Source organism: Anser anser (genome assembly GCF_964211835.1).
Source record: "Anser anser genome assembly, chromosome: 2".
NCBI lineage: Eukaryota > Metazoa > Chordata > Aves > Anseriformes > Anatidae > Anser > Anser anser.
This window is the reverse complement of record NC_139721.1, coordinates 80690146-80978503: the sequence shown is the minus strand read 5'-3', so window position 1 is coordinate 80978503 and position 288358 is coordinate 80690146. Positions and strand designations below refer to the sequence as shown.

At 42.1% G+C, this 288358-nt stretch overlaps 3 protein-coding genes and 2 long non-coding RNA genes across 9 annotated transcripts; 3 read left to right on the top strand and 2 right to left on the bottom strand.

The window, feature by feature from the left end:
- Positions 1 to 48440: 48440 nt before the first annotated feature.
- PIGN (phosphatidylinositol glycan anchor biosynthesis class N) lies at positions 48441 to 160027 on the bottom strand. 3 transcript variants are annotated; one of them, XM_083823533.1, is made up of 29 exons: positions 159961 to 160027; positions 144084 to 144341; positions 140228 to 140349; positions 139040 to 139138; positions 134632 to 134738; positions 128470 to 128594; positions 126829 to 126959; positions 121187 to 121303; positions 116528 to 116568; positions 114733 to 114792; positions 113566 to 113658; positions 111608 to 111663; positions 95902 to 95980; positions 89453 to 89635; positions 86093 to 86229; positions 84961 to 85060; positions 84749 to 84841; positions 83049 to 83140; positions 79483 to 79594; positions 73777 to 73885; positions 70043 to 70145; positions 67575 to 67677; positions 65338 to 65424; positions 62817 to 62872; positions 62271 to 62346; positions 60831 to 60904; positions 58010 to 58052; positions 56226 to 56278; positions 48441 to 48852 (listed from the first exon to the last, which is right to left on the bottom strand). In XM_083823533.1, the coding sequence occupies exons 2-29, from the start codon at positions 144308 to 144310 to the stop codon at positions 48729 to 48731; spliced, it is 2802 nt and encodes a 933-aa protein (XP_083679659.1). In that variant the 5' UTR covers positions 144311 to 144341; positions 159961 to 160027; the 3' UTR covers positions 48441 to 48728. The 3 variants fall into 3 exon arrangements, with proteins under 3 accessions (XP_083679659.1, XP_083679657.1, XP_083679658.1); XM_083823531.1 differs by lacking the exon at positions 159961 to 160027 and adding an exon at positions 157665 to 158034; XM_083823532.1 differs by lacking the exon at positions 159961 to 160027 and adding an exon at positions 146492 to 152261.
- Positions 160028 to 160168: 141 nt separating this feature from the next.
- Positions 160169 to 235554, top strand: RELCH (RAB11 binding and LisH domain, coiled-coil and HEAT repeat containing). 2 transcript variants are annotated; one of them, XM_083822390.1, is made up of 29 exons: positions 160169 to 160795; positions 176723 to 176812; positions 184850 to 184921; positions 185032 to 185087; positions 185201 to 185314; positions 188814 to 189017; positions 189104 to 189195; positions 190191 to 190499; positions 194727 to 194802; positions 195200 to 195295; positions 202789 to 202901; positions 207834 to 207924; positions 212094 to 212165; positions 212979 to 213119; positions 213814 to 213978; positions 214818 to 214965; positions 217145 to 217301; positions 217704 to 217827; positions 218941 to 218989; positions 219360 to 219439; positions 220318 to 220424; positions 221032 to 221131; positions 225883 to 225965; positions 226151 to 226214; positions 227825 to 227963; positions 228930 to 229046; positions 229478 to 229566; positions 232395 to 232465; positions 233771 to 235554. In XM_083822390.1, the coding sequence occupies exons 1-29, from the start codon at positions 160309 to 160311 to the stop codon at positions 233889 to 233891; spliced, it is 3627 nt and encodes a 1208-aa protein (XP_083678516.1). In that variant the 5' UTR covers positions 160169 to 160308; the 3' UTR covers positions 233892 to 235554. The 2 variants fall into 2 exon arrangements, with proteins under 2 accessions (XP_083678516.1, XP_083678515.1); XM_083822389.1 differs by lacking the exon at positions 225883 to 225965 and adding an exon at positions 225118 to 225200 and having other exon boundaries at positions 160170 to 160795.
- Positions 235555 to 241802: 6248 nt separating this feature from the next.
- Positions 241803 to 242487, bottom strand: LOC310893427. Its single transcript, XR_014578975.1, has 2 exons — positions 242375 to 242487; positions 241803 to 242277 (listed from the first exon to the last, which is right to left on the bottom strand). It is a non-coding gene; the product is annotated as an uncharacterized lncRNA (long non-coding RNA).
- On the top strand, positions 242411 to 269157 carry TNFRSF11A (TNF receptor superfamily member 11a). The gene is made up of 10 exons (XM_083822391.1): positions 242411 to 242733; positions 253827 to 253908; positions 254374 to 254499; positions 255006 to 255149; positions 256244 to 256337; positions 256697 to 256791; positions 257662 to 257769; positions 259600 to 259652; positions 261222 to 262065; positions 266276 to 269157. The coding sequence occupies exons 1-10, from the start codon at positions 242674 to 242676 to the stop codon at positions 266638 to 266640; spliced, it is 1971 nt and encodes a 656-aa protein (XP_083678517.1). The 5' UTR covers positions 242411 to 242673; the 3' UTR covers positions 266641 to 269157.
- A 10027-nt stretch (positions 269158 to 279184) lies between these two features.
- Positions 279185 to 286051, top strand: LOC310893428. 2 transcript variants are annotated; one of them, XR_014578976.1, is made up of 3 exons: positions 279185 to 279454; positions 282067 to 282199; positions 284584 to 286051. It is a non-coding gene; the product is annotated as an uncharacterized lncRNA (long non-coding RNA). The 2 variants fall into 2 exon arrangements; XR_014578977.1 differs by lacking the exon at positions 279185 to 279454 and adding an exon at positions 281149 to 281747.
- Positions 286052 to 288358: the final 2307 nt, after the last annotated feature.

Genomic DNA, 288358 nt, shown 5'->3' with positions numbered 1-288358 from the left:
CCATACTGGAGCATTGTGACAGTCCTTTGGCACCAGCTCGCAAGAGAATTGCTTTAGTTCGTCCTATTGCTGACTAAAAGCTCCATTAAAAGGAATGTTAAGGTAGCAAACACAAGCATTCAAAATTTGGAAATGCCCAAAGTAAGCCTGATCCCCCTTGACATAATCATACTCTTCAACCACATGAATGCGTGCTGCTTTTCACATGATGCTGAGCTCCCCTTCTGCTCTGCGGGACCTCGGTAGCACGACCCTGCCACCATGCTCCCCATGCTGACCTGCCCATATGCCACCATGCCAGCTCTCCTTGTGCCCTCACCCCCGGTGGGCCTCTTTCCTCTCTTTGGCACAATCCCCCCAGTTTTCCTTGGCAAGCTCACTTTGTGCTTTCCTTGGCACACTTCACCTCATCTGTTTCCAGCACCAGTTTCCCACCCCAGCTCCCAGACCAGGTTTCTTACTTTCTTCTCCACCCCAAGTCCCCAGCCCCGATCTTTCTCTCTATGCTGTTTTAGTCCACCTATTTATGCCACCTGCAGACATCAAGGCCAGAACACTTCCTCCTCACGGTTTTGTGTCAAGGAGTTAAATGTGGCAGAGCTCATGTCTCTGTGCCTGTGCCAGCAGGCATGAAGAAGAGCATTGGCAGAAACCTCCTGCTGAGACCCTGCAGCCACAGACCAGAGCACTCTCTGTGCAGAAGAAACATCAAGCGGCTGCCAAACTTGCAAGCCTCTACCAGGTGTGTGCAAACTGCAATTTTCCAAGGGCTTATAACTTGGCTGAATCTGGATATTTTTCACAGGAGGTACAAAAGACACATGCTTGAAACTAGATTTTACACACATCTTACATCTGGCTTTCCAAAGTTCACTACATCTTCCATGAGAAACTGTTCTGGGAAAAACATTCCTAGAAGGAACAGCTAGAAACATCCCTCCAGAGTCAGACTGAGGTAGTCATCTGGCATGGAAAATGTTAGCCTAAAAGGTTACAGTTTAAACAAGTTGAAGAATATGGGGGAAAAAAATGGTGCAACTCAACTCAGACTATAATTAAAGCAAACCGAGTAGGAGAAAGGTTATTTTTTCTCTAACCTAATGCAAGTCCCATATATATTACCCCTAGGGTAGTATGAGTCCACAGTTCACATCACAGGCCTTGAGAAGATGAAATTGCTCTGTGTAAATACTCCAGTTCATTATCACCAAACCACCCAGCCAATTTAGGGTGTTTTATGCCTCGTGATTGGTGTTATTAAGTCATGGTTGCTACAGGCTGAACACCGGGCTCATGTCCCACAACGAAAGTCCAGCAACCATCAAGGGAGTGAGAACGGCCCTGCCATCTTGTTTAGAAGAGAAATTCAAGCGAGATGTGGAAGCCTGTGTGTTTACGCAGACTTATTTTAACTACACCTTTGCCTGATTGTGCCACCTCTCACGTGCAGGAGCAGCTAGCTGGAAGCACGCTCAGCTGAGTAGCATTGCTCACGAGGTTAAGAGTTAACAGGATTAGGACCAAGGGCTGGAATGCCAGCGCTGAAGCTGAAGCATGCATTGGAAAACAAGCACGCTGGGGTGTTTATGTGCGCAGCGCTATCATGGCAGCAGCGAAGGCACTTCATCCTGACACTTCCTGAAGATGACATCATTTATAATTAACACAGCAGCTGTGGATTCACCGCCATCTAAAATGAATTAGATAACAAAGCTCCTTAGGAAATCCCACGGATTTCCTGAGATAGACAGTGGCTAGTTAAGTATGTGAATATGAAGTAAATGTATATAAATATTTATTTGGTTTTTGTTTTTTAAATCGAGGCTACTGTAGAGAACCCCATATACGCATCAGCAGAGGGGATGGCACTGCTTGTAGCAGGAAGTGCGTTAAAAACCCTTCTGTCCCTCTGAGAGATTTCTCATCAGGCTCTCCTGGCCCAGGCAATCCTTGCACAGCAGTCTCTCATTCAGGGCCTCACCCTGCAGTCCCCGCACCCCTGAAAGAAGCTCGGGGGATTTCAACGTCGTCTAATTTGCAGATAACAGGGCTATTCATGCAAAAAATGTCTTCAGGACCAGACCTGCCAAGGCATGGCTATTCAGCCCTTTGTCAGCGTGTACAGAGCCTGGTTGCCCACAGTTGCTGCTGCAGGTCCTCATGGGCTTTCCGCCTCCTGACCTGCTGAAAACTCGATGCTGAGAACATTTTGGAAAAGCATCTAGAAAGCGATTGTGGCTGTAGCAGTGCGAGCACCCTTGCTGGTAGGGGTCCTGCCTCTGGGGCACCCACAGTCAGGGCAGAGCCTATACGTGATCTACAGCAGTGGTGGTGCACTCTAAGTTACTGCCTTTTCCTCGACTCGCTTAGTTAACATGTGTTTTCCCAAACAACCTGTGTATGGTCCAAGAGGGAATAAGCTTCTTACTAAGCTGATAGATCCATCTCATTAATAGTTGCTTTCCTAGGGCTCCTATACTCCTGTCAAGTTTGCACATGCTTTGTAGCCCAGTGCCACTTATATCACATTTAAGTTTGCTGCCGGAAAACATGTACAGAATTCCTAGTTCAGACCTCTGGGCTGTGAGACTTGCCCGATCCATGTGTCTAATGTCAATCCTGTGAGATGTCAGCTCTTAAACATGCCTCTGATTTAAAGAGAGTTGTTTAAAACCCCTTCTTTGCTTCTTTCTCCTTAGAGATCTGGCTGAAGAACAGGAAGACATGGCTGAAGGGCAAGAAAAGAGCCCAAGCGTCATTTCTGAAGTCAGATGGGACTTACACCCTGAAATCACTAGGAAGCTTTTGAAAAAAATTATTGTGTCACTGTCCGGACTGATAAAAATTACCTCTGAGAAAAGCTTTTCTTTTAAATATCTATCTAGGCTTGGAAAAGGCTTCCCCATGCTCAGGGGAGGAAAGAAAAGGTTAAAAGGCCTGATCTCGGCTTTCTAAACGTCCCAACTTTCCCACTGATTAAATTGCTCAGCAAATCAAGTTCTCTGACAAGTCCAAAGGGTACAGCTGGGTGTGAGCCTCACGGGACGAGCACTTTAAGGCCATTGAAACTAGGAGAAGAATTTCCATCGACTGCAACAGGATTTGGACTACCCCATCAATAAGTTGCTAAATGTCTGTGAGGAGCATGCACACACCCTGCACACCAGTGACAAGGAAGGATGCAGAAAAGGGAACAGATGACACCTCCTTTTCAAGGAAGGTTAGCCCGATTCTCAGATATTTTATCCCAACACATGTATTTCAGCATTAGTAATGGACCAAATTGCAGGTTGGGAGCCTACATGTGGGTTGTAACAGAGCTGCCAAGTTTCCACCAGGGAGGCTGTGGGGAAGCTGCCCAAGACAGAGGGGGGCTTTGGAGAGCCTTGTGTAAAGCTGAAGCACTCAAGAATGCTTTGCCCATTCATCATCCTCAAAGAGAAGTGCTTGGCTGTGCTCCACCGAGGGAGGGGAGGGCATGGCAATCGGACCCGCAGCAGCTGCCAGGGAAAAATAATCCAGGAGTAACATGAATAAATAAGAAACATTTTGCTAGTCTTAATATTACATGGCTTTCTTCATGCTCTCTAACACTTGAATTCCCTTCCAAACATTCAGTTTTTCCACTAGCCTCTGTCTGTGGCTTTCACCACTTCTTATGTTTTCTTTTTCCTCTCCTCTTTTTTTTTTTTCCTTTGAAAAGCAGCACCCCCCATCCTCTTATTCTCTCTTTCCTGCAGTGTCTTCATGTATTCTCCCCATATTCCGTATCACCTTGTCCACTTTCAGTTTTTCTTCACAGGTTGTTCTCTCTGTCTCTCTCCCTTTAAGCCCTACACTGCTACTTGCACCTTATTTGCATGTCTTTCTCCTCCATTGCTTAATTTTCTACTCATTTCTCTGTCTCTCTTTCAGATTTGTTTTAAAACTGGCCCAACATTTCTCCACAATCCACTTTGAAGACCTCCAAGCCCTTTTATTTCATTCTCTTCCAAGCAAATGTTTCCTTTCATCATTTTCCTGGATTTTAACAAAGAGAAGCCTTTGACTCCAAACCCTTGGCTTATGCTTAAACTACAGAGGCGCCACTACCCGTTTCGGGAAGTTCTTCCCCAGGCACTTCAGGAACCCAGCTAAGGAGGCAGAGATCCTCATAGTGACAGGTCCTCTATGGGAGAAGTGACAGCAACATATGTCCACGCTTAGGTCACATCTGCCCAAAGCTTATAGGGAATAAGGCTATTACTGAGTAAGTTACTGCTATAGTAGTCAACACATGCTCAGAAATTCATTGCTGAAGGGCTCCGGACTATGAGTTGGCTGAAAGCTGCAGGCTCTGGCCCTTTTGAATTACATGGCACAGGTGCCTAAAAACAACAAAAACAAAAACACAAATGTGGTAAATGAACATGAAGAAAACATTTATAGACAGAGCTTTCCAAAGCTTAAGTGTGTCTGAGCTCAACTGCATCTTAAAGTTGCATGAGTTTTGCTTTCTCTTCATGTGTTTTGACACTGATTTTTGTGTTCTTCCTAGTGACAAAAGACAGATTTTCTGCTCTGTTTTAGACTACAGCACAAGTGAAAATATCCATTGGTCAGCAAGCTCTGAACTCATCAGCATGCTTTAAGCACATGGCCAAACATAATCATGGGAGACAGACCAACTCCAGTGAAACCTTCCCCTGCTTGGGATTTCACTTTTCCTACCCATTGCAGCTGTATTAAGCAAACTGTGCTGCTCCCCATGCGAGATTCATTGCCCTAGGTAGTTCTGATTTGTTTAACTTAGGCTTTATCAAAGTCAGATCAAGCAGCATCATTCTCAGTCCTATGAATGGTTTTGTGTTCTTTGTTGTGTTTTTTTTTTCCTCTTTTCAGCTCATGCCCTGTAATTCCTTCCCTGCTGCCATGAAGGATATTGCTTGGCCTGAACTCTTGTAACCAGCTTCTACATCCTTGTTGTGTTATAAATACAGCACCCTGCTCCAGCCAGATCCAGCCCTAGTTGGCTTGCTCTGCCTCTTATTTTATGAGGAAAACTTCTCTGACATGTGACAGTGACTCCAGGAGACTGCCAGGCAGCTGGGGGGAAACGCTCAGATGAACGAGGAGGACCAAACTGTAAATCTGAGGTGAGGAAAGAGCTCGCCTCTGGTCCCTTTCTTCTGCTGCTCTCAGTGTAGCCTCACATTGTATTATTTTCGAGCCGTGAAAACAGCTGCAGTTGCAAGTTGCTGCTTGCCAGAGCCTAATATTTCTCCTACCTGTCCAGACATCCCATATAACAAGAAAGTGCTGATGGCAGTATGACAAACCTCTCTCTCTGGAGCTGATGCTGTGTAGTCATGTCTGCAGCTGAAGCGCCATCGCAGCCTCACCAGCGGGTTGGTTCTTGTTGGCACTGCGATTTAAGGCATAGGGGATGCCACAATGGTGTTGCCACAGCATGAAAGATGAGAGTAAGAAAAACAGTATTTAAAGAGTGGGGTTATTCTGGCTATCCAAGAGGCACGGTCTTTATCTGCTGAGTGCACGTAATGCATGTCTCATCTCATTCAGCCACTTACAGCCTGTTAGGTAAGAGAACTGTACTACCACATCCAGCTCTCCATGCGCACTCTGGCATTTTCTACAGGGTTCTTGCACACTGATTGATAAGCCCCCTTCTGGGGTATTTAGGGTGAGGTTTTGGAGTCTGCCTTTTTTTTTTTTTTTAAAGTCATATCAAAAGGAGAATCTCAGTTTATGGCCCTGGAGATAAGAGCCTTGCCTGCTGTTTAACCCCAGAGGTTTCTGCATGCTTATCAAGGTGAATAAACAGTGACAGTCACTCCCGAGTGATGCACCCACACCCGCACACTGATTGCTCGGGATGTGGAAGTGTAGGAATCTCTGCTTATCTGCAGATGGCTTAACTACTCTTATCCCGAACGTGCCTCTTTCGGGAAACATCCAGCAGCCAAGTCAGACTGGCGAGAGATTTAATTCCTTCTAAACCCTTACCTTTAATGTTGCAATGCTGTAGCAACTGCAGAGGATTTTATTCTAAAACACCTTTGATCTCATCTGCTTGTATCACCACTGTCTTCCCCAGGTAACCAAGGTGTGAATGTCTCAGCAGTCTACCAGGTTTCCCTGTGGTCACAAGGAGGACAAAAGACAGTCGCTCACCTTTTTCAAAGCCTCTCCCCTCGGGGTGCCCATCTGATAGCCTGGGATGCATCTTCAGGAGCTGATAGCTGCCTTCAGCAGGTGATAGCAATCACAGTCTTTGTCTCCCCATCCTGTCCCACCTCTGTGAGTCAGTCCTTTGTCTCCTTATTTGGGTGCCCTTTGACTGTAAGCCTGCCCCTTGTCTTTCTGCTGTCAACTCTTAGTGGCTCAAGTCTTCTTTTGGTTGTTCTGGCTTGTCCTTTGCCCAGAGTCCCCGAGGAGTTGCATGCAGATGTGCTGTGGCGGTGACGACCTACTAAACGGAGAGCTTTCTTTAACAGAAGAGGGGAGAAACACAGCAGAGACGTCCTCCCCACTGCTCTGCTTTGCTCCTCTTCCCACCTTCCCTCCCCTGAGGATCCTTCACATCCCCAGGCGTGTGGGTGATTTTCTCCACAGCTGAGGCCAAGGTCACCTCGCTTGGAGAATGACCACTGTGACAGAAACGTCAGTAGTTAACGCTCCCATTTCCACCAAAATCCAAGAACCTCTACAAGCACTGAGAGGAGGAAATACCAGCGTTGTATTCTGCACATAAACAAAGGGCACATTAAGCAATTGCCTCCTACAAAGCACGTTCAAATGCCTGGAGTTTTGAGAGAACACTTTAGTACCAGCACTGGCTTGCTCTAGTAGAACTGCAGGCCAATGCATATTCGTCACTATAATTTTATACAGCTGCATTATTTTCACAGTTTATGGTGACACTACCTCATTTATGAAGTACACACAGCAGTTACACATATGGCTGTATTATTTCCAGCACTTCAAGCGCAATTAGTAATTTCATCGAGCTAACGCTGTCAAAGCTACAGCAGCAGCACACGCTGTATTGCAGCTGTCCAAAATTTAGAGAGTGCTATACACGTTTATGCAATATGTACATAGCTGTTGGGGTGCCTGAAATTGGGCCACTGTCTCCAAAAGGTTACCAGAAACATCAGGTGAAATTCCATACCTCCAGCTCCTTTCAGTAACCATGGCTCCAGCTCCTCGTTTATACCTGGGATACATCTGGCCCTAAGTTTTTGTGGCTCCGAATTGCAACACAATCACTGATCAAGGAAACGCTGCTTCACCCCCGCCAGGAGACATCATGAGACAGAACACCAACCTGAGCAACCAGGCCTCCTGTTCATAGACCAGGGGATGAAAATGGCCCTTTGAGACATCTCTGCCCATAATGCTATTTTGAGTCATTTGCTAGTACCGTAAATGACTCTCAAAATTAAGGATCAGTTTCTTAGGGAAAGAGGAGCACTGTTAAGTGGGCAGACTGGGCAGAAAAAGAAAAATGATACAAATTTAATGGGCAATTGTGCTTGCCAAAAAATGTGCCAGTTTGCACGTCACTGATTTATTCCTAGTGTAGTAATTATCATTGTGGTTTTACCCTGCCTAATGAGAGGTATTATCTATTGCTGAGAAGACAGATTCAAAACTCTGCTGTCAACTTCAGTGCTGACTTTCACCAGCATTTGCATGCCAGCAAATTTAGCTAAGGAGTGACTTGCTATTCAAAGGTATGAGAACGAGCAGGTGCCCTTGGTTCCTCCTGAGCTCCCACAGCATGCCTGAAACTCGGGCCTTTCACACAGGTGTCAAACACTAGCAAACTGTCAAAATTGTGCCCCGATTTTGCAGTATGCAAACCAAAGACAATAAAAGCCACTTCCTGGCACATTCAAGAATTTGTTTATTAGCTTCTAGGCTTTCTTCGCCCCCTGAGCGGATGGTACCACCGAGGCGTGAAAGCGCAGCAAGGCTTCCCCCAGCTCCTGTGGCTGCTTCTGAGACCAGAAGAAGAAATGTCCTCCGTGCCCCAAATCAAAATTAATAGGTTTTCCTACCAGCTCCATCTTACGCCATGCTCCATGAAAGGATAGATCCATTCTTACCACAGCCCCCTATGTTTGGCTACATAGAAATACAATAAAGCACTAAGAGCAGGAAATGAAGGCAGGTTCAGGGGGATTCTTTGGGCACATTTCCCTTCACATGCTGACAGTCTCTTGCATTGAGTCAGCCTTTGACACAAGGGAAAGCATACCTTTTTTACTCTACTTTTTGGCAGTTGTTGTTAGTTTGGCTTGCTTTCCCCTGCAATAATGTTGACAAACACATTGCTCACAGTGCTCGGGCGATAGCACTTCAGCCAGCCCATTCAGACAAATGATGTTTTGATATTTACAGGCCATGCCTCACCACTTGGGCAACGGGCTGAGCAGGAATTTGTATTTAAAACCTTCCAGGACACACTGTTCTCTTTTTTTGGTACTTCAGATGCAAACTCCCAGTGCAGGACTAAACCTATTGCACCTTTCCCGTGTTCCTCCAGTGGGGTGGTCTCTGTGCGGGGCTGGCATTTCAGTCTCTGAACGTCTCAGTCCCGATTTAATTTTCCCTTCGTCCACCTTCTCTGATCTTTACCTCATCAAAAGCAATTGCCTCATCCCAATTTGATTTTTCTGTAATTAGTACGCTTTGACTTGAGACGGAGTAGGAATGCTGCCTCTCACAGACACTGCACCTGAAAGTTCACGTCCCCAGTTTTGCAGTAAAAAGAAAAGTATTAAACTCCTGTACTACACTATGGTGTGTGGTTTTCTAGGTTTAAATTGGCCTATTTCCTTCCTGTTCTGCTTATTGACTCATTTCCTTAAATCTAATTTGAGCTTGTTATTGAGTTTTAGCCTCAGACAATACATCAGTTGTGTCCATAACACCCATCGATCCAGCAGGAAAAGAGATGGCAGCAAGAGATGAAAGATTTTCATTATTTTTACAAGAGAGAAATACAAATTATTATTTTCTGATGGAAGACAAGGAGAAACAATAGTGGATAGCCATGGAGCAGACCACGTGTTTCTTGAGGGAACCTTACCTGCTGCTCTCATGTCCAAGCACATCCTATATAAAATCCATAGAAATACTGAACTTGGATTCTTGGAATTTTCATCAATAGAGCTGTTGCTCTTTTGTAGTTGAGCATGGTAAAGATCCCTCAATATCCTTTATAGAAGAATTAGAGAAGCTTAGAATGCCTTTTTTTTTTTTCCTGGAGTTGGGGAAACTAAAGAATGCCTGCTTTTCACTTCCACCTTAACAAACATTTGAAGAGGTTTCTGGTATTCATCCTGTCTGGATCCCACCGGGTATGTCACTTAAATGGAGTTTCTCCACTTCTTTTTTTTTTTTTTTTTTTAAAGAGTGGATTAAACATTTGCATTTCCAGTCCTCCAGAGCACAGATTTCAAAGGCAAATGTGTTCTTGCTTTTCCATGCTCCCACAGCTATTTGCTCTGAGAGAAGCCTTTAAGTGTAAATAACAAAAATAATGCAAATATTCTTGATTCAAAACCACATTTAAGCCAGCGGTTTTCTAGCTTCCTTATATTTGGTCCACAAGTAAAGACATTTTTTTGCTGAATTCTTGCCCCTGGCTCCCTTTTTACAAGTTAAGAGGTTTGTGTCCAATCAAAAAAAAAATTCTCTATAGGAGTGGTTGGCTATTCAGTGTCAGCTGGGCTTGGTCCCAGCATCCAGCAGCTTGAGTACAATCTTCTGTGTCTGCAAGCGGACACATTCAGACATCTAACTACTTGATCTGCAAGATCAAGGTGCTATGGCTCTGGTTTTATGCCCACACTTGAGCACAGAATTAATATTAAACTGCAGCACCCTACTTGATACTCACATTTAATTGCACTTGAATTGTCAAAATGCAGCCTTTGATCATAGGTGAGTTTCAAGCCCTTGCTTGCAATTAAGGAAGATGTTACAGGAAGCATCGGGCTGCTTTTGGAGTGAGAGTAAAGGAAGACGAAGAATGCAGGTGCTCTAGCAGCAAAAAACATCTGATTCCACCCTTGGAGCTTCAATAAACTGTGGATAAGCATTGCCATGAAATGATGCTGGTTCAGTGTCATAACCTCAGATGCTGTCAATGGCATTTTTCGTCTGCAAGGTATTTTATGGACACTAATAATGAGCTCACAGAAAGGCCTGAGAGGTAAGTGAGGTGTTATCACACTACATCTTTAGAGGAAGCAGAGCCAAAAAAAGCTGAATGATTTGCCCAAGGCTAAAGAGTGTCAAGGCCAGAGTATTTATGAGTCCCGGGCTTTATCCAAGTGAAGGGTCTCAGCTCGTTCCCGTAGTTTCTTTACCCACAAAATCTGCATAAAAAGATAAGATTTCATGGTTATTTGGCCCTATTTGCTGTGCATATTTCCTTGTGTAGTACTCCGAGCCAAAGCTCTGGATCCAAATAACTGATAGGAGAAAACTTAAAAAAAATCACCAACACTACTACGGTGTCTGAAGTCAGATTTAGCCTAAGAGACTGAGAAGGTGCCCATCGACAATAAAACTATTTATTATTATTCTTTCCAGAGGAGACAGAGTTATCTCAGAGCCTTGGTAAGACGACTGGGAAAACACGCATAGCACTTTTGTCTAGGCTAGACTGCACAACAAAAAGGCATGGCTTAATGCCCTCATGTCTGCTTTAGCAAGTAATGAGTGTCCTCCTGATTTGTTGGTAGGACAAAAAAAAAAAAAAAAAGTTCCTGATAATTGTACTGTTACAGTTTGTCCTGGCTCACTTACATCTCAGGAAATCAAGAGACACTGCTAAGGACAGTAAGCTTTCCATACACCCAACTAACCACAGATTTACTGTTGGTGTAAAGCACTCCATTGGGTCCCCCTCCATCCCAACCCTGTAGTACCCATCCAGCTGGCCCCTGTCCCTGCCCCACGCTGGCAATAAACACATTTATCTGCTCCCCAAAGCTGGTGTGATGATGCCATGACTGCCCTTTCCTACAGGACCCCCAGAGCACACACATAGAAGCGAAGGCATGGTACAGATACTAAAACAAGTCCAGACGCAGACAAAGCACATAGATTAAAGATATCCCTAGCAACCACACTTTCAGATAGCACTCTTGTACAGCTGGTGTACAGGTTCTGTCCCTGCTAAGAGACCCTGTTGCCCTCAGCAAAAACCAGGCCTGGATGCACCTGACTTTGGTGCCTGAGGGCCCCGTCCTCGGCACAGGCCTCTGGGGCCTCGTGGCTGCTGGTGCCAACATTGTGCAAACCACACAGTGGCCAACGACAGCACCATTAGCTAATAAACCTCGATAAACTGAGACGAGCAGCTTTTTATGGCAGGCAAAGCACGTCATAATAGCCATCTCGTGGTTCGTGGTGTTAAGCGATATCCCCGATACCCATATCTCGGCCTTCCAGGGGTGATGGTGGCACACCTTAAACCTGCATCAGTCAGGGACAAATGTGCTTTTCTGCCCCGTCCAAACTGCGCCACTCACCAGGAATTTGGCAACCAGGGGAAAAAAATCCCATGTTTTTTTGGGGCAGTGTGAAAAGGTTGCATTTGCCTGGTGGCCTCCCCCTTCAGGGAGCCTGGGGCAAGAGGAGCCACTGCATGCTAGCAAAAGGCCTCTGCCACACGGGATTTCCCATAGTGGATTTGGTTAAAGCTAAAGGCTCTTACACTCTTTTGTTGCCCTAAGGGAGAAACATTACCTAAAAGGCTGGTGCTTTATACATCAAAGGATGCCAGGGGATTTTTTTTTTTTTAATTGCTCTGAGTAATTTTAAGCCAGACATTTTCATAAAAGAGTATCAATTTAAAATCCACTTCTGGAGCTGTTGAGTGAATAAGCTAGGATCCAAAGAGAGGCTTAAATAAAAGCTACAGTGGGAAAAAAAAAAAGAAAAAAAAAAGAAAAAAGAAAAAAAAACCATGCAGAATATTTGTTCCTCAGGGCATTTGCTTTCAGTTTAGAGATCCTTTATAAGCTACTCTGATCTTCAGCTTCCAATTTGTATGTGCCTGTTTCCAGGGAACTAAACACCATTCCTCCAAGTTTTCCTTTACATGAACATAAGGCATGCCTGTAAATCGAACCTGTCTTTACATTTCTTAGAGAGCATACTGCATCTCCTACAGTTACCTAAATAAAATGCACAAATCTGTAAGCTAAATTGCCTCTTACATCATTAACTCAGGTTTTATCTGCCCGTTGTTATGGGCAGCCACGTGTCACAAATGGAAAGCCAGAGGTTTTGAGATATACAGTGTGAGGGATTCATTAGTTCCTGAGTGTCTGATCTGACCAATCTTTAAATAAAAGGTCTGCTTTTCACTGGGAGGATTCCTCAGCACTTTCTGAAATTGCTCAAGCCTCACTTACAGTGGCTTTGACTGAGCCCATCAACACAGAGCTACCACAGCCATGTGAAGTTACATGAAATCAGCAGATGTGTCCAACTGAAGGACTCATTTCTTCAAATATCTGACCACGCACACATGTACACCCATGAAAAGAATCCAGAACAACTGGGTTTGACTGAATAGGATGAAGAGAGACACCAGGGAGACAAATTTGTTTGAAAATGCAAATACTATACAAACAACAATTGTATACACAAATATACATGAAAGCAAAAATACCCATAATGCTTGTGGTTCTTTTCTCAAACCCAAGAAACAGTACAAAGGAAAATGTTGAAATTTGCTTTTTTGTCCTAGGTCCTCAGTGTAAAGCTTACTAGAGAGTAGGTAGAAAAGAAAATGAAGCCACATTTCATTGAGTAACCCCCAAATGAATTAAAATCAAACAGACAAAAAGGTCAGCAGATACAAGATGGTGAATTCAACTCTTCTGCAATTTCTTTGTTTGCAGTAAGTCATGCCATTACTAAAAGCACCAGAAAACAGATTCTCAAAAAAAAAAAATCTTTTCAGCCCGTCATGTCTGCCCCAAAATAACGTGTATTGTGGTGTTTACATTGTGACTCCACAGGGCCGCTTCCTGAGCAAAAGGCTTTGAGTTGCCTCCAGACTTCAGCCGGACAGGATATAGCATATTATTGGCAGGATACACCAGGCTACGATCTCCACGTCAGCTCAGGCAGAAGATAAAGTGTCAATTAAAACGGCTCTAAACTATTTGCTCGCAGGTCCCACTCTGGCAGTCTGCTGTGTCCTCCTCCATCCCACAAGTCAGCCAGTCACCCGCCTCCTGTCAGAAACCACCACAGAGTCACCCTGTTGCAATAACCTGGGAGGCAAGTCTGGGGGGCAGAGCTTTGAAAGGCATATGGGTTTGCATACAGCACGAGTGCCCATCAGACTCCATGAAAGGGCATTTTGAGGTAGCGTTACGGACACACCTCACACATACTAAATTACTGCAAGCTGAAGTCCTAAATTTATGTCTATAAAGAAAACTAATGTAGACTGAAGAGAAGAACTGCAGAGGCGTGCAGTAAAACGCGTCTGCATTGATGCAATTTTTCACAATCCTTTCCTGCACAGCTTCTACATTCATCTCTCCCCAGAAAGCCTCCTTCTAACAATCCCAAAAATCCAGCAGTTGTAAAGAACCAGGTTCAGTCCAGCAGAGAAAATGCAAGGGTGAGAACTGAGGTCTGAATCTGAAGCTCCCTGAGCACAGGGGAGACTGCAGCAGCTGGACACATGGACTTGGTCCAGAAATACCTCTGATAAATACCAGAGTAGCAACTCTGTCAATTCCCATATTGTTTGGGGTCAAAGGAGGAGCACTGTTTTCTGTCAGGAAACCCATACCAACCCATAGAGTCCTGGTTTTGGGGTGGCAGTTCTATCCTGCCTGGTGATAAATCGCCTCTTGTACAGGTGTCCTACCTCTTTCTCTGCCTAGGATTTCTGAAATAGAAATTCCCGGTTTAGGACAACATTGCATTGGTTCTCTAAGAACATCAAACCAAGGAGCCAACTCCTTCCCTAATCAGGTGAGATAAATTTTCTGATACTTGGATATTACTTGGATGAATTATTCAGCTCACAGTTAGTCACGGGCATGCTCCTGGACACAATCTGCTTCTTCAAAGCGTGGTTGGGTAATGCAGCATGTACTCCCTGGGGGTCCCAGCTACTTCTTCAAGTTCTCTGTGGCCTGGAATTGCCTTAAAAAGAGACATTAGTTCTAACTCAGAAAGGTGAATTTAGTCCAATATTCTAAATGCAACTACCCTGTCCTAAGCTGTGGCTTTAGTTAACTTGAAGCACATTATCATGAAAGAGAGCAGTGACAAACTACTGAACAACTTTTTTCCCCCACCCAGAGGATTCCACACTGCAGAAACCAACCTCACGCTGAACCTTGCCAGTCACGGCACTCTGTTGTCACAGGCAATTATAAGTAATTTCAGCAATTACTAATAAAACATTATCAAGGATAATGGGGAAGGGGCAATTGCCACCGTTCGCTTAAGATGATACAAGGTCACGGCAAGACATGACCAAGAAGGACAGCCACGATAGGCACTGAACCTTCCTGATCACCCAACCCCAGGTCTGCGTGGCAGAGGTGAAGCCAGGGATGTGCCCTTGAGCATGGGCACTCAGCAAGCCCCTGGCTCAGGATGGGGGGCACGGCTGCTGGCGTTGACCTTCCAGCTGATCTTCTGCCTCTGCTAAGCAGGAGATGATGCAGCTCCCCCAGCCCTGCCAGGCTGTTTGGCCACAGGGGCTGAATCCCTGATTCCCACAAAGTGGTGGGAACTGGGTGAATCCTCACCTCCAACATCAGGCACGTTTACAGAGGCAAAAGGTTGTGTGTAGTCAAATTGCTGGGCCATCTGCCTTCCCCCTGTTGCAGGTCACCTCTTTAAATGGCCACGGGGAAACGTGGGAGAAGGGTGTTTTTCCAGTTGACCTGCTGCCTTCAGAGGTTTTTGTTTTACCTCAGCCTCTGATTGATTTCCCACATTCTGCATTAAAATATATATGAGCAAGCGGTGGCTTGTGTGAGGGTGACAGATCAGCAGCAGCAGTTTCCATCCTGAGGAGCAGCATGTACGCACTCCTGCTTCTTCTGTCAGAGCCGCTATATATTAAGATGGATGTTTCCCTCTGTGCAAAGAAAACAAGGTTTTTTAACCTGGTGTGTGGCACTTTTTAAACCGACATGCACCTAAACTGCTGGCTCCCATGGCCTTGGGGATTATCCCCTCTGAAGACATTTACACCGGCACAAAGGGTAGGCAAAGAGCATGCTGCTTAGCCCCACATTGCGGGGGCAGGTTTTGCACAGGGTGCAGCAGTGGACATTAGCCTGAACAACAGGGAATCTTTGTTTGCTTGATTTGTTTTATTAAACGCATAAAGGAGAAGAGTCTTAGCAATGCACAGGAAAGAAAGAAGTTGAGTCTTGGCCCAAAATGAAGCACAGAGTGAAATTAATGCTCCTCTACCTGCCTTATGTTTCTTACTGATCCTCAAATCTGGACTCTGGCTCAATTCCCAGTATATGAAGCTTTTTTTTTTTTTTTTCCTTGCCACACAGTCCCACCAAGCTATTTACTTCCACAGGTTAAAGTAGCTTTTATTGGTTTTACAGTCTCTTGTATATTGCTACAGAAGAAACAGGATTGAGCTCAGTAGCATCTGTGTGTTGCTGAGCACAGAGCAAATTCCCAGGACTTTTTATTGGATTTCTCTACCTGGTACCAGGCAAATCACCCAGGGGGATAAAAATTGCTGCAAAGTCCAAGAGGAGGAGCAAAAGTTCCCCAATAAATGGCTGGACCAGGTCCAGTAGGAAGACTGGAGAACTGCCAGGCTGCCACTCCTCAAGTAAAGACGGCTGGCATTTGCAAGTCAGGTCCCAGCAGTGCAAGCAAGTTCAGGGCGATCGGCCGGTGGGTCACTGCACCATGTACCAGAGTGGGAAGGAAGAGTCGCACAGGTCTGCTGTGCGGGTGCCGAAGGGCAGGAAGGAAGAGCACATTGCAAAGGACTGAAGAATCTCCTTCCAATCCATGTGCACCGAAACCACGATTTCCTTACAGAAAGCAGCATGGACAAGTACTCAACCACATGGCCCACGTAGTTTTAAAAACAAACAAACAAGAAAATCCACAAAACAAAACTCTAAAATTGGCCCTATGCTGGCAATTGTCTCTATAGTTATCTAGCAAGCACAGAAGGAAGATTTTGCTGGAAATTCTCCATGGAAATTTTCTGCAATGTTTTTCATGACTTGCATGCTGTGCAGTTGTCTTTAGAAGGATGCTTTGTGGGAAAGCAGGGACAGTCATCCCGTAATGCCTCAGCAAGGATGAGAAAGGCCATGAACCGTGAGCAGCATGCATACTCTGAGACACAGTCGTGCAGAGATTTGAGAGCAGCCATAAATGAATTACCCTGAACAACCAAGGCAACCTGTCCACACTGAAAAATAGCACTGTTAAGAACTTTGCTACTGTGGACATGATCCCATGCTTCCAGCAAGGACAGCCTACAGTGACCGTAGTGGCAGCTACTTCCCAAAGTGCTCCATTTTCATAATGATGCTTTGGGGTTGACCCAGAAATCCTCATCTGCAGGACACACTATTGTAAAATCCAAGTTTAATCAGTTCTAGTAATGCAGAAGTCAAGCCTGAACATTTGGAATAAAGCAATTTGAAAGTGAAGTCCTGCAGACCATACTGTGAGATATAAACCACTTTGCAGACAATCCTTTTTGACAGGGCATTTCCTGAACAGGATGAGGAACCAAAGTTAAATTCTTAGAGATCTATCAGCAGTTCTGAGGAGCGTGAAAAATATCCTGGGCCTGGGTGAGGAGGGAAGCACTGCTTTTCCTCCAAGCTTTTTCCACAAACTTCTCCCAGCATTAGCAGCATGATGGGTGTAACTTAAAATATGCTGGAAGAGTAGACCAAACATATGGAAGAGCTATTTACATTAGGCTAATGGCAAGTTTATGCTTTCAGTCTGTAAAACATTGCTTTGGACTTAAATCTCAACAAATAGCCCTCTCCTTCTGGACATCCCCTGAGGTTGTTTTATCCACCTGTGGGGGAAGCACCTCCTTCCTTTCACCACAGGGTCTGTCTGAAAAAAAAAAAAAAGTGAGTCTATTAAGACCTGTAAGATATTTTGCAATTTCTAGAGGAATCATACAACATAACTCTGCACCAGAGAGTTGCCAACAAATAAACATGGCTCTTCTCTCTGACTCGCTCAAAGCCTTTGGCATGTATATTAAGTTTGCACAAGCAGTACAAGGGATAGGAAAATCCGGCACACCAAGATCAATTGCTTTCTTATCCTTCAGCCCAAGATGCCCTGTGTGTGACCCTGACCCAGGGCTTTACAGCTCATGGGGTGGTGGTTGGGAAGAGGCGTACAGAGTCTGCTCTCGGTCACGTGCTCCACACTGGTCTGCTGGAAATTACCGCTGCCTAAACCTGGCAGTGCTTCAGCCTCTTCCACGGCTCGCACTGCCCTCCCCAGGAGCCACCAGGGAGATGTACAGAAGGCAGGGATCTCCAGATGACTGACGTCAAGCTGGAGACACCGGACACTGCTTGAAGCATTGAGTGGGGCCGTGGCACAGCAGCCAACACGGGGAGCTCCTGCCCTCTCCTCCATGCCTTGGTCTCTTCTGCCTCGCTGCAGCCAGGAAAATGGGCAGTGGCAAAGTGGAGGAGAGATGACCTTGCAGAAGGACTGTGTGGAGGAAATGCCATACCAGCTATTCAAAGAGAAATTGTCTTAGCTGCTGTATGCAGAAAATGCCCAACAGAAGTTGATGAGAGCTTCCATCTACTGCCACTGTAATGCAAATTGTCATAATGAGTGGTGATATGGAGTTTCCTACCATGTCCAGGAAACTTCTGGTATTAGAGCAGTACGCATGTGTTCTGTGTGAGTCTGAGCTGCATGTATGCATATGTGGTCTAACGGTGTTATTTAGGTATTCCTAGAGAAACACACAGTGAGATGTTCCATCGGCCCTGTGTGATTTCTACAAAGAAACAAATCAATCCCTACAGAGACCTTACGCAAGAGAGCAGAGCTGAGTAACCGCAGATCTGCCTAACCAAGCTCCTGGAGTGATTTCAGGAAACCCCAGCAAGTCAAAGGTTTGCTAATGAGATCAGAAGGCGTGAACTCCTTTGGAAGGGCAGAGCTCCGTGCCGTCAGTGCTGAGACACCTACACAGACAAGGAACTGCTTGAATGAACCACTGATGAATTCTGCAGAATCTGTTCCTTGATAGCAAGGGATACTGGCAGAGCACAAAGAACAGCATTCCCGCTAGTTTGCTAGCATCTTTGGAGAGGTTTGGGGCAGAGCACGGTAATGATCTCCTGTAAGCATGGCTCCCACCCAAGCAGCCTAGCAGCCTGCTGGTGTGAGGAAAACAAGGTCTAAAGCTGACCTACGTGTTCATTAATTCAAGTCATATTCCCACCAGTGGTGCTGAAATTCAATCATACCTCTTGCAAGTGCAGTTAGATCAAGTTAGCACGACTCTTTATCATGCTGTCGTGTTTCCATAACATCTGCTAAGAAGCAGATGCAACATGATGAGGGTAAACTTCAGTCACGTGGGAGCAAAACAAATTCTAACTCAGAGCCTTTAAAAGGCGAGAAGAAATGAGAGAAACAAGACTTCCTTGAGGAAGGGATGATGTATTGATATTGCAGTGTCAGGCTATGTAAACACAGCTGCAAATCTCCATGCAGAGTCAAGCTGCTTTATGGGGTGTTTATTATACATCTAGATGGATATCTCTTTATATACTTATAGAAAACAAATATCCACATAAAACACCCTTCTGTAAGTGCTACACAGGCTTCCGCATTGCAAAGAAGTTGTTACGAGTGGGATAAGGGAAATGCCTAATGTAATATCACGAGGCATTCAGATTTGAACGATGACTACAGGCCAGCCATCTCAATGAAGTCAGTGGCACTTCTGTTTGCGTGCATTACAGTTTAATGTTAACCCAGCACCCATGTTAGCAACATCAAAGCATCTGCTACAGTCCTGCAAGCATTGCCACCGTCGAGTCTATTAGACAGCAGCCTGAGGCCATCCATCAGCTGCCAACATGCCAGTCAATGCACGGGAAAGACAATTACCAAAGCAGATAGTAGCAATACCATTTCATTAGACATGCAATAGAAATTGGCTATAAAAGAAATGTGGAGATAAAACCAAATAAAATCAGATGGCCTGGCAAGGGATCCATCTGGTTTATCAAAACATTTATGGACTCCGTATCTCGGTTTGCTTTCCTGCATGTAGCCACAAGGCTTGATGTATTTAGTTTTAGCCAGATCAGCACCCAGATCACCAGCTGCATCATCTTCTGTGCCAAAGCAAGGAAGAGAACAGAAACAAGCACGCAAGGAAGAGAGGCATATCTCCTTTGTGGTGGCTAACGAAACTTTAGGGTTGTTCACAAAACTATGGCATAAACTTTTCAACCAAGCTTGCTATTCACATTCCCCGGTACTTCCTAACACTCCTATAAACTCCAGTATCAGATCCTGTATTGGGTTTATGTTGCAAGGTTTTGGTAGCGGGGGGCTGCTGAGGTGGCCTCTGTGAGCAGAGCCCAGCAGCTGTCCCATGGCAGATCAGAGCCAGCTCCCACCGGCTCCAAAAAGGACCCACCGCTGGCCAGAGCTGAGCCAGGGAACGACCCTGGATGGGTCTTTGTGAGAGCAAATTTAAGAAAGGGAAAAAAAAAAAAACGCCGTGCAAAAGCAGTCTCTGAGAGAGAGGAGTGAGAAGCAGCCCTGCAGCCCCCAGGGTGAGTGCAGCAGGAGGGCAGGAGATGCTCCGGGTATGCAGCAGCAGTTCCCCTGCAGCCCGTGGAGGAGCCCCCGGTGGAGCAGGCTGTCCCCCTGCAGCCCGTGGGTCCCACACGGAGCAGATCTCCACGCTGCAGCCCGTGGAGGAGCCCCCGGTGGAGCAGGTGGATGTGGCCTGGAGGAGGCTGCGGCCCATGGAGAGCCCCCGCAGGAGCAGGCCCCGGGCCGGAGCTGCAGCCTGTGGAGAGGAGCCCACGCAGGAGCAGGGGGGCTGGGGGGAGCTGCCGCCCACCCGTGGGGGACCCGTGCTGGAGCAGTTTGCTCCTGGGGGATGGATGGAGCCCGTGGTAAGGACCCATATCTGGAGCAGTCCTTGAAGAGCTGCTGCCTGTGGGAAGCCCATGCCGGATCAGTTCGGGAAGGACGGCATCCCGTGGGAGGGACCCCGCGTGGAGCAGGGGCAGAGAGGGACCCTGAAGGAGCGGTGGAGACGAAGTGTCAGGGACTGACCGCAGCCCCCATTCCCTGTTCCCTTGTGCTGCTTGAGTGGAAGACGTAGAAAGAGTGGATGGGGGGAAGGTGTTTGTAGTTTGTTTTTAGTTTCTCATTGCTCTAGTCTGCTAGTGATAGGCAATAAATTTCATTAATCTCCCTATGCTGAGTCTGTTTTGCCCATCACGATAATTGCCGAGTGATCTCCCTGTCCTCATCTCAACCCTTGAGCCCTTTCCATTGTATTTTCTCCCCCTCTCCCTTTGAGGTGGGGGAATTAGAGAGAGGTTTTGGTGGAGCTCAGCTGCCTAGCCAGGTGAAACCACCACACATGCACGTGCCTACTTTTCTAACTTCCATTTGGCTTGGTTTCTTTCAGAAGGGCTATGCCTGCCAGCAGAGGCTAGGCTGGAACAAAAAGAAGCAACCAGGCTCATCAAGACCCACAGGTGGGGACTAACGTGCTAACCAAGCTCCAGCTGAGAGAATGCTGACCAAGTCCAAAAGAGTCAACAAGGGTTCCTTTGCTCTAGGGCTGCACGTGTCAACTAAAGGGGATGTTTTTAACAGGTCTCTCACCATCCCCTTGGCTCCGTGGAATGGTAACAGTAGGCCATGGCAGAATGAAGATGCAATGATGTGTGGCCTGCTGGTGGAAACCCTCATATAGCTGGTCAGCTATTGGTGCTGACCCAGAAACGCACAGGTGCTCCACAGCTGACCAGCTTCTTTTCTACTGTCCATTACAGGAACAGATCTATCAGAGGATATTTCTGCAGTGTAGACATGGCCAAAGAACTGGGAAAATAAACGGGAAATTAGGGCAGGTGGCCATAAAAACAAAGCTATCTAAGAAGACTATACATAACCATCTACTGCATCAAACTTCAACCTCAGAAATTATGTAGGTATGTAGCACCTTTCTTATGAGATGATAACATCTGTGAATAACCCTTGCCCTTTCCAAATTTGCTTTCTGTAAAAAATAATTTAAAAAATGACACACTTCTTAATCAGACAGTTTCCCTCACAGTTGAATGGCCTAACTACAGTTGACTTCTTGCTATGGTGGCTAACCAGACAGGCCAACCACCTCGACAGAAATTCTCTCAAAATAAAGTCAGGCCCACATGTAAAATTTCCAGCAGAGTTGCAGTAAGCAGCTCCAGTTGATGATTTAAAAACAGAAGTTGTGGGAGGCAGCAACATGATTTTGCAGTCATTGTATATTTTGTTTAGGGGACTCTTTACAAACTGCCTTTATATAAGGAGCACTTCTCAAGCATTTTACTAGCAGAGAGGTTCTGATGGAGATGTCTTGCTCTAGCAGAAGCCCCCATTTTCTTCTCCACCCCACCCCAAGCAAACATTATCAGATGGGATCAGAAGTATCTTGCTTATTTACTCTTCATCTGGACAGACTCTATTCAACATCCCAGAAACTCCTTCAGAGACGATACGAGGCAACAGTCTACAATGTAGACATGTCAGGTAGTTTTCTAAGGACAACAGCCATCCAGCATCCCCACGCACTTAGGAAAAAAATGGGAAAGGGGAACAAAATCCTTCCCCAGGAAAAATGAGAGGTGACAGGAGATGCAACCTGCTTCCTCCTGCTCGTCTCCCTCACTGTGTTCTCTCTACAGGTGGCTTTGGGGAGCATGGTAGAGGGTGCAAGTTGCGGAAGGAGGAGAAGCTGCATTTCTCACAGCTGAATTATCATGAGCCTGAGCTGAGCTTCATGAATTCACTCAGCCTCCAGCCCAGGGCCAAGTTCAACTGCATCTGAGGTCTAAACAAATGTTTTGCATAGCTGTAATATCATTTTTTATTTCAGCTGAGTCTTTTTCCAAGGCAGGAGCCGATTCCTCCGCTTGGCTGAAGAAAGGCTTTAAGCTGTGTTTGTTAATGTATTAAAAGGGATTTGCTCTGTTAATTTTCACAAATACCAAGTCCCTTCTGTGGGCATATTTATTTGTACAGAAAAAAGAGTGTGATCCATCTAAGGAACACAGAGGCTCTCTTTTTTTCATTGCGTCCAGATGAAGTGATCAAGATCTAAGAGTCGATGGCTCTTATTTCAAGTGGACAAAAGCACAGTGAGATCTAACAACTGGAAACTTAGCTTAGAAATAAGATGCAATTTATTTTATTCATCACAAAGCATTAAGAGCAATTAGCTTCTAGACCAAACTACCACTGAATTACGCCATATCTTCATTTCTGAATTTTTTAATTAAAACTACATGTTTTTCTACAAGGTACACTGTAGCTCTAACAAGCTACAGGGCTGAAGCAGAAATTACTCAGCATAATGCTATGACCTGCATTATGCAGGTCAGGCTGGATGATCTAATAGTCCCTTCTGGCCTTAAATCCTATGAATTATGGATCTAGGGTGCCTTCCCTGGAGAGCTCCAAAATGGCTGCCAACACCAGGGTGTGATCCACTCCTGTACAGCAGCGTGTCCCTCAACATCCCCAAAGCTGTGTTATCTGCATTTGGTGGCCATCTCTACAAAGACGAGCTCTGCCCATTAGGGAATTGAATATTTCAGAAGAACAGCTACCAGACTATGTGGAAGAATTTCCCTTTTACAAAGCAAGAGTGGAGTGGCATTATGAGGCCCTGTAGTCTGAAATCCCTCAGGACTTCTGTCTTCCCTGCAGGAACACCATGCTACCTCAAGATGGATGGCTTGGTGTGATCCTAGCAGAAGCAAGGTGACCCCAGGTAACAATATGTTGGTGAAAAAACCTCTTCACAAAAATAAACAAACTGACAATCTGTCCCACCTTTATATAGTACAGGCAAAAGACAGGAGCAAAGGCCTGGGCCCTCCCAGCTACTGCTAGGCCGGGGAGCACACTGTAAATACGAGAACATGCCCATGCAGACACATTCACACCAGTACTAAAACGCAAGTATTGTCATAGTGGAGAATAAAACACTGAGGTGTGGGGTGCTCTGGGGGAACGATTTGCCCCTGAAGATCAACTGGGCACAGAAGGCCCGAAGACCTCCAACGAGGTAACAGTAACGTTCCTGAACCCAAATGGTTTCCAGCAGAGCCAAGAATGGCTTCAGGGGCCTTTTCTGCTTGATGGTGCAGGTTGCTCGACAAAGTCTCTGTACCACCAAATTGGTGCAGAGACAGGCTTAGTGCTTTTACAGCCAGTTTCCATACTATCTAGACTCTTCAACTACCTGACAGACCTTTCAGATAAAGTAGGGCTGACTGCTCCAGTACAAACCTTAATAGTGAAACAAGTGTGTCAAGGCTTAAAACAATTGTAACTATGGTAATTTCTAAGGGAACCTAATCACTGCAGTATCAGAACTGCTGAAGTGAGGTTTGAGAGCAAAGAGCAGAGAACGACCCCCCAGTGCATCATCCCAGGCCCCTGCTCTAACAGCATGCAACTAGGCTACTGCTCATGCCAAAGCAGCTCACATAGAGTCCCTGGAGGCATCCCTCCACTGCAATCATCAAATCACAAATCTCCTAGGTATAAAGCAACCACAGAATGAGCCTGAATGCTGTTCTGCAAGAGCTTTATCCAAACTTGCTGAAGACAATTTTACCATTAACTGCAACACTTTTCCAATCAAGCCTGTAGCAAGTATTTTCTAATACTCTACTGCATTGTTCTTCATGCCCTTTCTCCCCACGAGCAGTCACACGGCTCTTTAATAGACGGTTTACTACTCAGTCTTACTTTGACCTGGGGTAGCATTTTCAGCAGGCACACATCATGTGAGTAAACCAACAACTTAACAGGCTTGTGATTTGCTGCTACTCTTGTTAAGTAGAACAGAGAGCACTCTCGTTTTCATAAAGCACTGCTACAAAAACACAGCCAAAGAGAAAAAGTCTGGAAGCCTTTGCTCTGATCAGAGAATTTAGCCTTAGGTATGCTATGAACCCTTCTGTAACCAAGTGAAAGAAGAGAGTTGAAGGCCTTTGCTTCATTGCCAAGCCTTTTTATCTCCTTTTTGCAGAGGACTTCCTGCTTCTGGAAAGGACTGGGTCCCATTTCTTATCTGCAGCAGACTGTGCTAGGACTGCATTAGGGGAGTTACAGGGGCATGAGGCAGGTGGGAGCTATAAGAGCATCAACTGGGATAAGGTTTAATGTTTCAGAATCATTGTGCTGAGCTTCTTCAAGGCTTGGGCAAATAAATTGAACATAATGCTAAAAGGTATACTGAAGCACATCTTTAAATGAGGAAGAAAATCCCTCTGAGTTCAACAAAACATGTATGCTTTGTCTCAGCTCCCTTTGTGCAAGGAGGGGGTCATCACCAATATGCCAGTGACATGCTGAATTAGGGACTGTGAAAGGCACAGCTACCACAATAGTGGAGCTCTATAAATATCTTAAATAAAAACACATGGGCAGACACATGTAGCTGAAGGAGTTTGTACTTCAGTGGGCATAAACACGATATACCAAAATAATTAAATTCGTCCCTCGGAAGTCTCGAAACTGATTGAGTAAAGTCTCCCCATTTCATCCTCTCACATTTTATGTAATTATGATCATTCAATACATCCAGTTTTTGGAAGCATAATAATCTGCAGCTCCTTCTCTTCCCCTTCTGCATCCAAAAAACAGGCAAGAAAAACAATAGCTAAGTCTGAGCAGTTAGGTCCGCAATATGCCACTGGCTTTCCTCCACACAGTTCCCTTTAAGTCAAACCAGCTGATTAGCTCCGAGATGCCTATCTCTGTAGAATCTTTTCCCACAGCCAACAAAAAAGGGGAATTGCTTTTGTGGTTGCCTGAATCAGAACAGCACTTCTGGGATTTTTTCATGCTCTCTCCCTGTACAGAAGAGTCAACATAATAGTGCAACATGACAAGATGTTGAGCCACATCGCAAAGACAACTTGCACACTTTGCATTTTTCCTATTAGAGATGCATCAATGATTCTGGAAGGGAAGAGGGAGAGAGAAGGAGAGAGAAAATAATTCAGAGCAGTCAGGTCCAGCCCCAAAAGCATTTGTGTTTTCATGTTTGCATCAAAATGGAGTATTACAATACACTGATGATTTGTAACATTCAAGTGTTGTAATAAATCTGGCCCTTTATTAAGACTGTTTTCCTAAGAAAAAAGTACACAAAAACAAACAAACAGAAAACAGACCAAAAGATTACAAACTGCATAGCTTCCTCTACTAGCGACCTCATGCTAAGATGAGCAACGGGGAAAAAAAATAAAACCAAAACTCGCTTTCAGATCCCTCCTCCTAGCTTTTCTGAAAGTTATTCCCTGAGACTGCAGCACCAAAAATTGTAAGCTCCATTTATTTTCTTTACACTAGGAATGGAGAGATGTTAAATTATGAAGGCTTTGAATACATTTTCAGATTTATTTTTTTTTTACTCTGAACTTAGAGCTGATTTTAGAGAGGTTTGTCCAGACTTTTTGATTTAAAAAACATATTTAAAATATATTTAAAAACTCAAGTAGGTGGATATCCATGGAGCTGATATTTCTGAAAATACCTGTAAGAACTACTATAGTAAAACATGCTTCCTTACCAGGTACTTGAGTTAAACTTTATATGACTTTGACCTGCGAGGATGAAAGGGCAACAATTTACTACTAATATTGTCATCCAGAAAGTGGAATGAAGGAAGAAACTATTTGATCAAGAGACAGGACAAGCAAATTCCCTCTCTTAATATTTTGGATGATGAAAAGTTGATTCACTACCAGGGGAAGAGTTTTTGTATTTTGTCTTTTCACGCTTCCAGATTTGGTCTCTCCCCAAAGCCAATGCAAACAGCAACAGCAGCTAGAAACAGAGGGCTCCCTTTCTGTGGTCCCACCTCCGAAAGCAGCCTGCCAGGTGGGCACCTGCTGTAACATCTCCAGTCAGGACTCCCAGATGGCTCCAGGAAGAATGCAGCACAGTGCCTTTTGCTGATATGAGCACCCTAGGTATCTGCTCTGGACCCGATCAACCAGACGGCAAAGCAGAATTTGTGTTATTGCCCAATAACCCAAAGCCTGAGCTTGCAGGTCATCAGGGCCACCACTGTCCTCTATCCCATTTGGATCCTGCAGGGGAGCGGGGACTCTGGAGAGGCTTTGCAGCCCATCCTGTACCATGAACTGTATCTCATGAAGAGCCCCGTGCCTTCTCGCAGCCCTCAAGACTTTTTAATTTGCAGTGAGTGCGAACGGAGTTGTCCATCGCTGAGAAACCCTGTGCCCAAGGTGAGCCTTTCTGGCTGCTCCAGCATACATGAATCCATTCATTCACAAGGTGAAGGCAGTTCATTTTCAGCCTTTTTAATTGTAAACGCATTGTGAGATTATGGGGAAGGAGTGCTGTATGATTTCAAATGGAAATTTGCTTGATAATTATAAATTAGAAAAATATCATTACCCTCATAAAGCATTTAACCATTACACAAACTACTGCTCTATTATTCATACTAACACAATCAACTTAAAGCCTCAAGGCCAGTAAGAAGGTTCACTCTGGGTACTCTTGTTTTCAAGTAAATAACAAAAAGATATTTGGATTAACTTCCCTCTCTCTCTCACACACACACCCCTCAAGCTTTTAAGATTCTGCTAATGAGCATCATGGTTTTAATAACCCATGAATTGTACTGCAGATGTTTGCTCTTAAGGGCCCACAAAACCCATTTGTTGCATGACAACCTATGCCTAGCATCCTGGCAGAGATTATTAGCTTTACCATTTCATTGCCTTTCTGATAGAACTTCTCTAATCCAGTGTATTCTTTTTATAAAGGTCACACCAGGAAAACTTACACATTGCAGAGCTGTATTACCATCTACAAATCAAACCTTGGCTGCAAATCATGAACATCGTACCTATCTGAAAAGAGCAAACATATGTACGTATAGCGATATGACAAGCGAGTCCTTCATATCCATCTTGACAATTGATCCAAGTGATTTGCATCCGTTATAAGGACGCAGGAGAAAAAGGACGGGCGGTCACAAATCATCTTCCAATGCAAAGCCCCACTTTAGCCCCAGCAGCACGGTTAGTCTGAGATTTGCCAGACGTGCTTGGCAAGAAAAGGAGAGTATTTTTCAGTAAAAAGGAAAGTAATTGGAGGCTTGTTTGTGAAATACAGCTCAGTGAAGAGCTACCCTCGGGTTGGAATTCTGACTCCTGCACTGAACCAATCAAAACATTTTTCCACAGAAACTTTCCTGCAAAAATAGCTTTTTCTCTGATAAGAATTTAAATATAGAAACTAGGCAAAAGAGAGCTACTTTTTCAGAAGAAGTCACTTTTCAGCCAAACATTTTCTCTTTAGCCTTGCTTTTCATTAAAGCTGTTCTTCCAAACTACTTTTTTAAAGATCTTAAAGTGAACTCTGGAAAGGCTGGGCTTTTGGGGAGGAGAAAGGCTTTTCATTAGATTTTCTTTTTTTAAAAAAGAACAAAGAGGTTGATAATTTCTCAGAGAAAAATCCTTTACACTCCCACTAGCTTCACTATCATCTTTTTTCTGATTCAAAAGAGATTAAAAAAAAAAAAAAAAAGCTAGTCTCCATGCTCTTCATACTCCTTAGAAGTATATTTTTGAAAAAAAGATGCTTTAAGTTAGCCCAAACTGCTACTTCTAATCAGCAGTCTGGGGCCCAGACCTGATCTCAGTTCTTTCAGTAAGATTTCTGAGATGGGCTCTGCTGATGTCAAGGAGTATTTTTGTCACTTGGTTCCTCTGGGACCAGGACAGGGAATAAGGAAGATGCATTTTAGACATTTCCAGTCTGGCGCAAGAAATTAATTGAAGCAACAAAGTTGGGAGCGTTCACTCTGCAGCTTCAGCGAGGGCAGCCAGCACATCCTTGGGATTACTGGGTCCATAGGACCCAAGTCTTGTGGACACTTTTGGGCACGTGAGAGGGACAGGAAGAGAACTTGTGTGCAAGTCACACCTACCTGCATGCAAAGCTCAGGGAGAAATATGCTTGGCAGATACAGCAAGCTCTTTCCTCCAGCTGCCTCAGGAGAGCCCATCAGCCTATGCCCTCTTTTTCATGGCAGCAAAACGCCATCGTCTTGGCAGGGGACTGTTGGGTTCTGACCACAGCAGAGCTGGAGAAACTTCTCCGCAAGGCCACCAGCTGGGTGCTGGGAAAATCCCTGCAAAAGCAGCAACATACTGCTGAAAGGGGCATGACAACGAGCATGGGATTTGTCTTTTATTAACTACGGTAAACTCAGCATCTCCTCTGTAGCTGGCTGGGGTGGAGTCCTGAAAATCTAATAAAATGGGAGCCGAGCATTGCACCATGTTGGAAACCATGTCCTCGGATCACCCTTTGGTTGCGTTTATGTATTTAGGCTGTGTGCAAAGTTCGTGGCAAGCTGCCAATTATCAATCATAGAAAGAGTTTGTAGTGTTAACATTTCTTGTAATACATCGTGCATAGAGACACACTACACTGTTTTCATAAGCAAACGGATGTAGCCTGAATCCAGGAATGAGGTAATTACTTCTTCAACAGAAACGTACATTCAGTAACCTGAAAGGGTGGAAAGGTGAGAACGAAGCAATGTAAGTCCTTACGGACCCATAAAAGATCCCAGGGGGTAAATCACAGGCAAGGGGCAATCAAACAAGAAGGTTCTCCTGTGTAGAGAACAGGAACAGGGCGACCAGAGTAATTTTTCTAACAGTCACCTTTAAGAGGCAACAAAAAGCACTCCAGAATATGCCAGCCCTTGCAGCAGCAGCTAATGAACTACCCTAAAGAGCTAGCTGGGTTGCAGGAATAGCTAAAAAGAAAAAACATATATATTTTTAAGTACAATCTTAATTGTTTTATTTTATCTTTTATTAACTTTATTCTAGTATCACATGTCTACACTCCTAAGTGGACATCCTTTATCCCTCAGTCTCATCTAGTAAAAAACGCTGACTCTTGAGTAATGCGAAGCAACAAGAGTTTCCATTCCTACTGGGCTGGAATCAGAGGATTAGCATGCTTTTGCAATAAACAACAGCTGACAAAAATACTCCCTGGGGTATCATGAAAGTAGCAGCACAGACTTCCACATAGCTACTAGGGCAGAGAGGAGGAATCCTGCTCCAACAACAGTAAGGCGTGGAGCCTGCCTGACATGCAGTAGGAGAGCAGGAACAAACCTGAGCCTCACTGGTATCCAGCAAAAGCTTTGAAGCCTTTCTGCCTCACAATAAAAATCCCATAACAAAACCCCCGTATGATACAAGCCCAGGGCACGTACCTGAGGGAGCCCAGGGCGGGAGGAACACTACCACCATGGAGAAAGAAACCAGGAGGGTCCCAGCTGTCCCACCTCTTGGGCTCAGCTGGCAGGCAGCTCTGAGGCAGACCTTCATCCCCCAGCTGCCTCCCATCATCTTCCAAGTCCTGTGCCTAAACAGGCCACCTGAAGCCTATAGCCCAGGGATGCACTGTTTGAACTGCTCACAACCCAGCGGGGGAATGACAGCTGTATTTTGGCCAGACCCGGCTGAAAACCCCCACCTTGTGTGCAGCAGGTGGAGCACAAGCAGCAGACACTAGTGCCAGGCTGGGCACGTTGGAGGGCTGGATGTGCAGAGCACTGGGATCAGGGCCACAGTCCCCAAGCCTGCACGCGAGTTGGCTTGCCCTTGCAGTTCAAGCACGTGAGCCTATGTAACTCAGCTCCCCTGACATCGGTGCTACTGTAGGGATTTACACCAGGCAAGGCACTGGTCCTGTTCTTCCCCGCAGCTCAGAAGTCTTCATATTTGCTGAGGTTGGGGTAGGGGGCAGGGACATGACATCAGCATCCTGAAATGTTTAAACAAATGGAGGCAGCAGCATTTTGAAGTACTGCTTGTTTCCCTAGAGGCTTTGCCAAAAAAAAAAAAAAGTGTGACTTTTTTAAAAAAATGCTACATTGGAAAGTTTGAAATATAAACATCTGCTTTCGCTGACTTTCCTCGGTGCAGCCAGGCTGGGCTGCCTAATCCTCGGGTAGCAGCGCTGATAAATACTGTTCAGACAGGCAGGTTAGATCAGATTTTCCCATGAGCTCATTCAGGACGGTTAGCTTTCATGGGCAGGCGTGTTGTTATCTCTTTTAACTGCCAGCACTTGAAAGCCAGCCCTGGTTTTCAAAGAGTCAGTCCTGAGGAGGAGGAGGAGGAGAAGGAGGAGAGTATCTTTCATCGTGAACCTGACATGGGTGAAGCCGAGGTTTGGCTGACACCACAGGAGAAAATATCACTCACTGTCACGCAGAGCCAGGCTGTTTTTGACAGTGATGAGCCTGCTGCAGGGCACCTCAGGGGCACCTTGGGGTTTTCACCCAGGGGAGTGCACCAGCAGTGTGTATGGAGCTGACCTTCTGCACACCTGAGTGCATCCCAGCACGCCGGGGAGTGGGTCTGCCCATTGCAATTCCTTACTCTAGGAGCTCCAGAGAGAAAAGACGTGCACCTTTGCACATGTGTTGCTCACAATACTGGACGAGCTGCAGTTGTTAACACCAAAAGGCAGCAATGCTTCCAGCTGGCCTCTTCCTGGCCCTCAGGTGTGCTCATCCCAGCAGCGTGGTCGCCTCCACGGGTGGTTACATACCCTCAGCTAGAAGGCACATTACAAAGAAAGGCATTACCTGCCACAGAAACAACATGAAGGTGAAATATCAGCAGAGCTTAAATACAGGAGTACAACTGATCAGAAGACAGCTTTGGCAAGCCTGTGTCTGACAAGAAAGTGTTAACCTAAATCTTATCTATCAGGAGACGTAGAAAATTTCTTCCAGTTCTGCTGCTATTCAGTTTCCCAAGAAGCATGGCTCCAGTGATGAGCAAACGATCGTTACAGGAGTGTTTCAACAGAAAGAGATAACAGCAAAAACACGTCTGCAAGCTCACGGGGAAAAACAAGTCCATCAGAGCCAAAGGTGGAGAAGTCCCACAAGGAGAGCTGATTAAAGAGCATTTTGAAGAATATTATGTAAGCCCCGATGTCTGACATTACCTCAGCATTTGCCCCATGTACTGTCCTCATGCTGATCTTCGTAACATCCTTTGTAGCTGTGGGCCGTGAGCTGCCATTCCTGTCAAAAGGCATTTTGTGACAAACGTGCTGTGGGCATTTGACGGATGTGTCAGAAGTGCCCAGAGAAGTGGGAGGGAGGTGACATTACTGCTATTGCAGGAAAAAAAAAAAAGTGCAGATGATGAAAACTGCAACTGTGTAAACAGCCTTTCTGTTGAAAGCAAAAGCAAACGCCAAACCAAAAAGTGGTTTATCCTGGGAGACAAACATATAGAGCAAAGCCCGGGGAGTCTGCGTGCTCTGCTGGTGGTGCACCTGAGGAGATCATCACAGAGCCCAACCGAGGCCTACTGCCACCCAGCAGAACAGGACCGTGGGCCTTTTTGCTTGCTTGTCCTTCCTTGGGGCGGTCCCACGTAACCTGTGGTGTCAGCCCAGCTGGGATCAATGTCCTTCTGTCAGGGTTTGTTGTTGCCCAGCGAGGAAGGAAAACCTCATGTCTTAGAGTCTGGAGAGGAAGGCCTAGACTTTTGCCTTCACCAGCAAAGAATTCATCCCACTGAAGGTGCAACTGGCAGCTGTCCACACCAAAGAGCTCTTAATCATGGCCTCCTTGAAGAAAAGAAGTAATTACAGCTGGGCATTGAGGAACTGCCTGCAACTCGTGTAGCCAAGCCCCAACTGCAGGCCCCAAGTGGCTGAGGGAACCCCTCGCAGAGGTCAGACCCCAGGGACAGAAGCTCCCTTTCTTTTCCAGGCTCCCTCCATCCCAAAAACGTGAACTGAAGTTCAGGTTTTCAGGGCATCCTGCAGATGTTAAGGGAGTCAGTAATGAGGAGTGGGATTGGCCTTGTTTTGGCCAATTTGGACCACAGGGTTCAGAGGGCTGCATCCCCAGAGGCAGTATTTGCCTGAGGAAAGGTGATTTGTGGAGATGATTTATACCAGGGGCACCAATTTTCTTTAATCTCAGCTGCCAAGGGCTGCAGGAGGGGAAGGTCAGGCAGGCAGAGGCCAGGATCATTAGCCTGAGGAGGCTAATGTCCTAAGGAGAAAAGACCTACTCCACTGCACTCTGCCTTTCTCTCTCTCGAAGGTGACTTCAGCTCAATTCAAAGGAGTCTCAGAGGTATAAGTACCAGAAATAATTGAATTTCTACGAGCCTGATGAGACACAGTGGTCCGGGAGAACAAGAGATCCCAGGAAAGAGCTGGTGGCCAAGAGTGGGCACAGCCATGTGGTGGGTCAGCAGATGCCACCCGCCTGCTGTCCCTTGCCTGGGCTCCCAGGGGATCAGGCACAGGCACAGCCTTGCCCAGAAGCCCTGGCCCTACCGGGTCTTCTGCTTGTGGGAGAGCTGCTCTCTTTTTCTTGCTCTCACACGGAAAAGGGATGACAGCACCCAGCGTCTCTCCCACCACACGCTTTGGTGTGAAACATCTTTGTGCAGAGCCAATGCCTCAACCAGGTGATGCATACGGTGGTCAGGGTGATGAGTCCAGCCTCCTCCAGGAAGGGCTGCCAGCCCAGGCGTCCAGTCTTCTCAACGGCGCAGGGAAGAGAAAGGCTTGGACTAGGTAGCAGCGTGCCCAGAAGTATCTATCCTGAGAGGATGTGGTGATCCAAAGCATCATTGCGATACCCTTGAGAATTAAAGGAGTAAAAGGTAGCATTTGCAGACCATATGTGTCAAAGCTGAAGTATATGGGATTATCTTTGAATTATGCATAGGGGGAAAATAAAAAGAAATTGATCTCATGATAATACAATACCTAGCAATATAATGTCAAACAGTACAGAAAGTGCTGGGGAGGGCAAACAATTTTTAGAGTTTTTTTCCTTGACTGTTTTCTTCTTGCAATTGAAACCTGAGGAGGCAATCCTGTACTTACACAAACACTTAAATATGTTGATAGTTCACATGAGCTATCAGAGAGACAGAGACAACCTGGCATGTTGGCCAGGGGGGTTGGTTTCCGTGCTGGAGATGCAGACTCGATATCAAATTCCATTTCTGTAGTTAAGTAAACTTGATGCAGAAATATCGGGTAGATGACCACAGCAGTCCTTCAAGCGTTACAGGTAATTCATCAGTCAAAAAATGGGAGTAAGCTAATCGCTTTCAGTTATAACTAGATAGGTTTCATGTGGTATCTGACAGACACCTGCAGACTCACCAGTTCTCCAGGTCTATTGATGAAATTACAAACAAAGAGTGGGGAAGACAACAAAAATCCTTCATCTTTCTTCTGTGTATCACAAAGCAAAGAAGGAAAAAACAAACCAAACAAAAACAAAAAAGCAAACAAACTGATGCAAGCCCTTCTTTCACAGCCCATTTTACAGATTTCTTCAATTAAAACAGACCCCACAAGTGAGTAAGGACCTCCATTAGAAGACATGCAGTTTCTGTCATTTCTGACACAACTTACATAAGTAAGTTTGCTTTCCTTACGGTTCTTGTTCCTGTGCATAGCTGGTGTAATTGCTCTTACTGAGCAGCGGGGCATTTTTCTTTGTGGAAAAAATCAATAAATATTTAATTCATAAATGTAAGAGAGGTGATGAGCAAAAATATTCAACTAATAAAGATAAATGGCTTTTGTACTCATGAAGGCTTCTTATTAAACAGCCAGTAGAAAAAATGTCCCTGCTGGGCAAAGAGAACAAAATAAATTGTAGTCCTTATACTGCAAACACAGCATTAAGAAAAAAAAAGAAAAAAGAAAAAAGAAAAGAAAACAACATTAATGCATCATTAAGGTTGAGCATTTAAATCTACAGAAGCCAGCACAAACATGAAGGAAGGTTCCTGTGGCAACGTTAATTGGGACTTATTGTGGACTGTGTTATTGATGATTGCATACATTTAGTTGCATAAACAAATTGCCAAAACTGTATCCAACTGGAATGCAAATGAGGGATGTGCAGCCATGTGGCTTCTCCTGTGCTGAGAAACCCACCAGGTAACAAATTTAGCAGGCACAGCTGATAGGTTGCCTACAGCTACACACACACACACACACACACACACATACATAGGCATGTGTGTAAGCCAAAGGCCAAAAAAAAAATAACGCAAACCAGGCTACCAACTCTTCAGAATACATTTTCCAGTTATTTGTGTTTATTTGCAGGCAAGTTAACAAAGACTGTGGCTAAGAATGCATTCTTTTAGTGAACACATAGTTTAATTTGCTTCATCTGTTGTATCTGCAAATGCTAAAACATGACAAGAATGTAACATTCCCAGAGTCGTAAAGTACTTCTATTTAGTCATTTCTATGGCCAGATGAAAACTTTGTGTTATTTCGTGTTCTGTATTGCCAATAAAGCTGCAGCTGAGCTAACACATCCCAGCCCCTCTGCCTGTTTTCCAAAGCAGAATGTCCTGGGGACATATTCTCCAAATTGCCTGCGAATCTCTGGAACAACACAAAAACAACCCACAGAAAGACCCCATCCATCCTGGCTGGCTCATCCTAGGGCTATGCTGGAAAGGCCAGCATCTGTCTCAGCTCCAGCAAATATTATTATTACACAATATCGGCAGAGACGATCAAAACCTGGGAAAGATCCTTTAAACAATGCTGCGGGGGTTATTATGGGAATTGCTGCTTTTCCCAAAGACCCCAGCTGAGATCAGGTTCCCACTGCACCCATTACAGAGGCAGCAGTAGGAAATTGCCTCTCATGTCCAGGCAGGCTATTAACCTTGCGGAAAAAGGGTAAAGTGTGGGTCATCCTGTCAAATGACTCCCATCTCACAGGTGAAGTGGTGATGTGTACTGTACCTCCTACCAAAGGCTGCGGATTTCAGTGGGAATTATGGTGTCGTGAAGTTTTGTTCAAGATGAAATCAAGTGCAAAGAAGTGATCCCAGACACTTCATCAAGTTGCCCGAGGTCACATGCTGTGACAGCAACCAGAACAGAGTCCAGAGCTGCCCTTTTCCCTACCACTAATCTGCCTCTTTCCACCTCCTTGCGCCTCTTCTTTTATCAGAAAAATAATGGCATTGCTCATGAAGCGCTGCATCCTCATTGCTGCTTTTGTTTCCAAGTACCCCAGCATCAGAGCATAGGGTGAGACAGATAGCAGGGACATTTTGCTTAGATGATTTAACTAATCTCATGGAAATGTACTCAACAGTCTTGGTACACATCGTGCTTTCACCTACATAATGGCCAAGCCAGTTGAATATTGTTTTTTCCAAAGATAATAGCATTTTATGCATTGTTCCTTAAAGCTTTTTGTGCTCACGCACTTAAAAAGCAGCTTCAGCTGAGGAATAACTGATGTCAGTATACTTTGTCTCTGTCCAGGTAATTGTGTGTCCTCCTCCCATGTTAGCTGAAGAGATTGTGATGATGATAGGACATCATTAAGATGTCTATTTTTTTTCCCTATTTTTACTTTCAGAATATGAAATGGAAAACTGCAGTTAAACATTTATCATTACATCTTTTCTGGCTTATATGAGAAACGCTGGCTGCCTCCATTATCACGCATGTGAGAAGCAGGAAGAATTTTGCAGGCAAGACAAAACATAGAACTGGTTGAAAAAGAAAACAACATACCTTCCTCTTCTGGTATGATTCTGTGTGATTTACTGATTTCTGAATTGTCTGACTCCAGAGGAACTAAAAATATATAGTTTCCTTTTAGTAAAAAAAGCAAACCCAAAGCATTTGATAATGCTAATGGAAGAGCATGGTGCCTTTACTCAGCCGGGCAGCTGGACTCTACCACAGTCCCTCTCTCCTCCACCTCAAAGGAAAAGGGAGAGAAAGCATGATGGAAAGGGGTGGAGGGTTGAACTAAGGACAGGGAGATCACTCAATGATTATCGTCATGGGCAAAACAGACTCAGCATAGGGAGATTAATGAAATTTATTGCCTATCACTTGCAGGCTAGAGCAGTGAGAACTAAAAGCAAACTGAAAACACCTTCCCCCATCCACCCTCATCTTCCCCCCAAACAGCGCAGGGGAATGGGAAGTGGGGGCTGTGGTCAGTCCCTGACGCTTCATCTCTGCTGCTCCCTCACGGTCCCTCCCTGCCCCTGCTCCCCGTGGGGTCCCTCCCACGGGATGCCGTCCTGCCCGAACTGAGCCTGCGGGGGCTGCCCACAGGCAGCAGCTCTTCAGCAACTGCTCCCACATGGCTCCGTATGACACCCTGCAGACCCTTGCAACTACATGAAAACAACAAAATTTTGGGTCACGACGTACCTGGGTGATGCTTCAACGCAATAAAGAACGCTATAGCGAATGATACCCGTAGCAAACATTATCTTGCAGGAGTTTACAAATAAGAATGGAATTGAATTCATTTCACAGTAGTTTTGCAAAGGCGCCTAGGGATAACAGGCTAGGCCTGTAGAGCCTGGAGAAGGCTGAGAGGGGATCTTATCAGTGTATATCGATATTTTAAGAGCATGGGGGCCAGACCCTTTTCAGTGGAGCCCGGTTACAGGATGAGAAGCAGCGGGCACAAAGTGAAACAAGGGAAGGTCCATCTGAATATGAGGAAAAACTTTACTGTGAGGGGCACAGAGCACTGGAATAAGTTGCCCAGAAAGGTTGTGGAGTCTCGTCTCCTGGAGATACTCAAAACCTGCCTGGACATGGTCCTGGGCTAGGTGCAGTAAGTGACCCTGCTTGAGCAGGGAGGGGTGCGCTAGGTGTCTTAGGCAGGCAGGAGCTTCCCCCTGGAAATGTGCCTGAAGGCTCCCAGTCAGGAGCTACTGGTGATTCTTCCAACCAGACAGGAGACCTCTTCCTCTGAACGTGGAAGCAGGGAAGCCCCAAAAATGTTGAGAAGGTTTCTCCTTAACACTAGAGAAGAGAGCAAGGGTGAACCTCAGACTGACCCCCACCACCTCCAGGCTCTGAGGACCTTAGCAGCCCTCCCACAGACTCCCCGTGTTGTGGCAGCACAGTAGTGCAGAGACCAGGCCCTCTCCTCCCCCATGCCTCGGGGCACAAGTGATGGCACCTCCTCATGCTCCAGGGACAGGGGTAGGTGTAGGAGATGGCCCCTGAGAAGGGCTCCCACAGCACTTGATCGTCAGCAGGGCTCTTATTGACTGCTGGGAGACCTGGCGCTGCCTGGCCGTGCCTCCATTGCCCATCTGCAGGATGTCTGGGTGCTTTGCCCCCTCTCAGCTGCAGTCAGCATGGGGGGCTGCACCACTTGCAGGGAGCCCGGTCGGTGGCAGGGGGTAGTGGAGGCCCTGCCCCTCCGGAAACACTGCTGCCACCATCTTGTGGCACAGGGAGCCCAGGCATAGGATGAGGAGGGGGCTGGAGGGCAGGCCCTGTGCCCAAGGGGCAGCCTGTCTCTCTGGCAGTCAAAATGGCCAGGGAGAGCCATCCCCAGGACAGGGGCCCTCTGCCCCCCGACCCTCCTCCTTCCTCGTGAGGGCGTCTTTCAGGCCACAGACACCTCTCCCAACAACAGCCGCGTTTGGCCATGCGTTGGCCACCATCACAGAGGCTTGCTGATGTCACAGTGGCACCTGCCCCCCGTATTGTTCCGAGCCCTATAAAAGGCCCCTGCGCAGGGCCTGCCACTCGCTGAGCTTCCAGGCCTCTGACGATACCCATCATGGATGGCAGGAAGAGGACCTGGGGCAAAGGCTGCCCATCCTTGCATGGGTCTAGAGAGGATTCGTTCCTCAAACTAAAGAGAATTCGGCCACAGCTTGTGACGAGGAAGCAGAGGAGGACCGGTGCCTGGGGCAGAAGAGCAGTGCCCTGTGCTGCGACTCGTGATGTGGAGGCCATGGAGGTGGATCCACCTCCAGATGAAGATCCCATGGAGGTGGATCCACCTCCAGATGAGCCAATGGAGGTGGATGCTCCACCCCAGCTGAGCTGGCACAATACCACCGTGCCCAGGCTTGTTACCATCAAGTCCCACTGGCAGCATCGCAGGAGCACCCGACCTGCTCCGTATTCACGGCCCGGCCTCCGCGCCTCAAAATAGCTGAAAGGCCGTCCACAGCCATCCTGCTGGCTCACCTGCAGGGTGGCCTTTTTCCCGTCCCCCATCCTCTATCCCCTACCCCCACCTCGTCCAGAGGTGTCATCCCTTCTGCACGGAGTCCTGAGGAGTGGGCAAGAGGGGACTTGGCTTCCTCTGGGATGCTGCACCAGGACGGCAGAAGGAACCCCTCAGAGAGCCACGGTGGACCTTGGGACCTGGAGCCCGGCGATGTCTCCGTCTGAGGACAAGAAGGCTGCCCCATGGCTGCTTGAAGAGGAAGCCGCACCTTCCATGGCAACGCAAAAAGAAGAGCAGCAGATCAGCCAAAACTGTCAGGGAGACGGCTGCTCCTCTGAAGAAACAGAAGACTTCAGGTCTGCCGGGAAGAAGTGCTGGAGCGCAGCGTCACTGTTCATTCAGAGAAGAATGAATAAGAGCTTCATTAGGACCTCTTCCAAGACCAGGCAATAAATAGCAATAAAAAAATAGTAATAAAATAATAAAAAATAAAAATAAAAAATAAAAAATAAAAAACCAGAAAACCTCTTTCCTCTCTTATTTGGGGACAATTTAGTAACTGCGTCTGGACTCCTGCATCCTGTTCTGGTCTCCCCAGTACAGGAAAGGTACTGGTGGGTGTGGTGTGGGCCCAGCTGATGGCACTGGAGGGAGTGGGGTGCCGGGGCACACAGCATACAGGGGCAGGCTGAGGGAGCTCCCGTGGTCAGCACAAAGGGGAGAAGGCTCAGGGGTGGAGCTGACAGCTGCCTCCAGCTGCCTGCTGGGAGCGTGTAGAGAAGATGAAGCCTGAGACTTCTCAGCGGAAAGGCAAGCACCCCCAAAGGCCACGCTTGCAGATGGAGACATCGCACATCGCAGTGGGGAAAAAAAAAAAAAAAAAAAAAAAAAAAGATTGTCTCTGGTGCACTATCTACAACAGACCTCTTCATCTATTGGCTTCCATGGACTTCGGGAAAATCCTACAGATTTTGGTGGTTGCTGTCTTACATCCAAGGTGTGTGTATTGCAGGGGCATAAAATCTATTTTGGTGTATTAAATGGCCATGGAGAAAGTTCTAGCCCCCCCTCCCCTCTGACCACAAAAATATGGCTACTTTCATAAGGAGTTGTATGTAATGCTGTTTGATCACTGTTCGCTGTCTTTTAAGCTGTTTCCATTATAAGCAGAAAGTGGTGAGGGATTCAGGTATTTTTTATGCAATCCTGTTGATTCTGCACAAAAGAGAGAAAGTACAAAAGCCTTGAAGACAGAATCAATTCAGAGATAATTTCCTTATTATTTTCTAGCTAGCACTCAAGCCTGTAGAGAGACATTTCAGCCATTATCTCGGGATCCGATTTCCAACTTTTTTTTCTGGCTGTCTCCTGGTTACTCCGGAAAATGCACACTCCAGGAACAGTATCTTATTTCTTAGATCTGAATTTGGACCCTAGGATTTTTTTTTTCAACATCCCTTTCTGTTTTTTGTTAATCATCCAGGGCTGGTGTTTTAGGGGTTGAATCCACTCATTTCCATTTTTATTCAAAAAAGGGAGATTACTGGCTTCCTGCATATCTCCTGAAAGACACCTTCACTTTGCCATGCTTCAATAAAGCTTCACCTGACCAGCATCAACCTCAGACGTATTTTAAGAGATGATATCAGCAGAAATAAAGAGAAAAAAAAGGTCAAAAATCATCCCAAAAAGCAAAGAACATGCAACAGTGGTGTACACAGGTTAGTGCTAATGTAAAAGGGCACAGGGATCATTGGGAAGGTTTCATGCTCGAGAGAATGCAAAGTAGCCGTTGTGTTTATGGATCTGCTGGAGAGGGAAGCGGTAACTCAACAAGCATGTTTCTGACAGGGATATAAACTCACATATTCTCCTTTAAAAAAGTTAAAAGGAGAAAGCAGTGAGCTTCAGCTGTAGTTCTGGCTTGCTAAATTTCACCTAGGCACATGAAACTTGAAGAAAGTTTGTTACACGGAGTCCAAACACAACTTCATCAGAACGACCCCGATTCAGACCTTCAGCTTTTAATAACACCCATGGTTCAGAGCAGCTTTTTTCACCTGCAGCTCCAGGAACTTCCAAAAATATTGCCAGAAAGGAGCTTGTGATGAAGCAAAGTTAGAGGTTCTCTGGTTGGTTGCATAAGGTGGGTGCAGGACAAATGGTGGAAGGGAGTTTAAAGATACTGCAAAACAAAAACATTTTGTTGCTGCTGTTGGGTTTAGGTTTTTCTTGGCCTCATTCCCTTTCCAATTAAGCCATTTAGTGAAAGCAATATTTGGCCAAAGCAGAACGAGATTTTCACTGAATAACAATAAAATATTTAATATGTTTATGTTCCCCCAAATTAAAAACAAAACAGAACAAAACGCTGTTCTGAAACGGGCAGCTAGGTTAGCCTTTTGCTGAAATACCTCCCTTTTTTGTCCCTAGCCTGAGGAAAGCCAGCCAACTGACAGCTGAGGATGCTCCATCCACGACAAGCTCTGATTACTCTTGCTTACTGCCGCCACCCTGACGCGGATGCTCCACACAAAAGTTTTTCCCTTTTGTAAGCTCCCTTAGCCAGACTCAGGTCCTCCGGGTCCCGTAAGCACAGGTCTAATTAAAGTGCACGAGCAGTTTCCTGAACTGAAGAAAGGGCCCGACTCTGCTCCACTGCAGTCAGCAGAGCCAGGTTGTTTGAAGGTAAGCACATGCTTAAGTGCTCGGCTGGATTTTTGCCGAAACCGTCAATCTTTTATAGTTAATCATTTATCACCTTGCTTATGTGCTGGTAGTCATGCTTCAGCGTGCAAATATGTAAATTGCTTTCATAAAGCTCCACGCGCTGAGCACAAATAATGCTTCCTCAGCCCTTTGCAGGAGTTCTCCCGTCCTGTGACATCTCAGATAGATCAAACAGCACTTAGGGCTGGCAAGGAAGTTACTGCTCCGTTAATTAAACAGAATCATTACGGCGTTCCTAGTCTTAATAGCGAGGCGCATTCGCAGGCTTGCAAAATAAACAAATAAATAATGCCATTTAGCTCTCACCTGACGAGCATCACGCACTTCACCTTAAGGAGCGTGTACATCAATCCATCTTACGCACACCGCCACCGGAAAGAGTGAGGATGGGAGCAAGCTGTCAAATGCATGATGAGCACATGTGCATAACTGCGGCACAGATTAAGTTAAATAACGTTTATTTATTGTGAGTGAGGGTATTCACGATGTATCACAAGGTAATTCTCCCAAACATCAGCGACCGTTTTAATTTTTGCTTCTGTTGCTGACGTTAATTGCTGTGAACCATGGCGGATGTCACCTCCGCTTACCTTCGCTGGCTTGCTTCCTCTGTAGGAAGCTTGCAGCTCCCATGATTTTTCACAAATTAAAATCGCCACGAGGAGAGAAAATAGAGGTGAAGCCATTCGCTCCCAATACATTGTGTTGGAGTGATAGGTAGCAGTGGTGCCTTGCTGATACAGAGCCTTAAAAACGCCATCAGTTGCACTTCTGTGGATTGCAGAGCCAGTTATTCTGCGCTCTCGCCCGTGGGGCCTTGCACGCATCCGCTAACGAAAAGGCTGCTTTTCCCCAAACATCACACGCTTTTGCGAGAAATGAGTACCGTGAAGGAAAAATGTCAGAGTCCACTCCCCGGCTCCGTAGAGCAATTTCAGTAAGAATTTATCCTCTGCCAAGCAAACTGCCTGAAAAATAAATGCATTCAGCCACTTTCTCTAAGAGGAAGTTTGAGCACTTCTCGACGTGAGTCATATTAAAATGAATGAATGCTGCCAGCTGGTCTCCCAAGCATTAATTGAAAAAAAAAATCAAACCCCAAGATTTAAGAATCATGTAAAAAAAAATCCAGAACAAACAAACAAAAGAACTGAACAAACCCCTTGGGCTGCAGGGAGGCACTGGTCCTGGCCAGGAGGAGGCACAGGGTGGGGATGAGGCCAGGGGGGAGACCGCCATGCACCGCACTCAGGGGCAGAGTTTAGGCAGGGTTCACTGCGAGACTGTTTGGGGACCAGCAGTGAAATAAAGCCCCCGGAAATAGAGGAGTCTTGGACAGTGTTTTGGAAGGCTTGCATTGGATTTAGGTCCTGGATAAAGATTTGGCTGTCATCCCAAATACTAGGAGGTTTTCCTTCAGGATTTCATTCTCAAAAAATGACCTGTGTGCTTTGTTTCTGCTTTCTGCTTTAAATACCAGCCAAATGCCAAGTTACGTTAAAATAAGTTTGCATTATCTTATAAGAAAGGTGTTAAGGTAGGTTACAAGCGATGCAGAAAAGTACCTTTACACGGAAAAAATGTATGGTGGCTAAACATTTGTTTTCCTTTCACAGCAGGTCAGATACAACAAGCTTCCTACTCAAGGCCAGTGATGGAAAATATCCACTCACTTCTGGAGCTGTGGTGAGATGGAGACACAAACATCTGAGTAGCTAAATATAGCTCTGGATAGCAATTCTTTGTACACTGAGTTCTAGTGTCCCGTAACTTAATATGGAAATTGATACAAAAATAAAAGGGCAGTATTTTCAAAGCCTGACTCTGCTCACATGTCTCACTTAGACAAACACCACCAAATTTCAACCCCAGCTGAAATCATTCTGCAGCTTTCCCTCTTGCACTGTCTCACACACCAAAAAAGCAGAATAATGATGTCCAGCACAAAAGGCCACGTCTGTTGAGATACACATAAAAGGTTACTCCGCGGGAAGTCAATACGAGAGCTGCACTCGACGTGCCTTGTCCTTTAGCGTTTGTGCTAAGTTTAATTAGAGGAGTTTAGGCCTCCGTCAGAGATTTCCCCTACCCTAAATGTCAGCGGTTCAATTTTGCAACATTTGTTACTGAACACATCCTTTGGATCGGCTCAGGTCTGATGAAACTCGGTTGGGCTTGGGCAGGCGCTGCTGGAGCCACACTGCAGACCCCCAAGGAGGAGGAAGGAGGAGGAAGAGGAGGCAGCGAGGACAGCAAAGGGCTGTGTAGTGATGCCCGGCTTTCATGTACTTCTCCCGTCTTGCTGCAAGGCAGAAATGTTGGACCCGGCTGTGGCTGCACTCGCGGTGATTTAAATTTAAAATCCCCAGGCCTGATTCTGCACGCTCCTGTCCTTCTCTCAGCCACCGACCTGAGCATGGGGCGTGCGCTCGGCAGCCTGGATCGCAGGATGATCCCGGGTAAGAGGGGCCTCACGGGGGCAGAGATGGCACCTCGAGATAACACGAAATTCAGAGCAGAGCTGGGCTCCATCGCTGCTCGGTTCCCGTTGCAGGTACACTTGGTTGGGGATGTGGGTTTGCCCTCTTGGCGCTCTCAGAAATCACCGGCTGGTGTCCGGCCATTCACAGGCTGGTCAGCAGTAAGGACCGGAGCGAACGCTAAAGCTGTACGTCAGCCTCATCTTATGCAACGCTGAAGGAAATGAAAAGAAAAAGGGCATTTGCTGTTATAACTTGCCTGCAAAATAAAACGCAAATGAGATGAAATCTATTTTCCTTTACTTCCAGTTGATATTATCACTGTCACAGTTAGAAAGTTATGGAGCTTGCTGCCAAGCACGAGTCAATAAATAAACGAATAAAGAAAATATCGACAAGCTTGATTTCAAAGGTCACGGGAACGGGATGAGTGCCATGCTTTCGGCATTTTCCTTCCCCTTTTCAGCCCTCCCCAAATGCCAAAACGCTGCACCCTGCCCCAGGGCTGAGGAAGATGCTCCTGCAGGAAGCAGCTGAAGTTGGAGCTGGATCCAACCCCGGTGTCCCTAATAGTGTAACTGGTCTGGGTGACTCCTTTCTGCCTGAGGAGGGATTTGCAGCAAGAGGCTCTCTGCAAATAATGTCCCCTTGCCACCAATCCTGTCCCCTGAATGGCCAGGACTGTCCTGGGGCTGTCCTACAAGCGCTGCTGCCACAGTGCGAGGTGTGCTCCCAGACCTCCCCCGGCCACTGCAGCTCACAAGGCAGCTGCCCAAAGACAACAGAAGTCCAAGTTTTTTGCCTTCGGGCTGGACGAAGCTGTGGGAGGATGGAGAAGGGGGTGCCCAGAGCTGCCCAGCCACTGCGATGCACTGCACACCCCAGCGCACCCTCCATGCTCATATCCTCTTTGCCAAAAGCATTTGAGAAGCAACTCCCGCCACCCCAAAGCGTAAGACACGGCGAAAGGGATTGCAGGATTCACGTGGACAGAAAATTCTGCAAAGTGATGAGCTTCAACCCCTTACAGACCAGCTGGGAGGTGGGAGGTGAAACGATGCTTGTATCTTGGCTCGGCCAAACCAGACAGGAGAGGTCAGCCTTTCTAGAAAGCAAGGTTTGGGTCAAAGTATCAAAGCTGATGAATGAACGTATTCACATCCTCATTCACGAAGTTGTAAGGCAGCTACAGCCTTCACATAACAGCTACGGCAGGCATTGAAATTGGCAAAGCTTGTAAAATCTGATTTACTCTGTGGGGAGGGAAGGGGAAATCATTTGGTTTGAGTCATAAGAGGTTTTGATATAATCTAAGCTTCATCATCACTGAAGAAACAGCTCACTCTCTGGACTTGTATCAAAAAGCTTTGTACGGCCTCGATAACACAATAGCAGAGAACAATTCCTAGCACTGAAGATTACAAGAGCTTTATATCAGCTGCTCTCACATTGCAGCTTCCCTCGCATTGCAATACCTGATGGGTACTCCAGGTTTACAGTTTGTTCTTTGGGGATCCATGTCTCTGAAAGGAAGCAGATAGAAGATTTGCAGAGGTTTTTACTCTACCAGTATAGTTAAAAGAAATCGCGCTGCCTCAGGGATAAATAATGTCGATCTCCCTGCCTTTCCCTGTCTGAGGTTTTCACCATCTGGAGCCTCACCTGCTGTGGAGTCAGAGAGGCTGCAGCTCTGCTGCAGGTGAAAGAAGGGAGGCAGGAGGGCTCGGGGTACTTCTGCCTTCATGTCCCTGGCTGAAAACACAAGAGCCAGCTGATGCCTGCAACATCAGAGTCCCTGCTTCTGTGCCCAGAGCCCTGCTCATGAAGAGGGACTGAAGACCCACTAGCAGAGCAGAAGAAAGCCTAAACTCAGATAAATGTGAACTTCGTTCCCTACCTTAACTCCTAAGGTTGGCGAGGACTTTTTATTCCAGATGACGTTTGTTTTTGGAAAAGGAAACACGTATCAGTAAGAGGCAGGAGTCTACTGTGTCACACACCCCATGGGTCTGCCTAAAGTAGCTGAGCGGGAGAATTTTTGACACTTCCCTGAGCTGGAGTAAACCCAAACGTGCAGGCCAAGACTCCAGCAAGAGGATCAGCAGGATCAGCACAGCCAACCCTGCCCCTCCACCAGAGCTGCTCTCCAGCACTCCCGCGGCCTCCGCTAGGAACTGAATTTGCAAACGGCACAGGGATGCACGGGGCTGGCAGGGGGGAGGGAAAGGTGAGCTAAGGTTGCTGCCACTGCGGCCCAATTAAAAAAGGGCAAGCAGGAACAGTCCCTTTCACAGAAGCACTGGGGGAAAAATAAAAAAGTGTGCACGTTGTAAATGCCCCCCTCAATGCCTCTGTTCTGCTCCTACAGGAACGGAGGTAAGAAAACCTACTTTGTGGAAGGAGGCACAATGGAAGCCACAAGCAGAAAGTGTAACTGATGCAGGTCGCACTTGGCACAGCCATTTCCACTCGCCTGCGTACCAGAATATATTGATTATGCCTGCCACCACATGTTAGCAGCACTGGGGACAGTGGGGTGAGACACTGTATTACCATCATAGCCCAAGAATAAATAGCCCAAGATAATAAAAAATGACATCAAGCTCGAGTTTCTGTGCCTTGTCCCAGGGAGCCTGCAGCACTAGACAGAACGTACCTCCGGTGCTTTTACTGGGTAGGTAGGACATCCACTTGGCCTTGTCGGAGACAGACAGCGTTTCTGACGTGCCTGCAGAAGACCTGCCTTCAGGGTGGCAGCCCTGCGGGCCCAGCGTTCCTACTTTTTGAGTCAATTCCTTCATGTCACACCAACGCCAGCTGTTCAGCTGCTCCCATCAGTGAATTTGCTCTGCAAACAGTCGCCTGGCAAAGAAATCGCTCTGGTGATGGAGGCTGGGGTGTTCAGTGGCACAGCTGCCTATAGCTGTGCGTGCTGACATGACAGAGCTGTGGACAGAGGTCTCAGGAGATGGGTTAGGTCACGCAGAGCTGATGATACAGCACCCAGCGCGCACACCTGATAGTCTGGGGCTGAGGTGGGATGGCTCTCCATGGCAAAGACTCACCGGATTTACGGAGAACGAGAGTGGCAGATTCCCATGTCTGAACGCTGTCTTTGCTGCAGCAGCAACTGTCAACACGCTCGTGGTTGCTCTTCGCCTTAAAGCATGGCTACTGGCAGTAGGCACATGCCCACCTTCCAACACGCAAGCCTGCGTGCACAGCCTGTAATAACTGTGAAATATCTTCTGTGACTGAGGCCAGCTGTGCTAGCAACATGCCCAGGAGGGCCACCGGGCTACTACCTAGTGGAAAAATGACTCCCTCTCCGGTGCTCAGACACTCTCATGAGGCACTCTGAGGTTGCACAGATGACTGCAGGCGCACGACAGGATATTTTCGAGCACTCAACAAGCAGATGGAGCTTTGCGACTGGTTCCTCCCAGCCAAACTTCCTGCGGGGATGACTAGTTTCCAAGAGCGTTAAACAGCCCTGTGACCGTGGCCAAATGCCAGATGGCTGGGAAGAGCTCTGGAACAGCCCTCGTGACGAGCGTCTAGCCCTGGCTGCCAGCACCACGTACCATATGCATCAGCTCACAGACAGGAAGGCCTGGCTGCAGCTTGGGAGTGTGACACAGGGATATTTCACAGCACAGCTTGTCGGTGATGCTATCACACAACGGAGCAGAACGGAGAAATTTTTTCTTCCCCTCGGTTTCTTCCCTGTGCAAAGGGCCCTGCTGCATGGGCCGTTTCACCCACGGTGTGGATGCAAAACACTGTTTCAAAGGCAGGGCACCTAGCTTTGCACAGGCCTCTTGTTGAGCAGGAGATACCATTTTTGTTTAATTCTTACAACAGATGACTTTAGGGAATGCTAAAACATCGAGGTATAGGTGGGTGCTGCAGTTTGAGCTACTTAATTAACTTTGGGCTAGTGGTAGGGAAGCTGACGCTTGCTGTTGGAAAGGCTACGAAGCTGCAAGTCTGTCTCAAAGCCTCACACAACGGATTTACAGTTGCTGGGTCCCCAGGAGCACCCATGACAGCTGAGCCTCTAAGTCTCCTGGCTCTTTGTGCTCTCACTTCTAATCAGCATACAAGCAGGAGATTTGTGTCTGTGTTTGTTTCACGGCATAGCCATTACCCAAACTGACGCTTGCAATTCAGACCAGAACACAAGTGGAAAGAAAAACGAAGAAACAAGGGAAAAAAAAATCCTCCGCACAGCAGAATAGGCATCACTGTGTGCAAACCACCAGCTCCAGCTGCAGCTTCATGACCTCTTTATGCTGATCTAACTCTAGGCTGTCACTGAAACAATCAGCCCTATCCTTCCTGCCTGCCCTCTGTCACGAGCCGGACCAGGAAACCTGTCTGATACTATTCTACAGTTCTTTAATCAGGTTCATTTCCATTTGGATCAATTACTTCATTTGGCTTACTGCTCAGCCCGCCCAAGCACTGGCAGAGGAGGCAGCAGGGAGCATGGTCAGAGGCCGCAGATTGCACCGAGGTTAGCTAAAAGCTATTGTCTTACAGCAACAGCCTCGCAGCGTACCAGTCTTAACCTGCCTCACACAGTCTGCCTCATGTTTACACGGCTTGCAAAAAGTGTAGCCAGTTCCAGAGATACTCAAATGCATATGCCACATTGGCAACATATAAATCAGTGATCTGCCCAGACTGATTTGATTTATGCTTTTGTCTGTGAGATACTTACGTGAGAAATGAAATGAAGCTATGACTTTGCAGACTCCTAATGAGAGTATGCATGTGAGACAAACAGCTGGCAAGTAAATTACAGCAGCCAAAAAAAAAAAAAACACCAAAGGTTTCCTGTATCTTTAAACAGGACTTACCTGCTGCGTTTTATTTTATTTTCAAGAAATACGTACAGTTGGAGAATAGAGCTAAGGCTGTTTTGGCCCCATGATGTCTAAACGGCAACCTCCAAATGCAAATATCAGTCACAGCATTTAATCTGCAGCAGCAGCGCCCTCTGATCCCTGGATGGGATTTTGGCACTGAAGTCTGTTAATTTATATTTATATTCCAGAAATGGAGGTTGGTTCAAAGGAAGCTGGAGGGTGGGCAGAAGGGCAGGAACATTTATCGCTTCATCACGTGGCATGGTGCTTAGTCCTTCTGGAAAGTTCAAGTCTCTTTGTAGTTAGCAACTGGGCCAGTCCGTTCATCAGCATCATAAATATGGTCAGCGACATCACCAGCACGTAGTGGCTAATGCTGCAAGGACGAGACAGACAAAAACAGAGAAATGCAAGTTTGTGGAGTAGAAAAAATTGACTTATCTGATTATTTTTTTTAAACTAGACCTACTTTACTTATGTTACTCCAGGAAGACGATTACAGCAGCACTATCAAGTAAAAAAAACAAAGTCAGGTCTGTTGCAAACCAAAAAAGGTGGGGACAACAGAAAACACAACTGAATGTGTACCAAGTGAATAAGAAGCACTGGGTTTACACACATGCATATAAAAAATATGTATTTCTTCATTCAAGTGGATAATTCAATGTATGCAACAAACCACTGTAAGCAGTTTGCTATGGACTGATCAAGCAGAATTTAGGGAGACCTTGCCCAGAAGTAGACATTTCTTTATAATAAGACAACTGAGATATTTAGGTCAGTCAAGCTGCAATTTTCTAGAGAAAGCACTTCTCCAGTGATAAGCTGCTTTAAGAAAACACACTTTTTTTCAATGTTTCTAGAAATCATAGATTTCACTGCTGTGGTAACACATGGATTCAAAGAGATTAAGCAAATCAGTTCAAGAGTGGCTAATAGACATGATACAAAGATGCAACTTCTGGGTTAGGAAGACCTCAAGTCACTAATAAATAAAAGCTTAGCACACACACAGATTGTTCTCCACTTGCTCAAACTCGCACATTACTTCCTCAAGTATCTGATGCTCACCAGCAGTACAGACAGCTATTGGTTCAGACTGAGATTTGACCTGGGAGATTCAGCATCCTGCATTCAGTGTCTGAATCATGCTGGTTGTTAATGTAACCACTAAGAAATTAGTATTTTTCTAAATCACGACATTTCAGCCTAGCGTTTCAGATGAAACACTGCTGCACTCGTTTGCATCACAGCATCCCGAGTCACCAGTGCAGCTGTTTTTTTTATTATTTTTTGTTGTTTTTTTCCCCAGGACTATTGAAGACACTGACATTCTGACACAAGAGGTGTTCGTATCTCCCGATGAACCCCATCTCCGCTATTTCAAAGCAGATGGCTCCTTAGGACGCGTGGGGTAACTTCAGGCTTGATGAAGCCTGAGTTTATTTAGAAAAAAAGGATTGCAAGGAGTACTTGCAGGTTTAATGATCTGGAATTTCTGCCTGAGGACCCATTCTGTTTGACAGTTTAGCCACGGAAGAGCAGTAAAGCTCGTAACTGATGCTATCAATCCTCACGACCCCGAGATTGTGACAATCTTGGCACTGGCACGCCGTAATTTAGTTCTGCGAAGCGTAGAAGCGCTGGCTCTTAACAAAGCTTGGCCACTAACCACTGTGAGAGAATAAAAGTCATCCAAAAGTTCACTAATGAGCAGGAGCTCTCCCACAGCCAGGATGCAAGCAACCGAAGGAACCCATCTGAACAAAATGGGTGGAGAGCACTGAGAGGGACCTGACTCACGCTACAAGATTTTTCTGTTTCCATTGAGGCTGATTATAACCTTCTCACAAATACCTTGCTCAAAAGACATACATTTAAGGAATCATTTACAAAAATCCACCGGTGCGAATGGGCTCCCGCCTCAGCAAGCATAACCCACCCCAACATCCTGCAGCTTGCTTCTGCGTAACTCCCACCTGTGTGCAGTGTAACCGAAAACGTTCCCTACTGTGAACAAACGAAGGTTTAATTTATCAGACAGGAGACATATTTCCTACGTCCCTTTCCTACTAGTATCTCCCTCTCTAGCGTGAGCTAAGCAGAGCAGCACAGCTACCAGAGCCAGTCTCCTGCTCTGTTTCTGTGGGGAACGTAAAAATCCGCACAACGAGAGCATGAAACCAGGCACAAAGCACACTTTCATCTGGTCGGTGCACTTCGGACTTCGTGGCCCGCAGTGAATTTATGATACAAAGATTATGCAACTCCCTCAAGAGCAGCCCTTGGAAGTCCACCTGGGTGTGTTACAGACTCTGTCCGAGTTTCAGTGCTCTGTGGGAAAGGACGTAACGCTGCCAAAGTCAAACCCTAGCCGCAGTTGTTTTCGTGGTGTAACGTGTCCTTGTACGAGCACCCCAGGTACAGCAGTTTGCATAGCTATTAAGAGAACAGCCACCCTGATGAACAGCTGCGTGGCTTAATGTCTCACGTATTACTGGAAACACCTCAGCCTTCCCACTCACTTGGCACCAGAATTGTTGTTTCTCATGTACAGTAGCAGCAATACTTTTACTCCAGCTCTAAAAGAAAGCTTGAAAATGCAAAATCTGAAAATGAGAAGTCAAATGAGGACCCTACCTTTCCTCTTACAGACACCCTGACAGAGACAGTCATCTGAGGCTTGCTTGAAGACTTGCTGCCATCAGCATGGTGCTTCAGCAGACATCTGACTTGCCCTCTGTCCTGAAAGAAGCTTTACCAGATGCGGGTGCTCATCCATTATTTGGGGGAACAGGGAGGGGCTTTTTCAAAGAAAAAAAGCCTCTGCAAACTCTGCTTAGCCACCTGTCGGTCTGGGAATTAGATTCTTCATGCTTTTATAAAGAAGAGAGCGCTGCACACATTTTTCTCTTGCTATACTGCATAAGGCTGAATGGCTATGCTCCTTTATTAAAATATCTGATGTTCAGAGTAAAGAAAATATATATTGTGCCACAGAGCACAATTAAAAGCAATTTCAGTCTATTTGTCACATAATTGCAAACAGCCAGCATCTCTGGGGCTATCAGCAACTGGTACTGCAGTGCCTGCAGGCAGCTCTGCTTGGTAAATTAGTTCTCAGGCTGGGGTAATGCTGTAATTAAACAAACAAACAAAGCGAGACTCTTACAGGTATGTGCCACAACAGCAGTGGAAAAAGCTCTTGATTCCTGCACAACCCAGAACTACACCCTTGGCTGGATCTGTAGTTACAGAGAAGCAGGGAATTCTCAGAACAAGGTTCCTCCATCGCAAGTCAAAGCTGAGCTAACAAGACAAAGGAGTGAGATTGCAGGCTCCAGGCAAGTCAGACCCCTGCAGAAGAAGGGAAGGCACCGAGCACGGTGGGGCACAGTGAGCCTACAGTGGGGGCAACGAGTATGGAGGACAAGATGGGCAGGGACAGGTAATGGTAAGAGAAGAGGTAGCTGGTGTAGGGGAACACGGACAAACTAAGGTAAGGCAGCACCACTCAACAGAAAGGTGTTTGCCCCACCTGTGGATCAAGGTTAAGAGGCAAGGCTAGTGCTAGGAAAAATCTGAATCAGGGCAACACCCATTTTGGTCACAAGTAACCAGAAGGAGAACATACGAGGTACTACTCTCTCGTGGTTTTGTTTGGGACAGTGGATATCAAGGAGAAGTACTAAAACAAGAAAAGAGGAATCAAACATAACTAGAGAACAAGAAAAACTGATCCTGCCCCAAACTGTGCCTGGTCTCTCAAGCCAGGCTAACTGCTAAGATGGCAGACCTGACTGGAAACTGGGAAGGCAGGAAGATTGAGCAAGTTACCTTAGCAATTAAAAAACAGAGACTGAACTAAAACAAATAGAATAAAGTAACTCATGCAAGTACTTGGAAGAGCTCTTTCCAGAAGTGTTTAAAGACCTTATCTCTACAGGACATGCTGCTTTCTGTGTGCTTGGGAAAAAACAAACAAACAAACAAACAAAACAAACAGCAACAACCAAGAAATACTTCAGAGACCAGACACAGGTTTTGAATTTTAAGCCTCCTGTATTTTCAGCCAGAATCCTTCACCATCTCTCTCTCCATTTCATCTGAAGCAAATCACAAAGCACATTGTTCTAGATCCTGCTTTAGAGATTGTTGATAAACACCATTTTCCTCCTAGACACAAGACCCTTGTTTTAATTAACAGCCCTAGAACACCACCATCCCCAAACTAAAACTGTTTCTATCAGATGAAAACCTAAACCCTTGATCTATGCTTTATCTATCTCCTCTGAACTTTGAAACTGCAGAAGAACAGTTCAGACTGTATCTATCTTTATATCTTCTAGCAACTGTTATAAAAAGAGAGCAAGTAGTACAGTGTGTGTCTGGATAAAACTATATAATACTGTCATATAAAGAAGTTTCAGGGTTCTGTCTTGACCATCTGTTTATACAGCTATTTACAAACCGCACGTACTATACAGCTATAGTAGGTTTTAAAGGCTATATATCTCCATTTTTATAGATAGATAGATAAAACATAGCTTTTAAGCCATAGAGAAATATATTTTAGTGACAAAGAAGTTGAAAAGCTATCTATTCTATTCATCTGTTCTTCAAAAATAAAAGAACCTGTCAGAACAAACTTCTCATGACCAGGTACTACACACTGATAAATCAGACATACTGTGAATACTGCATTAGTGTATCTACGAAATGTAATGGCGGGTTCTTCTACAGCATATGATACAACTCAGGGTCACCTCGAGATATATACGTACAGGGTAAGGTTAGCAGACCTCAGAAGCTTGCATAAGACAACACTATGAATTCAATATTCACTGAAAGATTATACCTTGTTCTTATATCAAAACAATGAAAAGCAAACACCCTCTGAAAAATAAGTTCCTGCTGATTTTGGTAGCACCATTAACCAACGGGGCATCAAAACTTTCAGCCATAAATAATCACGCTAATTTGTAATTTCCTGAGAGGAGGTAATCAATGGTGGGTTGATAATTTGCTGAATGTGATACTACAGGACTTTATGTTGGGTGTGTTGTTTCTCGGCACTTCATTAATGAACTGGAAGAGAGGGAAAAGTAAAAATCTCTTTACATTCAGAGACAATACTTAAGTGGTACGGTGTATTCAACCAGAAGAATACAGACATGTTGTTACGGCAGCTTTGAGGCATGGTAGACTGAGATGTAAGAGGCAGGAGTCAGGGGTGAAATAAAAAAATGGAAATACATCAGTCAGGCAAACAAACGCTACTTCTGAATGATGCGAGAGATCCACTAGGAAACAATACCACCATAAAATAGCGATGAAAGTCATATTTTTCCTCAAGGGACCTTACATTTGAAAGTACTGAGCACTGGTATTGAAAACCCCAGCTGTTGCCTAATGAGCATTTCCTACTCAACTTTCATATTCTTAGTGAGAGAACATTCAAAAATTTCAAGGTGTGGTAATTAGAAAATCCAGAGAAATCTATCACCACAAAAAAGGATGAAAGAATGGAAATATACATCAGAAACTTTCCAAATGCAGGATATACACCACTTCAGAGGACTTCAAAGGAATGAACCTCTCGTTTTTCACTAGGCAACTAAATTGCTGCTTTTCCAGTTTCATTTCAGTGATCTTGTAACTAGTAATATAAAATGAACCAGAAAATTGTATCCTCCTCAAACTACTTCCTATCACTACCACACATACACAAAAAGACAGCAGCTGGTCCTAAGGGCGCTCCTATTCTTTGTTCCATTAAATTCTGCACAGGTTTTGTTGAGATACAAATGGTTGGAAACAAACCAACCATCATTTCCTTAACTGACTCAGTCTTCTCAGGAAAATTTTGGCAACACCTAAAATGTCAGCTGAGAGAGGATATTTTCAGACCTTGCTGTCAAAGCAACAACAGACAACACTGCAACAGGAATGCTACAGAGCTGTCACAGCGTCTGTAACAAAAGGACAGGAAAGAGGCACATTAGTATCTCTCTCCCACCAGTTTTGGGAACTGCCCAAAACCCCACGAATCTCATCTTTCAGGAATAAACAAAAAAATCTTGTGCCATTGCCTGCTCATTCTGCCAAGCTTGAGGACTGCACGTTGAAAAATCTGCTCAGGATCAGGGGGTCAAAAGATTGTTCACTCTAGGTAAGAGGACTGCTTCAGTTCTCCCTCCAGCTTCACCTCTTTTCTTACACAGCCCAGTCAGTTTTATCTTATGTGCATGCACACACACACACATATATATACACACAACATACGTAAAGAAACTGCAATAAAATAATGTAGGTTGTAAAGTCAAGCATTCAAAGGTGAAGTAATGACAAATTTAACACTGCCTGAGCGTTACGCATTGACATGTATAAAATTAATCACAAATTACTTTGAAAAAGGACTTCTTCAATGCCTTCTTCAGTGTTCAAAACACACATGAGAGGCAGAATTGCATTTGTATATAACAGGCTCCCCCAAGCTCTTTGGAACAAAGCCTACCTCCAGCTGAAATAGATCCAACAACCTATCCCAGCTGTAAATCACTGTGCTGTGAAGACTGTACATGAGAAACAAAGGTTTGGGTTACTTGTGGCAATTTTTGTTCTTGCTCGCTAACTCCCAGTTAGAAAGCTTCTTGCCCAGCTGAACAGACCACTTTAGAGGTCTTTAAAATCCTTATTAACCTACAGAGGAATTCAAACCAAAGGATGAGGCCATCTGACCTACCATAACCTGACAGCAACAAGGAACTGTGATGTTAAAGCAGTGTTTCCATTATTTGATCTAACTCGATCTCCTCCCATTAGGAACCTTCAACAGCTGTAGGCAGGAGTTTCAGCCTCCAAAAGAAAACAGGCAGAATGTGTGTGTATATATGCATGCATGCACCCAAAGAAGTGCAGGGCTCAGCAAAGCAGAGGGTAAATGTAGACTAAACAGAGTATTAACAACGGGTCACTATTCAACTTTTGTTTAAATAACAGTTTCAAGTGACCAGATTGGCTGGATTATTAACACCACATTCCCTACTAAGCTTATTACAGAATACTACCTACTCCCACAACTCAGGGAAGGTAAGTCTGAAACGTGCATTTCTTGGATTTGCTGTTTCTGGGCCACTCACAAATAAGAATGCACAGTTGAAAACCTACTCAACGATGTATGCTGTAGGACTCACAATGCAAAACAAATTCACTCGCTGAAATTGTGATTTGTATCTTAAATGCCACAGATTTATTCTCCCCCAACTGCAGGTAGGATAAATGCATGGGTATTGGTACCCACCAACATACTTGCACAATGTTCATGAATTCACAGGGGATCTTATATGGAAATTTAACTAGATTCATGACAATTAACAGCTTTGATAAATTATTATTTTAACAGTAATTAAAACTAATTACAATGTAAATCAGTAATTAAGATATTTTTGGGTAATTACTGTTCTTTAAAAATAACAGGATTTCTTGTCATGCAAGATTAATTACTTACTCCACGTTGCTTTGGCACAGATTTTAAGATGTAATTTTAGCTCTGGATATATCTATGCATGTGTTGGGGTGTACGTGTGCACATATGTATTCATATGTGTTTTAAGTATGGGGAACATCACCGAAGCATTTGATTAAGGAGAGTAATTGGAAAAAATTACAAGAGTTCTGAGTAGATAAACAACAATATTAACCTATGAGCCTTCTTAAAATGCAATGGAGGCAAAAAAAATACTGTACCTTGTTCCTATTTCGAGCCAGCTTCCATAATCTTTAACCAAAAAGAAAAAGTGCTAGGAAAAAAAAAAACAACAAGTTTTATTAGTATATCATCATTGCACAATTTGAAACCTAAAATTAAAATGAACATTTTCAGGTTGTTTACTCCAAGTCTCTAATTCAAGTAGAACAAGGGCAAGACCTTTCCAGGAATGCTCATTTGGACAAAAGTAAAGAATACTCTAGGAGCCAGAGATAGACTTAACATGGCATCAAACACAAACAGCTAAAGATAGACTGAGTTCTGTTTCTGGTTGCACGAAGCAGAGATTACCAGCAGAGAACCTTTTCAATAAGAAAATACAGTTCACCTTATTGCCCAAAATAATGGGATCCCAAGTAATGCCTAATGTCAAAAAGGAGACTACATATTGTTTACCTGGAATTCTGCCACAAATTTATTAGTGCAAGTCTGGCAGTTCCCCATTTGCAAAAAGGCAATAAAGTCAGGGGAAGACAATTATTTATCAGTGAATTATAGCTGACGGCCACATTAAATACTTCGGAAGACAAGAAAACCAGCGTTGTTTCATTTTTTTTCCTGCTAGCTTTCTCATTTCTTGATGTACACAAAGCTCCTACATATCAAACCTTTTTGGTCTTGTTTTGTTTTCTACACCAAGTACATATTTGCTAATTTTTTTTAAATCATTAAGTCAAAATACGAGAACATGTGAGATACAAAATACTGGGGCTTGCTATGTATCTGTACACACCCCCATTCCTCTTTTGTCTTGGTCTAAATAGGACTGATTTTATTAGTGAAACACTAAGAGAGTGGCTTACTGATATTTTAATCCTTTTCCTCTGAAGGTTATCAAAAACTAGTTTAGTCAAAATACTTGTTTGGAATTACACAAAACTATACCTTCTCCATTTTTTACTCTACAGACAAATTAGTCATTATTTGGTTTTGTACTTGTGGTGTTTTTCCCATAAGGTAAGATCCATAGATCACACTGCATTGTACATTATGATGCCCAATGACATCACATCTGGAATACTTAACTCCGAAGCGACTAAATGAAAACAACACATAAAAGTGAGAACACCAGCTCTACCTGATGCTTTTAAAGATTTCTGTTGAACTTATGATATTAAGAGGCACCAACTGATATTACTTGATACAGTTAGAGGGAGACAATGAAAACACACCTTTAATCTGTAAAAATTATACTGGGTTATTATTGTTCAGATTTGGGTTGTTTGTGTCCACGAACCAAGGTAATTCAATCTATCTCAATATATTTCCTAACAGCTTATTACAAAAGGCACTGTGCCTTTTCATGTATTGCAGATCTCCCAGATGCTGATAATTCTAACCATTTTAATGGTAACACATTTTTCCTTTTAATCTTTTTTTTTTTTTGTGGGAAGGGGGAGAAGGTGTGAGGAAAAGGTTCAAATTCCTGAAAAATTAACTAAACCTAGCACACAGCTAAAACTGATACTCTCATTTAAACTCTTCCTAAGAATTTGATTGGAAAGCACATGAAAAACTGAGAATGACTTGTTACTTCATTTTTGTCTCTTGTTATTATAAGTATATTGCTTCTTTGGAAACTTTAATTACACGAAATTCAAAGAGCGGTGATTGCAGGAGTGTTATTTCTAAATTATGCTACGATTTCAATTTACTGCCCTAGTTGCAAAAACTTTGAAGTCTGAAGCAAATTCAGATCTCTAGCTGGAGTTAGCAGAGCCCTCTGCTTTATCTCATTTGAAGAGAACGTGCAACAACTTACCAAAGCCATGATGTCTGAAATCACAAGAACAATGAGGAAAAGGCTGCAAAGAAAAATAAAACAGCAACAGATCAACCTTCTTTCACGGCCACAGATGTTGCAAAGCATACTAACTCCCCTTCTACCCCGGAAAGAAAATACGATGTGATTTCTTGTGGTCGCCTTTCAATCGCTCAGCAACTTTTCAATGTATTAGAGAACAGTTAAAATATATGACTAGAATGTTTGGTGTTTTTAATCCCACCCTACTTGAAAATAACATTTCACATTAACAGCTTCAATTTTGCAACAGAGAAACCTAACACGAGTCACTAGCAGAGAACAAGAGCATGTTAGAAACAGTGCCTGTCCATCCCTTACACAGGGAAATCATGTGCCAGCTAAGCCAAAGAAAGCTGATTTAGAGGCTTCGGGATGGACTCAGGAGTGAGCAAAACTGTTTTGCGCAGGCGGATACCTGAGCTGATCAGTCCTACTCTACAACCATCCCTGCTGAATGAGGAGCTTGCCTCCCCCTTCCAGAGCCCTGGGTACCTGTGAGCTGCTCCAACAAGGTGCAGCATTTTGGTGGCACGCTTGCAGACTCACTGGAGTCTGTCAGGCAGCAGTTTACCTCTGGAAAGTAGACTGCGGCCAATAAAATGAACCAGAAGGGAGCACGTAGAGCTATTTTTTTCCCCATTAACCTATTCTTCTTTTCATTAAACTATGTAAATCCTAAATTGCATGAAAGCAATTACTATAACTGCTTAAAACTAGTTTCTAAGTTAATGATGCTGAAGCAATGTAGCAAGGAACTGACCCATTAGCAGAGGAGTCTTTAACTATAATACAGTTAATTTATCAGTACTATCGCCGTAAATCCATGAAGCCTTTTTTTGGGAAAAAAATGTCCTGCAGCAGTGTTGCACAAGCCTGTTCTGGGAGGACACCCATACCAATGTCTTCAAATAAGAAGTTGTTTCTGGTATTGCCAAAGTCTGCATGTGCTTTGTTAGTAAATCAGGATGCCACAAACCTACTGTGTCTCAGGCTCACTGAAAGGCATCTGTCCCCTTACCTATGGCTCAGATCAGATGTTGCAATCTTGGAAGCCTAGGAAGCACTCAGCCAGAGGGCTGTTTTCACAGGGAAGTTATAAGAACATATTCTGACAGAATACTCCCCATGAACAGAAAAAAGAAAAAAAAAAAAAAAGAAAGAAAGAAAGAATAATTCTTTAATCTATAAACAGGGAGTTTGGGAGCAATTTGACGGAACAACAAAAATCTGCTTTATGCCCTTCTGAACTGCGGGAAGCCTAACGCAACGGAAGGACAACGCTAATTTCAGAGCATGTTTATAACACTACAAAAACACGACTGCCCCCTGTGATGGCTTAATTTAGCTAGCAGGGGCAGCAAGAGCAATAATGAGAGTACAGCACAGACTCCAGGATGTGCTGATGATCAGAGCACAACCCCTCCAGGGAACCTGGGCACATCTTATGGTTTCTGTCTTGATCCCAAGCCGATGCTGTGGCGGTATCACTGCTATTGTTACCTGAGCAGCTAAATGAAGCCAGCAAAAATCCCAGCCTGAGGTACAACCACAGCCTCATAAACCTGCAAAGATGTACTTGTGTCCCATGCTTTAAAAATACACAATTTCCCCTCTCACACACACACATGCACATTACACAAAAGCTTGCAATATCTCCAGTGTTGCAAAGCATTCGGAAGTTGGGAAATGCTGACCTTTGTGATGCCTGATCCCTACAGATGTGAATTGCTAGCTGACTTTCTGAACAACGCCAGTTCCTCAGTGCAGCCCTGCTCCTGTATTAACCTTAGTAAGGAAGACAGATACCCTTCCCTTCCTGGGGGGTCAAGGGTCTGCCCCAACACACTGCATGCACAGCTGAGGCAGGAAAAGTAAGTGGGAAGGCAAGCCTTGTGCTGCCTCTTCCACAAGAAGTTGGGTTTCAGGCTGCCATTCCCCTCTAAGTACCAGGTGAAACTGCAGAAGGAGACAACAGGCAGAGCACAGGCAGGGTGGAAACAAACAGAAAGGCACAGGACACCACAGTGATCAAGGGCAGCTTCCTCCATCTTCGCTGAGCAATACGCAGGATAAAGTCACTGCGGTCCCCCTGCCGCTGTCCAGTGAGACCCTTGGCCCCATACAAGATCCCACTGTGACAAATTCAAAATTAGCTGGTGGACCTCCTACATCTCAGCACCATCTGTAATCCCACATGATGAACGGAGGCTGGGGACCCTTCTCACATTCACTCTGAAAAGTCTTCAGAGATGGAGAAAGGGCTGGCAGCCATCTAGCCCTACCACAAAAAACATATAATATTGAGGACACCTGAGCAGCATTAAACTGCCATAGAAGGGCATACATACTTTTTTTTTTTTAATGCTATTTGTGGTGAGGTCAGTGCTACACAGTTCTGAATTGGTTACCTTATAAATGGATTATTTTTAAAATATTGTACTATAAGCAGAGTTGCAATATGAAACAAAAATCAGACTTCAGATTCTGCTCATTTTTCTATATTACGGAGAAAACAATGCTCCTTCTGTGTATTGTCAAGAAGGAATATTAAATATCTGATTGCTTCAGACAGAGCCAACACCTCCATTTATAACCATTTATCACAAAAAGAACTCCTGAGCTTGCAGAATCACTGAACAAGAAAACCAAACTGTAATAACAAGTAACAGTATGACCCATCGGCTGATTTTTTTCTTTTAAATTTAGATATGACAATCTTGAAGTCTTGCAAAATAGATTTGAAACCCTTACTAATGCAGAACTACAGCACTTGCTGTACCTCTTAGAAGATAGCTGTGTTGTGACTTGAACAGCTTCAAAAGCACATGATACCAGAACAAATGGGATTACAACCTGTTAAAACAGAAACAACATTTTGGTTTATAACTGTATTTACACAACAACCTGGCAGGTTGTGGAAACAGTTTCATTCTTCTGAAATTATCACAAAATGTGTATGTTACAAAAACAAAATATTGGCAAGAAAGAGTAGAGACCCATTCTGCAGGAAGCATGTTTAGTAAATGAATAGAAAACCCCTTCCATCATCATAGCTGAACTGCAGTGAAATAAACCATGAAGCAGTATGGAAAACTATAATTAAAACACATTAATGATCCTCACTTCATTTAGCCATTTTAACACTGATGATAAATACTAGAGCAAGGCTAGAAGACAGAACTATTCAGATCTAATATCCTGTGACAGGCTGCAGAGCTCCAAGTGAAGTGTAATAGGTCTATCTTAGCCTCACACACACACAAAAATAAAAATCAAAATTAAAGTATAGCATGTATTCAGCAAAAAAAAAAAAAGATCACACTGCTCCTCCAAAGCCAAGTAAAGCAAATGAAAGCAGTTCAGTAAACTAAGAACAAAACAAAGCCCCCCAAAAAGTTAGAAACATTAACATTGTCTTTTGCTCCTTCTAAAGTTGACTTGCACTTCTTAAGTTAGAAGTATAAGCACATCACAACTCTTAGAGGCTAAAAAGCTCTTCCCTAGGATCCAGAAAGTTTGCACTGACTTGTGTCCTGGAGTATTACACATCATATACCTAAGTGCATATACCTAAGGACAGAAGCAGCAGAGATGCAGAGGCAGGAGCTACTGCATATTTTAAAAGAAATCCATAAATTCCATGTTTCCCTTCCTGTTTGCCTCTGCCCCTGGCGGATCCTGTTCTCAAGTATCAGAACAGAGCTCCCACACCTTGCCTGCAAACCAGAAGTGCAATCCAATCTCTAATAGACCATTAAGATATTAGAAAAAATATTAAAAATAGCACTCATTGTGAAAATGACAGCCTAATCAGTAGAGCATTCAAAGACTGTACTTAATGTAATGTAGATAGATGGAACTAATAAAATATATATATTCCATCCATGTTTCTGTAGATATTATACTACAGGGAAAACTTACCATTTTAAAAATAATCTAGAAGTCTTTTCAACATTTAAAATTTCCATTTTAATGCAATAAACTGATCTAATACAGTTAAATTATACTTTCCATACTATTTAGCTTCTCTCCTTTGAGAATCAGAAGAATCCATCTCTAGAAACAATACAAAGGCTGAAAGCTTCACACATGGTTGAGAAGGCTAATGAAGCTCAAATACATATATGTTTTTGTAAATTGCAAAGTAACAACTGTGTACACGATATGTCATTTATTAAACAGCTCTTTGAGAAAATTTCACTAAGGTAGGATTACTAACCTTCAGCACAAGCAAGCCTCCCATCATAAAGGGACTGAACACAGTTAAGAAACAATAGACAGACGCAGGATCAAAACTAGGGAAACATGAAAAAGACATTACAACATGTCCTCAAAATGGCATTTTGCATTAAAAAAAAGGTACCATTTAGTTACTCCTGTGTATATACATTTTTAAACAAGGCTTCCAGCCTTCTCTCCTCTTGCTCAAATATTAAATTAGCAAGGACTGTTTACACTTTTCTTTCTCTACAATTTTTCTCTGCTGGTGTCTTTTGGGGAGTCATGCTGCTAATGAGCAGCCGAGCTTTCTCAACTCATACTGCCAATAGCTTCTAATAGAAATTGAGATGACCCCGTAACCAAACAGTGCAGGCTTTTAGGGAACAGGTTACAGAGAGCAGAAAAAGTAAGTTATTATTATTATTGCTGAATATTGCTTTAATTCTGCTGCCTTGATCTTGCTAACCAAATTTATATTCAGTATACCAACTGTAGGAAGAACTGTTGTAGCCTACTGTTTCTCAAATCAATGAATAAGATTTACCTGTTAACGGAAGCTATGTTTCCAGTGCCAAAAAAGGCTGTCACTATGAAGAAAACCTAGATGTATTTAAGGAAAACACACTGCAGAAACAGCTGTAGTAAAACAAACCCAGCATTTTCCCCCTTTATTCCAAGTTAATTCCCAAACCCTGTCAATTTCATTCCCAAACCCTGTCAATTTCATTCCCAAATCCTGTCAATTTCATTCCCAAATCCTGTCATGAAACTACAAGATGCAGACTTACTGTTACAGCTTTACATGGCATTAAGAAAACCAAAGCATTGTCTAGCTCCACTCAAGAATTCACACCTGATTGCACCAAATTTGAAAGACAAGCTGCACATGTAACGTTTTAGAGGGTGTCTTAATCCCCTGCCAGAAACCTTCAGTTTGTTTTCTGGGTCCCTAACAAGACAGGAACATACCTGGACCACGATCCCAGAAATACAAACATACATTTTTGCAAAAAAAAAATAATAATAATAGCATTGTGTATCACCAAACAAAATAGATTGCTTTAGTGAGGAATTAACCATGGAAGAGGTAGTTGGCCATGAAATAAGACTAAAGGCTGTTATCCCTTCTGCAGCTTTGCTGTCCAAAAATTATGCTGAGTCTATCCACTGCAACTCAGGACTCCCAGCTACTCCTTGCTTCGGGGAGGGACGACAACTCTGGCACAATCTGTATAGCTCAATGTTTTATAAACCTACCTTATTCATCTAGATACAACACTTGCTGCTACAGGAGTACATGAAAGATGAATTTCTTCTACCTCCTGAGCTCATTGGGACCCTTCTAGCTCTCATCTCTTTGGTTAAAAAATGGTTTTAACTGCCTTTTTTTTTTTTTTCCCCTCTTCCCATCAGGCAGAGGGTCACTGACAATGGCTCCTGCTGCTAGAGGCCCTTCTGGGTCTTTCCACTCCTGTTACAGCTACTGCCTCCGATCATTCAAGTCTCTGCATAAACAGCTTGCTACCAAATACTCAGCAGAATCATCGCGATTCTGTATGCAATATTTCTGAAGGATTAGGTCAGCATAACTACAGAAATTATGCCTCCCAAGCGTATCACATCATTTCAAGTTTAGTAACGCAACAGTCTAACAGCATAATGCAAATCTGCCAGTTGAGATTTATAACAACAACAATTTTCTAATAAAGCAGAAAAAAATACCAGTGGCACATATGTCTAATGAAAATGCTAAGCGTATGCAATCTGAATCTGCTTTTGGAAAATCAGGCTACAAGGTCAATCAGTGCAAGGCTGACTTTTGTGCCCCATATAGGAACCTTAAAAATTCTTTTTAAGATAAACAACTAACAGGGTTGTGGGTACAATGTGATTGTTCTAGTAGAAAAGTCTTTTAACACCACAGTTTCTAATTGTTACACATACCCGAGTTAAACAAAACAGTACCTTTTGAGCTAGTATGTGTCACACCTGGCCTCCGCAAAGGAGACTAGCAAACTGTGTATTTTTTTCCAGGAGCTGAACAGGATACATTCAAGTGTTTTCAATTAAATATAATAACTTAATCTCATCTTAAGTGTTTGATATTAAAGAAGTACTATGCTGAAACTTTAAAAAATATAATCATATTGTTTGGGTCTGGTTTTGGCTAATTTTTAGGATCTGACAGCAGTAATTTCAACAAAAAATAGCTTTTTTTGTTGTTAAAAACAGCAAAGCAGCAAATGAAATAGATGAACTCACTGCAGGATCTCAGGCTGTTTTCAGGTATACTGTAAAAACAAATAATTTCAACTGCAGTCCCAGGATGAAAGAGAAAAGCAGTAATTTTATCAAGCTTTTAGAGTATTGAAAAAAAATATCAGCAGTTGCAGTTACAGTAATGCAAAATAATTGCTATGCTAGTGAACAAGCAACCCTTCCCCCCAAGTACAAATCCTTTCTAGCAGCAGAAAAGATGTGTGACACATTTTATTCTAGGCCAGACTCTGGCAACGTATTTCATTAGAGTCTGCTGGAACTTTCCTTCTCATCTCATCTGATTGGCCACAGCCAACATTTTCTTCCTAATAAACTGCCATAAGAGAAAAAACAAAACAAGTATAATTTTAATATCACCTTTTCCAACTAATTTGTGAAGGCTGAATGAATTCTCTACAGCCAAAATGTAATAAAATACAGCCAAACTGAAAATTGGTGCCCTTAGAATAAAGTTGAGTTTAACTGTAATAGTTATAAGAGATTAAACTTTTAAAAGTGGCCAAGGAGACAGATTTCAAAGGAAAGTACAGTTCATTATAGATTTATTTTTTTACTACTGTATAAAAAGCAATGGACAAGAAGACTGTTGTCTTCTGAGCAACGCGAGTCAGATCATCGTCACTAGCTTCTGTTTCGTTTCTTCACTAGCTTTCGTTTCTTTATTTCTTTTTCTTTGTTTTTTCTTAGCTAGCTTTCTGTTTCTCTACCAGACTAGAAGTTTTTGATTGTAGGACCTTCTGAAACAAACCCATCTTTCTCCTGGAAAGCAGCAGCCAAAAGGATACAAAGAAGAAAGACCTGCGGATGTCATCGAGGTGGAGCTGTCGAAACTGAGTTATATCAGTGGCATAGGCGAAGTTGAAAACAGCAAGCTGGGAAGACAGCAGAAGAAATCAATACGTAACATAACGGATGTACTTCAATAGAAACACCATATTTTTCACTGAAATGAATGAGAAAGAAACCTACTTCCCTAGCAGCTGTTATTAGAGTGACATTATGATGAGAACTGCAAACTTACCCATATTTTCATTATACTTCAATGAATCTGCCAGAAAGATTGTACTAGTGAGATGATCAAGTAAGTGAACACAAGCGGAGTTTCCGCTGTTATCTAGACTAAAAAAGAACTTCTATGACTTATATTTATCATCTTCTCTTTTTCCATCATAAATATTTCTCCTACACACGCACACTTCCACTAGTCACATGAACATGTGGATAAAGACCCACAGAAATAATAGACCGCAATCATCCTTAATTGACTTATGCTGTGGATGAGAATACTAAAATATTCTCCGTCTCCTTCACTCAATCACTTGACCTGAAGAGAAACTGTCTTCATGGAGTTTAAGAGGCCAATGAACTCCTTTTCACTGAGGAAAAGAAAAAAGTCAAGTAACAGACATTCAATACAGTCAACATTTTAATTAATGATCTCACATCAGAGAACTGAGGTGGATTCTCAAGTACAACATTTGCTTTATGGCAGGTATTAACAGGCATTCAAGAGATGATTTTTCTAATCTAAAAGTGGGAAGTGGGGTGAGCGTTATTGTTACGTTCACTTGAAACCGAAAGAAAAGTCAAAAGACATACAGATACTGACAACATAAACCATAATTATAGCTCACTTATGTTCTTGTTGTTTATATTTGATTAATAAAGTGTTCATCACTGTTCAAGTCTTCTACATAATACAATGCTTTAATAGAATTTCATTTTAAAGCAAACAGAATATCAGACCACCATCAGGCAGGCAAGCATCACAGGTGGCTTGTCACAAGATGCAAAAGGTACAGTGGGTTCAGGAGCAGAAGAGAAAGTAGATCCCACTGAAAACTGTGCTGTGCTAAGAATTTCCCGCTATCATGGCCTTGCACTATGGTTTGTTTTTTCTGTCTGTGTGCGTGTTACTTTTACATTTTTGCATTCAGACTCCATCTCTATCACTTAAGATGCCACAAAGCTTGCTCACACAAAATACTGCTAGTATATGCAATATACATAAAAAGTGATTCCCATTTTCATTTCCGATATCCAGCAATAAATTGGTAAAACCTGTTCTCTTTCAAGTTGTAAAATTGTCTCCCTTGAGGAGACAAAATCACAGCATTTGTCAGATCCACTCTAGTGACTGCTTTGTCACAGAAGATAAATACCACCACTTCTCTTACAAGCGTCTCTGGCCACTTCTGTGCATCCCTACCCAGATTCTCTCTGACCAGCACCAAGGAGGGCACAATTGGGAGAAGTGAAGAAGAGCCACGTTGCACACCTGCTTAGCTCTGAGCACCCAGACAGCTCTATAACAGGCATCCGGGCTCTACCCAAATCAATGGCAAAGCCACAGCCTGCTAAAACCTGGACCTAATTTAAAAGTTAAACAGCAGCGTGAGCAGCATGGGCTTTAAAAAGTGCTTTGAAAATTTTAGGGTGAAAGAAATTGCATCGATACCTATTACAAAATTCTGTCTCCAGGCAAATCCAAGAATGTTACAGCTTCAATTTAGTCTCCTACTCCTTGTCTGTCATATCAGAAATAAAGGGCCATCTTTGATGAAAGAGAGGGGCAGGACAAAGTCACACAAGATTTCTTGTATTTCCTATGGGTCATTTCAGAAATGAAATTATTTCTTTTCAGCCTTTACACGGACACTCACGACTGCCATCAGAAAGAAAGTACTGTGACATTGCACTTGATCTGAAGAGTTACTGTACCTTACTCTGATTAGCACTACATTTGAAGAACAGCCAGTAGCCAACAGAACACACCACTAAGTCAAATTGACTTCCTGCATTCCTAGAAAGGAGCTCTGATGTGAAACATCTTTTTTACAAGGTCACATTCCCATTTCATGAGACAGTTGTTACTGGCCTCCTAAGCTCAAAAAAAGGAAATGCACAGTTTTGCTCTGCGAAAGTCACTCAGAACTTTATTGTTTATTGGAACTGTTTATTATGCCTGAAGGTAAAAGATTAAGCTGATAATTAACTTGATAAAATTATCTGGAGCTGTTACCTTTGGTTTGAGCGAAAGACCATAGTGCTGCAGTGCTTCTTGTTCCATGTGTATCCACACAAACATCAAACCAGAGAGCACCAGCGGAAACAGAGCTTCATACCTGAGTAACAACGTAATAATCATAGTAAGTGCAGTCACTAACAACTATTTAACATCAAACATCAATATTTTTTTTCTTCACCCACCATTTCTGAGGAGTACACACAGTTGGCTGGTGAACTGTAAAGCCACACAATGATTAAATTATAAAACTAGGAGAGGCAGACTGCTTCAGCTTTAGTCAGTTGTGTTTTGTACTCATTTCCTTATCTGATGGCTGCCACAACACTGGCTGAGTTCCCATCAGTATCACGACTGATTTTAACAAAATTCTAGCAAATGAAATTTAAAAGAAACAGGAAGAAAAAAAAATGTCAAATTCAGCACCTGTTTTCTGCAAAACTGAAAGTTTTATAACAAGAGCTACTTGAAACTGAGGAGGTACAGTCCAACCTAGCATCTAGAAGGTGTGTCTCTTTAGGACCTAATCACACAAACTCTTTCTGGTGGTCTCAAACCAGCTGCCAGGAGAGAGGCATCTATATGATTAAAAGAGCATCACATTTTACTGAAGCTGAATGTCCTTTTTCTTTGCTACATATCAATCTACCCCAACAGCAACATCCATCCCAACAGCAGCATCAAGCCACACTCTAATCAAGTCACCTCAGCTTTTCTAGAAGCTAGATGCCCGGTCTCAGAGGGGGGACTGCTGGCTTCTACAGCATACCAGCACAGGAAACTATGAATGTATTTATTTGAGAAATTAAAACACCTTTATAACTTGGGGGTGTAGACTGTTTTCATATAATACTAGTTTTTCCCTGCCTTCTATGTCCCAGGTTGGGTGCTTCTTCTTTTCTTCTTTCAGGATGGCATTCTAAAACTGACAATGACTCTGACACTAATACTGAAAAGACTGAAATTTTTCCCTTTTTTCACTAGACTCAGACTTATTTGTCTAGAAGTAAGAAAATGATAACAGTTAATCTTGATATCGTCTCCATATTATATCTCCCCACTAGTGCAGCTACAAAGTGCTTTCAAACTGGAACAAAAAACTTTGAATATTTGTTTTAATTTCCAAAGTGGCAAGCACTTTATCATGAAGATGACAATGCTTGGGTTGTCAGAAGTACCTGCAAGCCTCACAATCATCTACACTTGCCTACAAACGGAATGTCTTCAACTGAGTCAGTGACAACTTGTTGTAAGCAGCTATGCTATTCAGCTGGCTTCAATACTTCCACCTAACTACACCTAGGAAGGTGCTGGAGTTACCCAAGTAAGGCACCAGGCTATCATTACATAATGTAACAGAATGCTGAGGAGAAAATGCTTTTGGTACGGAGAACCTTGGGTTTGCTGCAATTGTTTTTTGGTTTGTTTTTTTTTGAATAATTGTTTTAGAATTTGTTGGTCTATTTGAACATTGTAGGAAGGCAGCACAGAGCTGTAAGCGTTTAAGCAATTTGGTGAAGGGCCATAATACAAAGAGGGAGGTCGTCATCCTCAGAATAATTTTAATGCTTTATCCAGCAACCAGGACAGGCTAAGAAGGTCGAGTTCAAGACTGCGTGTGTTGACAGGAGCAAGATTAGGATCAAAAACCTAATGGGAAAGTGGGAGGAAGGGGCAGGCAGGAGATAAAAAAAGAGATGTTTCATCTGAAATGAGCGTATCCACAAGCGGCAGCTATTGCAAAATGTCTGCTGCAAGATATTTTATTCCACTTAATTTTCCAGTGAAATTAAATCCAGAGGATAAGTGGGAGGGGAGGCAGAAGGGATGGTTCCTACACTCCCCATTAATTATGCTTTTAAGAGCTACTGACTCTGGACAAAAAGTGGGTTGGCTGACATGGTGTTTTCTTCCTTTACAAGCTCTGGAGAATTGCCTTTTATCTGAAAAGGAGAAAGCCCTGCTCTTTATGGGGATCTAGCATCCCGTTGAAAAAAAGATACTTCCACGAAAATATCTCTGAATAAAATTTTCCCTCATTTTAGGGCTACTTGTTTCCCATCATGTCATTTAAGCCATAGCTACACACAAGTGCTGGGCAACTGAGAAGAAAGTTATTTTTTTTTTTGTGAGGAGAAAAGCATGTACTAAAACAACAGAAGAAACTAAAACAGATTTTCTTATTTGGTGCAAGACTGTTTGAATACACATCCTTTCAGCCTCTGCTTGGTCTAGCTGAAAGGAATGTCAACAAAACAGAGTGCTTACAATAAATACAAGGAGAACTACGGAAGTTCCCCTGAAATTTTCTTTAGGGAACTAATCGAAGAGATAAACAGTGAGACTACAGCTGCAAGCAAGATTTACACCTTTAAAAGGAATGTACATGAGATTCAGCAGACAGTTTCACATTTAGTCCCAATTCTTATATGCAAGGTCAATGCAATAGAGTAAGAAAGAAGTACCCTGTGCTGAGGAGTAGGTAGGTGGCCATCAGGGAAAGCAGTATGCTGAACAGTCGCGGAAAAAGAAACGTGGGGCTCAGTAACGGCAACACTGAGGAAGAAACTGCAAAGAAGAGAGATCTGTCAGTCACTGCATGCAAAACATTTCATCATCAGTAACAAGATAACGTTCTTCAAATCTTGACATTTATGTATGAAAACTCAATACTGGTCATATATGCCCTCTTATTTTCAGAAGTTACTTCTGGTAAAGGAAAACTGGTGTTTGGAACATTTAATATTTATCAAAAGTAATTTTGGTCGCTGTCATTTTCTATCATTTCTCTACAATCTCCTGGCTTTCTAGCCCACAGCCTTTATAATTTCTCATGAATTGCTGTTCCCTTAAGATAATACAGAAGAACTACCCCCCAAAAAACCAGTCAAACCTCACTGTTTACTACAAGTCTGAGAACCACTAACCATGGCCTTGAAGGCCACCAACAGCTCTAAGACTGCAGTTAGGGAACAACTGCTCCATTTTATGAGACTAGGTAGGCTGCCATATTTTGAGGTGCAACTGAAAATACTGGTACTACAGATATAGAAAGTATCAACTTACTAGCTTCTCTGCTTGAAAGGTTTAAAACAGGAAGATTTAAGGAACTATAGGGGACCTATCTGTTGTGATTCATGCTTCTCGCCTTTAACCTGTAATGCATTTTTATAATGCAGATGTAGGGTCTAAGGAGTTGCATGTAGCTCCTTAGCACAGTCCATTGCTCAGCCCTGGTTAGCTGAGTCAGTGCTAAGTCTTCTAGCTGGGAAACTTCTGCAGGTAAGGATGTGTCCCAGTGGCTTGCAGGAGGTGAGGAAAACTGAGAAAAGTGGAAATGGGCTACTGGAAGAGAATGAGCAAAGAAGAAGAAAGGTAGAGGAAAAACGGCCAGGCACTTGAAGCGGGGAAAGGGAGAAGCAAAAGAATTGCCATGACCTCATGACCTGTTCCCTTTAAACCTGCTTTTTTTAAATAATTTTTAAAAAATTTTATTCAATACATTTATAAAGAAAGAAGTGGACAAATAACATTGGTGTGATTCTTTGTTGTATTATGGTCCCCTCACTAGGCTGAAACATTCAAAGGCTGCATCAGCATTGAGTCTTAATTAATACATATTCTATCATGGAACAGAAATAAAACTATAATATATGGAAAGCTCATTTGTTTTGTTGTGCTTATTGTCATAGCATATAATAGTGTTTATAGCAAGCATATCAATGAAAGAGAGATGAGGCAGTTTCTACAAACTGTGGGTCAGCATGTTTTATTTCCTGGCTTTCAGCCTGGGCCACTGCTACAGTTAGAGAATAAGTGACTTCATTTCAAGGGTGCTTCAGCCTTTCAGCATTCCTTTTAGCTTTCTGTGCTTAAAGAAAGCTTGGCTCAAGGAGAAACTCCAGGCACACTCACTGCAAGCCAGAGTTGGTGGAAAGAAATTCAGTGTGGCTATGGGCCTCTGTAAATTAGGCTCAACGCATCAGATGTGCATTGGTTTCCGTGCACAATCACACATGAAAACAGATGAGTGTCTGGCAGGTGATAATCACCCTTTCCATCTCTGATATGTCACATGAAATATTAGCCATCAAAAGACCTGCACACTTCTGGCTGACCTATGCAGTCTGTTTGTGTCCCAGGACAAAATTATGGCATGAAGTTACTGAAAATTTGGCTAGTTGCTATCGTAGATTTCCATCAATGAAAGCTACTAATACACAAAAGAAGGTTCTGTAGAATGTGGAAGCAGCTGGATTCACTTTATACCTCTTGGGTTTAACTCTGTATGTTTGTAGTTAAGGTACACTGCAACAACCACGTGGCATAACAGCTGAAGCCAGCTGGACCCTTTTGCAGGCCTTCAGGAACCCACCTGTGACTAGTTTCTTGCCTGATTTCCTCCTACCCCGCAACCAGCCTTTCTTTAAAGTTTTAATTTAGGCCTAAAATTATTATTTTTTTAAACACCGTAGACTTCATCAGAATGAATAGCTGGGGGTGGGGGTGGGAACAATTTGCTAGAAAACACGTGATGTCACATTTATGGTAGATGCTAATGACAAGGCAGATGCTAAGTTGTGGTTATGCAAGTGACAGGGCATCTCTCTACAATAGGAGTATTGAGGACATACTGTTGGATGCCTTAGCTTTTTACCTGCTTAGGTGTTTAATTATGTAAAGCAACTTCAACAAATGCATAAGGCTCCTACCTGGAATATCACATCCACTTAAAATGATTACTTCCAGTCTGAAAAATTTTGCTAAAATATTCAATACCACCATGGCAGCAAACAGGGCACATAGCTTGCTTCACTTTCAGTATTGCTTCTATCATAGACACAACACCATCAGCAAAGAGAATTTCTAATATACTTTTTCCTTATAACTCTAGACCTCTATGACTTCCCAAATCATCTCTTTGATGAAAAATATTTTTCTCTCACCATTACACAGGAGAGAAGGATAACCTTTAACCTCAATTCCTGCTACAGTAAGCCAAGCAGGACATCATTGATTTCATTGACTTTAAAAACTGCAAGGAATTCATCCACACAGAGACAAGCACTTAGCTTAGTAGGGTATGAAGAGGTAGGAAAGGATGATGGAAAAGAGAATGCTCCAAAGAGAACTACATTACAAAAAGTGTTCCTCATACACATAGTGATCACAATCAGTTGTATCAGTCTTGAATTAGTTCAATCAAACAGAAGCAAGAATGGCAAAACAGACAAAATCTGATTAAGTTACAGCAATGTCACCAATACAGGAATGCACACAGTATCTGACATTCAGCAACTAGAAAACAAGAGCCATAATTCTTCCATTAAGCTGTATTTAAATTCTTGGTCCTGACTTATAGGAAACTGCTGCTTTCAAATTTTAAAGGGGATATGTTTAGCTTTAAAAGAAGTCCCATATTCCAAATGAGTCAGTGATAAATATTTCCTAACATTTTCTAATGGAGCCCTACAGAAATTATTTTATAGCTGAAATACCAAAGGCATTACTTTACTGTGGTCTATAACCCCAGTGATAATTACATTTGCTGTGTTTAATCATCCTAAGATTTTAATTTAAGAGCAGTGAAAAATCCAGTCTTGTAAATTTTTTCTTTAATAGTTAGGTTCTAACATATCAAATGTATACTAATATCATTAGTTCACAAGTACTTTGTAAGGCAGCTCTGAAAAGCCTACCCAATACTCCAGGGATCTCTGTCATCGGCTGCAGGTTTATTTTTATTGAAATATAGCAACAATCTTTTCATTACTTCACTGTGCTTTAACTGGCTTGCTTGTAGAACATCTCAGATCACCCTCATCTGGCTTCAAGTAAAGCAAAAACGGCATTTGTACCGTTATATCCCTAAAGGGATCTTCAAGATACTCAGAATATTCAAAACAAAAGATAAAGCTACTTATAAGTCACAGTTGTTCACATTCTATTACAAACTTAAAAAGAAGTAATTTTTAGAATTACTAGAATTTTAATTATTAATTTAGAATTAGTAATTTTTAGAAGACTAACACATTCATCAGAAAAAAAATAGAAAAGAACAGTAAACACATTTACAAACTATAAGGATTCAAATCAAGGAATATGTGCAAAAGTAAAATGTTAATACTAACAATACCCCAACCAACCCCTAACACCACAAATTATCAGAAAACAAGTTTGGGAAGCAAGATGTTCTTACCTAGAGTGGTCCAACTGATAACTTGATTGAATACAGGCAATCCCTGTTTGTTCTTCAGACTATTATGGGTATTGCTCACAACATATGTTGAAAGTGCAATACTCAACATCTAGAAACAAGAAAATCAATAAAACGCGTAATTAGTGTAGGGATCTCTGCCACCTCATACTAAATATGTAAATATGCTTTAGAGTTGCATAAACACCTCATCTGAATCAATGCAAGAGTGGGAAGCCTGAGGAAGTCTTTCTGACATGTAAGTAGAGTATTTCTACCTTTGTAGAATTTATGCCCTTTAAAACTTTTCTAGTCTTTTTTTTAAATTTATTTTAAAACTTATTCATGCTATTTTTAAATAGCTTAAGTGTTCCAGATCAGTAATTTGCAGTGATATACCCTCTGTAAACAGTAACTCCTTAAACAACCACATAAACCACACAAAATATATGCCCCCAATTTTTTGCCAACACCTTATATATCTTGTAAAGTCATCAAGTAACAATGCCTCTTCTGATTTCCTCGCATATTTTACACACTCGTAGGTATATATGTTTCGTATTTGCTAGATACTGTGAGAATCCTCCAACGAATCAAAGCTCAACATGGAATTCCCTTTTTATAAGCTAACCCCATTTATCACCTTCCCACATCCTCCTCCCCCTATATTTTTCTTAAAATAAGTGCAAATGTGAAAAAAAGAACCAACCAAACACAGAACAAATAGGCAGAAGAGCCTTTGTCCTTGCATGGCAGCCATAAAGAACCAGCAGAACTTCTGGCTCTGCTGCAGGATCAGGCCCAGGGGGAAGGGAAAGGATAGTTAAGAGCTTTGCAGGGGCAGCACACTTGCCTCTGCTCTGGAAAAACACAGAAGATGGAAAGGGTTTTTGTTTTGGACTAATTCAGGAGGCGCCAATCAGTCATCTGGTAGGAGCACCCCCCCCAAAAAAAAACAACATAAAGCACACCCTTAGGGACATTACCCCATGAGTCAGTTATTTTTGAAAGCAGACAATTATTCAAGAAAATGTTTGAGCCAAGTTTTTAATTACTGCTATTTGTTCACAACTCCACAGTTCCACTAAAGGCAAATCAAGCATACACGGCACTTTGCAAACGTGCTTTAAAATAGCATTGCAAGATCTAATTGCTGTTGTGTTTTTTTTTTTAAGGCAAAGCAACTAAACAGTGTTCCCAGCCTTAACTTTTTACCATAGGAATAGCTGCCACTTCCCATCCTGACATTTAGCGGTACCTGCCCAGAGGATATATTTGGCAGTCAGCACCCTTTCTTGGCCCAGTTTCAGAGGTGCTCAGTATCTGCTGGTTCTGCTTAATTTCAGAGCACATGAAAATGTAACTTGTATTTCTATGTGACCAAACTAGGTCAAACCATTATGCCTTCAAAAGCTCAGATAATTGGCCCATTTAGACCTCTGATGTTTATTTGGGATCTTTTCACTGCATCAAGGCCAGATCCCCTCTCCCCTTTGACATATCTTTCCAACTTCTTTGAGTGTCATGAGCTCTGGTAATCCCCCCTGCTACCTCCTAGTCACTGGTGAAGTCACTTTGAGTCATCACGCATAATATAGCTTGTGCCTTGTAAGATTAGTGATGATCTGGGCACATCAGTAAAACCCCATTTACTGCTGCTAGATCTATGCTAGACCTGGGGTGGTGCTCAGCGTCTGCTTCTGAGATTTGTGTTCACAGTTTAGCTGATGTTCAAAGTGCTCCCAGCTTTCATTGACATCTCCAGGACTGTGGAACAACACAGAAGCAACTTGGAGATGTAAAGAGAGGTCTCCAGCTAAGAACCTGTCTTCCTTCCCCCTGCACACCTCCTTTTAGTTCAGAGATTCTTCTTGAACAGCCTGAGAGCTGGCCTCTGAGAAATGGTCATCTGCAGGTCTCAGCTAGAAAGAGGAAACCAAAAGTGACATCTGCAATCCCTGCATGTCCTTGCCAGCAACTTTCCTGAGCACCACATGTGACAACAGCCCACAGAGAGGATGGTCCAAGAACCAGCATCATCTGCTGGACTGCATACAAGGCTGGCTGAAAATACCCTCCTGTCCCCTAACTCCATAGATATGACATGGATTCCTACTGGGGTTTTAAGTAATTGAAAGAAGAAAACCAATCAACTGCCCACCCTGGACCCACAGGAAGCTCAGGTCTCATAGGAATAACAGCTTGGCCCAGCCTTATCAGCCAGTGGGAACAGCAGTGATTTTGGTACAACCAGAACTGGACCTCAGCTATGAAACTGCTGGCAAAGAGCTAAACCGACATTCACTCCAGCCAAAAAAATGAAGTCGTACAGTAAACACTGCAGCAGTCTAGCTGATGGATTATAACTAACTCATTTTTAAGCACTCCCGAAGCCTTCTAAAAGACAGAAGTGGCATTAACCAGAAACCAATGCTCTCCTTGCCACAGGAAACCAAATTCGGGAAAAAGTGTTATTCCCGCATTAATGATATCAAAAGAAAACCTAAGAAACTCTTGACAATTTTCAGAAACAATAGGGAAGTAATTAGTATCCTTCTGCCGCAAGCAGACAGTGACATATATCAAAACTACAAAACTAGGTCTGAACAAAACTGAAGATTCTGTTACAACTGTAAATGTACATATAATTAATTAATCCTGTATTTTTACTTTTATTTATAACACTTCAGTTGACAAATCTTTTTGATCACAATGTTTGGTTGTCTGTCTTTTTTTGTTTCTTTAAGGCTAAGACCAGTGTTGGAAATCCACGATGAATACCTACAAAAGCCAGTAAACGAATGCGTAGCCTGTAAACGGGCTCTCAGATCCATACAGGTAGGTAGTTCATACTCATTTGCCAGGAAATATACTCTGTCCCATGCATGGAGAAACCAAGAAAAAAATATACAGCTCAGGACTGGACCAGAGATATTTATCATCTCTGGGGATGGCTACATACAAGCTGCCATTTAAAAAAATTATTATTATTATTTTTAGTTTTGTCTCCTCTGTGGGTCTCTTTTTGCCAAAAGGGGGAACAATTAACGTAATGGAACAAGCTTTGTTCCTTACCAGACATGGCATCTTCACTACAGGCTAATTCTCAGATGGAAAAGGAGGCTCCCTTGGACAAGAAAGAAGAAAGCTGTCTGCTGAAGAAAAAAAAAATAAGCACAACAAAAAAAGCCTAAGCAATGCTGAACCCCTTTCTTTCTCTGACATAGGAAGAAAACTGAAAAGGGAAGCATCTTTATTGAGATGCAATTCCAAAATAACTTGTGGTGAACAACTCGGGCAAATGGAAAGAACTACTTGAGTCTTTAGGAAATATTATCTGCTTTCTTGTATGAAAATGCATCTCATCCTAAATGAACAGATGCAAAAATTTGAGATGAGCGATTGAAAATTTGAAATGAAAGATTCAAAAGAGGGGTCTTGCATGCAGACAGTACCAGAACAAGGAAGAAAGGGATTGAAAAAAGAGGAGTCAAGGGATCCTGGTAAGCGAAGTTAGGCCAGATCAGCAGGGGTTTTTTTGCTGAAAGAAGTAGTAAAGCTAGAACCTCCAGTTATTCCTTCTCTCTTGGGTAGTTCAAAGGCTTTTGGTCAGAGCTGAACCTATAAAGACAGGTTGGCGAAGTTGCTAAGGGAATCCCAAGGCATAACTTAAAGACTGCTCATGAGGGACACTATATTTTTCCTTCTACTTCAATCAACACTTGACAGGAAAGGAGCACACCAAGAAGAACGAACCATAGCAAATGAATCTATCCTTTCATTCACCAAAATGAAGAATAAGAATCATCAAGCAACCACTCTTTTTCTCCTAAGTAGTAACACATATCAGAGGAAAGCATTACTTCCAGTGACAGCTTCCAAACAGCACAGGTGGGGGAGCTGCAGGAACTGTTCTCAAGAAATCCTTTCTCAGATGCAAAGCAAGAACCTGATTGTGTGTGCTTATGTGTAGGAGCATCAGTAACCTGACCGCTGCCTTTATAAAATAGGCCTTGTCTGATGAGAAGATGCATCTCACCCTTAAAACTGCCCAGGAGTTGTGTCTTGAACTCGACAGCTCAAAATGCTCCAGATCAGCATTTTTGACTCCTCCCACCCCAGCCCCTCTGAAAACTCCAACTCAAAAGAAAAAGTAAAGGGAGAACAAGGGAATTCCAGTGTCTAGAAATGACACCAGTGTTCTGACAGACGTTTTCCTTTAGCATTCCTGTACATTTCAGAGCAACCAAATAAATTTTAACCGCAAAACAAGCTCTTAACCGAGGAACATATGTAACGGCTCTGTAATGTTCTTTTCCCCCTCTGAGTCTAAATGTTCTTCCTTCCCAATCCTTTCCTCATCCAGAGAGTGAATGATGGATCCCAGCTTTGTCACTCCTAAGAAAGCTATTGAAATAAAAACCTAATAGATAACAGTAATGACATGTCATTATTGTAAAAATATCCCCTGATTAGGGAGCAAATTGAGGAGCTTTATGATCTTCTTACAGCTTGGGACTAAAAGGAAGATGTTTCTCCCTGAACAAGCAGGCAGACCCTTTTCATCTAATTAAGTATCGCAGGGCTCACAGAATCTCCTGAATCTCTGAAGCTGGCTCAAGAAGCATCTGGCATTACTCTTTGACTACTGATCTATTTCATCCTCCTCCTCGTTTGTGAGTTTCTCCACAAAGTTACACTGCTGAGATGCTGTCACAGTTGTGTGGCGGGCTGACCTTGGCCCACCTAAGAGCACTCCCACTCCCCCAATATAAGTTGTTTCTGAGCTTTCCAGTGAGAAATCCATGGCTGATTATATACGGGAAATGTCTGCCTTAAATGTTTAAGATGGGAACCAATACTTCCTTTCCTAGGTTAAGCTGAAAAAGTTAAGAGAAACCACCACCACATCATAAGTACACGCATGCTCAGGTAAAGGCATTTTAAGACTTCAGTATTCTTTCCCCACCTCCTCTTAACCAATTTGAGCTCCATACCTAAAAAGAAAATATAACGAATGCATTGCTTAGCTCAACAGGAAATTCCAGCATACAAGTCATAACCAATAAAGCTTTCAAGAAACACCGTTAGTCCTAAAATAAAACCATTATCTTGTAACAAGTTTTTTTAAAAATTGAGGACTGCAGACATGCAAAGTATTATTAAAATCTTAAAAGCTCTCTAGAACTTAATTAGCACCAAGTATGAAAAGATCTACCTATTTTATGAAGCTGCGAAGAAAAATCTCATCTTTCATCTGAAAGAAGATTTAATGAACAGAAAAGCAGCTCAGTATCAGTCTCGCAGTTGTTTTTCAAACAGCCACCCAGAAACTGGAAATAAACCCCTGAACCAACAAGCTTGTCCTTAGTGTGCATGGACGGTCCTGCAAAGGTCAGTGGGAATTAAATACACAGACTGAAGGCAGGAGCAGAGCATCAAATTCTTGGAGCAGAGCATCACAATGTGCATGCACATTTAGGTACCAATGCACATAAAGGAAGAGCTTTTGGGAACACATTATGGATTTAAAAATGTGTATTACCATGAGCATACAGTCCTCTTGAAGACAGCAGTTAAGGAGAAAACTCAGCAACAACCGATTTCTTTTCAAAAATTGTGGCTTTGGTAGGAAAAGGTTCTTAAAGTAAAAAAAAAATTGCACATAGAAACATTAACATTGAGAATTATTGTAAAGTAGCAACTGACCTGATAAAAATGTACTTTCATATCTTCATTATTTCTGTACTTATTTTCACTTTTACAGGAAGACGCCAAGGAGAAGCCAGAGATCAAAAGAGTCAGCAAACCAGCTGCTATTCTATAAAAACAAAAGAACAATAAAATCCTCAGAAATTGCACCAAAATTAACAAATCAGAACTTTTTCATAGATGTGTTCTTCACTAAGATAAAATAACTTGTTACAGTATCAAGACAGAATACATTAAAGGAATTTTAACATCCAGCTTTGGAAAAACAAAATTCAGAGTCATGTACTTTTTTTTTTTTTTTTTTTCCACAAGCTTATCATCCACAAATACAGACTTACATTCTTTTTGGGTAGTGACAAAAATCACCATTTTGGCCACGTACCTGCTTTGTTACCCATCATTTTTAGTTTTTCAGTTACCACCATTTGTCTTTTGGCATCGCCATGTAGAGGCTACTGACCAAAATGCCCGTTTGTGACTGCTCCACTCACTGTGTTGTCTCAGGCATAACAAAAAAAGTACAAATAGCTCATATTCAATAAAATCGGTCTGCTTAATTGCATTACAATAGTAATTTTCTGGTGATGATCTAGCCAGAACAGTAACACAACTGCAGGCTATTCACTTACAGAATGAAGATTGGAAGGCACCTCTGGAGAGCAACTTAGTCTAACTCCCTACTCAAAGCAGTGCCAATTTCCACAGGCTGCTAAGGGCAATGTCCACTTGAGTGTTGAATAATTCCAACAACAAAACCTCTACAACCTGTCTGGGCAACCTGATCCAGTCTTTGACCATTTTAATCAGTGTAAAAAAAAAAAAAAGTTTCTTATGTTTAAATGGAATTTTGTGTACCTGGATTTGTGCCCATTTCTTGTCTTTTCACTGGATACCACTGAGAAGAATCTGAATCTGTCATCTTTACTCTTCTCCCCCATTCAAGTATACACATACTTGGATAAGACCCTCCTGAGTCTTCTCCAGGATACCTGGTTTCAGCTACCAATCTCTCCTCATATGACAGATGTTCCAGCACTGGCTCTGCAATCCAGATGTGTTTCACCAGGACTGGGCAGAGAACAATAATCACCATCCCTGACCTGCTGGCAATGCTCACCCTAAAGTAGCCCAGGGCACCACTGGCCTTCTTTGCTGCAAGGAGCACAGTGAGAGCTCATGGTCAACCCAGTTAGCCCTCAGCCTGCCTGATGCATACGGTTGTTACTCTTCAGGTGCAGGACTTTGCATTTCCCTTTCCTCAACTTCACAAGGGACATGTCTGCTCATTTCTCCAGCCTACTGAGCTTCCTTTGAATGGCAGCACATCCATCTGGTGAATCAACCACTTCTCGCAGTTTTATATCCCCTGCCAACTTGTTGAGGGTACATTTTATCCCATCAAACAGGTCAATAATGTAGATATCAAAACATAATTGACTCCAGTACCAAGCCCTAGTGTACACCACTACTGATTGGCCTCCACCTGGACTTTGTGTCACTGATTACAACCCTTTGAACCTGAAAGTTCAGCCAGTTTTCAGTCCGCCTCACTGTCCACTGACCTAGCCTGTATGTTATCAGTTTTTGTATGAGGATGTTATGGAAGACCATACTAAAAGGCTTGCTAAAATCAAAATAAACCGTATCCACTGCTCTCCTCTTGTTCAGTCAGCCAGTCATCTCATCTTTGAAGGCTGTCATGTTGGTCAAGCACAATTTCCCCTTCGTAAATTCATGTTGACCACTCCCAATCACCTTCTTTTCCGTCATATGTTTGGAAACGGTTTGTTTCCAGGATTAGTTGCTTCATTGCCTTTCCCAGTGATTGATGCGAGACTAACCAGCCTGTAGCTCCCTGGATCCTCCAAATAAAGTGTTCCCTAACCTGATCCTCTTCCACTAAGAGGAAGTTGTCCTTGCTCCAGACTTTCCTGCAGGTCTCACGGGCCTGAAGGCTGTGGATCCTTAAGGTCAGTCTTACCAATAACAACAGAGGCAAGGAAGGCTTTAGTCTGTTCCAAGTCCTTTGCCACCAGGTCCCCTGTCCCAATGAACAGCAGAGTCCACATTTTCCCTAGTTTTCCTTTGGCTCCTGTATGGCATCCTAACCCACCCTGCACACTGAGTCAATCATGTCTACGTTCCTCCTGGGTCATGCAACCCCGCATTCACCTCTTGTATGCTTCCTTTTTATGAAGGAGTTTAGTCAGGATCATACTGTGCAAGTTTTATTAATGTCCTGAAGAAGCGCTGGCCTGACCTATAGTGCCAGTGTTCAAGAACAGATTTAATAAATGCACCTATTTCTCACTGGCACTTTAATTTCATCCTGTGGTATCTTCTCTTCCAGTATCTCCTTATCTTCAATATCATGAAGTGTCACATAAACATATACTTTTAATTGCTGCTTCAAGGCCTTGCAATTTCAAAACTCCCTTGACAAGATTCAGACAGGTACAAGCTATATTAGAGGTACAATGTTTCATTAGAGAAATAAATAGGAAGATGAACAGCCAGGGTAAGGTGAATGTAAAGAAGTGTCAGGGAGGAAGACTTGAAGGTAATTTAATTCCATTTTGATTTCTAAGCTGTGCTAAGCTGTTATAAAGAATAAAAAAGCTCACAACCAGCAGACATACAGATCTGTATATACAGCCAAGAGGTGGTACTACAGCCATCACTAATCTGTCTTGAATATTTCTAATATGCCCAAGCACCAAAGGTTTTCGATGGATAGATTTAAATTACAGTGAAAAATATTGAGGCAGAACGTAAATAATTTTGAAAATATATGGGCTCTTTATTCTATCTGCAATCATATATTGCTGCCCTCAACCCATATTTTACTGAGGATCGGGCACCCTGACTCCCATGGGCCACCGTATGTTCTGTCAGACAGCAGAAGGAGCCCCTGCAGTCCAGGTCAATCCAAGTCTCTCTGCAGTAACTACAAGGATAACACAAGCCTAACTCCTTCAGGCCAACTAACTGGACTGCATCCAGATAAAAGAGAATGCCTCTATGATGAAAGAGTAGCACACAATAGGAGAGCTCTCGTGATCCTATTTGTTCTATTTCTCTGAATAACTCATTAGTTACAGGAAGTTATTCAAAGACAAAGTATTTAAAATTAGATGGAGAAATTCAGAAAGATGCTGTCAAAGTAAACTGCTTTTGAATAAATATTCATATTCACATGTCACTGCTATTTACCATGTCTGTACCCCAGTGAAGCTCCTCCTTTAATGACAACTTTATTTTCATGTACAATTTGCCAATTCTGGTATTGTGAAAAATGTTTCCCTCCACAAGAAATCACAGAATAATGCAAAAAGCAAATGGATTTGGCATTCTTTGAAGTACTGCAAGAGAATTAAAAGTCTCTTCTCATTGACATTAGTGACTAACCGACGTCTCTATAATCATATTAGTTAAATTCTGAATTTCAATATCTGTCTCAGCCAGCTTTCAATAACACAACTCCTCACATATATCAAGTCGGTCTAAATTCTGAATATCAAAGAGGGAAATAAAACTCTTAAACAGCAAGACAAGATTCTTACACCAGAGGAATGTTCGGTTCTCTTCCTACAACAGGCATTAAAGGAAATACTGCCAGGAGTGCACACAGAACAGTCCAGATCGATGTTGTTGTCTAAAAGAAACAAAAACAAATGGGATTTTTGGAGGCCATATGGATAGACAATCGTCACGTGGACAGACAAAAAACAAAAAATTCAGTGAACTACCAACAGCTACAAGCACCTCCCAACAGACAAAAACCTCACATATATATCAATAATAAGATTAACTGTAAAAGGCCGCAAGGTCATTTGAATTACAGAGCTTTGATTTAATCCAAAAAAGAAACTCATTTACACAGCTGTCAAAATCCCATCAAAGACAATGAGAATTAAAGCTAAGCTTTAATTTTTATTCTTAAAAGCGCTTTCTCAAAGCGTGGCCTTCATGCACATTGCAGTAACCAGAAAGCTGCTGAGTAACCTTATGGAAGAAAGGAATAAAACCGTAATCTCATCAGAAGATTGCAGCAGCTAACTAGTCGCCAATCTCTAGCAATATGGTAACATTTTCCAGTCTTTGTATCTGAATGTCATTTGATTTACCTTCCATAATCACCTAACTAGTTCCCTAAATTCTCTGCTGTGAGGAAAAAGAAAACTCTCAGGTGTTTTATTTTCAATAGCCAGGAAGAGATACATCACTTAAAATTTTCAAGCTCTTGTCAGATTCTAGTCCCTGAAAACATATTTTCAGGGCTAGAAAGTGTCTTCTTTGTACACCCAATTTTAAGACGTGTTACTTGATTACTGAGATACAATAAAAGAAAGCGAAGAGAAGCCTACATCACAATAGTTCTTGCAAAGCAAGACTTAGCAATTTGGGTACAAATTTTTATTTCAATTAAAATGCTAATACTACCCCAGACCTCTAGGTTTTAGGTATTCTGCAAGGTAAGAGAAGTTTCAACAAACTAATGGAACAACTGTCTCTTATATTAAAGATTGTGCCACTTCACATCCTTATCTACTGAAGCAGAGGAGTTTTTTTCCTGTGAAAAGCAGTAGAGGAAGCTGCCTCTGAGGAACAATACACGGCATTTGACTGCGGACAATAAAGACATGACAAGCATTTTTCAGTTATTTCTTTTTTTTTTTTCAATTAAAAAGTATATTTCTTAAATGGTGGCATTTTCACCAGTCATGTATGTCAATGCTTTTGTCACTACGACAATTCGATAAATGATGTGCACTTCATATGACTTTAAACCAACCATTCTTTTTGTCACTAACAACAGAAAACTGATAGCTAGCTCATAGCTATCCTGGAATGAGAACAGAAGCATGATACATGACAGTGACAGCCAGGATACTGGACTCCAGGAAAAAAAACAGAATTCTGTCAAGTTGTAATCTAGAGAGATTACAACTGTTCCTGCCTAAAATCACTGTAGACTAGAATGCATGACAGCTGTCAGTCAAAATGTCTGTCAAATCAGTTCTGATTCTTAACCAATCCTATTGCTTGTCTTGTATATGAGAATTCTACCCAAATCACATGAAATTCCCTTGCTTTGCTACGTGCTGCTGACAAAGATCAGAGTTAGAGCATAACTGAAAAAGAATCAGAAGCAGCATTACAAAAGAGATGAATCCCAACATCCTAAGTTGCAATCATCTGCCAGTCATTTAAAATGTTTTTGTTGTTGTTGCTAAGTAAAGCAAGAAAAGCCATACAGTACCTTTGCTTGAACCCACAGCTGTGTGATCACTGGCCAGCCAGCAAACACAAGAAGACCCACAGTGAGTGTAGAGCGGTAGAAAAAGCTGAAAACCTAATAAAGAAAATTCAACGTAAGATTGAAAACCAAGCACATTAATAAAACCTACAATTCCTCAGAGAGAAATGGTAGCAATGAGATACCCTGTTGATACATACAAATAAGATACTTACTAGTATTTCAATTCCCACTATAGAAATCAAGATGAATCCTAGAGACTGACTGATTGGAAGTGACCAGAGATTTGCAGCGAGGTTTTGAATAACATGAAGTCTGTTCAAAATGATGGAACACAATAATCATTATTGTAACACAACAGAAATAATATAAATTTTTACTGCTTTGAAGGGCAGGGGTGAGGGGTCAGAGCACAAGAAATGACCAAGGTATTGCAGATCCTGTCTGCAGCTAGAAATTAAGATTCGGTGATGGCCTGAGGCTCCTTCTGCCCAGTTTTATTTGATATAAAACCTACAATAAAACCCTTCAGTTTTTTCCCTCCCATTTCTGGCATATCTTCATGAGTATTTGGACAAGCTTCAGATTGCTTTTTATCCAAATTGACTCTGAGTTTATGAACATCTTTGGTTATGCTGTGTTTAATGTCCATCATAACTGATGAAACATTCACATGCTTTAGAGGGAAAAAAAAACAGTTAGCTCTTCCAGTGTTTTATGAGGCAGCTCATTATCTAACTGCAGTTGGTCTCATTTTCCCTGAATAATACCTACTTGGTATCTACAGAATTGCTAGTAGATTATGGAAGTAATAGAAAACAGAAAGGAAGAAGTCTTGTTGGACATGAGGTATTTAGTCAAGTTAAAGCCAAGAAAGACCAGTTCACTTCAGTATCAGAGCACAATCTTCAATATGACTAGCACATCTTCTCCAAAAGCAGCTGGAGTTCAGCATACCTAACATTTCCAGAATCAGACCATTTCAGAATAACTTAAGAAAAGGAACAACCCGCTCCATTTTACCCATTTTTGGTCAAGATTTTAGCACCTGTTTGTTCCAAAGTACTGAAAACATCTCATCTTGGAATAACATGAATTTATTTTTGCTAAAAGAAAAGATATCTGCTAGAACTGGCAGCTGCATTAGCCTGTTTGGAAACTTTTCTATATGTCAAGTGAAATATAAACCAGAGTACTCTGGAATGTCTCAGAAAACATTTCAGCAAATTTAATTACAGTTGTATCTATTTTTCTCCCAAACTTACAGAAATAATTTAATTATCAACAAAAAGGACACATGAACCTGGTTTTAAAAAACATAATTTGTAAAACATATTCTTTACTCACTCTCTCATAACTGCATACCACACAGGTACCGGCAACAGACAATATATGTAGTATGTCCAAGGACACGTTTGAATCAACAGGAAAAACGTTATCATCATCCCAACAAATGTAAAACCGTACAAGAGCACTGTAGATTCCTGAAAAACAAATGGTTAGACAAACAACGCTAAAACAGCAATGAAATGGTTTAAACTACAAGCTATTTTCCACTTGTGAGTTACACCCTAAAGCAAATGCTATGTTAGAACAGCCACTCAAGCTGCCTCGTGTCTATGAATACAACGCTGGATGCTGTTTCCAGCCCAATTAAAAGCTGCAGAAGGATTTGAAGATCTGCTTCTAAATATTGCTCTACGTAGGGTCCTGCAGTAAACTCTGCACAGGCAAAGTGCACTTGTACAATCTGGAAGCCTAATGCGTGCAACACTATTTAAGTTCAACAGATGCTTGAAGTCCAGTGGAAGTCAGAGCACGAAAAGTCTTGGAAAAAAACAACTCTTAAATTTAGATTCTAAAAATAGACTCAAAGCATAACCTTTTGAGTTCAAGTTCACAGCATTACGGTCAAAGCATTTAATGAAAATTCCATTAGCACACGTTTCCTTCTCCTACTTGAGGCATTTATAAGAGAAACAAATTAAAATACAAGACATCAACTCCTACTGAGATCAGCTCTTCAGGATTTAGTGGCAGCTACCGAAGGAGGTTTGCCACTAGCCTTCCACAGCTAAGTTCCCCTAAGTTGCTCCTGATCCCCCGCAGTTTCCACCTTTGGGCATTAAGCTAAGCCAGCCCCAAATTCAATTTGCTGCTAACAAAGTGGAGATGAAAGCAAGGATGGTGGTGCAGGAGCTGCCCTGTGAGCTAACCCAATTTTTCCTGGTGCAAAGACTGATGCACCCGCTGAAGAAGCAGCGCAGGCCGATGGGGACTAATCAGCAGTTAGCAGCGGTCTCTCACTTGCACAAAGAAGAGCATTAAACAGTCAATCCATCCACCTTTTACTTGGTCATTGAACTACTTTTCCTTCTTTAGGAACATTCAGGTAGAGGAAGATTACATGCAAGTTTTAAATGAACAATTTTATCTTTTGGTATTGCAACTTGAGGTTGTGAAGGCAGCTTTAGTAGCAGAGCAGTCCTCAGCACAATGGGTAGGTAATGACTGAAAAACCTGTTTTCTTTTATAACAGAAATGCCAGTTTCTCTGAATGAGTTATTTAAAAGGATACACGACTACGCTAGATATGCTGAGAAGACAAGACACTCAATTAGCAGGCCACATCGATGGGTTAGCAGTTTTTGTTCTCCTCCCTGCCGTAATTGACATAAAACTGCCCTGATCTAAGCTGACAGCAAATGCAAGTTCTAAATGATTTTTAAAATACAATTTCTGCTAAGATATGCCATTAAAGGAAAAGAAAGTCATACAGAAAGCTGACCTAATGCAATTTGGTTCCATTAGTTTTAAATTTTACATTTGCTGACACGTACACAAAATGAATATGTATAGATAGGATATACACACAATGGAATTTATTGTCGAATGAGTAAACACACACAATCAACGTTTTATTCCACATCGAGATAAAGATTATACAATCCAATAGCTGGTCATGCATTGAAGATAGAAACTGATTTCACATTTTCTGTGAATGTTTAGAATTAGATTAAAAGGTTAGGCTTCTTTCTAAGTGAAACAACACCCCACTCTAAAAGAAAAAAAATGTTTTTTCATAAGCAGCATAAGAAGCCACTGACTTTTATAGATGACATATACAGGATATGCAGTTTCATTATTCAAAGGCTGCTACTGGATATACACGGCTGTGCTTTGCACAAAACTATTTGTCAATGGTAGATTGGTTTCTCAGCAATATTCTTTAAGTAGCTCTGATACTATCTATAAACCAAATAACTTCCACGTAAGAAGTGTCAGGCTCACACTGTGACTCCCTAAATATATATGAACACTAAAAAAAATAAAAAATCTACAGAAAAGGGCCTGTTATTAAAACAGTGAAAAGAAAAATTCTACATGCAACATATGGAACCTCTTTTTTCCCCACCAGTGTCGCTGGCCTAAGTTTTGCATAACATTTTTGAGATTTTACCTGTTGAAAATAACAAATTATTTTAGAAGTGAAATTTGATGTTGACTAAAAATACTACATTTTTGCTTAAGCTTTTAACATGTCCGATATTCAGTCTAATTTTTGTAATTATTTTGTTCATATCTAACATAAGCATCTTGGACTATTTCTTCTAAATTATTTGATGAAAGAAAAACTAAGTAATGAAGCACATCGCTTACGAATATTTTCTGATTCAATTCTGTTTGATCATCTTCATTAAAAGCCAAGACTCTCTCAATTTCAGCCAGTTGTAAAAACACCAAGATAGCATGATGGGAATTTTCCCAGAATAATATACTGAAGGCAGTAAAGATGCTACAGGAATACTCATTACCAAATTAAACAATTTCTTTTATTCTGAAACAAATTCTTAAGTCTGGGAGGGTTTGTCTGTTTGTTTGTTTCTCTCTGTAAAGCTTTAATCTTCCCCTAGTGAAATGCTAGCTTTTAGCTGGTTCACCTTTTTGAGGTCTCTCTCTTCTGATGAATGACTGAAACAAAAATGAATTTCCTAGGATTTTGAACTTTGTGAAAAATCGAGCCATTTTAACCTTGTTATAAAGAGCTTACTCTTTGATATTTTCTTCTCTACTCTTGCAAATTGTAAAGGGCAAGAGTGCAAGCTGACCTGTGAAACCACAGTTCACCTTTCAATTAAAACAGGTTATACGTTTTAAAAATGCCATCATGCAATTGCAAGGCTTCTGAAGACTGATTACCCACCACTACTGAGGACAGGAACAAAAGAATCTACATGCAAATTTTTTTGTCCCTACAGTAGAAAACAAAAATCAAAATGGAAGCCAACAACTTACGACAACTGTGCTTGTGGAAGCCAAAAGTCTGTATTCTTCATTGTATAACAATGACTATTACTAGAGTGCTGACTTCATTACACTTAATGCTGAAAATTGACTTCTGGTTATAGATAGATTCTCTAATAGTTTTAAATCATTACATTTGCATTAGCGTTTAGTAAAATGCACAACTGTAAGAAAGAAACTCAGAAAACACAGTATTGCATATTCTGACTTGTAATGCATTGGAATACTGATCTTAATTAATGGTCCAAACAATAACACCAGGCAGGATTATAGCAGCTGTTTCCATGTGTGGTCAAAAGAACTGAACAGTGGAATGTGTGCAGTTTGATCTCCTGCACAAAGGCACCAGGCACACGTATAACACTGAAAACAGGGAGAAATCACTGCATATTTCTGACCTACCTTGTTACTGCTCTGGACAGTCTTAGTCAAATTGGTATGGGTCTTGACAATCACCAGAATCACGTAAGTCGTCCATCCCACGAAACCCATTGCAATACTTAGGCCCAGGAATAATCTGTCATAAGTATGGTAATACGACAGGCCTTCCAAAGCAAGGTTAATCAGGGTTTTGCACAGAGATACCTAGAGACAGACAAAACATACAAGCAACAGTTTGAAGTAACGTAAGCTCCATACCACAAATCAACCCAAACAACAACTGCAGCTCAAGCAGTTTTGCCATTCCCAGCATGTGTCCTCTGTACAACCAGGTACGGTGTTTTGGCCAACATCAACTACTGGAGTGTGCACTGCTTCAGACTCCTGTTGGACATAAAGTCAGCCATCTGTACGCAAGATGATGGGGCCGGATGGGATCCACCCGAGGGTACTGCAAGAACCGGCGGAAGAGCTGGCCAAGCCACTTTCCATCATTTATCAGCAGTCCTGGCTATCGGGGGAGGTCCCAGTCAACTGGCGGCTAGCAAATGTGATGCCCATCTACAAGAAGGGCCGGAGGATTGACCCAGGAAACTATAGGCCTGTTAGCTTGACCTCAGTGCCAGGGAAGCTCATGGAGCAGATTATCTTGAGTGTCATCACGCGGCACTTGCAGGGCAATCAGGTGATCAGGCCCAGTCAGCATGGGTTTATGAAAGGTAGGTCCTGCTTGACGAATCTGATCTCTCCTTCTATGACAAAGTGACACACTGGGTGGATGAGGGAAAGGCTGTGGATGTGGTCTACCTTGACTTCAGTAAGGCTTTTGACACCGTTTCCCACAGCTTTCTCCTCAAGAAACTGGCTGCTCTTGGCTTGGACTGGCGTACGCTTCGTTGGGTTAAAAACTGGCTGGATGGCCGGGCCCAAAGAGTCGTGGTGAATGGAGTTAAATCCAGTTGGAGGCCGGTCACTAGTGGAGTCCCCCAGGGCTCAGTGCTGGGGCCAGTTCTCTTGAACATCTTTATCGATGATCTGGATGAGGGGTTTGAGTGCACCCTCAGTAAGTTGGCAGACGACACCAAGTTAGGTGCGTGTGTTGATCTGCTCGAGGGAAGGAAGGCTCTGCAGGAGGATCTGGGTAGGCTGGACTGATGGGCTGAAGCCAACTGTATGAAGTTCAACAAGGCCAAGTGCTGGGTCCTGCATCTGGGGCACAACAACCCCAAGCAGCGCTACAGGCTGGGAGATGAGTGGTTGGAAAGCTGCCTGGCCGAGAAGGACCTGGGAGTATTGGTTGACAGTCGGCTGAATATGAGCCAGCAGCGTGCTCAGGTGGCCAAGAAGGCCAACAGCATCCTGGCCTGTATAAGAAGCATCGTGGCCAGCAGGTCTAGGGAAGTGATTGTCTCCCTGTACTCAGCTCTGGTAAGGCCGCACCTCGAGTACTGTGTTCAGTCTTGGGACCCTCGCTACAAGAAGGACATGGAGGTGCTCGAGCGAGTTCAGAGAAGGGCAACGAAGCTGGTGAGGGGTCTGGAGAACAAGTCTTACGAGTAGCGGCTGAGGGAGCTGGGCTTGTTCAGCCTGGAGAAGAGGAGGCTCAGGGGCGACCTTATCGCACTCTACAGGTACCTTAAAGGAGGCTGTAGCGAGGTGGGGGTTGGTCTATTCTCCCACGTGCCTGGTGACAGGACGAGGGGGAATGGGCTAAAGTTGCGCCAGGGGAGGTTTAGGTTGGATATTAGGAAGAACTTCTTTACTGAAAGGGTTGTTAGGCGTTGGAACAGGCTGCCCAGGGAGGTGGTTGAGTCACCATCCCTGGAGGTCTTTAAAAGATGTTTAGATGTAGCCCTTAGTGATATGGTTTAGTGGAGGACTTGTTAGTGTTAGGTCAGAGGTTGGACTCGGTGATCTTGGAGGTCTCTTCCTACCTAGACGATTCTGTGATTCTGTAAAGCACACCACTTGTTTGTCCCATCAGCATTTGACCTTTACAGGTGACCCCCTGAAAAAAAAACAGTCACGAGCTTCTGAGAGCACCACATTTAAATAGGAGGATGACTATGGATACAGATGATACTGGGCTGTACTAAGTTAAATCACAAGTCGCTCTAGCTCAGTACCTCCTTCCCTTTAGTAACCACTGGGGAGACACCATGATAAAGATGGTGGTATTCCCACTGTGAGTTGCATTCCTTACACACAGGTGTGCTGACCCCAGTGATTTTCCCAAAGATGGGAAACAACTGTGTAATTTATGGTCACAGAGGATTCTCTGATTGATGGAGAGATCTTTAAGGAAGGGTATAAGAAGAAGTTAAGCACACATAATGATGCTTCTTTATATGCCCAAGTATCCATTAAATCCTTTGTTATTATTATAATTGTCTCCATTAATTCGCCTGATATGGTTCTCAAGGCTAGGCACAGTAGTGGACATATCACATCCATCTCCCAGTAGAAACAATACTCTCTTCTCTTGGAGCACTTGATTTCCAGTTCCTGCTCAATTTGAGGAAATGTCAATCAATAATGTGCCATTACTTCCTATGACCCACAAAGTACTAGGAAATTTGAAAAAAGAAGTTCAGATCTGCCTTGATCAGATAAGAGGTCAAGTACAAGGATAAGGGCAATAATATTTAACATTTGTCTCGCTGTCAAAATCCTTTGAGAAGCAGTCTTACACATAAAACACTTGGAAGGGCAGAAAGTTCCTCAAAATAAATGAATTAGAGTATGCTGATATCATCTGCTTGCTGTTATCAGTTAAAACAGGTGACAGAGATCCTATTAAACCAAAAAGTTGGGACAAAATTTCTATCAACAGAAAAAAGTGTATCAACTATTGAAGAGTCTGCCAAGGGGCAAACTCCCCCCAAAATCACACCATTCCTGAGAAAACAAATATCAATACATATTTGAAATGTAAAGAGTTGCAGGGTTGAGAATGCAAAGAAACTCCTAAATCCCAGCACAGAATGCACTGGTAATGCACAGAACTTTCTATCTTGCTATATAGGAAGCTGAGAATGGGCACAGGCACAGGCACAACCCTAATTTGTTAGTACTCAAAAGAGCGATCATGGACACATTGGGTACCTGAAGCAAACAAGGAGTAAAGTTCGTATATAAGAGGACTCGAGTCCCTAGACCTCTAGGGCCTCTGAGCAACTCCAAGTTCAGATGAAAGAAAGCTGGAGAGGGACTCTCTCAGGGAGTGTAGCGATGGAACAAGGAGTAATGGCTTTGAACAAATGGAGGGGAGATTGAGATTAGATGTGATGTGAGGAAGAAATTCTTCATTCAGAGCACAAAGTGCACATGGGCACTGGGGCTGAAGATACACCTTGCTTCTGTTCTTTTCTGTAAAGAATAGAATGAAATTACATAAAAACCAGTGTTAAAAATAAACCCAGGGCACAGGATGGGACGTGAAGGGCAGTCCCTGTGGCCAAGGGGCAACCTCTGGCAAGCCAAATGGCCTGGGGGAGCCAGCCCCAGAAAAGGGGCCCTCAACCCCCCCAATCCTCCTCCTTCTTCCACGTGAGGGCATCTTCCAGGCTGCTCCCAACACAGCCACCTTTGGCCATGCAGGGGCCACTCCATCACAGAGGCTTGCTGTGGCCACCACTGCCCTGCCTTTGCTCTGGGCCCTATAAAACAGGCCCCCTGCAGCTGGCCCACCACTCGCTGAGCATCTAGGCCCTCTGACTGCCAGCTTGTGCGGCAGGAAGAAGACTAGAAGAGCAAGGCGAGCGGCAGGCCTCCTTGGTGTGCGAGGACAGCCATGCAGTCCGGTGAAGCACCAAGAAGGAATGCACCTGACCAAAAAATGTGTCGTGGGCCGAGGGATAGCGCTGGCAGCACAAGAGACACCAGTGCCCAAGGGACCTCTGGCGCCCAGCCCACAGATACAGGCGGTACCATTGGTACCGCAACGATGCAGGGAACAGGCCGGCCCCTCAAACACCCAGCAACAGGGGGCCTGGGCCTTACTATAGGCACAGCAGTGGCGTGGGGCAAAGTCAGGAGCATCAGACAGACAGCCGTGGGGAGCAGAGGCATGCCCAAAATCCGGAACACAGTGCGGGACCCAGGCATGGCTGTAAAATGGACGGCAGCGTCAAACCCACGCATGAAAATCAACCAGACAGTGGCATGGGACCTAGGGGTGGAACTGGACGACCCCCTGCTTCGGCACCCTGGCCTGAAAACATTCCGGACAGAAGGCATCCCATTTGGGCAGTCCCGGGCAAGGAGTGGCTTATCCTTCTGCCACACACCGTGGAGCCCATGGAGATGGATCCACCAGATGTGGAGGAACTGATGGAAGTGGATCCACCTTGGCCAGATCAGACCTGCGACTACCTCGGCATGTCTTCGCTCTGTGCCATCAGAGCGCCCCAGCAGTGTTGCTGGAGTGCCCGGCGAACTCCCTACTCGTCGCACAGGCTCCATCCCAAGCGTTAGCTTGGAGCCACCAAACACCATGGGCATCCCGCAAGCTTACCTGCAGGATGTCCTGGCAATAAAGAACTCTGTTGCTGATTCTCAGGGGTTGTGTGAGTGCTTCTTTCCCATCCCCCAGCCCTTGTGTGAGAGGTGGCATCCCTTCTGCACAGAGCCTCGAGGAAGTGCACAAGAGAGGACTCAGCTTCCTTCGGGCTGCTGCGCTGGGGTGACAGGAGGAGTCCCCGAGGGCCACCATGCGCCTCTAACATTTGTGAAAATAGACTGAGGGGTGAAAATAGTAGTGTGTAAGCGATTATAGGTGACTAATTTCTTACATTAGGAGTGAGTTTCTATATCTGAGTAATTGGTAATGACAGACATGGAGAAGGCTGAGGTACTCAACAACTTCTTTGCCTCCATCTGCACTGGTAGACAGGCTTCCCAGGTCTTTCATTTCCCTGAACCCGTAGATGATCAAAGGGTTCCCCTTTGGCTGGGGGATCAAAGTCCCACCCACTGTCAGTGAAGAGGAGGTTCGAGACCACCTGATGAATCTAAACAGGTACAAGTCTATGGGACCTGATGACATGAATCCCAGGGTCCTGAGGGAACTGGCTGATGGAGTTGCCAAGCCTCTCTCCATCAGAGTTGAAAAGTCCTGGCATTTGGGCAATGTCCCTGGTGAGTGGAAAAATGGAAACGTCATGCCCCTACTCTTCAACAATTAAAACAAAGAATTGAACAAAGAGCACTACTCTTCAACAATAAAACAATTTGGAGACATTTCTTCTCAGAAAGAGCAGTCAGGCATTGTAATGGGTTGCCCAGGGAAGTGGTTGAGTCACTATCCCTGGGGGTGTTCAAGGAAAGGTTGGACCTGGTGCTTAGGGACATGGTTTAGTGTGTGACATTGGTGGTAGGGGGATGGTTGGACGAGATGATCATGAAGGTCTTTTCCAACCTTAATTTTTCTATGATTCTGTTCTATGACCCAACACTCAAACTTGCAGGTTTGACTACTGAAAATGATTAAAATACATCCTATAAGTAAATCTGTAACAGACAAGTAGTATTTGGAAACAAAAAAGGTCTGTTTTCACACCAAAAAAATCCATTGATGTCAACTGAGCTATTTCCAATTTACAATGATGTAAGTGAAAAGGTACAAGGTATAAAATAGGTTTAGTTGTTCTGTGCATGAAACAGTAGTTTATAACCCTGAGAAACATATTAAGAAAAAAAAAAGGAGCTGAACCTTAGCACATAACAGAATTATTCTTCCATGCATTTGCTAGGTTAAATGCAATCGTACAGATTCAACTTTTTCATGGGCTTTTTCACACAAAAGTCAGTAACTAACCTAAACCTGTTAAAATGAAAGTCTTCTTTGTATCATTGAGCTCTGCAAATTATTTCTGTGAATGTCAGAATACAAGCACTGGCAAATTGCAATCATCAAGTACCCTGTCTCAGTGAGTAGCAGCAAATGCTTAGGAAGGTATTCAAGACTTGCGAAGCACATAATGATTCCACATATGGCTCTCAGTTTCTGACAAAGTGAAATGCAAAATTAAAAACATGAACAATTGGTTCATGTAAGAGAAGTACAAAACAAAGCAGGGTCTACGACAGAGCAAGTCACCATACTTTTTCATGCAACTAGCAGCCTAGGAAGGATGATTATGATCTATATGCCTTAGTATCTCTTTAAATTTACCCTTTTTTACAGCGGAAAAGATAAACATACATTGTGTGCTGCTATACCGTGAAATGGTAGCAAAAAGTTTAATAACTATGAGAAAAAACTGAGTAAGTCAGTATTGTTCAATAGAGCTGATGTCATGAAATGCAAAAGTTCGGAGACTTACAATGGGATTTTATTTGTGTTGGTAAGTGAGATGTGCATCAGAAGGACAAATATTTTCTGGTTTAAGTTAAACAAATCTAAATATATTTACATATAGCAGAAGTTCTCAAATTTTCTAGAAGATAGATAGCAAAGACGCACTTACCGCTTCATCATACTTTTGCTGCTGAATATACAGTCTTGTTTTCTTTAAAAAGCTGATCTGTTCAGAATCAGAAAGTGGCCTGTACAACAAAATAAACAGATATTAACATTAATGCTTCTTTTCATGAACAGAGGAGGAGACAGAAAAACTTCACTTTGTAATCAAAAATGACTCTGGAATGAAACAAAACAAAACAAGTTTTCCAAATTTCATTAGGGGAACGCTCTACACCTCTATATTCATTTTCACATGTAAGTCAACACTGCTGCTGTCTAACTTACCCCAAGAATTTTGCATTAATAGACACATCTTTTATTCCCACCTAATACTGCTGGTGAAAATTCTCTCCCTTGTGCATTATTATTGATCACTGCCCTGAACAAAAAGCACTGCACACACAAGAATTAAGCAAATTAACTGATTTGATGATACTCATGGCTGTACGAAGTTTGAAAGCCTGTCAGCACAGGACAAACTGTTCAGGATCCACAATGGCCATAGATGACGCCTAACAATCTTTTATTTAAAAAAAAAAAAAGAAAAAAAGGAAAATAAAGAGTTTATCTCCTCTTCCACAGGAAGCTGTTAACAGAGTCCCCATACCAGGGGATAGCACAATTACCTGACAGCACTGAGGCCTGTGGTAAAAATCTCTGACTTTAATGAGTTTGATAGTCATCCGAAATCATTTCTACAACTCTTCCTTTACAGGAAATAGCACCATGGAAGAACAAACCAGTCAACCAACCCCCACCAAACAGAGGAGGAAGGAGCTGAGTCCCTTGCCACTTTGTTCCAGGTTAAGGATGGCAGCAGGGCAGAGGATCCCCTGGGCAAATTGTCAGCCACTGGCCCTCTCAGCACCACAGAGGAAAATTGTCATGGGTCCCAACTTCATGATAGCTGATAAACAGATACAGGAAAGTTATCCTTCACACCCTCCACAATGCTGCTGAGCCACAGCATCATCTTCACAGCATCCCCAGCACAATGGCCCAGCAGTGTACCATTGGCCCTTGCGCACACTCCTCCACACGCAGAAATCCAAACTTCATGTTTCAGGCTGTGCCAAATCCAGATCCAGCCTTGGGGTCTCATTCCTATTATTTTCATCAGCAGCAATTACCTGGGTGGGCACTCCGTTGAACCATGGGAGGAGTTTTTGATGTTATGCAACCACTGCTTGGAAACACTTACTTCTGAGCATTTGATAGGAGCTGTAGGAACTACTTCTGCCTGCCACCCAGAAGCAGCTGATACATCATCAATGATACATACACGCTATCTTTTGAGCCATGAAACTGATGTGAAAGATTCTGTGATTGACCAACCTAATTTTTTTTTCTTTTTATTACTATTTTACTTTTTATTACTAATAGTACCCTGATATGTTTTGCTAGATTGCTTTGATTTCAGAGCACAGCAGTATTGAGCAGGAGTCTTCTAAAACATATAAGATAATAGCAGCAAAAATCTATCTATCTTTTGAAAAAGGTAAATAACTAACTGCATTTAAAATGTTCAGCTGTTTTAAATCTAGAAGAATCTAAAGGTGGTATCTGTAAATGAGCAGGAAGTGAGAGGTCCCATGGAATTCAATACACTCTGTAACAGAAAAGCAACAGAGGAAGAAAGGAAGATGAATGACATGGTGACAGTGAACATTTCATCACCTTAACTTTGGAGGGGAAGACAGAAGACTTCAGAAAACAGCCTTGAAAAGTAGCAGAATGAATGCTGGTTGTTTCCACGCCTTTGTGGTATGTGCCTATGGACGTCAACCCTACAGCTTCAAAGGCCAAGGGCTACCAGCACATAGCCAGAGAGCGTGCACCGAGGCTGGTGATAATTCAAGGAGGAATCAATTCTTCAAGTAGGCTAACAAGATGCTAGCACTGCCTTAGAGAAATCTTTGATCTGTCTAGTTTTGCTAACGTTTTTGGCAGGGCAAACTGCCAAAGGAACCAAACCCATGTGGCAGTTTCCACCTTATGAATAACAGGAAGAAAAAGTGCTAACTTTTAGGTAAGGATTTAAAGAATCTGGAATAAATATTAATATTATTAATATTTTAAAATAATTAATATTAATAAATATTCATTCAGAACTTAAATTCATCCAAAGGGTTCCTATGTCCATTGTCTCATTTTTACTGTTTTATATGTATGCTTTCTGACAATTATCCGTATAATATTTAATGCAAAGGTTTAATATGCTAGAAAAGCCTTATTTTTACCTTTCACTTTATATCTTTCCTACAGTCATTTAGCTATAAATCCCCTAATTATCTTTTTACTCTCAATGAATCATTTTAATATTAATGAACAAGTTACAGTCTTTACCTATTTCTTCTTAGATGACAGCTCCTGGGATCTCTGCACATGGAACGGTGTAACAGACTAAATGTTTTTTTAAGCAGAAAGGTTCAGTAAGTCAAATGCACAATGCAATTATTATGTCAAATGGGGTTGCCATTAGCAAATGCACAGTTAATTCTCAATCGCTAACATCGTACCACACATTTTACCTTACTTCCATACACATGGATTTCAAGTACTGACATTACAATTATCTATGGATTACTTTTGTGTTAAGTTAATGAATTCTACCAGAAACTAAAGACTGTTCACACATACCTGTATCAAAACGCAAGTTTCATCCTGAATACAAAGTTTGATTGTCATCTTAGATATTATTTGCCTCCATATTCAACAAAAACTAAAATAAGTGATGAGAGGATTTTTACATCTCACACCAGACTGAAGAGAAGAGCTACTAAGCATGCAGATTATCCCTCAGTTAAGGGCTGAATGTAGTTCACCATAAGCAGTTTATCATCCACCAAGGATCTTGATACGCATCCTCAGCAGAGGTAGCAGAAAGATCAAAGAGATAAAGCTTACACATGAACAGAAGTGGAAAGTTGACTAGAGAAGGGAGAAGACAGGGACTTAAATAAACAGCCCACAGCTGACTGTAGAAAACCTAAAGGAGGAATTTAAGAATATTTAGAAGTATTAAGAATTCAAGGCAATGCTGAAAACTACTGGACTTAGCTCCACCCATATGCATTCAGCAATGAGAGGTTCCACCATAGTATACTACTATACATTAAAAGGTAACCAGACTCTGGAGAAAGAAAAAACAAAGCTGCAAACTGCTGAAACCTACCCTTTTGAGGCAAACAGTAAGGAACCACCCAAAAATGAAGGAATGGAGAAGAGGAAAAAGTAATACCTAAACAAGTATTGCATCTATTCAAAGATGACTATGATCGATGGTTAATTTTGACTACCTGAACGCATACAGGATTTCAGTGCAAGAGAAGAAATAGAATAAAATTTATCAGGTGTCAAGAATTTCATTCTTTACAGACAAAATTTATGAGATGCTACTATATTCTAATAGTAATGATCAGAGCACAAACTGGAAAAACTGTTTGGTAGGTTTTCATTTTAGATGTGACCAAACAACAAAACTGCAAGGCAAATGTGAATCTGACAGGTTAAATCTTGAACCATTCTTAGCACCGGTTAGTTTAATTTTAACTTAATTGAAACCATTCAGAAGGTTTGGAATACAAAACAGATAGTGTCAGAGACAAGGATAAGCAGACCAGTTATTTCCCTGTGTTTCAGTGTGCAGCAATCCCAGAGGCACTACTAGCATGCTAATGTATTCTCAAGGTCATTTAACGCACATATGTGCAATTAATATTAATAGTAATTAAGTGAGTTTACTGATCATCATTAAAAAGATTCTGAACTCTATAAAGAGAGCTTAAAGTTGTGAATGTACATGCTCCTTCTGGCTACCCATCACCATCCAGTTCTACCAAATACCAAATTTGAAGTACAACTAGTAAAAGTCAAACTTTTCCGTAACACAATATCCTAGAAGTTTTGTTTTCTCTGTATTTGTCTAGTAATAGGAAAGAGAACGCAGTCAGTCAACTCAGCTCTCCTCCTGTCTTTGAACAAAAAAGCATTACAAAATACATCGCTCACACACTGTGAAGTGTAGAACCCTGAGATTTAACTTGAACAAAAAAACTAAGAACTTAATAGTCCTGTATATGATAAATAATATAAATGCATTCACAATAACATTAGGACTCCACATTCTTCACAGGAAATGATGGTGGCACCAGGAGAAGGGTAATTTTGTTTTTCAATATGGCTATCTGAAATTAGCTTTCTAGCTCCAGACAGAAATCACAGCTTCATCCGTGAATAAACATAGTTAATTATGAAAGAAAACAATTGGGCTAATTGTGCAAGTGCTTGTAAACTATCCCTTATGAGATGTTAGCTACCCTTCTCATAAGCATACCTGACAGGATTAATCTTTCTAACACATCATTCACGCTTCATATAAGCTAAGCTATTTGACAGCACTAATAACAAGACTGTGATGAAGCAAGGCTACCGTAGCAATGTCAAGGGGACCTCTCTTTGGCCAACGAATCTTATTTATCATCACGCTACAGAATTACCATCCCCAACAGCATACACAGCATGCTACAGCCAAGCCATGAAACAGAACGGAGAGAGACATCTTACAATGACATCTGTACCCTCTACTACTAGTATGGTAATTTTATTATGTCTGGTTATTTGGATAATGATTTATAGTCATTATATCGTACAGTAAATTTTCCAGAATTATGCTATAAAAAACCCACAGCCCTTAGGATCTGTAGTAGTTTAACATTTAAAGTGCTCCAGATTTCATCATGAAAGTCAAGGAAGCATCACAGACTGGCAGATGCAATGTATGAAGAAAAATGCTGAGTTTCTTTTTTCTTTTTTAAAGCTTGCTGTCAAGCAGTTGAAACAAATTTGTTTTCAGTTCCCTCAAACACACACGCATCCCTGTATGTAAAACTAATAGACTACTCGTGCTTGAGAGCTTAATTTATTACATGAGAACTCGATCTCTCCAGGACAAACTCCACGTACCTCACCACCATCAGCTCATACACATTACATCCATCACTCCTTTTTTACTCTCCCCGTTAGCAAAAACAAACACTGAAACCTGTGCATTCTGCAACACTTTCAGAATGACAAGATTTGCAGAAAACAGTGATCACATTTCTATAACCCATACCCCACCAGCAGCAATAGCTGCTCAGCAGACATCCATCATCTAACTTTGCATATTAGGTATTAGGAAATGGGGAAAAAGACCAACTTTTTCCATTGAAGGGAAACAAAAATCTCGAGGGTAAGGATATACATCCTTTGAACCTCATGATGAACCCCAAAGAGATGTGGAAAGGCCACCTGAATAAAGCCTACTAGGATTTTGTATGTGTCAGCTTCTCCTGAACACAGAATCACAGATGGTTTGGGTTGGAAAGCACCTTAAGGACCATCTGGTTCCAGCCCCCTCCCATGGGCAGGGACACCTCCCACCAGACCAGGCTGCCCAAGGCCCCATCCAGCCTGGCCTTGAGCACCTCCAGGGATGGGGCACCCACAGCTTCTCTGGGCAGCCTGTGCCAGGGCCTCACCACCCTCTGAGAAAAGAATTTCTTCCTAATATCTAATCTAAACATACCCTCTTTTAGTTTAAAGCCATTACTTCTTGTCCTGTCACTACACTCCCTGATACAGAGTCCCTCCCCAGCTTTCCTGTAGGCCCCCTAAAGGCACTGGAAGGCCGCTGTAAGGTCTCCCCAGAGCCCTCTCTTCTCCAAGCTGAACAACCCCAACTCCCTCAGCCTGTCTCCATAGGAGAGGTGCTCCAGCCCTGTCCTTCTTGTCCTGGAGACCCCAGAGCTCAAGACAGGTCTCCAGGTGGGGTCTCACGAGAGCAGAGCAGAGGGGGAGAATCCCCTCCCTCGCCCTGCTGGCCATGCTGCTTTTGGTGCGGCCCAGGATACGGTTGGCCTTCTGGGCTGCAAGCGCACATTGCCAGCTCATGTCGATCCAGCACATATGGCAACATCACACACGGCAGACCTTCTCACCTGCTTTGCTATGAAATTTCAAACTCCCAAACAGTTTGCAATGAAAGAGGCACCAGACTGACGCTTTCCAAACAGTCCGAGCAACCTCTTCCTTCAAAAGGCTGAGCGGTCACAGATCCTTGTCCTCTTCCCAACAAAATTGCTGGCATTTTGGTAATTTGCAACCTGAAAGGAATCCCCTGGAGTAACGCTGCCCCTCTCATCATCAGATTCTCCCGCTGGCACCATCCCACCCACGGAGCAGCCCAGGTCTCTGCCACACACCTGCATTCTCGTCATGCTGAGTGGGGCCAGCACTAACATCTCTCTGCTCTCACCAGGAGAGAAAACAGCCAGCAACAGAAGCAGTTGAATATATTCAGACTGTTTACCAACTCTCCCACTGTGAGGGAGTCATACTAAGAAGGACAGATTGCTTCCAGTTCAGCAATTCTGCAATCAGCTGAAATAGTACTTAGAGGACCAACTATTATTATTTTGATCCACACCACTGCTGCTGACGAAATGGCATCTTGGAAGTGCAGATATAAAACTAGCCCGGTGCTTTTGCAGGGCTGCTATTCAAAAGATGTACAAGTAATGGAACAACACTTTTTCACAGCCTTTTCGGAGCAGCAAGAGGATCCCAAAACAAAGCCAGTCTCCTACGAGAGCTGCCTTCAAACACTCCACCATACAACAGAGAGCATCTCAGAAGAGATCAGGTGGGAAAGGACAAAGCAAGATACTTACAGTGCGTGATGAGGATCAATCACAAGAAATGTGATTGCATGCCTATTCCTGATTCACATCAAATTCGTACTAACAAGCAATCTGAGTGCAGAGATTTGATATTAATGATAGTGCAATCAGAATCAAGCCTAACCTTATCATCCTATCATTTCTTTTAAAGGCATGGTGCATACCCTTGTAGCAAGAGAATGAAATGCATAATACAAAGCCCTCACAATTCCCTATCAAGAGCAGAAAATTATCAGAAAGTGAATAGCAAACGATGCAAAGTCGTGAGTTCATTCAGTGGGCCATGGAGGAAATCAACCAAATAGATATTTCAGAAATCAAAGTCTGGAACCACGATGTTTACTTTTCACTGAACTCGCTGTAAAGTACAGAGTACATGATGCTACTAGAAGTAATGATCAGGAAAAAATAGGGTGTTATAGTTTCATGGACTTTACCAAATTACACATTCATTTTAACATTCAGAAGCTGATTTTCTCCATTTTTAAAATGTGTTTGCTCTAGTTCTTTAGACGTGCCTGTTCAAAAAAAAGAGTTGTCTTACTGTATCTTCAAAAGACAGACAGAAAGCACATACTGTGAGATACAGAAACTTATTTCAGTGTTGATCAAATAGTGAAATACCAAAGATTAAATGATTCAGTGGGCAACTTGGTGATGCTTAATCTGTAGAGACAGCTGAAAACATTTTAGTAAAATGTTAAAATGCAGCCTACACTACTAAAGAGGCGAGTCCTAGGAAATTTAGTTTTGGTAGTTTAGAAGATGCAACTAATTTACACGTGGAAAAAATACAGTAACATTTTAGTGTGATAAGGCAGTGCTAAAGAAAACGATACACTAAAGAGTTAACCCACACTAAAGAGTTAAGTACCTCTGACGCTGCTGCTAAAGGCCCAGGACCCTCAATATTCCACCTCCTCCTGATCCAACCTCTCGCCTCCTGCTATTCCACTGCCAGAAGTTCCAGCTCTGTAGTGGCTACAATTCAGCTAGGTTTTTGTGGCTTCTGAGTTCTCCAACTACTGTGCTAGAGTAAGTCAGCCAGTCTGGCTGTAGGGCTGTCATCAGTTGCCTTTGCAAACTTTTTTCTTTTAATAAATATTAAAAGCACCACATCAGGCACTCTGAAAAAATAAAGAGGAGGAGTAAGAAGGGTAATAAGACACTTCTAAGTCCTGAGTTTTTTAAGCTGTAAAGCATAATGAAATTACAGAATATACACTTCCATAGGCTAAAGATACCAAAAAGCATCTCTAGTGATAAAGTTCAAAAACCTATGCTTTCACATTCAGATTTACGAACGTGCAAATGAAGAAATAGGACACAAATGAAACCACAGGAAGGGGTCTGACTGCTAATGGCTTAATCCTAGGCTACCAAATGCTAAAAACTAAAATAGCCTTTATTTCCACAAATCAGCATCCCCGATGAAGCACATTCAAATATTCTACAGCAAAGTGCCTTAGGATATTTATGTAAATCCTTTAGATAGCAAAGATGAGAGGAAAAGGAGAAGGCAAGCTAACTGCCAGCTGCCAATTCACTGAACAGAAACAATTAAGATAACCGGGCAGCGTACAGCCCGAGTTTGCATGCAAACTACTACTGCAAGAGCTGCAGACAGGCAGAGGCCACTCGGATGCGGTCCCTCCGGACGCTTCGAAGCGGAACTGAGGAACCGGAGCGGGAATCTCACAGGGACGGGGTGTTTTGGTTGAGGAGTCAGCGGGACATAGTGCAGCAGCCTCGGAAAAGGAAGCAGCTTAATAGGGAAGATGCAGATGCTTGAAGGAATGAAAATGAACTATTTTTAGTCTCCTCTATTTCGGTAGTGCAGGGGATACGCAGACTAAATGATAATGCCCTACCTATACTGCAAGCCAGTCCTTTCCTCTGCAAGATGCATGATGGATTTATGTCATGCGTTGAGCTACGTTTAGATAGCTGCAGTATTATGGGCCTGCTGTGTTGTGCCACAGGTCTTCTGCTCCACGGTCCCACGTGCCGAACACCCAAACCGCAGCTACCCTTTTCCTACCAGTTGCATCTGAGGCATGCAGCCGTGGACACAACATGTCGTAGATTGAGGCAGGCACCTAATAACAGGGTCCCCTGGGCACAGAAATGCACTTTTGGGTAACCCTGCTCGCTAGGGCCTGCCTCCCTGCAGTAATCCTGACCTGGAGACCATCGTACATAGGGGAGTCAGTGATCCACCGAGCTGCTGAGTTGAATCAAGCCACCCGAGGCCTGCACTGCACGTCCAGCATGGCCTTCAGGCTGTGTGGTGCTGCACAAACCCCTTGGCCAAGCTCAGCCAGATGGCTGTAACAGAGGAGCCACGGGCAGCTCGCACCCAGTGCTTATACTGCCTGCACAGCCTGGCCTTTATCTCACAGTGCAGCAGGAAGTTCTCATGTGAACCTCTGTTTTGTTTGACAGTAGGAATAATAAATAAAATTGATTTACTGTAAGCAAATCACATAACAGTTTCAATGACCAAAGAGAAGGAACCTCTCCATGGGCAGGATCTGTGCAATGCTGTGGGAAAATCCATCTGGGCTCTGCCTGATGCTACAGGAACATGAGGTGGGGTGCCCAGCATCCAAAGGGACTTAAAGTAAAAAGAATATAGATAATGAGTAAATCTTATTTTATTAAAGCAGCTATTTTACCCTATTTGTTGTTGTGCCTTTCTTAGTGAGATCCAAAGAGCCCTGTGCTCTTTCTCCCACTTGACTCCCCCCGTGATGAACATCCTCTGCCCTTCCCACCCCGCTGCCTGCCCTGCACACCCCCTGCCATCCTCATTACACGAAGCCTCGTAATCTCCCAGAAAAGGCCAATGAGATTTACACAAGGCGACAGGCAAATACATACAAATCTTGCGATACTTTTATCTTACACATTAGCCTCTTAGATTCTTCTAAAGACCTACTTCCTACTTGATAATAAATCCAATTATGTCCAGTCCTTCTGTGCAGAAAGCACCGCCAGTAAGCTCTGTATGTAAAAACTGAAAGCTTTTGAGTGTGCTGAAACCTGCGACCAGCAGGGTGCCTGCTTTCGAAGAGGACTGCATCCTCCCTGATCATCGTTCAGAGCGATTCAGACACAGCACATTCAGTGAAACAGAAGCTGACCTTTTTTGTTTTTTTGCCAAAGAACATGTGTTTTATAGTAGACAGTAATTTCTAATACATCTAACAATCCTTAATGTATATAACCACATGCATCTCAGGTACCGCCATTTACTTAAATAAATGCCATTTATTTAAACAAAACAAGAACTTGATGCTTTAAAGGATGCACTGTGTTTACTGACCTTAAGGGACCCTGCCCCACCTAATGGTGGAGGAGAAGTCACTCATTTCACTTTGATCCAAATGTCAATTTTGTCAAAATATTTCTTAGTTCAGTTTTGAAAGGCCATCAGACAGAGGGAACAATGGAGTGCTGTATCTTCAGTCACAGAAAGGAAGAAGAAAAGAGATATTTGTGCATATGGCCTTTCTTTGAAATTGCTGTACATCTTCACAGACACTCCACGTTATGAATGAGCTATTTTCTATTGCCATGGCAAATCACAGAACATAGGATCACAGAATGGTTTGGGTTGGAAGGGACCTTAAAACCCATAAAGTTCCACCCCCTGCCATGGCAGGGACACCTCCCACCAGACCAGGTTGCCCAAGGCCCCATCCAGCCTGGCCTTGAACACCTCCAGGGATGGGGCACCCACAGCTTCTCTGGGCAGCCTGTGCCAGCGCCTCACTGCACTCTGAGTGAAGAATTTCTTCTGAAAACCTAATCTAAATCTCCCCTCTTTTAGTCTACAGCCATTCCCCTTTGTCCTGTCATTATCTGCCCAAGCAAAAAGGTGCTCTCCATCTTTTCTTATAAGCCAGGTAAGTACTGAAAAGCTGCAATGAGGTCACCCCGGAGCCTTCTATTCTTTAGGCTGAACAGCCCCAGCTCTCTCAGCCTTTTTTCATAGGAGAGGTGCTCCAGCCCTCTGAGCAACTTCGTGGTCCTCCTCTGGACCCACTCTAACAAACCCACGTCCTTCTTGTGCTGGGGGCCCCAGAGCTGAGCGCAGGGCTCCAGGTGGGGCCTCACAAGGGCAGAGCACAAATACACGATGCATAACTACGTGCAAAGACTCAGTCTACATGACTGATGCATCCTTGAATTAAATCCTTACAAATGTTTAAGGCAGTCATATCTCAATTTATATGGGAGAGTAGGGGGGAAGGAAATGTTACATTTTAGCACAGTGAGGGAGAAACATGTCCTAACTGCAGAACACCGCACACACTACAATGCAGGGACTTCCTGTAGAACTATAGTTATGGAAGTCATAGCTTGATTATACATACCAATAACTCCTGGATTATTAAAATTTAGCATTCAAGCAGTGAAATTACTTAAGAATACTTAAATTACTTTAAGAATGCAACATCAAGGTGGTATGGTTACCTTGAGTAATAGTTATGCTGTTTCCTGAAGAAAAAAACACCACCTTTCTTGTTGATATAAACTGCCAAAGACATTCGAAAAAGCACAGCTAGAGGAAATGAAGCACTCATAATCCAGCTGCCCATCTCTTCTTTGTACGTGGTGGTTCTTAACCTACTGCTCCTGCTGTCTTACCATGGGTCAACCAGAACCTGAACAGCTGGAAGCAGAGTCTTGCTTGAAAGCATTGCGTATGCCAGCCATACACAAAATGCACTCCTGTGCTTCTGTGTAATTTAATATCTTAAATCTCTTGCACCTGTTGGAATAATCAAGTTGTTTTAACTGGTTTAAGATGATTTCAATGCAACACTGATGTCCCATCTACTCACCTCACTACAACTGTCCTCCAGCTACTCCTTTTAGGATTTCTTGCAGAGTCTGGAGGTGCTAGCTTTGGGAATGCTTTTGCAACAGCAGCATCTGGCCCCTTGGCACACTCCTCTTCAAACAGTGCCAGCTCTGCAGTTGCTTTAAGGTACATCAAGTGGTCAGAATGCTAAGATAATTCACTATCCTGGACATCGGTCTTTCTCTCCGCAGTCTTCAGATTTGTCCTCCCTCTGTCTTTCTTCAAAGCATCTGGTATTTTGGTACCTGCCTTTCTTACTTACAAAGGTCAGGGCACTGTGCCTATGTCTCAGGAACGCGGCAGGATTTTGTTACACAAGTAACCTCTGACGACTTGCTTTTCACAGCTGGAGAAAAATGCAGGGAGTGGAAGGAAGTGGGAGGAAAACTCATTTCAGACAGTAATCCCTTCAGATATCCAACTGGAATTGCCTATAAATATTCTAAAGAATTATTCAACATAAGCCTCACAAGTGACTTGCACATAAGCAGAGGATGCTTCTGCTCTTGTGTATTCACCCCTCTAGGAGCAGGTTGTGCACCTTGCCTTGCAGAATCAGACCCTTGCAGCTGAGCTCCTTCTAAAATGTATACTCAGTTTCACAGGTAGCCTCAGGACACACTTTTATACAGATTCGTTCCTTGATGAAGAGACTTTAACTAAATGAAAACGACACTGACAGCCAGACACATCCCTATTAATAGATACAGCTACCCAAATTCTGACCGGCCTCAAAGGTGGTCAAGTAGACACTTAGGGAAGTTTCCATTGCATAACAACGACCAGATCCATCCTCCCCATCCTTACAAATTTGACAGATGATTTCAGAGATGCAATTTGGATCCAAGTGAGAAAGGCACATTTCCAATGGCCTCCTTTACTCTCCACCCATTGCGCTAGCCACATTTCTACTAGAGGATAGATTCCTTGTGGAAATCAGGAGACTTTTATCACTTCAAGAGACTTCCTCTCTGTTGCCAGCATTGTATAAATAAGGCATAAAAACAGGCTTGTCGTATAGATAAACTAGCTTAATGCTTTTGGTGTGAGAGATTCAATGTGCAACTCAAACGCTAGTTTTTGAGTCATTGCATCAGAGGTCATGAAGAGTTTTCTAGTCACGTGGCAATGATACGCCTTGAAAATTCAAGCTCAGAAACAGGATTTCCCCCTTAGAATATAAGAATACCTTTTTATGCTATTTCTTGCTGAAAAAATAAGCTGAGTTTTTCTGGAAAGTTTTCTTTCTACAGAACGCATTATCTGTGAATGTATCTCCCTCTGTATAAACAAAGCTTTAATAGTAATTGTATCAACTTCTATGGAAATAGAATGTCTCCGTCTGAAATTTTACATTCATATTTCTTCTGGAATTCACATCCACATTTCAGTTACACAGACTTAAACAACATTTATTCAGTTACACCATTTAACTTAAGTAATTTAAGGAGCTCAATTCTAAGGCATTTTTGTTTACTTTCGGGTTATCAAGGTACTGAAACAGAATGTGTAATATTCCAAGACTGAGTATTTACTTTTCAAATTTCCACATAAAGTTGATGGTCCCAAAGCCATGAACTATGCTTCACTAACCTCCTATAAACTAGGGAGGAATAAAGCATTACGGTTTCTGAGCATCACGTTACACATTTCATGCACCAGAAAGATTAAAAAAGGATATATAACTCCTTTGTACAAAATTCAAAACAATGAGTAGTGGTGGAAGAAGCTATTCTCACCTTAATGAAAGGCCAGTAGTGGTCAGAAGTAACAATACAGAACTGTGCTCAACAGTGCACCAGGCCAATCATAGATTAACATAAATTTGTGGCCAAACCTCTCATTACACCTATGCTGACAAGTCCAAATAGTGTATAGCTGTGCAGGAATGGAATCTCTATACTACTACCAACTATTTTGAAACAGTATACCAAGAGATCTCCTGTTTCAGATACCCAAAGATGGGGTAATTTAGTCCTGTATTGTATCTGTGGAGATTTTTGCTATCTTTGAAGAGACTGCTAATACAAAATTGTACTTACTCTTCCTTTCACACAATTTTATTTAGCGTAGTGATATCAGGGACAACATGTATTGTATTGCCGGATTTGAAACTGGATCATGTGGGCAATAATGCTGCTGCCTTCTGGGCTTCTCTCCTTCAAAACATGCTCGGTAGCACACAGCAGAAAAACTACTTACATGTGTTAACAAATTTGAGGGTTCTGACAGTTAACACGGACAAGGCTAGCTGCGAAGACTTGAAATGCCCATCTCCTCTCTGCCCCCAAACACACACGCTGCCTGACCTACACAGTAAAGCCAGCAAAAGGGGATACACGCCTTTCCCCGAGCATCTCACTCTAGTTCAAGCAAGGTTTGTTTGGACAACTGGTGAAAGCTGGCTTACACCAATGCATCGGATCAGCAACGGCAGCTGACACTCAGGCTCACAATCACTGCTCTCACAGTCACATCCCCATGAAGCAGGGGAAGGTCTGTGATATGAGTCTTTTCTTGCTTTCCTAGAGTGAAGAGAAACAAGATCTTCTTGAGGAACCAAGGCCAGTCTTTATACACACAACATGCTAACACCTTCTGTAAGCTAATCCACACATCCAAGGAATGGTTTTGGTTTCACACACCTTTCCCCTGAAACCACTACCCCGAATTCTGATTCAGAAACTATTTAAGAATATATAGAGAAAGTAGAATAAATGTATTTTTGCAATGCACCATGCTAAAAAGTAACAATATTTTTATACCAAGTTTTAGTTATATTTTCAAAGTGATAAATGTCTCAAGCATTTCAAGAACATTTCAACCCAAAATACACCTTCTCTCCTCCCCCCCCCCCAAAAAAAAAAGATGAAAACACCAATTCATTAGGCAATTAGCAGCTCTTAGTTCTCTTACAGGTAACCTCAATGTTAAGAAAATACACCCTATTTTACAGAATCAGACATTTCTTGCAGAAAGGTGAAATTTAAAGAAGAGCTGTGAAGACAATCTAACAGATTTCCCCACAGAACCAAAGATGACTGACTGTCCTTTGCATATGGCATTTTTGTTCCATACAGATCAGTAAGTTATTAGGTAATGCAATTGTCATTCATTCTCAATCAGAATTTAAATCAAAGCATTTGTTATGTGCCCGTGATTGACTTAACTGGGGTCTCAGAAACTAAGTGTCTTGGAGCCCTGCCCTTTGAAGAAGCTAGTGGTATAAAACTCACACAATAAATCTCTATTCGGAAAGACAGCAATCTTATTTAGCAGTTAAATGTACTTCACAGGAAAAGAGTCTAGTACTTTACTGCTCCTATGATTTAAAGATCTTAATTAACATCGGTTTTATTTCCCAAAGGAAAACAGCTGCGCTCAATGACAAAGCATTTTTGGAGCACTCCACACACTAAAGGCAGAACCGATCATGCGCACCCATAGCAAAGCTCTCTCAAAACTTCTGGGGCAGGAAGAGGGCAATAGGATAAAGCAGCTTTAGCTGGATAAGACTGATGGGTGAGTAGGTCAGTAGCGGCTGCGTACACTGGAACACAGAGCTCACAGATACACAAATCTTTTTCAAAATTCCTTCATGGCCTTGAAAACAAATACTAGACAACACAAAGAGTTTGAGCCTGATTTCTGGCTGCAAGGGGTTTTGTTTGTTGGCTATTCATTAGAATTTAAATTGCAGAAGAAACAATTCTTAGTCCAACTTTGATATACGTACAATCTGTTCTCTTTCTCGTTTGTATTTCCTAGCCCTATAGCACCTTTCATCAGGAATGATAAAAGAACATAGCAAAAAAGAAATCAGGGAGAGTTACCATGCAGTCTCTATATATCTATATTGTCAAAAAAGTTAAGTAAATAACCCTTAACCAAAGATTAAGTGTAAGGAATGGATTATTATTTTTTTAGATCTACTTCTAACCAGAACTTTTAAACAGAAATTTATTGCACAAAATCTTCATTCTAATGCGAAGTTTCATAGTTAGATAAACATTATCATTTAACAAGGAAGGAAGAGGCCAGATTTCTCTGTCACTGGATTTCACTGAAATACCAAAGCGTTAAAACAATCAAGGTAAGCTTTTACACGCACTTACTTAAATGGTGTGAACAGAAATGACAATGTAGTTGCCTTTTTCTGATTCATCTTAACCTGCATAAGAAAAAAGTTAAACCATTAAATGTAAGTTGCAACAAGAACAAAAATTATGTCAGGCATTAAACTAAGCCACAGAAAAGTTCTAAGACTACGGAAAAGGAATTAAATCAAGTTGCCAATATAGTGTCCAAGAAACCAGGTGTTAAACGTTTGTCTGTGTAACTCCTCAGTGCTGAATCAGTGTTTTTCGGGAAGCCGGAGCTGCTCCAAAGTAGGTAAAATACAGCTCCCTCTCTACAGCAGTGATTTTTTTACAGGACTTCTACAGTTTTCAGGAGAAAGGAAAGAAATGGCTAGAAATCCTAACAGACTTTAGTGACAGTCTCCTGTGAAAGTGGCATTATTTATGCTGGACAGGAACTGGAACGCTGCTGCAACTGTGCTGAAGCAATACTGTTAGATCGATTAACCTGCACTTGGATAAAAATAGAAGGCTTGGATGCCAGAGTCACTTTGCCCAAGGCCCTTCAAAACATCTTTAAGGTCTCCTGCACCAGTTTGACTTGAGTTTGACTGCTGGCATAAAGCAGAGGAAAGAACTCTAGCACACTGCTTCCAGAATCTGACAGCTTGAAGTAGCAACCCACATGTCTCATCCTATCCATCCAACACAACATCCTCTCTCCAGGGAGTACAAACTGTGGTCTGGTCAGTCCATCACAGGAAAAGTAAAAACCCACTTGGCATGTCTAAGGCAGTGTGCTACTTCTGCTTCAGCAAAGAAATGCAAACAAAAATCACAAACAAACCTTCCAAAACAATTCTAGAAACAAGCTACCCAACAAGAAAATAGCTCAACACTACAAAATTACAGAATAAAAATAAAGACAAGGAGGACTAGAACTACTTTTTTCTTAAACATTCCCTGAGACAACAATTTAACCAAAAAGAGCCAATTTACTTGTTCAATACATAGAGCAGAGGTCTTCCAACTGCGGAGGCTCTGCCAGCATACTTCAACTTCACATCCCAACAGCCAGTCACTTCCTCTGCTACATGCCAGCTCTCCACCACCAGAGACTGGAAAGCAACTCTGCTGTTGACATGGCCAATTTGATATCCATACAAACTGTGTTTGGGAACCTGTGCGCTCAAGGGACAGAAGGTGCTGAAGGCACTAATCATCATGTTACAGGTCATCTCAAGTGACTTCCTCGCTCTGACACCGTCACATGCTTTCCCAACAGTTCTGCATGACTCTGCTTCCTATCTGTGGAGATGATAAATTTCCTTCAAAGCATTTCTATGTCTTGCCAAAACTAAAACTTCTAGGATTTGTTTCTTTTTAGGATTTTACTCCACAGTTAAACAGCATCTAGTGAAACAAAACCCTTCACCCCCCCCCTTTTGAACCACATATATGTTCTTATAATATCCAATATGAGACAAATCAAGATAGAAAGCAGAGATAAATGCTTACAAAGCATACAACAGATATTAAGCGTAATCTAAAGGTTAATCAACACACTAATTTAATTTCTTTAATGGACATGTGCCTGTTACTTTTTGATCTGTTTACTGGTCTGCCTTAGAGCCTTCTCTCCCAACCACTGCTGAAAAAGAAATTTTCCTTTACCAATAGCAGAAATCAGTGCTCAGCTTCAGGCCTACCTACACACTGCTGCAGGTTTACACTAACATCAATAAACATCAGCATTAAGATCCGAATCAAGAAAAAGTGGCTCATTTTCCTTACTAAGGAGATGTTTTATTGAAGTCTTTCAAACCTCTTCAGATACAGTTCACAGCTAGCACCACCTAGTATGTGTGTACAATTTTAGTCCTTTGAATCACAGCGTGCCATATACACTGCATGGCCCGCTATAATTATTTCACACAGAACAATAATAATTATTATTCAAAGAGATATTTGTCTTTTCCACCACGTTTAATTACCTTAAATTGCTCGAGAACCTGAACAGCATTGGTAAACATGCTCTCTGCTTTGAAATGAGCACTATTGTTCAGATATTCCAGAGGCAGGGTTCCCTGGGGAAGAATAAATAAATATATAAGTAAATCTTAAAAATTTACGGGGAGACAACGGAATTTCTCCAACTGTATGGTGGGCCAAATGAGCAGTAAGAGTGCTTCAAATTACTACTTAAATAACTACTGTAACACCTTAACAATGCTCTTACATCATTTCTCAGCATTGCAAAGACTGCTCATATTATCCCAGCTCTCACAGGAACACAAAGGCACATAATGCAAACTGTTAATTAAACTACATATTATATAGTAATAAAGCCTCAACCACTCATCATATGCCATTTTTTTTTTAAATATCTAGAAGGTTTCCATTCAAACCCTTGCTTGGTCCTGACTTGCCTGGTACTCAGGATGAGAAAGTGAGTGTTAGGACACTTTTCTCAGGTTGCTTTGCAAGTCCAGCAATCACTGCAAGACAGGGGGACTGGGGCAGAGCTTGCAGAAGAAATATTTTGAAAGTGTGTTGTATTTTGATGTTTTAAATGGAAAATGAGAAGCATCAGAGCATGCTGATGCAATGCTAATTGCCAATTAGGTATTTATTAGACAACCTTTGGGCTACACAAAAACATAGGAAGCAAATTCAAAGAAAAAGCTATCTCAGTGAAGACTGTTCTCTCACTGTTCGTGAAATTAAAAGCACAAGATACCATCTGAAAAAAACTCATCACACTAAATTACACAAGAAATAATTAAACATTAGATTGCAAGAACTATCTTGTTTACATATTCAGCTTTCTTGATCAAAATCAAATGTTATTCAAACCATATTGCATTTTTACCATCCCTAAAAAACAAACAAAAACCTTTTACATAGCTCAACAGTGTAAGGTTGCAGGTTATAAAAGGATCGACTGCCTTTGCAAATTAAAGTACTATATAATATATAAAAAGATTAAGTTTATGCTCCAAAGTGAAAATATATGCACATAAAATTAAAACTAGAAGCAGTCTCATACCCTCGAGCAATTTCCCAGAACTGTAATCTTTCCCCTTCTATCTCGTCCCCAAAATCTCTTCCTTTAAGACACGCAGATTCCCATAATATGTTAAGACATTTGTACTACTTACCACAGAATTCAGGGGGAAAGGAACACCAATAAGGGAAGCCATCAGCGGTGCTATATCAGCCTGTGCAAACAGAAACATCCCATTTTAACACAATCCCAGCTTCTAGAACTAATAAGTTCAGTTTAATTTTAACGTATCTACATTTGTAACAGTAAATGGTATAAAACTGTGAAGTTATAACATCACTACTTCATAATATTTCGTTTACTCTTTCTTGTAGTCATCATGAAATGATTAGATTCAAAATGTTCAGACTCCACTACTGATAAAGTTTCAAGACTATATATTTAGTTTAAAAAGCAAAATAAAAAAGGTGTTTATTCACAGGAATTCAGTACCTTCTTCACTGCGCTCAGAAGCATACTGCTTTATGACAACATACCACAGAAAGCACTCATTTCATATTTACAGTTTTAAGCAATACACCAATTTTTTGCACAATTTTTGCTTTTCAAAATGCTCCTCCCAAGTTTTCACAGTGAGGATTACTCAACTTCTCCCCTTCACAGAGGGGCTCTATATCTTTTCCTGTGTCCACTTAGCCCTTAACCCTCAAGAAGGTACCTTTACCTACATCGAGGCTTCTCAGAAAATAAGTTACCATTACCTTCTACTTATGATGATAAACACTGGATTTTCACTAGGTTTATATTTTTCTACAGTATATAACTATACACTAAGATTTTTTATTTCTCCACCATAAATCTGAAGAAACTATGCTGAAATCAAAGGCACTGCTGCAGCCTCATGTTTACTGTGCAGATGCAGACTCCAAAACATCATTTGTTTGTAGTCAGAGAGTATGTAGTATAATATAAGCAGAAATCCATCTCTAATTTCATACTAGGGTTTTGCTGAAAGCAGCTTATCCAAAGCTTTCCCAACTTTAATCTCACAGTAAAAGTTTCTTTCCATTGTTTTATCATGTTTGGAGTCTTATTCATACATTGGGTTTCATAGGACGGGATAAAGGAAGAATCAAGTTGCCAGTGCACAGATGTACATTATCTCCTTGATTTATAAAAGATCGGCTGATTTAGTATCAAGGGTTAAGTTGTCCTTTCCTTCTTCCTTCACAGTGCAATGCTACATATTTGTCTAAACAGCCAAGTGGCTGGGCCATACTACAGACTTTGTTAAAAAAAACAGTTCAATGGTACAGTAAGAATTGGTTTTGATTCATAAGTGATAGCAACTTCTGAAAAAAGTGACAAAAATACAGACATCAAAATAGCTCTGAAAAACGACGCTAAACATAAAACTGGTTAACTTCAATGTAGCAAAAAGCATGCAGATGTTCACTAGCTTGGGAAGCATGGCCATCAGACTATACTTTCTTTGTTTAGCCAGGCACCTTACATAGGAGTAGGCAATAGCTCAGATCCAAAATATTTTAAAAAGCAGAAAGTTGAAGGAAGGCATCACAAGCTATTTCTAAAAGCTTGCAAAAACATCCCACTCTGAAAACAGATGCTATTCCAGTTACAATCAGATAACTGACACTGAGCTTGCAAGGAATACCTCACATATTGTACTGCACTCCTTCTAAAAAGGCATATTATCGCAATTAAAAATGGCGTGAAAATGCATCTTCAGGAAAAGAAGTCGTACCTAGCTGCTGTGTGTTAACATGAAGAAGCTTAGATCACTTATGGTCAGTATAGGGGCAGTTCCTGCACGTTCCACGGAAATGCCAAGTCAGTGTGATGATTCATTCAAGTTCCCTCAATTAGTTTAAATCACACAAAACTCCATTTGAAAGCTTATGAGTTCTTAAATTAGGTATATTTGATACCTGATTGACATCCAGCCTCTTCAGGTTCTCCAGTTTCCACTCTGCAAGAAATAACAGAGCACGTGAACAAATAGTCTAAATAGATTTGAAAGGGATAATTCAAATGACATTTAATGTCTTGTTGGCATTTTCTGAACAGTGTTGTTACTAAAGAAAATTATAATTTGGCTTTAGGATGCTAGCTCAGGAGAGGTTATGGATGGAACACAACAGGCAGAAACAATAAAATGCGTTCATTTCAGTTCACATTTTCTTTTATCCACCAGGATAAATTGCTGCCTGCAATTGTGACCCAGATCAGTTGAAGAAAGTCCAAGCCTTTTATTTTTTTTCAGCACAGCACAGAAAGTGATGTGTTATCTTCTGTACCAACTAAAAGAATCAAACTCAGGTTTAGGAAGACTGTTTAAATCTCTTCAAGTGCCTTTTTTTTTTTTTAAAGGTTAACCAAAGGTTTCTAATGTACCAGTACGGAGTGGTACAAACATACTTCATATGTGCCATATGCAATACTGGCTAAAAGCAAGCTCAAGGGAAAAGTTCAACAATTTAGTAATCAGAACAACTACAATGAAGACAGAGACAGAGACAAACCCCTGAAGCTATGGTGCATCATACAAAAATCTGGTTGAAAACAGCATTTTCCTGCTCTCCATTAACCTCTAAGGAAATGAAGAGGAAATTTTCTGTTTTCACTGGGGGTAGAGAGCTATTTCAAAACAAAGTTGAGGTGTTTTTTTTCATGCCTTCTCCTGGTGTTTAAATTAGCTCACCCAATACCTACAACAATAACACGAGAAAAAAAAAAAAAGAAAGAAAAAACCCACCAACCCTACAATTTTGGTAACTCAAGTTTAAAAAAAATCAGATACACAGGAGAAAAATGGTAGGGGCTGAGAAAGGCTTGCTCACAGTACTTAAAATGCTGTCAGCTATGTACCTAGAGCAGACCTTGATTACAGCAGTAAAGAATTCAGGGCAACTTATCCTCAACTGGGGAACCCAACGTAATGTTAGCCACAGGGACACAGCCACCTTTCCCAAACAAACACACAAAGCTAAGTGGACCAGTCGCTGCCCTGCTAATGCTATTTGCCCAAACGGCACCACAGAAACAGCACAGATGCAAGCAGGGCTCTGCCCAGCATCTCCGAATTGCAGCTGCCTCACTTACACCACTTCCAGTATAAGCACTTTGTCTACAATCATCCTCTGGGTTTAAGTGAGTGAAAGTTTAAGGGCAGCAGAAACAGATTTTGTTAAGAGCGCTGGTAAGCCGTATTTCAAAGTTCTGGCTCAACCTCATTATTTTTCCAAACAACAATAAGCATTCAAATCCGGACTGTATCTTTTTTGTCTTTCACTATACCCTGTCAGCACCAGACCCAAACATTCCTATTTTGAATATTGCATGTACCACACTTATTTTCAGCAATTAGCTCGTACCACTGCAAGCTTCAGGGACCCGATTGCGAGTTCACTGTTATTTATGTGCTAAGAGCACCCTGAACAGCAGCCATGCATCTTAACAGCAGTAAGAAATAGTTGCAGTGAGTTCCCATAGCAACACGGGGGAAGTATTATCAGCATTTATCATGAATCCTGTATTAAACTTGCACCAAAATGAGCAAGTTTGTTTCCTTTTGCTTCCCAGAGCAGGAAGCAGGTTTGTATTTCTAGAGACAGATTCTCTCCTATATTTTTATTATATAAAAGCAATGTTTTTTCCCTTTTAAATAACATTTCCCAATCAAAAACGTGGAAAAACAGTCTATACACATACAACGTGTCTAGGGAAGGAAGAAACTGTAGCTCTGCTGGAGAAGCTTCTAGCAAACCTAGAAACTTTTACTTCTCTGCTTCCCTTGTTTATATATTTTCAAGAGGAGAATAATTTGAGCCACAAGGCTTGGACCAGGCACTGTAAGATATGAAATCCAAGTGTTCCCAAAGAACAGGACACACCTACACACTGGCCAAGCTGGGTTGCACTCCTGGGAATGAGACACGGTGAATCTAGATGCTGCCCTAGCTGGTTTTGTGTTTCAAGCTCTCTGTTTAAGTTTCCTGTACAGCGTTCAGCAGTTTCCAGTTTGTTTGACATTTTCCTTCCCTTGCCCTGCAGCCTGCAGGGCAGTCAGTTGCAAACAGTCCAGAGGAAACCGCAGGGAGGTGCCAGCTGAAGAGAGACTAGCACGAGGCTGCATGGACCAAACCAAGCCTCTCATAAAACCTCACGGAAGCGAAACCTCATGTGCAGCAAAGCAGGCTGAGCTTCCTCTGAAAAAGGGAAGCCTGTGGGTGAAAGCCACCAGCACGCACTTACAGGCTTCTCTGGACGGGCATCTGAAGGCCACCTGGCAGGGTGTGTGCATGCTGAGGAGCTGGAGAGCAGCTCCATTTTCTCTCTTCCCTGAGGGGCCAAGGCAACAGCCAAACTGGTAACACTACACACTGCCCGCAGGATGGGGCTCTGCCGTCGTGAATCCTTCCACAAGGATTGCACGGGCAGCCTTGAGGGAAGGCAACGCACAGGTGAATGGACTGATGAGGAGAAGGCTGCCCATCCGGAGCGGGCGTCGTGTCCTTCAGAGTACCCAGGGAGCACGCTAATCATCGCGTGTCAAATTAGATGGACCGAGTCCTGACTGCCAGCACCGCCTCTGGGGGCACCTACCCTTGATGGCGATGAGAGGAGAGACAATTCACTGAGCTGCCTAGAGCCCACTTGCATTGAACAGAGCTCAGGTAGGCCAGCGTTGAAAATACTGTGCTGTTTCCAAGAACTTGTAACTCAGAACTTAGGAAGGATTTTGTCAGTAGATGCAAGAACTTGAACGCTGGCACATGCAAACTCAAGTATAAATCTGACACCTGCATACATCAGTAATAAAGCAATCTCTCTTTACCTGCACATGGTTTCAGCTTCTTTTCTATGGAGCAGGAAAGGCAAATTCAGAGAACTTTTCAAGAAAATTATTTTAATCATTTTTTCTTGCATATCGCAGTTTTATGAAAACATACGGGTTTGTAACTTAATGGAGTAGCTGAACTGTACTGACCTGAGAAAGTGTCAAGTTCCATTTCAACAATTTTTTCTTTTCTTTTATGCTGCACAGCCTACTGGAAGCTGTAATACACTGCCAGAATGTAATATGCTACCATAGAGAGCGTATTCACTTTTTAGAAGATAGTTATTACTCAAATAGAGATTACAACTCTCAGTATATTCAAAGACACTCAGAACTCAAAGAGAGATTATTCCTGACAATTAAGAACCTGTAACCAGTGCCTAAGCCAAATAGCACCGTGATTTTCAGATGGAAGGCTGCAGAATAAGGTCAGAATGAAGGGCTTTTTTTTTTTTTTTAAATCAACAAACAGACAAACAAAACACCACTACAAGGAAAACATGAAGCAGGCACAGCAGGGTGCAGACATATTCCCTGCTTTAAGGAAAATAAACATTTCCTAACTGGTAGCAGCCACCCCCTTTTTCTATTTTGTACCTAGACGTCAGCTCAACAGTCATCTTCTTTGAAGTGCTCTCACACCATTTTCATCATTACTTGAAATCAAATGCTGGTGTTTGTACTAAAGCTGCTAAGAATCAAAACTGCAACAGCTGTAAAAATCATCTATTATGGATAAACAAAGACACTAAGTGTCCTTAAAAGTCTAGCACGTAAGCCACCAGACACCAAAATCTGTTGTTTTCATTTTTTTCCATTGTTTATTGTACAACTAATTTTCAATTTTATCTGACATGTTGTAATTTTACAGCAGGGAATAATGAGCACAACATGTACGTTGTCTACGCTGGACAAGTCCTGTTTAATCTGTTACCAAATACCTTCTCAAGAGCAGGGTGGGGTTAAAACCTCATGTCTCAAGTCATTTTTGCCCATTTTCTCTTCTCTAATGCAGCTTGACAAACAATCCAATAAAATATGAAGTCATTTGATCCCAAGAAACACCATGAGAGATTCAAGGCATCTTAAGAAACAGAGCAGGCTACAGAAGTCAAACACATGAAAAAGGAAGAGCTTATGCAGTTAATCACATCTGATTTTCAAATCCCAAGGAAATTTCAATAAACCAGTATTTATAGCTTTGAAATATATATTTTTTTTAATAGCAGTGTTTACTTTCCTTAAATAAGTTACAAAGGGGAAAATTAACAGTAAAATAGTCACAGTTTTTGATTGAGAAAGACTGTTTACATTTCCTCAACAGCTACGAGGATGAATGTGAGATAAGATGCTCTAGGCAAGTTCCCAGGATTCTACTGTGGAGCTAGAAAGAGGTCCTAGGACATGTCAACTAATGTTTCTGTACAAATAACTTTTAACCTCTAGGAGTCTTCTGAAGAAGTAAGTCTCCTCTGGAACCAAATTTTAAGGGTGTTAATAGTCTTCCGTATGCAAAGAGAAAGTCCTCAGTTCCATGACTCAAGAAGAAATTACTCTGATATTATCTATCCAGTTTTGCTATATCCCCCATATGTTTGTCCTGTCACCTTTGCTTTCTACACTTTCTCGCACAAAGCAGGTTACATTTACTGCAATGGAACAGAAGTCAGTGAAGCTTAACAGATATAACTGTTGAACACTGCCCTTTCCACTAAAACCTCACACTTAAGTTTCGCATTTTACATACCTTTCAAAAAATTGTCTTCAAAGAACTGGGATGTGACTTTCTGTGGATAATTCACTCCAGCACCCCAAACGATCAGTGGTGTTAAAGTCTCTGACGGATGACCAGCTCCATGGGAACCTAAAATACACCAAAACAAAAACAACGTAAGCTTTAACATGCATAGTGTAATAAATAAATGTTTACACACACAGTTTTTATTATTGAACGTATGCTAAGATTCTGTTATAGGAACAAAATTCAAGGTTGAATTAAGTTGGGAAACTGGTATCACTTAGGTCAAGCCTATACAAATATAATGTTGTATATGAAAAAAAAAAAAGAAGAAGAAGCTTAATACAGAAACTAAAGCCAAAGCGTTCAAAAGCCTTAAGGCACAGAAAGTCACCTGTTCAAATCCTGTTGCACGTGCCTGTTCCTGAGTGCTCCATGGAAACCAGAGCTGGTTGATTTGAGCAGTTAGTTAGCTATGTGCCTAGAAATCACACAGAATTGATCTCTGTGGTACTCAAATAAGGATTAAACTTCAATTTCAAAAACAGGAGACAAGATACATAGCATCTGCCATCCTTTCCCAGTGATGCAAGTTCATTTTTAAGGCTTTAAAGCCTGGTAGCACAGTTTAAGAATTGATGAAACAGCAGGTCGTTCCCTGAGAAATTTAATTCCCTCCAGACTAACATATCAGCTGCCCAAAGGAGAAAACTAAAACTGCAACATCTCAACACAGCTGCACTGAAGCAGAAGCCACACAAGCTTGAAAGAAACTTTGGTCATTGGATTCAGTGGGTGAGGTGCAACAGCAGTGACACAATCCAGTCTCAAAAGTAATGAGATGGTTATACAAACTATGCTGGTCAGGGCACACGCTACAAGACTATACGCTTTATTTGTATGTGTGTGTAGACACACAACCCCTCTGTATGTATATTTTAATCATTCAAGAGGATAGAGAAAAATGCATTGCTTCAAGGGCAGATTTTTAAAAGAAAAAAAAAACAATTCAATATAAATTTGGAAATAGCACTGAGGTTGCCTGTACAATTGCTATGGCAGAACTGAAAAGCCAGCTCTGCTTTCTTTAAATAACCACACTGGTCTGCAAATAAGATTTCAGACATACAGAAATCCCTGGGAAGGCTTTCTCTGGGCTCAAAAGCAGCAAATATTCCTCCTCACGGAATTTGGGAAAAGAACAGATGGAGGTCACGCTTCCTCCATCCTCCATGCATCAGCTATTTCCTTGTATCACAGGAGGAAAGTACGGTTTTTGGTGAGCTTTCATTTTACCTGAGCCACCAGCTCTATCAGCATTTTAGTGACAGTGTGCGTCCATTAACACTGCAAGACAGATGTAGCTGAGAGAGGCAGCTGTACCCACCCTTCCTATTTTAAGGACCAGGTTTCAGTCGAATCCAAACTTAAACTGAATTATTTCAGCTGGGTCAGTTCCCTGTTCCACCCATCAGCACCCCCAAACAGACACTTTTTTCAAGGGAAAGGGAAGGAGATGGTGCTGCTGGTTTAGGTTTCTGTTCTCCTGTCCAGCATACCACACAGCAGTATGTTTGTCAGGAGGGCAGCAGGAACAAGAGGCCATGAGGGTTGGTGTGGGACTACCTGTGTTAGCAGTCAGGAATCCCCTCTGAGGTCAGCTTAAAGCAAGATCACGGAGTCAGACTGAGAAAGCAAGTGATTTTTATCAGCCTTTGCTAACAATGGCTGGAAATCCTCACAACCCTCTTAATTATTTATTTAAATTTAGTGCCCATCCCGTTCTGCAAATAGTCACTGAAAGACTGTAGCAGTTGTGGATACCACAAGCCTGAATAAAAATCTACTGAAGTAGCCTCAGAAGGCTGGCTATGGGCCTCTGCCTCTTCTTTAGGTTTGCTCTTGTATTCACTCAGGTCAGCTTTAAAGTTACTGTCACTTCTGGCTGAAGATCAAGCTTTCACTTCTGACAGAAAGGAATGACAGAAAACTGTGGCAGACCAGTAGTTCTCAAAGCCTGAAGTCTTACTCCTGTCACCTTTCATTCCCCCTTCAAACGTTCCAGTACATAATGAGAACACCTCAGAATATATACAAATATATTTTATTAACAAGACTACCTACTCTTCCAGACAAACTAACAGCAAAGCTGATCTGTTTTCACCTACTGAAACAAACACATGCACTAACTGGAAAACTAATCCAGGCTAATGCAGATGAAAGACAGGTCTTTGAATACCTTAACATGGCATCCATTTTATATTCACATGCACACCTGCTGAAGAGTACACAGGACACTCGGTAGAAAGCAAGCTGTTGATGAGCCAGCAGCATGCTCTTGCAGCAAGAAATGCCAACAGCACCCTGGGCTGCGTTACCAGGGAATAGATCCAAGCAAGGGATTACTCTCCCCCAGTAAGGCCTTCTGAGATAGTCTCTAGGCATTGCATCCAATTTTGGACTCCCCCAGAAGAGGAAAGACATCACCAACTGGAATGAATCACAGAATGGTTTCTGTTGGAAAGGACCTTAAAGATCACCCAGCTCCAACCCCCTGCCATGGGCAGGGACACCTCCCACCAGACCAGGTTGCCCAAAGCCCCATCCAGCCTGGCCTTGAGCACCTCCAGGGATGGGGCATCCACAGCTTCTCTGGGCAGCCTGTGCCAGGGCCTCACCACCCTCTGAGTGAAGAATTTCTTCTGAAAATCTAATCTAAATCTCCCCTCTTTTAGTTTAAAGCTATTTATTCCCTCTTGTCCTGTCTTTGACAGAGCGAAGAGTTGTTCTCCATCTTTTTTGTACATCCCCTTTACGTATTGAAAAGCTGCAACGAGGTCACCCAGGAGCCTTCTATTCTTTAGGCTGAACAGCCCCAGCTCTTTCAGCCCTTTCTTCGTAGGAGAGGTGCTCCAGCCCTCTGATCATCTTCATGGCCCTCCACTCGCACAAGTTCAGTGAAAGGCCACCAAACTGGCCAGAAGAGCACATGCCTTGTGAGGAGAGGCTGAGATGCTGGGATTTGTTTAACCTGGACAAGAGATTTGTGTGTGCGTGGAGTGGGTTTACGTGGCAAGGTTTTGGTAGCAGGGGGCTATAGGGGTGGCTTCTGTGAGAAGGATCTAGAAGCTGCCCCATATTTGGGAAGGGCCCCACTGCTGACCTGAGCTGAGCCGATAAGTGATGTTGTTTTGTGCCTCTGTGAGAGCAGATTTAAGATGGGGAAAAAAAACTGCTGCGCCACACAGCAGCTGGGAGAGTGAGAGGAGTGGGGAACAGCCTTGCAGGCGCCAAGGTCAGTGAAGAAGGAGGGGGAGAGGTGCTCCAGGCGCTGGAGCAGAAGTCCCCTGGGGCCTGTGGTGAGGACCATGGTGAAGCAGGCTGTCCCCCTGCAGCCCATGGAGTACCACGATGGAGCAGGGTTCCATGCTGCAGCCCGTGGAGGAGACCACGGTGGAGCAGGTGGACCTGCACCGACGGAGGCTGCGGCCTGTGGAAGACCCCTGCCAGAGCAGATTCCGGGCCGGAGCTGTAGCCCGTGGAGAGGAGCCCACGCAGGAGCAGGTGACCTGGCAGGAGCTGCTGCCCGTGGGGGATCCAGGTTGGAGCAGTTTGCTCCTGAGGGATGGACCCCGTGGTACGGACCCATATCTGGAGCAGTTCTTGAAGAGCTGCTGCCTGTGGGCAGCCCACGCCGGATCAGTTCAGCAAGGACTGCATCCCGTGGGAGGGACCCCACAGCACAGGGGACAATAGCGACCGAGAAGGAGCGGCGGCAAAGAAGCGCTATAGACTGACCATAACCCCCGTTCCCCCGCGCCGCGCGGGGGGAGTAGGTGGAAGAGGGTGAATGGGAGCGAAGGTGCTTTTGGTTTCTTTCCTTTGTTTCTCACTTCTCTAGCTTGTTAGTAATAAGCAATAAATCTCACTATCTCCCTATGGTGAGTCTGTTTTGCCCGTCACAATAATTACTGTGCGATCTCCTCGTCCTTATCTCAACCCTTGAGCCCTTTTCATCATATTTTCTCCCTGTTCCTCTTTGAGGAGGGGGAGTGAGAGAGCGGTTGTGGTGGAGCTCAGCCGCCCACCTGAGTAAAACCACCACAGTGTGTGTGTGTGGTGTGTGTTTGTAGCGGGACACACAACAGCAGCCTGCTTGTACCGCAGTGCCAGTGAGTTTGCAAGATGATGGAACCAGGTCTACGCTGTGCTATACGACAGAAGGATGAGAGACAACAGGCATGAGTTGAAACAGAGGATGTTCAGACTGCAGATAATGGAAGTGTATTCCTCCCCTCCATAAAGACAGCCAAGGAATGGAAAAGGCTGCCCAAAGGGGCTGTGCAGGCTCCATCCTTTGAGGTTTTCAAGGCCGTGCTGGATAAAGCCCAAGCAGCCTCATCTGATCCCAAAGCTGAGCCTGCTTTGAGTGGGTGGTTGGACCTCCTGAGGTCCCTCTGATCACATATATCATACAATATCTATCTTTATGTATATATACACACAGACACTTGCGTATACATATATTTAAAAATTATTACTTTAAAAAGAAAATTTCAATTTTATTTTAAGTGGCAGCCAGCTCAACAATAAATAATACTCAAAGCAGACCATTTTGCAAATGAGCAGATGGCAATTAGGCTGATTTTGAATAGATATGAATGCTTTTGTCATCTCTGATAACAGAAAGCTTGAATAGCGTCCGCTAGAAAAGTTCAGGATTTCACACGGTATAAGATGCTGAATTTTGGCATGACCACACCTTGATTCAGAAGTGTCACAGTTAATAGCTATGAGCACACACAGCATAGTAAGACGGACTTATCCCTCCAGTTGGTAGCATGCAAGGACAGCAATGTTCTTAATATTACTGGAGGAAAAAAGAAAGGGGAAAAGATTTGTCTAAAGGAGTTGACCTCAGGAAACTCTCCTCATCTGCCCTAAACCTTGTTATATCAGAATTGCCTCCAGTCCTTCAGCAGCTATGGTTGTGCCCTTCACAAGTGCCCTCTATGAGTACCAGCCTGGCTGGCCACCTGCCTCGCTCTCCTGTCCTCACCGCTGCTCCTCGTACTCTCCAGCACCAGCCTCTTCTAAAAAGATCGCGCAGCAGTCCCATCCTTTCTGGTGTACCTAAAAGCACAAGTGGGAAGACAGACCACCCCAGAAAACTTGGTCACCAGCTCCCAGTCTGATTCACCACCTTTCCCAGGCACTCACAGGACCAAAGTGATGACTTTCTGTCCCACCTGGACTTGAACAAGACCACCTTTGCTATTGGCAACCAAATAAGTCTCCTGTTTGGACTCGTCTTCCTCAAAGAGGTACTGACAGAATTGGTATTCAGGGCTTTTTCTCCCCCTTAGCAGCCACTAAGAGAATTGGAGTTGAGCTTAACCTTTTTTTTTTTTTTTTTTCTGTTCTGTTCAGATATGCAACTCAGCTGTCACAGGACTGATGAGGGCCCCTGTAGTCCCCATTAACCATTTCCTAAATCACATGGGGTTCATACACAAGCAGTACTTATCAGATCAAAGCAGAAGCTCCAAAGCTTCTAATGGGACAGAGCTCTAATCCCACTCCAGATATATATCCCACACCCAACTCCCACCCATAAACTCAGCTGACTGTCAACATTTAAAAATGCTCACCCCAATCTGTCATTCCATGGTCAGAAGTTAAGATAAATGCAGTTTTTCCATCATTTCCATAAAAGCTTTCAAGCATTGAAGCAATTTCTTTTACACCCTCATCAACTTTTCTAATATTCTCCTTGTATTCCCTGGAGAGAAAAAAAAAGTTATTAGATTCAAGGTAGCTTTTGCGTTTGGTATAAAGCAAGTTATCCACAGTAATTATGCCCAACTTTACTCCTCACAGAACCTCAAGCTAACAAAAGGCATTCTAGATGTAAAACTCCCTCTCCTCTAAGTCTAATGTGAGATACTAAATTGTCACATTGCAGTTGGAAAGTCCCTTGAACTACAGTCTCAATGGCTTTCTGTTTGTATTGCAAATCTAACCGGTCCTTGATTGTGGACAGCTTATTACCCACAGTAATGAAGCAAATTTACCAGGGAGTGTAGTGACAGGACAAGGGGGAATGGTTTTAAACCAGAAAAGGGTAGGCTTAGATTAGATACAAGGAAGAAACGCTTCACTCAGAGTGCAGTGAGGCCCTGGCACAGGCTGCCCAGAGAAGCTGTGGATGCCCCATCCCTGGAGGTGTTCAAGGCCAGGCTGGATGGGGCTTTGGGCAGCCTGGTCTGGTGGGAGGTGTCCCTGCCCGTGGCAGGGGGTTGGAACCAGGTGATCCTTAAGGGTCCAACCCAAACCATTCTGTGATTCTAACAATTAAGAATCATAATTAAGGAATTCTGGAAAATTCAAACATAAAATAACTTCTGAAACTTCTAATTTAAAGCTAGTAACTAAGACTTCACAATGCAAGAACTGTTTTGAGACTATTCATAGATCAGCACAGATCCCAGAGTTTGAGTCAGAGTCTAAACCTAAAAAATCATATATTTTTTAGAGACAGTGACCAATATTAACTATTGGCCAACCGATTTTCTATTTGTGCTGTTGCTAAAGTCAAGTTGAAAACACCAAAATAGAAAAGAACATGAGACATACAACAAATATAAACTTTGGAACGACATAGAAAATCAGAACAAGGACTCTGCAAGGATCAAGAGAACAGAAAAAATATAAAATCCTATATACAAAACATTTGTCTAAACAAAAGGAAATCTCTCAAATACCCTACTGCAAGGTGAACTGATGATGAATACTGTTAATAATCTAAACTCTTCATTCAAATGCCCTAGGAAAGGTAAAGGATGGCTGACAAATTTCAGCATCATTATTTCTGATCTTACTTTTTTCTACAGAACCAGCCTTACAAACTTTCAGCCACGCAGAATCCAAAAACTGTTTACATTTTACATGCGAAAGTGCAAGTCCCTACACATCCTCTAGATCATGTATAAATTAAAGGACCTGCTAAAAAATCAGATCTGAGTAGAGAATTGGAACCAAGCATAAGGCATATAGCAAAAACCAACAACAAACAAAAAACAGACAACAAAAAACTTCTATACAGAAGACCTTAAAACAAGAAACCCCTCAAAATTCAGAGCATAAGTAATCATGGTGACATACATGGCCTATTGTAGAAACCCTCAGGACTGCAAGTCTTGTTTGGGGCTTGATAAAGAGCAAGGTCAAGAAAAGAAGGAGTTACTGTATACACTCAACACTAGAAAGATATACTTAACCTCTCCAATTACCTTGAGTTTGGCCGATGAGCATGTCCATTCGTGTCTATGCCTAGCAAATGCAGGAACAGAACCACTTTTTCTTCATTTAGTGCAGAGAACAATGTTTGATTACTTCTTGAAGAATTAAAGAAGCTCTGTATGGAATAAGCCATTAAGATGTTAATCTGAGAGGAATGGATAAAAATGACAGGAAGCCTATTAAAACTAAAATGCAGCTGGTTTTGCATCAAAATACCAGTAGTTATGAAGGAAAAATTGCTTCCCAGTTTACTTACTTTACTTACTACCATCAATATAGTCAGTCCAAGGTTTCAGCTTATCTAGGACAGGCAACAGTTAAGTATTTTTTTTCCTAGTTTCATTAGGGAGACATACCAGATGACTGTATCAACCCTTCTTTGCCTCCTACATGTACACAACTACGCACCATTCGTGAGCTCCACTTACAGCTTCATATTTCTATCGATTTTTAAGCTGGGAGCGAAGTTCTCAATACTGCTGCTTTGGAAGCAGATTCTGCAGGACTGAGATACCAAGCTACAACTCATTTGCAGAAACCATATTAAAACAGAACAAAACAAGACACGCTTTGCAAATACAAGCGCTACAGAACATACATCTGCCTTGCACATGTCCTACTTAAGCATCCCCGAGGCAGATGCCGGGGGGGGGGGGATTTTCCCCTGAGATTGTATGAGTCTTGACATGGCTATTCAGAGTTAGACCAGCCATATTACAGCAATGCAAAATGCAGGCAGACAGCTATTTCAGCATGATCTCCCTAGAAACAGAACTGCCCAAGGAAACAAGGTTGGGTAGGATTTCAGTTCAAAGAGCATCCAGAGGACCTTTCAGTAACAGGAACATAGAGAAAAGTGTCTTTGAATTTCACACAGGTGCCTAGGGAAAATGCTGGTAGACACAACGAACCATTTCTGTCGCCGAAGGGAAAAGCAACCTATCACATACCTGTGATGGCGGTGCAGCTGCTAAAAATTAAAGCTCACACCTTGGGTAAACTAAAGTCATTGTACCAAGAAGTAAACCAAGCCGGCAGCAAGACCACCATGGTAAGCTGTGTCAGGATACCATGGTAGTACTCAATTCCACCCTTTTTCCCCCTGAATATAGCCTAGCCACAGACTGATATTTGCATGCTCCATCTCTTCTCCAAACAAAAAAAGTCTTACCCAAGCCCAGAGATGTTTCAAATGAAGGTACATGAGAAAAAAAAAAAAAGCCATCTGATTGCATTGTTTTGAAAGCAGTATAATTATTTTTATAGGTGTTTCCATTTCCCACGTGTCTGTCCACCTACACATATTTGACCACAAACTGAAGAAGCCTCCCAGAACACACCAATAATTTACAGGATACTGTATAGTTCTGTTTTATTTTTAATTAAATATCAGTACAGAAACAGGAAATTACTGGACTTATATCTTAAAACATAGATGAATATTAGAAGAAAGGTACTTTACATCAAGGCTTAACAAAGCAAAAGAAAACTCTAAGAGGAAAACAAGGCTTTATTTTAGAGAAGTTCCTGTGATGCTCCAAAAATGCCCCGCTCCCCCAGCACCAGCCACCTCTTAACCCTAAGCAGCAGCAGCCAGAACTGCTTGCATAACCTCAGGCTAATTAAGAATATGGCAAAGGGAAGGAGAGTGTAACTTGAGAGACAGCATCTCTTCAAAGAGCAAATGCAAACTTTTATCCCATGGAACATTTTTAAAATCGCATGCTCTGAAAAGCAAATAGAAAATTCACTGCAAGGAATTATCTTAGGCTGCTAAACCTGACGAGCTGATAAACAGGAGACTAAACATTTGGGGAAAAAACAAATAACCTTGCTCAAGTGGTTGCTGTACTGTGTGCCCAACACTATCCTCATAGCCTTCTAAATGCCTCCTGGTTTTAGTACCCATTCACAAAACTTGAAACCTGTGGCCACTAGTTGCCAAGCCACCACTGAACGTTAACTACATATTTGTCTCTATTTTTTTCATTTAGCTTTTATTTGCTCTGTTGAGTGATATTATCTCCTTTGTATATTTAAGCTAAGTGTCCCCAAGAAGTTTTGGGGTGGGAATAAACAATGAGGCTGAGAGAAACTTAGCCCACAACTCTTTACTAGGAAGCTGAAGAGGATATGGAGCCAGACTTCTCAGAAACATTTGACAATAGGGCAAAGGACAAATTGAAACACAGGAAATGCCAGTAAGATAGGGACTTACTACTTGTTTTTATTACTTTCGAAACCATGAGTGCAGCCAGATCTTTGAACAGGTACCTAAAGAGGCTGGAATATTTCTGCCCTCCAAGATGCTCAAAACTTGAGTGGGAAGGCCTGAGCAACCTGCTGTAACTGGAATTCCTTCATGCAGGGAGCTAGACTACATACCACTAGAGCTCTCTTCCAACTTGATTTTCCTTTGATTCTGAGTTATACTAATGACAAGCTTTACAAGGAATAGATAATTCCATTCCCAGAATCCAGCTAACTTTTCTGTTTTTCTGGTAAATAAATATGCTGGCTACAACTGAACAGTTTAGGAAGATTGATAATAAATTTTCCACTAAAAACTTTCACAATAAACTGAAAAGTTGTTTATAATGCTTAAAACATAACATTTAAAAGAGAAGTTGGGTTTTAACATCTGTAAATCTTAGTATCATAAGAAATGTTAGTGTCACACCCCTCCTTGTATTGGAAAAAGCAAAGAAAAGTGTACCTAGAAGGTCTAGCAAATACCTGCTTTACTGATGTCTGAACAAAATATAGACTTCACTGATATCTACCAAGTTGTTGAGGCTACCTTGTTCCCCCCAAAACAGAGCCTTCCTTGGAAGCACAATCCTTTCGTAGAGTTCATAAACTGCTGCTGACTGCATGGATGCACAAGAAGAAAGAGACTAAACAAACTTCCTCCTGCCACAAAGCTTCTTCACACACAAATCCAGGACAACTTAATTAAATTGGCTGATTAAAGTTGTGCACACTGATGTGTGCTCATGCGAGAGTTTAAATGGTTATGCCAATTTTTAGATGCAAACTAAAAAGGCAGGATAAAAATATGTATGTCAGGCTTATATCCATAGAGCATGCTTATGCACAGCAGCGCTATACATTTAAATAAATCATTCAACCATCATACTGCTAATTAAAACAAAGCTATTTGTATTGAAATCCACATCAGCTCACGGCACACGGCTTGCAGAACTTCAAAGGTTAACATGATCCAGTTCTGGACTCCAACCTCCAGCAAACATACAAGGAACAGTCTGAAGGCTTGGGTGGCCTGTTTCTGGCAGAAAGGGGCCAAAGGAAGAAATACTATGGGCAAAATGAAAAGAGAGAGAAGCTTGCTATCTGCATCTACATGTCCATTTAAATCAGAAGACATCAACTTAATATTTTAAAAGTATTTTGACCCTGTGGTCATAATAAATTGTGGTCAGACCACTACTGAGACTCATCTTCAAGAGACTGTATGAATACTTGGAATATTTTAATCATTTTATACTAAATATGATTAGGTTCAATCTTATAAAAGCGTTTTTCCCCAACATTTTTTAAAAAAATCAGAAATGCATTTTGAAATATTTATTTATTACTGTTAACCTAGTCTTATAGCAATTGTTCCCTTTTTTTTTTTTCAGCACAAAGTCAAAGTATGATCCAGGTAAAGGTCATTAACTGAAAATTGTTGGGTCACATCCTGCCACATTCCAGTTGGTCTGCTAGTTATTTTTGAAGGTTTCTGGGAAAGTCCAATAACCCCATACCTAAGTGGCCTAGGTGGGTGGTAGTAGCACCCACAAACTACTACCACACATTAACATGCCACAAAGCTTTAATCGAGCTGCAGATAACCACTCACATCATCTAGTCTATACCTCGCTTCCTCTGTTCTCGGAAAGGGCTAGGATGTCCTTATACCATAAATAGACGTTGTAGGAACTATAAAGAATCTTACGTTTTTTCCTCCACTCATGACTTAAGAAATCTGCTTCCAACGTATACACAAATACTAGTCAGAGTTTACATACCTCCTGACTAATTGAGTTTCTGCTACTTAGCGCTTTTGAAGAGAATAAGCAATTCCACAGAGACAGAGCTAACAGCCATTAACATTACATTATAACATTAGTCGGCCATTCTCCGTTTTATCCCCATCTTTTCGGGAGGCAGAGGAAACCGCAAAAGGCCTCGTGATGTTTGGGACCTGCTAACTACACAGCAAAGAGGGGGTACACCCTTCGTCTTTTACTTCCTAGAGCAGGAGACACAAATTCAGGGACCAGAAATGCAAGACAAAGTCAAATGATATGTTGTTCAGCATTTTCCTGCCTTTAATTTTACCTCAAACACACGTTGCAGAAGTAGTAGACTTCAGATTTCAGCACATTATCATTGTTACCCATATATTCACACCAGCATGGCTGAGACAGATGCTGGAGTTATAGTAGAAGAGTGACCTGTTTCAGGCAGCCTCAAGTTTCATGCTTCTGAAGCAATCGCTGATGTGTAACTGAAGAGATGATTAACGAAATGAGTATTTTACACTAGTCAATCAAGTCCTACCCATTCACAGCATGAAATTCAGAAGGCAAAATAAGCCTTTACAATAACGGTGGGTGCTGGTTCCAAGGAAAAAATCATTAGCAATGACATATGTTAAGCATATCATTATAGTTTGAAATAAGAAATGTCATTGTGTGTTTTAAAACAAGAGAAAGGTAGCACCACCCTCATACCTGTGCAACTCTAAATGACAGCAGGGTGTAACTTTAAGGCAACTGTTCAAGGGTAACTGACAGCCTAATTTGATTTGTATTATTCATACATATTACAACAAACAACCTGGCACAGGTGCAAGTTCAGAGAGGGCGATGGTTAAAAAACAAAACAAAAATCATCTTTCTGCTTGCAAACTCAGAAAATCACTTCCTTTGAACACTGGTGACTTGTAATAAACTTTTCAACCCTACATCATCGTTTTAAGCAGGCCCACCCTTGGCTTCCTACCACTGATGCTGATTTGGTTTATATATCGGTTTATTTCTTTTTATTTAGGTTTGATTTGATTTACACTGCAGCTAATGTTAATGTATCCAGCCCAAAGATCATGTGGAAGAAGTTTATTAAGACTTGAACTGCATTTAACATTGTTATGAGACACAGAAAGTCAAACCCCACCTAATCACTCCATTGACGTACAGACTTATGCACCAACACCCACTAACAGCATTTCTTAATTCAGGACAACTGAAGTAGCACAGCATAACATGAACACATGAATTCACAAATTAAGTACTATGTGCATTGGATATTAATACAAACAATGGTAATATCACAGAAGACTGTCTAGCTGAGCTGAGCATCATGTGAATGAGTAATCCTGCTTCAGGGCCTAAATTGCCTTTTTAACAAAACTAACCATGGCTCCTCTGGCAGTCACAGCATAGCATCAGCCTCAGCAGATAATCAGGAGTCATCTACACGCATCAGAACAAGCAACACTATACTTGGTGTAGGTCGAGTCCTGACAGAAATTAAGCGAATAATACTGCCCATTTTTTTTTCCATTAGGAAGTCCTGTTTCTCCCTACCTCATTCAGGTAGGAAAACACCTCTAAGATATCATCTAAGTCCAGCCTTTAACGTAGTATTGACAAGTCCACCACAAAACCATCCTACTAAGTTCTACCTCTAAATGTTTCCTGAAGACCTCCAGGGATGGTGACTCAACCATTTCCCTGGGCAGCCTGTTCCAATGCTGCAAGACCCTTTCAGTAAAGAAATTTTTCCTAATATCCAGATACTTGTTAGGAAGTTCTTAACTAATCACACAAAATTTTAAACAGTCTGTAGTACTCTAAAAAGATAGGTTTCAGATAAAATGCAAATTTAAGTCTAAGGAAAGCCAAGAGTATTTGTTAAAAGGGTACGTTTATTAGCATTTTAATTAGTATTGAATGACACACTTCCTCTAATCTATTACATGACTCATGATAATCAATTCAAGCCTTTTTTTTTTTAATACTTACTGCCTCAAATGATATCTCTAATATCTCTTTCAAAAATTTCTTATTTTCCAGATCTATAGTAAAATAAATGTTACCTATGTTTTATACACAGGTAGCATAAGAAGATTCTTTGCTCACCTTAACATGGTCAAAAACCCAAGTATCAAGCTTGGATGCATCTTGTGCTCCAAAGTCTTCACTTTCTGCTGTGTAACAAAACATATAGACATGATCTCCAGAAGCACCTTCAAAAACAATATAGATGGAATAAGAGACAACAGAAAGAAAAGTTTTCATCCTTTTCCCTTAGTAAAAAATACATGAATATTAATGCATAGGAACACAAATCCATCAAGAATGACAATCCTGAGAGAATTCAAAGAAGGATCTCTCCTTAAATTATTCCACCATTTATGTTTTTAAGCCTGGATACCATTTTTATCTCATTAGCTTATCAGCATCTTTGAGGAGGTTGAGCAACAATGTTATCCAATGCACTCGTGACAAAAAGCAGATAGAAATTGAACAACTTCCAGTTAAAGCAAGTTAAAAAGCTTAGTTTTGAAACAAGTAACTCCACTAAAACTTCTAACAGGAAACTAGACACCTAGAGCCTTATTTTAGCACACAAGTTGTTGTTTTTTTTCTTTTGTTATTTGTTTAGTAAATTGTACTTAGCTTTCGGTTGTTAAAGTGAATCATACAAGACAACAGGATATCATGTAGGCCTTTTATACAGGAAACCATCATATATTACATACAAGGCAGGCAACAGCATGGGGTACAACATGATATCCACTGATGCAAACACACAGCATCTGAACAAGATGATTTCATTCTGCATTCACTGTCCACAAAGTAAAGCAGAAAAAGAGGGGGGGAAAGATAACGAAGACCTAGAAGAAAGTAAACTTCTGAAGTCCTGGAAAGATCTGAAATTAGGTGCAGTTTAATGAACTATTCAGTCAGTGGCTGAGCTGTTAACAGCTTGGGAATGCTATTTCTACTTCGACTACATAAAATCCCAAAGGGGAGACATTCTTCTATCAGTTGATTGCCAGTCAGCATGTAGCTGATTTTCTGGATGTCAATTGTATAACGCCATTTTGTAAGCTTCCAGGCTTGTGAATGGACTAACATCCCAGTATAAGGGAGCTGTTTAACCAAGATTACATCCAAACCTACGCAAGTGATGCAGGTATTTCAGGCCAGAAAGATGAAAGCTGGCACAGATCTGGTGCAGTTCCCCCTGCTGTCCCTCAGGAGATGTTACTACTACTTATAACCCAGAACACTTGCTGCACTTCTCAGTCTGAAAGAAAAGAACAAAATACTCCAGGGCACTCAAAAGTGAATTAAGGAGTTCAAATTGGTGGATAAAGGAGCTCAAAAGAAGAAATAAGCCCTGGTGATCACTGTAAGAACGACTGATGTTCAAAGAGGTTAGAGTGCTGTACTGTTTTTTCTGTAGCATTACAGAACATCGGACATGACCTGTTTTTGTGAAGTACAACACCAAAAAAGCTACACAAAAAGCATGTAGCTTGCAGACTGAGTAAAGGAATGCTACTAGTTACCTATTCTAATTTTCACCAGAGCAAAAAAAAAACTAACCCTGCATTGTTAAAGAGAAACACAGTGGCTAAATGAGGCCACATAAGGAAAGCTTTTGAGTGCTGGGAAGATATAAAATGATTTTAAGAAACAAGGAAACAACCAGCTATACAATATTATTTAATAATATTTTATATTTCTGTATTTTAAGAGGTGATAGGCAACAGTATGCCTGATACTTCTTTTAAATGTGGGGACAAGGCAAGGAGGAAGCAAAGATGTGACAGAGAAGTAGATGACAGCCAAGGATGAAAACATCCTTAAGAAGCACAGAGCTCTACTGTGATTAGTGGTGCCATTACACTAATGGAAATAACACGGAGATGCCAGAAACCCCCACACCAGATACCAGCTGTTCCTACTGCAGACTTCTGCCTGGCACGTTGTCTCAGCCCTTAATATCAAGATTCAAATAGTAGGGTTAGGAATAGAGTTATCCTCCTACAGTAAGATTACATCCTTTGGAAATCAAACTTCTCATTCTGTTAGCGAGACAGTCCTGTGTCTGACAAGTCTGTCACGGGACACCAGAGCCTACACTAGCAGGAGACTTTGGCTGGCAAATTTTACACGTACAAAGGAGGCAAAGAGCTAATGAAGGCACAAGGACAGTCAGATATGGAGCCAATAGAGTACACAGGCAACAGACAACTGGCACCAAACAGAGCCAGGTGAGGAATGTGAAAAATTCTGCTTTTTTCCAGTTCCTTGGTGTGCTGTAGGAACAAGAGGAGGTGATGGAAAGGTCTGTTTCAATCTGAATGTAAATAGTGAGGAGGCACAAACTCTTCACAATAACCCTGGCACAGGGTTGTCCCCATGGTCTTGAGGATACCCTTCTCAGGGCCCAAGAAACAATGACCCTAGCATTGCAACTGGTTTCCAAGAAAGGGTACTCTTAAAATCATAGCATACCCCAAATTGGAAGGGATCCACAAGGAACATCAAGTCCAACTCTTGGCTCCACACAAGACCACTCAAAAACCAAATAATATGCCTGAGAGCCTTGTCCAAAAATGCTCCTTCAACGCCAGCAGGCTGGGTGCTGTGACCACTGCCCTGGGGAGCCTGTCCCAGTGCCTGACCACCTTCTCAGTGAAGAACCTTTCCCTAACCCCCAGCCTGACCCTCCCCTGTCCCAGCTCCATGCCGTTCCCTCGGGTCCTGTCGCTGTCCCCAGAGAGCAGAGCTCAGCGCCTGCCCCTCCGCTCCCCTCGTGAGGGAGCTGCAGGCCGCCATGAGGCCTCCCCTCCGCCTGCTCTGCTCGGGGCTGAACAAACCAAGGGACCTCAGCCGTTCCTCACACGTCTTGCTCTCTAGACCCTTCACCATCTTCACAGACCTCCTTCACACTCTAATAGTTTTATGTCCTGATATATTGTGGTGCTCAAAAACGTACACAGAACTTGAGGTGAGGCCTCACCAGCACAAAGTGGACCAACCACTTCCCTCCTTCAGACATCATGCATATGAAGTATTTTGATATCGACATCCAACAGCATTTTATTTACCTTCTCTATAGAATCCACACTGATCTGACTGAAATATTTATTTTATGACAGAAAAAAGACCTGAAGATAAATAATGCCAGCAAACAGGATTTTTCACTCCTTGACAAAACCCAGCGGGTACCATATATTCTTCATTTGTCATCCAACGAGAGTGGTGAAACAGTTAAAAGAATTCTGAATATTTTGGCATGATAAAAAAAATACAATACTCATGTGACCTTACTAATTTTCAATATGGAAAGGAGGAGAGAGTTTAAGCTATGCTCCACTCATCTTCTTTTCAGCTTTTTGTGAAAGCGAAGCTAAAGTTAACAGCTACTTGATTCCATTCCTTTCTTTGTTATAGAAGCCAAACTTTCCCACTTCACCTCTTCTTTGGAAACTCGTAACAAAGAAATGGTCAATGTCTTTATTCTATACATGATCAAAAATAGATTGTTTATAGATAAAGCTTATATTGGAGAGAAGGAAGAAGGGAAAAAACACTTTTTCCAATAAAAAGTTAAATCAGCTTTATATCACAAGAAACTGCTTCCCAGATAACATCTACTTCTCAAACAGTGCTTCACTAAACCTTTCTCAAGCAGTGCAGCCACATGCCTTCAAGGACAGTTCATTTTTGGAGGATTCTAAAAACAAAACAAAACAAAACAAAAACTATACAGCTACATTGGTGTCACTCAGAAGAAGCCATATTGAGACACGAGACAACTGTATGGAATTACCCTTGCACACCGCTGCAGAAAACATCAAAGCTGCTTCCAGTCCCCTGCTTATCTTCTTACTCAAAGAAAACTAACAAAAGGACAGGGCTTTGTAAAATTCTTGAATTCCCCAAATATTTTCCCAAGGATACATCCCTAGAAATGTAAATAATCTGTGCAAGGGCAGTATACTACCTTTCCTCTCTCCCCAGCCACCATCAAAATATTTCTAAATACAAGCTGTTATCTGAGGTCATGGGAAAGTGTAAACTACTAGAATATATTTTTACAGCTTTTCATAAACTTAAATTTATATGGACCAACCTAGGAACAGGAAAAAAAAAAAAGAGGTGTGTGTGACAGAGGAGATACTGGGGGGAATGAGGAGAGACTGGAGTTCAGAAAAAGAAGTAAGAACTTTAAACCAAATTAAAAGCATGAAGTCCTTTTAGTTATGGGTGTTTCTCCTTTACTATGGTGACAGAATTTAGTAAAGCCAATTTAAATGGATGATAAATAGGGATAATAAAATAGGGATATCTTCTTAAAGCTTACCGTTTCTCCACCCAGTCTTGAATTCACGAACTAGAAATCACATGTACAAAAAATAAACTGGAAACATGTCATTCACCTTCTTCTCTAACTTGAAAATTGCAAGTCTTTCTATTTTATTACCAGATAACTATGTGTTAAAGATTCACAAAATTTAAACCTTACCTTTTGCAAACATTGGCAAAATATCTGGGCTTCCCCAGCTCCAGGTATATTTACTTTCATTGAAAACAGAGTCAAATTCCACTGGATTCTCCTTCCATCCTGTTAAACATACATAGATTTCAATTGGATTGCTAAAAGACTTCTTTGACTTATAAGACTAATAGTCCACGCAAAATTTCTTTTTTTGGGGGGTGGGGGATGGGGGAGGTCCCTTCTACTATTTCATAATGAACCACGCTCTGTAGGTCTCAGTTTTACTTCTTTTTACCTCTATTTGCAATTAGTCCCCCATTCATCAAGAAATGAGCTGAAAACCTAAGCAAATCTCATTATGCAAGGATTCAGACAAACAACACACAGCTGGCTTACCTTCTACAAAGCTAAAATTTTCCTGAATTCTAAATCCCCTGTTATCTGATTGCAGCTTTCAACATATTGTGCATTAAGTTACACACACGTATTATATTACCAGTAATCATGTTCCACCCTTTCACAAGAAAACCTTAAAGACTTTCTGTGACAAGGCAGCTGACAAATATAAAGAGATGCTCTTAACAGCAATTCAAGCCAATCCTGCATTCATAACAGATGTCAGAAGGAAGAACCTTCTGACTAGAAGCCTGGACAAGATCAGGTAATTCCTCTTACCCTCCCCTTTCCAAAAACAACATACAACATTGCAAGTGTTCCTGGGGGAAGGCATAGAAGCATACAAGACAGCAAGTTAGAAATGTGAAGGTTTGTTCCATATTATTAACCACCAAGCATTCACCGACAGCAGCTATCTCCAGCTAAACCATAGCTGAAGTTTCCACTCCATTTTGCTACTGATCCTTCAACTCCACCTGACAACGGTTCAGCTAAAACACTGCAGTTTACTTTTGTTTGCAACATTTAACCACCTTCCATTATATCCCAAATTATAATTAAAAAAAATATGTTACATGAAAAGGTAAATCCAGAAAGCTTTTCTGCTTTTAGACTTAGGGTGCTAAATTTTACTATGTTATAAAATATTAACTTGTGTAATGCATTTTCATAGCTATCAATATTAACACTGGGAAAACTATCCAAAATGAGATTTTTCCATATAATCTTGTTATACAAACCACTATGCAAGTATATATCAATCACTAAAATTCCTTATTCTGGAGGACAGTGTTTAAAACTTTAAAAAGACTGGCATACCTTTAGCAACTGCACTGACGTCTTCATAAAACCCAGCTATTAGTGCAACATGCCCTGGTCTAGATTCTGTTGGGACCCGGGTATGAGAGATGCCCCAGCTGCCACTGTTCTCCAGAATGCCCCTGGAAACAGGATACAAGGCTGTTAATGCTTGTGACTTCTTGCAAGTAAAATGTTTTGCAGATAAAAAGAGTGACAGGTAGGATGCTACACAGGGAATACAGAAAGCCCAGAGTAAAAATAAGATTTTTTGCTTTAGCCTGCTGTGCAGCAACTCAAACCAAACATTAACTGAAAGTAGTTCTGTATTATAATATTACATAATATTATAATATTAAATTATAATATATATTATAATATATATTACAATATATTATAATATATAATTATAATATATAGATAACATTGCTATTGTTGACCACCAACACTTCAAAGAGACTAGTTTAGCTGATGTTTTACAGCACTTACATGTAACGTAGAGTTTTTTTTCCTGCTGCTTTCTAATATGGCTTAACTCCCCCATCCCTGCCCAACAAATTGTTGCTGTCTGGCATTGCTTTTCTTTGTTCTTTCCATTTAGCTTGAAAGTTCAATCTTCCTTTGCTCATTAAATATGCTCAAGTATAATTAGTTCTTGGGACCATGTCTGTCTTCTTTATCTACGCTTAATCTTGGAAGCCAGCAACGAGAGGATATAAACCAAATGTGAACGTAATGTGCAAATCATTCAAACAACACGGAGAAAATCCAGGCAAACCTCATATCTTTTGCAGTTACGTTGAAGTGAAGGAGAGTAGGTTCTCACCAAATATAAAGAAATAAAGAAATTGTCTAGGGATTATACACATACAATAGCTGTAAGATTAAAAGCAAAGAAAATAGAGGACAAAGCTCAAGCATAAGAAACAGGCTCAAACTGTTCTTGTCTGCTAAAGATATGAACAGCTGGAACCTGTCAGAGAGCAAGCAAGCGAGCATTATCATCAAGTGTTTTCTTGTCTCCATCTTCTGGAAGCAGAGAAACATTCACTGCCCACTGTCAGGGTGGTGGGTGGAAGGAGAAGAGATTAAAACACAACATGACGTACCTTATACTATTGCTCAGGAAAAAAGGAGCAGATTCTTTTGAACAACAAATCCAAATCAATTTTAAGAATCAAATCTACCAGAAGTTACTTTTGTTGTTCAAGGTGTAAGTTACAAAACTCTCTGAGTTTGAATGTGATCGAATGTAGATCCCAAGTTCATGTTTTGTAACTTGGTTTTTAACAGATAGACCAATCTGGTTTTATACAGTTGTTAATTACAAGTTCTGTACACTAAACACATTTCTCTCATGAATGACATAAGAATCAAGCCAGAACATAGAATATTTAAGGCTTGACTGTGCTCATGGAATTCATAGCTTATATTCATCTTGGATCTCACATTCTCAGGCCTACTTGAAAGTTCACGGGACTACTTTGAATAGCCCAAATATTACAGAGAAAAATGAAAAAGGCAATACAATTTTCTGACATTATTTCTAGCTATCACCTCAGCCAACTTTTAAGACAACTCATATTGAAAACAAGTACTATTCTGAAAAAAAAGGATTTAAGTATCAGCGAAAGAGGTTTCTAATTTATTCTTACCGGAGACTGATCAAGATATATTGCACTAGCATTAGTGGAAGACTTAAGACAGATAAAACAATTTTGGCTCTCCTCTCACTTCACTGTAACAACAGGTAGGAAATTGTTTTAATTAGACTTTGATTTGTACCCCTTGGATTACTTCCCAACTCCATTTTGCCAAAGTTAGAAAGTAATCCTTTACATTTGTTTCTGATGGGTTGCATTAATATGTCTGAAGTGAACAATAACATAAGGAATATAGCCAGAATATCATTTACCTTTTCAAAATTCACTTAGCCATTTTGAATTATTTCAAAGCCTTTTACTCAGAATAACTGTTTTAAAAATTCATTTCCCTGACAGGACAAACATTAGCTACCCATAATAGTGATCAATATGATATAGTAATACATACAAAACGTGACTGACAAGGAATAAAACATCCTCCTTGCAGTCCTCATCAGCACTACACCACAGCAGTTCAGACCACACCACCTGCCGTCCCTTGTAGCTACCAGAACACTGCTGGTTTGGTTGGAACACAACAGATTTTTCAAGAATATTTGTAGAATAAAAGCCTGAGTACTCGATATACATCAGCCAGCAATCTGTTCCAACCATAATGGATATTTATTAACTTTACATGCCTACTAAAACACCTTGCTTTCATTTATGGCACATTGCTACATGAATAACTCTTGCTCATTTAAAGATAATCTTTCCTCCTTAACGAAACAGTAGCTCCCAAAGTGCTCCACCTGCACGAGACAAGTAATCTGCCTATTATGCTGCACACTAAAGCAGGTAAGGGACTGCATACTTGACACTTAAGAACGAACGTGCAGAACAGTGGACTTGATATGCCCTGGTCTGCCTTGCCTTCCACCTTTCAGAAGGCACAGCACGCTGCATGCTTTCATCTCACATATACGTGCTCACACATGCATTTATTATTTATAGGCAGAATGAAAGAACTAGAGATAGACAGATGGCACCTCAAATCTCACTGGCATTTTACTCCGGTGACCTACCAGTATCTTTTCTTCTAAGGCAGCTCTTTCCTCCACTTACCCAGGTCCTCTCAGCATAGGTGACAAGGTTTTACTTACACAAATTTTGGAATAGGACAAAGTAAAGCAAAGACAGAAAAGCACAAATTTCCCAATACTGGACAAGCTAATATATGGTTTGCCTTATTACTAGAAAGGTGTAATAATGCTGAATTTCTGAAACTGAAGAACTTAAGACACTTAATGGCTGGAAAAGAGGTTATTTTGGCCCCAACACACCATTGCTCCTAGAGATGGGGCACTATGGTATTCACAACCTTATGATGCTACAAAAGACCAACAAATCTAGTCCTAAGAAGAAGAATCTGCTCTGGAAGAGGCATGAAGTCCACCACTAAAAGAAGGTATGGAAAACACACTGGTGTAGCATAAAGCACACCTTACAAGAACCCTAACTCAGCCAGAGAAACGGTTACAAGTACTCCCACACAGGATGGCAAGCACTAAAGCACAGGCTTCCCAGATTTCTATAGCAGACTGGAAATGCCATAGCAGCTTCAGATGATTGATTACGTGGATTTGCTCTGATATGCCAGCCAGACCTCAGCTATTACACAAAAGCAGTCTTATTTAGCACTGTCTCCTTTTTTTCAAGTTTAGGCAATTATTTGTCTTATGATCAAGTAACTATCTTGACATAAGGAAACAAGGAAGGCTGGAGAATGTTAACTTTAATCACTCTAAGACAAGACTTTTAGCATTCCTTTCTGGCAGCATTATTTTTCCACGATCTTAAACCAAATCATGCCATTATGCAATGAGAGATGCTAGAGATAGCACAAGAGAGACAGCGGGGTCACGCACGCAGGAAAGGTGGAACAAACAGGAAGAGGCAGCTTGCTGTTAGATCCGTTCAGCCCATCTTTTTTAATCACTCCTTAAGAAGCCTCATCAGCAGCTTAGAATTGGAAGACAGGTGCGTTAATGAACTACTCCTGCTAAACTGAACATCCAGGAAGCAGCTTAAATAAATGACTTAGGTTTCAAAATTGATGCCATGCAGAGCGTAACTGCAAAAATTTGTCACTTCAAAGGCAGAGGGAAGGCAGTACCAAGCCACCACAGTTGCCTTTGTTTCTCTTGTTCCTATGAGAACACTTTTCATCATTACATAGAACTGTCACCAGAAGCTAAACCTTCTGGATCAGAAGCGTTTTTGGATGGACTTACCGTAGGTAAGGTGCATGGGAAGTGTTGTTGCTATCCAATTCATACAGCGAATCTGCCCGCAGACCATCGGCAACAAAGAGTACGAGACGTTTTGCTGGAGGTGGCAGTGGAGTCTGCTGAGGGGTCATACCATGAACCAGAGGAGAGCTGAAGTAGATGTCAAAAATGGAGACCAAGAACACAAAATGGACAAGGAGACCAGCAAGTATGAAGACTGGTATACCCATGGTAACGGGGCTGCCAAGGCAAAGTCCAACACTGAGAGGGAGTAAGAAAAACATAGTTAGTCATATGAGACTTATTAGGATTAGTATTTATTTCATTTGTTACAGAATGGGAGTACCGTAACTAGAGCGGTTACCCAGATCCAAAAGCAAACTTTATTTACAAGAAGCTTTTTCCCAGATGCACTGCTTTTGGTCAGAAGTCATCGCATTGCTGATTCAGCCTGTCAGATAGCTATGTCACACCAGCTCCACTCTGGCGTTTACTGGGATACGGGCTGGCTTCAGAAGACCATTAAATCAAGCCAGCATCTCTGACAGTCAGCCGGTTTCTGTTACCTGCAGCAGTGACGGGACAACACGACGTCTCCGTGAACATACTACCCTCTACTGGCCGACTGCACGACAGCTTTGAGGCAGACAGGGAGCAAAGTCAGCTAGGGAAAGCCATCCTACAGCGCGCATCCACCCAAAGGTGCTTTCTGTAAATTTACCATCAATTCCGGGCTCATTATACTCCATTTAGAAACTTATTTTAAACGAACAAAGATGCTCTGTGTGAGTGCAGATCGCTATTACTCTTTTAAGAAAGGTGACAAAATAGCAACAGGTGAAGAATTATGGTTCAGCTGGACGATAATCTCTGCTTTCAGCGTGTTTTTTCTGCCTTCATTCTTTGAAGTCAGGTTAGGGATACAAAGATGCTTAAAAATAGATACACTGGAAATGCATGCATCCACCACATGCACTGAGGGTTTCATACGATGCCTACTGAAGGCAACGCAAACACATACAGAGTTAGGTAAAATGGGAAACTTAGCCTGAATGAGTCTATTAGCACTGTCCAAACCACTAACTTCATTATTTACATAGGATAATTATCAACTTTACCCAAACAGCACCTCCACACCTCCATTCACTAATTTAGAAACAGATCTTCCTAACAGCCTGGAAGGTGCCGACATTCAATTGTCTGTATCAATACACACCTCTCTCCAAAAGCAGCTCTTCATTCCGGATCTAGTTAGTGCTCCCGAACGAGAAAGCACACATTTCTTACCTTGCTACTTACAGAACTCCAATAGTTTGAAACAGGAACACAGACAGGCACAGACAGCCACCACATGGTAAGACGATTATTTTTATCAAGGAAGGAAAGAAAGGCTTCACTACAGCATAATTGACTCTGACAAAAACCCTGAAAGATTTTCTTAAAATAAAAGTTTTAAAGGGTCAGGAAAACCACGGGGAGGGAAAAAAGATTTGAAGTTTTGAAAGTTTTGATTTCAAGATTTGAAATTTTTTTTTATATCTATGTCATAATACTCGTCAAAGTAAAATTCAGGCCTATGTGCAGCTTAACTCTAAGTTACATTTCCACTAATTTTCCCTACTGAAATACAGCTGCAACAGCCTTCTTCCTAATCAAAATAATTAATATAGTAACGATTTCCAACTTCAGAGACTGAGAGAAAAAAGTAACAAGATTGAGATTACGGCATTTCAAAGAGACACCATCTAGTAGCCCTACTCAATGCAGAGTTAGGTTTTATCACTGAAGCAGGAACTCGCACAGTTCTGTCTTTACCTCGTTACCTCATTTTACTCAGTCTTATTTTCCAAAGGGCTTTCTCTTCTGATGTAGTTGTGCTGTTTGATAAGAGAATCTGAACTATTCATGCCTAGAAGCCGATGCAACTAAATACCCTCTTAATGAGAGCACATTATTTTAATCAGATACTTGCTGCTGGGTGCTCCCAATACTACAATTCTATAGCTTAACATTTTCTAAGTTCTTCCAATTACAGCATTAGTAATCTAAACTGTTTACAGCACGAAGTATTTCCCTTTGCTTTAAATCTCCCCAGGCCTGAGACGTAGGTTGCAGCAAAAAGAGTGTAATCAACACAATTCAAGTCTAATACCATGTCATCAGAGTACAGTGATCTACAAAATTAAGTCCAAAAAAAGACTTCATTTGCAACCACAGTTCAATTACACTATAGTAGGCCACTCTTCCGGGCACAAGATATCCAATTGCTCATCACCATTAGATGATTTCACTACAGGCAGCTCCCAACCCACCTGCCCTCATCACACCCCTTATAGCTGCTCCTTCTGCCTCTGGCTTAGCTTATATCGCTCCCGTAACGCACAGCCTTGTGCATCACTGCAGTGACTTACCACCACGAGGAGCGTCGTCTCCTCAGGCACACAAATACCTTCCCACACATATGAAGCGCTTGCAAAGCTCCAAAGCAGATGTGTAACCATCTCAAGCAGGATCACAGACGGGTACCCAGCTCCCTGCCCTAACTGCAGTCTTGTTTTTGAACCACTAAGCCCTTGTGAGGTCTTGCAAACGAGCATGTCTGTGGCTAGAGAAGGCTCAAAGAGCATTGGTAAGAAGAGTCAGCAGGAAGCAATTGTAGACAAGCAACAATGACCTTCTGCACCTTTTCGTGCTGATCAAGTTACAGCCGAACTTGGTCGTTGCTACTCTGAAGTGTCTGAAGTTGTTTAGACTGTTTATGAAATACGTTTTCTTCAAACACAAGAAGTATCATGGAACAACATGAATTAGGATTTCCAGTAACTGATTTTCAGCTTGGGTTTCCTTGAGACTTCCCAACAGTCAAAGCACCCGTTCTATCCCACAGGACAAACACCCAAGACCAGGTTTTTTTTGGACCCAGCTTTCCACGGGTCTATTCTCATCTCATTCTCAGCTCTTCTCAACACACACTACCACACTTGGAGCACATCCCCATTTCTTCTCAGCCCTCAATACAACATCTTTGACTACAAAGTGAGGAGAAAGAAAAACAAGCAGGCACAAAGATGACCTCTCTTGTAGAGCTTTGGTTACTGGCAGTTGAATATTTCTGCTTTTCTTATCTTCAAGCGTTTCTGTACATGTCCGCCCCACTCCCATGTATCTTTCTGCTTGAAATCACGTAATTACAGCTATAGAGCTCTTCAAGCAAATGAGACATCTCCGCAGCTCTCCCTTCAGCAGCACACCAGCTCTTGCACTAATTCATCAAAAAGCACGGTTCCAGGTACCCGCCTAAAGGTGACAGATACTTTTAAGCACGGTCATGGCTGAAGAACTACTCTGACCCAACCTCTTCTCTAACACCTAACCAAGGCAGGCAGGCAGGATCTGAGAAAGCAGAGCAATGAGACTACCTGAAGAGGGCTGTGCACATTATTCCTCTCAGAGAGGATGCTCGGGATAAAATTTGGTTCCTGACTGAAAAGAGAGGTAAATACCCCTTTTCACTCCAGGATGCTGAAACAGCAGTTTGCCTAAAAGGTTCAGAAGCATCAATTAAAATGGGCTAATTAATTTTCAGAAAGCTTTTCCTAGAGACTGAAGACTGTCAGAGGGGTCCCATATGCACACTGCCTATAGAAGAAACTGCAACCATCAAATATAAGGACCAGGTTCTGAACCACCCCACGTGCAGAGGAAACAGCAACCAAGGTAAAATATAACATTCAGGGTTACGTTGACTCATGAAATAACCTGTCAGAGGCTTAAATACACATGGAAATGAACATTTACAGATTAATGAAGTAAAGTATACCCTGACAAAGAAATGCCTTTGCTAGAGCTCTCTGAACTTACGTACCACAGTCTAAGACAGACATGGGTGGAAGATTGTTGAATGATGGACTGAAATGGCCACTTTCCACATAAAAACCAGTTTCCATTTTGAGTAAGATCTTGCCTGTCTAAACAATCCACAGCTATGCAGAAACAGGTCTTGGCTGACACTAATTTGTTTCTTGGCTTAATCACTACCAGCTGGGACTTACTATTAAAGGTTGATTTACCATGGATCACTGAATCATGAAAGGCAGACCACCAGGGAAGAAAGCAAAGGTTAAAAGACAAGGGGACTTCCAGAATTTGTAAGTGACCTCCATGGAAAAAGAAGGCCTAATGCTAAGCAGTGTAATTACAAATATAAGCATTTGCAGCACAAACAGGAAAAAAGATGAACGCGTCTCACTTCAAATACAAATGGGTTCCCTGGGGTGATCTCCTCCACTGCGCTCTTGTGCAGGGACCATCAGTGTGGAAAAGTAAAGCTACAAATATATGGTGAAAATGTTTTCTCTTGCAAGATCTGGATGTGACCTTCTGTAATCAGAAGAAGCCTCCGTGTCAGCCTCCTGGTACATCTGGTTTTTTTCTGCCTATGATGGGCTCTAATTTACACTGCTCTCTCCCCTTTTCCAAGATGGCTGGAATCATAACTTGACCTTGTTCTCAAAGACACAATGGAAAGCCTTGGACTGCAAGTCCACAGCCTCCACGCAACCAGTGCAGTAACAACTAGAATGGGGTGACAGCACCACGAAATGTGAAAACGCACAGGTCTTCAGAGCACTGAGCTGAATCATCTGCAACACAGAGATCTCTTCCACGCCCCTTTTCTTCTCCCTCTGTGCTTTTGCATCACCATTTGACAGGATTGTTCAGAAGCCAGTCTCAGCCTGCAGGTTCAATGTGGGAACCAGAGGTGGAACAGGATCTCAGAGGTGCCCTGACACACCTGTCAGCGTAAAGAGGAGCTGCAGATCAAAGCCTCGGTATCAAACGCCTTGGTGCCCAGCAGCTCTCCAGCACGCTCGTCTGGCTGGGAAGAGCAGAGAGCAGCTGTCCCAGTACACTCCAGGCGCTCAGACATCCCTCAAGCCAGTGAAGTCTGCCCTCACGCCCCCCAGGCACAGAGGAGTACAGGTAATGCTTCTCAGGAGCACACGTCTGCTCTAGCAGGAAAAACGCTTTTCTACGTACTGTTCCTCTGCATCCTCAGAGATACAGAAATGGAATCCAGCTTTTATGGGGCACCACACAAAAGAAGAGAGAGACCCTTCCTCTTTTCCCTCCTCCTGTTGTAGGAGTCATCGCAAGCAAATTTCTCTGTAGAGTCTGGTGCTTGATGGTTCAAGGCAACCCCACAAGACATATTAAAAGGACGAAAAAACTAGGAGAAAAAGAAAAGTAGATTGACTATTAAGTTATAAGAAAAAGCAAAAGCCAAAGCCTGTCAAGAGAAGCAAAAAAGAAATGCATTAGACACATAGCCCTTTTAACTTTGGAGGACAAGGAACTGAATCTAAGTTTATTTCTAGTGCAAAAATCTCTGCCCTCGTGTGCTTGGCCACCCAAAAAGTGGATAAACAAACTCTCCCTTGAAGATGTATCTTACATCTTGCTGTCAATAAAACTTAAGTTAAGGATGTGTCAGCATTTTTGGGTCCTCTGATGCTTTCCCAGGCAACCCCCTAGCAAGTGACTCAGTGCACTGCCTCCCACAATCCAAAGATTTAAGCTTTGCCCAAATCCTGATTGCATTACTCTACTCAATTCCATTTAGCTACTGCCTATCACATAGTAAGAGAAAAGATTACAGCTTCTAGCCTTACAGACAATAGAGTGAGAGTCAGGAGCATGTTTCAACCCATTTCTCACTTGTTGTTTCTTACTGTCCATCCAAAGACGCTACTTACAACAATACAGCTCAGGCAGCCAATTCATCTCCTCCACAGACTCAGCCCAAGCAGCAAACAGTGCATCAGGCTCTGATTTATTCTTTTTCTGTATTTTCTCTCCTTCTATCACTACCACCTAAAACTAAATACAGAGCCAATAACGACATTGTCCAACCTCCAATATGTCACAAACTAAACTATGTATTTGTATTTAAACTATTTGGAGCCAACAACAGAGTTTCGGATTCTTAACAGAAAAGTACTAAAGACCCACCAAGCTGTTCACTGCCCATTAAATAGGAGTTGGCCACATGAGCAGAGCAAATAGAAAATTAGCACTGTTCTGGGTTGCCTCGTGGGCTTCAGCAGACTGTGTTCACAGCCTCTCACTTTATTGGATCTTGTACGTGATCAGAGAAAAGACCACATACGTGCACAGGGAGTCTTCAACAAGACGGAGTCAGCAGATGCCTTTCCTAAAGTCTAGGAGATTAAAGACAAGCAGCAAGGATCACCTGGCTGCAGATAATTATTTTTTTCCAGAATAAAGTGATTTGATCACGTGAGAGGTGGTCTTTTTTTCTTTTTTAAGAAAAAGAAAAAACAACACCTGCCACCAGCCGGGGAACCGAGAAGGCCTCCTCTTTCTTTGTACTCACACCTATCAAAACCACCCCAGAAATCCCTCCTTAGAGGCAGGTTCCTCACCAGTGCTCGTGTAAGTGCAGGAACTACAACACCCAGACTGGGACAGTAGCAGGGGAGCAAGACAGCTGCGATAAGCCCCCTGCGCCCCATGGAAGACAAGAAGCAGGCAGCCTGTTCCACATCAGCTCTCCTCTCCAGCTGAGCCGTACCCTGCTAACAAGACATTTTTCGCCTTGCACCACAGCCCAGTACTTCCCCTGCAGCCAGGTCTGGCCGCTGCACAACCCGCATCCACAGCCCCCCCGAAAGGATCAGCTCCCTTAAAGCTGAGCGGGAAAGCTGATATAATTACGGAAATGCTTGTTTCCCTGAAGCAATCCCCATCCAAGCTGTTTTTCCCTGAAGTTATAATCTCTCAGCATTACAGATAAGGCAAAGAAACCCATATTTGTGCTGCAATATAACATAGTTCTTTGTGAGAAATGTAACTTTTCCTTTCCCTGCCTTTTTTTTTTTTCCTAAATATGCAATAAAACAAGCACAAAACACTACATGGAGTATGCCTCACTGGCAGGAATATTTTTTAAGGATAATAAAGTGTCAAGAGAGGGAGCTGTAGTCACATTAATCAGTTCTTTTAGAGGGACCATGCCTCACTAAATACTGCCAAGTCTGTTGGTTAAGATGAAGAAAATCCATTGGAAAGGCATTTTCAATAAGCACCAATGGCCTTGGTAAGTATCTTTTATGGAAAAAAGAAATAGACAGGAATGTCTGCTCTGTTTCTGGCTGACGAATACATTTTTCAACTAAACGGCGTTGTGTATTATGTAATTTAAACTGTCAAATTGGTGACTGTACAATTTGTCCATACATAAAACATGATCCTTCCGTTTAGGGCAGGGGAGCGAAATGGGAGTTTTGCTGTGTGACAGTATTTTTCGTGGTGTGGCAATTATACTCCATCCACGATAGCGCTAGCAGCCCTTACCCTATTCTTTTACTAGTCTAGATTTTTTTAAAGAGTTAAACTTGTCAAGTAATACAATCAAGTGATTCCTGCTGTCAAGGCACACGCCTAGTGACTGCACAAATTTATACAGCAGACTTACCAGCCGGCCTCCCAGTAAGCCTACTTGCATCTTTACACAATACTTAAAACATTGGAAACTCAAAAACCTCATCGTGACTTCACACATACAATGAATGTAAGTGAGATAATGATCAAGTCCCTCTTCCTCCTTTCCCAAATTTCATTTTCTTTCTCTGCTGAGGCATAATATGCTCCGCCAGACAATGAAACTGTAATGACAGTATTTTTACTTGCTCTTGCACTGAAGTGGCTTTTGTAATTTAAACCATCTGTTTATAATTATTTTATGTTCAACATCTTCACTGAGCATTTTATGGATTATAATAACAAATGACATCTGCTTTAAATTTTAAATGTGGTTCAGTAAAGCACATCCAAACCTGAGGCAGAGAGCCCAAGGAATATTTAATTTTCTTTTTAACATCTCTTGATAATCAAAATTGCTTTGCCTGCCTAGAAAAGTCTCCTTTGCGAAAACACTCCAAGGAGAAACCTGACTGTGGCCTACGAGGCAGAATGACTTGAACTTCCCTGCAAATCAGTCACTCCAGTGCCAGCCTACAGAATTCAATCTGAATTACCCTGTGAGCACGGGAACAGTACCCACAAGTCTCCCAGGTACAGAAACATACTCAGGAACAACAATGACAAGATGACGGCGCTGAGAAGGAACAAGGGTGGTTTTCTCACGCTTTGAGGCGTGGAAGAGAACAAGAGCATCAACCTCTGCAAACACTGGTCAGCCAAGTACAGAGAAAGGGAAGGGGAGAAACACAGCATTACTTTTGCTCACCATGCAGGCCATTATAAACGTACAGATCTCGGAAAAAACAAAACTCAAACCCAACAGCTGTGTCTTTTTTTGCTGTGAATCAGCTATTTCATCAGCAACAGCACTTTGGGAGCCTGTCTGTTTTCAGGCAGTATTCACGATTCCTTTCAGGTATTTCTTGAGTTTGGAGTCATACCACCATACTCGATAAGCAAGATTTCTTCGAGCACCACTGTTCTACAGCTTAACATCATATTCCATGGACATTTCATTCATATATTCATCATTTCATAAACATAGACTGTTTAGTTGTTTCTCCTGCCAGAAGTGACTTGCATTATACTGTATAACCTCTATTCTTGCAGAGAAAAGAGATGTTTTGACTTCATTTCTTCATGTCCTGTTTGGAGATCTCGTAGACAGATTTTTCACAAGTTTTGTGGATTATTTTTGGGCAAAGAACCTCCGCCTAGGAGCACCTAACAGAGCCCAGCACACCTGCTTCCAGGACTGCTATGGTGAGTAAAGAAGCAGTACTTACAAGAACACAACCGCACGGAAGACCACTTGCCACAGCAGTCTTGCTGTCTCACTGGAGACCTCCCTGACAATTCAAAGCTGAAAGCCCACGAGATATTTGTAAAGTCATTTTCAATAAACACAGGCAGTGAGACACAGGCACCAGTACAAGCAGCACAGTTCTTCCCTTTATCAGTAAAAGATGGGAGGATCGAACTCTTCGAAGTCACACAGCAAATATTAAGGTAGAGCACACAGGGAAAAGGATGGAAGACGACCTTCAGCTCTATTAAGCTTGCAGTAAGAACCAGCTTGCAATTTTTTTCTGTATATACACAGAGAAAACGTTTAGACAAAGAAAATGGTGTTTAAAGTATGCTCTACAGAAGCTAGTGTAAGACTGAAAAAAGCTGAAACAGCAGGGTTTTGTCTTAAGTCACATTTTCTGATCAGTATCAACTGCTACCAAAAAACAAGAAATATCTTCAATGGAAGAAGCCACTTAGCTACTTCCTGCACGCAGGCTGTCGAATGTCAATTTGCCAATAGTTTCAGGCTGAAGGAAAAAAGGACTGCAAGACAACCTTCTAAGCACAGAGTAACACTTTCAATAATAAAGAAACACGTAAGTCAAATAATCATTTCACAGGTTCCTGCTCTTTCAAAAAAAGTGTTTTAGAAAGGACTCACGAGCTTGTGAGATAAAAGTAGTATTTCAACCAATTCTGCTAGCCAGTAGAATTGCTTTTGATCATAAGGTATAATCAAGTGGCTAGCATAATTGCTACTGTACAACTCTTAACCTACAGAACCTGCACCCACAGCACACCCCATAGAGTGATCCCTGCCTACCACCCGGCTCCCTCATCCCAAACTTGCCTGTTTGGCAGCTCCCGAAGGGAATTTCCCTTTCTGATGCCTTATCTGTCTTTCTCAGGGCTATGCAAGCATTAAGAAGGATCTTGGCTCTGCTCCAACTGTACGTGGGCACCGTTACAGACCAAGACCCTAGCAGGATCCATCTTAGGCTTTCAGTATGTACAGGTTCATCATAAAGAAACTAGCACAAGGGGGGAAAAGTGCTCCAATTTCTTCAATCACCAAATGAAATGATTCAAGAAGCTGAAATAACTAGTTGCAAGGCCCAGAAAAACATTAAAAGGATGGACTGTATGACCTTCAAGGGAATGTTCAACTTCTAAACTAGTAATGCAAGCGTACATAGTATTTGATCACGAATATGTTTATTATTATTATTAATAGGTTTATTGAGAAGTCTTCAAGCAAAGAAGTTGTATTGCCTTCCTTTCACAAGTAGTTATTTTTCATTGACTGATTTCTCTGCTAATAAAACAATGGAGCGATGCAATACTGGTACCTAGAAGATTACAAAGAGCAGACACTATTATTACAGACATCAAATATAGTCTCATGTTAAAAACACACAGACAAGTTCTACCTACATTAGGTACCTGCTCTCAGGGAGGAAACAACCAGCTAGTTTTAAGGTGACAGAAAAAGTCTATTATTCACATCTGTGTAGCACTTATTTACCTGTATCCAACCATCTGTAGGAACTGTCTTGTAATTAAAAACATCTGTTTCCCAAAATAATTAAAACCAGCAAGGGAAATATTTCATCAGGTGTTGCTACACGAATACCTAACTGCTACTGCCATGTCAGAAGAACAAGAGGTCCTCACAGTCACAAATACCACAAGAAAAACCAAGCTAGGACAGCTGCAGAGAGTTGTCCTGTCCTCTGCTCCCATCCACATATTCCCATGCCAAGCCCTCCCTTGGACTGGCACAGCTGCCTGTAAAACTGCATAGTGAGACAGACTGGAGAATTAACTGAAAATAACCTAAAGAAAAAAAAAAAAAGGAAGGAAACTGAAATAACTTTGCTCTAGTACAGTTCCCCATTCTAATTAATAAAATAGACCTCTGTTGGCACCAGATGGGCAGGACTGCATCACCTCCCAGCTGTGCTAACTTAGCACATTCGAAGCACGTCCTCAGATTCTTACTTTGTTTTCCAACTCATATCACATTTATTAACATCATTGCCTTCATCGCATGACCTCCTCCACATTTAAGCTAGCGCTTAAATATCTTCAATCACATTTTCCTCCAATACTCGACTGAACAACAGCAGGCAGAATAAGGAAAACATAGCACATATAGAAACCTCTTTGCAAGTTGGTGGAGTGTGCTTCTGCAGTGACGGGAATAAATAAGACCTTCTCAATTTCAAGCCTTGTTTTCACCTCCAGAAAGCTTCAATAACGGACACGTTAATAAATTCAGGCAGCATAGCCTAGCCTCTCACGTGAGTTTAGTACTTTTAAACCTCTGAATGACTTTACAAAGACCATTTTCATACTCGATTTCCACTGTTTCCTTTCCCACCTAAACTGTCCTTCAACATGGTAAGGCATGCCTTCTTTAACAGCCATCTGTTAACCTCCACAACTTTCTTTCTGCACAGCCCACATTTGCAGACAATACACCCATCTTCCACAGGTTTCCAAACTTGAGTGAATGAAGACCAACGACTCAATTCTCTGATTTGTGGATGTATAAAAGGTCGTATCTCTTATCCCCAAGTTGTGGCTTCAGTGGCATTTCTCTCTATTCATTTTTGCAAAAACATGAAATATATGACACGAAATTTGAACAAAGTTTGATTCCGAAATTTCTAAAATTTTTCTCAGGCCGTAAATGTTTTATTCACCATGCGTCTCACAGCAGGCTCTTCAAACATCCACTGTTCACAGAAATGCTTCAAAACAACACATCTAGAGAGAAAAAAGTGATTGAACTTTTCTCCTCCCAAAGGAAGAAATTATTTCTAACCTCATAGAAAAATTAAGGTTGGAAAAGACCTCCAAGATCACCTGGTGCAACCATCCCCCTACCACCAGTGTCACCCACTAAACCATGTCCCTAAGCACCAAGACCCACCTTTCCTTAAACGCCCCCAGGGACGGTGACTCCACCACCTCCCTGGGTGACCCGTCCCAATGCCTGACTGCGCTTTCTGAGAAGAAATGTCTCCTGATTTCTAACCTGAACCTCCCCTGGCACAACTTGAGGCCATTCCCTCTAGCCCTATCCCTAGTTACCAGTGAGAAGAGGCTGACCCCCAGCTCCCCACACCTTCCTTTCAGGTAGCTGTAGAGAGCAATAAGGTCTCCCCTGAGCCTCCTCTTCTCCAGACCAAACACCCCCAGTTCCCTCAGCCGCTCCTCACAGGACTTGTGTTCCAGGCCCTTCACCAGCTTCGTTGCCCTTCTCTGGACACGCTCTGGGGCCTCGATGTCCTTCCTGTACTGAGGGGCCTAAAGCTGAGCACAGCACTCGAGGTGCAGCCTCACGAGAGCAGAGCACAGGGGGACGATCACCTCCCTGGTCCTGCTGGCTGCACTATTCCTGACACAAGCCAGGATGCCGTCGGCCTTCTCGGCCACCTGGGCACACTGCCGGCTCACGTTCAGGCGAGCATCAACCAGCACCCCCAGATCCTTTTCCTCTGCACAGCTTTCCAGCCACTCTGCCCCAGGCCTGCAGCGCTGCATGGGGTTGTTGTGACCAAAGCGCAGGACCCGGCACTCTGCCATGTTGAACCTCACCCCGCTGGCCTGTGCCCATCGACCCATCCTGTCCAGGTCCCTCTGCAGGGCCTCCCCACGCTCCGGCAGATCGACACTTCCCCCCAGCTTGGTGTCGTCTGCAAACTTACACGTTCTCCTCTTACTTTGTGGGACATTATCGCATTTTTGTAAAGGCTGAAAATATTTCCAAGAGTCCCTTCTCACTTCTGTCTTATTTTTACTTCAGATCCCAACTTCAGATATATTATAAAGTCGGTTTCTATGGGTAAAGCTATACTTAACATACAAAAAATATTTATAAAATAGCTTATATTACATCAGGATTCAACAACCCTACAAAAATCAACACAAGAAGAGCAAAGACCAATGTGTTTCTACTCATTTTCTGCTTCAAGAAGTGCACGTTTAAAAATCCATGAAAAAATATGCATAGGCAGAAAAAATGGGTTTTGTTTTATACACTCCCCCCCCCCCCAAAAAAAACCAAACCAAAACAAAAACAAACAAACAAAAAACACAAGAAAACCCTCTGAAGGCTGTTTGGTTTTTTATCTCCATACAAGCCATCCATATTTTGGATACCCAGCTTGACAGACCTATTTTTGGAACCTCATTTTCTGAGGCATATTAAGGTAAGCTATTCTTCAGACAAACAACTCGCACCCTTTAAAGGCAAAAGAAAATTTTAATTCCAGTAAGAAACAATGCACACCTTTTGGAGGCAGAAAAATAAATGAATTTGTAGATGTCTCCATCAAGTAAACTTATTTAATGCCTTGTTTCCAAAGCTTCAGCATCTTTTTCTGCCTCACACATCCTCCACGGTGATGGATGTTTCTTATGAGGCTTTCTTCTCAAGTCTCTTAAATTAGACTCTTAGAGTACCTATTTGTATACTGCAATAAACTATTTTTAAGCATATTGTTATTGCACAAGGCAGTTTAAACACACTTTTCTTCCTACGTTCTTCAGCTCTGGAATATGTACTTCAGCTGCGTTAACCTTATCCTAGGTGCCAGTAAAGTATTTTGGAGCAACTGAGGGACATCAGTGTAAATATTTCAATTAGTTTAATAAGCCAAAACAAACCTCTTAGGAAGTACTGAAAAAGAGGAATATTTTTGCACTATTTTAGGATAGAAGAGAAAAATTTAGTCCTTATTGTAAAACTACACAGAAGCCAGAAGCATCGCATACCTTAAAAGAAACGGAGACTTGTTTAAACCATCTTTAAACTTCAAATCACTTGTAAACATCGCAGATCACCACTAGAGGCTGCTACAGGACATCAGTAAGGGAAAAAAGGGAAAAAGACCACAAGCAGGTCAACTTTTAGTAAGTTCACACTGAGCATCCTTTAACTCTCCAGAAAGGAAAGCGACAAGATTTCCTTAACGAAATCCACCACACTGATTCCACCAAAGTACCAAGAGAAAACGCTTTTCTTATTTTTATTGTAATCTAAGTAAAAATCCCATTTTCAATATACTGCCGCTTCATTTTATGCTACAACCCATTCACACTCCCCTACTCTTTTCCTATGATATACACAATATGAAATCAGTATATTATTGGAAAAAAAAAGTTTATTAAAGGACAGATTGATTGCATTATAAGGAAAATGTATGTAAACTAAATACGGGAGTACCACTCTTTTATAGCATACTAATAGAACACGAATTAACCAGTTTGCAGTTATGATACTAAGTACTCCTATATCTAGTAAGGCCCAGTAAAATAAGATTATAGGTAGTCTTGATACAGTTTCAATTAATTAGCAGAATGGTCACTTCCAAACACTCAGAAACACGTCTTTGTGCCTCCCTGAAATTTGGCCACTCTTCCATTAGAGATTTCAACCCCAGTTTTGCTTTCAGTAAAGCAACCAACAGAACTCCCAGTGAATCAGCTTGACACTAACAGAACTCCTACGAGCGTAGCAGGAACTGAAAGAGGATGTTTTCAAAGAAACAGAAGAGAAAGTAATGCTGACCCTGTTCAGCATTATTTCCAGTGAGCTGAACTTCCTTCAGTATGAACACATATTGAAGGCAGAGCGTAACAAAAGATGGCCTTGTCAGATGCACAACCCAGGTAACACCTTCACATCATCATTTTAATGAGAATGGTATACTTCCAGATAAAAAGCTTTTTACTACTCTGACTAATTCTCAGTCTTGAGGGACATGAGACAGGCATAAAGTAGAATCAAGACCCCAAAGTTCAGAAAGGCAAATTTTTCATTACTTAGGATACCAGTGCACAGGATCCCTTGGGAAAATGACCCCAGAGATAAAGGAATGAATGGGAGCTCAGAAATATTGAAAGACATTTTTCATAGGGCACAAGAGCTCTCAATCCCAACATGCAAGAAGTCGGGCAGGGGTGGCAGGAGACCAACTTGGCTGAGTCGGGCCATCTTAGCCAAACTGAAACACAAAACCAAAATCACAGGCAGTGGCGGCGGGACACAAATCCGGAGAAGATAACAGGGATAAGGTCTGGGAGGGGATCACGAAAGCAAAGGCACTGCTGGAGCTGAACTTGGCTAAGGGTTTCTTCATTGAATTATTGAGATTTTTCTCACAAGGTACATAGGATGATCAAAAGATTAAAAAAACTGTATCCCATCCTCTGTCCCCCAGACCACCAGGTGGGCAAGGCATTGGCTGGGTGGTTGCATTCAGACAGCTGCTGCGGTCAATGGCTCTATGTCCAAGAGGAGAGCGGTGACAAGTGGTGTCCCTGCTGTGGCGAGGTGGGGGTTGGTCTATTCTCCCACGTGCCTGGTGACAGGACGAGGGGGAATGGGCTAAAGTTGCACCAGGGGAGGTTTAGGTTGGGTATTAGGAAGAACTTCTTTACTGAAAAGGTTGTTAGGCATTGGAATGGGCTGCCCAGGGAAGTGGTTGAGTCACCGTCCTTGGAGGTCTTTAAAAGACGTTTAGATGTAGAGCTTAGTGATATGGTTTAGTGAAGGACTTGTTAGTGTTAGGTCAGACGTTGGACTAGGTGATCCTGGAGGTCTCTTCCAACCTAGATGATTCTGTGATTGACGGGTCTGTACCAGGACACGTGCAGAACAAGCCCCAGCACAGGACGGACAGGGAGCTGTTGGAGCGAGCCCAGAGGAGGGCCGTGGGGATGCCCAGAGGGCTGCCGCCCCTCTCCTATGGGGACAGGCTGAGGAAGCTGGGGTTGTTCAGCCTGGAGAAGAGAGGGCTCTGGGGAGACCTTACAGCAGCCTTCCAGTACCTAAAGGGGGCCCAGGAGAGCTGGGGAGGGACTCCATGAGCCGTGAGGACGGAGCTCCGCACCCTGACGGCGGCCAGAGCCGAGCCGAGCCGAGCCGAGCCCAGCCCTGACCCCCCCCCCTCCCCTCCCCTCCCCTCCCCTCCCCTCCCCTCCCCTCCCCTCCCCTCCCCTCCCCTCCCCTCCCACGTCCCCCGGCCCCGCTCCCCGCAGCGCGCACTGCGCAGGCGCCACAACTCACTCGCCTCCCGCCGCGCGCCCGGCCGCGATCCCCTTCCGCTTCCGCGGCCCCCGCTGCCAATAAGCCCCGCCCATCCCCCTCAAACCACGCCCCCAGCCCCGCCCACGCCCCCACCGGCGGCGGGGACGGGGCCGTCGGGCGGGCAGCGCTCGCGAGAGCGGCGAGCCGGAAGAGGCCGCGGGGCGGGCTGCGGAGCGCAGTGGGCGGCGGGCGGGCGGGCGCGCGGGAGGGCCTCGCCTCGCGTCGCCGGCGGCAGCGCCCGCAGCAGCCGGGGCGGGTCCGTCTCCGGTCCCGTCCCCGCCGAGGCGGCTCCGCGCGGGCCCCGCCGCGGTCTCGTCGCGCCGCAAGATGGCGGCGGCGGCGGGCGGGGGCGGCGGCGGCGGCAGCGTGAACCCCTTCCTCAGCGACTCGGAGGAGGACGAGCCCGGCGGCGGGCGGCCCGGCGGCGGCGGCAGCAGCAGCAGCACGGAGCCGGGCGGGCCGGCCGAGCCGCGGCGGGAGGAGCCGGGCAGCCCCGAGGAGCCGGCGGGCCCGCGGGCGGCGGGGGCGCCGGGCGATGGCGGCGGGGCCGGGGCCGGGGCGGCGGGGGAGCCGCCGCGGGTGTCGATGGACGCGATGGCGGCGCAGCTGCTGCGGGACCAGTTCCTGCTGACGGCGCTGGAGCTGCACACGGAGCTGCTGGAGAGCGGCCGCGAGCTGCCCCGCCTGCGGGATTTCTTCTCCAACCCCGGCAACTTCGAGAGGCAGAGCGGCACGCCGCCCGGCGCCGGGGGAGGCCTGGCCGGCAGCGTGCTGGGGGCGGCCGGCGGCAGGGAGCCCGGCCCCGGGCAGCTCAGTAAGTGCCGGGGGGACGGGGCGGGCGGCCGGGCTGCCCCCGTCCTGCTCGCGGGTCCCGGGGAGCCTCGGCCTGACGGCGGAGGCCGGGCACGGGGCAGGAGCTGAGGAGGCGCCTGAGATGGGTGCTGGGCTGCCCTGGGCCTCGTGTGCCCTCCCGAGTACCTCCCCTCAAGAAGGAACGCGTGTGTTGCATGGCAAAAGGGCTGTCAAAACCCCCGACCCATCCCTTTAAAGTCTCACGGGATGGCTGAGGTTGGAAGGGATCTCCGGAGACCGCCTGATCTGGCTGCCTGCTCGGGCAGGGTCACCCAGAGCACGTTGCGCAGGGTCACGTAACAGCTGTCAGAAACGGGCTGTCAGGAGCCCGCGCGGTGTTCCTGTCAGCGCGGTGCTTAGGCGCCCAAGGGTGGGCCTCAGTTCCGCGGGTACTGCCTGGTCGCACACCACTAGCGCAGTGTTTCCGATAACCAGTGCTGCCAGGCTTTCCAGGCGCTTGCAGTCTTGGGCTCTCCGTTTCGGGGATCACCACTTGGGATGGGGGGAAGTATACTGGACTAGTGTACCTACTGGAAGCGGTGAGGGTGTTTCAAAAGGTGTGGCATAGCTGGCCTTAAAAGCTTTTAGGTTTTAGTAGTAGAGCAGATGGCTTAGAATAGAATTACTTGTGTGATTTAACGATACTGCTGTTGAGAACAGTAGAGTTTTAAAAACCTGGTAGCTAATGGAAGTGGCACTGAGAGAGAGAAGTTGCCCAGCCACCTGACTTTTGAGGTCCTAATGAACTCCTGGCCAGAGCTGAAATGAACGCTGTTCTTTTCAGCAGACTGTTGAAAGGGTTATCTATACGTATATTCCAAGATACCTAGTGGCGTTCTGCACGTAGTCCTATACTTCCGTTTACTTTACAATAAAGTTTCTAATGTTGCAAAGACCTGCAGTCAGACTTAAAAATTGGAAAGAACTGGTGGTATCTGGATGACTTGGATTGTAGGAGGCACATAGGCTTTCAGCTTTTATCGTTTTTTTCAATGTATTTTAAAAACTGGATGGAATTTTTCTTCAATTCCTGCCGTGTTGTTTATATGCTGCTTGTCTTGTTTACAAATGCTTAGAATTTCATACTTGGCTTTGTCCTACTGAGAGCTTCAGTGTGGTTGCTTTCATGATAAGATTGGTGAACGTTGGAAGAAGCTCATGCTTCAAGGCCATGGGCCAGCAAAAACTTCTGTTTCCTTAAAAGCAGCTTTCTCGGGGCTTCCAGGCAATTCATCCAACTGACTAAACATTCTCCTTTCTATGTGAACATGATATGCTGTTTCCAGTTGTTGATGATGTACATACTCCAGTAGGATTAGGAGAACAGCAGCCTGTGTAAGTGGTGTTATACACCCCAGAAATTGGGGCATTCTACAGCAATGTACGTTTATGTGAGAACATCTTTATGGTTGTTGTGCTGACCTGCAGAATGCATGGCAGCAGGATGCAACTATTAAACAAGGGGGGAAGGAGGTGAGGAGAGGAGAGGGGCTAAAATGTATTTTTGGAGCAGTGTAACAATACTGAGGCATGGTAAAAATAGATATGGTAGACCTTAGGTTAAAAGTTACATAGAAGTGTCTTGAAATCCAGTGTCTATAACAGAAGTTGTGTGCTTTTTTTGTCTCAAAAGCATTTCAAAAGACAATTAACATTGACTGACGTTGACAGGTGTCAGATCCAGAACAATGAGAAAAATGTATTTTTGCGTAGCTCAAGTAGATTTTCGAACTTTTTTTGTCATCAGATTTGTTGAGATGTGGAGATCTAGTGCAGAGCTGGTGATTTGCGTCGGTGCTGTTCAGCCTGAGCCTGGTTAATGTTAACGAGAACTGAGAAGGACTCATATCTCTGAATTTAAGCCAATATCCAAATGTTAAAATTGATTGCAGAAGATTGATGGGCTGAAAATTGTAAGGTCCTTGCAGGAATTCTTTTCATTTTCTTCTTCAGCAGCTGGTATTGTATTTGATCAGATAAATAAACCACAGGTCTAATCCAGCAGTGAGTGCGTGTTTTCCTAAGTTAGCTGTGAAGTTAAGCTGTTGAGAGGTGGTCTGTTATTCCTGCAATCGTGCAGACTTGCAGAGAATTCATATGTGGGTATTCCAGCTACCTGCTCTCACGTTAATATGCCAAAATGAGTTTGAGCATAAAACTGCAGTTTTCTTCGTAGAAACTATTGATGTAGAAGGTAGTAGAATTTGGTATGATTGACATTTCAAGGTCACTTGAATTTTGTGCCTCAGTGGGAAAAAAAACAAAACACGTGTGTTCAGCGTAAAGAAAAAGTTGTGTTGATGCCTAAAGTCAGAGTTCATTCTCAGCATAGGCCCTGCACCTGCTATCCCCTACTCCCAAGTTAGGTGACTCTGGTTGTATGCTGAGGTTTTCCGTAGTCTGAGTGGATGTGGAAAAGGTGACTGGCACTGAATGTGAAGCATGTCTGGAATGCTGCCTGAGGATTTCCACTGAGCTATGGGCAGCTTTGCACTGTATATGCATTCATATGCACAATGGGAGAATTTCACTGCAACTGTTCATCAGCAGCTCTTGGTGTTTTAGGCAAGCTAAAATATGGTTATATGGTTATGTATATATGGTGCTAACCACATATATATATATAATATATGCAGTCTTGGGCTTTTTTCCCTTTTCTCTTTATGGACTACTACAAAGAGGTTTTAGTGAAGTATCCTAGCAGCTAAAGAACTAGCATCATGTGGCCAACTAGTGACTTAGAAGCTGTTTCATCTCTGAACCGTGCTTCAGAGCGCTTGGTTACAAAGCAGTTGATAGTCAGATGACTAGGATCTCCTGTATTTTTGGAAAAAAACACGCCTCCATTTTGCAGCAGCAATATGTCACAGCTGCAAACAGAGAGAAAGCTGTACCGTAATGAAAAACGGGGAAAGGTGTATGGTGTCTAACACTTTTGTTTGTGGAATTTTAAAAAAATTGACATTGTGAAGGAGTCAGCGCTGCTCCTTTAGTCGCAAAGCACTTGCGTGCAGTCATCCTTCATATCCTGCATCTCTGCTTAGGTCTTCCCAAACTTACATGTTTGCTTCTTCCATTGGATTCGATAGCAGTGGTGACCAACCTGCTAGACCATTTTGCTACCACTCTTCTAATGCTAGTCATATGAGTGGTGTAGTTTGGAAGTCCTTGCTTCACACGGTATTCCAGATCTCTGAGGAGGCTTTGGTTAGCACCTACGTTTTAGAAGTAAAATTACAGTCCCTTCCCCATCACCGTTGTATCATATAAATTGAGACAATTAAAGATTAGAAATAATCCAGTGGCTCAAATGTCTCATCTTTGTTGCCCGGCCTCAAATGTTGTGCCAAGAAGTCCTTTAAGTTGACAGCCATAATTCAGGCTTGAGCATAGCAGGTGATGAAGACTTGCGTTTCTTATGTGTTTGGTATGGTGCCCTGTGAGTATTACGCTTGGTGAATGCTGTTTCCTGAAGGGATGCAGCTTACACTGTTAGAGTTAGCTTTAGTCTCAAAATCTGCCTTCTATTTTCTTCTTTATAAAGGAGAAATATTTTAAAAATTTGAAATGGCTTTAAAGAAAATCATAAAGGGGTTAAACTTGTCTGCTGCATTTGTATTTTTCAGGGGATTATTTTTTTTCTGGATATTTCAAAAGTAAAATTGTTTGTAATTTTCCAGGGGGTTGATTCCAGTTACATTAAGTTAATCTGTGAGTACAAATATAGAGAGAGTTGATCCTGCTACTGTGCAGTAAACTGCAGGGTTTTCTTGCAGTTTGGGATTTGTGTGTGTGTTTCAGATACAGTGAAGTATCTCTGTTTTTGCTTACAGCCTTTGGAATTCAGCTAGGTCCTACTGGAAGAAGGGCGCAGGAAGAGCACATTGATGATGCTATCACAAGAAGGTGGAGGCTTCATCACAGCTCTGAATCCTGAGCTACAGGCACAGTGATGCTGTGACTCTGTACGTGCCCTTGTCATGATCTGTGTTTCATCAGATTTTTGCTTTAAATGAATGTATTTCAGAAGAGTACTACATCAAAAGGGCTCCCACAGCTTTAATGACAATCTAAATAGGATTGGAAATTACGAAGATGATGTAATATCTGTTGTTCTAATGACTAGGGTTCTGCCTTGTATTGTTTTGCTTTCGTTATCAGCTTAAAACTTTCACTGGTTTCTTTATGAATGGTGATCTGACGGCTTGTGGGTGAGACAGTGGGTTTAATACCTGTTTTAGGAAAGGTCCTCCTCTTGTGAAGGAAAGGATTGAAGGGTGTAGGTGAAGAGGGTGTCAAGACCGCTGTTACGGACAAGCGGGAGACGCTGAATGTTGTCTCTTCAAAAGGACAGAAAATACCTGTATGTAATGCTGAAGGAAAGAGGAACTGAATTTTTGATAGCTGCAGCCAAGGAGTGAATTGTTTAATCTTTGGCTGATACCTGTATTGGAGTGCTCTGGGGTGTCTTGGTGGATCTGAAGATGGGTTCGTGCCCGTAATGGTGCAGTGACACAAAGAAGTGATGCGACCAGGCAGCACGAGGTACGTCCGGCAGAGATGGGCGAAGCAGGGCAGGCTGATATCCCCCAGGAGGAGGCAGGCACAGCTCAGGTTGTCACTGGGTAACAAGGGTTCCTATGGCCACACCAGGCGTTACCTTGCAGTAACTTATTTGTGCGCCCTTCAACTCTTAGGATGTTTGCGGGTACCCTCTGGGGAATCTAGCTGCACGAGCCCTGGCTTTCTCTTCTGTTCCTATGCCAGAGCTGCTGCTGGTTTTCCGTGCTGGGGAAAGCAGAAGTGAACCTGTGTGTAGGCACTGTAGCTAGTGCAGTCACGGGAGAGTTGAGCCGTGCCTGGTGTGAAAGTTTCATCACAATGAGCAGACTGGGTGCTGGAGCAGCACACATTCCCTTCGATCAGTTCTGCTGGTGGGGAAGGGAGAGGTGGTTGTGTGGAGAGGAGGGGGAGAGCAAGGGCATCAGCGGGAGCATTGCGTTTGAGAGCCAGCGGTTGGCAGCTTCTCAAGCTTCCCTGTGTGTAATTTCAATTCTCTGCAAAGTGTATGGAGTTTCCTGAAGCTTTTCTTCCTCTGAGAATTGTCGTTTTCGACAGAAGATGCAACTTGTAAATTCTGTTCTGCCGAGAGCACGCTTGCTGGAAATTTACACAAGATTCATTGCCTGATATTAAAAGAACTGTCTAGTATTTGCAGGCAAGCCATGATGAATTAGGTACTGATATCCAAGTGTGTTGGAAGCTGACTTGCGTGCAAAGTCCATCCTGATTAATTTAAAGTTTCTAACAACTGTATTCTATAAACTCAGAATTAATGAAAATATGGAAAACGGAAGTTTCAGGGAGTTCTCATACTTTCAAACCAAATTAAGATTTCTAACAAATTCTGAGTTAAATCATTCTTACATTTGGAACTGTTTAAAATCACAGAATCGTCTAGGTTGGAAGAGACCTCCAAGATCACCGAGTCCAACCTCTGTCCTAACACTAACAAGTCCTCCACTAAACCATATCACTAAGCTCTACATCTAAATGTCTTTTAAAGACCTCCCGGGATGGCGACTCAACCACTTCCCTGGGCAGCCCATTCCAATGCCTAACGACCCTTTCGGTAAAGAAGTTCCTCCTAATATCCAACCTAAACCTCCCCTGGCGCAACTTTAGCCCATTCCCCCTCGTCCTGTCACCAGGCACGTGGGAGAACAGACCAACCCCCACCTCGCTACAGCCTCCTTTAAGGTACCTGTAGAGAGCAATGAGGTCTCCCCTGAGCCTCCTCTTCTCCAGGCTGAACAACCCCAGCTCCCTCAGCCGCTCCTCGTAAGACTTGTTCTCCAGACCCCTCACCAGCTTCGTTGCCCTTCTCTGGACTCGCTCGAGCACGTCCATGTCCTTCCTGTAGCGAGGGGCCCAAAACTGAACACAGTACTCGAGGTGCGGCCTCACCAGAGCCGAGTACAGGGGGACAATCACCTCCCTAGACCTGCTGGCCACACTGCTTCTTATGCAGGCCAGGATGCTGTTGGCCTTCTTGGCCACCTGAGCGCACTGCTGGCTCATATTCAGCTGACTCTCAACCAATACTCCCAGGTCCTTCTCTGCCAGGCAGCTTTCCAGCCACTCATCTCCCAGCCTGTAGCGCTGCTTGGGGTTGTTGCGCCCCAGATGCAGGACCCGGCACTTGGCCTTGTTGAACTTCATGCAGTTGGCTTCAGCCTGTTGGTCCAGCCTATCCAGATCCTCCTGCAGAGCCTTCCTGCCCTCGAGCAGATCGACACACGCACCTAACTTGGTGTCATGTGCAAGTACAGCATCAGAAGTATCTTTCCTATCAGCACATGGAGATATGTCTTAAAACCTGATTTTGTTGCGTGTTCTGCATTACAACTATTCACGTTAAATGTATGACTTGTCATTGATTTTCTAGTATATTGTAAAGGTGTAGGCTTGATAAAACTGCATTTGATACCTCTTGGGCAAAGGCTGAAAATTGTAGGTAAGCTTGTAGGCTTTGGATTTTTAGTTACAATACAGATGACTAAGACATGGTATAAAGTGTATGTTGAGTTTGTTGGACAAGAAGGGTTTTTTTAGAGGTGTTGTTTTTGTTGTTGATTTTAAATGGACCAAGCTGAAAAAGCCTTTGGGAAATACCGAACTCTTTCCCCTCTGTGCACCACAGGGGACGGGCAATTTAATTCCTCCCTTCCTGCAGTACAACTCTGCACGGTGGTGATGTAACTTTGCTTTTGAATTGAAGGAAATACTATTACATAAAAACTCACAGGAAAAAAAAAATATTTATATGACAAGTACTTTTTCATGTTGGTTTGATGTTGGTGGGGCAGGGTAAAAATGAGCAAATACTCGTTTGACAGGCGACTCTCAAATACCTTCAAGAAGGGAGGGAGGTTCCACAACCTTGCTGGGCAACCTCTGACACTGCTCAGTAAAAAAAAAAAAAAAAAGTGTTTCCTGGTGTTCAGATGGCACCTCCTGTGTTCCAGTTTGTGCACTTTGCCTCTTGTCCTGTCCCCAGACACCACTGAGTAAAGTCCCTCGTCTTTGCGCCCTCCCTCCAGGTGTTGGTACACATGGATGAGATCCCACCTTAAGGCTCTTCTTCTCCAGGCTGAACAGTCCCAGCTCTCTTGGCCTTTCCTTGTGGGAGAGACACTTCAGTCTCTAGTTTCTCGGTTTTAGTTTTTTAATATTTTTTTAAATTCTGTATAAAATCAGTTTAGACGTGTTAAAACTTAATTGGAAAATTTACTACTATCCTGAGATAAGTGTAAAAATCAGGGAAAGGAGAATATGCTGGAGGTGAAATAATGTGAAAACTGAGTGAAGACGGTGCTTGAGAATTAAGGTGGGTGTCATCTGTGCATGTTAAGTAGTTCCTCGTCAAAGTCAGCCACTTAAGGACTGGATTGATGCAAGATAATTTTGCCTGGCATCAGAGAATATCACTAAAAGCTGGTTACTGCAGAGAAAGGAAAAATCCTTGTATTGCAAGCTGATTTGTATGCGTTGGGAAAGGCAGAGCTGCAACACAGAGCATATGGAGCTAACTTGATTCTGTTGATGCTTTCCTAATTTCTGCTGAAGCTGGGATCAGGGGCTGGAAGTTGTGCCCCAGCACCATGCTTCTCCCTTAGCTCTTCTCTTTTGGGAAGCTCTGGCAGCTGGAGCCTTGGCGTTTTCCCCAAGGTAAATTGCCCCTGGGGTCTTTGTGTTCGCTGCAGCAACACTCAGTGGCTTTTAGCAGGGCCAACTGAGTTCTTTCGGGCTCAAGTATCATGGGTGCTGCCTGCGTCTGTCTGCGCTGTAAGCAGATGTACCAGAGCACTATGTTTGCTGCTGGGAGGCTCTCTGCGAGGTCAGCCCGGGTGTGCCTGGATCTGTATCTTAACCCCAGTCAGTGGCTCGTGAGCGTGCTATTTCTCTGCTAGGCTGCGGGATCGATCTTGTGCTTGTGTGGCTTCCTGCACGGGAGCTTCTGCTCGTGCCTTTCCGTAAGAGAAAGCATTATCTTTTTATTGCAATCTATATAGCAAAGCATTTGTTATACATAACTGGTGATTTGTTTTTTTCTGCTGTTCGTGGCCAGCAAGCATAGATAAGCGTTCTCCAAGTAGTTTTAGGGCTTTAACCCTCATGCTTCCCAGGAGTTTTCGTAGCATGAAGTAGGTGAATGTATTGATCATCTGTTTTCACACTGGTTTGGATTTCCTGTCATGGGCTAGCATGATCTGATCATCTTGAACACCTGTTAAAATTCTAGGTGACTTGTAAGTGGATTGCTCTGGTGGCTCAAAGTTAATTTTATTCTAGGAGCTGTACTTAATTTAGTTTCCCTTTTAATTTGATGGTGCTCTGAGAACTTCTTTCGAGCACGTAGCAATTTTGAAAATTCATCAAAGAAAGAACATCTGGGCGAGGGCGAAAGAGACGCTCATCGACTGGGTGTGTACAATTTAGTGCCTGATGCAATAGATGGCTTAAAGGCTCCTAGTTCCCTATCAGAGTTAGCATAGCAATGTGGAGCGTGTTGATCTGCTATGTTCACTGTGAAATTTCAAATTGATTTAAAAACTTGACCACTAAGTCTGTTCCTTCCTGATAGGTTTCATGCTAGATCACGTATCTGCTGCCGTGGATCTAGTTTGCGCTGCTGGCTGATGCAGCAGTGGGAAGCTGGGAAGAAGCTGAAACATGTCAGAACTTCTAAATGCAGCAGCCAGTTAAGACTTCTCAAAGTGATATTGCTCCACTGTCGTCTTGTCAAGTCTGGCAAGGTTTAGAGTAAAGAAAGCCACTACATGGGGAATTAAATTGTTCAATTCATATGTATTGCACAAGATACTACGCAAAATACCTATTTCAGTTGCTACATAATGTGGCTACAAATATAAGCTGTAAATTGATAATCGCTTTTCAAAGTGTTAATGATGTCAGATTCTTCAGTGTAGAGAGATCTCCATTCAAGCTGTTTGCGTTTTTATCTTGTTCCACATCTGTGAGTGTACCCCTCTTGCCGGTTGGTTTATTCATGTACACATATTTGCATTTTGGTACTAATTTGGAGCTAAAACTTCCTCTTTTACCACTTGCACGTGCTTATTCTTTCTCCCACGTGGTGTCCATGCCCAGTTTCCTCAGTTCCTGCTGTTTCTGCCTGTGATGTTGTGCAAGACGGCCGAAGATGTGAGTAATTCAAGGACATGTTTCTATAGACCAGTGCTCTAGAAGAGAGCAAGCAAGCTGTTGTGTGACAGAAAGGGCTAGTTTAGGCTAGGTCTTGAACATTTAAGGTAGGTGTAATACCTAGTCTGCCGACTTCTGTACCACCAACAGAATGAGATCTAAAATACATATTCTGACACTAGTATTTCCTTAGGCCTGAACATAAGCAATTCTTCTATTTTTCCTGTAGCACAGAAGAAAAAGAAAAAAAGTGGCAGACCTGAGTAGTTTCTAAGGAAACTTGTCAGTTGGGTTCTGTTACCAGTCTGCTGGTTTGCCTATATCTTCTTGGGAACCTGAAAATTATGTTGGGTGTCCTAAATATAAAGATGAGCTGTACTCTGTAAGATGTTGTACTGTTGGCTTCTTCAGATGGATATGGAGTGTTTTTTGCAGTGTCTTTGACTTACAGACACCTTCAAAAAAATCAGCTTTGTTTTCCTTATGACCTTAGCTTCCTTGGGATAGAAAATTTGACTGTACTTTAATGTGTAGATTAGGAGGAGGAAGAGCTTCATAACAGGAGAAACTTATGTATATTTTCTAAAGTTGCATGCAATCACACCCTTACGTATCCTAAAGCTTGCCTTGATAGTAGTCCATGGGTTGTAGGTTGAAAAGCGCTGCAGTAGTCAACATGTGTAGCTTTATCATTTCTTATGGATCTGAGAGTATCTTGTAATCAGAATTTTTTTCTTGGATTCTCTCAAATATAATTGTAATTACATGGTTTCCTGACATTTATAATTCCCAACTACTTTCATTATACTGCAGCTAATAAAATTTGGAGTCTAATTTACTGTTATATGTAGCATAACAGTAAATTATATAGCATGTCTGTTGGTTGAATTATGTTTTTTTAATTCATAAGAAAAATAAACCTTAGCAATTCCCTGTTTCTTTATCTGTTTTCTACAGAACAAATTTTCTATCTTCAGTTCAAGAATGAAGAGTAACTTGTACCTCTCCGCAGTTTTAGATATAACCTGGAAATCTAATGTTAAGGAGGCCTCGTTAAGGTTGAAATCCTATGTAATTAAAATTTAATTTAGTGAAGAGTGCGTGTTGTCAAATAAATTACTTCTGGTAGATCAAGTTGCTTGTGCAATACTTCTAACACCAATGTCAGAGCATTTTGACCTTCTCTGAAGTGTTTCAAAAAAAAAGTCCATGCTTTTGGAAGGTGAGCTTCTGGAACTCTGCAAGCTCGAATACTCAAAATTCTCTGTAAATACTTTCTGATATCTGATAGCATGAACAACATTCCATAATGTTTTTTTTCCAGGTCTGTGATGTGTTTCCAGGCCACCTTCCTGCCTTAGTAAGGCTACGATAAATGACAAGTGGAACTGTATTAAACATGTAGGTTTATTGTCTTCCAGGAGTGTTTTCTTTGTTTTCCATTTCTGTTTCCTTTTCTGGTGAAATGTAGTGTTTTTTTCCTTCTCCAAAGAATGATGTGTGAGGATGGGCTTCTGAAGAGTCTAGATGATGGTTTCATAATAGCATGATAGGCGTAAGTTTTAAGCTAGATTAATGAACTTTGAACTTTTACTGTCTTGAAAACATTTGCATCTTCCTGTCATGTATATGGGCTGTCTTCTTACAGCTGTATCTTCTTGCATAAGATGCACATGAAGCCTGGCTTAAAATGGAAAAGATTTGGTCCTAGTGTATCAAATATCTAGTGAAAAGCTACCTTTGGTCTTCATGGTGAAGAATTCTCTTTGCATTGCCTCTTGCTTTGTATGGATGCTCATCTGAACCAAACTGCCAGCAGCCATTTACTACCCCCATCAGTTTAAAGCATGGTAGCAGTTTTGCTACAGAAATTTTTCAGTACAAGTGAACGCTTATGCTTGCAAAAGACGAATCCTCTTTGAATTTCTAATGGTATTACCTTTATTACTTCTTGAATTTCAGGGAAAAAGATCTTGGTCTTCACATGCTCTGCTTGGTTAATTGCTAGTACGCAGTGATAGGATTTCTTGCCATCAAGAAAATGTGACAACTGCTTTACTGATGGCTGCTTTACCAACAAGTATTTTTAAAAATTCAGCTGTTGTCAAAGTAAATGCAAATAGCTTCTGAAAGATCTATACTATTTCTTGAGCATTTTCATCAAGAAGCAGTATTGCTTGGTTTGTCTGTCTTTAGCAGATACGTGATATTATGCTTACATAAAGAATATTAATTAAGTACTAATGAAGAAGAAGGCAATTTATTTCTGCTTCATTTTTGTACCTTGTGGTTAATGTGATTCCTGTTGCATCCCTTTAGATAAATTAGTTGAAATAAACTGTTTTTACCATCAGAGTGAACAAAACTTAGCCTTATCTTTATGTATGCTAGTGCAAGGAGCTACCACTTTGTTTTGATTTTGGTTTGTCTGTTTTTTCCTCCCTGAGACAGTTACACTCAGGTTGCATTGAAAGAAAGAGGCGAATACGCCCAAGGAACAGAAGTTGTCAGCAGAAACCTGCACATAATACAAGTGACAGGTCTGGGAATAAGAAGGGAATTGGATTTTTTTTTTCCTTTGGAATGAAGCAATATTTTAAAAGATAAGTCAGTGAGCAAAACATGATGATGAGCCTGAGTTTTAACTTCACAAAAGAAATGAAAGCGGTTCCATTTTTCAACAGATGGTTTAAAAAACTTAGCTTTGAGTATCAAGTATGATTCTTTGCTTTTTGATTTTTCTTAATACCTTTCCAGTGGCTCAGGTGGGAGACAAGACATATGCAGGCTCTCTGTTACTATCCCAATCTATTTCCTGGCGTTTCACTAGCAGGAGGTATCAAAAGCCTACCCCTCTCTTGCTTGCTTTCTGTGCATCCCTGGCACTCTGTCCTGCCACATCACAGGGCTACGCTTTTTAATACCTCCTTGTCAGCACTGTTCCTGTTATGTTGTTTTGATATTTCTGAAATATGAAACTGACAGCAGGGTTTGTTTTCCTTTTACTCGGAAGGAATTACTGATTAAAAATAAAGGTGCTTTAGTTCAGAAAACATATAAAGGAATACAAAATCTATGTGCAGAAGATTGTTGGTGAGAACGTGCATGTAATAACAGCAAAATGGCTTCCCACTGCTGCCTTGCTTTTTTTTTTTTTGCTAGAACAGAAACGGAGGTCAGCCAAAGCATATTTCTCTTTTTTAGCACTTTGCAGGGTTCTGCTTTGATTTTTTCCTTGCCAAATAGCATGAAGCTAAGATTTTTCTTTTTCATTAAATAGACATTAACTAAAGAAACATACTGTCTTTCCTAAAAAAAAAAAAATGTGTTTTTCCCAGTTGGTTCAAAAAGTTGTTCTCTCTCCCGAATGCTTTAGTTGCGATACTTCCACTCAGAGTGCAACTACTTCTACTTGAGAAAAATGGTAATGTTTCACATTCCTTAGGTGAGCTGCATGGGCTGAGCACAACCCTTCCCATCCCGATTGCTCTCCTTCAAACAACCCTGCTAATTTTCTGGGTGAATGAGGCCATTGTGTGGCCTGCAGTGAAGGTACCGACATCCCCATCTGATCCTTTGCTGTGCAGGTATATGCTTTATGGAAGCATAAACCTTGAGGTTATAAAATGTTATTGTATAATTTTCTGGATGGTGGCATTAGTCTTGGGAGGTAAGTCTCCACGGACGACTGCCTGTAAAGGAGGTAGTAAGGGGCGAGGTTGCATTTCATGTTGAAGTGTTTTGGCTCTGGATGGGAGGAAGGGGGCTGCCTTTGCTGCCCACTTTCCCCTTGGCTCATGAGCGTCGGTGCCTCGGGGCAGAGGCTGCCGGTCTAGCTGAGGTCGGTGAGGTCCGTGTGGGCACCGTGACAGGAGCCCATGCTGTAGCCACACCGCATATTTTAAAGGCATTATGCTACAGCAACGTAGTGATACAAGTCTTGTTACGTTACCCAAACTAACCATTTAGTTTGTGTTGTAGAAGCTGTAATTTCCCAACATCTGCAGTGTGTATTACCTAGAGGGACACTGAATTGAGCAAGTCCTGTGCAGCCTGTGTGTGTATACTGCTAATGTTCCTTTTCCTACATCATGTTTTTGGGTGGCCTACTACACACTCCTTAGTGTAGTTTCAGGTTTCACCACAATGATACGTAAAATCATTTTTCATTGGAAACCGTATCTACAGATAGAAGCCCGTTATCTCCGTGTTCTTCAAGTACAAAGATTGACTTGGTTTAGTAATGATAGCACCAAGCTTAATTATGTTTTTGAGAAGGAAGGTTATATGTGAGGTAGATTCGTATACCAACCTGTATATGAGTGTCAGATGTTTGCTGTTATGAATACTGCGATGGCAATGAGAAATCTAAACAGTGAATGTACAAGTTTTAGGCCCACAAATTGCTGGTGTGCGTGCAGATGATGCTTAAGGCAGTTTATGGATGTTAAAATCGCCAGAGTGTATGGTTTTATTTGGTTTATGCAAGTACTATTAACATTGTAAAACTGGTGCGTGTTCACTGGCGGGGAACTGTTTGATTTACAGCTGCTGGTACAATCTTAAATAGCCTCCATTGAATACATGCTGATACAGGATGACACCTGACATAAATGACACCATGCTGTTTTCTAGGCAACTGCTTTTTCAAGAAGCCTCTGGCTGTTGCTTTGGCAAATAAGTTTGTGTTTCGTGGCTGGGTTTGATTTACGAGTTTTGGGGAAGCCTTTGCCTCTGAAATATGCTGCCAGTCATGTGAACAAGGTTTTGTTGCGTCCAGCTTTGGATGCTTGGATAATTCTGATGTGATTGACTTTACCTGAAAGTTTGGGAATTGCTTCTTTGATGTTACCTGCTTTGTAAGAGAAATTGAAAATTGGGCTGTGCTTTGCCACAGTGGCGCTATATCTGAGACTGGGTCACTTTCCTTAAACATCATTTTTGCATTGAGATCTTTATTTGTATGCTGTTTCTTTGTTTAACTTGAGTCTTGAATTTGATTTCAAAAAACTGAACTGAGAAAACGTGCAGCCCCAAACGAAATAAATTGCAGCAGCGCTTTCCAAACAGTGTTAGGCGTTCAGAAAAGTCAGATGAGAAGACTTTCTCTCCGTGCGTTCAAAATTCATGATGCTAAGCACTGTGAAGCAGCCTAAACGGAATTCTTAAATCAGATTAGCGTCTGGAAAAACTGCAGAAAGATTAGAACCTGCAAATGAACAGTGAGGTTTAAAACTAAATACCAAATGGGATGTATTCAGGAGGAACAATCTATTTCTTCACCTGGGTAGCAAAGCATAGTTGTGGCAAAAAAAAAACGTGGTTAGATACTATTATACATACAGTGTACACTACCACGTCCTTGATGCAAATAGACAAATGAGGATTGCCGTGCACTGTAGTTTGGAGCAGAATACCTCTGCTTGAACTAGCAAACTTGTTATTCTCAGAAGTTTTCCAGATAAGCATAAGGTTTTCAATCAGTCTGTATAATAGATTCTTTAATTTCTGACACAATGCAGAATTAATCTTTTAGATTTAAATACTTTCAATAGTGTTAGTCGTGACAGAATGTGACAAAGAAGTGATGAAATTGCTTTTCTTCCCTCTGAGAGTTGCAGTTTTTGACAGCCATGTGGAATTTGTTCTTTGTTAAAGTGACAACAATTCTAATGTAATTAAAATGATGTCTGCAGAGCTACATAGAAATTAATTTCCAAAGGAGGAGAAAGATTTAGATTACTTAATATAATTTTGCATGTTCAGTTGTGTTAGGAATGTATTCTATTTATTTTGGGTTCTGTCACTGTTTGAGCTATTTCATTGCACGTTTTTTTCTAATAAAAAGGTGAATGTGTACTTGAACAGACTTGAAATTCTCAAGATAGTATGCATTTCTTTTGCTGAAATGGGAAAGTTAGTGGTCATATCAAAACCTTATGCTAGTTTCTAAATTTCGTGAATGATCTAAAAAATAAATTCTAGAACATGAGTATTATGACTGCAGTACCAAGAACTGTGCTTGTTTTGCTTTAATTTTGCTAGATAATGCATTCATTAGTAAATGTTGTATTAAGTGAGTTTGTACTGGAGTTAATGGTTAGAGTCAGGAGATAATGCTGAGTAAATAGAAAATATAATAAATTAAAATACAGTGAAGTAAAAGAAGTACTGTAAAGTGTTTGGCTACGTTAATGTGACTTAAAATACTAAAAAGGGGAACAGAACTGCTTGCAGCTTGTTACAAAGGAGTTTGTATCTGCATGGTTTCTTATGTGTACTCATTTAAGTCCAAGAAGAGGTCTGTGGCCCTTGTGGAAAAGGGAAGGAGCTACTATATGCTGTTCTTGACATACTGTCTGGAGGGCGGAAGGGCTGTCTTTTGGGGAGTGGGGAAAGGGAATCTGTTGTAGCGCCTGTTCACTGATCTTGGTGTAGTGCTGTATTTTAAAAAACTTAGTGATGTACTCTGATCCTGGTTATTTATACCTGCTTAGAGACAGACTTTTTAGAAAATGTAGTGAAATTTCAGTCATGCAGCACATGTAGCCTTTTATTAATAGTATCTGAAATAAGATGTTTTGACTTTCTTCATTAAAGCTAATCAACTCTTCAGGACTTTTTAAGATGTCTTTTTTTTCTTTTCTATTTTTTTCTTAAGATCGCGCTGGAAGCATCAGTACTCTTGATTCCCTAGATTTTGCAAGATACTCTGATGATGGCAATAGGGAAACAGACGAAAGAGTAGCAGGTAAGTTCTTATGATTTAGGAATAATAGGAAGTTGACTTCACAATTTGCCTTGCTGTTTGTAGCAGCAGTGTATTTAAATGAACATTCCTGAAGATGACTAGACTTCACACTGTGGTGGTTTAACTAGTCACTTAACAATGCACCAGATTTCAGACGTTTCTACTATAATTATTGTAAATTTTCAGGCAGGTGTATTTCTATATGACTTAAACAAGCAATATTCTTGAAACTTGGACACAGTTTCTGACATTAGAAACCTACTGCCTTCTAATATTTAGCTGAAACACAATGTGTTCCATGTAGTAGTGTGTGACTACGAGCTAGGTAACAGCTTTCTGATGTACAGATCTGCAGTGAATCATCTGGTTAAACATAGTGCATGTTTAGATCAAACATGCTTTAAAAAAAAAAAAAAACACAACATTTGGGGTTTCTCAGTTCCACAAGTCATTTTTGCTACAAATCTTAATTGTAGTGCTTTTCTTCTCTTCCCATTTGATTTCTGGATCATATAAGATTTTTTCAAAGTGACAGGTCTTTTTGCTTCATGTAGTACTGAAATTAAGGCTGTGGAATTTTAATTTCAGGATTTTCAACTATCAAAGGCAGAGAACATTTTTCTTTTACATCTGAAATTTTTATAGTAGTCTCTTTTACATGTGAGCTATGTTACTATAATCCATGCTTTTTTCTAAGATCCAGATATTAAGCTATTCACAGCTTCTCCAGAGAAAATCATAATCTCTCTCTAAAACATGCTGCTTATTTTTCTTCCTGTCAAATAATGCTGCTTAACATCATAACCACCCGAAAATTGTCCATGCTGTGACCTTTGTTCACATTTTTTAGCTTTATGAAACCTGAAGTGATGCAAGCTGTCATACCTCTGCTCCATATCACTATCTCTGCTTTATCCACCATGCTTTATCCGAGCAGAAACACTGGCAAGTACAAAAATACAGAAGAGGATGCTTAAACATAATTCTATAAAGGTTCTTCGTTATGAAATTTCCTCTCTCTATTAGTCTGAAATAGTAACCAGTGTTGAACCACAGAAAAGAAACAAAGATGTCGGGAAACCGTCATTTTTCTTATGTGACCTTTGTTGCTGAGGTAGAGGAATAGTGAAATTCTCAAATATGAAGATTCATGTATTTTGGTGTTCTGTTCTGAATCTATAGGTAATTATTGTTCTTTGATTTACGTGAAAACTGTCAGATTCTTACAATGATTGAATTCTTGTCTTTTGCGATGTATATTGTCGGTTTCAAGGAGCGAAAAATCTAAAAATACGCAGTTGCTGTTCTAAACAAAACGTCTTTAAGGAACCCAGGTATTTCTGAATCATGTTCTGTAATACAGCGCAGAAGCAGGCGTTTCCCTGTTTTTTTCATCATCTTGGTAGATTATTCCAGTATGTACGTAATCTTTCTAGGTAATCTTTTGTGGGAGTGTAGCCATGGGGGTTGACAAGGTGTCCGTGTGGTCATTATGCCACAATCTTTCTTGGCAATAGTATTACTGAAAGAACTGGCTTGATCTTTGCTTGGAGCTGTGTTTGATAACTGACTTGGATTAGAGGTGCTTGTGGAAAGTGAGGACCAGGCAGAATTGACATCTAGTAAGACCTTTCATCTTCCGATGGAACATTAATTACCAAATATTGATTGTTTCCAGCATGAAATCAATATATCCTAAAACAAAATATTAAATGTAATTTATTATGTACTAAAATAGAGATTTTTGAAGACTATGGTATATTAATTGGCTACTTTAATGTAATAGACAAGCAAATTATTTGGCAGGATATTTACATAGCATTTCTGTGTTCCTTTAGAGAGATTTTTCCATGAGTTGTTAAAAACTGATATAAGAACTTTACCAAAGAAAGCAATACTAGATAGGATTTCTGGATGTTAGTGAAAACTTGGAAGTTTTCTAGAACATCCTATTTCTGTTCAATTATAATTGCTTACAATCTCATGCATCAATTCTGTATGCAGCCTCCAAGCAGTAAATTGACTTGCATGGAAGTGCCTTCAGAACACTGAAATTTTTTAATATGCACATTAAAAATATTTCAGTAGAGATTTCAAAACCTTTCTATATCCATCTCCTCCTTTGAAAAAAATCTGGCTAATAACTTCTATTTTTGAAGTTGTCCTTAGCTGCAAATGTGCTTTGAAATGTAAGTAGCCCATTCTGCTTATTTCTTCTCATATTCTTTCTTCTTAGCAAAGAGCTTTGATCCATAGGAGGTAAAATTGTAATGTATTGCAAAAGCTGGAGGCAATGATCGGATAGTCATGTGTTTTTTTGATAATTCTCAAAGTTAGATTTGAGTAGTTTTTTTTATATGCATTTCTCATGCTGTTATCTTTGTTGGTTTTTTTAACCATTTGGACACAGTCCATGATTTCTATTATCAATTTCCTAGTCAAATGTCAAATGAAGGATAGAAGTCATATCAGTCATTTAAAAGACATGAATCCTGAGTCAGAGGAACTTGAAAAATGAAGTTATAACATATCCCATACAAATACTTTTTTGTATTGGAAAGCACCAAATCAAAAATATCTGCGTATACTGTCCAAAGCCTTCATGTTTCTGTTTTTGCCCTGATGGATGGTGTTAGACTTAGCTGCCAGACTTCTTTTACCTGTCAAAAAATATATATATATTGGAAATAACTAGACAGAGTCTTGGTAAAAATGGATTTCAGTGTTTCAAATCTGTTAGTCCACCTCATTCCATCTGAAGTTAAAAAGCCTAGAAGCAAAAATATTCTGAAGAGTTGGTGTGAACTTGTCATTTGGAGAATCTGATCAAAGGAAGTGAAGTGAGTCTCTTATCATCAGCTTGTCTGAACAGATGCAAGTAACAAAGACCCATCAGGGTGTGGATCAACATTGCAGAACTAATCGGACAGAAAACATCTATTTTCTTTCTCATTTACCTGATCTTAATATAGATTTAGAGTGCTGTGTAACTAATTGGATAATGCATTCATAATACACAAAGTTTCAAAAAATGTATGCATTGTTAGATCTTGCAGTGTACTAGGTAAAAACAACTTGTTCTATAAGACTAAGTACTGAAGCAGTTCTTACTAAGATAAGGTCAGTACTGAAGGCTTTATTAGGCTTAGTAAACCTCCTCCAAATAGGTCTTCTGTTCTCTGGTTGTTCTATAAAAATTCCTAACTTGAAATCAAATACCCTCCAGTATTCAGTGTAAAGAGGTTATCTGACATTCTGAACTGAATCTTCTGCCACATCTTAGCCTGACTGCACATGTATATTTGTGATCTAAAAACTCTACTTTCTGTAATTTAAAGTATTAAGCATTGCTAACCTACCTTTGACGTCTAGTGTTCTGATAATTTTAGAAATGTGATGCTGTTATTTCAGTGATAATAAAATGAAAAATCATCAAATTCCATTTCAGTCATTTGTGTTCTTTGTTTTTTTTCTGTGTAAATTTCTGGCTAAAATGTGTATCTTTTGATTAGCGCAATAAAATATTGTCACTGTCAGGACTTGGAGAGAAGAGAAGTTCAAAAACTCACTTATTTTTGAAGATTTCATGTTATCTAGACTTATGTTTCTGCTTTTTGTACAGCCCTTTTTAAAAAAATAAATAATATTAAACACAATTCAGAAATGAAAAAATTGACAAAAACAAAATAAAAATCACAACAAAAGCCCACAATAGGAGTCTGTAAGACTTGCTGCTACTTGTCTGTAGTCACTTGCTACCATTGTGTGTTCAATTTGTTCATAGTGGAAATGGACCAGTTCCTGTCTTCTCATTTTCTGTCTTATGCCCTGTTTAGCAGTTGTGCTTCTCCTTAATTTCTTTCAAGGTTGGTAGTCTCCAAGGGTTGAATCTAAAGATCAGGCTGCTCTATCAGATCTTCACTGTAGTTGGTCTTGTCCTGTTAACTTGGACACATTAATGAGGCGAATGAGTTAAGTGTTGGCTTCCCAGTCTTAGAATGATAACAGGTTCTCTGTTAACTTGCACTCAAGTCTCTGAATGATCATAATTTTTGTAGCTTGATAGCCATCTCTAGTACAACTTTGCCTTTCGGTTCTACCTGTTTTATGTCCTGAAATGTTTCGTGCTGACAGTAAATATGGTCACTTCTTTTCTTCTTAGGACTTGTATCTGGGAAGTGGAAATTAGGAAACATCAGGTCTTGAAGTGTACTGTGATACTAGCTTCATTGACAACCAATTTTTTCTCATTGACACAAGATGTAGGCACAAATCCATTGAATGTAATGGGATGTCATACACGTTTTAGAGGGCTTAATTTAGGACCTCTGGAATAGTTTTGAATTGATGGAGGAAATTGAACAACAGTAAAACTTTTAACAGTATGTCCAAATTCAGAGAAAGCTAGGTAAGCACAGGGGCCCTTGATACTGTGCTTCAGAGGAGGTCTACTTCAAATGAAAATGTTGGAATGCCGTCAATGTCTTCACAGCGTCAAACTAGATTCCGAGTGTTGTCAGAAGTATTTCGTACTGAAGTTTGCAAAAGTCTGACAAGATAATTCTAATGTAGAATTCAGAATTCATGTGTAATTGGGTTAAAAAAAACACACCATGTAAACAGAAGTAAATACTGAAAAATTTTAGAAATACTGTTTATTCCTTCAGCTTTTTTGCCTTTGCCCAACGAGAGTGCTGTTCACGTACGTCTCAAATCGTTCAATATCACAAACCACAAGTTGTTCTTTATAACTAATGTTCATGTAACCATGAATCCATGGTTCAACAACTTCTGAAGTCATTAAGTGAATGAATAGAATAAGATCCTTGAAAATAAGTCATTTTTAAATTTCTAAGCTGAGCAGACAAGCCACCCATTACTCATATGCACTTATTTTTTTAAGTGTTAGATTAGCTACATGAAAACTGAAGCACTTAATTCTTGGTCTAATCCTTAGTTGCTTGCTTGAAAATTCAACTCTTAAGTAGGGCTAAGTAATATTTTTCAGAATAGCAGGTGTAGTGATTTGAGTTCTTTAAAAAGGAAAAGTAAGACAGCCACTTAAATCCGGAATGCACTCTTACAGGAGGATTAACCAACCTCATAGCTCCCAGTTTCTGCTCTCTGCTTTCCTGATGAAGAGAAGAGAATCAATTCAGTTCTTTCCTTTCCTAGGCTGTCTGCAATAAAGCTCTTCTATGCATCATTCTTAAGGAGTGTGAACTCCTTTCACCAAGTACTGTAATTAGTTACACGTTATGAATTCAGTCAAGCATGAAGTTAAACTTCAGCAGACTTTATCAGTGTTTTTAAAGGGTTAAGTTTGCAAAGGTATGCAAGCATTGCAACAGGAGGAGAGGGGGAAGAGAGAGACCAGCTCATTTCTTTTAAAAGAAGTCAGTACTTCTAAAAGGTTAGAAAGAAAGGGGATAGGGGGTTGCATTTTTATTTAAGAAGAGAATCTCAGATCATCAACAAATGATTTCATTAGTATAGACATTGAATTAAAAATCGTCATGTGTTTTGGCAGAAGATTGTATTTCAGAATAAGTTCTAAAATAGAGCTTCTAATCATAATTAAATTTTATTGAGATTGTAACTTTACAAAAAATAAATAAAAACTTGGAAACAAGCTTCTTTGGATAAAAGCCAAGTGTGTTGACTTCTGGGTACACTGAGGTTTGTACAGTGGCAATTATAATGATTACATTGCTAAGACAAGGAAATGAGGTGCAACTATAGCAATCCTGTTTTGTAGTGGAATTGTATAACTGTTGTGACAAGCTTTGAAGTGAGTTCTTCACAAATATGTTATGTTCCGAATCTTCTACTGTATAAAGAGAAACATGCAGCAGAGTAATCTTTTAAGGTTGAATAGGGGAAGTCCTAATGGCTTCTAAGAATTTTCAGCATTGTCACAGTTAACTAAAAAATTAATTCTTGCCGTCTGACATGGGTTTGTCTGACATGAGTTTTTTGGCTTTCTACGCCTTCAGTCATGTCTTATTCCTATTTTCCTTGATGAGATTCCTGAGTTTTTCTAGTTTGTGTTGTTTTTCTAACATTTTTTTTATTATTATTTATATCATTCTAGTGCAGGGCACTCCTGATCTGCAACTGTTCTGGTCATTTAAAAAAATTTCAGAGAATAAAATGTTAACACAAAGTCATTTCCATCAGAAGAACTAATTAATTTGAATTCTTTACTATTTTCAAAAACTAAAAAATTAGTAGCTTTCAACTTAGAATCGTAACTGTCAATTAATAAATCAAATGTAAGGAAGTACTAAAATGATCAGATACCTTACTACAAGAGCATTTTCTAACTTTGTTGCACAGAAGTATTTGCAGATCAGCATTGCTGACTACTAGAGAGATTTTATACATTTTATTCATTGTATCCTCAGTTGCGCTTTTATATCGCTGCAGTAAAATTCTGTGCATCAAACAAGTTCCTTTCATGTAGCAAACGTGGTGTACCGTAGTTACTCCTTCAGTTTTTATGGATAAATGCAAACTGAGTGAATCTTTTTTTCCATGCATGCAAAAAATTCTTAGTGATCCAAAAATTCTTAGTCACAGATGTTCCAAAAAGGAAACCACCTTTTGTAGTCTTCAGTAACATTTCTTACAAACAAGAGCCAATTCAGCGTTTCTGCCATGTACTGTCCTCTGCAAGTATTTCAAAATGCCATGGTAAATTATTTCCAGGAATGATTAAAAGTGACTCAAATATATTCTTGTTAAAAGCAACTGCAACACTTCTAGTTTCGTGTGGGAATCAAAATTAAGTAACTGTTAGAATAGTTTCAAGCAGCTTAACACTTTGGTATGGTAGCTGTTTTGTGCTTATCTTGTATATTTAAGTACAAGACTCATTATTTATCATAACTGTTTATTTAAGTGTAATTAAAGTAATCTGGGAATTAATGGAAATCATCTAGCAATTCCCTAAATAGGCTCCTTCAGATGCTCTAACTGGCTATTAAAAAGGCATGTACTATGTTTCTTGCAAAAGTACAAGGCTTTATAATTGGACACCGCAGTGTAGATGTGGTTTAAAATTAAAACACATGAGATTCTAGTGCAAACAAAGCACTCCTGGCCCTTTTTAGAGGAAATAATGGAATGTGAGAAATTCATAACAGTAATGGAAGTGAGGGCAGGTGGAAGTGGCAGCTAGAATTTTGTATTTTGGAGTCTCTAAAATAACCTTAGATGATTGAAAGTGTTGCATGATCAAGGCTCACCAGAAACTTTTAAGAATAATGGATCAAATACTTTTTTTTTGTAAGCTTCTCTGTAAATATTGAGAGAACTGCATATTTTGCTTTTTTGTCTTGTGCATCTCTTTAGGTTTTGAATTCCCTTCAATACATTTAATTAACAGAAATTATTCTGTGACTCCTGAAAATGTATAGTAAAACAAAAAGGTTTTAAAAAGAGATGGGTTTTTAGTAAGAGTATGAACTATGTTTCAAATTCTGCCATTTGAGGTAGTAAAATTTCAGTATATAAGTTCATTTTCAAAAAAAAAAAGTGTACTTGGTGGGACAGTACATTTATATTAAGGTTTCAGCATTGCTACATGGAAACAGCTAACACTGCCACCAGCATGTATTTGCTTTTTTTAGATCTGTCCTCTGATCACCCGTGTAGTCCCCCACCGCCTAGAAATCAAAATGCTTAACAGTATCAACCGACTGTAACTGGGGGAGAAATTAAAAAAAAAAAAAATTCAATTAATATACAAAATTAAAAACAAAAACAAAACACCCTACAGCGAGTCCTTGTCAGACAGCTTGAAATTTTGATATAGCTAACTTAAGGCCAGTGGAACTATGGAAAATGTTCACCAGTTTGCTTTCAGACCAACTCTGCTGCATGTGTTCATAAGTTCCATAAAGATTGCATGCTTTCTGTTTAATACGAACTGTATATTTTTTTTCACACCCATCCTTGCTTTTTATATTTTATTTTTTGTTTCCCTTGCCTTGGTTGGATGCCTGTGTGTGTTTAATCCAAATCCCTGTCCAGTCCTGGAATTTGAACTACGGAAAGCCAAGGAGACCATACAGGCCCTCCGAGCCAACCTGACTCAGGCTGCAGGTGGTGTACATAAACCTTTTCTTAAGTCTCTACTTTGAACAATGTAGAAGTAGCTGAGCTCATCCTCTCTGAAAGAGTAAAATTTAGTTACTTCTTTTTTTCCTCCCCAGAAAATGAAGTTCCTTTGCAGGAACGAAAAAATTATAAATCAAGTCCTGAAATTCAGGTAGGTGGTTGGTGATAACTGGGCTTTGCATGGACGTTAATCCAGACATGCCTTCAGTAGATGGCAGGAGAGTGAACCACAGAAGTAGTGTATTGTTTTCTTTTTTTTTCTAGGAGCCAATCAGACCTCTTGAGAAAAGAGCTCTAAACTTCCTAGTTAATGAATTTTTATTGAAGAATAGTTACAAGCTTACGTCAATAACATTTTCAGATGAAAACCATGATCAGGTAAGGTCTTATGTGCTTTTTTTTTTACATGTCCGCTTCCCATATTCGGATTTTGTAGTGAACTTAAGTAATGTTAAGATGAGTATTCTAAGAGTTAAGTATGTTAGCATTTTCATAAATAAAGCATCACCTGAAAACACAGCATTTAGAGGAGTATATCCTCAGAATTTGTAGGAAGGAAACTAGAATGCTTGCTTTCTGTAAAGGAACCAAAACAAGATGATGAAAACTATCTCAATTTGTATTTCACTATTCAGCTTACATATCTAGAAAGTCAAATACTTAATATCAGAGTGTGGCTGAGGTTGGAAGGGACCTCTGGAATTAATCTGGTCCAGTTCCCTGCTCAAGCAGGGCTGGCGTAGAGTGGATTATCCAGGATTGTGTCTAGATGGCTTTTGAAGATTTCCAAGGATGGAGACTCCACAACCTCTCTGGTCAATCTGTGCCAGTACTCATTCACCCTCACAGTTTCCTGTTGTTCAGATGACACCTCCTGCATTTCAACTTGTGCCCATTGACTCTTGTCCTGTCACTGGGCACCACTGAGAAGAGCCTGGCTCCATCTGCTTTGCAGCCTCCCGTCAGGTGTTTATACACATCGGTGAGATCCCCCTGACTTTTCTCTTGCCCAAGCTGAACAGTCCCAGCTCTCTCAGCCTTTCCTCATAGGAGAGGTACTCCAATCCCTTCATCATCTTTGTGGCCCTTACCGTCTCTCCGGTATGCGCATGTCTCCTTTGTACTGGGGAACCCACAACTGGGCACCACACTTCACGTATGGCACCTCTAGTGTGGCCTCACTAGTGCTGAATGGAGGGAATCACCTCCTTTGACCTGCTGGCAACACTTTGCCTAGTGCAGTCCAGAATATGTTAGGCTTATTTGCTGCAAGTGCACATTGCTGGCTTTTGTATATATTTAATATCAAACTTACGTATACTATTTTAATAATAAATATATATAATATTGTAATCATTCTTAAGATAATACTTAATTGCATAGCTTTGCTTTGTTCTTAGAGCAACAAATAACTAGCTGCTTCCAGTAGTTAGCCATAGTAACACTAATAACTTATTTCTTGAAACTAAAGTTAAGCATACATTTTGTTTCAACTTTTTGTTACAACTGTTTAATTATACTATGAGTTATATGTACTTCTACACTTCTCTGTATTCTGATGGACGTCCTTCCAGTTAAACTCAAGGATCTGGATGTCATAAAATCTTGAACATGACTTTGTCACAGAATCACAGAATGGCTGAGGCTGGAAGGGACCTCTGGAGATTATCTGGTCCAACCCCCCTGCCAAGCAGGGTCACATACAGCATGTGGTACAGGATCACATCCAGTAGGGTTTTGAATATCTCCAGAGAAGGAGACTCCACAGCAACCTGTTCCAGTGCTCTGTCACCCTCACAGTAAAGGCAACTTGCCTCCGTAAGGTAACTTCCACACACACAGATGAAGGTGTGGTGTCATCCATGGGGGGGCAAAGTTGTGCTCCTGCACACTGTCACAGTGCTGCTTTCTCTAGTCCCATGCAGGATCTCTTCTGCCCAAGGTGGTCTGGGAAGGCCCTGGCCAGCTTTGGGAACAGGCCAGCCCAAGCAGGAAAAGAGAAGTAGCACCTCTGCTGCCCAGCCCACACATTTGCATCTCTCCTGGCCAGTCTGGCTAGAGCTCATGAAGAGAAGTGTGGGACAAAGAGTGAAAACGTAGCTTCTTAACTGCTACCTCACGTGGTTCTCTGAACCAGCTCACTTGGGGAAACCTTTAGTGGGAGAGAGATGATACCACGGCAGCAGATGGAGGCTGATCTCCTTTCTCCCCTTGCCCTGTTGCACAACCACACACAGATCTTCGAGACATTCCTCTAGGTTCTTGATGCAAGTCACCAAGCCAGACATCAGCACTTGGAGCTGGGTCCTCACCTCAGCAACAGAAAACTTGAAGAGATGAAGGGTAGCAGCTGCAGCTGCAGCGTGGCCCTGCTGTCCTGCAGGCTCAGGAAGACAGCCCCGCACTGCAGGGCTTCCATGAGCTTTGCAACGCCGTCCTCCAGCACGTGGCCTTAAATAGTTGATTTGTGTGGGATGATTAATTATACTCATTCTTTGTCATCTCCTGAGCGTATATTTATGTGTATATTTAATCACACTGTGACGCTGAATCCAGTCTCTTTGTAATAAGGTCTTATCTTAGGTATTTCATAACATAGCTGTGCTTTAATGCATTTTTCTTAAGATGATCAGTTTTATATCTCTTTTGGGAAGGTTCTAGTTACATAATAACTCTTACTGGGTAAAGAAAGTGATGTCATCAACATTCAATATATATGTAGCACAACACTGGCATATTTCTAGTAGAATTAAATATTTTTCTATGCGAATTTCAACCAGTTCTCTCTCTAACTAATCCCCTAGTTTTTTTTCCTACAATTCGAACCTTCATCTCTAAAGAAAATAATTAAAAATACTTGCTGGATCACCCACTTAAAAGTGGAGTTTAATAGGTCTTCATACATAAACTTGTGAGGGTACAGCCCCAAAACCAGATAAGATGAATAGCTTCTCCCTGCTTTTTGCATTTTCTCAGCTAGAAATGTTTTATGTTGTAAGGTTACTAACAAAAACAAAGTTCTCAATTGTAAAGAGTAAACATAAACATACTAAGTTAATGTATAGCATGCACATTGTTTTTTCTAGATTAATGTCATTCTTTCACAAAATAAGGATTATTTGTTCAAATACATGTATATAACTAGACTATGACAAAACATAGTGAAAATTTTGAAGAGTAGAAAAAAAGTCTTGACTATGTATATGTATTTGAGATTTAATGCCCTGAAAGCAAGCATTACAACTCCTGTGGAAAGGTGTACACCTGCTTATACGTAGGAATGTGAAATAATCTTGTAGTAATAGAATGGTTACATGTCAATGAAAAAAGTAAAGTCACGTAGTAGTGGTTTGAGATGAGAGGCCCTACTGTTGTTTTCACCCATGTACAGTTAATAACATTATGTCTAGATCTTGCTGAGCACGTGCATGCTGTCAGTCATCTTCAGAGCTATTTGACTGTCTGCTTCTGGAAGACTATACCTGCACTTGTGAATGAGATGGGAACAAAATGATAGCCCTGTCAGTCTTCTACCAACTTTACAGACTTCTGCTGGAGTTTGATCAGCAATGTATCTGATTCTCAAAAGTATTTGCATCCAGAAGAAATAAAAAGTGTGCTGTGTGTTTTGGAAGGATCTCTGTTGAGTACACAACCTAGAGCTGTCTTTAGTGTGAAATGCTTTATTTCATGAAATGAGATGTTTTTCTACTTTTGTTTCTTGTTACCTCTTTCAAGATTTCCTTGTTACTACAGTGCAACTTTGACACGACTGTTTTGCTGTTCTACAGCAAATACAGACCTACAGTTAAATGAGGAAGAAAAAACATACTAAGAGGAAGTATGGTTTAGTTTGGTTTCTCTTATTCCCTTGAAGGATTTTGAACTGTGGGATGATGTAGGATTGAACATTCCAAAACCTCCTGACCTGTTACAACTCTATCGTGACTTTGGAAACCATCATGTTACTGCGAGAGATGTGGTGGATGTATCAGTTGGTGTAGATGATGATGAATTGGAGGCTGCCACTCCTATACTTGGGAACATCCCTGTATTTGAAACAACACCACAATCAATAGAAGTAAGAGATTGTACAGAAGAAATATTTCAGCTGTTCGCATTGCTACTTTACTGTACTAAACTCTTTTGTTTCTGTCTTGTATTTAGCAATGTTTAATAGTGCAAAAATTAGAAGATCAAATTAGTGTGTTAAACAGTGAGAAATGGTCTTTGATGGAACAAATCCAAAGACTTGAGAGGTATGTACTTATCAATCTGCTTGACTGGAAAGAAATGTTGAAATAACTTCTCAGTGTTTTTCTAGAACAGTTATGACAACATAATTTATAACAGTGGGATTACTAGGAGTTCTTTGGAACAGGGCAGTCTTCCCTTTTAATACGTGCTATTTGATTTGAAGGAAAAAACGAGGCTTCAAACTGAGTAGTCGCATTTTATTACCTACATCATTTAATTCTGTAATGAGCTTTGTTCTTTCAAGGCAACTTCTTTATTTACCTAATTGAAAACAGAATCAGTTCTGATGTGTTTTGTGTAAGTTTTCTCTTGAGTCAGCTGTATTTCGCTCCTCAGTACTGCAGTGCGTACAGCTTGCAAACACTGTTAAAGGTGTTTGTTTTAATAACTTATTTCAATATAGGTTTTCCTTCTACAGTGCAAGACTAGTAGAAGTGACAGTATCTTTAACAAAAACAAAAAGACTTCAAATGTTTGGTCAAAACATATGGTTCTGTAAGCAATAAAATATAATTTCTCTTAAGAGATGCATCAATACAACGTAAGGGCAAGCATGTAGTTTTTCAGTGGCTTTATTGATCTGCACAGATACCATTTGAAAGCCATGTGGGATGGTATGTATTAATTCCCTGCTATAGCATTTTAAGTTTTGCACCCCAGATGGATTTCTGTCTCTTGACAATGTTTCAGTGCTTAGAGTTCAGCCAGAAGCATGTAATGCTAGCTCTTTTTATTCATTTATATAATTGATTCACTTATTCTGAATGCAGCATTTTTCTTACTACTAATTATTGACTAAAGAACTCTGGTAAACTGGTGCTTATTTGAAGACCTTGTGTGATGCAGAATTATGTCTATTAATGGAAGTTTTGAACATACTGGAGATAAAGAGGGAGCTGTTCAGTATGTTGTCCTTATTTCCTTGCTTGTCTTGTGATTCCAACAACCTTCTCATGAAAGTTACAAAAATATTTCATTGTTTGCTTTAATTTTTTAGTGAAATAGACTTCCTCAAGAATGAAAACTTTGCTGTGTCAACAGTTTATGGTGTAGCTCCCCATCCTTCTTCAAAACAAGTGCCTCTCACAGTCTCAGAGGACAATGGACGGTACTTGGATATCAAGAGCTCTGAGAATGACAATAAACATGGAAACACTGAGGAGAAAAGCCTTTCTTTATCAGCTGAAGTGGATTCAAGGACTTCTAAAGATGATACGCTAAATTCTGTGCCCCGTAAAGAAACAGAGAAACTGTCCTCTTGTGCTCCATCAACTAAAGCTGCAGTCCACTTTGATAAACCTAATAGGTTGGTGATAAGTTTTAACTGAAATACTCTAATTAAAAATTTTTGTAAAGTGGATAGATATTTTTCTAACAGTAAAATTCTGCAGCAGGCATAGATCACTTCATGTTCTGAATACAAATGAAAGACTTAATATACCTTTAGGGCGTACTGCTGGTATTTTCACATATTGTTCCTGATGGGTTTTAGGGAAGATAATTTTTAGCATCAACATTAAGGCTTTATTTTCACCTCCTACTTGTTTCTAAAAGTTGCCCTGTTCCTTGCAACAACAACAACAGAAAAAGCTAAAATCAATATGATGAATGAGAAGACAGGATGTTTCCGTTCTCCGTTAAAATTTAATTTTGTAATGAAATCTCTTCTGTTCTACTTGAAGACTGGTTGGGGAAATTTTTGCTTTTCGTATGTAGATGCAAGTGCTTATTGTTATTCTTACAGTATATAACACAACCATATATCTTTTTTTAAAAATTATTATTTATTTTAATAACCAATAAAGGTTACATTCTGCTTTTTGAGCTTTGAATTCTGGGCAGTTCTTCTTTACGTAACTTTAATTCTTTTAATGAAAATAGAGTATTCATGTTTTTACTTGGAAGCAATGGGTTTGTGTCTGGGTGTTCGTAACAAAATCTCTCCAATATGCAATCTTCTTAAGCATTATAGTGAAGAGAGAAAGTAAGATGTCCAGTAAGTAATAGATAAGTAACTGTGTAGCTATTGGAAGTAATGTGGGCCACCCAGATACTAAGAGTATATACAGCTAAAGGTATGTATCTGAAAATAATACCAAGCAGAAATCCACGTTTGTAATACTCTGTGAAGATGGAAAATCAATACAGGCTGAAAATTACCGCTGCCTCCTGCTCTCCTCCCCAACCCACTCAAAAAAAAGTGAGTTGCTACCCTTGCTAGTAATTAACTTTTCTTGCAAATTCTAAGTCCTGTTCACCCTAGATTTACCAAACTTCTCTCACTCAATCCTAGTGGATAGAGACAGTTTTTTAGTGATATATCCTCTTTAGAATAAAGCAGCAGTAAAGATGTCTGATTTCTGAATACAGTGGGTTAGAGTATTTCTACTAATTTAATCTATTCTAGCTGAACTTACTAGCGTTTAATGGGAAAGTAAACCTCAATAGTCAAAATTTGTACGTGTCATACATGAATTATAAATGTGTATGCCTACTTTCAACTGTGACTTTCTGCACGTTTTTTTGTTTAGAGTAATTGGGAGTGCCAGGAGGAATTAAGAATATGAATGGTAGATTGATGGTTTTAGGGATAGTAGAGGATAGGTATCAAAATAGGGGGAGATCAGTGAGTGAGGAAGGAACTATGAGTATCTCCAGAGGAATCTGACATCTTTAGAAAAATAGTTAAATACTAAATAAGTAGTTAAATAAAAATAAAGTAGTTAAAACTGAAATTTTAAAATCTATATGCAAGTGAATTTATTTGAAAAGTAGTTGAAGAGAACCTTGAATTCACATTGAGAATGTTAACTTCAAAAGTCCACTCATACAGTGTTCACTGCAGAAATAGGTAATGTGTGTGTAATGTTTAGCTATTTTTGTACTGAAAGTTCTGTTTGACGTGTCATTGAAGGGTCAAAGGAAGCCATGTTTGATAGTGTTTTATAGATTTTTATCTATGAATTGTCTTCCTGGGTTACAAACTTGGCTTGTAATACAGTAATGTTCTATTAAGAATTAAATGCTTTCTTAAGTATTTTGAGATCTGTGGGAGAAGAAGCATTGTTCAAGTGCTGTGTATTTATTTCCTTCAGACTGGGGGCAGTTGTTTGTAGAAGACAATCACTACAGTTTATTCAAAGGGTATTAAAAAGCTGCAATAAATGCTAAGCCGCGGTTCTAAAAGGCAAGATTGTTACTGCAGGAGCTACAGAATGGATTCTTGGCAAAAATCTTGCTCAGATGGGATGAAAGGCTAGAAGAGCAAGTGTGCCTGCTTTGTGTAACTGCAGTGAGAACAGATGTGTGTGCATGCCCGAAAATGAGGACATGGAGATCCTTGGAAAAGTGCCTTGTATAACAGATTGAAGGAGAAAGCACTAGCAGTAGCTTAAATAGACTTCACCGCATATATTTATTCAACTCATTTTAGGTGTTTGGCAATTTGAACCAAACACAAGGTGTTTTCTGTATGTAACATTCAGTCCTATTTTTTTCAGTAAATTGACTCTTTTTTCCTAGTTATGTATGGAATAGAGTAGTGGTGCTTGATTTTTGTATGCATCATACTTCCTTGTATTTGAATATCTTCATTACTGGCATCTATTGGTCCTTGAAAAGACTTTCCACTGCCTTGTGTGCAAGAGGCCTGGGTTTGTCTTCATTTCTGTGAGGAAAAGCCTTCAAGGATTTTACTAGATTTCATCAAGAAGCTTTCTAGAGTGTACGTAGCCAGAAGGCGTGATGGAATCCATGTTGCCCAGAGCTTGCTGTTAATTAATCCCCAGAGAAATTTAGTGACACGTTGTCACACTTAGCTTTTCAGTCTCTCCAAAATGGGGATAGAGCTTAGCCCTTATTTAGGTGTTTAATTAAGGTTTCAGGTAGATAAGGATTTGACCTTCTATGGAGCGCTGAGACAAAAGACCTCCAAGACAAAGGTTGGCTAGGGCTTTCTGAGTCTGTTAATATTGCAGTACTGCTTTGCAACACCTGTTCCTATTCTTCCAGTGTGAATAAACTGTAAGGCTTTGAGTAGAGTTTGTAAATGCACCATTCAATAATGCTTTTGCATATTAAGGGCTAGCAGATTATCAAACCAAGATGCTTTACAACTGACTACCATCTAGGTCTTTTAGTATTCTTTTTTTAAAGTAAACCCTTTCATTAAATCAAGTTGGTCTGAATTAAACTGACTTCATTAAAACTGAAAACATGTTTTTTAAAAAATATATATTGTCAAAAAAAATAGTTGATTTTAAGTAATAAATGTGAATTCTTAGGTATCATATTTTGTAAATAGTCAGAAGAGGAGAAATGCCCCGGTATATTTATCCAAATCCTTCTGTTTTCATTTTAACAATGTTAAGTAGGAACATAGCTTCTTAATGTTGGTGTGGGGTGTTTTTGTTTTTTGTTAGAAAAGAGTGGTTGATGTATTTATTATAGTGTAATATTTCAATCCAGTAAATAAAAATGTATATATGTCCATACATGTGCAATCACATGCATGTAGGTTTTTGTGCACTTAGGCTCACAAAATGGCAGTTTTAAGAGTTGAAAAGGTGATAAGCACTTTGCACATAAGAAATAGGACTTCTTCCCTTAATCTCATCTGATACAGTTAGAGGATTCAAACAGAAAATGGTGATAGACGGTCAGTTATTTTCTGTGCGTGTTCTGGAAGACAAGTTCTCTTTTTAAGCATAGCGCATGAAGCAATGTTTGATTAGCATCTAAATACATGCTTCAGGTAAGGTAGAGGGAGTTTTCATTACTGGGAAAAATTGGATGCTGCTGCTGCCGACACTAGCCTGTTTTATGTAGTGGTCAGTCCAATAATTGCTTTCTGAGAACACTTCTGCCAAATTATTGTCCTTGGACAAGGTAGTTCTGAGACTCTTATCGGGGTTTTATGTATATGCTTGAGGCTTTGAGTAGCTGGGCTGTGTGCTGGTGCTGCATGTGACCGTGAGGTGGTACTTCTACAGACACACGTCAGGGAGGAGGCAGCAACTCAAGTTTAGTTTTGATGCTCTCACTATCCGTCTGAAGGCCAACATTTAGATTTCAGAGTGGCCATTTAGCAGTATGGATTTAATCCTGAAGCTAATAAATGACTGACTACTCAAACATTTTTATCCAATGTGCAGAATCAGAACATTGAGCAAAAACTGCTGTTTGCTTGATATTTTTTCCTTGCTTTTCAGAATTGCCTGCTTCCTCTTGTATTGCCAAAGCTTCCTTTTCTTTCTTCTTTTGTCCTATTTTTGTCTGTGAAGCAGTTTGAAAGATGTTTCCTTTTTAGGAGCTAAAAGTAACTTGTTAATTAGTACATCCACTGTTGCCTTGCTGCAAACTAAAAACCCTAAAAGTCAAAGATAATTTTAAACAGCTCTGCTATGTGCTTCATGGAAAACAAGCTTTTGAATGTCATTTTATCTAGCTGGTTAAACCAGAGTCAAAGGACTTGTTCAGTTACCCTTCTGATCTGTTATTTTTTTCTTCCCCTCCCTTTCTGATGGTATTTCAGGAAATTGTCACCAGCTTTCCATCAAGCACTACTGTCCTTCTGTCGGATGTCAGCAGACAGCCGTTTGGGATCAGAGGTAAATTCCAGTTGGCATAAACTAGCGTGTCCTTTATTCTGCATGGTAGCAATAGTTAAACTAGCAATAATTGTTTTGTTACAGGACTTCGTAATGTAAATAGAAAGATAAATTTAAGTGCATGAAACTTAAGAAATAGGGATTTTAGCTTAAGTATGATACCTAGCTGTAACTATGTAATTACTGGAAAGTTTCGAGTCTCAACAAGTAGATTCATGCTTTTGAAGTTGGCGTACCAACTGCAAGACCAGAAACTAATGAGTTAGTATGTGAGCGAATTAAATATTTTTGGTTAAATGATCAGCCTGCAGCAATTCTTACTATTCCTCTAAAAAGATGTTTTTCTATTCCTGTGCTTCAATTAAAAAAAAGTAAGTTAATATACTTGGTTTTCTAGGTATCTCGAATTGCAGACAGTGAAAAAAGTGTCATGTTAATGTTGGGACGCTGCCTGCCTCATATTGTTCCTAATGTGCTGCTTGCAAAGCGAGAGGTGAGGAACCCTGAAATTTTGCTTTTTATTTTTACCAGGATGCTTTCTTGTTCGTTTTGAAGATGTTGTCATGAAAGTCTGTTACTTGCAATCATATTCTTACTTTTGTGCATGCATCTCTGCTCCTAGAAAATGGTTTTACACCTCTGTCAGGTGAGTTCAGTAAACCTGCATGGTATCCTAATATTTCTTCCTTTGCTTAAGGCACCCATTAGCTTTCAGCAGGACTACTAAATGTTACTGTAGGTCCATTTGTTTGTGGTAGCGTAAATATTTTTGTTAGAGAAGACTGTGCTGGATATGTGTTACAAAGAACAGAGGATATAAAGTTCAGATGCTACGTTTGGTTTATTTAGTCTATCAATTTCAAAGAAGATTAATGTTTAGTTTCTTTTACAGCACTATGTACTTCAAAAAGATTTTATTGTCTTTTTTGGAAGCTCCGTGTAACATCCAAGACAATGTTCATCAAAGGCACCTCTTCATAAGAAAATTACCAATTTTGCTTATACATTTTCCTTAAACTTGTAGTGAATGCAATGTTTATTTTGATTGTAAATGAAGTTGGTGTTTTGCATAATCATGCACACTGTATAATATAGAAAAGGAAGATGGTGATTGAAGATGGGAAAAAATTTTTTTTGCTATACTGTAAATATTGCATGTTACCAAAAGCATGTAAAAAAAAAAAAAAAAAAGGCGAAAATTCAACAGTCCTATACGTAACACCAAAACAAGAGATTTAAAATAGTATAGTTTGAGTAAGTTTTAGTTCTTGCCAAGGGGACCTACAGTATGGTAGATTTAGTGCATATTGCATAAATTTATTTTAAGGCTTTGAAAACTCCTTAAGAAATTTGTACTGATCCTATAATCTAAAGTTTAGTAACAAATAATTATTAGCTGTTAATATGTTGAATTTGAGATGTACCAATTAAAAGTGTCAAAATTTGTAACCCCCTCCCCCAATCCTTTTATAGTGAGTGTTTTTTTGTTGTTATTTTTCAATGGAAAAGATTATGTTAATAATCTTTCAAAATAGTTCTGTGAATGTTTCAGGATCAGTGCTTAATTTCTGGTTTCATAATTACTCCTCTCCTTCCCTCTGCTTGGCAGTATATGGTATTTTGGCTTATTTTCACAGCTTGTAGCATAATCTGTGTAATGCATTTAATAGTTTTGTGACTTTCAGACTATTCCCTACTTACTTTGTTTTACAATTGAAGCTAGATTTGATTACATATATTTTCATCATAAATGAATCACGTGTTTCAATTTGATTGAAGATCTCACAATTCAGAATTTTGTAACTGGATCGCATGGGATGCCTAATGTCCCAAGAACTGAAATTTTCTTTAAAAATATCTTTTCTCAGTTACCACCCACTACTGTAGCTATTGTAATGTTCTTTCAGGTGTAGTCATGGAATTTGAAGGAAAACTTGGGTAGACCGTCTGTTAGTATTTTGGAATATCAATATTACAGAAACCCAAAATAGGAATTAGGCTCTCTTCAACAAGGTACAGCTTTGGGTCTCGTCTTAACAGTTGTATTGTTAGAGAGTTGTAGCAGGATTTTATTGATAAGTAAAAATGTATCAAAAGACCACCAACTTAAGCAAGATACTTAAAAAATGATTACTAGTCTGCTCTGAAAATATATAATGGTGGTATTTAAGATCTTTCTCTGTTAGTGTATAAAGCATGAGAATTAAACATAATTTTGTAATGAATCTCTAGTGTGTCCCCCCATCTTAGTTCCTTAAGTATCCATCACGTTCTATTTAGTTGCAAAATCTTAAGCTGAAATTATTGTGCTGTGTATTTTTGTTCTGGAGAAACTGTGTTTGTGGAGAATGATGGTCTCAATAGGTATTGTCCTTCACAAGAGTTTTAGAGGCCATTTCATGAATGCTTCTCACCCTTAGTAGCAGGCTGCCTGACATGTTAAGAAGCGGTCCATTAAATATCATAGTTGACATCTGAACAACTAGTTAGTGTCAGAATGACTGACACATTTCCAAAATTACTTATTTTATGTACTGAAATACATTTATTTAAACAAAATAAAAACATAATCAACCACCTTGTGTTTGCCAGGAGATATACAATAAATAGATTCCTTTAGCAAAATTTTAGTTAGAGACACTTAAATTTTGTTTTGCAATAATAAATCAGTTCAAAACTGATTTGTCAGACTTAATAAATCTAAAAATCAGTGTCTGTTAGGTAACAGGAATAACCTTGCTTACATGTTCAACTTCCATACTCTGCAATCTGTAGTCTTTGAGCAGAGTTTGCGCCAGAGTAAACTTTTTGACTTAGTATCAGGATCTTGTTACACTTGATCTTAATCAAGAAACACTTCCGTGACTGTTGGTACTTTTCAATTCCCTGTTATTCCAGGATTAGTTTATCTTGTTAGCTTTCATTAGTGTAATGCAAACTTAGCAAAATCATAATAGCAATAGCTTATTGAATGTCCTCTACTAAATTTTTCTGTTGGGAAGCTTCTATTTATATAGAGTTGAACATGCTAAGAACCAAGTTCTGCTGTTATTTCTTCATAGTTGAAGGAAAGATAATGCGGAATCTGCAAGCTCTGAGTGCCATTCTTGGCTAGAAGAGAGTAATGCTGTAGATGTGAAGTTATTTGCATTAGCATGCGTTAACTACACATAGACATTACTGAGGCACTTAGTCTGTGGTTAGTTTTATAGCTATCTGTCTCAGTACAGTTGTACTGCATATGTGACCTCAGATTTTCATCTCAGTCTTATCCTTTAAAAGTCATAAAATGCAGGCTTTGTTCAAAAAGTAAAAAAAAAAAAACAAAAAGCTCCCCCCCCTTCCCCCCCCCCCCCATTCCCAGGCATGAAAGTGGTCATCCATCAGTGTATTCTAAAAGACTGCTCCTCTTTTAGGGGAGAAATAAAGGAATATAATAGGGGAGAAGAAAAACATTTAAATGAGCAATTAATTTTTTTCTGCTACTTAGTACAATTTAGTCTGATGTAGGCTCTTACAGTTTGTGTCATGTATTAACACTACAATTAAATATTTTTTTCATTTTAAAACTAAAAGATGTCTAAATTCTGAACTTCAAATACATCCTTGCACAAGAGATTCTGTACCTGTAACTTAACTAGCACCTGCAGCTGTATCAGTTGCTTCGATCAAGATTTTGTTAGCTTTACTAATATTCAGAGGCTTTACATCACAGAAAAAAGATTACATAATATTGTAATGTTATGTAATATAATAATTTAACATCATATAAAATGTTATAATAATATAATATTCGATCACAACTTAAACATTGACTAGCAGAGAAGAATAAAAGGAACACATTCATGAGATCTATCATAATGTCATCCTGGTTAGTTATGTTTACAACTCTTTGCCATGTTGTTAATTTTAATATTTTAAATAATAAAGAAGGTGACTATGCCAAGCTATTAAAGTAACCAATCTTGGCACTTAACACTAATTTCATTTGTTCTTTGAGATGATTATTTTACTGATGAACACTTTGACCAAAAGACATGAATAGTGAAAGAAACTCAGTTGTACAAGACTTGTCAGAACATCAAACAAAAATCTTGTAACATGGCCAACAACACTGATAGGAAAATAACATGCTACCTTATAAGAAAGTTGTCAGCAAAATAGACAAATGCTTGCTATAATATGTATATAATATATATATATATATATATATATATATATAAAAACCTGTAGGAGGAACTGTTTTGCCTCTAGTTGAGGTAATACCAGTTCCTGTTAAAAAGCCACCTGCTTTTGACCATAATGAAGAGCTGCTTCATATGCCTATGTAAATGTTGTTGTTATTGAGAACTTCAGTCAGCTCAAATAGTGAATCCTGTTCAAAGATCACAGAATATGTTGTTATAAGTTAGGGAGAAGTTGTGCAAAGGTTCTATGGTATATTTCATGCTGTAGAAAAAACGTGATTTTTTTTCTTTGGGGAGACCTAAAACGAGAGTTACCCAGAAGCAAAACAAAAAGCTGGGTGGTTTCAGTTCTTCTGTGCAGTGTGCTGGGTCAGCTTTGTGGTCTTGTCCATGGTTTACCTGTGTGTGGCTCATTTCACAGTAAAAACAAATTAACTTTTTTTTCCTCTCCCTTCTACAATTGGACATTTCACAAATACAAACTGCCCCAGAAAGAAACTTACCTTTTCAGTAGTAGAGGTGAGACCTCCAGTACAGTGTGATTTATTTCTGGACTCACTCATCAAATCACAAGCGCTGAAAATATGATAGCAGTCCGCTTGCCCTCGAATGAGAAAACTATGTGAGTCACTCCTTCCGGTATCGTTTACTGGCAGCAGTAGAAACTAATCACAGTTTTCTGAAGTCAGAGGCAAAAGGGAAAGGCGACTGTGAGGCATGTACAGGATGTTTAGGAAGGATCCAAAATTAAATAGAGAAGTGAAGTTTCATTTAAATTTTAAGTTCTTAACGTCTAAGTGTCAGCACAAGTGGTATTCCTTCCCAAGGAAGGCAGAATGTTTCAATTAGCACTGGAAGTCCTCTCCTTGATTAGCCAAATGCCAATTCTGTTCTGTGTTACTGGAAAATGTGCAGTTTTCTACAGCATTCCTCTGCTGGCTTTTTTGAGAATGAAAAATCTGGGATTTGTCTAAGGCATGTCCTTTATCAGCAAACAGGAATGAACCCGAACCTGCCTGTAAGTCAGTGTTGTACGGCTATGTTCTTAATCATCTTGAATATTCAGACAAGAATCTGTCCCTTCTTAAATCTTCAGAAGACCTCACTTGACCCGTTCTGTCCATCTATGAGAGCAGTTTTTGTTCTTTAGAGAAAGATCCTTTCATCTCCAGTTTTACCTTCCCTTCTATGAAGTCTGTAGGGAACACGCACAACACTGTTCAAGACTTTTCACTCTTTCTCCACTCCCCTTAATAGAAGGAACTGTAGCAGCACTGATGCAGCGATGCAGAGAACACTCTCTTCTCCCATAGTATGCATGAAAGAATGACCAATGGACAAGAAAATACAGCTAATTCCATCAGCTATAATAACCAGCTTTCTGCAAGGTAAAGAATTAGCCTTGTATCTGCCCCATATCAGTGGTATTAGGTAATTCATCAACAGTTGTCTAGGTGAATATTGAGAGGTGTTTTCCTTTCATACGACTCAGATGGAAAAAAGCAACTTTATTAACTTACTTTAATTTGAAAGGAAGCTTTAAAAAAAATCCTCATGACACTGTTTTGAAATCTAGTAGTTCTGAGTGAGCAATTGAGATTTTTGAGTAGGTACTCAAACATAGTAAGAAAGTGGAGTCAGTGTAATGATTTCAACAGATGAAACAAAACCTCCTTAAAACTATGTGTGTCCCGTTTCACAGGAGATACATATATGTTAATAATCTTTATAAGAATCCTTAGGAATATTTGCAAGACTATTAGGTTGATTTGAACTTAGAGTAGCCTTCAGAAAGTTATGTCTCAGCATAGTAATGTAGTTATTTTTTGGTAAAAAGGTTTTTCCATGAGCTATAATCATTATGGTGAAGTTAGTAATTATGTTCTGTATATACAAAATGCAATTGGATTTATTTTTTGAAAGATCTTACCTTAATGTATAAGTATTGGTATTTAGAGTGGCATTTTTATTGTAATTTTTTTAGAATCTTTTTGAGTTAAAACAGTGTTTACAGTAGAGAAAATGCTTCTGTGAAGTACAAAACAAAAAAATAAATAGGTTAAGTCCCCTCCCTTCTCAGAACTTCAAATAGGAGCAAAAACTGAACGTTAAAGATACAAAGAATAACATACAACGTGCAAATTCTAGAGGGAAGGGAGGTTTCAAATGAAGAAAGTTTAGCTCTTCGTGCAATAACATTTGTAAAATTTCTCTTTAATACAGGTTTTCACATTTTTTTACATTGTGCTAAAATCATAGAAAAGCAAAATCCAAAATTGGTTTATATTAAAATGTTGAGAAAAAGAAGTGTCCAATTACTCAAATCTAGTTTTCATTTCTCTTTCTGTACTTCCAGATTTTTGAAGTGGTTGGTGAGATATTTCTGTATGCACTCATCTGTTTCATAATTTTCCTAATCCATACCTTTTGATGGGTTAAATATTGCTAAAGGGACTCGCAGAACATTGAAATACATTCTAGGACCTGTCTTGGCCATCTTCGGGGGGAAAAAAGCATGTTGAGTAGATTATTTTTTTTAATGAAAACAAGAACTCTCAGGAGGAGACTAGCTTAGGTGATGCTCTAAAACAGAGCATTGTTCTTTGCTTATAATAAACATAGCTCTGGCTATTCAGGATAATCAAAGTTGAGCTTACTTCTCAAGAACATCAAGAATAGGTCACTTTGAATGTCTGCAAGCAGAATTTGGCACCTCTCTGCAACGATGTTAGAGAGAACTACAGTTTTTTCTAGGCGTTGTACAATCTTTCCTGGTAATATGAAAAGTGTTTTGCCAGTGTCATCTGCTTGTTTGTCACTTCTTATTAATTTGCAAAGAGCTTTTCTGTTGAAATTGGCTCCCAAGTGTGGGCAAGGTGGGAGAGGCAGTCTCCTGGCTACTAGCCTGTGTTTTCTCTGCAGACGCCTTGGTTTGTGTTGCTTTTCTTCCCCAAACTCTCATTGTGATATTTCTGTCCATATATTATTAAAATCAACTGGAAATTGTGTCGTTTCCAAATTGGGTTGGAGTAAAGACTCCTATTATCAGGGTGAAGGAAAGGGACTTCCAGTCCGTGTTTTACAAACATTTGTTTCTTCTGGGAATGAATACCATTAAGGTTTTAAGGCATATAGATAAGAAAATCTTTGCTGCTGTGAACAATCTTGTATTTTCTCTTAGTTAATGTTTCATATGGTATTTTCTTGGTAGTTTGTTCATTAAGGAAATTGAATTGCTCTAAAGATAAAATTCAGACTCAGATATTGCCTATTTATTGAAAAAAATCTTTTAATAAACCATGTCATTCTCAATCAACACAAAATAGAACGTATTTTGTCTGCAGTCAGCTTTACCAGTGTATGTTCCATGATGCTCGTTCAAATTTGTGCATGAAAATTTTGTGCGTGCTTCATTGGACATTTTATCTCTAACTCCACAGATTGTTCCATAGATGTCTGTGGAGGTTTCTTAGTTCAGTAGGTAGTGGAAAAAATATAGACCATATATGTCCTGTAACTCTGGTTACAAGTGACCTGCATATGTTAATTGTAATTTGTGTTGAGCTTTTTATTTTCTGTGCTGGTTGTCCCCTAATCTTTCCTAGCAGGAAGATAATTTTAACTTTCGTAAGCCTTCACTTTTTTCAGGTCACTTTTATAAGAGGTCAAGACTGAAACATCTGTAACTTTTTTGATGTTACGTGACTAGATTTATCTTCTTAGTTTCTTTTTCCATTAATGAAAATTTGCCAAAAGCATTTTTACTTTGTTTGGTTTTCCCCTACCTGCAACTTTTTAGGAACTGATCCCACTCATCCTGTGTACGGCCTGCCTCCATCCTGAACCCAAAGAGAGAGATCAGCTTCTACACATCCTGTTCAATTTGATCAAACGACCAGATGATGAGCAAAGGTGTGTTTGTGTTTGTGTGTTGCAGGACAAGAAGGAACGTTTTTTCTTTGTCAGAGAAGCAGAACTAATAGAAATTGGATATTACTGGATGATTTTAACCAAGTTTCACTGAAGCTGATATTTTGTTGGTATAATGTTGACAAATTTGTGTGGACTTTGGGGCTTTCCATTTCTATAACCTGTACTTTCTAGTTACTGAAATGCAAGAATGTGCTTGGTTAGCTGCAGTGTAACATTTCAGTTCCTCTCTTCCTTAAGAATGAACTGGAATTTTCTGTAAAAATAAACTTTAGGATCCTACTTCTTAGTTTAGGATCCTACTTCTTAGTAGTGGTAGATAGAGGGATCAAAGCAGCTTTTTTAAACTCCTGTCTTAGCATGTTCTAGTTACCCATATGTTTGTAAGCTAAATACCGTGTTTATTTAGCATGGGAAAACAATTGGAGGAAAGTAGTACTCTTTTTGTTTGTGGTTCACTACTATGTTAGTAATAAAAATTCAGAAGACTGAAGCAAATTATTTAGTTTTGACAAGTATTAAGAGCTTTGTTTTATTTTAGTTAAGCCTTTGAAACAAAATATTGTTTTTATTTTGCTTTATAAATGTAGTTCTTTCTTAGTAGTCAGAATGTCTGACTTTGTACCAGTCTGGGTTAGATTATCCTTAAGGTTGAAAGGCTGTATCCTAGCTGGTATGTTTTCTTTAATTATGGAAAGTTTTTCGTATTTGGTGATCTGTTGTTCTTCCATTATTTTATTCAGAGTTGTTATAAAGCATCTGTATCTGTTGCTTCTCTATGCTGTCTTCAGACAAAATAGGCTTTAATGAAATAAGTCAAACACGTTTCTTTTGAAAAATCTCCGAAACCCAAGTGTTCTGGTGTCTTTTTGAATTGTTCCCATGTTAAAACATAGTGATGATGTGTAATTGAAAGAGATGGCTTGGAGACTAAAACAAACAGACACAAAAAGTATGAATAAATAAGTTAACTTGTAGTACAGTGGCACTATGCAGGTTGAAATGACATAAAGAAGCAGTCCTTGTTCTACTTCTGGTACATCAGAAAATTGCTTCTGAAAAATCTACAGTTCTCTAAAACGTTTTCAATATCCCATGCAGATTGTGAAGCTAAAACTGTTTTGTGATTGAGGAGGGCAGGAAGCTGCATCTCAATTCTAGTCCCTTGTAGTTGATTTGTCACAAGGCCGGTGGCCTGTCAAGTTGATTTTTCATACATTTGTTTAGCTGTTGTTGGGTATGTCATTTCCAGCAGCTAAGAAGGAAGAAAATCCAACTTGCTTTTTCCTTAAAGTTGTTCATTCTTTGTTCTGAAATAGAAATTTATATCTAAAAATGATAACTTGGTTTCATCATAAATTTGGGAAGAGTATTCTGCTATATTCCCTGGAGGGCAGAGGGGTACATGCCATGTATGCATGACTTATTTACACACATGTAAGTTGTAATCAATTTTAATGTTGCCACAGCACCTTACTGAAGAATAACCTCCATCAAAGAAAAGAGATTCTGAATAAAAATTGGGAAATACTTATTCAGAGCTTGTTTCAGTCAGTATTTCTTTATATCATATATTTATGGAAGTATACTATTAATGCTTGATTTTTATCTAAGTAAGTTTAAATAATGTTTTAGCAGTCTTGCGTGCTATCAAGTGAGCAAAGACAATCAGGTTTAATCACCAGGACAATCATGTTAATTAGCTCTTATGTTACTCAGTCACCTACTGCTATGCTGTACAGGCCTACATTATACATTAAAGTAGCAGATAAGTTGACTTTTTTAGTTTGTTAAATGTAGGAGACTGAAATATGGCATCATATTTATACTGAACAACCCATTAAAATAAACTTGCTGCTTACTATAAATATTTGACCTTGTAAAGTATGCTAACAGTTAGTCAGAAAGCCTGTGTTGTCCTTTCTCCTGTGAAAGGCATTTTGGTGCTTGTAGACGTAACATATCACCGTAGTCTTGTACATTTGTCATATTTAACAAGTCCACTTTTATCCTCAAGGCTCTGCTCATTAATTCACTATTTGGCTTTTCCAAATGTGTATCAAATTCTCTTCTGCAAGCAAATACGTGTTAGCTTTACTTAAACTGCTTTTTGGACAATTATGTCATTTTTGGAAGCCAGGGAGCCATGAAGAAAGTAGTTTATTGTTGAGGTCTTTTAGGACAAGGTTAAAACATAGATTGAAATGTAAGCTCTTGAGAAAATCTCCAAGCGTAATATATGTAGAAACAGCTCTCTTACTGAAGAGAAATTAAAATACATTACACTTAGTGGGACTAGTATGAGTTTTCTTGGGTCATATGATGCCACTTTGTGCAGAATTCATGTAACTTGTTGACATATGATGGAAAGCTCTTGTAAGCAAGTTTTTAATGTAAACTTTAGGTGTAACAAAAGACTCTGAACTGTGTATTGTGAGACTAAATTGCTAACCAGTACATGCAGCCACTTTCTAAAACGTCTAGGAAGAGCTAAGAAGTGTTAAGCTATGTGTTCTGCTCTAACTCTTGCCATGTTCCTTGAGTCTGATTCTTGATTTCACTTTGTTTTTTGTACTGATGAAGCTGAGTAGTACTTATTGGCTTTATGTTCCTGTCTAGGGGATCATAAGCACATAAATAAGCTGAAGAGAGCTGTTTGTGGAAAGCCTTCTCAACATCTTGTTAACAAAAGAGAGCATCGTGACAATAAGTGGAAATACATTTTGCCCCATATCTAGTTTAGACAGCAACTTTTGGAATAGTTCAGTGTTAACGTATTTGGTTTCAATAACTTGTCATTGGGTTCCTTTCAACCTTTCCTTTCCCTGAAATACCAGCTGTTGTCACATACTTGAAGGATGGTTATAGTAAAATATGTCAAACATTTTGAATAGTTTTGCAATATCTGAAATTTCCCAACTTTATTGCCAAGGCAAAAGGGAAGTCTGACTTAATTTTGAGATTTCATTAAGGTTTTTTGAGGTTTAGTTAAAAATAAAATAGTTTGTCTTTCCCTTTTTCTGATGCAGTAGATTTCACATGACTACTGTATCCTGCCATTTGCTATTTATTTATTGTGAAAGTATGCTCTGTTGCCCAGTTCTGTGATTAGGTGCAGTATGTAGGTCAAGAACCAGACAGGTATTTGAATTTCTCTTGTTTGTTGTAGAACTTGGAATTGCCACGGTCTTTTGTCTCCATATTGGTATCACAATATCAGCTTTTGATTTCTCGAGTCTTATCTAATCGTCATGTTTTTGTTTTTCCCCCAAACCTTCTACCTTGATCAAAGGTCTAGTTCACTGTACGTGGTAGAGAAACTAAAAAAATATTTTTTTAAAAAAAAAGCTTGTATTGTTTGGCCTAAAGCATGCTGGGAAAAAATCTTTTAGGTAGACTATTTCTCCTTGAAAATATTCTGAAAGTTAACACGTCTCTTTTTGATGGAGGAGTATGTTGTATTACTGGTTAAGAAATAATCAGCAGAATCTCTGCCTTTCAACCTTAAGGGCATACTGTTAGCTGCAGTAAATATTCAGGAGTTCAGAAATTACACTGAAATGGTATCAGATTAATTCTGTCTTGCCTTCTGCAAAGTATTAATGAACAAATTCAGTAGTATTCTAATCTGACTGTAAAGGTGATAAAATGAGTATCTCAAGTTTGTGTGTTATCATTTGAAACTGGTTATCTTAAGTGTTGATGTAAACACTAAAACTAGATCAAATTGGTAAACTGTATGCAAAGTTGGTTTCATTCCAGTCCTGTTAACAGAAGAAATAACTAAAACTCAAAATTCCTAGCAAAATAAACTCTCGTCAAATAAAAGTTAAAATATTATAAATGACAGCTGAGTACAGTTTTGCAAATGCCAATTGTTTAATCTCATTTTTGCCTCAATGGACTTAAAAACAAACATCCGCCCCTCCCTTCAAACTTCCCTACTATGTATTTTGCAACAGGGTGATCTATCTTCAATCGTTCCCTATATATCCACTTTTAAGTTAAATTTTACTTCTACACCTACAGTAGAACCTCATTTTGTGTATAGCTGTTTGTGAGGAAGCTGGTTCTTCAAATGTCTTAAATGTAGGTAAGATAGTGGAAAAAATGAGGGATTTATGACCTCACATAGTTCCTGAAGTTACTCACCCAGCTGCTTGCATGGATTGGTCAAAAGGACATTTTTACTTTAAGTTTTTTTGGATCCTAATAGTAAATAATAATTATTTAGGAATAAGTATTTTTAAATCTCCTAAATTGTTTGTTTTGTTGTTGTTGGTTTTTTTAGCAAGAATATAAATAGAAATTAGGTCATCATATATACTACTGATTGATTGTGTCCCTTCCGTAATGGGCTTTTGAAGATTTCTGACAAGAGTAAAGTCCAGTATTTTGGGAGAGATGACAGTAACTTGCATATTAGAATGTTGCAAGACCATTTCATGAAAGAATGAAATTACTTTGAACAAAGGTCATTCAAACCAACAGATGCTTCTAAATAAAAGCAGTAGGTAGTGTTAATTAACTTAGATCTTGTTATTGCATGGTGAGTCATGGTATTCAGAATTAAGACTTGTATCAGCGATTTAGTCAGAGATTCCTATCTCAGACATTAGGAAATGAGTGCTCAGGGGTTCCCCAGTCAGCGATTTTCAGGCTCTGGCTCATTGCATTTTGGATCTACTAGTTTCTTGAAAAGGCATATTAAGTAGAAAACAATATAATGGCTTTCAGTTTAAGATTTAGCCTTTCAGTCAGTGTCAGTCAGTGTGTATGGAGTAAGATTCTGACTGTAGATAATTACCTGTTGCCTGACCATACACGTTTTTCCTAACTTAAAGAATTAGGATGTCATATGTTATAGAGCTTCTCTTTATAAACAGATTAAGCTTTTTAAATTTATGTTTTCAGACAGATGATACTGACCGGTTGTGTGGCCTTTGCCCGACATGTTGGACCAACGCGTGTAGAAGCTGAGCTTTTACCACAGTGTTGGGAACAGGTAATGGTTATTTTGTGCTTTACATTAGTAAATTAGTTGCAACTTCATAAATGTTCGGTTTTATTTGTTGACGTGGGGGTTGTTTTAGTTTTCTTTTTCAATAAATGTCGGTTCCAGGAATTTTTCAGAGATGTATTTGGATGGTCTTTGTCATTATTATGTATACCTTTATGGAACATGGAAAAGAATTCAGAAACAGAAAATTTCATCAAGTGTATCTGGAGATTCTAGGTATCTGTACATCACGTACCTGCATGTTATATAGAAATGCAGATAGGCACACATTCATCAGCAGTGCTGTCTAACCTATTGCCAACTAGGTGTGTTTATAAATTTCAAACAGTCATTTCCAGGCTGTTGGAAATCCATTTGCATTCAAAGATATAATTTGCTGACTTTTACATTGTAATTAATAAGTCCTTGGAGCACCTCGGAGCAGTATACACATTTCTTCAACAGAAAATTAAAGATTAATGTAGTCAGAAGTATAGATGGCTTATACCTCCAAGACCAGCCTGAAGCTTACAGTGTGACTTCTAGAATCACAATGACCTTTTCTACAGATAGTCTGAATTAACAGAAAGAACCGAACAACCAAACTGAATGCTCTTTCTGTTTCATCTGAGACAAAGAAACAGAACAAGATGAGTTCGGGTGAAAATCTTTCCTTCTTTATGGTAGAAAAAATAAAGGGATTTCATCACCTAAAAGACAGTGAATAATTAAGCTATGACAAGAGTTGTAATGCTTGTTTTGATGGCCCCGTCTTTCTGGTCTGATAATTGTCTCCTGTTTCTCCACATGCATAACTCAGCCATCTCTGTTTCACAATAAAGTCCAATCTTTAATTGCCTTAACGCTTTTTGACGGTGCAAGTACATATTAGATGTAGCATTTGTGCTTATGTGTATGACTAATTTATCTGTTGATTAAAGGAAAGATTCACAGCAGTTAAACTTAAACCTTGTTTTGTTTTCTTAGTGCTTCTCATGAAAGTTAAACAGTGTTTAAAGGAACCAGTCTCACTTCAGTAAGAGCCCATCTTCATCGTTCCAGTTTCCTAATAATTGCTGATGCACAAGACAAACCAGTCCAACTGTGACAGTGCAGCATATCAGGCTGCCAAGCCATATGACATCATGCATTTATTTAATGCAGTTTGCCAGGCTTTGTTTGCAGTACTGAGCCCAGGTCAGCATTTTCTCCAGCAAAATACTAGCTGAATCTCATTGTCACAAAACTGATTTTGTAGAAAGACCTCAAAAGTACACATACAGTATGATTTTCTATCTTTTCTCAGTGGATGCCACTAATCCCTTAATCATGAAGGGGCTAATGTAGTTGAGCTTCAACCAAAATGTACTTACAGATGCAAAGGACTGGGCTTTCAGAACATTCAGCATTTTTATCTGCATACTCTGGATCTCAAGCTAGTCTTTGCAATATTTCTACCTGCTGTTCACAGCTCTACACGTAGAATTTTCTGGCTTGCTCATCTGAGTTTAGATCAAGGCTCTGTGGATGCTAAAAGTTCCCTAACAGCTAGTGACCAATTAACTGGCTTCCAAAAATGTAGTACTACTAATTAAAGACAAAGGAAAAGAAATGATAATCAATTTACTGTTATGTTTACATTTTCATGGAATAATAATCTTCCCTGAACAACAAGCGTTAGAGAAACTTGGGTCTTTTTCTTTTTTCCTTTCCAGTATGTCGGTATGTCTCTGAAGTAACAGGGGCAATATTTATATTGCCTTGCCACTCCACCTAAACCAGATGAAACGAGTATTTGCAATTTCCCTTGAGTAGGCAAAGGTTCAGGAAGTGGAGTATATGTCTATTACCACTAGGGACTTTGTGTTTAGAAAGCTGCCACATAAGCCAAAGATACCATTAGTTTCAAGTATTAAAAGCAGTCTAATGTATGCCCATAGTGTTTGCCATCTATGAAATCTAAATCTCCATGCTTGCAAAATATTACAGGTGCCCTGTTGGTGTATGAATGCAAAACAAAAAAATCAGAGACACTCAAGGAATTCTTTCATGCTTGATGGTTAAGTTTGCTTCATATGCATGATATATCTTCGGAGATTTCACTTCTCAAGACCAAACAAACCCAGCTCTCTCAGTCTCCCCCCATATATCTGATACTCCTATCTCTTAATCATCGTCTTATCTTTCTGCTGGACTTGCTAAAATATGTCCATGTCTCTCTCACTGGGGAGCCCAGAACTGTACGCAGAACTGTACACAGATTTGGTATCACCAGTGCTGAGGAGAGGAGAAGAATCATCATTTTCCTTACCTACGCATCATGGTCATCCTACTGCTGCCCAGAATACCCTATGCTTTCTTGGCTATGAGGGTGCATTGCTGGCTCAGCTTGGTATCCACAACCAGGCCCTCCAGGTCACTCTCTGCTGAGCAGCTTTCCAGCCTGTTGGCCCTGAGCCTGGCCCTGTGCATGGGAGTTATTTCTGCCTGGGTGCAACACTTTGTTACACATCTCCATTATTGGCCTTGGAATCACCCCCTGGGGCATTCCACCGGGGATTGACCCCCCTCTGCTGGACTTTGTGCTTCTGGTCACAACTGTTTGAGCCTGCAATTAGTTCAGCCAGTTTTCTGTCCGCCTCACTGCACACTTGTCAAGCCCAGACTTTGTCAGCTTGTATGTGAAGATGTTATGGGAGGCAGTATCAAAAGCCTTCCTGAAGTCAAGATAAACAAAATCCCCTGCTTTCTCCTTGTTCTCTGAGCCAGTCATCTCATCTTAGAAGGCTATCGGGCTGATCAGGTGCGGTTTTTCCTACCCAAATCCATGTTGACTTGAAGAACATGATTCCCAATCACGTTCTTGTGGTTTCTGGGATTAATTGCTCCAATGCTTTTCCAGACAGTGAGGTAAGGCAGACTGATCTGTATTTCCCTGGATCTTGTCTTGTCCTTCTTGAAGATAGTGGTCACATTTGGTTCCTTCCGGTGCTCAGGAACCTCCCCCATTGCAACAGCCATTCAGTGTTTGTCAAGAGTGGTCTTGCCATGACAGCAGCCAGCTCTCTCAGCATTCAGGGTGCATCCCACCAAGGTCCATAGACTCACATGTGTCCAATTTGTTTAAATGTTTCCTAACCTGATCATTCTCTCCCAAGGGTAAGTCTTCCTGGCTCCAAAGTTTCCCATGATTTTTAGGGATCTGGGGTTGCTGAAGACAAGTCTGCCCAGTAAAGGCCAAGACTCAGATGGCGGCATTACCTTGGTCTTTTCCATGTTAAGATAGCTGTTCATCTGCACAGCAAGAGAAAAAGAAATAGTCGCACCAGGTGCATATCCTGTTTTACCTGACAGGATGAAACTATTCACTTTTCCCTGCCATTGTTTGGCCCTAAAATTTTTTATTCACAAGGGGTATTGAAACATACTGTTTTTCATTGCTCAGCCATTAGTGCTGTTCTCTCACTGATCATAAAAGCTGATTCCACTGGAATGCAAACTTCTTTCGGGAGTGTTGATATCAAATTTCTATGGCAGAATTTTCAAATGGCCTTTGGAAAGGGGAGGTAGGCAGCAAAGGAGTAAGAGGCTCTTGAGAACAGGAACTGTGTTCAGTCGCATCTTAGAGACGTGACATGTTCATGCTGAACTTGGGAACAGAACTTCAAAACCATGCAAATACTTTTAGGCTTAGAATTTTTTTAGTATTTATGTCCTCTTCTGACCCTGACTGCTTGGCAAGACCTGGGCAGCTATGCTACAATGGTTGGCTCAGATCACTAGAGGGCACTTGTGTAGTTCTTAGAGGACAAGACAAAATATTTCAGGATCTGCCAGCTCCCAAGTTACTCATATTCTATGGAGAATATTTTCTGTGAGTCCAGCAACCCATGCACTGCTTTCTACCCTTATTTTTGCTGCGTTTACATACATAGTTCCCAGCTTCTCTTATAGTAAGCTCTGACTTACAGGACAACAGAGAAGGCTATATCTGCCCTGCCTTTATGCATCAGTGCAAGAATTTGAGGCAGCTTCATACCCATATGCAACTTCTACAGGCACAGCCAATGTTTATCTAAGAGGTGCACACATATCCCTGTGTTGCAGTTCATTCTAACCACATTTTGAATACTGGTTTCTGCAAAGCAAATAGCCATTCTGTTTCTCTTCACCAGATCAACCACAAATACCCAGAGAGACGGCTACTGGTAGCAGAGTCTTGCGGAGCTCTAGCACCTTACCTTCCAGTAAGTATTAATAATGACTCTTAATACTTTTCATGAAACCAACGATAAAATCTGTTGCTTGATGTAAACATGTTGCCTTTTCTAATATAGCCAAGGGTGGATGTCACATGTAGACAGTCACGTTATCTTCTACTTTGTCACACATAGGAGGCTCAATAAAGAGGATATCTATTATTATAGAGGAAAGCAGATCAGTGTAGCTATAACATGTCTTAACAACCAGTGTAGCCTGATAAAATCGTCTTTGTTTCAGAAAACATGAAGTAAAGGTAGTTAAGATCAATTAAGTAAATCATCACTGAAAAAATGATACCCAGTAACAGAGTTCTTTGGACACTGTAATGTTTGACATGAAGAATGCTGCTAGTCAAAAGAGGCAGCAAAATTAGGTCAGTGGCCAACTAGAATTTGAAGCTTCAGACAAAGATGAAAATAATGAAAATTAAAAACCTGCTTCTCCAATTTAGCAATGAAGTGATTAAAGATTCTGTTTTAAGTACTCTTCCAAATCTAGGCCTACAGTAGTATTTTGCTGTCAGTTATTTCTGGTACGTGCTTCCATATGAGTTAAAGGACTCCAGTTCTATGCTTAGTAGGACAAAAGGCTCTCTAAAGAGGCTACTGAAACTTTATTTTCATTCATCTGCTATCTTGGCAGCTGAACGCATAGTATTCAGAAGGGGATCCATAGTTGGAGGAAGGGATTGTTGTTTGCGAGCACTAATAGAAGGGCAAATTATTTATAGAAATTGATATGAACCAGCATATCTTGTTTCATCAGATTTAACAAGAATTTTTCTTCTTTACAAACAGAAGGAAATTCGTAGTTCATTAGTACTTTCCATGCTGCAACAAATGCTAATGGAAGATAAGGCAGATCTGGTACGAGAAGCTGTGATCAAAAGCCTTGGCATCATTATGGGGTATATTGACGATCCAGACAAATATCAACAGGTACAGTTTGAGTTGGGTTCTGTGTCTATGAAATGTGTTCTATATTTATTTCTTGAGTAGGAAACACATAATTTTAAATATTTTTATTAAACAGTTCTTGATACTTTTAAATGTTCATGTTTTATATGAATGCTGGTTTTTATTGTATCGCTGAGACTGAAAAGAAAGCATATACATACAAGTGTCATTAGAACCTTGGGTGTAAGCTTCATACAGAAGCTTCTTTAATAATTCATAAATCACTTTCAAGAACATAACACTTCATTGCCCACCTGATACTATTAGCCAATTTGAAATCATCATTTGCTAACAAAGATTCATATGCTACAACAAAGCCTACTTGTAGTTGTTATTAATGCTGGCTAATAATACTTCAAGTTCTTGAAAGCAAAGAATTTCTCTTCCTGTCATGAGTTTTTGAAGGTGGGGTGGTCAAATGTGTTTGTATTATTTCTGATAACTTGACGGTAAAAAAATGCTAGCAAGGTTGTTGGACTACGTGTTGTTTACCTTTGCAGATGAAGTGGGAATGTCTGTTGAAAGGCCTCAATATACTACTTTGGTTTACTTTTTATTAGTGTAAAAGTTTTACAATAGGTGATTTTTTTCTAGTCTGTGCATGTTTTGTGTATCTATCTTCAGGATAAATTGTAGGAAAAGTCATTATATTCTTAATTTAATTTTTTTTTGCCAGGGGTTTGAACTGCTGCTTTCGGCTTTAGGAGACCCTTCAGAACGCGTAGTTAGTGCAACACATCAGGTATTTTTACCTGCGTATGCTGCCTGGACAACAGAACTGGGAAATTTACAGTTCCATCTTATACCTACACTGCTTAATAAAATTGAAAAACTGCTCAGGGTATGTGTTCAGCTGTTTCTGCACTGGAGAGTTTTCTTTTTATCTTTGTTACATACACTGACTTTTTAAAAATTTAAGTAATTGCTACTTATGTTAGCAATTTTCTGGAGGGTTTTTTTTGTAACTTTTAACATTTATTTGTGCTTCAAAATGGGAAGAAAACAAACAAAAAAGAACAAACAAAACAGATGTTTCTTTAACATTTTGTTTTAGAGCCCAAGAATCAATGTGCATTTCAGAAAAAGCTTACTTGAGTCTGTGACCAGATGGCATGTTTTTCTGAATACATTTGTCCTGTATTTACATTGTTTTTAAGTGTCACACAGTGTAGCTTTTAATAAAGCGCAGTATTTATTGCACACCAGAAAAAGGATGATTGAATGGTTTAATTACGTGGTTTGCAGTTTTGAGTCTGTTTGTCTGCACAGCTGGCTGGGGTAGATACCTGGAGAGTTCTGGAAAATAGGATATCTCATACAATTTAACATTCTTAACCAGGCTGCCCATTTTAAGAGTGACTTAAAGAGTAATCTAAAAGTAACTAGTTTATTCAATTTTTAGATGCATTGGTCCTCGAGACGAAAGAGTCCTATTTTTCAAAATGTGCTGAAAAATATTCTTTCAGAATATTGTTATGTTCCATGATGTGAACCACTAAATGCCAAAGGCTATGTTGCTTAATTCTTTTGAGAAGTACCCTAAGGGCAAGAAGGGTGTTTGGATGGTGACACAAAGTACACTTGTGGTCAGAATATATTACTATATAATTAGCATTTCTATGTAGTAGTTCATCACAAGTGCATTCAACCTGAAAACTTTAAATGTCCTGTCTGTTTCAGGAAGGAGAACATGGCTTGGATGAACATAAGCTCCACATGTATCTGTCTGCTTTACAGTCACTGATTCCTTCGTTGTTTGCATTGGTGCTACAGAATGCGCCTTTCGCAAGCAAGGCTAAACTTCAGGGAGAAGTACCACAGATAGAAGGTAAATGATTAATTTCTGATATGTGGAATTTTGGGAAACGTAAGTATAATTCAGTGACAAATCTCAAATCAGTGTTAAATGCAAAGAAGAAATGTCAGAAATAGTGCATAGTCCACATTTACGTGGAATTCTCAAATACTTAGGGTTAGTACAAAAACATAAGCTGCAGAATTTATGCATAAACTTTAGTGTGTTTTTTTTTTTTTTTCATTCTGTCTATAAGATAGTCTAAGTTCTTGTCCCCAAACCTTTTTTCTGCTCTACCTGTTTTTTGTTGTATTTTCAGATGTAGCAAGAACAGAGGAAGAAGTTCAGGGAACCTCTGTCATGTTATGAACTTCCTTTAATGTGACTGAGTTGATGGAGTGAATTATTGTTCTTTTAAAAGCTAGATTCCAACATAGATTTGTCATGACTTTTTTTGTTCTGTTTTTTCCCTTTTTGGGAAAAAGTCTTTCTGCTTCCTTCCCTCATCCCCCCACTCCTACTCTATTGCTATGAAATAAGTCAGTGTTAGGAAAAAAAACGTCTCAGCTATTTAACTAATTACAAACATCAGTTTATTGATACAGAAGAAATTTGTAAGACATGAATATGTACAAAATGATTGCCAGTAGAAGAAAGGAGAACTAAATTATATCTCTTTTTTGGCTAAAATTTCTTTAGTTACTTAGCAGTGTTCCTTAGTGTACGTTATAGGCAAAATGGCTTCTCTGTGCCTAGTGACGTCATTTTATGTAATTCTGTGACAATCTTGCAGTAAAATACTTCATTGTTCTAATACAAAACATGAATTGGTGGGGAAGGAGGGAAGGAAATAAGGTTTTGCCTTCTGTATGTTTTTTTGCATTTGGGTTTCCCTTAGCAAATCCTTAAGCAATGTTTCCTTTTTCCAGTCTTTCCTATGCTTAAGCCACTTGATTATTGCCAAAAATAGTTTTCTTTATTTCATCTCAGAGTATTTCTGTCTACTTTTCAAAAGAAACTTTTGAGGAAGCAAAACAACCCTTAATTGGACTTCTTAAAGGTTTCCGAATAACTGTTTTCCACAAATAGCCAATAATAGTTCAAGAAAGCTGTCATCAGATTCAGTGAATTCTTACAAATAAAAGATTTTACCAAGAGGGAAAAATGCAGCCTAGTTCAGGAGCTTCACCATTTCTTATGTGTCTATGTAATTACCTTGGCAGACTGAATGGCCTGTTAGTGAAGTTGCACTTAGATCAGCACTCCCAGCCTATAGAATGTTTTCTTCTATAGTGAATACTTTCTAAAGATTTTACTGGTAATACCTGCTACATGCTGTTAATGGTGCTATATGTCAAGATTCAAAGAATGGGTAACAACTTTACATTTAAAAGGGAATTTGGAAAGGAGCAAGTGGTATGTTGTGTGCATTAACATAAAAATGTTAGACATGCCACAGTAAAGCTCTGCCAGCTGACCTGAGTCATTTGAAGATGAGTACATTTTCCCTGAGTTGCTAGTGCTTAAATAAAGAATTCAAAAATTTCAGGCTTCAACATAGTCAGAGAGTTGCTTCCTCCACATAAGTGGAAGAAAAAATCTCACGTACTTTTCACTAATCCAGTAGCACTGCTGGAATGGCAAGTTTGTTTTCTTGAATTCCACAGTAGGAAAGGTTACGTACTTCTCACTTCATTGTTGAATAATTTTAAGTATACTTGGCATAAATTAAGAGAAATAGAAGAAACGTCGGTGGAGCAGACCTTCTGCCCCACATATTTTAATGGTTTAGAATTTTTGGAGGTCTTGCTTTTTCTTTGTAAATTCCTCTCTTTTGATGATTCAGATACTTGATGCTGCCCACCCACTACCCCATCTCCTCAAAAATTACTTGAAGTATAAAGGATGGAGCAGTCTGATGATTTAAGCTTAGCAGAAGAAGTCAAGAGACCTTGTCTTGTAGTCATTCTACCATAAATCTGCAGTGTTGTCTCTGGAACCACCCGCAATCTTTGCGTTTTCTTTTCTTAAGTGAGGGTTGTGTAATCTCTTTAGAGTTATATTTAACTCACTGATTTTTAAAACGTAACTTGATAAACTTAAACAGACGTTACTAAAGAGTTTCAGACTTCCTTGTCTATCTTTATTGAGATGACCGCCAAGGTATTTTCATCTTATTTTGTTCATGGTTGCTTGTTCTCTGCTGTTACAGTCACTAGATTTCCCCGACCTGCATCACCTCTTCAGGATGTGGCCATCATCATTGGAAGCCGTGAACAACTGGCGGTGCTGTTGCAACTTTACGACTACCAGCTAGAACACGAGGGTACCACTGGCTGGGAGACTCTGCTATGGGTAGTAAATCAACTGTGAGTTCATTTCCACCTTACGATTCCTAAAAATGGTCAAAACTGATAGTCCTTCAGCATGGTTTTGTTTAGCGGTACAAAACATAAAGGTTTCAAGTATGATTGTGTTTAAGAATTATTAATTTTTAAAGAGAAAAGGATAGATTTTTTTTATTGCATTCTGGATTATCTTTGATTTTAATCAGAAAATTCAGCTACCTGACAGAATGCACTTTTCTGACATTTAAACCCTTGCTTTCTTCAATGGTTAGGAATTGTACAGAACGTGTAGATAATTTTATTAGAACCAGTAGCACTTAATATGTGTATTTATTAGCATAAACAGTAAATCTATACAAATATAACTGGAGAGAAGCAAAAGATCAAAGTGGTGTCTAATATTCTTTTTTTTCTGATTTTTAGGCTACCACAGCTTATAGAAATAGTTGGCAAGATCAATGTAGCATCAACTGCATGTGTCCATGAGTTCTCTAGATTTTTCTGGAGACTTTGTAGGACATTTGGGAAAATTTTTACAAACACTAAGGTAAGAAAGTACCTTGAAATGCTCTGCCAAAAAAGCACCTTGATAATATATACTATCCATATTTACAGTATGTTTGAGTACCCATGTTTTATGTGACATTTGTATGCCCCACTGATGCTTTTCTGTAAGTACTTTTAAGCCTGATATTTTTAAACCGTCTTTTGCATCCTTTTGTTTTATGTTTTTTAGCCAATGAGCATTTCAGAATGACCTTTTCGTCTTGCCTAACGTGCAAGGGTTTTTTTACTGGGTTCTTCAGACTTGTTTTGTGAGTGGCATACAGAATGGGAGAGGTCATTCCAATTCTAGCGATTTCACAATTTTCTTTCTTCAGAACAGCATACTGTCCATTGTTTGTGGCACTTATAAATACTCCGTCCTGTACTTGATCAGTAATTTAAAATGCATAGTCTCTGCTGAAAATAGTTTCTACAGGTTTTATCTAAATGTTTTTTATCAAGGAAATATGTTATTTTTTTTCTCAATACAATAACTTCTGAATATTTATTCAGAATATTAATTTAAAATATTTTGAAGGGAAATGCTAAAATACTAGATTATCTAAAGGTAAAATTAAAAAACAAGGTTAGCATTCCGTGTGAACCTACAATATGCAGATTCCATAGGGAAAGTTAAAATCACTCTGGTCTTCAAAAAGTCCCCTCTGTAAGTTATTTCTGCAATTCTTGCTTACATAAAAGTGCTTCAGTATTGTTGACCACAGCTATATTTTGGAGGAGAGCACTTCATGGACAACAAAGAAATAAACACACAAAAATTATTCCTTTATTTATTTCTTTTACATGTAGCTAGGTAGAACCATAAACCCTAAGGCCCAGTTAAGCAAAGTGATAAGAGACTTCAGCTCTTAACAGCAAGAGTGCTAAATGCTGCTACCTCAAAGGTAGCTACTGAGTGGGTACTCAGTAGAAATTTTTATTCTCTTTATGTCACACTTCAAATTGTGGCAAAAGGCTATGCTTTTTAAAGGTTTTATTTTTTCTTTCTGTGTCTTCAAAATGTCCTTTTCTGGATTTGTTGTCTTAATTTTTTGAAAGTTAATTGACGCTACCAACAGGTTTTCTAATGTGCGTTTCATAATCCTTTATGTAGGTAAAACCACAATTCCAAGAAATCTTAAGACTGTCTGAGGAAAACATAGGTGAGTAATGTTTTATTCAAATGAATAAAAATTGATCTTAGCAGCAGCTGGAAAAAAATCGTTACTCTCCTGTTCAAATAACATTTTCACACCACAGTTCTCAAATCTTTCATCTTTCTGAAATGTTGAAAAATCTCATCTTAATCTGAATGAAACACTGAAGTTGTACACTGTGTGTGTAAATTGCAAATAAAATCTCAAATCCAAATACCAGTCGAGCATTATTTTAGCATGTGTGTATATGTATATATATTCTTTATGTGTATATATAAAGATGAAAATATATATATGCACACACTCTTACAATGCAAAAATATTTTACTTTATATATGTACATATGAAAACTAAATTCTTCACTATGTTCCATTAGATTCCACAGCAGGCAACGGAGTGCTAACAAAAGCCACAGTTCCCATCTATGCAACAGGGGTCCTTACGTGCTATATTCAGGTAGGTTTGGTTTTCTGTTTCTTTGTTAAATTTCACATAATGTTATGCATTTATTCTCCCAGACAAAAACAGAATATATATTAAAAAACACACCACTTTCTCTGAAAACTTCTAATGCTCTCATGCTTTGAAGATAATAGACAAGTAGGCAGCTGTAGGTCCATTTTAAAGTTTCCTAGGTAGGTCTGCTACATTTAGGCAGTAGTCACCAGTGTTAAAACCTGAATTCACTAAATCTTAGTGTCTAACTCGTAGACATTGGCAACTGTGATGTGCCTTTATCAAAAATATTTGTGATGTTCGGTAAATGGGTTCTTGGCTATTTAGCTGTGTCCCTTGCGAGCCATAATTTTGCAACAGTCTCTGAAATAAATAAGCAGGTAAATTGCTGTTTTGAGCACAGTTGGAGTCATAAAATTTTAGTGTTACCTAGTAGTAAAATAAACACTCCATAAATAATACTCCCTAATCCTCCAGTAAGCAGAAGCTATGGACTGGCATATACGTGGCTTGCAAGAAAATGGGGCTTACAAAACCCTACATCATCTCACAGATGGACTTAAATTTCTCACAGTGGGCTGTAAGCAATCACAAACTGTCAGGAGCCATGAAAGTGCTCAAGTAATTGGCTTTAAGTTTCTTTAGTAAAACTCTTAGAGGAATTTGTGCAGGAGCATGTGCTTAGTTGATGAAATAGAAAAATACAGTCTTGTGTTTACTTTAAAAGGTTCTTGTTCTAAAAGGACATTTTTGAAATTCATAAGATTATTAAATGCTAAATCTAATTTTCTCTCTCTCTCTTATAGTTTGTCTTTTTTGTAGCTGTAGGTCATCACAACGACAGCAGTTCTACTACATTTAATGTTGTATTTCTTTAGGAAGAAGACCGCAAGCTGTTAGTTGGCTTCTTGGAAGATGTCATGACCATGCTTTCACTGTCACATGCTCCTCTTGATAGCCTGAAAGCTTCCTTTGTGGAACTGGGGTAAAAAATATACATTGGATTTGACTGGAACTGAATGCATTAGAAGCTTTTATTAAGAGCTCCCAATCTGGCTGTAATTTTATCAACAGTGATGCTTCAGATGAATGAAGAGCATCCTTACATTTTTCCTTGGTGTTTCACAAAATGTAAACATTTTATCTCAAAAATTAAAAATGTAGTGATAAAACAACAACAACAAAAAAGTTAAAAAAAGAAACACCAAACCCGCTCACACACATAGGAAAAAAAAAGCAAGCTACAGAAATGTTATTAAGGATAAAATAGGAATTCATTTAGTATTTTCCATATTATTACAGTATGTTCTACGTATGTGTTTGCATTCAGTTCAGTGTTGTAATATACTGAAAATTATATTCTTAAGGTGTTTTTTTAAATGAACTTGAAAATGCAACCTGTTTTCTAGACAGCAAATGTTGCGTGTTCTTAGGAATGGAGCAAATGTATCCTTCATAAAGGATAAGAGTTGGAGGTTTAGACTAGTTGAGCAATAGATTCTTGAGACAGTTTTTTGTAGGCAAAGAACCTATGCAGGGTTTGGGGATATTTTTTGTCCTGTTCTTTTGATTGCCCAACTGTTACCTTGTAGTGCAAACCCAGCTTATCACGAGTTGCTGTTAACTGTCTTATGGTATGGAGTTGTCCATACTTCTGCTCTTGTTCGATGCACAGCTGCTAGAATGTTTGAGGTAAGTGATACCCAAAGTTTTTTAGATCACTTATTTGAAACCTTAGTGTATATATAAAAGTAGTGATTCAGATAAAATTGATACATGCCTAAAAATTACACATTGCTTCAATAAGCTGTGTACTATGTGATGGAGCAGGAAGTTGTACAGTTGTTTCTGTATCTGTTCTTTATTCAACAGCACATCTTTCATTAAGCAATTTGTCATTAGCCACTTTCAAAATGTTTCTGTAGTAACCGTGTATGTGTTCTTTGATCTGCTACTGACTTGGTTTTTTTTGATTATTGCATGCTGAAAAACATTTTCTGATTATGAAAATGCATTTCATTGCAAAATTGTGTTCAAACCAGAATTAAATACATTGTCAAATGTGTTTGCTTAGGTCTGTATGTAAATATAAGCAAGCATCCATCTCCAAGTTGTAACATTTGCTTTTGCTATTTAACATGTCATCAGTAGCCTAATTCACAAGTTAATGGTTTTCAATACCTTTTCTGTATACAAACAGTCCACCTGCATTGTAGCTCAAACTAGTTTCCATTGGCGCCAAATATGGTAGCATTCTAATTTTTACAAAAAATACATAATTGGCTAAATATACAATTCCTTAATTTACTAGATTGACAACTTCATCTTTTTATTCTGATTTTTAAACGTTAACATAGACTGTTGCCTTTAGTTAATAAGTATGATTTTATTTCTACATCATGCCTTTGTTTTATCAAGTTTTGATTAAAAAAGGCATATACAGAAACACTGGAACATATTCTACTTGCTGAACAAAGAGAATATCTTTTTTTTTATTCTTTTCATTCCTTTTCCTTTTGTTTGGGATTCTGTTAAGTTCGATTCATTGTATAGCTTTGCTGTAGACCTCTAGCTGAATCTGCCATCTTGTAGCTATTTGCAAACACAAATCACAAAAAAAAAGAGCAATTAGTATAACCAAAATCATTAGTTTTCTCTACTGCAATTTTGCAAGTCATTGCAGATAAAGCACTAAACAATGAAAAGACCTATTGTTTGACTTCACTTGAAAATATCCAACTTTATGTTTGTTCATTTTTCCCTGTGAAAAGGAGATGGCAATTTTTGGTCAATTCATGAAAGACTTCAGTTAATACAGGCTGTTGTCTTAGTTGCAGTTTTTTCTACTCTGACTGCATATTGGTTATTTTTAGGTAGTTCTGCATGCTGCTTGACTGCTTGTTTCCTAATATATTTCAGTTTTTACTAATGCAGAGGCAATTTGATTGCGGACACTTTTCTCGACTGATAGATTTTAATAATGTTGCCACTTAGTAGCCACAGCATACATATTTATACATGGCAATGTAAGTCAGCTCTGTAAAGAGATGGTAATAGTTGGTTTTACTTTTGAAGATTCCTTCATTCAAGGAATTTCTGACATCTCAGAGGTGGTTCACTGGCAAAGCCCAGCAATTCTCTGATAAGGTAGATAATAATGACTTGATAGTAAGACAGAAGAGCGCGTCACCAGCAGGACAGCTATATGTGTACTATAAATATTCTGACCAGTGCAGCGGTCTGCAGCAGCACAGAGACCTCTGCCATTTATGCCTGTGAAATCACATTACCAAACCCTTATAGTCTGTTGTGGCCAAGAAGGACGCAGAGGTCTGTGTCTCTGCTCGCCTTTGGGGACAGGAAGCTTTGTGCTACAATTTCTAAGGTGTAGTATGTCTGAAGTAATGAACACACATTGTTCTGTAGGAATTAAAAGAGGTTTAAGAATCTGTGTTGTCTGTCTCACTGTAGCCTTACGTGCTGCTATGTGGCTTTGCCCATCCAGCTGTTTCTTTTGCTCCTGTGTGTTAATGTTTTCTGTCAGTAGTTTCCCATTTAAATGTTGATGCAAACAGATTTGACTGTGCTGGTTTGAACAAGTGTGTAGTTGAGTTATAAACTTTGTTGGTCTGTTTAGGTGCAAGGTTAGGAACATAAGTCCAGAATGACACTTGAATTATGAAGCATGTTTTGTTTTCTGTAAGACAATGATGCTGTTTGCCATGCTTTACCATAATTAGAAGTGCAGCAGGTCATATAATCATGAAACTGAGATCATTCTAAAATGTTTGCTAATTACAAAGCGCTACATTCCCTCCAGATTTTTCTCAAAATTAAGATTAGTAAAGAAAAAAGTAAAGAACCTATTTGTTCAAAATTCAAAACAGTAAGCATTGTATAGCTTAACTGTATGAGAGGAAGGTCACCATGGCTGAACAGTGAGCTATGTCGTTAACATCAGTTTGAAGAGTACCACTAAAGCTGAATACAGCAGCACTTTTTAAGTTGCTGCCACTCTAACTAATCATGAAAAGTATTAAAATGTAGTAGTTTGCTAGTGCACTCCTAGTACTATGTAAATTATGAGTATAGGAAGTTGCAGCTTTCCACCCCGGGTGTTTTGCAGCAATAATGCTTACGCAGTTTAACAATTCTCTCCCCTGTGCTTCCTTCTCCAGTTATTATCTGTAATCACAATATGTTCACAGCATGTGTACGCACATGAACGCACATGCACAAATATTGCTTAACAAAAATCACACCTTTGTGTAGAAGGCTTCTGGAAAGTCAGGTTCCTTCCAGTCTTTAATAATTGACTTCATGTTTTAAATTCAGAGTCAGTAAAACCGGAATGCTCAATCAAATAGCAGAAGGTAAAATTCTCTAATTAGAGAATGTAAATATTTTTTTGCCTGATTTTAGCACTGCATGATATACTACCAGGTACTGCTTTCCCCATGGCACATGTGGATCTTACATGTTCTCTTTTGACACTTCTGGAGAAAAAGCAGATAATTTACTTTGTGTTCATGCTGGAATGTGGGTAATTAGAATATAGCTAAATATTGAGAACGTACTTCAAATTTCTCTCAGAAACTACTCACCAAACCCATTATGCCTATCCCCTAAAACCAGCAAATACATGCAGACTTTCTTATATAACGTGCAGGATGAAAATATCAAGGCTTTTCCTTTTTTACTAATGCAGATGAAAACAAACGAGCAAAACAGAACTGTTCGCTGAGGAGGAAAGTTTAGAATCTGACATTTTCTAAAAATTAGGCCATCTTGTATGTAGAAAACATGTAGAGGGCATCTGCTACACATACACACACTTCACAAGTATATACAAATACATATATATTTGCTACATAAGTAATGTTAAAAAAATCACTTAGGCACTTCTAAGTGTAAACAATTTAAACATTTATGGATAATGACATAAATTTCACTGTGATCTCAGTTTTTAATATTTGGGATGTATTGCGACATATTTTTTAGTACTCAAAAAGACTTGGTGAAATACATTTCATGGTTAAATCAAGGATTATTACTCATTTTCTACCTGTATAGACCAGCAAGTATAACTTGGGTTGTTTCACATACAGACTGCTTAGAAGGCTGTTAAATCTAAAATAAATAATGACTGTGGAAAGCTTAGTGGCCTCTGGGAAGATGCTGTTTGTCACCTTGGTAGAAGTCTGAGAGGTGTCATTCAGTGCTGGAAAACCACATGCATTTGGCCTAACTAAAGAAATCTTACTTTGCATTTGACAGTCACATACTGTAAGAACCACCATTCCATTGAGGTAGAACACTGTTTAGATTAGACTGTCAAATTGGCATCATTTTAGTGTTTTACAAGATTTGAATGATAATGCGTAAATTACTTCCTAAACTTTCTAAAGTTTGAGTTTTAAAATAGCTGAAAATAGAGAAAACTACATTGTGTCATGGAATTTGTCAGGTTTGTGCTGATCGCCAGACCACTTCAGCTTTCTTCGTGCCTTTGCATTTATGAAGCACTAGTGTAGCAGTATTTGCTTAGCTTCTAATTTTGGTTTGCTTTTTGTGTTTTTTTCTTTCTCTCTCTTGGTTGTGCCGTTCTTCTTCCCATGATACTGTGCTCGCTATTTCCGTGCATCACCTGTGATAACCCCCCTGCTCCGACCATTCAGCTGTTGGTGAAGGGGGTACATGAAACTCTGGTAGCTCAGAGAGTTGTTCCTGCTCTCATTACTCTCTCCAGTGACCCTGAAATGTAAGTTTCCTGACTGTCTTATGTATCTAGCATCCCTCTTAATAGGAAGAAATAACCATCAGTTCTGTTTGTTATTCTAGCTGAGAGAAAAAAAAAAGGGTATTACTTTTGAACAAATGTAACTTTAAAATCACCTATCTGTAAATAGAAAGGTTTATTGGAACACCTAGAACTAAACAGAATAAAATCGCAGAATACATTTTAAGTAGAAAACTAAATTGATGTCTTTTTTGATTTTTATATTAAATCATAATTTCAGTTTTGACACTTGCTTAAATCATTTCTAGTAGAAAGCTGCATATTAATGTGCTCTGTAATGTTACCAGCTTTACTGTTGCAAAATTAAGTATCATATGCAATATTGAAATGTGAAACAGTCTTGGCAGTACCTAATTTCCGGTAGACAACCATAGTACTTCAATTCAATGGACTACATGTAATATAATACTCTGATGTGATATTTCTTTCAAGCTAAGGAGGGATGCTTTGCTAATCTTACTAACAGGTTTATTATCAATAAATGCTAGAGCATGAATAGTGTCTTAATCAGTTTAATATATTGTGTGGGTGACTAAAACAAGATAAACCCCAAGAGTCTGCCTGCCCATCCTCAGTCACAGCTAACCCAGTTCTCCTTCCAGTTTACCAAACCATTTTTTATTGCATGTTGACTGGTTTACAGCTGACTCTTCGAGGCATGAGTGAAGCATTAGTTGACAAGCGGGTTGCTCCGGCCCTTGTAACCTTGTCCAGTGATCCTGAATTGTGAGTTTCAGATTGAGACCTTGAGTTAATCCTGTCTGTCTTTTCTCCTGGTCTGCTTTTTTTGTTTTGTCATTGCTAGAAACTAACGTAATTTAAAGTACTAATTTTTTTAGTTTTGCTCTATTTTTAATTATTTATATTCTTAATGTTGAATAGATCTTAAAGACACCATTTTTCTCTTGTAGCTCAGTGAGGATTGCAACAATTCCTGCTTTTGGGACCATCATGGAAACTGTTACTCAAAGAGAGGTAAGAGTCCTATTGTCAGACTTGGTTTGATAAATCCAATAACTTACTATTAATGAACTTGGAGAAGAAAGGAAAAAAAAAAACTTCTAAATTATTTCTTCATTGGTTGTTTTCTCTTTTAAAATGCTTTTCAGTTTTTCTGTAGTCATTTTTTTTTGTTCGTTTGTTTCGATTTTTTGTTTGTTTTGCGTGCTATTTTTATACAAAAAAGCAAACCCTCTTTTAACTGAGAAAAACATCTGCTTCTAAATATCAAGCCAAACACTAAAAAAAAAACAACACAAAAACAGATATGCAAAGGGAGAGGCCTGTGTTAAAAGATGGGAAACCCATGGCTAAAATATGTAAAACGAACAAACATTTTCTAATACAGTTGAGAAATCCAAATCCACTTTTTCCAAATTAAATAGGTGGCTTTACTTTAAAATGATGATCAAAAAGTCATGTTAGGGTTTGGTTACCTCCACATAAATACATTGCACCATTTTAGGTTGCTTAGGATATCGTTGTTGGCTTCCAACTACTTTAGAAGGGCATAAGTCTCTTGTAGTTCCTTCATGTTGCTGGTCCTCTGCAACTGTCTCAGCACGTCGTACCCAAGAAGACATGAAAAGGCATCGAAGTGCAGTAAATGAAATGATACTTCAGGACAATGTAGATATGCAATTTCTCCTTGTTTTCTAAATGATGAAACAGTGGTAGTAAATCAGAATTCTGAACAAGACAGCTAGGATTCTGCTCTAATTATAGAAATACTGTATTTTATTTCATGTACTAGTTGTACAATCAAATTTCTTTGTAAAGTGTTCGCAACTTTTTGCAGAGCTTGCATTCTTCCTGTAATTTCAACATACTCTAAAAGAATGCATTTGAGGAAATGTGAGTAAGAAGTCAGTGATGACTCACAAGTACTTGGAAGATGGCTAAGTTACAATTTTGTAGTTTGGATTGCATGTCTATAATCAGTTTGGAAAGAATACGGTTTTGTTACCACACAAAAATGACTGTATTCATTGCACTAATTATAATAAACCTTAGAGAACAAAGGTGGTAGCTCCTTCCAAAATGTATCAGAAAATGTTATTTTAACAACTTTGAGTGCAAATTAAGTATTTGTCATCTTAGACATATTTGTATTTTGTTTCAGTTTTTCTAGCCTTTAGTTGAAGTAATCTTTTTAATTCCATTGCTTTTATGATGCTCATCTATGCATCTGTCTTCTGCAGGAATTTTTTCATCTTATTTAGGTGATATATTACAAAGAAACTAATGTGAACTCAGTTGTATTTAAAAAGAGAAACTCCAAAGATACTAGTAATGAGGGAAATTACAATAGATAAAAATTGTGAGCAAACTTCAGGAGGAGAGACTGGCTACGTGAAAACACCTGCCTATAGTTAAAGATAGATCAGAGTAAAACACTGTTAAGTCTTTAAAATACGGAGCTGTATTAAACAGGTTGGAACATCCTTTCAGAAAAGATTGTAAGTGAGCAGAAGGTCCAAAGTTTATCATATAAAATACAGAAGATTTATAGACGTACTCTGAGCTTAATGTTTCTAACATCTTCATTCTTTGGTGAACTTATTATTTCTCTGGGAACTTTTAAGCTTCTGGAAAGGGTAAAAATGCAGCTGGCATCTTTCCTGGAGGACCCTCAGTATCAAGACCAACATTCTCTACATACAGAAATCATAAAAACGTTTGGAAGAGTTGGACCTAATGCTGAGCCCAGGTTTCGAGATGAATGTAAGTTGCAGTGTTGGGAAGATGAATTCTTCCTCTTCTTGTCCTGAGGCTAATAGTTTGCTGGTTGTGTTGATACTGTCTTTACAAAAAAATCCATGAAAACTCCTATTTTTTAGAGTTTGATGTGTCCCTAGATATTTTTTTGACCTTGCCAATATAATTTTCACTTGACCTCGCGTTGATGTACCTACAGCACATCAGCATGTGGAAATTTAATAATTTCAAAGCTGAAGGGGACTGGTCACAAGAACAAATATGAATTTGCCTTTTCTGAATTACTTAGCATGTAAAATGCCTTCCTCTCACCCCTACCCCCGTCCCCTTCTTCACCCCAATCCCTCTGGCATTATAAATGTCAAGTATTCCACACATCTTAAATGTGAGTGTATCCCAGGTTAACAAGGTAGAGGTTTGGTCTGTTGTTTCTTTTTCATGGCCCAGAAAGGTAAGGCACATAGAAGAGCAAAGTTCATTATTAGATTGTCTTAAAGATGTAAACAAAGCATGAGGAGCGATCATACCAACGGTTGTAGGCATTGAGTTTAGCAGGCTAAATTCACCAGATAAGACTTCCTCTCTAGTCAGTGAAGTTTTCTCATGACATGCAATATCTGTATTGCTAGCTGATGAGCTGTATTTATAAAATAGAAATATACTTTAGACGGCTTTAGCGACAGGGGAATAATAATGTCACAAAATATTTTCTGTAAATTGTTACTGTTCCAAAGGTGGTACTCTGAGGGGCCTTTTTCATTTTAGATGTTCTTACTACGCTTTTATTTCACATTGGAATTGGTCAATTACATCTGCATGAGCAGTCCCATCAAAGCCATTATTTGCAGCTCTTATCCCACATTGATGCGTGCTGTTTCAGATGCCTGCGATTGTAACTTAACAACCTCTTAATGCTAAGCAAGTCTATGGAAAGCAATTTCAAATACTTATGGTAGTATTTGCTTTTTGCAGTTGTTATTCCACACTTGCACAAGTTAGCCTTGGTCAACAACCAGCAGTCTGTGGATTCTAAGAGACTGGATATCGCCACCCACCTGTTCGAAGCCTACAGTGCTCTTTCCTGTTGTTGTATCCTTTTTTTTTATTTTTAGGGGAAGTTTAGGTGTTAATTCTATTGTGGGTGGAGAAGATTAATATTTGAGAAATAACTAAGTTTGTCTTTGAATGTGTGATCTAAAATATGATCTGCTCAGTATAAAGAGGAGATTTTCACGGAAGGTGGAACTTAAAAATACTTGCAAAAAAATCCCTTGATCTTAACCACTAACTTTAAAAATACATATATATATATGTATGAAAATGGTATTGATGTATGAAATATATGAAGTTAAATGTTTCAAACTTTTTTTTGTTAGTTGTAAGGTAGCAAATGATGTTGTTTCCTGTGTATTGCTGTTGTAGCTTGTCCTTGTGTTTGATAAGACAAAATTGCATAGTATCAGAAGAGAGAATAAAATTGTATAATTTCAAAAGACAATCCTTAACGACACGATTTTTAGTTATTTCAGAGGATTTAATGGTCAATCACTTTTTACCAGGACTTAAGTGTTTACGAAATGACATGGAACATCTCTCACCAGAGCATGAGGTGAGCAGCAACATTTACTGAGTATGAGATACAGGTGGCAGCAAGAGCTGAAATGTAATGATATTTAAAACCAGAAGTAAAGGAAAGCTACTCATGAATAGTATCAAAGTATATAGCATTGAGGATTTGGGGGGAAAGAAATTGGTCCCACAACTTAAAATCTGTAAAATTGATTATATCTTTAGGCTGAGTACCCTGAAGAAAAGTATTGAACTGCAGCTAGTGTCATAGATGTTCACAGACTGAATAAAAAGAAATGTTTTTACCATCTGTTTTTTCATTAAAACAATAATACACTAAAATCCGTGGCCACAGTATGTCCAAGGAAATGGAAGTGAAAATTGGTGGAGTTCAGGAGACAAATGATAAGCAAATTCAGCAGAGAGAAAGGATAAGAAAACATAGTCCTGAAATATGTGGGACGAACTTCATGTCTGGAGCGCGGTTTCCAGTTCTGGACTCCCCAGCAGAGAAGAGAGAGTGTTATACTGGAGAGTCCAATGAAGGGCCAGTGAGATAATGGACCGGAGCATCTCTTCTATGAGGAGGCGTGAAAGAGCTGGAACCGTTCAACCTGGAGAAGAGAAGACTCAGGGGGATCTCATCCATGTGTATAAACACTTGAAGGGAAGCTGCAAAGAGGCTGAGCCAGGCTCTTTGCAGTAGTGCTCAGGGACAGGACAAGAGGCAGTGGGAAAAAAACAGGAACGCAGGAGGTGCCATCTGAACATCAGGAAACACTTTTTTTTACTGTGAGGGTGACCAAGCACTGGTCCTAGAGAGATTGTGGAGTCTTGTACCTTGGAGGTGTGCAAAAACTATCCGGACATGGTCTGGGGCAACGCGCTGTAGGTGGCCCTGATTAAGAAGGCGGGGTTGGACTATATGGTCGCCAGAGGTCCCTTTCAACATCAACCATTCTGTGAGTCCGTGAATCATAAAAAGCAGATTATAATAAGTAGACAGGACAACATGAGAGCTACCAAGATCTTCCATGGTGGATGCTCACAGAAAAGTAGCAAAAGCAAAGAGGTAGCTAGAGAAGCTGACTTGAGAAACTTCAAAGTTTTGGCCATGTGTCTTGGTCTTTTTTGTAAATACTTCAAGAGGATGAACACTAATAGGGATTGGAATACACAGAGATTAATTCAGTAGCTGAAAGTCAGAGAAATAATTCAGTTGCATGCTGGAAAATCTTGACAGTCTGAACGCTTCAAGTGATGGAAGAAAAGATTTAATCTAACTGTGTGAAGAAAGGTCTTTATGAATGTCTTTTCTCAAGGTTAATAGTGTTCTTCAGGGATTGCTTTGTACTTGAGAAAAGTAATTACTGTTCTTTACGTTGGTCAAGTGAGATAATTCAGCTAGACTATATTTTCTAGGAGTCCTGAATTCTTAAACTTGGTAACAAAATCTATTCTGGTTACATTTTTAGTCTAATAACCTATAGTCTAATTCTTGTTTGCTCTGTATTATATCATTTTATATTATTTATCTGTGGAACTGGGGGGGATGTGAATTAATTTGAAGGACTTTCAAACCTTATAAGGAAATAATCTGACTTCAGAGGGCGTTCAGATTGGGACAGTACTGATCTGAGCATCAATCAAAGGCAACTCTGTGTTCAGAGTGAGCTGAGAGGTGTGTTGTGTATTGTGAAGTCCAAGAACATACCTGAAAGGTGCACTAGGCAAAAGTTGGGTTTCATTTTCTTTCTTATGTCGTATTGACTAATGAGATAACCGTTACAAATATTAATACTTCATTTTTGTGTAGTCATTAGTGGAACTCATAAAGTGTAAGGACACTTTCAGTTCTAAATTAAACCAAAAGAGCTTATGTAATTCTCTGTAGCCAGAGAAGGAACTGAAGGCTGAAGTAGGCTTAAATAAATAAATAAATGACAGAGGATTGAGAGCGATCTTTATCACATTCTGCCTCACTATGACAGATTGTCTTCAGGCATGATGCCAAATGTTTTATTTTCTTATCCCAAGGGAAACATAAGCTTTAAAATATTTACTCCAACTCCAGTGTGCTAGAAAACTCACTATGGCTTTTACTGCAGAACTGGAATTGCCTTGCCTTGCTCCTTGCCTTGACGTGATGCTTGTAGGCACCATGACAGAGATTTCTAAGACCCAGTCAGTTCTATTGTCAGTCTTTCAAGTGGGGAAGTTTAGTCGTAAATATTCTGCAGAAACCTTTAGTGCTGGAATTGCTAAAGTAAAAGGAAAAAACAAACAAACAAACAAAAAAAAAAACTTGATCCATAGTAACCCTGGAAGACATCAGTGAAATGATGTATTAAGTTTGCTTTCACATTTCCTTTCCATTAAGTTGTCATCTCTGCACACTACCGTGCTTTTTTCTTTTCTTTCCTTGCTTTTTCTTTCATGCATCATGCTGGTAATTACAAGAATTTTAAAACATACTTGAAAACTAAAGGAAAATACAGGGAAGATGAGCGTTTGTATTAACTGTTAATAAATGTAAGGTTTGAAAAAAAATGGAGATAAGGAGATGCGTAACAGAAGTGAGTTTTGTTTGGCTCTCTTTTAAAAAAAAAATAGGAGGGAAGCAGGAGGGACTCTTGAACTCTTGTAACTGGTTCAAAAATCTTTTCTTCCTTAAAGTATTTTGAATGGTTTTGTTGTTTCTACCTCAGGGCATTATCAGATAGTTGCTACTTAAATGCACTTGAAAAACACAGGAGATTCATTTTAAACAGTTCTGCTAGTGTCAAAATTAGTTGGGGAGCAGATTTAGTGTGAAGTGTTGATGTAACAGAAAAAGTATCATGTCTATCTCTTCCTTACTCATTTTAGGTCATTTTAAGCTCCATGATAAAAGAATGTGAACAGAAAGTGGAAAACAAGACCGTCCAAGAACCACAGGGGTAAGGCTTTCATGTCTCTTTTTTTTTTCTGTGCCTCCAGCATAATGTTCTGTGGAGGATCTTCCATAATGGTGTCCAAGATTGTGACCAGAAATCCTGCACTGAAGCACATCTTAGGAACTTCAATTCAGTTTTGGTTGTTTCTGTCTCTCTGGTGTAAAACGCAAGGCAACACACTTTTATTTGTATCGTAGTAATGAAGCTCCTGTTTTCCACATGACTTTGTTCTTAGTTTTTGATCCATAGAAGATAGTAATTGAGCTTCTGTCCAGAATCTCAGAAGGCATGAGGTACTTAGCTTAAGTGCTGAGGGCAATGCATGTGGCATGCATCTCACATCCCTCTTTCATGGGGCTGGCCTGCAGGCTGAAGTTCTCATAGTGCTAAAAGCCTGCTCCAGACTGCTGGTTTTGCTTGTATGTGACTACAGCACATGAGAACAGCTGTAGCATCATGTAGGTTCAGTATGTTGCTCTTTCTAGTCTGGTTTGTGAAAACTTCGTGGACTCTGCATTGTCTTCCTCAGTATGTATGAAGTAGGAGCGCTCGAGGAAAGGTCGTAGGGGTCACATTCGCAGCCACCAGGAGAAGGCTTCTCTGCCAGGTGAAACCAATAGAGCTGTGCCCAAGGGTGGGTTTTGCAAGAAATGTATGGGGTATCAAAGGAAGACTGAGCAATAAAGATCTTTTGGGAGTTACTAAGTTGACAGACAATGCAAATTCTAAACTCTGCTTAGGCAGAAGCAGTTGGAAAATAAGAGAGTTTTAAGGAGAGGGGCCACCATTTATACTTTCTTTGTTTTTACTCTTCCCTGCATGTCTGCTTATGGTCACTGTCAGAGGCAGGATACATGGGCTAGATTGGTCTAATCCAATACTGTTGTTCTTGTATTAAACAAATGTAATATTGAAGGATAAAGATAGACATTTCTGGTGAGAAGGTAAAGCTGATCTTTCCACAGAGGTATTTGTCACTGTAGCAATCATCAAATATCTAATCAATGCTAGTGTGATGACTTCCAAAGGTGGTAAAAAATAAAATTAAAAATAGTGTGCACGAAAACGTTTTACTACTTTTCACTAGGACTGTTCTAGAGGCCATGATAATTCACTTTATGGTGTTACGTGAATGGTATTATATGTATTTGGGCTTGGTGGTGATGTTTTTTTAATTCCTCATGATAGACTGATCTTTTGTCATCTTGAAACCACTAACATGCAAAGACAATTTAGATGTTTATTAAAGAACAGCACGGTGTTCTTTTTGTTTGTAGTCTTCTGTAACTGAATTTTTGTCTTTCCTAGCTCAATGTCGATTGCTGCGAGCCTTGTGAGTGAGGATACAAAGACCAAGTTTTTGAACAAAATGGGCCAGCTGACTACATCAGGTGCAATGTTGGCTAATGTGTTCCAGAGGAAGAAGTAAGATGGGAAAAGGAGCTCCCAGCTAACACTAAGATGGACCTCACAGAGACTGGTTCCTGTACTTGAAGTACTTGCCTTTTTATTTCTTCTGTCTTATGTTCTTGTAGTATAATTTTATTCTAACCTCCAAAGATATTTGCACTGCTTTTGAATATCGCTGTGTATCTGTTAATTTTGGGTTAACTGTGGTTGATATAAAACTGAAATCATAGTCTGTACCAAGTCCTTGTTCTGTGTTCTTGTCTTTCCAGCATAATTTTTTTTATATAGTGGAAGGGTTTTGTTTTCTGTTTTTGTTTTTTATTATTATTTTCTGACAGGATATCAGCAAATATCTGTATTATACATGGAGCTATTATGACGGTACTTAAAATAATGTAAATTTGAAGTCATTGTCATGAAGTAATAAAAGTGGAGATTACTTATGTATTTAAATTATGAAAGAGTAATGCAGATTTTTTTATTATGTTTCTAAAAAGAAGAGGAGGAGCCACCAGCATTTGTCTGTGCTTCTAGGGTTGTTTTTGTAAGTATTGTGCATCTTGAATCCAGAGGAATTGCAGCATCTAATGTCTAAGACTGCTTGCACTGCATCAGTCTGCAGGGAATGCTCATGTTTCAGATGCTTTATGCTGACATTGTAAATGCTGTACAAAATCCTTCAGATAAAATTCTCACATCTGTTGCGGTTTTTGAGGGATGTTTTGTTTTGTTGGAGTTTTTGTTTTATTTTAAAGCACTTTAACAACTAGTTGCACATCCAGAGGCACATTTGCTGAAGTAAAGGCAAAACGTGATAAATGAAGATTCACAAATGTATAAACTACTACAGGGTCCCGACACAGTTCTGCAGGCAGAGTAACCTTATGCAGGAGAAAGACTGCTTTCGTCTTGCATTCATTGTGCAGTTCTGTGTACAGATTTTGTTGTTTAGCTTGAATCTCAGTTCAAATTTCATTTCAGAGTAGTTGAAATTATAGTAAGGAGTTTTGACATGCAGTTTCTTTCAAGTGTTAGGTAGACTGCATACATACTTTATGAAAAAACATTACAAGGAGTATCTTGTAATGAAGCGTTTTTCTTAGCAAGGAAGCATTAACAACTAAATCCGTTTATTCTTATGCAGCACTTTTCTTTTTCCTTTATGTCAACGTAAGCTTCTGAAAGTAAACTCAAGTGCATGCATAAACTGGTAAGATGTGATAAAATATAAAAGATCAGGCACTCTCTGAGACGACACCATTCAGTTGGAAGCATAAACGTCTTTAAGGATAGGGAAGCAAAGGAGTGAAGGGAGAAATTGCAGTCTCCTGGGACAGGATATGGATGGCAGCGCTTCACGTAGTGCCCTGAGGTGGAAATAATAGAGGTAATTTGAGGCTTCTGACTGCTTTGGTGTCGGTGCCTGTTGGCTCTGCGTATACGGTTGCCTGCCGTGTTTGTGTTGTGACAGGGCCTGCTGCACACTTGCACACTGCCAGTCCCTTTACCCTTCACTGAACCATTTTTCTTGAGATTACAGACAGCTCCATGCCTTCTTGTTGCTTGTTACCATGAAAGTATACTTTTAGCAGACTGACTGTGAAATGGAGACATTCCTGAGGAATGGGAAGTGGTGATGTTCCTCTCTATTGTTCTGTTGTCAATAAAAAGTTTTGTATACCTGCCGTGTCTTGTTACTTCCTCTCTTCTCCAAGAAGATGATCACATCAAAACAGCCCTTATATATATGTTAAATACACAGAAATCCTTTAGCCTTTTTTTTTTCATTATCTGTACAAGTAGTTGCAGTGCCAGAGGTAGCACTGTAGTCCTGAGACCGAAATAATTTTACGGCTGAACTCTTTACAGCAGGGCAGCTGCATTCAGCCTGCCTGTGAGAGTGGTTCATAGCCCCCACTGAACTTCAGCCAGAGTTTGGAAACCTGCTGATCAGCACAAGCCAAAAAGCTGTGACAGCAATTTAACCATGGGTGATTGTGGCATGAGAGTCTCCTTAGTTTATGCGTATAAATGTAATATCTGTAAACTTGCAAAGTTTAGCTTTCGGTAGTCAGCGTTTTACTCCATACTAGCTGATCCAAGGAGGAATTTGACTGAGAAACCCCAGAAAGACCAGCTCCATTGTCATGACCACTGAGCTGAAAAAAGTGAAGGTGAAAAAACATCTTGCAGGTAGTCTCCAGGAGTTTAACCTCCTAAATTTCATGTCTATTTTAGTGTATGTTGGTTGCAGAAGGTTGTGTGGGGGCTTTTTTTTTTTTTTTCTCCTGGGGGGTAGGGGGGGGAAGGTAGTTGTTTTGGTTTTGTTTTTCCTCCAAACAGTGGCACTATAGCACTCAGGAGTGGGATAGAAAAGAGAACTCTTAAATAAAATTAAAAATGTATTTCCTTTCTTTAACTTTTTTCCTTCCTGTTATTATACAAAACAAGTTAAGTGAACCTTTTGGGTGAAAATGCTTCATTAAAACAAGACAGATGGATAGCCAGCATGGAAAGGAATTCATCCTCAAAGACGTATCTTCAATCGCTTATGATTTTGCCAAAATAAGGATTCTGTAAAAAAACAAAATGTTTAAAGACAAAATGTTGAAAGACAAAATTTAAAGGATCAACTCCTGTGCTCTTAAGCAAAGATGATTGATGGGTGGAGGACACATGGCTGCCTGGGTGAGCGTTCATGATCTAAATAAGTTTTGTGTAGATTAGATACAAGTCATTATTTGCATGTACTCTGTTCTGAAAGAGATTGTTTTCTAAACTATAAGGTAAATTAATCTTTCTTTATATTCTAATCAATGAGAATAAAGGGAGTTCTTTGAGAAAAGCAACGCATTCTTCTGTCATTCTCTCCCAGCTTCCCTTTCCATCAAGAAGAGGGAAAAAAATCCTGCTGGTGCTGCTTGTTGTACGTAAAAGTATGGTCTGGTTAGGAGAACTGATAGCAGTATTTGCATGGATTCATGGCTACAGAAAATGGGGAACCTGACACTAATTACTGCAAATTAACATGTTAAGATTGAAAGATAAAAATTACAGGTGAAATATCTCTGGTGAAGAAGGGGGAAGAATTATTGGAATGTACTGGAATTTGTTGCTACATGCAGATAAGATTTAATAATGGTGCAGAAAAAGCAGGAATGTGGAATGTTTCTGTATTCCATGTTGTGATGGTGTTAGTAGGATTTTTCTGTTCTAGGAGTTTTAGTGCAGTTTCTAAAAATGGATATCGCGCTGAAGATGTTTTAAGTACTTTTCTGTATAAAACTTGCTGATGTTGATACTGAAGTAAAGGATGAAAAAGCTTCACGGAGTAGAAAGCCATTAATATGCTGATATAATGGTCTGATTGGCATGGCATTCATCCTAGACAGAATCACAGAATAACTGATGAATTGCAGGATCGCAATAACGTGTCAGGCAACAGCACGTCAAGGAAACTGGTTTGTTGGCTTGCTAAGTGCATTTGGCTGGTATTTGTAGCTAACATTCAGGTCATGAAAAAGATAGGAGTAGCTAGTTTGTTTTAGGCAATGAAATTAGTCAGAGGTATGGAGGATTGTTGTTTTCCCGTACGTTGGCTAGCCAGGTCCTGGATTTCAGTAGTGTATGGTAATATCTCAGGTGTTAACAAATCTCAACAAGTAACCACGAATGAGTAATCATTTTCCAGGGAAACTGTTTCTAAAGTGCTCTGCCTTTACGTTTGATGCTCTCCAGTATTGCAGGTAAGCTGTAAGAAAGGTGGTTCTGCTTACAGAGTTTGTGAAAAGATGTGCAGGTCAGTGGCAAACAGCCTGGTTCTTTGGAGGCGCCTGTACTGTGTACTGAGCTTGAACTTGTGTAATGCTTTCCATACAGTGGAAAGTTTCCTCTGGCTGAAGTTTTCCGGTTTGTAGAAAGTTCGAGCAAGAGCAGTTACACAGTAGAAATCAATGTCTTGAAAATGTGACTTGTGAACCTGGCTGTTTCTTTTCCCAGCACTTGCATTGTATGCACTCCCCCCAGTCTCCCTCATCTTCTGCCCTTGGGGCTGGTCTGTACCCTAACCTGCGAGAGGCACGCTTTGGGACATCAGCATCCCCAGCAGGACATCCTCCAACATTCCCATCCTAGAGGCAGATGCCCTTTTTGAATTCTACTGTTTAAGTCCTTCGCGCATACAAATAGAGCTGTTTGCTGTGTATTTGAGTATGCCCATTCCAAAAATTATGTTGATTGTGATCTTGTGCTGCTATTCTTTTCCCGTTTCCCAAAAGCTGAGAAACTTCTTTCCAGCTGAGGTGGACGCATCACGATGGAGTCCTGCAGTGGTTACAGCAGCTGTAGCCTGTGCCCTGTAGGATCCCTTGTGTCGTTCTGCCAGGCCTGTTACACCTTCCCTTTCAGCATGCTGCGTGGGGACAGGGAAGCGGCAGCTGTAGTTTTTACTAGGCAGCAAGGTTTCATTTCAGCTCGATCCTTTGCTGAGAGATGAATGCCCTCTGTTGATCCAAGGATGAGTCACCTGAGCGTTCTGGTAAATTTTCAAAGACGTTCGTGATAGTTCAGCACGCAGGGTTAGATAACGTGGCAGGGTGGCTCTGTCAAACTGGCGATGGGTGCTGCACAGTGTTTCAAAGAAGTGTTAAGGTGCCGGTCCTCACGGTGGGGTGGGCTGTTGGGTGTTTTGCCAGCCCCAAAGACGCATCTCCAGGCTGCACACAGGTTGGTGTTCTGGGCAGCACAGGGAAAGCTCCCAGGACTGCCGCTGCTGCTCTTGTCCTAAGGATGAACATAGGACTTGAGTCTCGGAGGTCAGCACCAGTGTGAACAAATGTTCAAAGTTAAAAATTCACCACAACGTTTGTATTTCCTTCCACAAGTACGTAGGCATGGTTATCGCCACAGGTGATAACGTCGGTGATAACGTATCAGTTCAATGAGTGCTTGCACATACTTCAAACATTCAGCTTGTTAGCAGTGGCTAGTTGTGCGCTTGCTCCTTTTGAATGCAGCAAACTTCAGGTTTCTGACAGGCATTCTGCTCTGGTACGTTTTTGTGGGATTGTCAGAAGTGTGTTTGGTGTAACCCACACCATATGTGCCTTACAAGCTTCCTTATAGTTGCTCTGTCATGAAAAATACTGTGTGCGTTTGAAAATCTTAGGCAGATTGGGCAATAGTCTGCTGTGGAAATGGGTACTTCAGAGGAAGAAGACAGTTTCAAGTTGACAGTGTTTTTTTTGTATAGATTTTTTGGGGGGTAAATAATGGAATTTTTTAATGGATTTATTTTAATAGCTGGAGACCTAAACTGAAATTAGAGCCCCCTGTGCTAAAGATGTGCAAATAGGTCTTTTTTTCTTTTGCACTGTCAGAAAGCTGCAGACCCTGTACCTTACAGGGGGCTTCTCCCTGCGGTGGGTGGCGAGGCAGCTGGGGCACCCTCTCTCCCTGGCCCCACAACACACTCTCTGCATGGGTTGCTGCTGCCCCAGCAGCTTTGCAGATCCTCTGGGTTTCTCGCTCACCCTGACCCAGCTGGGTGCTCATATTTACAAAGCCTGTATGTAGTTCAGAACCTCAAGTCCTAACCAGCCTTTACTACGTCTAGTGGAAGGAACCCACTGACCTAGATCCAAGGAAAATCCCTCCTTCCATTCCTCTGTCCCTTTGCTGCATGTGAGGCACCTTCACAGCATTTCTGTGCAGCACGGAGAGGCTGAAACAAACCCCTGCCTTTCAGTTTTGCTTCTCTGCTCAGGTTTCCTTTCCATCCTTTCGAAGACCCAGGCTCTTCTAAGACGCAGAGAAGGCATATCTGGGGATGTGAACGTGAGCCTGTTCATGTGTGTAGGTGTTGTTTGCATTCGATCGCTGTATCTACCAAAACAGTCTTTATCTTTGCTTTTCACGTTGAAAATGTCTGAATGACAGGAGTCAAGTTGGCTGGTTGTCTGGGAATTAGTCACTGTTTATCCAAGCTCTGGGAAAAAAGGCGTTTGCACACCAATGCTGAAATGGCCTTATTTTCAGACAGTTATAAAACAATACAGCATTGACTGCTGTACTTCTTTGACGTATTTTTGGCATGCAATTTCTACTTCTCTCTTGCTAGGAAGGAGGTAAGAAGAGATCTGTACTAACAAACCATACCACTGCTAATTTATTGACTGCTCTGATGGTTTGTTTCTGTGGCAGACTTCACAAAGGAAGGGATCCTGATATCAAATAGGGTATTTTGAATATGTCGCACCTGTAAGGCTGCACGTGGTTTTCCATCTCTCTTCTTTAGGAAGAGCATTGCAAAGGATAGCCCAGTCGAGGCTTACACATCACAGTAGTGAATAGAAACAGCAGGCACCCGGATGCCATCAGAAGTTCAAAACTTACAGATTTACAGGTATTTCATCTTTATTCAATGTATGTGTTTTGCAAAGCTAGCTGAAAACAAATACAAAAAACAGTATTCGATAATACAAAATGTATCTTTTCTACAAAATAAAAGCTGACAAACCAGTTTTGGTGTAAATTTTTGGTTTTTACTTGTGCTGCATAGAATTATAAATGCAATAAACGAAAGAGCGTTGATAACACTTTCTTCTATATGTTCTCTAGTTTGTATTTCCAAGCATTTGCATTTCAGTTTCTAACAATCTACTGCAATACATAATTAAGACTATAAAGCACCCAGTAGTGGCTTCTGTGGTTTTTGGCTCAGAAACATAAAATTTAACTCAGAGGAAAACGTCTGAGCTTTCCAAAAGAGGCTGTTTTCAGATAGTGGAAAGAAAAAGAGAAGGAAAAAAAAAAAAAAAAGAAATTTCAGCCCGAACAGCAAATACTTCAGGCAAGACTGGGGATCAGAATGTGAAAATAACGAAGCTGCTGTGTAACAGTGAACTGCCTGGAGCGGCTCTGCGCTGAGCAGGGCTGGGCTGTCCTCAGCACCTTCCCAGGCAGAGAGGACAAGGCGTCTAACTGCTGGTGACAGCGAGCTTGCTCCTGTAAATCTGTGGTTAGAGTGAGCAGCTGGTAAATAAACACTGCTCATAGCCTTGGTATTGTGCTAAATGTGAAAAGGGGAAGAGACTTAACAGCTTGTTCTGTTTAAAAAGAAACATTTCCTTGTGTGTCAAATACAAGCACTTCAAAACGCCAGGGCTGTGAGCTGCTGGTGGTGGGGAGGTGGCTCTGGCAGAAGGATCTCCTCTGGTCTCCCCCCAGGAGCAAAAGCCATCCTCAGCAGCTGGGCACTGGTGGTACTGAGGCCTCACGTGCTGCCTTACGAAGCGCCGGGCGAAGGAGGCTTTGTGCGTCACCCTCTGGGCACACCCAGTGCCATGGCCTTCCCCCCGTCCTCGTATTGTTCTGTTCAGCAGAAGAGCTGCGGCCTGGCCAGCCTGTGTGCGTAGAGGCCCTGACTCTTCTGGCAGCTCAGCTGGGCTCTGATCCTATGATTGCAAGCTTTACAGCTCCCGAACAGCCCGCAGCACAGCCCTGGCCTCACTGCCCTTGAGGTGAAGGGGCAGCAGGACCAGCCGCCAGCCCTGGGCCAGGAGAATCACCCCGCGTTTGGCTCCATACCACACTGTGGTGTGGAGCATCAAGCTCATGTCAGGGCGAGCAGTGCAGAGGATGCTGAGAACGTATTAAGTGTAGAAAGGAGCTTTAGAAAGAGTAAACGGGTCTGGCTTCACAGCCTCCAGAAATCATGCAGAGGTAGGGAGAAGATGGCAGCTGCGTTTTGCCACCCGGACAGGTGCCTTGCATTAGCTATCAGAGAAATCCTGGGGCCAGTCCTGCCTTGACTTCTCCTTGGCTCCTTCCAGCAGAAAAGAGACCACAGCAGACCAAGTAAAGAATAGTTTTTAAATACCCTCTGTCTTCGGTGTTAGCACGTATTTACTTGTAAATGTAGAGCAGCTTATGAATATATATATATATTTTTTTTCCCCAGCCAAGGGTTAAATCTAAATACACAAGTGAAAGAACAACTTCCTTCTTAATTCAATCCAGAATCATGCTCCTGGCTTTTTTTTTTTTTGCTCTGGAACATGAGCACGGGCACACGGGGAAGGTGTTAGGACGACAGGGCTGGCTCGGCCCCATCCTCACGCTGCACCAGCGAGGGTCCCCCTGCCTCCCCGGGGCCGTGCGGGTTGGCATGGCGCGAGGGCCACGCGGGTTCACGAAGGCAGGCGGGTTGAGGAAGGCTGTTGGAGGCTCGGCTGAGCCCCGAGATGTCTTCAGATAGCATGAGGGAACAGCCAGAAGCGGTGTGAAGGAGCAGGCGACGACTGGGTGGGCAGCGGATTTTGGGGAGGACGCGTCCCCAAGATGTTGCCCAGAAGGTGGCGGGAGGCAGGTGGGAGCCCGGCGGGGCAGGACGGGGAAAGCAGTGCCTAGAGGCAGGAGGAGGGACGTGGGTATGGTGACTAAAAGGGGGTGGAGAAAGGAAAGGGAGGGACGAGAAGAAGGGAAAAAAAAAAAACAACATACCAACAAATCAAAGAAGAAAAAAAAAAAAAAACAAAAACCAAAAAAACCTGCATGTCAAGTCTGAGGAAATGCTGTGGGAACTACAGTCAGGCTCTTTTTTTTTTTTCTTCTTCTTCTCCTTCTCTCTTCTCCCCTCGCGTAGCTGAGAGGAAGGAAAGGCAGAAGCAGAAGTAAGCCGCCCGATGCGCCTGCCCGCGCCGCCGGGGCGCTGGGGCTCGGCTGGCCGGCGGTAGCGCGGCCCCGGAGCCGGGCCGGGCCGGGCCGTGCCGGGCCCCGGAGCCGTGCGGGGCCCCGGAGCCATGCCGGGCCCGCCGGGCTGGCTGGCGCTGCTCTGCCTGGCCGCCGCGGGACACCAGCAGGTAAGGGACCCCTCCTCCTGCCCGCTGCCCCCCCTCCCGGCTCGGCTCCCCCGTTTGCTCGCTCCGGCGGTTCCTCCTTGGCCGCCCGGCCCGGCCCGGCCCGGCCCGGCCCGGCCCGGCTCGGCCCGGCTCGGCTCGGCTCGGCTCGGCGGCTCCTCCTCGCCCTCCAGCCCAGCTCCTCCGCACGAAGCCGGGGAACCGGCGGGGAAAGCCGCCCGCGGCGGGGTGTGAGAAACCAGCAGTGAGGTTGCCGAGGGGTATAATTTGCATGGAGAGTTAAAAAAAAAAAATAATAAGGCGGGCTCCACCCTGCCCAGCGGCTCTACCCGGGGCGTCTCGCCAGGCCCCAGCACCCGCAGCCCCGCAGCCGCCTTGGGAGCCCCACGGCTGGAGGACGCGGGCCTGGTGGGTGCGTGGCCCTTGGGGTGGCCCAGGCGCCAAGCCCGGTGGCCGTGTGAGCCTTGGAGGTGCTGCAGGGCCCTCGTGCTTCGAGGAGAAAGATGGCACCGGGTTCGGCCCCGCCGCCGCTCGCCGGCCGAGCGTGTGTGCTTCGCGCCCCGGGATGGCGGCGGCCGCACGCGGCGGTGCCTGCTGGCCTCCCTGCGCCCACCGAGCCCCCTCCTGCAGCCTGCTGTCGCTCAGCCCCGTCAGCACCGCGCGACGGAGCCCCTCTCGAGTCTGCAGGATCTCGCTGTGCTATTTCTCATCAGACCGCTTAAAAATAATTCCTCTCCCTCCAGGTTACTTAGGGCCCTGTATGCCGGCAGGTCTTCTGCTAATCCCATGCTGCCGGCGCTTTATTGCAACCGTTAATCAAATGTTTGGCAGCCTCGCTGCCATCTGTATTTCTTTCAGTTGAACTTCTACTATTTCTCTGTCTCATTATTCTTGATTAGGCGTAAGTGTCATGTTAAGTGCCTCCTTAAACATGGTGCTGCTGCATGGGCCATGTCAGCGTCCCTTGAGAGCAAGGTGCAGCTTCAAGGAAAGAAAGATTAAGGGAGGAAAGAAAAAAAAGACTCTGCTGTCTGCAGCTTACAATTTAATGTCTGACCACATAGTCCTGAGAGCCTTCCTTCTGGATCCCTGTTCCTAAATATGTTGCCTGAAACCACACAGGCCTTTTTTCCCCGCCAAAATATATGTTTCTTTCTGTCCACCCTCACTCCTTAGGCTTCTCCGAAATTGCTGCTTTCCAGGTGTCCTCCATATGTATACAAACGAGCCTGCATGTTTCAAAAGTCACTTTTACATAACAGCTTTCAGGCACTTTGTCCTGTCCCTCAGCAGCTTCTGTATCTACCTGTTTTTCTGTACTGGTGTTCAGGACTGTGTTCAATGCAGCATGGCAAGCAGACCTGGTTATCACTAGCCATGACATTTACTTCTTTCTGGAGCTATTTGGTCTTGGGGCAGTTGTTCCCCTGGAATCTCCTCATTGCCTGAAAACTGCTCCTCTTGACCAAACCTTATAAATTCAGATTTCCATGCTTTTCATCTCAGTGTTTCAGGTGCCTTGGTGTAGGAGCCAGTAGTTACCCCTCGTTGTTTCTTGTCTTTCAGTTCATAGCCTTTCAGAGGATGCAAAACAGGGAACTTGTATTTATTTGGGACTGGTGTGTAAAGTCTTTCCACTGCTTTCAACACGTGCCTAATTCTGAGTCTGCAGGGGGCTGCATAGGGTACAGCTTCCCAGTGCCAGTGTTTTAGTAGCAGTGCAAAATAGTAAGGGTCTCTAGGAAAGTTGTAGTTAAGTTTACATGGGAAAAGCCACACGTCGTCAAAATCTGGTTGATCTAATACTTTCTCTGCCACAGTGAGCAAGTCCTGAAAGCAAAGCAGGAGAATGCAAGGCAGGCCTGGATAGATGCTGCTCCCAGGCGGCCTTTCAGGTTCTCCTTTACCTGACTGATTTGAACTGTGTCTTTTATAATCCCCTTATGGGTGGTCTTTCTGATGGAAGAAGCTATGAGAATAAGTGTGGCAGGGCTGAAATTTGCCTGATGCCCTTGGTGTTAGAGTCAACAGTATGGTGGGGTGGTGGTAGGACAGTAATATGTGCAATGCATTTCCTGTGAGGAATGAGAAACACTTGCTAACTTGTAAGTTAGTAGGTACTCATAACGCTGCTGAGAATAGACATTATCATCGTCATCATGTTCACCAAAGAGGAAACAGGAACAGAGAATTCGTGACTTGCTGTAGGTCACATACCAAGCATGGAGCAGAACTACTGGGAGCAAAGCTCAGCCCTCCTTGTCTTGTGCTTCAGCCTCAAGATGATCTTTCCAAGTGATTTGTCCCGGGCAGATGTCAGAGGGCACAGTGTTTTGCTTTTTGAGATCTGAAAGCAAATGTGATCCGCTCAGCTTCTTTGTACAGAATATTCACATCCCGTTCCTTGCTTCAGACTGGTGAAGAGCAAGATCGTTTCTGTCGGATGGGTGTTAAAGCCTGTGAGAACGTGCATTCGCAAATATGTGGTAACTCAGTTACCAGGTGTAACATCAAGGATTCTTCTTGTATGGCAGCAGGATGGATTCTTCCACTACTCCGTAATATTTACTTTACAGGGAAAGTTTGCTCACTGAAAGCATCCAGAATTCCTCATAATCTAGGATTTTATTTTGCCCAACATGTAGATTATCTTTAAACTTCCTAAGATGCACAGTATTTATGGCGAGAAAGAAAAACAGCATAAACGTGTCCGTGCTGTCAGATCATAGGCTATCCCAGTCCAGTGTTCCTGCCCTTGTTAGGGCCAAAGGAGTCACCCAGTAGAGCAAAATTTACGATATCATATCTAGCCTAAAGCCCTGGATTTATTCTGGTGTTAACAGCATAATTTTAACAGTTATTGCCATTCAGTTAGTTTACTTGTCAAAATGCCCCTGCAGGAAAGGGTCCTGCAAGGGAAACTGGCAAGCTTTTCGTTGCATCGCAGGTTCCCCCGGATCACGTGAAAATCTGAAATAACGTTTTACAGCACCTCATATAAAAGGAATAACGCCTTGCATATAAAACCGAACCGATTCACAGTTTAAGAAACCGTTGTCGCTTCTCTTTTCACGTTAACATCATCTTCCTGATGCAATTTCTACTTTCCCACAGCGAGGACCAAAACGGGCCGTCACCACGCTCCACAAGTCAGTAGAATTCGGAGCTTATCAGCCTGCCATCTGTGGCGTGCTAACCCCTGTCGCCTGTGGCACAGGGCTTTCTTCTCACTGTGCCGCAGGGAAACAAGAGGACGCGGGTCAAGCAGAGGGATTAAAGGTGGCCCCAAGGACCGTGACCGTGACCCGACCAAAGCCAGCGGGGTTCCTGCTGCTGCTGCGGGATGCAGCCCTCGGCTCTGCCCCGTGGGAGGCGGCGGTGCTTCGGGTGCTGGGTTAGCGTGCCGGAGGTGGGCATGGGGGGGAGAGGGCAAGGGGGAGGCTGGTTCTTCACCTCCTCAGCTGCAGCCGTGCTCCTCGCGCTGGCTGCCCCCTTCCTTTCGATGGAAACCCAGCGTGCTGAGCCGCTGGCTGCTGCTGCTGCTGCTCGCCCTCTGGCTGAGGCGTGCGTTGGTGGGTGCTGCTCGCAGGGAGAAGCAGCTGCTCCGAGAACGGTTCGTTATTACCGATGGAAAGCGCAAAGGCAAATATTTGTGTGCTACAGACACGATATAAAAATCGAGTGCTGTTTAACCAGGTTGCACTATGGACTTGGGTAGGCCTCGGTCTGTGCGGCACAATAGCCTGCCTGCAAGGACGTGCCCCGTTTTATGACTTGCTCTTCTTTGAACGCGGCCCAAAGTTCACGCAGTGGAAGGAGGGCTGTTCCCGGACCGGCACGGGACCGGGTTGCAGGGTGGGCTGCAGGAGCGAGCCCCGGCACCCCAGGCAGGCAGTCTGCCCTCGCGCCCGCTCCGCCGCAGCGCTGGCTGCGGTGCCTCGCCTCCAGGGAAGCGCCAGCACCCTGGTCTGTCGTTCGCGTGTCACCTCGTCCGTGTGCCGCTGCTCCGGGGAGTGGGATCTGCGGCGTGGTGTCGGCATCGGCGACAGGAGCTCCCTGGGGGCTCACCCCGGGGCAGGGGGGCTGACGCCAGGCGCCCCGGGACGTCCTGCTCCTTGCCCCGTGCCTGCGCACCGACCTCAGCTGCTCCTCGCAGTGCTTCCCGTGGTTGCCTTTCTGTTTGTCTTTTCAGGGCGTGAGCTCTCTGGGCCCAGGGCTTGGCTTTCCCTGCTGTTTGCACAGTGCTTAGGATGTCAAGGCTGCAAATACAGCTGAAGAGTCGTTAATCACCGTGGGTTAGAGCCCTGTCCCCTTCCCACCAAAGTCACGGGGAGGTCTGCTGGGAAGGGGGCAGATCTGTCCCCCCAGCTGGCTACCGTCATGCAGGCAGCGTCTCCCAGCCCTCGTCCTCTTTCTCCAGGTCCCCTCCGGCCTCCACACAAATTTTGGCCGAGCACAGCCCCTGGCCCCATGCCCCTTCCCCGCCGCATCCCCGCGTGGCACACTCGTGTGCGGTCAGAGAGCCGAGCTGGCCGGTTCAATCCACCCTGCGAGAGCCAACTAGCTGAGGAGGGGTAAAAATAAAAAATGAAGAAAGAAAAAAAAAAATGAGGTCATTCACCCTCACCACTCTGTGGTTACTCCAAAAGAAAAAGAAGTATATAGGGTCTGTTCAAGAATGAGAAAGAACAACACTTGTGACTGCAGATCGATGCAGAATATATTTAGCCAGTGGTCAAAATGGAGGGAAAAGGAAAAAAAATCTTGTATGGAAAAAAAAATACCGTGAAGTTTTGTTAGGCAAGCCATTAATCTGGAATACCGATAGGGAAAATGTGCTGCTAAGTTCATATGAAGTCCTAAAAATTGCTTACGTAGCATACAGGGGAATCTATTTTGAGCCTGTTATTTTGCCACACCGAGTAGTTCTGCCTTTGCGAGCATCATGTTCTCTCTAACTTTCATCGCCTGGTAGCGAGAACAAGGAGACGACTGCTTCAATCTGCCCTCCCAGGAAAAAGGTTCTCCCCTGCGATACCACGTGTAGTAAAACAGGCTTCTTGCGGAGATCAGCCAAAGCCTTTCCAGATCGGGGAGGGATATTTCTGCGGGCTGAACTGGCCCACGGGCAGAGCTGGCTCCTCGTGGTGGCACCTGAAGAGTCAGTGAACCGTTTCTCCGCCCGGTCCCGAGCCCCCTCGTACAGACAGCAGTCCCTTCACGGCGAGACGGGGCAGCTCCAGCCACGCCGTTCCTGCCGTCCACACCACACCACCAGAGACTGCTACGCTCTGCACTGGTGGCGTGCTGGGAGGAAAGGATGCATAAACACATTTGTTTACGTGTGTTTTTTCTATGTTTTTTTGGCATACGCAGTCTATGTTGAGCCCTTCTAATCTGGCATCCAGAAATAGCCCGGCCCAAGAAATCTCTCGTGGTTATTTCTGCATTAAGCCTCAACTTCAGGTCATGAAGGATGGAAAAATGCTCTGTTGGACTAAAATGTGAGAGGAGAGAACAGCCCGTGAATGTGTCTTTAGTGCCCTTTTATTGTTATTATTTTAATTAAGCATGGGTGAGTGGAGGGAGCGAGTCACCGAGGCTGTACCCGGCGGGGTGAGGCTGCAGAGCCTTCCTGCTGAGCGGTGCTCCGGCACCTGCTTCATCCAGACGGGATTTGCCTTCGCAGGTCTTTCTCCAAGCTGTCTAGGTAGCAGCTTTGGTAGTGTCACTACTCCGCAGTCCTTATTGCTGCTTTTTAGGGACCGTTGTGTTGCTTTCAGACCTCCTGGTTAAATATTTTGGTTTGGTTGGCTTTCGGGTTTCATTTCTTTGATCCATTTCCAAATCACCCTACCTGGCAGCCACCTGCTGTTCGGCACACACCACTGTCTTCCTCCCTATCAGTAATGCGTGGATGCTGCTGACCAGCTGGTGAAAACATGAGGTCTGCCTTTCTGCGTGCTGTGCGGGGATGACTTTGCCACCGGGTGACCCGTGCTGTGCATGTGACGGCGAGTTTTCAGCCCGCGGAAGAGAGCTGGCTGACTCCCCGCTCCGCCGGCCGCTTGCAGCCCCGCCGCCTGTCACCCCCCTCGTCTCCCATCTGATGCACCTGAGGTTCCTGTCTGCCCTACCCCCGCGCCCCGCTGCCAGCGTGGTCAGCAAGGCACTTCTCCTTCACGTCGTCTGCCTGCTAGAAATAGCTCCGTCGGGTTTGGCAGTGATGGATGGACCTTCCCCTCGGTGGGGCAGCACCAGCCGCTCAGGTGTTTGCTTTTCGGCACGTGTTGAAACGGGGGAGCAGTGGGAATAGCCAGGATGGGGATTTTACCCCCATTTGTCCACTTTCTGCTTGCAAGTTATGGTTTTCTCTTAATCTCTGTGTTATCTGTGTTATTCTTCGTGTTCCTTCTGGCCTCGTTAGGTATTCAGGCTCTAGCAGGGTTTCAAGGACCTATTTTTAAGAGCGAAATAATATTTAGTTTTTTAGCCGTTGCCATTTCCCGGCTATATTTGACCACGTGGTGGTAGTTCTGTGATGTGGTTTACTGGTCACTGGAAAGTTGACATCACCAAAAGCATTTCATTCACAAGCTAAGATTTTTGCGTTGAATTACAGACCTGCGAGCGAATAACTGGAATTGTGCGGCTGCGACTTGCGGGCTGTCCTGATTGAGTTTGTGTCGGCAGCGAAGCCTGGCTGTGAAGGAGCTGTTGCATTCGGTGTCCGTGTGATTGTGATCAAGCCTTTTTAATATAAAATTCCCCTTCCCCCCTCACCAAGTCGCAGTTGTAAAAACATTGAGAGCTGTCTACTGTGAGCGTTACTGTTACGTGCCCCAGCAGAGCTCCTGGGAATGCCAGCCACGTGGAGCAGTGCCACGCTAGAGCCAGATCCTATGTTTGTTCTGAAATAATTTTTTGTCGAGCCACCGAGGCTGGCGGTGAGCTGAAGAAATGTGGTTTTGCTTAGCGACACTGCTGAGCCACACCGGGTCGGCCTGAAAGGGCTGTGGGCATGCAGTCGGTACCTGCAAGGGGAGAGGGAGTGACTTGCATCCGAAACCGGAGCAGCAGCAGGTGACCAGAGGCCTGCCTTGCTGAAGGTCAAGGTGCTGAGGCTGCACAGGATACTTCAGACTGGTTGGTCAAAGCTCAGTCCTCTTGTCAGGGAGAAATAAAGCCCGAGGAGCCATGGAAATATTATACTTCTGCAGCAGGCATGGCCAAGGATCTCAAAAGCAAGTAGTGTGAGTAAATGGAGGCACCAGAGCTCAAAGAGCAAGAGGTGTGCGAGGCAGGACGTGCTGGAGTTCATTCTCCCATAGGTGCTTTGGGTCTGCAGTACTAGATGCAGAAAAAATGTGCTTTGGTCAGTGAAACGATGACGGATGGCTTGAATGCTCTCCAGAAACAACTACACTGAGCAAGAAGGTGTCATCTTATGATAGCTACCCCTTGACGTGTCCCTTTACGTCTCAACTTTTGCAAAAGCCAGATTTTCGCTAACGAGCAGTCCCCATTGAGGCCTCAGGTTCTTGTTCCGAAGTGACATGGGAAAAAGACTGTGGAAACCCCCGAGCTTGCTCTTCCAGATTTTTTCTTTTAAAGGAAAGAGGCCCATGCAACTTTATCTTCTCTGAAATGTATGTCTGAATATTCATCTGAGCGAGAAAGTAATTTTAGCATCTATGACACACAGCTTCTGCTGTCATCCGATTGCTCAACAGCACCGAGAATAAATATTTCCTTAAGCCTGGGGACAGGAATCTGAATGCTGCTGGTTCCCCCTTCAGAAGCACCTGCGTGCGTGTTTTTTCAAGGTCTGAGTAACACAGTTGTGCTTTGTAGCTGTGACTCATTGACGTTCTCCAACCCTACAAGCACGTTCTTGCTTAGCGTCCTTTTGCAAGAAATGGGGGGAAAAAAATAAAAAGAGGCTGAGAAGGCTGCCTGCAGCTGCTTGACACCAAAACACGGTCCTCCTGCAAACCTTGACGTGAGCATGCCTGTTTTTCCAAAGAACTCATCGATGCTACTCATGTGCTTGAAGGCAAGGAGGTGTCGGCGTGCTTTATCGAACCGGACCTGTGGCAATCCGCCGAGCCCAGAGGATGTTTGTCTTCGTTCCCCGGATTTTTCCCCTCTTGGATATTCTTGTTTTGAGGAAATACAAATCACCAAATCAGGGAATGCCTGAGGTGGGAAGGGACCTCTGGAGGTCACCTGGCCCAGTCCTCCTGCTCCAGCAAGGCCCTGGCTGGCTGCCCAGGACCAATTAAGCAGGAGAGCTAACTTTTTTTTAGGAAGAGGAGCAAACATGTGCTTTGCGTACATTTTAAGTGACGAATTAAATGCACACAGGATACCTAGACCTCATTGAAGCACTCATTCACGTACGGTGGTGGGATTTAATGAAAACCTTTACCAACAGTGAGTGTTAAAGGAATGATCAGGCTTTGTTTTTTCGTTCTGTCGTGCTACTTCAGACGAGATGGATAACTTTTTCTCCAAGAGATGAGCTTGGAGATGTCAACATCGCTCCTGCTTACGGGCAAGCGCCAAGGAGAGGAAGGATGCCCTAGGGGTTACAGGGCGAGCTTGAGACTTGGTTCTCTTTCCTGCTTTGCCACTAATTTCCTGTCACCTTTGTGAAGCCGTCCGGCCTCTGGGTGCGAGTTCCTCCTCTGTGACATGAATTGCACTTCCCTATCTCAGGCCGGCACTGCGGCTGGGAATGCGTTCGCGCTGGCGGGGCGTCACTGCTGGCAGCGCACGTGCTTCGGGCCGGCTTCTCGCGCCCCGCTAACAAAAGGCCCCCAGCTCACTGGATCTGCTGCCACCCTGAGAAAACACGAGGTTTCTGTTGTTTCCTTTCCTGTCCTCTCCACACCCAGCTTTCACACTCGGCAGGTCAAAAAATACCTGTCCCAAATCCCTCTCCTTCGGGCGGAGGGAGTTAGTTAGCACGTGGACAGTGATAGCTTTGTCTTTATTTCTCCAAGTGTAAACCAAAGAAGGGAATATCGCAGCTTGGTAAATGCATTGGCTTGTCCCAAAAGGGGAAGGACACAGTCACAGAAGAGAATACTTATTGACACAGAGCGTGGATTTACGCAGCTGCAGCTGTATTTTGCAACAATAGCCCTCTTTATGCTGTAAAGCAGGGAGGTGCGAATCGATTTCCTAAAGGTAGCTGAGCAATTAGCCTGCTCTCCGAGCCTCAGCGCGGGGGGTGCTTGTTCTGTTCAGGCTGAGCTTTGGTTTTCGGAAATCATTCCAGACCCTGTAGCGGTAAGTTCTTCAGCAGATTTGCATATCCTTCCTTAAAAAGGGCGATTTGCCCTTCTTTGACACTCCAGTCGTTTTTTAGCCTTTTCTTCTAAAGAGGAACTTTCGAACTGCGGCAAACGAGGAAGAAAGAGCGGTCTGCTATAAAAAGCAAGTGACTGGACCCGTCCTGATCTGGTCGCTTTTGCTGCCAGTGCGGACGGCCGGGAATAGGAGTCAGTCCCTCGAGTCCTTCCTGCTGCTGGGTCCTGCAGTGTGGTCTCAGCCCCGGCCTGGCCAGCGCACGCCAGCTGAAGCACGGCACCAAAAACACGCTCCTGGCATTACACTTACTGCTTTGCTAGCACTGGTCGTTGTCCTGATATTCGGGAAGACGAGCAAGGTGTCAGGAATAAGCCAGAAGGAAAACTTGTGGAAGTATGTCTGTGCTTATTTACGTTATGGTCGGGATCCCAGTCGTGCTGACAGTGACCCTTGCGTGAGGTGCTGTGCAAACATGAAGCGCAGTCTTTGTTCCAAAAAATGCGTAATCTCGTCACAGACAAGACACTGCTAGTAAGTGCAAAGATAGGGAAGGACAAGGAAATAACGAGACAAAAATGGCTCAAACTCCGAGACAGGAGGTGGTGTTTTAAAGAAAAATGTCAACCTCTTTGGTCATCTTTAAGTCGCAAGACCCTTCCCAGCATTAGAAGAGGTCAAGGTGCTCAGGGAAAAGTAGTTTATATTCAAGATATTGCAGATGATGAGACTACGACAAGGAGGAAAGAGGAGAGGCAAGGGCTTGGTGGAAGCAAGGGGAGAACACTAAGTAGAGGAACGGAAACCAATATCAGCAGGCACAGGGCTCTTACATGCTATTAGACAGCAAAAGCTCCTGTTAAGCAGCAATACAAGTTCTTGCGCAGCTTTCCCCAAGTAAAAATTACAGTGTCCTGTAAATGAGATTTTAACAGCAGTGTTCAACCGGAGTGAGGCGTTCCTTGCTAGAGGCCTGATTTGGAGTCGTTTCACCTATCACAAGATCACCAACTGGACGTAAGGTGTTGAGTTTGCCCGGAGGACCAATGCCAGGAGACTCCGGGGCGGCCAAAGCAGGGGCCTCTCATGTAACCGTTTTGTTTGGTGGGGTTGGGGCTCGGGTGTGTTGTTTTCTTGGTTCTGGAGAAGCAAAAAGGCTTCGTTTGTGTCCCCTCTTGTGGATGGCTGCCCCAGTGAGATGAGGTCACCTCTGCAGAACATAGTGGGAACCATAAAAAGCTGCAGAAATAAGGTCCAGCATTTTATGGTGCTAGCTAGGGGTGTTGCGTATCCCAGTGGGAAGATGGGAACTTATTTTTCAAGGGTATAAATCATTCACTTTACCTGTTAGCCAGATGCTGTGTTTTAAAACTGTCAGTGGCCTAGGTCTCGATCTGAGGTCATATATGTAGAAGAGACTACGGAAGTATGTCAACACAATTTTCTTTACAATTGTTTTGAAGTCATGAGTTTCAAATAATAGAGCACTGTAAGAAAAGATTATACAGCAGGCTAAAAGTTCATGACAAATTGCAAGATTGTGCTATTTGTTTATCGCCTGGCTGCATTACAAGTCCCTGTGTGTACAGTATCACGTACATATTCTTAGTCTGTCTACAAAGCGTCTTTGAAGTCGTAAATGTTGAGTAATGTTTTACTGCTGTCCAAAATGCTGCACTGAAGAGAAGTTTTCCTTCTGTCTGCCAGCATTGTGATAAGGCAGGTCTGAAGCTTTCTGGGTGTGCTGGGTCTCATGTCCTCTCTCTCCTTCTCCACTGCAGTTGTCACTACAAAGCACTCTGCTGTGTGACAGCGAACAACACTATGAATACTCCGGGCGGTGCTGCACCAAGTGTGAGCCAGGTACGTGAGCACTGGGCTGCGCTTCCCTAGTAAAGGAAAAAGTTCCCTAGAAGCAGCTCTGGGGGTCAGTAAGGCAGCTTGTTCTTGTGACTCTGCAAATCTGTTTGCACATACCCTTGCAAATGCATGATCTCAGGCCCTCAAGTGTCTTGTAGTGCAGGAGCGGTCCTGCTGACCTCAGCAAAAGTCTCAGCAGCTGTTGTGTTGGAATAGCATTTAACCACTGCAGGAGATGGAAACAGCTCGATTCTCGTGGATTCTCATGGGACTGCTCCCATGCCGTAAACTTCACAGATGTTTCAGTCCTCTAACTGGGGGCCAGACTGAGGAAATGAATGGGGGAGAGGGAGAAATGATTGTCCCTGTGGTACAGCAGCGTTAGCCCGGCTCATTATTTTCCCTGTGCTTCTCAGACAGCTGGTGTGCAACTTACAGATGACCTGCTTGTCCTTCTCTTGTTCACAGGAAAGTATATGTCTGCTAAATGCACTGCGACTTCTGACAGCGTGTGTCAGCCATGTGGCCCAAACGAGTATATGGATGTCTGGAATGAAGAAGACAAATGCTTGCTACATAAAATATGCGATCAAGGTGAGCTGCTCACACTGAAAAACCTTTTAATCCAAATTAGCAAAGCATAAAGACGAACAAGCGGACCTAGGGCAGATGCTTTGTTCAGGTACATGGTAACGGAGGTGGCGCAAGAACCTGGTGGATAGGGAGGTCCCCAGACACCAGGAAGTTTTGGTTCTGTGCCCTGCTGAATACCATGGCCATAGTCTCCATGCTGCTGATATGATTATCTTTACTGGGGCTGTTCACTCCCTGTGAGCTGGATCTTAAAGGCTGTCCTTTTGCCCAGCATACTGTGCACTCCCTCTCTTTATGTTCTCCAGGAGTGACAAGGAGAAGCATGCTCAGGAGCCCAGTCAGTGAGGTGCCTAATGCTAATCAAGGGTCCCCCAAGGTAGCTTTTCCTTTAACATGAGTAGTTTTGCATCTGGCCTTCAAGCAAAGCAAATAGGTAGAACAGGAGGCTCATAGACACGAGGCCTGTTATCAGAGAGATATTTTCTCCTGTTTGCTTTCTCCTCTAGGGAAAGCCTTGAAAGAAGTGAACCCGGGAAACAGCACATTCCAGCGGCAGTGTGCCTGTACCACAGGTTACCACTGGAATGAGGACTGTGACTGCTGTCAACGAAATACCATATGTGCTCCAGGATTTGGAATTGGGCACCCTGGTAAGATACAGAGAGGATGTACGAAAGTAAAATGTCCAGCTCAGGCCTACAGAATAAGGCCAGCATCATGTAGGTTGTGGTGTTAAAGAGTAGGTACTGTAGACTCTCAAATCATTGCTGCTGCATGTAACTCTCCAGGACTATTTGTATTTTGAAGGCTTCTGCCTCTGCAGTTTAAATAATATCTTGGATGAGGTGACATTTACAAGCTTTCACATGTGCATGGCAATAATCACAAGGTCTTCGGTGCATTTGTAATGTTTGCTGAGGTGCCAGTCTGTGAATCACCAGTTTGTGCATTGCTCCACGATTCGGAGAAGTGGTTCACTGGGGATTGTTGCTGAGGTCAGATTTGAAATCAGTTTTTGCCAGATGGCTTTGGTTTGCCATTCTGTAATGTTATGAGTTAAAAGTGATAAACACCTTTCGGATAGAGCAAGTATTCTTTGTTTTAGACAACTTGTAATGCAAAGATTTATTACAGACATTTAATTTAGTACAAGGTCTCTGACTGAGATCAAAATGCTGGTGTTTTGTGGGTGGAAAACAGAGACAGTCAAGTTCTGACTTGTAACGAACACTGGGAACATCTGTACCAAGCGCAAGGAACTCCAAAAAAGGAGCACACAATAGGGCAATAGAGGATGAAATGCTGAATGGGCCTGCCTAGAGCACAGTGGTGGTGTTTTCCCTCCAATCTAGCAAACCCTTATACAGCATCGTGTTCACTGTGGCTTCAAAGAAGTGACAACACCAGTTGGTGTCGCTGCCTGTGGCATAGCATCGACATGGGGAAGTTCATGGCAGTGGAAGGATATAAGAGCTGTGTGTTACTTCACAGTAGCTGCAAATGGCTCCTGGTCATTTCTTATTCTGATCATGCAGAGGAATGTGCTGGTCTCACCAGAGCACTTCTTTCTGCTTACGTGTGACTGTCATTGCAGCTCCAATGTAATTTTAGATCCTCTCCTCAGGGGAGCTTTTGGGAAGGGGGGTGAAGTGGGAGGATGGGGGAGCATAGTCACCTTCCCCTCGCATGAGAGGAACTCACAGAAACTCAGCTGTAATGTTTTTTCTTCCTTCACTACTCGCAGTGCAACAGGACAAGGACACGAAGTGTATGCCATGTCCCAGAGGTTACTTCTCAAAGGTTGCTTCATCCACCGACGAGTGTAAAGCCTGGACCAAGTAAGTCCGTTTGTCGTGCAAAAGGCCTGTGATAGCCACAAGGCAGCGAGAAGCTTGAGCGAGCACGCTTTTCAGGGGGGTGTCCTCTTGCCTGCGGAGTGCGCAGAGCATCTTGGCTAGTTGTGCAGTGGTAAGGGCTTTCTTATGCTGGAGCTCTAGTCCTGCTCCCCAGGGGGAAACAAGAGAGAGCAGTAACATCAGCTGAGTTGATGTAGCTGAACATAAAGAAGGCACCTGAGCTTCTTAAGGGTGGAGAAATGCAAGAGTACTTTACAACAGAAGGTACCACTCTGCAGAAGTGTAGGAGCCCCGACAAGCTCCCTCTTTGGGATTCTAGCCTCTTTGTCTTTCCTTTTCAGCTGTACAGCTCTGGGAATGGCGGAAGTAGTCCCTGGGACTGATAAGTCAGATGCAGTTTGTGCAGAACGGAAGATACCTGAGCAACCAGAAGACGGTATGTGTCTCATAGAAATCATTCATTAGAAAGTCCCTCGAGAAGGGATGTATTTACAAGGGTTTTTGGCTGGCTTAACTATATTCCTTTTGTACTTGACTCTAGGAGAAGCAGCTGTAAACCAAGATTGGTCTCTTTTTCTCTTGGAAAATCTTGCTTTTAAAGATTAGTTTAAGCCCAGCAGCTCTAGACCAGATGTCCAATACTAAGCAGTGCTTTACACCTCTCCCTGAAACTGCGTGGTGAGCAGCGCTGCTGTTATACCCCTGACCTCCATCACGTTTCCTGCTCTTTCATTTTTCAGCCTGCCAGTTTCCATATGCATGTCTCCTGTTTAAAGGCCACCAGCTTCTCCCCACGCTTATTTTATAGCAGTGGACACAGTCTCAGATGAATGTAGCTCTCCCTTCTTGCCAACAGCCCTTTTCTCTCTCCAGCGAGGATATGGTACCAGAGAGGCTGTTTGGCTGGCACGCAGTGATCCTTCATAATCTGAGATGAAGGCAGAGTTCTGCTGGCTGAAGTCCATAGTCTCTGTGATCTGCATTTCCCCCTTATCTGGAGGCAGAGCAAGCCCAGCCCAGGGCAGCTGACAGATTGCAAGGAGACTTTCAGAGAAGGATGTTTGCCTCACACCTCTCGCAGACGCTCAGTTTTTACTGAGATGGCTCTGTACCAGGTACCTTTGCTGAGGCTGCTTGTCACAGAGCTACGCGGGCGCTAGAGCTGTGGTCGTTATTACAGAAACTGAAAATCAATTAGGAAGAAAAAAATCCCCCTCCTGTGGTAAAACAAGTGAATGAGCGAGGATTGTCATACTGCTGAGAACACGCTGCATGTTGATGGTACTATCTTTCTTATATTCTGCAGGAACAAACAAGATTTTATACGTGTTGATTGTCATCTTGTTTTTTGTGGCACTAATTGGCATTGTCATCTTCATCGTGTACTACAAGAATAAGGGAAAAAAGCTGACAGGTACATGATAGCTAATATGCATGAATGTGACAGCCACGTGGCTCTTTGTGCACTCTGGTTTTGCAGGTAACCACCAGGAGATGAAACTTTTGGATGTGCTGTCCATATGGATGTCTTGACTAGCACAAAGCCAGGCTTAAACCTTTCCTGTAGGCAGGGAGCATATTACACCTACACATAGTGCATATTGCTCAGCATCCTCCTGCAGCCCCTGGGGCACGGTGTGGGTGGTGGAGGGTGGTGCTGGGTCTTCTGTACCAGCAGGGCTGCTCTGCGCTGCCTGGCACGGCAGAGCCCGTGGTCAGAGGGAAGCAGGGAGGGACTTACGGGGCCTTCATCACCTCCCATCTCCTTCTCCCCACTTCCTTTCCTCCCCTGAAACCCGCGTCTGGGTAGGTTAAAATATGGATTTCAAAACCGATGTTTGTTTCAAAACATAATGGAGGCAATGGTTTTGTCTGAAGGACAAAGTTCTGATGAGAGACTGCAGAAATAGTAGAAGGAATAGAACAAATAATAAAAATAGAAAAAATAAAAAAAATCTAGCAAAGACGTTCTGGATAACACGAGGGCATTGAATATGTTATGAATATGACAGAAGTACCTCTAACAGTTACTCAACTCTGTGTTAAGCCCTATGTCTTCACAGTGAAGGACATATGCTTACCGTTCTCTTCATTTTTTATTTTCTCCCCTCTTTCCCATGGAAAGCTTTTCCTACTGTATTTTTCCCTTCATCTCCTTTCCCAAACCCCAGCAATTCATGAAATGTTTTGGGAGCAGTGGAAGGGAATACAGCAATCCTCTCTTGTAAAGTATTTTTCAACCCATATTTTAGAAATAGGCTGCCTCTGCCACACTAAACACGGGTTTTGCTAAATCTGGAATTCCTGGGATGGGCTGGAGGAAATGGTGACTCTCCCTGCAAACCAAATACTTACGATGCAGAGCAGGTTGGGGGGAATGCTCCTTATTTGAGATTCCTATCACCGTGCTGCTCTGCAGCAGCAGTCCTTCATTGCCTTCATGTGGTAGATCCTGCTGATCAGAGCCCCAGAGAAGAAGCTCTGCCTGCTTGGGGACTGATGGTAAATGTGCAGACCTCACTTCAGAGGAACAGAGTCATTGCTGGGAAGTGCCAGTGGCTACGTAGCTGATCTATCTTCAGACATACAAAACCAGCACGAGCCTAAAGTGTACACAAGACCTGAGCCCTGCAAAATTTCCTGAAAGCATGAATAGAAAACAAGAAGAGTTGCTCACTCTATTAAGCAGCAGTCCCTGCTGTAAAGTGTTACTAGACTTGAAGCTTTTCCTTGGGAGATACTCTGATTAAGTGAGTTTCCCAATTAAATACATCTTGATTAAGTGGAATACGCTGTATTCCAGTCTGCCATCCCGTGGTTTCAGTGGCTTACCCTCTTCTCTCCAGTCTCCTCACTCCTTTCTGGGAATGGTCTTTGGGCCATCCATGTGACTTCTCTTGAAATAGACTGTACAGTTGTAAGCGGGTCGGTATCAGGCTAGTCATAGCGTGGTGACATATGACCAGGAAAGAAACCCCATTTGATGTGGAACACAGTTTAACCGTAGTCTATTTTAGGAGCTTGGAAACATTTATTCCACAGAAATATCTCTCTGTTCCAGTTACAATGAGTCCTGAGCTAGACTGATGCTGGGACACTTGAACAGTCAGTAAAAACAACAGTCTTGCTGGGTTTTATTTAATGTAATATTATGGATCGTGAGTGCATGACTGTGGGTGTTTAGGTCTGTGGCTAGCTTCAGCGCCTGCTATATGTTACAGCTACTCTTTTCTTTTCCCTACAGCAGATCTACAGAATTGGGCTAATGAAGTGTGCAGCCAAATAAAAGGAACAAAGGTAAAGTCAGGGACATTAAAATTTTTATGGCTTTCTGACAATATTCCTGACACTCCTCCTTACTTCAGAGTCCATGATAATGTTTGGCTAGAAAAAAAGTTTTGAGTTCCTCAAAAACCACTCACAGCTTTGGCTTTTTTAGTCTGGTTTTCTGTAAATGTGAGGGTTATGAAATCACCATTCTCATATAGCTTCTGAACCTGCTCTCTGGTTTCAGCCAGCTTTAACAGCGGTAACAGTCTCTTTGAAGATTAAATGTTTATAAGAGGAGAAGGTTGAACATGAGCCCTGAGATTCTACCTAGGATTTAGAAAGGCTCTCTCCTAAGATTAGAAGAAACTTCAGTTGTGTTTGCACCTTTTTACATACCAGAGTCCTCATGAAAGAGAAACCTGGATCTGAGGCAATGCCAAGAATGCCAGACATGCAAAGTACTAAGCACACAGCCATCAGCTAAAGAAGATGGCCACGAGTCCCTTTTATTCTAGCACATGCTGAAATCCTTGTTCACACGCTTATGCGCTGCCTGATCCACATGGGATGTGGACTGAGGTTCCCTGTGTCCCAGGTGCATGCTGTCCCCACCATCCCACCTGCCAGTCTAGGAGCTCTGTCTAGCTTAGTTGTGGCAACACTCAAATCCTATTGCTACCAAAAAAAAAACAACCAACAACAAAAAATTTGAGCAGGCAGTTCCTCTTTTTTCTCATAAATGTTCATGTAACGCCCTGCATTCATTGGCAGCTGTTTAGATCCCCCAGGACAGAGGAGTGAATCAACAGCAATTAGTGGCTGGTGGCATTTACTCTCCTCCATCCTGGAAGAAGTAAACAGATGCTAGAAATGAAAGGTAGCAGATCCCAAATACCCATCATTACGGCATGACTGGCAGGAACTGAAGGGAACCCTTGAAGTATTTCCCAAACCTTTTTTTGTGGATCTCCAACCAAAAACATAGCTTCATGTGAAACATAGTTGGAAGGTAACGTCATGGGCTTTTGTATTTGTTGTCTTAGCCTTTTCCAGGTTAAAGCAGCCTTGTGTTGGTGTGATTTTTTTTTTAATCTGATAATTAAGATTCTGCTTCCAGAGAGGCCTCCACAGATCAAGAAAGGCATAGGTTGTTCAGGGAGGTTATAAACCTTACAAGCAGTTAGGTTACGTAGGGCTTTTGGATGGTCTACAAGGAACAGCAGAATCTAGCAACTTCTAGGTTTATTTACCCTCAAGTGCCCTCTTGATGGCTGGTTGATGGATGGACTCAATGATCTTGAAAGTCTTTTCCAACCTAGATGATTCTGTGATCCTTAAAAGCTAGGAACAGTCTTCTCCCGCCATTGTTATTGTCCCCAGATTTTTTTCTGATTACTGGCAGAGTTCAGCCAGTCAGTCACAGTTTCACAGCAGAACAGAATTACACTTCTCAAGATTCAAATGCGTCAGTGCTGCTCAGCCCCACCAGCTCCACACCAAGGAAACACCAAGACATTGCCTATTCCTCCTTTGTTCAGAAGACAACCTTCTGCCAGTTTATGTATCAAATACGTTTTTCTTTTGTGTGTCTTTCAGGAGCCCCCCAGAGATGCGTTCGTTGCTGTAAACATACCGAACGCCGTTGCCCCCCAGGGCTCTGAAGACATGCGTCTCCTGGGCCCTGCTGCCTGTCCTGGCCCCGGGAGCTCATCCTGTGCCGGCGCTCACACCTCATGCAGTCACAGCAGCCCCAGCACGGCACCCTGTGAGGCCGGGGGGAACCTCCAGCAGCTTTCTGTGGTAACAGAGACCGATCACGACCATTTCCCACCTGTTCCCACAGAAGACGAATATATGGATAAAGATCTCAATGCTGCTGATTATTTATCTTTGCTGAGTCGGCCTGACAGTAAAACTGTGCCGTCGTTTTCAGAACCGGTGGAGATCGGGGAGAACGATAGCTTGAATCAGTGCTTTTCAGGAGTTGGGAGTACAGAGGACGTGTCCGTCTCTCAAGGCTCTGACTCCTTCTCCGATGCAGATGGTGCACACGCTGCCATGGACAAATATCTTCAGAAATCTTACCAACGTGTCCACAGTTGTCCAAAGGAAACAGACAGCAAAGACACAGATCGTTTTGCAACGAACCATGACTCAGAGAAGATCTGTGTAAGGTGTGGCATTTCATACCGGGAATCTCCCAGAAAGTGGAGCAAACCCTGTTGTGCTGCAGTTGACAGTGCCTCCACCTCCCCAGAAACTGGATCCTATGCACAGTGCACCTGTGGCTTGAATTTTCTCTCTGCTGGTCAGAGCACTCTAGCAAGTGACCATGGTATGGAAGATGCATCTTCTGACGGTACCAGCACGAAGTACCAGAACACAAGCAGAAGCACTTCAGGGACAAACAGCAGCACTTCAGACCTCCCTCCAGCATCTGGTGAGTCCATTAGGCTTGACCTGTACGCAGTTGTATAGACTGTTCTCCGTGCTAGCTTGGTATCATCCAGAGGGTCTGATCTAGGAGTAGAGAAAAATGGCATGGTGCCTTTTTGCTTAATTGCCCTGACGCTAACCTGAAAGACAAAACTGAACTAGCAAGGCTTTTGGTTCACTGTGAATTCTGCAAATAGCGCGAGCACTGTGAGGGGTCATTGTCCTGCCATGATCTGACCAGCAATGCAGAACTCAGCGTCTGATGTGGCTGCAAAAGCCAGCCAGTCCTGTAACTCAGTAATCTTTGCTGCGGCAGGCCTTTGTATGACAGAAAACTTAGGAGAGAATGGTGACCTAGAGGCTGAGCTGAGAAGGGACAAGTAACTCTGATGGGTGTTTTTCCATTCAGCAGCCTGCACATGCATCTTTGTCCTTGCCGTTAAGTTGAGGTCCAGTTACAGTCACGTGGCCGTCAGTAAAACTCCAGCTGGAGCTGTTACCTGGTGGCCAGGGTAGGGTCTAAGAGTCTGTGATCAATTTTTTGCCTTTAGCTCTTTCTCTTTGTTTTAATTTGCTAATATATAAACATTCACCTAAAGATAATTTCATACATACATTTGTTTCTTCACATGCAAGCACTTTGTCCCAAAAACAGCTCTGAAACACTGATGTCACCAGTTTACTACTTGGCTACTAATTTACAAATCGAGTGAATATTGCAAAATAGTCGAACGAAAGCAGGGAGAAAAATCAGTGAAGCAAAACTAGCAGAAGGGAAGTTATGAGCATTTTCTGGATAAAACCTTCCTCCCTCAGACTTTTCAGTATAAAAGTCTGCAATCGTCTTGTCATGTGTTATTAGTCATTTTAGATTATAACCTCTTAAAGACAGATGCTCTGCTTTTGCATCTATGTGCTGCCGGGCGTAATGGGACCTTAGCTTTGACTGGGACATCTGAGTATTACTGTAATACACACAGCAATCGTAAGCGGTTGCTCTTCTTTAAAACCACATCATGCCTTAAGGCTTCTTACGCAGACCTTCTTGTCAATCTGCCAAAGCCCAAAAGTGACACTTTGAAGACCCGCAAGTGACATTTTGAGGGCCCTTCCCTTCTAAGCATACAAGCTGTGCAAGAACCTGAAAGCGTGCAGTGTTGATCTTTCTAAGAGCAGATACTCTTTCTACTGCTTCAGTTTCCTGAAATCTCGAAACAGTTTCGCTCCCTGATCTGTACAAAACTTAACAGTAGTAAAGAGCAGACAGATTTTATTTTTGTGGAAGGTGACTCTGAGGTAATACTGAAAGTCGAGTCTTATCTGGCCCTGCAGAAGTACTGCTTTTCTTTCTAAATCTCTCAAGAAGAGGAAGAGAAAATATTAAGAAACGTTAAGGCAAGCAGGAGAGTTTGGATGTAAGTGACAGGCTGGGAAGTGCCATCTTAACTCGACGGCACAATTCTTTCTGTGTGATTTTAACTGCATCTGTGCCTTCGGGTGTGTACGTGCTACAGTGCCATCTGCTGTCACCTGAGCACAGATTCAGCGTTCCTAATTCGCCGTCACCGCGGCGTGACGGTGGAGGCACTGACCGAGCAGTGGGCAGTATGAGAGCATGGGTTTAGTTGGTAGGGAGCTAAGGTGCCTTGCTGGCAGAGGGTTTTTCAGCCCGTGGAGTGGCTGTGCCCTGCTGGTCACTCCTGGTTGCATGAGAAGGGGGAGCGGGCTTAGCAGTAGTAGCTTCCTCGCTGAAGCGCCCCAGCTCACATTTGGGGCTGTGTGTGGAGCTGTAGCAGCATCAGTCGTTTTGCTGGGCCCTGTGAGGTGCCCAGATGGGACAAATGTGCAAAATAACTTTCTGTGAAGCTTCTCAAAGCAGCTGTAGCCACCAGGCTTTGCACACAGTTGTGCTACGACAGAACTGCCTGGAAGTGGGTGGGTGAAGAAATGGGAAGAAAAATGCCATGGGTAATTCCATGAAGTTTTGGTTTTGGTTCCTTAGCATTCAGAATGACAACAGAAGTTGCAGACTCTGCCCCTACTGTGAAATAACCTGAGAGGGCCAAAGTAAACCTCTGGACAGGTGCCGTTACAGGGGTCATGGACAGCAATTGAGGGAAGCCTTCAAGCACCCTCCCAAATCTCCCTGGAGGCAGTCAGAAGATGCGGCAGTCAGGACATGGATCACAGCCACCTCACGTCTCGTGTAGGGCTTCAGCGTAAAACACGAGTGGTTGAAGATTCATGTGACAGGGGACTAGGGGTGGTTTTGTGGAGACTTTTGCTTCCAGAGCCCAAACCAGCCTGGTTCAGCTGCAACAACCATCTCCTACCACCCAGATGCCATTAGATGGCTCTGAGGAAATTAATCGCCTACATCATTCCAGTTCCCAGTGAATAATTACCACAGAAATTAATCTGTCATTGTAATTAATATCATCAGGCAGTACGAAGAGATCGAAAGGCTGAAATTCTGCAGAGAAGTCTGCCTTCACTTGCCCTCTGAAGGTGTCCCTTATACTTTTCAGGTTGGAAGCACATTTCTTAGTGCAATCCAGGAAGCTCCTAGGTCCATTTTCTGTGCTTCTGTGCTTCACATTTACTTTTGTTTCAGCATAAACAGGAAGCAGTGAAGAATTGCTAGCAACATTCAACTAAACAATTTAAATGTGTTTATCCACTTTTTTTTTTTTTTTTTTACTCCATCACTTATATTTCCAAAATCTGAATCTCGTGCCGAGCACTGGTGAACTTTTGCAGTGCCTTTTTCTGAGTGGCAGGCAATCCGTATGAAAGCAAAAAGTTATTGCTGTCCTCCCGTGGTGCCTAACAGAGCCGTGCTGACAGCAAACAACCTGAACGCAGGGGAAGAGGCAGACAGGGAGAAGTCCCTGCGGTGAGCACTCTTACTGACACCTCACGGTAATCAGCAGTACTTGGAAAGACGGCAGAGAGCTATCAGTGAGGTGGTTCAGCTCAGGTAAATAGGATCGCTTGAGGGGGGCTGTTAGATGCTCCAGTGCTACCCAGACTCAGCTATGAGTGCTTTGTGTGAGGCCTTCAGTCGGCACTGCTGGCACCCAATGTGCACTGCTGGTGTGTAAACAGCACCGTCGGCTGCTGGGAAAACAGCTTTTCTCCGGGCTGGGCCACGCTCAGCTGCAACCAAACTGTGAAGGTCTCAAGTGTTGAGGAGAGCATTGAGAAAATGCACAAAATGTCTGTGAGGGGCACGGTCAATCTGCAAGTCATGGTTAAGCGAAGCTCAGCAGGAAAAAAACATTTCTAAGGAGAAGTGTTCATAGGCTACAAGAGTTATTTATTTGGTTGTTTTGGTCAACTTTGTTTAATTTCAGGGAAGTTTGTTAGTTTGTTGTTGAAACTTTGTTCTCAGTTATTTTCTTTCCACTCCAAGGGAAGTTTATTAATTCCCAGAGCCTGGTCCTGCTGTCGCTTGAGTCAGTGACCCAGTCCTTGAGTGAGAGAGAGATTGGATTTATACTGAGAAATCTCTAGCCGCAGGCAGACTTACTGAAGCCGTAACTCTGTTAGGCTGCTGTATTATAGACTCTCTTTTCCCCGTAGCCAACATATATCCCGTTAAATCCATGAGGGCACTGGATGAGGGCTGGAGTGTGCCTACGTGGGAGATGGGACAATACAAGATAATCGTATAAGCTCTGTGTCATTTGGACGCTGTGACTGCAAGGCCTGACATTAAGTCATTCAGGACTTATTCAATAAACCTGCTGCCTAGCCCTCACCATAGGAGTGATTGCTTACCAAGGGGGAAAAGGCAATGTGATGCCTGGGGCTCTAAAACGCATCTAAGAATTAGAAATGATAGCTGTTTCCTCACAAACCGCGTGTGGAGGCGGCCTGGGAGCAGCTCAAGCATCCAGAGGCCATGGGAAGATGAGGTTATCTCGCGTGCTCTCGCTTGTAGGAGAGCAGTGTAGAGAGAAAACTTTTCCAAATGCTGCAGACAGGCTCCCCGAGGGTGACAGGCGTCGTCCCGAGGCGGCACAAGTGGAAATCATGAGAGAGCCCCGTGGAAGGCATTGATTATAAGAGCATCCCTATGTCACGGGATAAAAATAATGGAACAAAAGTAAAGCTATCGCGGCGGATTACATTCACCGCGCTAAACACCCGCCTCATGAGAGAAAATATTAATCACGCCTGTCTTCTTTTCTCCCCCGCTCCTTCCCCAGGAAATGTGACTGGAAACAGTAACTCCACGTTTATTTCCAGCGGACAAGTAATGAATTTCAAGGGAGACATCATCGTCGTCTACCTTAGCCAAAACTCCCAGGAGGGGGCAACGGCCTCATCAGGGGCGGCCTCGGAGAACGTGGGCAGCCCGGTGCAGGAGGAGAACCCCAGCCGCTGCGAGACCTTCGCCGGCAACGCGCAGCACTACAAGGAGAAGTGCGCCGAGCTGCACGCCGGGGGGGCCGCCGGGCCGCGGCACCACCACACGGCCACGGTGCCGAGCCCGGGCCTACGCCATGAGGCCTCGCAGCCCGTGCAGGAGGAGGGGAGGCTGGGACACTCCTCGGAGAAGGTGTTGAACTGACAGCCCGCAAGGGGGTCAACCCCGAATCCCGGTTGTTGCGACGGATTCGTTTCTTCGGAGGCCGCTGGGGTCCCCTGGGAGAGCGCTGAGGGACTCCCCCTGTGTTCCTCCCCGGGCAGCAGCGAAGGACGGCCGAGGGAAACCCTCAGGCTGGGGGACTTGGCCAGGGGGAGAGCGTGAATCACCGGACGTCCCCTCCTGGAGAGGGGGCAGCGTGCTGGAAGGGGCCCCAAGCACTGCCCAGGTGTTGTTTTTTTTTTTCCTCTGGGCAGGAATTTAGTAGCTGTATCAGGTGAACCGTTTCACGGGGCCTTGGTCCTCCTCGATACCTCTGGTGGTAGAAGGAAGCGACAGCCACCTCTACTCCTGGCAGGGATCGGGTGCGTGGCTCCAGCCCTTCCCATCTTTCCCCAAAGGAACAGGCGCTCCAGTCCTAAACCAGTGCAAAAGTCAGGATCTGTGCCTGCCCCTTGCTAACTTGTGGGTGTGATTGTGTGTAGTGCCGCCCGCGTTACGGTAACAGGCACATTAGCACTGATATGCCTTGAAAGCGTATCAGATTAATCCTGAGCAAAGAGCATTTATAGTTCTGAACCCTGATTCACCTCTGCCTTACTGCATCTCCCCAGAGGAACTCAGACCCCTGAAGCTAAAGATGAGCGACATGTGCCTGGCATGCTGTAGCACAAATCATGTCACAGAGGTTTAAGCCACAGAACTGCTAGCAGGTGGGGGAAGGATCTAGGGCAAGTAGCTGCAGACATTTCCTGAGTGACAGGAGAGCGCCTGAAGATGGAGAATTTGGTCAGGGTCAGACACGTGTTCCTTCATCTGCCCAAACAAATTTGTCTTTCCCCTTGATATTTTAATTAGTAAGCAGAACATTATTTGGGCAGCACGAAACTGTTTCCAGAGCTTGGCCTGTCTGAGCTGAAATCGGAGCATAACCACTGTCACACTAAGCGCTGACAAGCTATGGGACCAGGGGGCTGGATTTAAAGAACAGTAGTAGCTGTCGTTAGTAGGGTCTCAGCTGCTCGGTTGGCTTTTGTTCAGGTCCTGTATCCTTCAGCCTCCTCCACCGGCCACCATGGAGAGAAAGGTGAAGGGAACAGAGACTCAGGGAAATCCCAGGAGGAGATGTTGATATTTTTAATGTTTTCCTGACGTGGGGTAATTTTCTGATATTCTCCTGCATTGTGTGAGTGCTGCAGGAGGTTTTCTTCAGCCTGAGCCTTCAGGAGGATCAGTGCTGTATTTCCTACTAGACAGCAAAGGGGTCTCTTGTTGAGTGTGATCTCATCCACCCTGACTGAAAAGATCTCTGGCAGGGAGGGCTCCTCTCCATGAAGGCTTTTAAGCTGCGACGTTTATCACCTAGGTGCCCTGTTTGCAGTAGTACTTCTCTGGGGGTGAAGAGAAATTAGGAAGCTAACAGGGTGACCACTGTGCCACGATGAATCATAGAATCATTAACGTTGGAAAAGATCATCTGGATGAACTACTCATCCAGGAAACAGAAGGATGGGCTAAGCCACCTTCACCTCTCAGGAAAATAATTCTGCATTATTTGTATATCTGGGATGTAAAGCTTGGCACAGACGTGCAACTGTCTCTTGGGTGGCTGGGGGAAAGGGTGTGCAAACAGCCAGGCTCCTTTTCACCTCTCTGTGGCCTTCAGAGAACCAGACCGTCCTACCCTGGACTCAGCCAGGCAGGTAGGTTGTCCTGTTGAGTGATGGCCTAAACTACCTCTGCCTCTTTGAAGAAGGTGTGCAACTGAGGCTGTGTTATCTGTGGTATTGTTTTGTTTTTCCTGCTGGATCCTGTAACAACCTCCTTGTAGCCTCTTCAGGCCTGTTTCTGTATCCTGGTGCAACAGGGACAAGGAAGCAGAGCTACACATCAGGTTCATGCAAGATGGTGCAAGTGTTTTCCCACTTCATGTTTTCAGTCACATTTTCCTGAAAAGAGTTAATCCAGGACACCACTCCTCAGTAAGGGCACATTTTTCACCTCCCAAATTGCAGAATCCTACTGAGCAGGGTTTGACACTAGGTTCATCAGCAGGCATGAAGAAAAGGGTCGTCATGATCTCAGCACTGTGGCCACTCCCTTGTAGGAAACGGTAGATCCGATTCTGCTTCCTCCAGAGCCTACCCAAAAGCGAAGAAACCATGTCACCCTCATCAGCACGCTGCATGTTCCCTGGGTCTCTGCCTGGCTGTGTAGACGTGGACCCCACAGGGACTTCTGTACCCTCGTGATTTCATTTGTTGTCACTGGAGCAAGGGCTGGTTTTTAACACCTGTTTGTACAATGCTGCCCTATGCACTGGGCAAAAATTTGGAGGCTTCTGGCTGCTATAGTAATACATGTAATTAATGACAATAAAAATCTTGAAGATCTACAGAAGAAAGAGTGAAGATTTGAAATAATGGGGAGAATCAAATGCATTATTATATGCCCATGCTCATTTTGACATAAACAAATAAATAAATTGTGAATATAAAAACATTCCTGGCTAGATTTTCATAACCTTTCTTTGTGTGTGGAATCGTTTTAAGAAAAAGTGCTCCTCCCTTCCCCAGTACGTTCTGCAACAGAGAGTAAGTGTGGCCAGGCACACGCACGGAATCGAGCAGGAGCTTTCACACGTCGAATGTGGTTTTACTGCTAAGAACTGGACACTCCTTCCAATTTATTCCTGAAGTTTCATCCTGCACAGCATGCATTTTTGAAAGTCTTTCAGTCTGAGGAGCCCACAATATGCATTATCTATGGCAGATATGCTAGGTGCTTTTGAAAAGCAGCCACTTGAGGCCTGGAAAGGCAGCAATACCTCTGTGTATTATCCATGGGAAAATGAGGAGCAGTCTTTTGCTCAAAGGTGCTGGAGCAGCCCTTCTTATCCCCATGAAAACCAGTATGGGATTAAAGATCAATATGCACAATAGCTGCTGCTCATCTGCGTGCTTTACTGCACATTCACACAGAGATTGGAAATCATTTGGCAGGGCTACAGCATACCTGGGAGCAACATCCCTAAAACATCATAATTTCTACCTGTCCATTGAGGTTCCCCTCCTCTTATCATAGCAATGATACCTGAGCAACTACAGCCCTGTGTCTTTTATAAGAGAGAACCCTGCTGAAGGATGGCTCTGTGCTGCTCGGGTGTTGTAATAGGGCTATAGTTTTTTCAGAGACATCCGCTCAAATTAGGCAGCAGTCTCCCCCCCAAACCCTCCTTAAAAGCCATCTACAACATTTGGAGAATTCCTTGCTGTCAGCACATGCCAGTGGACGTGGTAAAATGGCTGCAAATTCTCTGTGTGGAGAAGTTATTTCTGGAGCATGTAATATATATTATTAATAGACGCTTAATTATAGCCACTGGAAAATTGAAATGTATTCGGCCAAGTTTCCTGAGGTTTTTGCGAGGAAGGCTGAACCACTCTGTGCTTTACAAGCCCGTTCGTTCTCCAAGCCTCCTTCCCAATGGCTGTTGCCTGTCGCAGTCCCTCGGGGATACCTCCACACGGACCCCAAAGGCAGGTGTGGGGCCACCTCCCCGCAGCCTGCCCAGGGCAGCGCCTCGCAGTGCTCCCGCTCGCAGATGTGGGCACCTGGGAGCTCTGCCTGGCACGGTCTGGTCTGTGAGGATTCGCTGCCACCCCGAGGTGCTAGATGCCAGCGATTCACTTTCCCTTTGGCTCAGCATCTCCGGCAAAACCCAAGCTGATAATCTCGTGACGCTCGCGGTGACAGCACCCACAAGGCTGCCGAAGCAGGGGCCTTAGGATGCCAGGTGCCGATGGGACTGAGCACCGCTTCAGGCTAAAAGATTATCGTCAGCGTGTTTCTCCTCTCTTCCGTGGTGCTGTCCTCATTGCTAGAGCGAAGAGTGAATTGTTTCTGTACAATAGATTATTTCTCCAAGAGCTCTGCCATACGAGTTCACTCTGCCGCTGCGCCGCGGTGTCAGTCATCTTGCTGAGTGGGAAGGCGGAAGCGGAGAACACACATCAGCTCCGTGTAATTCCAGTTTGTCTAACCCAATTGCATATTAAAAGAGACTGCTTTACGTACGATTGCTGAGTCCACGTTAGCAAAATTGTGAGGGACAAATCAAAAAGCAGCAATTCCCCCTCAAGCCAAGAGGAGGAACTGCTGCTGTGTAAATGGCGTGGCTGATCACACACAGTGTCCTTACCCGAGGAGATAGCGCAGGAGAAATTCCTCTCTCTTTTTCCTTTTTTCCTGTTCTTTTATTTTTTTTGTCATACCTTATGTCCTTTCCAATTTCATCACATATGGGAAGATTTACTTAAGCTGAATAAATGTTTTCAGCCTTTGTTATGTCTACAAACCCATTCTACCCAGCAATTTAATAATCGGCGATGGGCAGTGGGCAGTTTTTGTGTGTATCCTCCAGGGCCCTTAGGAACATTAAGGGACCCTGTTGCGGTGGCTGAGTACCCCAGAGTGTCTGATTGGATGTGTTTTATAACTGCATTTTTCTTCTTCTTTTGGATAGCTGACTTTTGGTTCCTTTATTTTGGCTGAAGATGACCACATTCTTTAGCCTGCTTGACCACTTGATTGGTGTCCGGGTGTTGCACTAGCTTTTGCTAGCTTCGAAATTGACAGGTCTGTGGCATCGTATGTCTCTGCTGACAGTCTCAGATTTCTATACATTATATGCAGCTGATCATACACAAAGTTGCACCCAATTTCAAGTTCCAGGAAAGTGTTTGTAAGGTTCCCAAGTAAGTCTGCCAAGGTGAGCAAAGGAGCTCAGGAGTGCCAGGGTTGACCTGTACAAGCTGGACATACTACACGAGTCAATGGGACTTGGCAGCATGTGTCTGAGGCTGCTAGGAGGCCAACATCCCTACAAAGTCACACTTTTAACATTTTTAATAGGTCATGGCATTCAGGGGAAGTCCCAGATGACTGGAAAAGGGCAAATATTACACCCATCTACAAAAAGTACAAAAAAAAGAAGATTTGGGAAAGTACGTATGAGTCAGCCTCACATGAGTCTCTGGAAAAATTATGGAACAGGTTCTCTTAGAAGCTGTTTCCAGGCATGAAGGACAAGAAGAAAGCCAGGAAAAGCCAATACCTACCTCAGCTAACTCAGCCCTCTTCCACTGTCAGGAGTTCACCATTTGCTTCATCATTGCTTCCATAGAGACGTGGGAGGCTGACCTTACTCATGAAGATCAAGGCAAAGAAGGCATGAAGGAAAACCGTCAGGTTTTTCTCTATTTGTAACTAACTATGTTAGTACTTTCTTGCTGCTCTTGACATCCCGTGGAAGTTTGCGTTCCAGATGTTTTTCTGTTTGGTTGTTTGGTTGATTTTGTTTTGTTTTGTTTTGTTTTGTTTCAGTTCCGTTCTCTCAGTAGCTCACTATTTAACCAGACTGGTTTCTGTGCTGGTTCCTTTTCCACTTTATGTGAATGAACTGCTCTTGTACTTGGAGAATGCTGTGTCCAGAAGTCTCCCAACACTCCTGAACTCCTTTGGCCCCTAGGCCCTCCTGGGATCCTTCCTAAGAGCACCCTCAGCAAGCTGAAATCTGCGCTTCTGAAGATCTGGGCCTTGATTCTGCTACTTACCTTCGTCACTCCCCTGAGGATGTTAACCTCTGGGCCCTTATCATCACTGCAGCCAAGGCTGCTGCTGTCAGTCTCGGAGCGGTCTGAAGAAGGTTTCACCCATTTCTTTTTCTTGATAAGTTGGTCCACAGCAGAAATCCACCGAGAGCTTTCCCTTGAGGGTGACACCTCTGACTTTGACCCAAAGGCGCTCAACAGACCTGTCCTCATGCCCGTGTTCTCACATTGCTCTTTTACATAGAGCACAATCCCTCCACACCTTCTACACTTCCTGCCTTTCCTCAAAAGCTTGCAGGTTGTTGTTTTCACTCTAACACAGCTATTTCCTTAGTCAGCTTCGAAAATGACGGAAAAAGAAATGGTGTTTCAGCTAGCTCCCCACTGCTGTGCCTGCATCCAGTTACAGGACCGAAAGCTTTGTCCTGTGCCTGGGGATGGGCCTTCACATTTCCCACTGTAGGGTGGGGAGGGCGAGAGGCAAGGTCTGGGGCTGGTGCAAAGAGTCCAAAAGAGCGTGTTCCCTCTTCTCACAGCCCTGCAGGAGGCACGGCAGCGACTTGTTGCTGCCGGCGGGGACCCTGCTCCTCCGGCAGCGGCGAGGCAGGCGGCAGCATCCCAGAGGCTTCGCCACCCCCGTGCTCTGCAGCCCGCTGGGACCCCGCTGCCCTCTCTCCCCCAGGGGAAGGAGTGATGGCTGAGCAGCTGGCCGGTGGTCCAGGGTTTCCATCAGAGGAAACCAGCCCTGTCTGTGTCTCTCTGAAAAAAAAATAAAAAATCGGTGTGTAAAAAATGAAGTGAAATTTGCCGTAGGCAGCCATGGGGGAGACAAATCACAAAGTGGGACCGACCATTTCAGATGCAGGATCCACGGCCCTAATAGGCTTTTCCTATTGATCTTCACTGGATTTTAATGGCAGGCTATTTAAATAAAGCCTCAATTATTTGAAGCTCCTTAAATGAGGATTTAGGAGGTGTTTTTCAGCATGCAGGCTTGACATTAAAAATCTCAATTACTTAGCCTTTATGAAGCAGCTTGCTTTCTTTACTTTCTATGGTTTTGATCCGTTCTAACATTTATTCTCTCTCTTTTAGTGTTGCAGGCACTTCTAAATTACAGAAGTTCTTGCTCCCTGTGGGAAATACAAAATGCTGTTTCCCCAAGGACATTTGCTTTTTGCATCATTTCAGTTCCTCGGGTTTTTTTTTGCAAGCTTAGTTGGTGATAAATGAGCTAGGCAACAGATGGCAGAGCTCATGCTGTAACATGGAAAGTGTTTCTTTAACATGGGTGTCCACTTAAAAATGCAGCTGCCCACTGGTGCACAGCCAAACTTCCTTCTGAGGCCACCCTTTGAGTGTGCTGCAGAATGGGATAGATGCAAGTGGCTCTAATGATCTTCTCAGCAGGCTTCTCATAAATGCTTCCTGCAACCCCTGCTCTTTTCATCCTCACCCCGTGGGTCCGCCGTGTCTGCTGAATGGGCAGCGCTTCACGGGCTCGTTAGAAGCTTGTCCAGTTCATCATCTTCATTTACACAAATCATCATTGAAAGGGGGTTGTCTCCTTTGTCTGAAAGGATGCTGCAAGCACAGTATAGAGAGAGACATAAAAATAAATCCACTTCAATGCGCAGGTTTGTCAGTCAGGCTAGCCTGCCATATGTAAATGTTGATGCGCTTTAAGGCTTTTCTTTTCAGAGTCAGGTTCTTTATCAGGTCCCATTTGGATCTACTGCATTATACTTTTATCTACTCTATAGTAAATTTTGCAGCTGATGCTTCTTTGATAAAAACTACTAGAAATCAGACAAGTATTTTTATTCTTCTTTAGGAGGAGACTTAATATGAGAAAAACATACTCAAGAATTCTTTCCTAGTAAATATTTCTAAAAGCGTTGACGTTCAATTGATTTTGGATCTCCATGTTTCGCTGAGATTTTACTTTGATAGTAAGCACTCTTCCATGCCACTATTTTGTTCCCTCCCAGCGCCATTTTTCTGCTGGAGGTGGCTGAAGAGCACGATTGCCCTAAGTTAAAGATGGAGCCTGTTTCTAAATAAAACTATCCTGTGGTTCCTTTGCTGGACGGACACACAAAGCTTTGCTTTGCTTTACTGAGATCAGGATACACCTGCTGCAGGGACTGCGGTGCTGCTGACATGAGTCCCTCACAGTTCATGCAGATAGAGAAAACAAACCCAATCACAACTTCTTTAACGTACATCCTGATGAGAGCAGCTGAATATGTTTCAAACAGCAAAGACGTGCTTGGATTATTTTTTTTTCCCCTAGTATTCTTTCCCTCTCCTAAGCTTATCATCCCTTTTTTGGTGTAAATACAAAGGTCGTGGTTTTCAGTATGGTGGATGACTCATTCTCATGTTTGAGCAATGTGATCAAAATGGAAACAGAGAAATCCCAGTGTGGTATGTATTCCCTGCGGGCAGCGTGCACGAAAAGAAGTCTCTGTGGATGTCAGCTATCCTGAGCAGTGCCAGCATCACGTATGATTGCTTACGGATTCCTGACTATGTGCTAGATCAAAGAAAATGCTTTTAACCTGACAGCGCTGTATCAAAATAAGCGGATTACTTTTCGCCATTGGGTGTATATACATATAACATTTAACAGCCACATATATGTGTACACATGGGGTATTAGAGTATGACTAGTATTTAGCTGGCTCCGCAAGGCTGGGATCAACCAAGCAATCCCTCCTCAACTACTGTGGTGACACCTATTGCTTTGGCTCTCCTTGTAGTTTGTGAAGGTGCCCAGAATGATCCTTCAGGCTCACGGACCTTAAGTCAGCTCACTGAACCACAGCCTTTTACAACCACCCTCAGACCAACTGGGAATCACTCAGCCCTATGAAAACGACCCAAATCCGGAGCTCCTGCAGCCACCAGAAATGCCTGTCCAGCCTGCCCTTGACTGCTCCTACCCTGTCGGGAGAGATTTCCGTGCTAGCTCTGCACCTGACTGTTCCCCCAGCCTCCATCCACACAAAAGGGTTTCGCTGATTCGGAGGGCAGAAGAACGGTGCCAAGAGGCAAAAGGCAAAGCAAAAGAAAACAAATCCCCCGTCTCCTCTGATTTCAGCATAGCATGTAGTAGCGCACTGTTCGGCTGCCAGGTTTATCGCAGCCCGTATGCGCGGGGTAGGTACAGGTCCACCAGCACCTTTCTGCCCCGTGCTCTGCAGGCTTCGTTAAGCGAAGGCGTGCGCCCGCTGCCCGCCGGTCCCTTCTCCCTCGGCTGGGACCAAGGCCACCAGATGGAGCCGTGGGGAAGCGCCTGCACAAATACTGTCTCAGCTGCTTTTACAAACTGTAGAAGCCGTGGGGAGGAGCGGGTTGTATTTTTAGTTACAAACCCCTTTCGCCAAAGACTCCTCGTTAAGCGTGATTTCTCCTTGCCTCGTTTCCTATTGCCTCAACGAGCGAGCAGATGAAGACCGAGGCCCCGCTGCAGGGAGAGCAAAGCAAGGTCCAGCCTGCTCACCACAACAGCCCTGCTGTAGAAATAGGGTAACTGGGATGATTCAAGGAAATGTAAAGAATACAGACATAAAATGGAAAATGTATCTCAATCCTTGGAGCTGCTGTGAAATCCTTAGTCAATGCGGATAAACAGCCGCAACAAATAACGCAACTGAAATTGGAGTGGGAGGAATAATAACTTACGAACAGATGCTGACTGTCTCCAAGTGCGATCTTATCAGCTGTCAAAGTCAGTGGGACCTTGGGTTGTGCGCACACAATGAGCTTAATTATGTATTTTATCAAATGGATAAACTCAGGACCTCAGAGAGCTGGGCTGTAGCCAGCACTATGTGCCATTCACTAGCACGCTTTACAAGAACAGACATTCAATTAGTAGAAAACAAAATCTGAAGAGGAAATGATTGGTTTTATCCATCTTGTGCCTGCCAGAAATTAAGCCTTTGAAGTCAAAGACCGTTTTGTGCTAGTATTAAAGCTTTCTTTTCTGACTCTTGCGCTGCGGCGAGAGTTGCCTCCTTTTGCAATCCTTTCCTAGAAGTCTTCTCATTTCTGAACTGCCTTTGAGAGTACTCTGGAAAAAAAAAATCCTTAAAGGAGAAAAAGGATCCCTGAAGTTTAATGTATTGAAAATTACAATACGGAAATAGTTTTTGCTTATTGAGTCTTACATTTACATACTTCTCCAAAGCGCAGGGTAAGAATTGCATTCTCACTCAACACAAGGAAATCAATTCAATTTATGAAATACCTCCTATAACTTCTGCAGAGTCTGAATCATGACATTTATAGTATTAGAGGTGGAATATACTTGTATTTTTCCCATCGACATTTCTCTAAAATACAACATGTCCATAAAACTTAGTTTCTCTGTAAGTGTATATACAATTTAAAGCCTAAAAAAAGCATCAGTGTAAGATTTTTGGTTTGTGAACAAAGATTGCTTCTTGGGACACACACAAAGAACGCATGTAAATGTAATACAGCTGCTGTAAAATGTATTTTTTAAGGAAATATTGGAAGTCTTATAGACTTCCTTTGCACTAGTAGCTTCCACACAGTGTCAGAAACTGGTAGAATACGTGTTCAGATTGAAACATCTCTGTAAACAACGCAAACAGGACTTGGTTTTGCCTATGATAGCTTTTAACAACACAACGGCTTTACATATTGTAGGTTAAAGAGTGTGTAATGTGATGCTGTTCTGATATTAATAATTTGTAACAAATACATAGTACTAAATGCTAAAGAAAGAAATTCTGAAAGAATTTCTTCCCTGTTTTCCCCAGCTTTACATGCATATCAGTGTAAAGAGGAAGGCATCAGCAATATATCCTGGCTTTTCTCACAGTATCTTCTTGACACCCTGGGGTGACAGGAGCTCAAGCCACCCCCTAGGCCCATGTGCAGGGGACGAGGTCCTTTTGTGCCTGGGGGTGAGAAATGCCTGAGGCTTGGCAGGCAGACCAGAGGTAGTGGTACGGATGGAGCCAGGCAAGATGAGTGCAGCAGACAAGTGACAGAGCCCAGGGAGGCTGGGGAAGGATGGACGAGATGTTTGGTGTCTCACAGGAAGCCGGGGAGCCACAAATATGGGGGGCTGTGGGGAAGTCCGGAAGGACAGAAGGAGGAATGGTAAGGCAGAGAGCAAGATATCAGGTACCCAGGGGAAGCAGAGCAGGAGATGAGGTAGTTGAATGTGGATGAGGAGATGATAGGACAAGGCATGGCAGTTTTAAAGTAAAAGAGCGTAGGTTTAGATTAGATATAAGGAAGAAATTCGTCACTGTGAGGGTGGTGAGGCCCTGGCACAGGCTGCCCAGAGAAGCTGTGGATGCCCCATCCCTGGAGGTGTTCAAGGCCAGGCTGGATGGGGCTCAGTGAATCAGTCATAGGCTTTGTCGGTTGTTCAGGCCCCTGTCTGGTATGGCCCTCAGGATCGGTGCTCCTAGAGAAAGACCAGCATTTCCAAAGTTTGTACGCCAAAATAGGAGGAATCTCTCTGGAGGGAGCAATAGCAGCACATCCTCTCAGCCGTGTGGCTGTGCCCAGAGGTGGGTCTCCAGGCGTGTCCTCCGAGAGGAGGGAGCGTGCTGGGCAGCGCTCACGGAGATGTGACTTGGTTACACAGCACTTGGGTTTGGAGCAGATTATCCCTTCCTCTTCTGCTTTTACATACAGCAACCCATTTTAAATGACCAGATCACCTAAATCACTAACCGAACCAGCCACACCTTGGAGCATTTACAGGCTCCTAGAATGGGGCACGTCCGCATGGGAACCATCTGAGCTACCACCACGCTCCTGCTCTGACACCCGGGCTGTTTTGTTCATCACCACAGACCACCACACTTCCTTGTATAACAGGAGAGGATCAGGAACATTTTCAGTTCCGTTTCTGTTGCCTGGTAGGTTAAACAAAAATAAATCAGTTGACTTCTTTGTGTTGAAACCAGTTTTGATAACCCATTTCTATAAAAACCAGGTCTCATCACACAAAGCCCAGGCTACTTTCACTTCTGTAGACCAAAGCAGGGTTTAATGTCCTGAATATCAGGGAATGACCAAAGGTGGGTACAGTGTTCAAACCACTGTGCATGGCTCTATGAAGAGACAAAACAGCTCTCCAAGGTACAGCCTTACTCCAGCCTGTTCCTTGAGAGAGAGCTCATAAGCCCTCATCCCAGTAGAATACAACTATGTAAATTGTTTGCTGAGTTTTAGACTTGGGTCTTCTTCCTGTCCCCGTGTTAGTTTTCAAGTCACCCAGGTGTTAGTTTTCAAGTCACCTGTGAAATTTATGGTTCTTTTCACAAAACGTTTTTGCTGTAGACCTCAGTATATAGAAATGAAGTAATCATGGCTCCAACACAGACGAAATAATCGATGTCACTTTTCAGATTAATAGTGAGAAAGACATGTGTCTGCAAAGAGCAAGTCTTGAAGGCTCTCTTTTCCCTCCCTGAATGGATGTCCGATTAGAGCAGCTTATCCCATATTAAGGCTGACACAGTACCAAAGACACTGCATGCAGCTCAAGGCTCCCACATGCTGCAAGCCGCCCAGATAGGATGTTCCCATTGAACTCACTAGATATTCTTCACCAAGCAGCACTGGTTACGTGACTGGATCACATAGGAGTTTTGGCACATATCAGGAAAAATGCTCTTGTCAAGGCCTCGTGATGCTGCAGTCTGTTGAAAGGTCCCAGCCCTATGCTGCCAGCTGAGTGGGAAAAGTTTGTAATCTTTCACCAGCACCTGACAAGGTCACCATGTTTTCAGAAGGTCTTGCTGCTTAGTTTGTGTGCATCTACACAAGAATAGATACATTTGCCGTCAGTTAATTTTGGTGAGCTCTGGGAGTGCAGGCTACCCCCACAACTTGCAGTCCTGCATGAATCTCATTATGCTTGTGACATTCATACTTCCTCTGTAGATTAAGGTTTTGCAGCTCTGACCTACATTCATTAAGCCAGCAGCTGCAGCTCTTTATCACCATGTAGTTGTTACTACACCTCTGCTGGTGGCTTTCAACCCCGTAATGAAGCAGAGTGGATCGTGTACTTCAGCTGCTAGCTGCCAGACCTCATACACCTTGCTACATGGACATTTTCACCCTGGTTTTAAGCTAATGTGTCAGACGGTGATGTGGGGTGACCAAGGAGCCAGCACCTGCAGGTACCAAATAGGGAAGGGTGTCTGGGCAGTAACCTCCTAGGCTGCCTTCACAGCCATCTCCAGGGATTTATACTGTGAAAAAGTATCTCCTTTTTTTTAATGTGTGCACTTCCCATCTTTCAATTTGATGAATATTCCCTCATTTTGCAAAGTAGGAAAAAGAGAAGCCCCTGATCTCTTCTTCACATCATTTCTCATTGCCCAGGCTTGTATTAAGGTCCCCTCCTAGTTTTCTGCTTTCTAGGGAATACAGTCTGACTCCTTCAAACCTCGCTTTGATTGGGAAGGTTTTGTACTTGCTTTGTCTTACAAAATTCCTCCAGACCCTTGTGATGATACCTTTTGTGAAATCTGTTGACCAGTGAATGCACGGTGTTATTCCTGGGCCTGCCCTGTGCTTGGTTATTTGAAATGGTCTTAAAATCCTTTCCTTTTTCTAACTTGCAGCCCATTCTTTAAACTTCCTTATATCTTGTCAACATTTTTGATTGCACATTGAGCAATGATTTTCACTGAGTTCTGTAATGCCACCCGGGTCACTTTATGAAATCGAGACAGTTAATTTAGAGCCCTTAAGGTGCTTGAAATGCTCTCATTACCCCTCCAGCCTGTATTGCTTTACATTTACTGACACCGAATTTCATTTCTGCTCATCTAACTAGTTCACATCTCTGAAGATAATAGCGAAGAATTCCAGGAGGGCACTTTACCAGGAAAAGTATGGCTCTATGTTAGTTACCAGCTAGCCTGTGCAATGAGGGAAACAGGAGTCTGTTCAAGCTTCACTCGGGGAGCATGCTGAGGTGAAAAGTGGGGGGCTGTCTGTTTTAGACACTCGGATTTCCTATGTAAGCAACATAATAAGGCTGTGCCCTTTGTGGCTCTGAAGGCAGTGTCGCCAGGATTAATGAGTGATGACTTCATTTGCAGAACTGGTGCCGGTTAGCTATTTTAACACCCTAATCTGACAGGTACTTTTAGTGAAATGCATCAGATGGAGCCACGGCGCTAGCTTTCTTCTGCTTCCCAATGACTATAACATCGAGTCAAGTAAAAAATGTTTTGTCCTAACCACGCAGGGAAAATTTTTGCGTAGGAATAACCCTGGTGAAGGGTATTCATGCAGCATGTGGATCCAAATTTTCACATGGATTTATTAAAAAAGCTTTTCCTTCAAGACAGAGAAAAAAAAAGTCAGACATTTTGGGCATAAACACGTCTTTCTGGAAATCTTGGGTGGTTCGCTCTGAAATCTGCGAACACCCACTCCTCCCTACTGTCTAGAGCAGAGAGGCCACGGGGGTGTTTCAGTGCACTTTAACAACCGCATCTGCAGGGGCGACAGCACACAAGGCGCACCCTGAGAGCTGCTCGCCTCCTAGCATATAACTAACTGTTCCAAAAAGCACCAAAATAATCAGTAAATGACAACTGTGCGTGATTTTGTGATCGGTTTTGTGGCATTACGTTGTCACCAAGGCATCATTAAAGCAGTGGTATTTGGGACGTGAGCATGTTCAAGTTCACGGTGACTCCATTTAGCACAACCCTTTCCCTTCTCCTCTTCCTCCCCTTAGACAGAAAACTGGGGAGGAAAATTTGCAGCTCCCAGCTCCTTCCTTTTCTGGGGGGAATGATGGGGACTGATGTTCTTGCCATGGAAATAGCTCCAATATGAATGCTGGGCACCTCCCTTTGAGCTCTGCCAGCATTGCTAACTCACTTTGGCCAGCAGTCTGGCTGCAAACAGGAGTCAAGGGCTGATGCCTCCAGAGGTTTACGCAGCCCAGTGCTGGAGATCCTCAGGCCACAACTACACCTTTGCCACTCGCTGCCCCGCAGCACTGCCGTGCCTTCTGCACCTGCCCCTGCTTCACAGAAAAGCTGTTTTAGAGCCTGACAAATTCAGCAGTGTTGTTGCGTTTCTCATCCCTCTCCCTGTAATATCTAGTTGCCGTAGTTACCTCGTGTATCTAAGGCAACCAGATGTTACAGACGGAGCACTGAAATAGCATCAACAAGTGTAAAAATCACAAGTGCTTTAACTAGCTGGCCCGGGTTAAGCCGCCGGGGGCGGTTTCCCTCCCAGCTCTGTCCTGTGCCACCTCCTCTGACAAAACACGATGGCCCAAAGCCCCACCCAGCCTGGCCTTAAAACCTCCAGGGATGGGGCACCCACAGCTTCTCTGGGCAGCCTGTGCCAGGGCCTCACAGAGCAGGTTGCCCCGAGAAGTTGTGGATGCCCCATCCCCGGAAATGATCAAGGCCAGGCTGAACAGCAAAGAATTAGTAGGTAAAATTCTGAGTTAAAAATTTCTTCCTTATATCTAATCTGAATCTACCCTCTTTCAGTTTAAGGCCATTAATGCAGCAGGGGTGAGTGAGGGGCATTTACAGCAAGTCAGGTGGTTTCCACTGCCTAAAGTCCAGCATTGGGCTACCTGACAGCCTCCAGGACATTAACGTGTTGTGGTTTTGGGGTATAGACTTGCCAGACTCAAAACACCAGGCTGTTAATCCCTGTTCCCTCCTGACCAAGGATCCTGCCAAGCTTGCAAAGAGCAAATAAAAGTGTTTCTTAGGTTTCGTTATTTTCCTTCATAAAATGGCAGCTGCTCCAAGCCACCCCAAAAGGCGGAGAACTCAGGCGTGGAAGAGTGCACGGGAGGCGCTCAGAAGCACACCGATGTGCTGCAAGAAATAAGAAAGACAACGACTACACCTGCACCAGAACAGCTACTCTGGGTGAGTAATATTTACTAGCCGTAAGCCAGTCCATGGCTACGAGGCAGGAGGGTCAGGTAGGAGAGCCTCGCGTGCTCTGCCACGCGGTGGGTGGCAGCTGCCACCAGACTGCAGACAGAGCTGTCCCCAAAAACCCTCGAAGGGCTTTGGCACATGCAGGTTTTTTGTTTTACATAAAATGTAATGGAAAAGGAAGGGTTAAGGAGATGGGAAACTCCTAGGCTAAGCACGGCTGCATTACGAGGAAAATTAAAACTACTCCTGCAAGGTGCTGCCTTTATTCCACCTTTATTCGCTTTATTCCTGCCTTTATTCACTCTACAGCTGTTGCCTTTTAACTCCCTCCAATTCCTTGCGAGGGCCCAGGGAGAGCTCCCGAGCAATTAATTTCACGTGGTAAAAGCACCTTTCTCTCAAGGCTGTAAAAGCACAAATCAGACATAACACCCTTCCCAGGCACCTTTCTCAAGACTGAAGGAAGCAGGTGTTGAGCATTACACTAATTTTAAACCCACAATTAGCATAACTTGAATCCTGGCCCAGTTCCAGGCTAATTCATTCTATTATTCCAAACTGAGCTCCCCTGCTGACTTTACTCGAAAGCAGGAGGCCAGGCCCTCTGCCCACCTATGCCTTTTTGTTATTCTGCTCTGGGTGCAGGAAATGGGGTGGCAGGGAGCTGCTGCAGGGTTCCTGCATGCCCTCCATCGAAGAGGTGTAGCTGACATGGCCACAGCCCACCTGCTCTTCTGCCATGAAAGCAGCATTGGTGGCAAAAAACCCTTGGGAAGCCCTTGGTGCTATTGGAAGATGTCAAGTGTGTTGGCGAGGTGGGGAAGGAGCTCGCAGTCTGGTTGCATGCCGGGTATCACAGGATCATCTGGGTTGGAAAAGACCTTCAAGATCATCCAGTCCATCCATCAGCCTCACCTACTGAGTCCCATCGCTAAACCCCGTCCCTTAGAGCTGCAGTACGTGTAGGTTAAACCTGCCACTGGCTCTGTGGCGTTTTGGCTGGACGAGAGTTGCCGGATTTAACTCTCTGTGTAAGTGCTGGTTGCATTGCATCGGGCAGGGAGCAGGGCAGGAGGGGAAGAAAAGGGGGGTGAGGGAAAGGACTCTGCACGTTCAGCCAAGTTCAAGTTCTGGCTAAAATACTCAAATGGTCAGAAAGGCACAGAAATGTCATTGGTACATGACGGGCTCCGGAGCTTGCTGTGCTCCAAGGAGGAAGCCATGGGGTGAAGGTGAAAGAAGATGAGGGCCCCAGGGGCACTGTGGCGCTGGCACAGGCTGAGTGACGTGCTGTCTGGCACACAGGGAAATAAGCTACATACACAAAAACTACAAACTGGGCTGGGTAGGATGTACAAGCAATTAGTGCCGATCAGCAGTTCCCTCTGCTGGCTGAGCTAACGAAGTTATGCCTTCCATCCTACTGGCCTATCTCTGATACTGCAAGGGTGCAGGTATTGAGTGACGTGGTATCTCTGTGCGTAAACTTAACGGGGATGGCTACATAAAACAGTGCCACGGGGGATCTGTGCAACAAATAATAAAAGCGTGGCTCGCTCTACTGCCATCAAACTCTTCTCTGATAATAAAAGAGCCGAGCAGCTACAGATGCTTGCTCTGGGAGCGATCCTGACATACATTTCCCCAGATGATTCGGAGCCGCTGCTAGTAATAATTTGTGTTGGTTTGGTTGCTGCATCATTTTGCAGGTTTGTTTGTGTGTGTACATGTGCTGTTTGTTATGGGCTTTGAGCAAGGATGTGAGTCTACCCATTGTTTACTTTTTTGAAATATTTTTTTTAAGAGACTGTGCATTTTGAAATGCAGCAAGATACTTTTTTCCCCTCTTTATTTCTTCGAGAAATGATAAAGCGGACCATAGATTTGTCTTCTGTGTCTCTTACACGATAAGGAGATGTGGTGACTTAAGTAAAACAAGTTATGAGCCAATTGTTGTCAAAATTCAAAGGCTTAAGTCACCCAGAAATGAGAAATGGAGGAAACCCATTTTAGGTCAAGTTGTCAGTATCCGAGCTGTGTTTTCTTCTGTCCAAGCGATTCTCCACGATGTGGCTCCTCAGGGAAGGAGGGCTCACTGTAAATCCACGGTCTGCTCATGGACCTAAAAAACATCAGCAGGAGTCACAGCTCACACAGTGATCCTATGAAAACATTTTTACAGACAATTGTGCCTTTTTTTTTTTTTTTTTTTGCGTTTTATGGATTTCATTAAAATCTTGAGGGTTTTGTGTATGGTTTTTTTTTTTTTTTTTAATGTGAATGACTGATTTGCTCTGCGCTTTTGGACATCTCTGTCTACCTCCATACAGAAGGGAATGAAATTGTTAAGTAATGGTTTTCGCATCCAGGGGAGCTGGCTCCAGTCCTGTGTTTCCGGCTGCTGAACACTTTGCGCTGTGAGATTCTTGTGGGTTTTTGTGAAGAGCCCTCGCACCTTCTCCTACGCGGCCCTCGCCATTCAGCGAGCAGAAGGGCTGGATGCTGGGCAGCCACTTTCATCCCCCTGCCAGGGAGACCTGCTCCTGTCTGGCCAAAGCTGTAAAGGGTTTTGAAACATGGGCTTGAACTCCTCAGGAAAACTTCAGCTACACCCAGAGCAGCAGCCGAACACCAGCATCTCATGCCCAGACCGGGCTTACTGTGGGAATGACTGGATGCTGCCAGGGAAAACGGCGGGAGGTGAGGGTGGCCAAGCTAAACAACTGCTGTCTGGGCCCATGTCGTCCTCTCCTTCCTTCTCCTCCTCCTCGGGAGGATGGCGGGGAGCAGCAGCCCTCCGATGTGTGGCTGGGGTGGGGGCACCCTGCTCGTCTCCCCCCTGGCTGTGGGGCCAGGGACCCCCCTATGCTTGGTGTTGAGCCTTGTGGCTTCGACTCGCCCCCGCGATGTCTGATGCTTGAGTGCTCCTGGCTGCATGTGCTATGAAGTGCTCGCACTTTCCTACTTGAACTGCGGGAATTTGCATACAAAAAGCCCAATTAGCCCTGATCAAGTGATATTTAGGTTGCGGTATTAAGCAGCCAGAAGCAGAGACAGTCAAGTTGCGAGCTGAACATGTTTCCCTTCTAAAACTGAAACATTTGGTGGTGTCATAGGAATTTTTTAGTAACCTGCTCACACTAATTTTATAGCTTTTCTTGTCAGGTTTCCACCAGTACACTAAAATTGAATTTCTATAATGGCAGGAAGTTTAATTTAAATTTTTTTTTTAAATATTTTTACATACAGTATTGAGCATTATTTACAGATGCATTAACTCACCATTGCCACATGAAATTAATGTGATTTATGCTACTAATTGCATTAACCAACCAGGCAATAACGGTAATAGAACTGCAAAAGTAGCCACTTCTGCACAAAGTCCTCATTCCCTTTGTGGTCTGAGCTAGCAACTCCCTTTCAGTAAAGACTAGGTGATGTTTAGCTAATTACCCCCAACTAATTCCTGATTTACTGAAGCACAATCAATGCTTAACTTACCCATTGCTTTGTATACTGGGCCACTTGACCTGCTAAAACATAAGCCTGCTGATTTAAACAGGTTGGGAGGTTTCATTACAGGGGATAGAAAATAGACAAAGCGGGGAAAGCCCACGTGGAAATACGTTCCTGGCAAGTGTTTCCCTTCCTGCATGCACCTACACTTTATATATGTCAGTCACGTGGGAAATTCACAAGTCCCAGTGCGAGAACCCAAAAGCACTGGTATGCAAATGCCAGAGCTCTAGTACGTGGGCTCCCCCTTCGCAGCATTTAGATGAAAAGTGCCGGTGCCCACACTGCAAATGTGGCACGCTGTGGTGTGCTGTTTCAACTACTGAGTGCACTGGGTTTTTTTTGGGGGGGGGTGGGTGGGAATGGCTACACACAGATGCATCAAATCTAAGCTAAAAGAAGCACTTTCCTTCAATAAACAATGTTTAAATCAGTTGCTCCTTGGGATTTGCCACTGAATTAACTCCTATGTCGTAAAAGGGAGCTTCAAAGCTTTGGGATGGGAGGAAGCTTACTCTGAGATGCTTGCAGTCAGAAAATACCCAAATATATCTTGAGAGAGGCTGAGGAGGGAAAAAAAAAAAGCACACAACAAAAACAAACAAACAAACGGGGAAAGAGGAAAAGTGATTCACTAGCAGCAGAAAGGAGGAGGTGGGTTGTTTTTAAGCAGTAGTTTTACACTTTTTTTGATTTGCAGATTGGTGAGTAGCTGATTTTCACCTCGTGCCAGTCAGGTGGGAGGCTCCTGAGCAGCAACCCAGCAGCCTGCAGGGCCCAGGTGATATCTGCTGTAGGATAAGGGTCTTGTGGAGGCTTCTGGACTCATCCTGTCCCATGCTAGGGACCTGTAGGGATGAGCACGTGAGGGTGACGGTGCCAGCAGGCTGGGGGATGAATGCTTGGGTCTGGAAATGGCAGCAGAAGGTGAGGGCAGGGCGACCGGGAGGTGTTTGGCAGAGGAGGGTGAGGAAGGAAGTCACAGGCAGGCTGAAGGAAGAGGAGAAGGAGGGTTTGTAGTATGTGAAGGTGCAGTACAAAACTTGTGCTGGGTTTCATATGCTGACAATAAATCTGTATGTCTTAGGGTGAAAAGGAATGAAAATGTATTCTAGAGATCCTAAAAAAATAATAATAATCTTTGAGAGCAAAGCTGTATTTAATTTGGTTATAATCCTCTGAACTGAGATATATTTCAACTTGACTGAAGACTCTTGAGCACTGCTCACAGAGGAAACCTGATCACTTTTGGCAGAGGGAAGAAAAATTGTCTGTTAAAACTAAATTCTCTCAGCTGGCACATTTATCGCCACAGATCAATGAAAACCAGAGGATAAATAAAAGCAGACTTTGAAAATGAACGGATAGATGTCCAGGAGCCAAAATCTCTCTTTTTTTTCTTTTGTTTTCTTCTTCTGGGTTTCTTCTTTTGATTTTTCTCCCCTGAAGAAAACTAAATTGAAATGTGCTTTATTGACTGGTCTGTATCTTATTTAGAAGACTGGTAAATTAGTGGCTTGTGTAGTAGCGGTCTCACATTTGTTGCCCTGCCAGAGCTATTAGTTTGCCCCACTAAATGTGGACAGTCAAATGTAGTGTATTTTCCAAGGTGGGACATGATGTTCTGCTTTAACAGGAAGCACATGGTCCAGTTTTTAACTGCATAGCAGGACTTGGATGGGACTAAAATTACTAAACAGCATGCTGATGGTTTTAGGGAAGTTAACCGTATTTTCCCAGGGAGACTTGGTATGTCTAAGGGGAAAGAGAAAGTAAACAGTATGTTTGTTTTCAGTAGCAAGCCCTGGAAATGCATTTGGAATACAGGCAAAGCTTCAGAGATACAGGTGGCCACTATGCCCCTCACAGGTATAGCCGTATTGCTCTTTGATCTTATGCAACGTGGACGCAGCCTTGATCAGTGTCCTTGCACCCATCGTCTTGTGTGTCATCCTTTCTTCAGACTGAAAAGTGCTGGGCGAGCTGAGCTTCTCCCCAGGGTCTGCACCACCTGACCTCTCTCCTCTGTGCTCCTTTTCCTGCATTACACAGCACTTCGCTCCCACCCCCTTCAATATTATTGCCATATGTTGTCCATCTTCCACCTCCCTTCCAGCTGCTCCCCCTTGGCCGTCCTCCCCAGTCTTGGTTCAGGAATGCTTCCTCCCTCCCTCTGCCACCTCCTGCACTCATGCTGGGAGCCACACCATCCCTGTCCCTACGAAAAGGACAAGCCCCTCAAGTTGGTGTCCCCCAGACCTTGCTGTCTCCACTTTTGAAAATGTTAGTTAAATAAACACCATCAGATTTTCTCCAATGCCAGTTTTCCTACTGTAGTGGAGTTTAATGAAGGAATGTATACAGCTGTTCTATTAACTGCTTTCACTGGTCACCTTAAAACATCCTGCCTTTTTACGATGTTGATAAAAAGAAATTATAAGGGCTAGGCCACCAGGGCGCTGAGATCAGGACATCTTGCGCTGATGAATATCACTTCATTGCCTCCATGTATTTACCCATTGATTGTCCATTGCATCTGGCCTTACACCCATGCTTCGCACTCGCCATCCTTTTGTTCTGTGTTTGTGCTGAATACAACAGGACCCGCACACCTGCCTGAGATCCCAA

What these genes read in the sequence shown, in the direction of transcription:
- PIGN (XM_083823531.1), bottom strand. Translation starts at nt 157,723, where the DNA reads ATGTTTACAAGTGATTTGAAGTTTAAAGATGGTTTAAACAAGTCTCCG. An exon ending in AGGTTCTCGAGCAATTTAAG is followed by an intron (nt 111,664 to 113,565) that starts GTAATTAAACGT and finishes TTTCTTATGCAG; the next exon opens with GTTAAGATGAATCAGAAAAA. An exon ending in TGGTATGCAGTTATGAGAGA is followed by an intron (nt 85,061 to 86,092) that starts GTGAGTAAAGAA and finishes CATTTTGAACAG; the next exon opens with ACTTCATGTTATTCAAAACC.
- TNFRSF11A (XM_083822391.1), top strand. Translation starts at nt 242,674, where the DNA reads ATGCCGGGCCCGCCGGGCTGGCTGGCGCTGCTCTGCCTGGCCGCCGCG. An exon ending in ATTTGGAATTGGGCACCCTG is followed by an intron (nt 255,150 to 256,243) that starts GTAAGATACAGA and finishes CACTACTCGCAG; the next exon opens with TGCAACAGGACAAGGACACG. An exon ending in AGACCTCCCTCCAGCATCTG is followed by an intron (nt 262,066 to 266,275) that starts GTGAGTCCATTA and finishes CTCCTTCCCCAG; the next exon opens with GAAATGTGACTGGAAACAGT.
- RELCH (XM_083822390.1), top strand. Translation starts at nt 160,309, where the DNA reads ATGGCGGCGGCGGCGGGCGGGGGCGGCGGCGGCGGCAGCGTGAACCCC. An exon ending in CAAATCCAAAGACTTGAGAG is followed by an intron (nt 189,196 to 190,190) that starts GTATGTACTTAT and finishes TTAATTTTTTAG; the next exon opens with TGAAATAGACTTCCTCAAGA. An exon ending in AAACTGTTACTCAAAGAGAG is followed by an intron (nt 226,215 to 227,824) that starts GTAAGAGTCCTA and finishes GGAACTTTTAAG; the next exon opens with CTTCTGGAAAGGGTAAAAAT.